The sequence below is a fragment of the Quercus robur genome, chromosome 7 (genome assembly GCF_932294415.1).
Source record: "Quercus robur chromosome 7, dhQueRobu3.1, whole genome shotgun sequence".
Taxonomy (NCBI): Eukaryota; Viridiplantae; Streptophyta; class Magnoliopsida; order Fagales; family Fagaceae; genus Quercus; species Quercus robur.
Genome location: NC_065540.1, coordinates 21504013 through 21792370, shown reverse-complemented (window position 1 = coordinate 21792370; position 288358 = coordinate 21504013). Strand labels below are relative to the sequence as shown.

The 288358-nt window shown below is 35.5% G+C and overlaps 14 protein-coding genes and 2 pseudogenes across 27 annotated transcripts; 10 read left to right on the top strand and 6 right to left on the bottom strand.

Annotated features, from left to right (window-relative positions):
• Window positions 1-22008: 22008 nt before the first annotated feature.
• On the bottom strand, window positions 22009-23337 carry LOC126691164 (extensin-like). Its single transcript, XM_050386229.1, has one exon. The coding sequence runs from the start codon at window positions 23335-23337 to the stop codon at window positions 22009-22011; it is 1329 nt and encodes a 442-aa protein (XP_050242186.1).
• A 23949-nt stretch (window positions 23338-47286) lies between these two features.
• LOC126691163 (uncharacterized) lies at window positions 47287-48726 on the top strand. The gene has a single exon (XM_050386228.1). The coding sequence runs from the start codon at window positions 47287-47289 to the stop codon at window positions 48724-48726; it is 1440 nt and encodes a 479-aa protein (XP_050242185.1).
• A 1943-nt stretch (window positions 48727-50669) lies between these two features.
• LOC126691162 (uncharacterized mitochondrial protein AtMg00810-like) lies at window positions 50670-51917 on the top strand. Its single transcript, XM_050386227.1, has one exon. It carries the CDS (start codon window positions 50670-50672, stop codon window positions 51915-51917), a length of 1248 nt encoding a protein of 415 aa, XP_050242184.1.
• A 2680-nt stretch (window positions 51918-54597) lies between these two features.
• Window positions 54598-58287, bottom strand: LOC126692746 (cell division cycle 20.1, cofactor of APC complex-like). 3 transcript variants are annotated; one of them, XM_050388472.1, is made up of 5 exons: window positions 57830-58287; window positions 57091-57363; window positions 56093-56362; window positions 55339-55996; window positions 54598-55256 (listed from the first exon to the last, which is right to left on the bottom strand). In XM_050388472.1, the coding sequence occupies exons 1-5, from the start codon at window positions 57950-57952 to the stop codon at window positions 55216-55218; spliced, it is 1365 nt and encodes a 454-aa protein (XP_050244429.1). In that variant the 5' UTR covers window positions 57953-58287; the 3' UTR covers window positions 54598-55215. The 3 variants fall into 3 exon arrangements, with proteins under 3 accessions (XP_050244429.1, XP_050244430.1, XP_050244428.1); XM_050388473.1 differs by having other exon boundaries at window positions 55415-55996; window positions 57091-57397; window positions 57830-58286; XM_050388471.1 differs by having other exon boundaries at window positions 55415-55996; window positions 57830-58286.
• Window positions 58288-69370: 11083 nt separating this feature from the next.
• On the bottom strand, window positions 69371-71310 carry LOC126690865 (protein WUSCHEL-like). Its single transcript, XM_050385985.1, has 3 exons — window positions 70798-71310; window positions 70553-70647; window positions 69371-69972 (listed from the first exon to the last, which is right to left on the bottom strand). The coding sequence occupies exons 1-3, from the start codon at window positions 71195-71197 to the stop codon at window positions 69580-69582; spliced, it is 888 nt and encodes a 295-aa protein (XP_050241942.1). The 5' UTR covers window positions 71198-71310; the 3' UTR covers window positions 69371-69579.
• Window positions 71311-90796: 19486 nt separating this feature from the next.
• Window positions 90797-94668, top strand: LOC126692744 (50S ribosomal protein L22, chloroplastic-like). 2 transcript variants are annotated; one of them, XM_050388469.1, is made up of 7 exons: window positions 90797-90946; window positions 91283-91459; window positions 91727-91809; window positions 92256-92423; window positions 93368-93478; window positions 94027-94093; window positions 94166-94668. In XM_050388469.1, exons 2-7 carry the CDS (start codon window positions 91339-91341, stop codon window positions 94450-94452), a joined length of 837 nt encoding a protein of 278 aa, XP_050244426.1. In that variant the 5' UTR covers window positions 90797-90946; window positions 91283-91338; the 3' UTR covers window positions 94453-94668. The 2 variants fall into 2 exon arrangements, with proteins under 2 accessions (XP_050244426.1, XP_050244425.1); XM_050388468.1 differs by having other exon boundaries at window positions 91718-91809.
• LOC126692741 (uncharacterized) lies at window positions 90809-186171 on the top strand. 8 transcript variants are annotated; one of them, XM_050388465.1, is made up of 15 exons: window positions 166751-166941; window positions 168008-168083; window positions 169188-169283; window positions 169571-169665; window positions 169764-170598; window positions 170682-170749; window positions 171208-171290; window positions 175028-175127; window positions 175285-175370; window positions 176161-176243; window positions 176549-176676; window positions 176767-176868; window positions 183314-183607; window positions 183882-184007; window positions 185755-185912. In XM_050388465.1, coding segments are annotated over exons 3-15 (2007 nt in total). In that variant the 5' UTR covers window positions 166751-166941; window positions 168008-168083; window positions 169188-169282; the 3' UTR covers window positions 185761-185912. The 8 variants fall into 8 exon arrangements, with proteins under 8 accessions (XP_050244421.1, XP_050244422.1, XP_050244417.1 ...); XM_050388460.1 differs by having other exon boundaries at window positions 166753-166941; window positions 169191-169283; window positions 185643-186171; XM_050388458.1 differs by having other exon boundaries at window positions 166753-166941; window positions 185643-186171.
• On the top strand, window positions 108821-111736 carry LOC126692742 (L-type lectin-domain containing receptor kinase S.4-like). Its single transcript, XM_050388466.1, has one exon. The coding sequence runs from the start codon at window positions 109247-109249 to the stop codon at window positions 111344-111346; it is 2100 nt and encodes a 699-aa protein (XP_050244423.1). The 5' UTR covers window positions 108821-109246; the 3' UTR covers window positions 111347-111736.
• Window positions 115051-116535, top strand: LOC126691161 (uncharacterized). Its single transcript, XM_050386225.1, has one exon. It carries the CDS (start codon window positions 115051-115053, stop codon window positions 116533-116535), a length of 1485 nt encoding a protein of 494 aa, XP_050242182.1.
• On the bottom strand, window positions 118867-121005 carry LOC126692745 (dihydroneopterin aldolase 2-like). Its single transcript, XM_050388470.1, has 3 exons — window positions 120898-121005; window positions 119746-119950; window positions 118867-119162 (listed from the first exon to the last, which is right to left on the bottom strand). The coding sequence occupies exons 1-3, from the start codon at window positions 120914-120916 to the stop codon at window positions 118958-118960; spliced, it is 429 nt and encodes a 142-aa protein (XP_050244427.1). The 5' UTR covers window positions 120917-121005; the 3' UTR covers window positions 118867-118957.
• Window positions 127115-144916, bottom strand: LOC126692740 (ubiquitin carboxyl-terminal hydrolase 8-like). The gene is made up of 13 exons (XM_050388457.1): window positions 144509-144916; window positions 143501-143707; window positions 138031-138169; window positions 135719-135778; window positions 135511-135606; window positions 132800-133156; window positions 132539-132679; window positions 132279-132449; window positions 131303-131560; window positions 130862-131007; window positions 129391-129930; window positions 128889-129162; window positions 127115-127577 (listed from the first exon to the last, which is right to left on the bottom strand). The coding sequence occupies exons 1-13, from the start codon at window positions 144862-144864 to the stop codon at window positions 127461-127463; spliced, it is 2862 nt and encodes a 953-aa protein (XP_050244414.1). The 5' UTR covers window positions 144865-144916; the 3' UTR covers window positions 127115-127460.
• LOC126691160 (FT-interacting protein 3-like) lies at window positions 151453-156510 on the top strand (annotated as a pseudogene).
• LOC126691158 (FT-interacting protein 3-like) lies at window positions 157057-158015 on the top strand (annotated as a pseudogene).
• Window positions 161390-164642, bottom strand: LOC126692743 (pentatricopeptide repeat-containing protein At3g61360). The gene is made up of 2 exons (XM_050388467.1): window positions 164189-164642; window positions 161390-163101 (listed from the first exon to the last, which is right to left on the bottom strand). The coding sequence occupies exon 2, from the start codon at window positions 163013-163015 to the stop codon at window positions 161468-161470; it is 1548 nt and encodes a 515-aa protein (XP_050244424.1). The 5' UTR covers window positions 163016-163101; window positions 164189-164642; the 3' UTR covers window positions 161390-161467.
• Window positions 186172-193567: 7396 nt separating the features above from the next.
• Window positions 193568-206154, top strand: LOC126692739 (U11/U12 small nuclear ribonucleoprotein 48 kDa protein). 3 transcript variants are annotated; one of them, XM_050388455.1, is made up of 6 exons: window positions 193568-194804; window positions 197612-197723; window positions 198781-198888; window positions 202071-203071; window positions 203175-203857; window positions 205835-206154. In XM_050388455.1, exons 1-4 carry the CDS (start codon window positions 193828-193830, stop codon window positions 202971-202973), a joined length of 2100 nt encoding a protein of 699 aa, XP_050244412.1. In that variant the 5' UTR covers window positions 193568-193827; the 3' UTR covers window positions 202974-203071; window positions 203175-203857; window positions 205835-206154. The 3 variants fall into 3 exon arrangements, with proteins under 3 accessions (XP_050244412.1, XP_050244413.1, XP_050244411.1); XM_050388456.1 differs by lacking the exon at window positions 203175-203857; XM_050388454.1 differs by having other exon boundaries at window positions 203175-206154.
• Window positions 206155-268303: 62149 nt separating this feature from the next.
• Window positions 268304-272774, top strand: LOC126692738 (uncharacterized). Of its 2 annotated transcripts, none has more exons than XM_050388452.1 (4): window positions 268304-269042; window positions 270030-270194; window positions 270330-271016; window positions 271412-272774. In XM_050388452.1, exons 1-4 carry the CDS (start codon window positions 268665-268667, stop codon window positions 272525-272527), a joined length of 2346 nt encoding a protein of 781 aa, XP_050244409.1. In that variant the 5' UTR covers window positions 268304-268664; the 3' UTR covers window positions 272528-272774. The 2 variants fall into 2 exon arrangements, with proteins under 2 accessions (XP_050244409.1, XP_050244410.1); XM_050388453.1 differs by lacking the exon at window positions 268304-269042 and adding an exon at window positions 269542-269640.
• Window positions 272775-288358: the final 15584 nt, after the last annotated feature.

The window sequence follows — 288358 nt, the reverse complement described above, 5'->3', positions numbered from 1 at the left end:
GAGTGACACATGACACAAATAAAAAATGAGGAAGAAAGCTAAATGAAAGAATTCACATAGAATGGAACATATGACAGAATCTCATATTGTCCAACATAATATTCGTGCTTACATAGGGATCAAACATATTTATGGTTATAACATCTAAGGTAATCTCAATCACAAATTGTTGTCATTTCTAATGACTCCTTTTTGGTAACATTGTTGTTGAGGTTATATAAATCCTGGTAAGTGGTTGCTCAAAATTTTAATATAATATAATACAATGTGTTTGAGCTTTCACAATGAAAAAAAATTACTTACTATTGATTATATAACAATAGTAAAAAATAGACTAAAATACAAAACTCACCTTCTGTGTTTCATCAAAATTCATTTCAATCTTCTAATTTGGTTTTCATTCCTTTCAGTTCTCTAAGTTTCAAGTTTATTCAATTAAGGTTTTTTCATCAAATTTTGTTATATGTCGTGGTTAATTGTCCAATTTAATTCAAATTTTTTTAATTGATAAAATCCAATTAATGATTGAAAAATATTTTTCTAAAATTTCTTTCACAAAAAAAAAAAAAAAAAAAAAAAAAAAAACAGAATTTGACAAAGAGGCTTTAATTAAATAAACTTGAAATTTAGAAGACTAAAATGAATGAAAGCAAAGTTAGAGGACCGAAATGAATTATGGAGAAATTTAGAGGGTCTGTTTTGTATTTTAGCTTAAAAAAATAAATAATTCATTCAAGCTCTTGCAAAGGTGGAATTTTAAATGAATCAATTCGTTAAAACCTTTGTTAAGGTGGAAGGTTCAATGAATAGTACTTATTTCCTTTTCAAAGAAGAGTAACACATGACATTGATAAAAATATGAGTTGGAAAAGGGTATTTGGCTAGAAGAAAAAAGTGGTGTTATCAGTATTAGTTTTCAATTTTTTGTGGGACCCACCATAAAAAATTGCTTTGGTTTCCAAATTTGTACTCAGTTTTCATTTTCAATATCCAAAAAAATAGCCGTTTTCATTTTCATCAAAAACTAATACAATGGCATTTTTGTAATAAACCAAAAATTTGTGGCCCAACACTTAGTTGAACACCTCTCTCTCTCTCTCTCTCTCTCAAAGCTCCACGCTCTCTTCACTCTCCCGAGACCTCCTCTTTGATCCCAAAACTAGTGTCTAGCTTGTAACTCTTTAATTTTAAGGTTTAATATTGATATTTTCGATAGAGTTTCAGCAAGTAGAAAAATTTGGACCCTTTTGATGGTAAAAGTAGGGGTTTATATAGACAAAATGGAGGTCTCAGGTTAGGTTAGACGTTTAGGCAGTCAGTTTATTAGCCTGGTTGCCCAAGAATTTCACCAAAATAGAAATGGAATGATTTGAGGCTTCTATCCAGAAGGTAAGTACACCATAAATTGGGTATGTATGCATCATATACCCAGTGTACACACATTTTGTAAGTCTCTGCCAAATTAAGTTAGAAATGGGCTTTTAGGCTTGGTTCTTGGCTCATAGTTGGGCTTGGGCTTGAATTGTTTCAGCCCACTTCTGGGTTCATTTGCTTATTGAGCTCCACACAAGATGCTGATCATTTTGATAGCGGATGGTTTTATTGTCATTGGGATCAAGGGGTTTGGGTATAGGTCGGAACGAAATGGGGTGTCTATACCTTCATAAGGTCATTTTTTGGTTTCTGTACTTATAACTAAGTGGCAACTCCTCCATCTCTTTCTTAGGGACATTTGCAAACTCCCAAACTCACATTGGCTCAAGTGCAAAACACTTTAGAGAGATTGAAAACTGTGTATACCGCATTTGCAAGAAGAAACCAACATGGCGACATGTCGAAAAAGGAAGTATGGCCCACAATAGTCATACAAGGAGTCGAGGTGCTATCATTAAAAAAGACAAAGGAGATTTGAAATAAAAATTGTGGAATAAGACTTGAGTATTTATAATAATCAAATCTTGAGCCATTAACCTAGGTGTCAAGCCTGGGTTTGAGAAGTCAGAGAATGGGTCAAAAAGGCTTCAATCCATCGAAGTAGGTATTAAGCATGCTATTAAGGGGCTTGATCCATTGACACAGGTGTCGATAGAATTATTGGGCAAACAGAGAGCAACCTAGTTAGGCCTTAATCAATTGCCAAGTGTCAAGAGAAGTGTTGAGACATTGCAGAAAAGAGTGAAAATTGTAGAAAACTACAAAAAAGACTCGAGAAAGAGAATAGAGACTCAACACACAAGACATGAACCTCAAAATCTGTACAAAAATATGCAAAACACGTATGAATGATGCGCAATACAAAATTGAGGTCCTTAAGTAGAAAATACTCTCAAAATACACTCCCACTCATTTTTCTCTCTAAAAGAATTTAGCAAATTGATCAACCAAATTTTAAGGCAAAATAGTTTAATATAGCAAGCTAGTACAAGTACCACTTTAGTTGGCAAAACACCTAATTACAAGACATGTAGCAAGTGTAGCTAGGATTATGCGTGACGAGTATGAAAATATTTGCATATGAACATATTTGATACAAGATGTAAAGCGAACCATTGAAAGAGTCATAAACGCTTGCATCTACTCATAATAGTTTCATGGGGACTATCACCTTCAAGGTACATCCTATAACACCTACATCTCCTAAATTGTTTGTAATATTTGACTAGTGCATGCATAGTATTTGACACCATTTAGTTTAGAGCACAACCATTCATTTTTTGTTACATGGACATAAGTAGAAAAAAAAAAGAAAGAAAACAGCTCGTTATTGATTTTTACACATCACACTTTTTTTTTCTTGTTATGCAAGTGCTACACCTTTTACATAACACAATTTTTATCATTTTGCACACACGTCTTTATTTAGATTGACATATTTTTAGTGAAGATGGTTATTTATGTATTTCTCTTAAGATTTTTTTAATCATTTCTTCCAAAACAAGTGACATAGATGCATGATAGTCTCCTAGTCTACAGTCACTTAAATAAGCAAAATATGGCTCGGACTTTAGCCCACACATTATTTCAAAGGAAGGCTTCCAAGGATCTTGATGTTGAGATTGTTGTCACTGAGGAGGCTTTGGTTCGTGCTCATAAGGTACTGTAAGACTTGAAGATCAAGAGGCAGCTGGTCCTTTTTTCCCTAACTACTTCTGAAGTTCCCCTAGAAGGCTCTTTGTTGGCTAGCCTTATACCTTAGCCTCTTTATGTTCTTTCCTTTTTCTTTTTCTTTTTTTTTTCCAAACAATTCAGGATGTATGAGTTTTTTCTCTTTTTTTTTTCTAAGTACTCTTGACTGCCTCCCTTTTTGTGATATATGGATCTTGGTAATTTGATGTGTTTATTTTTTTTCTTCTTATGTTGTACTTTTCTTTTGTCTCTTTCCCTTTTTTTTGGTACTAAGTCTTGGACCATGGCTCCTACGAGTTTTTTTTTGGTAGGTCCTGGACTAGGTACTTTAGTGATTGTGTTCCTACACAGGTATTGAGCTAAGTACATTGGATACTTTTTCTCATCCAAGTCGTAGGTCTTGAACCAGGCAGACCTATTTTGTGGTAAGTACTGGGCTGGGTACTTCAGGATACTTACCTCCACCCCAAGTCCTAGACCATGTTCTTGGACTGATCCTGGTGTGAGTCTTGGGCCATGTGCTAAAAAATTTATTTTTCATCATTTTCTCCTCTTCTTTTTAAGCACTGGCCCAGGTACCTAGCCCAGATTTGGCCAAACTTGGGCTGTGTCATACAATGCTATCTAAATACAATTGTACAGCTTACTCAAGACTTCCCCTTTTTGAAAGAAGATTCCATTGAGATTCATCATAACAACTAGGAGAAAAGACATAGGACGATGACAAAAGACAAAAATGGTCTCAAAATAAAGTGGCCTTCTACCGTAGGTTCTTAAAAGAAATTACTAAATAAATTTCTTGGCATAATAAAAACACATGGCAAAAGACAAGGCCTCTAAAGAAAACATAAAGAGTGATAGGACACTTAGCAAAAGGAAGAGTGATAAAAGGGGATCCCTGGTGTACTAAAACCTTTTCCTTTTTGCGCATAGTACTGCTTTAGCCATTTTGTGTTTATGGGGTCTGTTAAGGAAGTCCCGTCTTCCTTTACGAGGTAATAGTAATCACTGTCGTAGGCCTCCATGATGATGTAGGGTGCCTCCCACTTCGGAGCAAACTTGTAAGGTCCTGGGATATTCTTCCTTACATGTTCCGCCGCTCTTAATACCAACTGCCCTTCTGCAAAGATTCTTGGGTGTACTGTCTGCCCATATGCCTTAGCCATTCTTTGCTGGTACCTTTGGCTCCTCCTTCTTGACACTTCTCACTTCTCGCTTCTCTTCTAGCCCCTCTAGATCTGCCAATCTTCCCTTGTCATGTGTGCTATCTGTATCTTCTTGAATTTCTTCAAATACTACTCTTGGCGTGGGGATGATTAGCTCTACTGGATTGATGGCTTTAGTCCCAAAAACAAGGGGAAATGGTGAAAATTCTATAGCTGTCTTTAAGAAGTTCCTGCATGCCCAGAGTACATCTGTCAGGTGGGCACTTCACTTCCCTCCATACTCATGTTTTATCTTCTTGAGGATCTTTAGTATCACTTTATTAGTAGCCTCGGCTTGACCATTTCCCTATGGGTAGTATGGTGTGGACCTCCTATGTTTTATGTGATATGCCTTCGTCAGGTTCTTCATGTCCTTTTTTACAAACAGGGTACCGTTGTTGTTGTTCAGCTTGTTAGGGATCCCAAATCATGTGATAATGTGCTCCCAAATGAAGTTTGAAACAGTCGCTCCGATGGCCTTCTTCAAAGGGATGGCTTCTACCCATTTTGTAAAATGCTCGGTGGCTGCCAGGATCCATATATGGCCGTTGGAAGGTGGGTTTATGGGTCCTATAAGATCAAGCCCCCAAGTGTAAAAAGGCCATGGTGTGGTCATATCTTGCAACACATTTGGTTGAGTATGAATTGCATCTCCTAGTACTTGGCATGCATAACACACCTTAACGAGCTCCTCAGAATATTTTTTCATTGTGGGCCAATAATATCCCAACTGCAATAGTTTCTGGTTTCCTCCTCTTTCCCGAGTGACTTCCACATTCACTGGAGTGAACTTTTCTTGTTGCTTCCCTGGCTTCCCTAAGCCCCAAGCATCTTAAGGGATCCCCCATTATACCCCTTTTTGAACAGGATCCCATTTTGCAGAAAGTATCGGATAATGAGTTTCCTGAGCTGATAAGCTAGCTTCTTGTCAACTGGCAGGATTCCTTGAGTCAAGTATCCCATAAATGGGGTTCTCTAATCTTCTACTACGAACACAGCTTTCTTCTTTGTCCACCGAGAGCCAACAATTTTGACATTTTTCTGCACATTTGCAGCTTTTTTGCTCATGTTTGGCCAGCAGTACCCCATGCGCTGCATCCTTTTGTATAGACTGATTTTTTCTACAACCCCACAGACTTAGCTGTGTAATTCTTCTAACTTCAATTTCCCTTCCTTTTCATTAATACTTCCAGACAGGATCCCTCCGGGCAGCCTCCTGTATAGTTCTCCCTTTATCAAGGTGTAATCTTCTGGGAACATCCTTTTGAGGGTCCCTATGATGGAGTTTTGCTGCTTGCTTATCTTTATCATAGTGCTCTCTCCCTTAAAGGGTATCCGGGATCCTAAAGTAACTAGTGCGTCAGCAAATCGGTTTTCGTTTTTTTGGGCGTACTCCACACTAAAGGTCTAGAATTTCTATTCCATCTTCTGTGCCCAAGTTCAATAGGCTGCCAAGCTCTACCCTCTTAATGTGAAATTTCCCTTGACTTAGAAAACCACAAGGTTGGAGTCCCCCAAGACCCTCATATGCTTGACTCCCATGCTGAGTGCTATGGCCAGACCAGTTAGGTACGCCTCATACTCAACAGCGTTATTTAAGCATAGGAACTCGAGCTAAAATGGTACGGTGTCCCTGTCTTCGCAGCTTAACAAAACTCCTAGGCCATTTGAAGTTGTCGTTGCTGATCCATCAAACCTCATGGTCCACTTTTTTCCTAGGAATTTTGCTACTGCCACTTCTCCTGGGATCTCCTCACTTAGCGAGCACTCCTCTTCTCCGAGGACCTAGGCTAGTAGATCTGCTATGGCTTGGCTCTTGATAGCCTTGGGGGTCCTCAAACCAATGTCATATTAAGAGAACAAAACCAGCCGATGTGCTATTCTTCCAATCAGCAGAGGCTGATGAAGGAGTGCTTTTATGGGGTGAGACTTGGTCACTAGGAGGATCTGATGGGCTAAGAAGTACCGTTTCAGTCTTTGGGATGTGTAGATAACCACCAAACACGTTCTTTCTATCTTGGGGTACCTGGTCTCTATATCGTTCAAGGCTCTGCTTACATAATAAATAGGTTGCTCATTTCCTTCATCATCTTCCTGTACTAGTAAGGCCCCAATAGCTCGAGAATTTGATTCTAAGTATAGCAACAAAGGTCGTCCATGTACTGGTACCTGTAGGGTAGGTAGATGATTCATGTTCTACTGGATCTTTTGAAAGGCTTCCAACTGTTCAGCCCCCCAAGTGAACTCAGCTCCCTTTTTCAACAGTTTGGATAGCTCACTTGTGACCAAAACTAGTCCTGGCACAAACCTCCTGATGTAGGAGACCCTTCCTAAGAAACTTTTGAGCTCTGTGACTGTCGTAGGCCTTTTCAAGGTTGCGATGGTCGTGGTCTTGGCTAGATCCACACTTATGCCTTTGTGATGTACCAGGAACCCAAGGAACTTACCAGCAGATACCCCAAAGGCGCACTTCATGGGGTTCATGCGCAGCTTATACATTCTGCACCTCTTAAAGACTCATTCAAGCATTTGGAAGTGTCTTGCCCTGGTCCTTGACTTTACCACGATGTTGTCTACATAATCTTCAATTTCCCTATGCATCATATCATGGAAGATGGCTATCATGGTACACTGGTACATGGCTCCTGCGTTTTTAAGGCCAAAAGGCATCACGGTGTAATAAAAGTTTCCAATTGGGGTCCTGAATGCTATCTTTTCTGCATCCTTGGCGGCCATCCGGATTTAGTTATATCCACTATACCCATCCATAAATGAGAACATGGAGTTTCCCGCAGCTAAATCTACAAGGAGATCAATGTTGGGTAGGGGAAACTCATCCTTTGGGCATACCTTGTTTAAGTTGCGAAAATCCACACAACATCGGATTTAGCCATTCTTTTTCTTCATGGGTACTATATTGGAGGGCCATCTAGGATGCTGGATTGGCTTAATGAATCCCGCTGTCAGCAATTTCTTGACTTCCTGAGTTATTTAAGCCTCTACCTCAGTGTGAAAGACCTTGGCTGGTTAAACTACCGGCTTGACTCCTGGGTCTACATTAAGAGAATGGACTACCAACTTGAGATCCAGGCCAAGCATCTCATCATACGTCCATGCGAACACATCCACATATCTCTTGAGTAATCCTACTAGCTGCACTTTTCCTGTGCTGTTAATTGGCTGCTGATAAAAACAAGCTTTGGGGACCAAGTTAGCCCCCAATTTTACTTCTTCCAGTTCCTCTTGGGGCTGGATCTATGCTTCTCTGTTTGGATCCTCCGAGATCTCTCCTTGAGCCATCATACAATCTGGTGGTCCGGGACCTTCCTGCATAATGCATTTAGGTCCCACGCACCTTCATAAGCAGTATATTAACCTTCCCCCGGGTTCCCGAACTACTACGCATTTCCGGGATCCTAAGGAGTTGGCTTCCTTCTGTCTTTTTCTATCTATTAGGTTCCTTAGATTATAGGTACCCCCTCATTCTTCTTCTTCTAAGACAGATGCGCCCGAGGTCCTTGGTGTGGGACTCTCATCATCTGCCACAAACTCTTCATAAAACACTATCTCTACGAAGTTTACTTCTCCTTGGCTGAATGGGTTTGGGTTGGCAGGGATCCTTATGAGCCTCCCATTCAGTCTCCCTTTGACACACTGATAGTATGTGAAAGGAATGAGGCGGTGCTTATGAAGCTAGGGGCATCCCAACAAAATATGGAAAAAAACATTTGAGTTGATCATATGGAACCTAGTCAGGGCTACTATTGGGCCTACCCTTAAGGCTAACTGCACATATCCTTCAGTTGACTTTGCCGCTCCTCCAAACCCTGTTATCTCTACAAGAGCCCCTAAGATCCTTTTGCTAGACATGCCCACAGCCTCCAGGGTACTTAGGGCAATGAGGTTAAGTGAAGCCCTCATGTCTATTAGAGCTCTCCTGATTCGAACACCATTTATGGTAGCCATTAAGTAAAGGGGTCTACAATGATCTAGGTACTCAACCTCCATATCTTCATTTGTGAAAGTAATTGCATTAGTTGTTTCCAAGTAAACTCGGCTGGCATGGGATTCTACCGTGAAACACTCCACCTCTGAATCTACTGCTATACTCATAAGGGATTCTGTGGCAATCCTCCTTGCTTCTTGCCATAATCCCAGTTGGTTAAATAGTGGTCTGGACTTGGGGTTCTTCTGAAGGGTCTTGACTGTGCTTGGATGGAAGGATCCTTCTGACTCTTTTTCCTCTGCCTCAGCCAGGTTCCCATGGATCACCACAGCCACCACCCCTTTTCCCTTGTGGTTGGGTAAAGGGTTCCTCCGCACCTCAGGTTCCTATTGGGTGAGCTCCAGGGTCCCCTTCCTGAGTTCTTGTGAAAAAACCTTTGGAGGGTCCAACAATCCTTAGTAGAGTGCTTGACATAATTATGGATTCTACAAAATAAGGAATTCTTTCTCTCTTCCTTGGTGGGTGGCCTAGATACAGTGAATGGCCTAACAATTCCGTCTCTAATCCATTTGTCCAAGACATGATTGACCCTCTGCAGTACATGGGATCATAGGTGGTTCATCGACCACTTTTTCCTCAAGCCTCTTTCTCTTTTCTCCCAATGAAGCTATCATAGCCTAGGATACTGGTACCCTTTTTGTTTTTATGGTTAACACTGTCATCCTGGTTCTTTGTAGTAAATTAGCAAACTGAGTAATGTATAAATTTTCAAGATTAAGCCAGTAATTAAAGAGCATGTTGGATATGCAAGTCTCCATAAGCTGCTTTTCCTCATGAATTCCATAACAGTCCAAGGAAACGTCTTCAAACCTTTTGATGAACTAGACAAGGTCTTTGCTAGGCTTTTACTTTACCATTTGAAGGCTCTGGAAAGTGACTTTATCTTCACCTAGGTAATACTTTGCATAAAATCTCTCCATCATCTCATCCCAGGTCTTGATAGACCCGAGCCTTAGGGTAATGTACCACGTGTATGCTCTATCCACTATGGACTTAGCGAATTCTCTTAGGCATAACTCCTTGTCTCCTACGTAAGGGCCCATGGTATGAATAAATCTGCTCACATGTTCCACAACACTCCCATTCCTCCCATCAAAAGGGTGGAACTTTGGGGGTTCATATCCTTTGGGGTAAGGCTTGACAAAGAGTTCTGGCAGAAATGAGGGATCCCAAGAGAATTGCTTGGGGACCCCCGAAAGCTTTTCCCTTTCTTGTTCAAGAAGGGAATTGACATCTACCAAGGTGAGATACTGGGGGTTGGCTCCCCCTCCTACTTCTGACCCTCCCTCCAGCTGGGCCTTTTCTTGGTTGACCAGGGATGGAGCGTTATCTCCAATCTCTTGGGTTCTTCCTTCTTTGAGGAGGCAGATTTCCTGCTGAAGGTCCTTCATCATCTTTGCCATTCGGACCATAAGGTCTGGCTCTTGCACCTCACGCCTTTGTCCCGAGACAACCTCGTGCTCTACTAGAGGTACTTCATTCCTCTACCTGTAAGCTACTTCATTCTCTCCCACGAGCTCAAATGCTACGGGTGGCACGTTGGTACCTTTACTATTCATTGGTCTTGGAGCCATGCTTTGTGAAGGGACTTCTTCTTTCCTCTCCTTTACCCAGTCCCCAATGGAGTCGCCTTAAAATACGAGTTCTTTTTTTGACAGCACACAGGCCCAAGTAGAAACAAGGATCCTAGACCTTGTGCTTAAGTTTGATGGTCTGGGCTTGGTTCACCACAGCTAAGTTGGGCATATTACGAACCAAGTTATGCACAAAACATGGATCCTACAATACATACACACTAACACATAGAAAATATATACATATTGCATAGTAAGGAACAGTAAAGAATGATATAAGTAAGGGGAAAGTGAATATAAAAAAAGTTTAGGATCCTCAGGATAATAGAAAATGATTCATTATTTTCTTAAGTTTTCAATACATTATGCTCTTATTGCACTAGGATATATTACAAGGTCCAAATAAGTTCAAAAATCACAAACTTAGATAGCTATTTAGGCTTCTAAGACTTATGAGGTTTGAATCCAAGTGTATTCTCTAGTGTCTAACTCAGGATTCCGGACGGTGTTTTCCCTCTCTTCTCCTTTTTTTGAATTATAAAGGAGTTTTCTAAAGGATCTTTTCTCTTTGATTCATTATCACTGAATGCCCTTCACTGTTGGCTCCCCCTTCTTTTATAGTGCCCTTTTAGGGTTTTTGGTGTACCACTGATTCCCTCCATTTGTTGCCCTGGGTACCAAAACCAATGTTGTGTTAGCAACATTGGTGGCTGGTCCCTTCCTTATTTTCTCACTATTTTTCCCTTTTGAGGTTTCCTCTCCAAAATTCCCTAGCTGACCTTCCTTTTCTAGGAGGTCCCAAGGGCTGGCTTCTAATTTTTCTTTTCCCAAAGCTTCTAGACACTACTTTTCAGGCCTACTTTTTGGCTGCTTTACCTTTTGTCATTTTCTCTAAATGGGCAGATTCCTTTCTACCAGGTTGAAAGATCTCAAACCACATTCCTTCATGGTCCATCTCCCTGGGTTCCCCGAGGTACCAAACCCTTTTTCATGAAATGTTGGTTCCCAATTTCTCTGCCTTTTTCTGCATCATTGGGTGGCTGATGGGACATATCTACTCTCGTTCTCTATGTTCATTGGCATGCTCCCTTAAGCTGTCTCAATCCTAACTTGGCCTCTTGCTGCATATCCGAGGATCCTAAGATTCTAGGAATCCCCAAGTATCTGATTCAACTTTCTCTCTAAGTTCTCCAGCGATTCTCTCTCGGGCTGGGCTGAGTTTCTCTTTTTCTTTACTTCTTAAGGCCCAAAGCTTACCTATTCATGGGTTTGGGCCCCTTCTTACTTATTTTTAGTGAGTTTGGGCCTTACCCTTTCCTTGAAAGCCCAAATGGTCCTTAGATTTCAATTTTTGTATTGTTTTGGGTTTTGATACAATATTGTGATATTTTGGACCTTAACACCCCATCCCCAATCCATTTGTCTAGGACATGGTTTAGCTCCTCCACAGTACATGGGATCATAGGTGGTTCCTTGGTCACTTTCCCTTTAGGCCTCTTCCTTTTTTTCTCCCACTGAAGCTGTCATGGCCAGGGAAACTAGTACCCTTTTTGTTTTTATGGTTAACTTTGTCCTTCTGGTTCTTTGCAACAAGTCAGTGAACTAAGTTATGCATAAGTTCTCCAGATTAAGTTTGTAATCAAAGAGCATGTTGGATATATAAGTCTCCACGAGCTCCTTTTCTTCATGGTCTCCATAACAGTCTAAAGAGACATCTTCGAATCTTTTGATAAACAGGACGGGATTCTCCCCAGCCCTTGCTTCACCATTTGAAGGCTCTAGAAGGTGACCTTATCTTCACCTAGGTAGTACTTTGCACAGAATCTCTCCATCATCTCATCCCAAGTCTTGATGGACCCGGGCCTCAAGGTGGTGTACCAAGTATATGCTTTATCCACTAGGGACTTAGCAAATTCCCTTAAACATAGTTCCTTGTCCCTTGCATAGGGACTGATGGTGTGAATAAATCTGTCCACTAGGGACTTAGCGAATTCCCTTAAACATAGTTCCTTATCACCTGCATAGGGACTGATGTTGTGAATAAGTAATAACCATTAAAAAAAAAAGGGGGAAATTCTTCTTTTACTAAGAGAGTAAGTACTAGTGGATTCCAGTTAGCTCAACTGGTAAAGTTTCTGATATTTGTATAAGTGATCTAGGGTTCAATCTCTGCTTGTAAGAAAAATTAATTAGTGTTTTAGTCTGATGATAAAAAGTAAGAGGTGAAAAAAAAAAAAAAAAAAAAAAAAAAAAAAGGCATTAGAATTTTGGATTGAAAGTTGAAATTAACATATTTTTTTAAAGAAAAAAAACATATTTTTTGACAATTCATAAAGAATAATACTTTTTGTCCTTAAAATTTGGGATTGTTTTCATCATGGTTTTTTAATTTTCAAAATTTTCATTTTAACCCTTTATGTTTGATTCCGTTTTCATGTTAGTTATGTCATCTAATTTCATTGTTTGTATTATATTTTTCCAACTACAACAATGAAATTATTATATTCCACAACTAGGAATGTCCACAAGTGGGCCAATTAATTTGTTTTACATTTATAATTCCATTCGTGTGGGATACTTGGATATTGAATTTCAATTATAGTGGTTTATATTTTGGATATTTTAGTGGTGGCTAGGTTCGGTAATCAGTTTTACTAAGCATTGATGAAATTTATATTGTAGACTAAACAATACTGTAGACTGATCAGTGAATATAAATCAATAATTGTCCAAACGGTAAATAGCAATAAATGGAAATCACCATCATCCATTTTTCTGATTGGTTCACGCACAACTCTAAATTGAGAATATTCTTAATTAATTGATGATATGAAAGCCTTGATATAGAATGCGGCCAGATCAGAATTTAGATTTCTATGATGAATAGGCAGGGGAATGTGGCTGCTCACACGCTTGCTAAGTGGGGTAAATTCTCACTTTTTTTTTTTTTTTTTTTTTTTTTTTGTGTAAATGCACTTTTAATTCCTACATTTTGATTTTTTTTTTTTCATTTTGGTCCCTATATTTTCATCTAAGGACTAAAAGTAATAAAATAAAAATGTAGGGACTAAAATGAAAAAAAAAAAACCAAAATGTAGGAACTAAAAGTGCATTTACGCTTTTTATTTTATTTTATTTTTTATTTTTAAATTTGTCTATGGAATCGTCCTCATTGTGTTTCTAGCTTAGTGCGCTCAAAAAGGCCTTAAGTAATTTTGTTTGTTTTTATGTCTATTGTTTTTGCCTTTTCAATTTTACGATTCAGCCAAAAAAAGAATAAAAAACAAAGATTGGTTCACGCATGCCCATCTACAAAAACAATGAGAAACAACAAGATGGTTCTCAAACACATGCAACACCGGTCAATCATGATGCTTCAGTTCATCTTATTTCTGACCCAAAAAATTTATTTATATATTCTTATTTAATAGAAGGCTCCAACCACCGACTTTTTAGATTTAAAAATTACAGGAAACTGGTCAAAGTTTACATTATAATTAGACTTGTGGTCGTCAAAATTAATTTTGTTTTTTTAGAGAGAGTTTCAACCTATGGCGTCCGCTCCTGATGATAGCTCTTTATCATCAGACCAAAACACCAATTAGTTTTTGGTATAGGCGAAGATTGAACCCCAGATCTCTTATACAACCATCAGAGACTTTACCAAAATTAATTAATGTCATCCACCAGATAAATATTTTAAATAATCACACAATACAACAACACAGTCACACTTTTAATATCAACCGTCGTGGACATGTTGACGTAGGGACGGACCTACCGAAAGGTGATTTTGTTATTTAAGCTTATGGAAACGGTACCGTTTTTGACCCACCAAAATTGAATAAGCCAAAACACTATAGATTGAGCATTCGCTCTTTTTATATAGTTAGAAGATATATATATTTTGAAAATTGATTTTTATTATTATTATATAGAAAAGTTTATTTTTTATTTTTTACTTTGTGTTGGTCTCTTTAATTCCTAACTGAATTTGATTATAAAGATTATTTTTATTTATTATTTTTTAAAATATAAGTTATAAACATCATAATGTATCTTGCGTGTCCATTTGGTATTATTAATTTTACCAACTTATTTTAATATTTAGCTTATTTTTGCTACTGTTCATGAGTCCCACTGCACTTTTTGGTACTATTCATGGGTCCCACTTTACAATTTCAGCTAACTTTTACATTTATCTACAATACTTTCAGCAAAAAAAATTTAGTTTTAGGGTCTATTTGGGATCTGCTTATTTTGCTGAAACTGAAAACTTTTTACTGAAAGTATTGTAGATAAAATGTAGAAGTTAACTGAAATAGTACAGTAAGACTCATGAATAGTACTAAAAAGTGCAATGGGGCCATGAATAGTAGCAAAAATAAGCTAGATAGTAAAATAAGCTGGTTTTTTAATTTTTGCCAAACACACACTTAGCAAAATAAGCAAATCTCAAACAGACCCTGCATCTTTTGTGAAATTATTCTAGTTGGATGTTATTATAGTGATTTGTGTGCAAATTAATTAAGTTGGATATTAGTCAAAATCTAGTTCCAATCATCATCCTCGTCAAATTAGGTAGCATCTTCATCATATAATTCAGCATCTTTCTTGCTAGATTAATTAGCTGGTATTCTAATGAGTTCTTTATCTTTTCTCTCTCTCTTCCTCTTTTTTTGTTTTTGTTTTTGTTTGTGTTTAAGAAAAATATGTACTAAAAGATTTGGTGCTAGATTGGATTAATAAGGGTTGGATTTGAAGATTATGTTGAGGGCAGGTATATACTCTTCAACCATAAAATACATTTTGTGACATGATAGTTTCAACTTTCAAGTAATTTTGGTGGTTTCAAGTGAACCATTCACTGTGCCCTTCATACATGTTATGGGGGAGATTCTGCCCTTTTACCCCTATTGAGCAAAATATTTGGCAATATGCCCCTATTTCCAAACTATATAGGTTTGTGCCCCTGTTTTGAAACTCGATTTTAATACAATTGAGTTTCAATCAAAAACTCAATTGGTTTAAAACCGAGTTATGCCAAATGAAACTTAAAAAAATAAAAATAAATAAATAAATAAATAAATTGTATGGAGCTCGAGTTCATAGAGCTCAAGTTTCATACCTATAGTGGCATTTTATTAGTGCTATAGTGGCGTTTTAAATGGAACTCGAGCTCCATGAACTCGAGTTCCATGCATTTTTTTTTTTTTTTGATCGCCCCATATCTATATCTACGTTCAGGCATACCCTATAGCGGCGTTTTAAATGGAACTCGAGCTCCATGAACTCGAGTTCCATGCAATTTTTTTTTTTTTTTTTTTTTTTAAAGTTTGATTGCCCCATACCTATAGCTACGTTCAGGCATACCCTATAGCGGCGTTTCAAATGGAACTTGAGCTCCATGAACTCGAGTTCCACGCAATTTTTTTTTTTTTTTTTTTTAAGTTTGATCGCCCCATACCTATAGCTACGTTTAGACATAACCTATAGCGGCATTTTAAATGGAACTTAAGCTCCATGAACTTGGGTTCCATGCAAGTTTTTTTTTTTTTTTTTTTTTTTTTTTTTAAGTTTCATTTGGCATAACTCAAGTTTCATGCAATCGAGTTTTTCATTGAAAATCGATTTTAATAAAATCGAGCTTCAAAACAGGGGCACGAACCTATATAGTTTGGAAACATGGGCATATTGCCAAATATTTTGCTCAATAGGGGCAAAAGGCTAGAATCTTCATGTTATGGGTAGCTTTTGTTTAATTAAATGTAATTTTCATGATTTAAATTAATTGTATTTTTTTTCCTCCATAATATTATGAATATGACAATATGTTGATGGTGTATTTTTATTTTTGACGGTTTCTATAGTTTTTCTTTTCTTTTCTTTTCTTCCTCCTTTTTTAACCCATTTATTCCCTTTTTTTCATTGCTTGTTATGGAACAAAGAAAAAAAAAAATCTAATTGGATATATATTCTTTTAATTGGCTTTTATCAATATAGTTGACTATTGTAAATTGTAATTTTCTCTCTAGTTCATTTTGTTTGTTGTTTCCTTTTTCTTAATCAGCACCCAATGTGAATGATAAATATGAATATAAAAAAAAAAAAAAAAAAAAAAAAAAAAAAAAAAAAATCTCATGGAAGAAATAGTTTTGAATTTGGTCTTTTGTTGATGTTTTGGTATTACTATTTCAAAGATACTTGACATTCTCTTGTATTTTGACTTTTAAGTATGGTTTTAAAAACCAGACCGGGGGCAAAATCATTTTTGCCTCTGGTTTTCAGTTCAACCTGATTTTTGACCGATTTTGTGTTTTTTTAAAACCGAACTTGTGGCTAGTTCTTGATCGAACCAGTCAGTCCGGTCCCGTTTTTAAAACCATGCTTTTAATTGACCCAAAAAAAAAAAAAAAACTATGAATGGAGAAAAAAAAATATTAAGATTTATCTTAGGAAGATTCATATAAGCTTTTTGGTAAATAATGTTTTTTGTGTAGCCTTGCTCTTTAGGAAATCATGTACACTTCATTTAAGGTGTTGTACTTATATTGTATCTGCCATGTCATATTATAATTTTTTAAAAATTGCTCGTGATGCTCTATTCCACCTTTGCAAACTATCAACATTTAAAGATGCTTTATTTGTACTTGAGAGTTGGGAGATGCTCTAGTTATATTGGCATCTCATTAGTCATCTTATACCATATTTATAAAAAAAATGAGAGTTTGCTTGAATTGTTTTTGACAAAATGACCTCATTAGGCATGAGAAGACATAAGCGCAGAGTAGTGGGCCAGTTTGTTTGAAGCATCAAACAACATGAGTGTAAAGGGCTGATTTGTTTGGTCATAGTAAGAGTTGAAATTACTTTGTTACTCCTAAATGCACGTACCTCTTACCGTCCAATCACCTCAGCATTTAAGCACAATCATCAAAGCATGTGAGTACATGAACGTCCAACTGCATGCATGATCACTTAAGCATCTAAACATATAGACATATCATCAAGTGTGTGCACATGTGGATATAAACAAAGGGTTGATAATTAATGAGAATTAATGATTAAGTCTTCTGAAAGAGTGACACTTAATTAAAGTGGAGTCTTCATTAAGCTTTGAATGGCTTTCCTTAGCCAAAATGGGTATTTGCCCTTAATTTACAAACTATGTCGTAAAATGATATTGTTTTGAAACTATTTAGCAAAATGCCCCTATTTTTTTAAAATTTTAACAAAATTGAGTTACAGGTGGAACTCGACATTAGCAATGTTGAGTTCTATGTATATTTTCCCACTTAAATGTTTTTGAAAATTTAAGTGAAACTCGGCATTGCTAATGTTGAGTTCCACTTAAAAATATACATAGAATTCAATTTTGAGGATATCAAATTTTACACAAAACTCGATTCTGTTACTTAAATGTTTTTGAAAATTTAAGTCAAACTCGACACTGCTAATGTCGAGTTCCACTTAAAAATATACATAGAATTCAATTTTGAGGATATCTAGTTTTACACAAAACTCGATTTTGTTAAAATTGAGTTTCAAAAACTATGACATTTTGCTAAATAGTTTCAAAATAAGGGCATTTTGCTGCATAGTTTGTAAATTGGGGGCAACTATTTCATTTTTCCCGTCTTTCCTTTATTAAACCCAACGTAAAATACTAAACATGCTCTTGATATTTAAATGTGTTCTTGCCTTTTAAAGTGTTCTTCAATCAATTGACCTTTACTGCCTTAAATATCAAATTATTTGAATTTGAATATCCAAGTGCTTTAGGAAATTTCATTGAATTAAATACGTATTAAATGCTTTGCCCTTTCCTAATTAACTCTTAAATTCAAATTCAAATTCAAATATCTTCAATTAATTTAGCAATATAATCTTTTGATTGTCTACTATTTCGGAATTAAAACCCTTAAGCCTTATAGAAAAGATTTGTAACTAATACCTCATTAATTACTTTTTTTTTCTTAATTGACTTTTAGGTTTAAATTCAAATATCTTCTGACATTAAAGCTTGATTACCTTAACTTGGAAAGATTTTATTCTTGAATTAGACTATTGAGACTTTCCATGTAAAAGAGAATTAGATTTAAGTATAAACATTTAAATTTAATTGACTATCATCTTTTATAGGAAATCTTTTAGGCTTCCATGTATTTAAGACCATTATCTTTTAGGAAATATATCACAATTAATGCTTCATTACCTTCCATGATTATCTTTTAGATTTTATGACCCTTAACTAACCCTAAACATTAAAGAGTAATTTTATTAAGAAAGGAAAGCATATTAACTACACAATTTTAAATGTTTTTGGTATTTTAGATATATTAAAGAAGGCAAAAAAAAAAAAAATGCATACAAACAACAGATAAACTACATGTAAAATGAATAAAAATTGAACAACATTATTCAAATAAAACAAAAAAGAAATGAAGAACGAAAATTGGATTCTGCCCTAGAAGTGCGTATGCAGCATAATGGATGCGTACGCACCTAGGGTTTCAACCCAATTTCCAGATTTATGTTATGCATAGAATATGATAATGAAGCACATGTAAATAGCTTATTATCACATAATCATCAAATACATCATGCATCATATTGATAAGAACAATAAAATAAGAAAACAATATAAAATAACAGAAAAAAAAAATAAAGAGAAAAAGAAAGGAGATTGACCGGTCCCTCGGTTGACCGGACCCATATCTCACCCTTTAGCCCCTTACATAGATGTAGATTGACTGATCCCTTGGTTGAAATCAGCTACCTCAGTTTTGTGTGTGTGTCAAAAACTTGGATAAAGATTGATTCTGGATATATGATTAAGAAACCTAAGACCGATGGAAAGATGGCTATGGGATCACAAAAAGGTTAGTGTGATTAATAAATTATGAGAAAAAGATTAGTTTTCTAATAACCAAAAATATTAGTTTTTTAATAACCAAAGTGTTAGAAAAATCAATTAATTGTTGTACAATACACCAGCCAAGGCATGTGAGAGTGCTGACATGGCTGGATCGGAACCCTACACGTGGAACGATTGTGAGCTAAGGAGAGGAAATGTTGGCTGAAGTAAGGATTTTTGGTCCGTGCCAACGGCATGACCATCATGGGGAAGAGTGAGATTTGCTCCTGACATGGACACCTAGCACTCATAACAGGGAGATAGTGACCCCCTATGGTCAGAGGTTATGAAATACCCTTTTATAGGCTAAGCTTGTGCTGGACCACTATTGAGGACACGTGCATCACTCTTAGTGCCCCTGGTGTTCTTTTCCTTGTCCAAGGATTGCTCCCCACATAGTGGTAGGGTAACCCTTTGTGCCACTACCCTGACTTTGGTGTGCTCACTCTCTCTCCTCCAGCCATTACATAGTACAACAACTGTATTAGGATTCAAATGGAGGAATTGTGGTTTGACACCTGTCTTTTGTACCCGGCAACATTCCTCGAACTATAAAAGGAACATGTTGTTGGACCATTAGGACAAGAACCAAGAGAGAACATTAGAGAAAAGAGTAGAAAGTTTGTAAGGAAGTGAGATAGAGAAAATGCCTCTCTTTTAGGAAGAACATCATCATTGTACAAGGAAAACTTCCATTTTTCACATAATAGAGAGCTTGAAAGAGTAGGGACATTCCCCCTTGCTCACTTGTGGTTTGTCATCCCTTCCTAAGGGTTTTCCATGTACATTATTTGTTTTCTTTATTTTCCTTGCAATGCTTTCTTTTTCTCTCGACTTTATGATGTTAAAGCTTTTATTTTTATCACTTTCAAGATTTTTCATTAAAATGTACTGTTAGATAGCTCATCCACTTTTCATATAAGTTCACAAATCTAACTTGCATGCACAATTGCTTATAAAAACTTTCCTCACACTCTTAGAAACTCACTAAGTATTTTTTAGTGATTTTGACAAAGTTTAAGATATTGTGAAAAGTTGGGATCTTTTTGGTGGGGGGGGGGGGGGTATTTATAGGCTTAGTGGAGGCTATGGTGTTTTTTTCTTTTTTTCTTTTTTTTAATGATGGAATGTTTTAATCACTCAACGAGCCAAATTGATTCACTAAAAATCCCACCAAAAAGGAAGGAAAAATCAATTTTAGGCTTTTGACTAAAAGAGTGAGTACACATTAAATTAAGTGCGTACACGTCCGTACAAACTTTTTGTAAGCCTTTTGAAAATTTGGCTTGAAAAAAGATTTTGGGCTTGGAAATGGATTTTTAAGCTTAGACTTGGTTTCTTGGGTCACATTTTGGGCTCTATTAAGTTATTAGGCTCCACACCATACAAACTCTATAAAGTTATAGGTCAGAAAAAAATGAGGTGTCTACACACATATTATTTTTGAATCTTAAGAACCTAAGTAAGGGTTAAGGGTGAATCTTTAACATTAGAAGCTGTCCTATTATCAATTAAAGCATGTTTTTTTAACATTTTGATTATTGAAATCAATTGTTCTCTTTTCATAATTGTTTTGTTGGATTGATGTTTAATTTCTAGTTCTTTTATAAGTCCATTTTTTAATCTTCTTCTTATTAGAATAAGGTTTTATAGTCTATCTAGCAAAACAAGTTAATTTTGTTAGATATTACTTCTACCGTTGTATTGCCTCTAGAGTATGCAATGTTCTTGGGTTTTTTGAACAAAGTTATTATTTTCTAAACTAAATTGTTGGAACAATTGATTGATAGAGTATCAACCAAAGATATTTTTACTAATTAAGCTTGGTTCTAAATCTTCTAATCAGGTAGTTTATGTGTTTACTTAGCCCATTGTGTACTAAAATTTGATTGGTAGTGGATGCTTAATGCAATTGGTGGACAAATCATAGCCCCATAGTGATTTTATTATGTTGAATTTTATAAAACTTTCTCTATTCTAGTTTCAATTAAATTTTTCCATAAATTATTGGTGCTTTTGACATGTTTTTGTTTTCATTTTTCCAGTGGAAAGACAACCTTAGCTACCCTATAATTTTTGTTACAAAATTGGACAACATCACTATGAAATGCAGAAAATAAGTATGCTCATATGGTAAATTTTACATAAGATAACAAAATATTATTATAAGTCTCCATGAAAAGATACTTTAATAGAAATATATTTTTTTATCCAAAGTTTTTTTTTTTTTCATAAAACATAATTTATTTACCTTTATTACTTTCTAATAGTATAAAGGTTCATATCCTATTCATATTACATGGTTTATTTTGGTTCTGGGTTGCAAAGATGATTAGGATTTCTGCGTTTTCACTTATGGTTAATTTTTTCTTATTGATCACGTAGAGCATTAACTCATGCAGAGATTGGAGAATGATGTATGGGATCAGGCCCTGCTGGTGACTCCCTATTAACTTTTATTCAATGATTCTGTAGATGATCGGTCAATGTAGAGTCTGGGTGGTGATGTATAGGATCAGGTCCTCCTGGTGACTCCCTGTTTATTCTTGCTCGATGATTCTGTAGAGGATCGGTCAATGTAAAGATTGGATGATGATGTATAGGATCAGGTCCTCCTGGTAACTCCCTGTTAATTATTGCTCGATGATTCTGTAGAGGATCAGTCAATGTAGAGATTGGATGATGATGTATAGGATCGGGTCCTCCTGGTGACTCCCTATTAATTCTTACTCGATGATTCTGTAGAGTATCGGTTAATGTAGAGATTTGATGATGATGTATAGGATCAGGTCCTCCTGGTGACTCCCTGTCAATTCTTGCTCGATGATTATGTAGGGGATCGGTCAATGTAGAGATTGGATGATGATGTATAGGATCAGGTCCTCCTGGTGACTCCCTGTTAATTCTTGCTCGATGATTCTGTAGAGTATCGGTCAATGTAGAGATTTGATGATGATGTATAGGATCAGGTCCTCCTGGTGACTCCCTGTCAATTCTTGCTCGATGATTCTGTAGGGGATCGGTCAATGTAGAGATTGGATGATGATGTATAAAATCGGGTCCCCCTGGTGACTCCCTGTTAATTCTAGCTTGATGATTCTGTAGAGGATCGGTCAATGTAGAGATTGGATGATGATGTATAGGATCGGGTCCTCCTGGTGACTCCCTGTTAATTCTTGCTCAATGATTCTGTAGAGTATCGATCAATGTAGAGATTTGATGATAATGTATAGGATCGGGTCCTCCTGGTGACTTCCTGTCAATTCTTGCTCGATGATTCTGTAGGGGATCGGTCAATGTAGAGATTGGATGATGATGTATAGGATCAGGTCCTCCTGGTGACTCCCTGTTAATTCTTGCTCGATGATTCTGTAGAGTATCGGTCAATGTAGAGATTTGATGATGATGTATAGGATTAGGTCCTCCTGGTGACTCCCTGTCAATTCTTGCTCTATGATTCTGTAGGGGATCGGTCAATGTAGAGATTGGATGATGATGTATAGGATCGGGTCCTCCTGGTGACTCCCTGTTAATTCTTGCTCGATGATTATGTAGGGGATCGGTCAATGTAGAGATTGGATGATGATGTATAGGATCAGGTCCTCCTGGTGATTCCCTGTCAATTCTTGCTCGATGATTATGTAAGGGATCGGTCAATGTAGAGATTGGATGATGATGTATAGGATCAGGTCCTCCTGGTGACTCCCTGTTAATTCTTGCTCGATGATTCTGTAGAGTATCGGTCAATGTAGAGATTTGATGATGATGTATAGGATCAGGTCCTCCTGGTGACTCCCTGTCAATTCTTGCTCGATGATTCTGTAGGGGATCGGTCAATGTAGAGATTGGATGATGATGTATAGGATCGAGTCCTCCTGGTGACTCCCTGTTAATTCTTGCTTGATGATTCTGTAGAGGATCGGTCAATGTAGAGATTGGATGATGATGTATAGGATCGGGTCCTCCTGGTGACTCCCTGTTAATTTTTGCTCGATGATTCTGTAGAGTATCGATCAATGTAGAGATTTGATGATGATGTATAGGATCGGGTCCTCCTGGTGACTCCCTGTCAATTCTTGCTCGATGATTCTGTAGGGGATCGGTCAATGTAGAGATTTGATGATGATGTATAGGATCGGGTCCTCCTGGTGACTCCCTGTTAATTCTTGCTCGATGATTCTGTAGAGGATCGGTCAATGTAGAGATTGGATGATGATGTATAGGATCGGGTCCTCCTGGTGACTCCTTGTTAATTCTTGCTCGATGATTCTGTAGAGGATCAGTCAATGTAGAGATTGGATGATGATGTATAGGATCGGGTCCTCCTGGTGACTCCCTGTTAATTCTTGATCGATGATTATGTAGTGGATTCAATCCGCCCAGTTCATGAATGTTGTGCGATGGATCTAATCCCCATTGAGTTATTCTAGCATTTGAGCTCACAAAAAAAAGCAAGAAGACTACAAATAACATGACAATGAAAATCTTTCTAATTATCGAGTCAATCATTTTGTCAAATCTAAATTAACAAAGGGGTTGTTGGATTGAAGTTAACACTCTTGTCAACAAAACTTATTTATAAGCCCTAGATTTAGACATTAAAGGTAACTGTATATATTACAATATCCAAACAAATTTATAGTCGTAACAACTAAGGTAATCTCAATCACAAATTTCTTCCTTTCTAATTATGTGTTTTTGGTTACTTGGCTGTTGACGTTTATATAAATCTGGATAAGTGGTTGCTCAAAATTTTAATACAATTTAAGTACAAAAAAATAAAATTATTGATTATTGATTATAAACAAATTATAAATAATTCATTAAAACTTTCGTAAAGGTGGAATGTTAAATGAATAATTTGTTAAAACCTTTGCTAAGGTGGAAGATTCAATTAATAGTACATATTTTATTTTCAAGGAAGAGTGAGATATGACAAAGGGGTTGTTGGATTGAAATAAAAATATGAGATGGAAGGCAAAATAAAAGAATTCACATAGAATGCACCATATAGTAGAATCTTATGTTGTCACACATAATATTCTTGCTTATATAGTAGTTAAACAGGGATGAACTTAGGATTTTTAGCTAGTAAGGGCCAGAGTATAAAGAAAAAAAATCATATAGTATTAAAAATTATAAATACACAAAATCATTGTTTCTAAATACATTAAGATGCAATCATTTACCAACAAAGACAAAAACAAAAACAAAATAATGTTTTTTTTAATACTAGGTTGGCTAGGATGCTTTTGTTGTTGTTGTTGTTGTTGAAGTATCCACAGTGGTGGTGCTAAAAAATTTTAGCTTTTAGCACCTCAAAAAGCTATTTTATCTATTTTACCACCTCACTTTATAATATAACCAATATCAAATGTTCTATTTTTTTTTTTATCACTTCATTTAAAATAATATGAACAACTCATTAAAATAATAAAGGAAGAAAGGGAATTTAAGTTTTTTAATTGAAGGAAGAAATATAATCTTAATAAAATATTGTATTTTATTTTTAACAACTTGCTACAATTAACTGGTATTTATACCAGTTTATTATAGTTGCAAAAGATTTAGGTTTAACTTCTCCAATAACACATGATTTTTTAATTCTTTGGTGGTAAAATATATATATATATATATATATATATATTTTTTTTTTTTTGCTAAAATACAATCACCATTGTAATTTTTTTTTTTTTTTTTTTTTGTTAAGTTTTTTGGTTAGATAGTTGCTATTTGGGTGAGGCTAATTAGGTTTATTGAGGAGAAGGAGGGCCTACAGTTTTCGAAGGGGGGTCCAATTACAAAAATGAAATATATAATAGTTAAAAAAAATAAAAATAAAAATTGGACCCAGGAGGGCCTGAGTCCCCTTGGGTCCCCATCTGGGTTCATCCCTAGTTAAACATATTTATGATTATAACAACTAAGGTAATCTCAATCACAAATTGTCATCCTTTCTAATGACATCTTTTTGGTAACTTTGTTGTTTAGATTTATATAAATCTTGCAAAGTGATTACTCAAAATTTTATTACAATTTAAATACATGAAAAAAAATTATTTACTATTAATTATATATCAATAGTAAAAAATAAATAATTCATTAAGACTCTTGCAAATGTGGAATGTGAAATGAATCGATTCATTAAAACCTTTGCTAAGGTGGAAGGTTCAATGAATAGTACCTATTTCATTTTCAAAGAAGAGTGATACATGACACATGACACAAATAAAAAAATGAGGAAGAAAGCTAAATGAAAGAATTCACATAGAATGTAACATATGACATAATCTCATATTTATGGTCATAACATCTAAGGTAATCTCAATCACAAATTATTGTCATTTCTAATGACTCCTTTTTGGTACCTTTGTTGTTGAGGTTATATAAATCCTGGTAATTAGTTGCTCAAAAATTTAATATAATATAATACAATGTGTTTGAGCTTTCACAATGAAATAAAATTACTTACTATTGATTATATAACAATAGTAAAAAATAGACTAAAATACAAAACTCACCCTCTATGTTTCATCAAAATTCATTTCAGTCTTCTAATTTGGTTTTCGTTCCTTTCAGTTCTCTATGTTTCAAGTTTATTCAATTAAGGTTTTTTCATCAAATTTTGTTATATGTCATGGTTAATTTTCCAATTTATTTCAAATTGTTTTAATTGATAAAATCCAATTAATGATTGAAAAATATTTTTCTAAATTTTCTTTTACAAAAAAAAATTAACAAAATTTGACAAAGAGGCTTTAATTAAATAAACTTGAAATTTAGAAGACTGATGAATGAAAGCAAAGTTAGAAGACCGAAATGAATTATGGAGAAATTTAGAGGGTCTTTTTTGTATTTTAGCCTAAAAAAATAAATAATTCATTCAAGCTCTTGCAAAGGTGGAATTCTAAATGAATCAATTTGTTAAAACCTTTGTTAAGGTGGAAAGCTCAATGAATAGTACTTATTTCCTTTTCAAAGAAGAGTAACACATGACATTGATAAAAATATGAGTTGGAAAAGGGTATTTGGCTTGAAGAAAAAAGTGGTGTTATCATTATTAATTTTCAATTTTTTGTGGGACCCACCATAAAAAATTGGTTTGGTTTCCAAATTTGTACTCAATTTTCATTTTCAATATCCAAAAAAATGGTTGTTTTCATTTTCATCAAAAACTAATACAATGGCATTTTTGTAATAAACCAAAAATTTGTGGCCCAACACTTAGTTGAACGCCTCTCTCTCTCTCACTCTCTCAAGACCTCCTCTTTGATCCCAAAACTAGTGTCTAGCTTGTAACTCTTCAATTTTAAGGTTTAATATTGATATTTTCGATAGAGTTTCAGCAAGTATAAAAATTTGGACCCTTTTGATGGTAAAATTGGGGGTTTATACAGACCAAATGGAGGTCTCGGGTTAGGTTAGACGTTTAGGCAGTCAGTTTATTAGCCTGGTTGCCCTAGAATTTCACTAAAATGGAAATGGAGTGATTTTAGGCTTCTATCTAGAAGGTAAGTACACCACAAATTGGGTACTTATGCATCATATACCCAGTGTACACACATTTTGTAAGTCTCTGCCAAATTAAGTCAGAAATGGGCTTTTAGGCTTGGTTCTTGGGTCATAGTTGTGCTTAGGCTTGAATTGTTTTAGCCCACTTTTGGGTTCATTTGCTTATTGAGCTCCACACAAGATGTTGATCATTTCGATAGCAAATGATTTTATCGTCATTGGATCAAGGGGTATGGGTATAGGTTGGAACGAAATGGGGTGTCTATACCTTCATGAGGTCATTTTTTGGTTTCTGTACCTATAACTAAGTGGCAACTCCTCCATCTCTTTCTTAGGGACATTTGCAAACTCCCAAACTCACATTGGCTCAAGTGCAAAACACTTTAGAGAGATTGAAAACTGCGTATATTGCATTTGCAAGAAGAAACCAACATGATGACATGTCGAAAAAGGATGTATGGCCCACAATAGTCACACAAGGAGTCGAGGTGCTATCATTGAAAAAGACAAAGGAGATTTGAAATAAAATTTGTGGAATAAGACTTGAGTATTTATAATAATCAAATCTTGATCCATTAACCTAGGTGTCAAGCCTGGGTTTGAGAGGTCAAAGAATGGGTCAAAAAGGCCTCAATCCATCGAAGCAGGTATTGAGCATGCTATTAAGGGGCTTGATCCATTGACACAAGTGTCGATAGAATTATTGGGCAAACAGAGAGCAACCTAGTTAGGCCTTAATCAATTGCCAAGTGTCAAGAGAAGTGTTGAGACAGTGCAGAAAAGAGTGAAAATTGTAGAAAACTACAAAAAAGACTCGAGAAAGAGAATAGAGACTCAACACACAAGAAATGAACCTCAAAAGCTATACAAAAATATGCAAAACATGTATGAATGATGCACAATACAAAATTGAGGTCCTTAAGTAGAAAATACTCTCAAAATACACTCCCACTCATTTTTCTCCCTAAAAGAATTTACCAAATTGATCAACCAAATTTTAAGGCAAAATAGTTTAATATGAGCAAGCTAGTACAAGTACCACTTTAGTTGGCCAAACACCTAATTACAAGACATGTAGCAAGTGTAGCTAGGATTATGCATGAAGTGTATGAAAATATTTGCATATGAACATATTTGATACAAGATGTAAAGTGAACCATTGAAAGAGTCATAAACGCTTGCATCTACTCATAATAGTTTAATGGGGACTATCACCTTCGAGGTACATCCTATAACACCCACATCTCCTAAATTGTTTGTAATATTTTACTAGTGCATGCATAGTATTTGACACCATTTAGTTTAGAGCACAACCATTCATTTTTTGTTACATGGACATAAGTACAAAGAAAGAAAGAAAGCAGCCTGTTATTGATTTTTACACATCACACTTTTTTTTTTCTTGTTATGCAAGTGCTACACCTTTTACATAACACAATTTTTATCATTTTGAACACATGTCTTTATTTAGATTGACATATTTTTAGTGAAGATGGTTATTTATGTCTTTCTCTTAAGATTTTTTAATCATTTCTACCAAAACGAGTGACATAGATGCATGATAGTCTCCTAGTCTACAATCACTTAAATAAGCAAAATATGGCTCGATCCTTAGCCCACACATTATTTCAGAGGAAGGCTTCCAAGGATCTTGATGCTGAGATTGTTGCTGCTGAGGAGGCTTTGGCTTGTGCTCACAAGGTACTACAAGACTTGAAGATCAAGAGGCAGGTGGTCCCTTTTTCCTCGACTACTTTTGTAGTTCCCCCAGAAGGCTCTTTGTTGGCTGGCCCTAGACCTTAGATTTTTTTTTTTTCCAGACAATTCAGGATGTATAAGTTTATTTCTCTTTTTTTTTTTTTCTAAGCACTCTTGACTGCCTCTCTTTTTAATCATTTCTGCCAAAACGAGTGACATAGATGCATGATAGTCTCCTAATCTACAATCACTTAAATAAGCAAAATATGGCTCAGTCTTTAGCCCACACATTATTTCAGAGGAAGGCTTCCAAGGATCTTGATGCTGAGATTGTTGCTGCTGAGGAGGCTTTGTCTCATGCTCACAAGGTACTGCAAGACTTGAACATCAAGAGGCAGGTGGTCCTTTTTTTCCCGACTACTTCTGTAGTTCCCCCAGAAGGCTCTTTGTTGGCTGGCCTTATACCTTAGCCTTTTTTTCTTTTTCTTTTTTTCTAAGTACTCTTGACTACCTCTATTTTTGTGATATATGGATCTTGGTAATTTGATGTGTTTATTTTTTTTCTTCTTATGTTGTCCTTTTCTTTTGTCTTTTTCCTTTTTCTTTTTTTTTGAACTAAGTCTTGAACCATGGCTCCTACGAGTTTTTTGTGGTAGGTCTTGGACCAGGTACTTTAGTGATTGTGTTCCTACACAGGTGCTGAGCTAAGTACATTGGATACTTTTTCTCATCCAAGTCATAGGTCATGAACTAGGCGGACCTATTTTGTGGCAAGTATTAGGCTGGGTACTTCGGGATACTTACCTCCACCCCAAGTCCTAGACCATGTTCTTGGACTATTCCTGGTCTGAGTCCTGGGCCATGTGCTAAAAAATTTATTTTTCATCATTTTCTCCTCTTTTTTTCAAGCTCTGGCCTAGGTACCTGACCCAAATTTGGCCAAACTTAGGCTGTGTCTTACAATGCTATCTAAATACAATTGTATAGCTTACTCAAGACTTTCCCTTTTTGAAAGAAGATTCCATTGAGATTCATCATAACAACTAGGAGAAAAGACATAGGATGATGACAAAAGATAGGATTGGTCTCAAAATAAAGTGGCCTTCTACCATAGGTTCTTAAAAGAAATTACTAAATAAAGTTCTTGGCATAATAAAAACACATGGCAAAAGATAAGGCCTCTAAAGAAAACATAAAGAGTGACAAGACACTTAGCATAATGAAAAGTGATAAAAGGGGATCCCTGGTGTACTAGAACTTTTTCCTTTTCACGCATAGTACTGCTTTAGCCATTTTGCGTTTATGGAGTCTGTTAAGGAAGTCCCATCTTCCTTTACAAGGTAATAAGAACTGCTGTCGTGGGCCTTCCTGATGATGTAGGGTCCCTCCCACTTCAGAGCAAACTTGGAGAATCTTGGGATATTCTTCCTTACATGTTCTGCCGCTCTTAATGCCAACTGCCCTTCTATAAAGATTCTTGGGTGTACTGTCTGCCCATATGTCTTAGTCATTCTTTGCTGGTACCTTTGGCTCCTCCGTCTTGACACTTCTCGCTTCTCTTCTAGCCCCTTCAAATCTGCCAATCTTCCCTTGTCATGTGTGCTATCTGTATCTTCTTGAATTTCTTCAAATACTACTCTTGGTGTGGGGATGATTAGCTCTACTGGATTGATGGCCTCAATCCCATAAACAAGGGAAAATGGTGAAAATCCTATTGCTGTCCTTAAGAAGCTCTTGCATGCCCAAAGTATATCAGTCAGGTGGGCACTCCACTTCCCTCCATACTCATGCTTCATCTTCTTAAGGATTTTTAGTATCACTCTATTAGTAGCCTCGACTTGACCATTTCCCTATGGGTAGTATGGTGTGGACCTCTTGTGTTTTATGTGATATGCCTCCGTCAGGTTCTTCATGTCCTTATTTACAAACAGGGTACCGTTGTCGCTGATCAACCTGCTGGGGATCCCAAATCATGTGATAATGTGCTCCTAAATGAAGTTTGAAACAGTCGCTCCGGTGGCCTTCTTCAAGGGGATGGCTTCTACCCCATTTTGTAAAATGCTCGATGGCTGCCAGGATCCATATATGGCCATTGGAAGGTGGGTTTATGGGTCATATAAGATCAAGCCCCAAAGTGTAGAAAGTTCATGGTATGGTCATATCTTGCAGCACATTTGGTTGAGTATGAATTGCATCTCCTAGTACTTGGCATGCATGACACGCCTTAATGAGCTCCTCAGAATCTTTTTTCTTTGTGGGCCAATAATATCCTAACTGCAATAGTTGCTGGTAGAGCCTCCTCTTTCTCGGGTGACTTCCATATTCACCGGAGTGAACTCTTGCTACTTCCCTGGCTTCCCTAGGCCCTAGGCATCTTAAGGGATCCCTGTTATACCCTTTTTTGAACAGGATCCCATTTTGCAGAAAATTCCAGACAACGAGCTTCCTGAGCTGATGAGGCAGCTTCCTGTTAGCTGGCAAGATCCCTTGAGTCAAGTATCCCACAAATGGGATTCTTCAATCTTCTACTACGAACACAACTTTCTTCTTTGTCCACCAAGAACCGACAATTTTGACATTTTTCTACACAGTTGCAACTTCTTTGCTCATGTCTGGCCAGTAGTACCCCATGCACTGCATCCTTCTGTATAGACTAATTTTTTCTATAACCCCACAGACTTGGTTGTGTAATTCTTCTAACTTCAATTTCCCTTCCTTTTCATTAATACATCCAGACAGGATCCCTTCGGGCAGCCTCCTATATAGTTCTCCCTCTATCAAGGTGTAATCTTTCAATTCTTTAATACTTCCACCATGCTCCAACTTTCCTATTTCTCTTTTTATCTCATCTCTCCAATCTTCCTACTCTGACTCTTACGGGAACATCCTTTTGAGGGTCCCTATAATGGAGTTTTGCTGCTTCCTTATCTTTATCAAAGTGCTCTCTCCCTTAAAGGGTATCCGGGATCCCAAAGTAACCAGTGCGTCAACGAACCAGTTTTCGCTTCTTTAGACGTACTCCACACTAAAGGTCTAAAATTTCTGTTTCATCTTCTGTGCCTAGGTTCGATGGGCTGCCAAGCTCTGCTCTCTTAATGTGAAATCTCCCCTGACTTAGAAAACCACAAGGTTGGAGTCCCCCAAGACCCTCATATGCTTGACTCCCATGCTGAGTGCTATGGCCAGCCCAATCAGGTACGCCTCATACTCAGTAGCGTTATTTTAGCATGGGAACTCGAGCTTAAAGGATAATGGTACGGTGTCCCTGTCTTCGCAGCTTAACGGAACTCCCAAGCCATTTGAAGTTGTCATTGCTAATCCATCAAACCTCATGGTCCACTTTTTTCCTAGGAGTTCTACTACTGCCACTTCTTTTGGGATCTCCTCACTTAGCGAGCACTCCTCTTCTCCGAGGAACTGGGCTTGCAGATTTACTATGGCCTGGCTCTTGACAGCCTTGGGGGTCCTCAAACCGATGTCATATTAAGAAAGCAAAACCAACCAATGTGCTATTCTTCCAATCAGCAGAGGCTGATGGAGGAGTGCTTTTATGGGGTGAGACTTGGTCACTAGAAGGATCTGATGGGCTGAGAAGTATTGTTTCAATCTTTGGGATGTGTAGATAACCACCAAACACATTCTTTCTATCTTGGGGTACCTGGTCTCTGTATCTTTCAAGGCTCTGCTTACATAATAAATGGGTTGCTCATTTCCTTCATCAACTTCCTGTACTAGTAGGGCCCCAATAGCTTGAGAATTTGATGCTAAGTATAGCAACAGAGGTTGTCCACGTACTGGCACCTATAGGGTAGGTAGATGATTCATGTTTTGCTGGATCTTTTGAAAGGCTTTCAACTATTCAGCCCCCAGGTGAACCCAGCTCCCTTTTTCAACAGTTTGGATAGCTCACTTGTGACCGAAGCTAATCCTGGCACAAACCTCCTGATTTAGGAGACCCTTCCTAAGAAACTTTTGAGCTTTTTAACTGTCGTAGGCCTTTTCATGGTTGCGATGGCCGTGGCCTTGGCTGGATCCACACTTATGCCTCTATGATACACCAGGAACCCAAGAAACTTACCAGCAAATACCCCAAAGGCACACTTCATGGGGTTCATGCGCAGCTTATACATTCTACACCTCTCAAAGACTCGTTCAAGCACTTGGAAGTGTCCTGCCCTGGTCCTTGACTTTACCACAATGTCATCTACGTAATCTTCAATTTCCCTGTACATCATATCATGGAAGATGTCTATCATGGTACGTTGGTACGTCGCTTCTGTGTTTTTAAGGCCAAAAGGCATCACAGTGTAATAAAAGTTTCCAATTGGGATCCTGAATGCTATCTTTTCTGCATCCTTGGCGGCCATCCGGATTTGGTTATATCCACTATACCCATCCATAAATGAGAACATGAAGTTTCTTGTAGCTAAATCTACAAGGAGATCAATGTTGGGTAGGGGATACTCATCCTTTGGGCATACCTTGTTTAAGTTGTGAAAATCCACACAACATCGGATTTGGCCATTCTTTTTCTTCTTGGGTACTATATTGGAGGGCCATCTAGGATGCTAGATTGGATTAATGAATCCCGCTGTTAGCAATTTCTTGACTTCCTGAGTTATTTGAGCCTCTACCTCAATGTGAAAGACCCTGGCTGGTAACTACCAGCTTGACTCCCGGGTCTACATTAAGAGAATGGACTATCAGCTCAGGATCCAAGCCAAGCATCTCATCATACGTCCATGCGAACACATCCACATATCTCTTGAGTAATCCTACTAGCTACACTTTTTCCTATGCTGTTAACTGGCCGCTGATAAAAACAAGCTTTGGGGACCCCAGGTTAGCCCCCAATTTTACTTCTTTCTATTCCTCTTTGGGCTGGATCTGTGCTTCTCTGTCTGGATCCTCCGAGATCTCTTCTTGAGCCATCATACAATCTGGTGGTCCGGGACCTTCCTGCATAGTGCATTTGAGTCCCGCGCACCTTCATAAGCGGTATATTAACCTTCCCCCGGGTTCCCGAACGACTACGCATTCCCGAGATCCTGAGGAGCTGGCTTCCTTCTGTCTTTTTCTGTCTAGAAGGTTCCTTAGATTATAGGTACCCCCTCATTCTTCTTCTTCTAAGACAGGTTAGCCCAAGGTCCTTGGTGTGGGACTCTCGTTATCTAGCATTAACTCGTCATAAAACACTTTCTCTATGAAGTTTCTCTATGAAGTTTACTTCTCCTTCGCTAAATGAGTTTGGATTAGCAAGGATCCTTATGGGCCTCCCATTCAGTCTCCCTTTGACACACTAATGGTATATGGAGGGAATGAGACTGTGCTTATGAAGCCAGGGGCATCCCAACAGAATATGGTAAGAAACATCTGAGTTGATCACATGGAATCTAGTCAGGGCTACTATTGGGCCTACCCTTAAGGCTAACTACACATATCCTTCAATTGACTCTACCGCTCCTCCAAACCCTGTTATCTCTACAAGAGCTCCTAGGATCCTCTTGCCAGCCATGCCCACAGCCTCCAAGGTACTTAGGGCACTGAGGTTAAGTGAAGCCCTCATGTCTATTAGTGCTTTCTTGATTTGAACACCATTTATGGTAGCCATTAAGTAAAGGGGTCTACAATAATCCGAGTACTCAACCTCCATATCTTTGTTTGTAAAAGTTATTGCATTAGTTGTTTCCAAGTAAGCTCGGCTGGTGTGGGATTCTGCAGTGGAACACTCCACCTTTGAATCTGCTGCTATATTCATAAGGGATTCTGTGGCAATCCTACTTGCTTCTGGCCCAAATCCTAGTTGGTTAAATAATGGTCTGAACTTGGAGTTCTTCTTAAGGGTTCTGACTGTGCTTAGATGGAAGGATCCTTTCGACTCTTATGCCTCTGCCTCAGCCAGGTTCCCATGGATCACCACAGCCACCACCGCTTTTCCCATGTGGTTAGGTAAAAGGTTCCTCTGCACCTCAGGTTCCTGTTAGGTGAGCTCTAGGGTCCCCTCCTTAAGCTTCTTATGAAAAAGCCTTTGGAGGGTCCAACAATCCTTAGTAAAGTGTTTGACATAATTATGGATTCTACAAAATAAGGGATTCTTTCTCTCTTCCTCGGTGGGTGGCCTGGATACAGTGAATGGCCCAACAACTTCGTCTCTAATCCATTTGTCCAAGACATGATTCAATTCCTCTGCAGTACATGGGATTACAGGTGGTTCCTCGACCACTTTTCCCTCAAGCCTCTTTCTCTTTTTTCCCAATGAAGCTGTCATGGCCTAGGATACTGGTACCCTTTTTTGTTTTTATGGTTAACACTATCATCCTGGTTCTTTGCAGTAAGTCAACAAACTGAGTTATGCATAAATTTTCAAGATTAAGCCAGTAATCAAAGAGCATGTTCAATATACAAGTCTCCACAAGCTCCTTTTCCTCATGAATTCCATAACAGTCCAGGAAAACATCCTCAAACCTTTTGATGAACTAGACAGGATCTTTGCCAGGCCTTTGCTTTACCACTTGAATGCTCTGGAAAGTGACTTTATCTTCACCTGGGTAATACTTTGCACAAAATCTCTCCATCATCTCATCCCAGGTCCTGATAGACCCGAGCCTCAAGGTAATGTACCACGTGTATGCTCTGACCACTACGGACTTAGCGAATTCTCTTAGGCATAACTCCTTGTCTCCTGCGTAAGGGCCCATGGTGTGAATAAATCTGCTCACATGTTCCACAACACTCCCATTCCTCCCATCAAAAGGGTGGAACTTTGGGGGTTCATATCCTTTGGGGTAAGGCTTGCCGAGGAGTTCTGGCAGGAATAGGGGATCCCAAAAGAATTGCTTGGGGACCCCCGAGAGCTTTTCCCTTTCCTGTTGAAGAAGGGAATTGACATCTGCCAACATGAGATACTAGGAGTTAGCTCCCCCTCCTACTTCTGACCCTCCCTCCAGTTGGGCCCTTTCTTGGTTGACCAAGGGAGGAGCATTATCTCCAATCTCTTAGGTTCTTCCTTCTTTGAGGAGGCAAATTTCTTGCTGAAGGTCTTTCATCATCTTTTCCATTCTAGCTTTTGCACCTCACGCCTTTGTCCTAAGACGACCTCGTGCTCTACTAGAGGTACTTCATTCCTCTACCTGAAAGCTACTTCATTCTCTCCCATAGGCTCAAATGCCACGGGTGGCATGTTGGTACCTTTACTGTTCATTGGTCTTGGAGCCATGCTTTGTGAAGGGACTGCTTCTTCCCTCTCCTTTACCCAGTCCCTAATGGAGTCGCCTTAAAATGTGAGTTCTTTTTTTGACAGCACACAGGCCCAAGTAGAAACAAGGATCCTGGACCTTATGCTTAAGTTTAATGGACTGGGCTTGGTTCACCGCAGCTAAGTTTGGCTAATTACGAACCAAGTTATGCATAAAACATGGTTCCTACAATACATACACACTAACACATAGAAAATATATACGTATTGCACAATAAGGAATAGTAAATAATGATATAAGTAAGGGGTAAGTGAATATAAAAAAAAGTTTAGGATCCTTAGGATAATAGAAAATGCTTCATTATTTTCTTAAGTTTCCTATACATTATGCTCTTATTGCACTATGATATATTACAAGGTCCAAATAAGTTCAAAAATCACAAACTTAGATAGCTCTTTAGGCTTCCAAAACTTGTGAGGTTTGAATCTGAGTGTATTCTCTAGTGTCTAACTCAGGATCTCGGACGGTGTTTTCCCTCTCTTCTCCTTTTTTTGAATTCTGAAGGAGTTTTCTAAAGGATCTTTTCTCTTTGATTCAATATTGCTGAATGCCCTTCACTGTTGGCTCCCCCTCCTTTTATAGTGCCCTTTTAGGGTTTTTGGTGTACCACTGATTCCCTCCATTTGTTGCCCTGGGTACCAAAACCAATGTTGTGTTAGCAACATTGGTGGTTGGTTCCTTCCTTATTTTCTCACTATTTTTCCCTTTTGAGGTTTCCTCTCCAAAATTCCCTAGCTGACCTTCCTTTTCTAGGAGGTCCTAAGGGTTGACTTCTAATTTTTCTTTTCCCAAAGCTTCTAGACACTACTTTTCAGGCCTACTTTTTGGCTGCTTTACCTTTTGTCATTTTCTCTAAATGGGCAGATTCCTTTCTACGTGTTGGTTCCCAATTTCTCTGCCTTTTTATGCATCATTGGGTGGCTGATGGGACATATCACATATCTACTCTCGTTCTCTATGTTCATTGGCATGCTCCCTTAAGCTGTCTCAATCCCAACTTGGCCTCTTGCTACATATCCGAGGATCCTAAGATTCTAGGAATCCCCAGGTATCCTGATTCAGCTTTCTCTCTGAGTTCTCTAGCGATTTTCTCTCTTAAGGGTTGGGCTGAGTTTCTCTTTTTTCTTTACTTCTTAAGGCCCAAAGCTTACCTATTCATGGGTTTGGGCCCTTCCTACTTATTTTTAGTGAGTTTGGGCCTTACCCTTTCCTTGAAAGCCCAAATGGTCCTTAGATTTCAATTTTTGTATTGTTTTGGGCTTTGATACAATATTGTGATATTTTGGACCTCAACACCCCATCCCCAATACATTTGTCTAGGACATGGTTTAGCTCCTCCATAGTACATGGGATCACAGGTGGTTCCTTGGTCACTTTCCCTTCAGGCCTCTTCCTTTTTTTCTCCCACTGAAGCTATCATGGCTTGGGAAACTGGTACCCGTTTTGTTTTTATGGTTAACGTTGTCCTTCTGGTTCTTTGCAACAGGTCGGTGAACTGAGTTATGCATAAGTTCTCTAGATTAAGTCTGTAATCAAAGAGCATGTTGGATATACAAGTCTCCATGAGCTCCTTTTCTTCATGGTCTCCATAACAGTCTAAAGAGACATCTTCGAATCTTTTGATAAACTGGACAGGATCCTCCCCAGGCCTTGCTTCACCATTTGAAGGCTTTGGAAGGTGACCTTATCTTCGCCTAGATAGTACTTTGCACAGAATCTCTCCATCATCTCATCTCAGGTCTTGATGGACCCGGGCCTCAAGGTGGTGTACCAAGTATATGCTCTGTCTACTAGGAACTTAGCGAATTCCCTTAAACATAGTTCCTTGTCCCCTACATAGGGACTGATGGTGTGAATAAATTTGCTCACGTGCTCTATAGCACTTCCATTCCTCCCATCAAACGGGTATAATTTTAGAGGTTCATATCCTTTAGGGTAAGGCTTGCCGAGGAGCTCTGCTAGGAATAGGGGATCCCGAGAGAATTTCTTGGAGACCCCCGAGAGCTTCTCCCTTTCTTGTTCAAGAAGGGCATTCACATCTGCTAAAATGAGATATTAGGGATTAGCTCCCCATCCGACTACTGACCCTCCTTTGGCTAGACCCTTTCCTGGTTGACCAGGGGAGGGGCATTGTCTCGAATCTCCTGGGTTCTTCCTTCTTTGAAGAGACGGACCTCCTACTGGAGGTCCTTCACCATCTCTGTCATTTGGACCATGGGATCTAGCTTTCACATCTCTCACCTCTACCCTAAGACAACTTCATGTTCTACCAGGGGTACCTCATTCCTTTGCTTGGAAGCCATTTCATTTTCTCCCATGGGTTCTGATGCCGATGGTGGCACATTCCTACCCTTGCTAGTCCTTGGTCTTGGAGTCATGCTTTGCGAAAGGACTACTTCTTCCCTCTTCTTTACCCACTCCCCAGTGGAGTCACCTTAAAATGTGGGTTCTTATTTTGGACAGTACCCAAGCCCAAGTGGAATCAAGGAACCTGGGCCCTCAAAGAGTTTTGTACTTATGATTTAGTGGACTGGGCTTGGTTCACCGCAGTTGTGTTGGGTTGATTACGAACCAAGTTGTGCACAAAAAAGGCAATTAAGGACGTCAGGGATCCTCTGAATGACAAATAATATATTTCATTATTTTTGAGTTTTTGGTACATTGGGTCCTTTCTCCACTGGGATATGTCACAAGGTTCAAATAAGTTCAAAAGTCACAAACTTAGATAGCTCTTTATAGGCTTCTAAGACTTGTGATGTTTGAATCCAAGTGTATCCTCTAGTGCCTATCTTGGGATCCCTCACGGTGTTTTCCCTTTTTTCTCCTTTTTTGAAATTCAAAGAAGTTTTTCAGATGATCTTTTTGCTCTCATTCCTTATCGTTGAATGGTTTTTGCTGATGGCTTCCCCCATTTTATAGTACTTTCTTAGGGTTTTTGGTGTACCACTGATTCCCTCCATTTGCTGCCCTGGGTACCAGAACCAATATTGTGTCAGCAACATTGGTGGCTGGTCCCTATCTTATTTTCTCACTATTTTCCCCTTTTGAGGTTTCCCCCAAAAAAGTCCTCAACTGACCTTCCCCTTTTGGGAGGTCCTAAGAGCTGACTTTCATTCTTCTCTTCCCAAAGCTTCTAGATGCTCATTTTCAGACCCACCTTTTTGGCTGCTTCACTTTTTGTCATTTTCTCTAAATGATCAGATTCTTTCCTATCAGACTGAAAGATCCCTAGCCACCTTCCTTTATGGTCCACCTTCCTGCATTCCTCGAGGTACCAAGCTCCTTTTCATGAAGTGCTGATTCCTAAGTCATCAGCCTTTTTCTAAACCATGGGTGGCTGATGGGACATGCCTATCTTCGTTCCTTGTGTCCATAAGCATGCTCCCTTAAGCTGTCCCAATCCTAGCTGATCCCTTTTTGCATTTCCCGAGGATCCCAGGTTTTTGGGAGTCCCAAGGTATCCTGGTCCAGTCCCTTTTTGGACTCCCCAAGAAATTTTTCTCACAAAGGTTGGGCTGAGAGTCCCTTTTCTTTTTCCTTTCTTTTCTAAGGCCCAAGGCTTGCCTATTCATGGGTTTGGGCCTTCTCTTGCTCATTTTAAGTAGGCCTTGGTTGGCAGATTGGGCCTTGCCCTTCTTTGGGGGCCCCTTTGAATTTTAGATTTCAATATTTATGATGTTGTTGGGCCTCAACAGAATGCTTGTGATATTTTGAACCTCAACAACCTATTCATAAGTTTGGTTGTAAGTTGTAACATTAAAATAAAATTTAAGATTTATTTTAAGAAATATCTTACTTATACAATTATATTTTCTTAAAAATAATATTTCTCAAATTTGAGAGAGAGATGAGTTATTTTTTATGATTTTTTATTTTTATAATTGTTACATATATATGGAAAATTTGTTTATTTGGAAATACTTTAATTTTAGAAATTATTGCACCTACTAAGTAATAGCTATTACAACTTATTAGAGAAGGATAATTATTCCTCATTTTGAAGAATAACTATTCATAAGGAATGACTATTCCTTGTAATAAAAATATTACCAAACTAAAGAATTACTAAATCATAAGAATAACTATTACATTACAATACTTATTACAATCTACCAAACATGCCCTAAGTTGTAATATTAGAATAAAATTAAAGATTACTTTCGGAAATATTTTACTCATACAATTATATTTCCTTACAAATAATTTTTAAATGGCAAAACTATAATTTCAGTCCCTAAAGTTTACTTACTGAATACTATTAGTCCTTAAAATTTAAAATTAGAGCTACTGCTCCCTAATGTTTTAGAAAGAAGCATTATTTGTCCATCTATTAACTTCCATTAGTTTGTTAACTGTGTATCTAATGAAATAATGATGTGGCATTTTTTCAAATGACATAACATTTTATTTTAGATTTATAAATTACACATCATTAAACTTTGACTTGAATCCGTTTAAAGTGTTTTGTCCATCCAATTCAACCAAATTAACCTTTCACACCCAAATCCAAATACAACCAAAAAAAAAAAAAAAAAACAACAACAACAACAACAGCAAACAAGAGATCAAAGAGAAAAAAAAAAAAAAAAAAAAAAAAAAAAAAAAAAAAAAAAAAAAAAAACAACAACAACAACATGATCTAAGAATCTCTAGCTTCACCTTCCTCCACCGATTTAATAGAGATTTGCCCACCCATTCTTTTGATGAAATCTCTAGTGGCAACTCTTTTAACAAATACATCTACAAAACCATTCATCAATCATTCAATTGTGGAATAAAGTATTTGATGTCAAATAAATCCATGGAGAAGTTAGTATTGTCAACAGGGTTCCTTTGTTGCTGCTGTGGCCCAGCCCTCGCTCCATTAGCACCTTCTGCTTGGTTAGGTTGGTGCGGCGTGGCTGGCCTTGATTCTGTCTGCGATGGCATGACACTCATATTCCGCGTCGTCTTTAATCTCGGGGGCATAACTTATGAGGGATCTATTTGCTTTTCTTGTCTTTTTCCCAACTCCCCAGTGAAGTCGTCAATTTATATGTGGTGAGCCTTTTGTGTTATTGGGCTTGGGTCTCTCCTATTGCACTGTGGTCCGTAGATCTGAGGTAAGAAAGTTGGGGCTGGCCTAAATGAAACTCACTTTAGGCCAGTTTGTGCACAAGTTATGTCCTCCCAATATGCACGCGTCCTAGCAGACGTATTGAGTGTATGACGTGCCCATAACAAAAATAGCAGTTACAAATGTTACAGCAAGAATATAATATAGCAGAGTAACTAAAATACTAAACAAATAACGTTAACACTTAAATAAGAAAAGAAAGCTTGGTAAAGTCAAGGCGGGATAATACAACAGTAAAATAATGTTACATCAGACAATTTAATAACTATAAACCATTTACCCAGCAAGCATGAAAGAAAAGTTTGTCTACCATAGGAAGTAAACTTAACTTCTTAGCAGATAGAAATCCAAGGGAACCAATCCCCAACGTAAGTAACCTCAGAGATGGCTTCTGCCATAGAAGTTGTGCACTTTGGAAAAATGATCTAAATGGTTTAAGTTTCAATCCTTAATCTCCTACATAGTGGGTCTGTCAAGAGGGAGAGAAATGGGTAGCCTATTGATGCATGCTTCTATTCCTATCACTCATGCTTCACTCTGGTGTTTTTTTTTTTTTTTTTTCTTTTCTTTTCTCTCTTTCTCTTCTTTGTTCTACCTCTTCTTCTTTTGTTCTCTTCCTGCCCTTTTTCCGTGTTCCTCCTACTGTTCACAACTACCACCCTTTATACTGTCTGACGTGATGAGATTTGCCATTTTTATCCCTCGATTGCTTTTATCTCCTTATAGGTGTCCTTCCAAGACTGCCCACTGGACTGCGAACTGCCCAGCCACTACCATTGCACAGAATGTGTTGGTTGCACCACTCCTCACTCCCAGACAAAAATGGCTTGTCTTGTTTCTTACCTCTCTCTGTTTTCACTACTCCTATCTGGATAAGGATTAAGCCTCTCCCTCACCTACCTCCATGGCATGCATCAAGTGGTCCTAGCTCTTACTTCTTTTGGGTGAGATACCATCCCAATAGGACATTTCTCCCCAAAGAAATTTAAGTGGGAACCCCAAAATAGACCCCCTCCCCTCTTTCTCCCCACCGCTAGAGCACATCCTGATACCCTTGACCCATGGCCTACCTTCCATGTATTGGCTAGGTACAAGTAGGTGGTGGCTTGGCCCTTTGTGTATGCTCCACTACCGTCTGAATCTGTTTCTTTCTAGCCCCCACACCATTTCTACTGCCTCTATATTTGTTTTATTCTGCTGTACGTTCTAGTTGGTGTTTTTCTCTTGTGGCGTGAAGGATGTGTGGGCTTTTAGGCTTATGTTCCCTACCTTTCATCTCTTCCTCGGACTAGGAATTGCTTGGGCAAAGGCCTTCACCTTCCTGCTGAGCCCATGTTCCTTTCTTTCCTGTGTCTGTGGGCCTCTTGGCTTTGGATCCTACCATACCACTTCATTGTGCCTGCTATAGCATTACCTTTCCTTTTTATTTCTTGTTACCCATGAGCTTACGGGCTGATGCTCCTGCCATGCCAGCTCACTTCTTTATCAATATTTTGCTTAAGGCTTCCTTGGCCCATTTTCCACATCTTTACCTCTTTTGGGCTTTATTGGCCAACATTCCTACTGTGCCAACCCATTTCATTCCTCGAGCTTACTTGGCTCATTTACTTCTTCTTTACCTCTTTTACTCCCATGGGCTTTTTGCTAGATCCTTTGAGCTTCCTCGACCCAATTACCACGTCCTTATCTCTTATTTATTTTTCAGGCTTACTGGCCTTTAAGCCATCCCAATGAATTTGCTAATTCATTTCTTGGGCTTCTCTGGCCCATTTACTTCCTCTTTACCTCTTATTGTTCCCGTGTGCTTACTACTTCATTCCTTAGGCTTCCTCGGCCCATTTACTCCTTCTTTACCTCTTTTGATTCTTGTGGGCCTGCTAACCATTAATGCTACCATTTCAACTTGCTAGGCTTGCTTTCTTATTTCCTTACTATTTTCCCTTTCCCACTTTTTCTACATTGTTGGGGCTTCTTTTGCTATTGGGTCTTTTGTTAAAAGTGGGCATCAACAATTTGCAAAACCACTGACGTGAAACCAAATGATTGTGAAAATTGAAAGGATGCTATTTAGTACAAAGAAAATTTTTAAAAGATTAAAAAAAAAAATTAAATGAAGAAGAAGCGGAGGACAAAGAACAATATTGTTACTACTTTTGTAATCTTTTAGCCATTGACACTTTGAAATATGATATCATACAAATAGAAGCATTTTATATTATTAAATCGTAGAACATTGAAGTCTCATTCTATTTGGTTTATCTATTTTAAACTTATATATTGTTATTGATTGTTAATACTATCATTGATTTGAGAATGATTGGAGATTTCAAGGTTGCAATCAATTGAAACTAGTGCAGGATTTCAAAAAGGGTAGGGTGGACAGAGCTCTGAAGGATCAGAGGATCAGCGGAGTGAGGGAAAGATCGAGATTCTCAAATCGTGTTTTCTCGCTCTCTCAAATCTTCTATGGTTTATTATGTTTGGATTTGGGTGTTGTGGGTAATTTTGTTTGAATTGGATCGGATCAAAGTGTAATGATGTGCAATTTTTAAATATAAAACAAGATGCCACATCATTTAAAAAATGACGTTTCGTTAACAAAAGTAATAGAAGGACCAATACTGCTCATTTATGAAATTTAAGGGACCATTTGTGCTCATTTCAAACTTCAAGGACTAATACTATTTTACCATGTGCTGGGCCGAAATGTAAGCCTGAGGAAATGGGTGTTTCAAATGACATGTCTCTTGATAAGAAACAAAAGCTAGCTGAAGAAGAAAGTGCAATGGCACGGACTATAACAGACAATATGGGATTAGCGGTGGCTGCTTGGCAGCACCGCCGAGTCCAATAAGTGTCCTAAGCTAGAACTGTCGGGGGCTTGGGAACCCTCAAACAATTAATGCTCTTAAGAGAGAAAGGAAAAGGAAGCTCCCATCTACGTCTTCTTAATGGAGATAAAACTCTCTACGAATCAGTTAAACGCCAAAAAACAACACTGGGACTATAATCAAGGATTGGTGATCTCCAGTGATGGCCAAAGTGGTGGCTTAGCTCTTCTGTGGAAACCAGGAACTCAGGTACAAATAAAAAACTTCTCTGGTTGGTTTATTGATGCTCATGTGCTGTGTACCACAAGATTTTGTTGGAGATTTACAAGTTTTTATGGACACCCCGATACCAATAAACGTGATGAGACTTGGGCACTTCTACAGTCCCTTGGTCGGTCTAATCATCTACCATGGCTTTGTGTTGGAGACTTTAACGAGATCACAAGCCAATCTGAGAAAGCAAGAGGGTGTTTAAGACCAACTCGGCAGATGGTCGTTTTCAAAACACTATCCATGTGTGTAACTTCATTGACCTGGGATACTTCGACTCACCTTTCACGTGGTTTTGCAACCACCCTACTGAAGGTAGAATACATATCCACCTTGATAGGGCTCTTACAAACAATGCATGGAAATTTGCTTTTCCCAGGGTCCACGGTTCACCACATTCCCATGTCTTCCTCAGACCACTCACTGCTCTCCATCCGCATGCAACAGCCCCATCCTCCTCGAAGGTCTAGCTCTCAACCTTTATTTTCCTTTGAAGCCATGTGGCTCTAGGACCCACGGTGCCCTGAAGTAGTCCAAGAGGCCTAGTGTGAAGGAATTTTTAAAATTAAGAGAGTCTCTATCATCAACTACCATGCAAGTTGCCGTGACCGCCTATCAACATGGAATAAAAATGAGTATGGCCATGTCGGGAAACAAATTGAGTGACTTGAACGTAAACTTTAAATCCTAGAACACTATCCCATTCAAAATAGTGCTAAGATCCATGAGGTACGGGCTACCCTAAATCGATGGTTTGACGCTGAAAATACAATATGGCACCAGCGTTCGAGAAATTTGTGGATTACAGATGGCAACCGAAACACTACTTTCTTCCATCAAAAAGCTTCAAACCGCAAAGACAGAAACTCCATTCAAGGTATTTGTGACTCGACGGGATAATGGCAGGAAGATGACCACACTACTGAGACCATCATATTGGAGTACTTTGAAAATATCTTCTACTCCAATGGACATGCTGATACTTCAATACTCATTGATGCGGTCAAACCAGTAGTCACAAAAGAAATGAACATCTTCTTGACTCGAACTTTTACTGCAGATGAAGTCCACAGCCCTTAAGTAGATGCATCCCAAAAAATCCCCTGGCCCCGATGGTATGCCTCCTCTCTTTTATCAGCATTTTTGGTCTCTTACAAGCGAGTGTGTCACCTAAACTGTTCTTGATTTTTTGAACCACAGTATTATACCTCCAAAATTCAATGAAACACACATTGTCCTTATCCCAAAGGTTAGAAATCCCACAAAAATAACCCAATATAGGCCCATAAGTCTATGTAATGTGCTTTCTAGGCTCACATCCAAAGTCATTGCCAATAGACTAAAAACATTTCTACCATGTATTATTAGTGAAAACCAGAGTACCTTTATGTCTAACCGCCTCATACCTGATAATGTTATAGTTGCTTTTGAAACTATGCACTACCTCAACCAAAAAACTAGTGATAAATTGGAGAGATAGCCTTGAAACTAGATATGAGTAAAGCTTTTGATCGTGTTGAATGGAAATGCCTAGAAAAAATTATGGAAAAAATGGGCTTTAATAAAAAAATGGGTAAATCTTATGATGCAATGTATTACCATTATTACCTACTCTGTTAGAATTAATGGAAAACCCCAAGGTCACATAACCCCTTCTAGGAGCTTAAGACAAGGGGATCCCATCTCCCCATTCTTGTTTCTTTTCTGCAGAGGGTCTATTAGCACTTCTAAACCAGGCCATGTCAATTGGACTTCTTAGGACTGCATCAGCTTGTCCCTATGGCCCACAGATCTCCCATTTATTCTTTGCAAATGACAGTATCATTTTTTGCCAAGCCACTCCAGAACAATCTAGCCATCTTGAGCATCTCTTGGCAATCTATGAACGTGCTTCAGGCCAACTACTAAATAAAGAAAAGACTGCTTTCTTCTTTAGTAGGAACACCCCACACGGCACACATGAAGAAATCAAAAACTGTTTTAGAGCTGAGGTTATTCGCCAACATGAGACTCATTTGGGACTACCTTCGCTAGTGGGTAGATCATAGCAAAACACATTCAAAGCTTTGAAGGAGAAGCTTGATAACAAATTATCTGGGTGGAAGGAAAAATCGCTATCTCAAGCAATCAAAGAAATACTTATCAAAGCAGTTGCTCAAGTCATACCAACAAACACTATGAGTGTCTTTAAACTTCCTAACTCTCTTTGTGACGACTTGGCTAGGATGATACGCAGATTTTGGTGGGGCCAAAAAGATGGTAAAAATAAAATAGCATGGCTTAGCCGGGAAAAAATGTGTGCCCCTAAGGAGAAGGGTGGGCTCAGCTTCCATGATTTAAGAGCTTTCAACTTAGCTCTCCTAACTAAGCAAGGATGGCGCTTACAAATCAATTCCCACTCTTTGGTTCACAGGGTTGTAAAAGCTCGGTACTTTCCTAATACGAATTTTCTGCATGCTGAGTTGGGCACAAAGCCGTCATACGCATGGAGGAGTATCTTCTTGGCTCAGCCAGTCCTGAAGGCGGATTACCGTTGGCAGGAGGGAGATGGTAACGACATAGGCATTTGGACAGAACGTTGGCTGCCGCGACCTTCAACTTTTAGGGTGCTGTCACCGCCAGCTATCCTTCCAGCGGACACCAAGGTGAGCAGTCTAATTGACTCAGACAGTGGTGAGTGGAACGTGAATCTTATCAACCAAATTTTTTCTTCGGACGATGTCACATCCATTCTTGGCATTCCACTGAGCCACCACAAGCCGAGAGACCAATTAATATGGGCATATACTCCAAAGGGTAAGTGAACAGTGAACAGTCCATACAAAGTGGCAATGTCCATGACCTAAGGAAACTCGACTGCGGAAGCCTCTCACGGCATAACTCAGATCAGTTTCCGGAGACAAGTTTGGAATCTCCACATCCAAACAAAATAAATCTTTTCACTTGGCGAGCGTGCAAAAATATCCTCCCTACAAAAGCGAACCTCTTTCACCGACATGTCTTGGATATCTCCCCGTGTGAAGCATGCAACCTCGCTCCGGAGACTACTGGGCACCTGTTCTGGGACTGCTACCTTGCTAAAGAAGTTTGGACCCTCGCTGATATGCCGTTTAATAAAACCGAGGTCAATTACAGGGATTTCATGGACTTTCTGTGGCACCTGCTCTTCACCCAGCACGTCGACACCGAGATTATCAAGCTTGCCATCACGACGGCATGGTGCATCTGGTTTGGTCAAAACAAAACTCGACTTGGAGCTTCAGCCCACCAAGTTTAAAGAAGCCACCGACAATCGTTGGATTCCACCGGCTTTCCCATGGCATAAGATAAACATGGATGCCGCTGTCTTTCCCTGTCAAAATTGTGATTCAGATCAGAAAGCAAGAAAAGGAACGAAGCAAAAGAAGAAAGAAGTGCAGGGATGAAAATCTGATATAAACAACAGCTTAGCATTGTAGTTTAGCTGTACAGTGTAGCTTAATGAAATGCTGTAGTTTAGTGACTTGTAGTTTAGTGATGTATTTAAGTGAGAATTGTTCACACGTGACTCAATTGACAAGCACAAGTGTTGTAACTGTTTCCGTATAGTTAGGGATATTTTACTTGCTCTGTTTTTCTGTATTTAGTCACAGATTCTTGTACATATTCATTCAGTTGAGTAATATACAAAAGTTTTTCTTCATTCCAGAATTCTCTCTAGCTTTGGCTTCCTTTCTTCTTTCAATACTTGCTCTCTGTACTTTCTTATATGGTATCAGAGCTTGACCCTTCGTTAATGGCGTCAAATACTACTTCCTCTTCTCCTACACGAGAGCTCTCTCCATTGGAAGATCCTGGAAGTCCATTTTTCTTGCACCATGGTGAATCTCCTGGTGCGATCCTGGTTGTTCAACCTCTTACTGAGGATAATTACCCTAATTGGGCCAGAGCAATGAGGATGGTTCTAGATGCTAAGAGTAAGCTCAGATTTGTAGATGGATCCATCACTGCATCAATGGCAATTACACCACTTGAGAAAAAGGCATGGTCCAAATGCAATTCAATGATCTCATCGTGGATTTTGAATTCAGTTTCACCTCATATTACTGCTAGTGTCATTTACAGAAACACAGCCTTTGAGGTTTGGAATGCTCTCAAGAATCGGTTTCTACAAGCAAATGGACCAAGGATTTCTCAACTTCAGAAGCAAATTTCCACTGTGATGCAAGGAGATTCTACAGTGACAAGCTTCTTCACTGATCTTCAAGTTTCTTGGGATCAATTGTTAAATCTGAGGCCTTTGCCATCGTGTTCATGTGGAAAATGTACTTGTGGTGTGAATGAGAAGATAGGGCATCATCACCATCAAGATTCAATCATGCAATTTCTTAATGGATTGAATGATTGTTACTCACAGGTCAAGACTCAAATTCTCATGATGGAACCTGTTCCATCTGTGGATAAGACTTTTTCGTTGGTAATCCAGGAGGAAAGGCAACGATCTTCCAGTAGTCATGCCACTCCTTCAGTGGAATCCACTGCTCTGGCTATCCAGAATCAACTTTTCAATCAAGGATCTTTTCCTGGCAAGAATTTCAAAGGGAATGTTGGAAAGGGAAGGCCTATGTGTAGCTATTGTGGAAAGGTTGGGCATGTTAAGGAGAAATGCTATAAGCTTGTTGGATTTCCACCAGGCTACAAGCAAAAGGGAAAGCAGCTTCCTATGGCTAATCAGGTCATAATGGATTGTGATCAAGCTCAGAATGAGAATGTGCATCAGAACAACAATTTCTCTTTCACTCCGGAACAGTATCAGCAATTGATTTCCTTGTTGAATTCTCATGCATCCAGTTCTAGTAATTCTAATGAAGCAGTTCACACAGCCAATTCTGCCCTCTCAGGTATTTCTGATGATCTCTTGCAAAACTCAATATGTTTGAGCATGCAACACTCTATTTTTGCTATCAATCCTTCAAACAAAACTGCACATAGTCAAGACACTTGGGTTCTTGATACGGGTGCCACAGATCACATAGTTCATTCAGTTGATTTGTTCACTAAAATTACTAGCTCTATAACCTCTTTTGTTCAATTTCCTAATGGTGAAAGAGTTGTTGTCACACACATAGGAACCGTTCAAGTAACTTCTAGTTTAATTCTTGAAAATGTACTATGTGTTCCTTCTTTCACTTTCAACTTGATATCCATTAGTCAATTAACCAAAAGTCTATCCTGATGCTTCATTTTCCTGTCAAATATGTGTTTTATACAAGACCTTTCTTGTTGGAAAACGATTGGAATGGGTAAGCTGCATCATAATCTCTATCTGCTACAATCTTCAGAATCTTGCAAATCTGTTTCAAATGTATCTTCTATCTTAGGATCTATTTTCAATTCTTTTGAAAATAATGTTGTGGATGTTCCTGTTACCACAAAATCCTATCTTTGGCATCTTAGATTAGGTCATGTATCAGATGCTAAACTTCAGGTCCTGTGTGATCTTCTCCCTGATGTAAGCACTATACATAGTAATAAAGATTGTGCCCTTTGTCCCATTGCAAAACAAAAAAGACTTCCTTTTCCTTCTTTCAATCATTTGTCTGTTAATGCTTTTGATCTCATTCACTGTGATGTTTGGGGTCCTTTTGCAAAACCTACTCATAATGGTTTTAGGTATTTCCTTACCATTGTTGATGATGCAACTAGATCAACATGGGTCTATCTTATGCAATCAAAATCAGAAACTAGACCCTTATTGATTTCTTTTTACAAAATGATCTCCACACAATTTCACACCAATATTAAAGCAATTAGAACTGATAATGCTCATGAATTTTTCCTAAAAGACTTCTTTGCTAATCATGGGATTATACATCAACATTCCTGTGTTGCCACTCCACAACAAAATTCAGTTGTGGAAAGGAAACATCAACACATTTTAAGCATTGCTAGAGCTTTAAAATTTCAGTCTAATGTGCATATTTCCTATTGGGGTGAATGTGTTTTGACTGCTGTATACATCATCAATAGACTGCCCTCTTTCATTTTAGAAAATAAGACCCCTTTTGAGAAACTTTACAATACACCACCTTCTTTTGTTCACTTAAAGGTGTTTGGTTGCCTTTGTTTTGCCTCCACCTTATCTCATAACAAATCTAAGTTTGACCCTAGATCTGTTCCCTGTGTTTTTTTGGGATTCCCTTTTGGTGTCAAAGGGTACAAGTTACTCAATCTGGTCACCAAGAAAATCTTTGTCTCTAGAGATGTCACCTTTCATGAGACTGTGTCTCCTTTCATTTCATCCACTTATTCTTCCTCACCTCACTCAAATATCACTTTTCCTCACCTTTTTCCTCCTCTAGATACTTCTAATGCCTCACAATCTGCCTTATTTGATTCTACATCTGCATCATATTTTGATTCTGTCATCTCTCAGCCCATTCCTGATCCTGCCTTTCCTACTTCAACTTCTAATCCTTTACTCAATTCTTCTTCACCTGCTACATCTGCTTCTCCATCTGCTTCTAATACTGATAGTTCTAGTCCTCCCATCATTGAACCTACTGTTATTCCTTCACCTCCATCTTTGAGAAAATCCACTAGAGTGTCTAAGCCTCCTTCCTATTTGCAAGACTATAAATGCAGCAATATTATTACTGATCAGTTTAATCATTCCAATCATGCCATCAAGTTTGGTTTAGCCTCACAAACCTCAGGTACAAAATACCCCTTATCTCATTTTCTTGGTTCTTCTACTTTATCTCCATCCTATGCCCATTTTTGCTCTCTTATCACTACTGTTTCTGAACCCAAATCCTATCATGAGGCTGTCCAAGATCCCAAATGGCAGAATGCAATGGCTGCTGAGATTGCAACATTAGAATCTAACCAGACTTGGTCTCTTACTCCCTTACCATTCCATAAAAGGGCTATTGGGTGCAAATGGGTCTATAGAGTGAAGTATTAAGGTGATGGCACAGTGGAAAGGTATAAGGCACGTCTTGTGGCTAAGGGGTTTACACAGCAGGAGGGTTTGGATTTCACTGAAACCTTTTCCCCTGTTGCTAAAATGACCACTGTTAAAACTTTGCTTGCCATATCTACTGTGAGGGGTGGCATCTAACTCAGCTGGATGTAAACAATGCTTTCCTTCATGGAGAGCTTCATGAGGAAGTTTACATGCAGTTGCCTCAAGGATTCCACAGCAAGGGGGAGAATATAGTGTGCAAGCTTAACAAATCCTTGTATGGCCTTAGACAGGCATCAAGGCAGTGGTACTCAAAATTTTCATCCACTATTCTCAAATGTGGATTCAAACAGTCAAGGTCTGATTACTCCCTTTTTACCAAGAAGTTCAATCAATCATTCATAGCACTTTTAGTCTATGTGGATGATATTCTTATAGCCACCAATGATATTCAAGCTGTTGAAGAGCTTAAAGTGTTCTTGGATCAAGAATTTAAGCTAAAGGATCTTGGAAACTTGAAATTCTTCCTTGGCCTTGAAATAGCTAGATCAGATAAAGGCATTTCCTTATGTCAAAGGAAATATGCTTTGGAAGTGCTCAAAGATGCAAGCATGACAGGATGCAAGCCTAGCAAAGTTCCTATGGAGAAAAACTTAAAGTTGAGCAAATACCATGGGGAGCTATTACCTGATCCTGGCATTTATAGAAAGCTGGTTGGCAGGTTGATATACTTAACTATTACCAGACCAGATATCACATACTCAGTGAACAAGCTGAGTCAATTTATGTCAAAACCAAGAAAACCTCACTTGGATGCAGCTTATAAGGTGTTACAGTACATAAAGGGAAGTCCTGGACAAGGTATTTTGTTATCATCCAATTCAGATTTGCACTTAAAGGCATTCACAGATGCAGATTGGGCATCTTGTGTTGACACTAGAAGATCAACCACTGGTTATTGTGTCTTTTTGGGTAATTCTCTGGTTTCATGGAAGTCTAAAAAGCAATCCATAGTCTCTAGATCATCTGCAGAAGCAGAATATCGAGCCATGGCAGTGACTATGTGTGAGATGACTTGGATATTAGCCTTGTTGAAAGATTTAGAAGTTTATCATCCAAAGCCTGCAATGCTGTTTTGTGATAACCAAGCTGCTATATATATTGGTGAAAACCCTGTGTTTCATGAGAGGACCAAACATATAGAAATAGATTGCCACTTGGTCAGAGATAAGGTTGAGGATAAAGTCATCAGATTGTTTTTCACTCCTACTCACTCACAGCTAGCTGATCTTCTTACAAAGGCACTTAGTGGTCAACAATTGAAGTCTTTACTTGCCAAGATGAACATTGTAAATATTCACAATCCTGATTGTCATCTTGAGGGGGAGTGTCAAAATTGTGATTCAGATCAGAAAGCAAGAAAAGGAACGAAGCAAAAGAAGAAAGAAGTGCAAGGATGAAAATCTGATATAAACGACAGCTTAGCATTGTAGTTTAGCTGTACAGTGTAGCTTAATGAAATGCTGTAGTTTAGTGACTTGTAGTTTAGTGATGTATTTAAGTGAGAATTGTTCACACGTGACTCAATTGACAAGCACAAGTGTTGTAACTGTTTCCGTATAGTTAGGGATATTTTACTTGCTCTGTTTTTCTGTATTTAGTCACAGATTCTTGTACAGATTCATTCAGTTGAGTAATATACAAAAGTTTTTCTTCATTCCAGAATTCTCTCTAGCTTTGGCTTCCTTTCTTCTTTCAATACTTGCTCTCTGTACTTTCTTATATTCCCCAACTCGGCATGATTGGTGTTGGAGTTATCATTAGTGATCATGAAGGCTCCGTGGTTGCTGCCATGAGTAATCGCATTCAGCTCCCTTTAGGTCCTTTGGAAACCAAAGCTAAGGCTATGGATGAAGCTACTGTGTTTGCTAGAGACGTTGGAGTACGTGACGTCATTTTTGAATCAGATTCAAGTACTATATGCCACACACTTGAGGACCACTACTACCCCAATATCCATCTCTACTATATTGTCAGGGACACATTATAGGTTGCATGAGTTTAGAGCCTTTGAATCCTCGCATGTGAGGAGACAAGCTAATAAGTCTGCACATGCCCTTGCGGCATATGCAAAAGACATTGATTTTCTTGTAACTTGGATGGAAGATTGTCCACCGTTCATTGAATCGATGATGATTCAAGATGCTATGTTGTTTTCAGATATATAATAAAGTACACATATTTCTCATCAAAAAAATTTAAAATAAAAAATAAAAAATAAAAAGGATGTTCAGATCTCTTTAAGTATTTGATTATTCACTTGGGCGTATGTAGTCCTTTCGTTCCCAAGTTATTACTAGAAAGAATCTTATAGGAGCGACCCCATAATATTTGCGAGAGATTTCGAATCTAGAATCTACATTCTAATTGTTTGTTTGTATGTTTAGGTTCATAGTCTTAGAAATTAGAATAGAGTATGCCCATTTGGTAATTTTAGAAAGAGCACCATTATGTCTGTGTGTGACTGTGAGGCTCCTAAGTTCCAACATTTCTTTTTTGGTTTTTTTATTTAATAATAATATTACTAGTTGTGTTTTGTGTTTTGATGGAGGATTTTCAGCTCTTCAAGTTATGAATTCAAGTGGCTCTGAATTCATATTTGGGATATTTCATGTTTAATTTTTTTGGGATTTTTATTTTTATTTTTATCTTTTTTGGTGTTGAATCTAGGTTTTTTCGAAGCTTAAATATTAGAGCATTAGCATTAGTGGTGCCAAAAATTGAGCAATTTGGCACCACAAAAAACTACTTTATCTATTTTTTCACATCACTTTACAAAACATCCAACATTAGTAGTTTTATTTTAGTATTCAATACAATAAAATAATATAAACAACATAATAAAATAATATATCTACTACAATAAACAACAACCACCACCACCAACATAATAAAATAATATATCTTTTTATAATTAAAAAAAAAAAAATTCACCATCTTAGTTACAGTGCACATCCATCTTTGGTTGCGCATTGTAGCTCAATAGCCAAAAAATATGGCTTTTGCTCCACTGATGCATTAGCCTTTTGTTCCACTTTTTTTATATTTAGTTGCTAAATTTAGCATTTTATCTATTTGCCTCCACCAATACTAATGCTCTAAGCCTTTATTCTTGAGGTTGACATGCTAATTTTCTAGCTCTATTTTGTGTTACAAAATTTTTTATTTTAGAGCCAACTACCAATCATTTTCAAGTACTTGCTTTCTTCTTTGGCTTTGCGGGATTGTTTATACCCAATCGATTTGTTTGGCTTGTTTATAGATCTCACATGTGGGTTCTATTTGGAGAGACAACAATTCCTTTTGTTCAAGGTTTGGAACTTGGAACTTAGCTTTTTATAGCTTGGAAATTACTTGCTTTAAGAATTAGCTTATAGTGGGTTTTTTATTTTTATCAATAAGCTTTAACTTTAAGTCTTTAATGACACCTCTTCCCCTTATAAGAGCAAGGTGGAGGCTAAGGACATGTGTTCAAGACCCATCGGGTGGGGCTTAACTTATTAGTAAAAACAAAATAATCACTGTGGTTTGCCATGTCCAAACCTAAAATGCCCAAAATCAACACCAACATAGGATATTAACAATTCTGGTTGGCTGCTTAGGACCAACCACTGCAAGAATTAAGTATAAAATTTGTTTGCAAGAATTGAGTTTTGACAAATACCAAATAAATATATATTTTAGAAGTTTATTTAGTAATTAATGCATTCCAAATAGGGGCATGTTTTGCTTGCATTTGCTTCTCATGGTGGTTTCTGAAGTTGTGGGAAGACAAGACTAACAAATAAATGCTGGGTTGATGACCTTATCTTGTTTCACCATTCTATATTGCATTCATATAGCATTTGAACTTCCACCCAAAGGGGCTATTGGATTAAAAAAAAATTGGAATTTCTTTTCACTCAAGGCCTGATTTGGTGAGAACTCTTTTTTCTAGACATTTTTCATTACTTTTCAAGTAATGTATTTGCTATTCATTGAATTTCTAATATAGCTATTTGCAGACAAAGGTGAGCTCCCAGCAAAATTTGGCTCAGCAACTCTGGGGATACTCCTCCTGTTACAGGTTCCATATGAGACTCATGCATGTATCTCTTTTGTTGTTAATTCAAAATATAAATACTTGTGCTACAATATTTTCTGGTCCAATTAAAGTTAATTCTATACAACAGTTTTCGCATTATTTTAAACACCACTACCAAACTGGCCCCAGTATAAAGGCAGTTTATACAGACTCAAAGCACACTGCTGTGTGCTTACTAGTTATAAGCATATTTATCACTCATAAGTCTACTAGAGTGAACTTTAAGTGCACTGCTTTGCACCTTAGAACCACTCAGCTGGCCGGGGCCTTGCAATATTCTTGGCTGCAGCTGCTCCCCTTATCAGCCAAAATAACTGATGTATGCATATGGCATATATCCAATCAGAGTTTGCAGAGAGACAATACATTAGCTGTCGATTCCAGAGTCCTCTGAATCATCTGATGTTGCATCTCTTTGCCTTGCAATTCTCTCGGCTGCAGCTTTGCCCACAGGGAATATCCAATTAGCGTTTGCAGAGACAACAATTTTGATATCTGGAGCTTTTATTTACATCTATCTGATACGAGTTACATGGGAAAAGGGCTCAGGATTTGCTTTTGGAGCAGGTCTTGCCACTTGCGGGGCCCCAAAGACATTCCAAAATTTAAGTGTTTCATCTGCTGCTGCCGTTGCCACTGTGCAACCATCTGGGCTCTGCAAAAGGTTTATATTAAGGTGAAAACATTGTCAATCCATGAAGAAAGATAAAAATTTTCATGTTGAGTTCATATAATACCTGAGCCATGAAAAGAACTCTTGAAGTATGACCAGTGAAGAAAGATAAAAATTTTCATGTTGAGTTCATATAATACCTGAGCCATGAAAAGAACTCTTGAAGTATGACCAGTGAGCTCTGCCATCTTCACCATGGATGGGTATTTCCAAAGAGTGAGCTGGTTCTGAGAAAACCCGTGAGAGCTAAGCAGCTCTCTCTCATTCTTGTTCCACAATAAAGCACACACCTGAGAGCCAGTGTCCACAGAATTCAAGCATGCACCAGTATGAGTATTCCAAAACTTTATGCTCCTATCATCTCCACCTCCACCAGAGGCTAGCAAATTGCTCTGGAAAGGACACCAAGCAAGAGCTTTCACTGCAGATGTGTGCTCTTCAAGTCTGTGAAGCCACTGCGTCGCTGCATTTGAAGATGCCATTGATCTGTCCCATATGAATAGGCGATTATCATTGCCTCCACTTGCCAATTGCCGGCCTGAGGGTGACCATTTAAGCCCGCAAACCTCTTGCTCGTGACCTCTATAGGTTTCGACAATATGTGATCTAACTCTTATATCATTGTTAATGATCAGACCATCCATTCCTCCGGTGGTAAGGATGTGATTGTTCCATGCCAGTGATCCAACTCTCAATCTGTGGCCACCTCTCAAAGTTCTTAGCTGCAGAAAGAACATTTACAGTAGCTAAAAGCATTAGCAAAAATTTATGAAATAGAATAAAAAAAAATAAGGAGGATAAATGAAGAATCAAGGAACCTGTCGATTAGCTGTTGAATCCCACAACTGTACTTCAGAATTGTTCAAGCCAATGGCAATGTGCTGGCCATCAGGAGCCCAGTTAACACTTGTGACAGGGCCATCTTCATCATCAATAGTGACAAGTTCTGAAGTAGAGCCATTTGAACCATCCCAGAGATAAACTGTATTTCCAAGAGCAATTGCAAGAACATTGCTGCTCCCCCAATCCAGTAAATTGAGATAGTAATCATCCACTATGTCAGGGGCATCTAATGTTCTCTCAGAAGTCTGCATAATCAAACAAAAGGAAACCAAACAAATTAGAATACAACATAGTTATCTATACTCTCATAAGGCAAATATTTGAGAATAAAATTATAAACGGAACCGCCTTTCTTCAAATTCTTTATGTTCACTCACATCACAGAATTGATATGGCAACATAATGAACCCAAAAAAATGAACTCATTTGTCTATGTTGCTACCATACATCTCAGAATATGAATATTCATATTAAATGAGAAAACAAGAGATTTTTTGGATGTTCATGTTATCATGTAAATGTCTCAATCCCGTCCTCTAAATATAACCAGTCCAGAAAATTTTTGTACCACAAAAGAATTAAATGCAAGACTAGAATCATAGACCCCAACTATAAACTATTTAAGCATACAAAAGGTGTGTGATGAGATAGCCTTTTGTATGTTCATTTATCATGTAAAATTATTAAATTAAATTAAGATGACTTATATCCTAACATTTTCCAATCAAGAAGATGTCTCATCCTCTAAATATAAAAGAGTCCATAAGCTTTTATACCACAAAAGAATCAATGCAAGACTAGAATCAAAGCCTTTTGGATGTTCATTTATCATGTAAAATTGTTAAATTAAATGACTTATATCCTGACATTTTCCAACCAAGAAGATGTCATCATCCTCTAAATATAACCAAGTCCATAAACTTTTATGCCACAAAAGAATCAATACAAGACTAGAATAATCATAGACCCCCACCTGAGGAATGTGTCGCCGGGGCTTGGCAGACTTATCCTGGGGTGCGGAAGAGAAGAAATGGGGCGGGAACAACTCGACTGAAGCGGGGGGTTTGTCCTTGAAAGCAAGAATTCTAGTCCTGTTCATGTTGAAGGTCTCTGCCAAATGCTTCCTGTAGGCCTCTCTGGAGGGCGAGCTTGCAGGTGGAATCTCTTTGCCTTTCCTCCCTTCTGTCAGCATATAGTGGGCGTAATCAAAATCCATTGCTGATCGGTTTGGAATAAACCTATCCAACTGCTTGTGAGGAACAAAGATTACATCAGAATACCTAGTAGAAGACATTCCACGTTTCAAAAGATCTATGTAGAAGAACTGAATCGGTTTAAGATTTCAAACACCCCCCAAAAAAGGGTTTTTATAAGCCAATCAATCAGAGATTCCTCATTTGAAAAATTAAGAAAGAAAGAAAAGAACAGTTTGAAATTGAATGCCTGCTTTTTGTAAAAAAATAAAAATAAAAAATAAAAATAAAAAAATAAACCCAATAAGGAATTTCATTAAAAATTGAAACTTGGGGCAAAAATCGGAATTCTCTTCGAAGAAACCTTATTTCAAAGATCAAATTGTAGAAAACCCATGTGAAGAAATGAAATTTAAAGCAAGAAGACACCAAAAAAAGGGCAATGGAAACAAATGGGTAAAACAGTAAAGCAGTAACAGAGATGTAAACAAAACTAAAAGAAAAAATATATGAAATTACGTTTTCTCTGGGCTTCTTCCTCTGAAGAAATTGTTCCTGAAGAGGGAACCGAGACTGCGACTTCAAGTATCTACTTGTAGAAGAAGAAGAAGAAGGAGAAGAATTCACAGACCCTGCATCCATAACTCTAACACAACCAACAACAAAAAATATATAGAGAGAGAGAGAAATAGACAATAAAGAAACAGTGAGAGAGAAAGTACAACACCCTACAAAAAAAATTGTTGAAACTAAAACAAAGAATCAAAGCCTGCAAGACAAAGAGTTAGACTAAAGAAACAAAATATGAAGAAAGAGTTGAGGAAGAAGAGCCTGTTGTTGTGAATATTTGAGCGCTTATGAACTGTACGTAAGTCCCTGCGAGAGAGAGAGAGAGAGTTTTGATTGAGGATTATGAGATGATGATGATTGAGGTTTGTTCTTCGCGATGCTCTTTTGCCTGATTCAGGTGATTTATCTTTTTTTGCAAGTTGCAACGACTATATTCCTGAGATAGCCGTTGTAATTCCGTGTTGACGAAAATATCCCTTTTCTCCATAAATAATTCCCCATATGCCCAACATAAATCACCCCAGACGACGAAGATATTGGAATTTTGATTTTTTTTTGAGAATCAAGAGATTGGAATATTGGTTTATGAATTATTTTAAGAAACACTTTATGGGAAAATGATAAAATAATTAATTTTATTGAAAATTTTTTATATTTTTTATGAAAATGATGTCAAAATTTTCCTATTATAATTTATTAACAATTGTTCTAAAAACACCATTAACACGACACTTCATTCTCAAAAAATAAATAATAAAAAAACATAACACTCTATAAAATGAGTCATGTTAATGGGTGTTGTGGGGCCCAACAGTCTATGGGCCCGGCGCGCTCGCTTATAGGGAGTCCACAGGTCACCAAACTAAAGGAGGCCAGGGCCCAAGCCCAAAAATAGTGAGCCCGGTGTGGTTCAAAGGTACGTCCGAGGACCGCTTAGTCCTCGGAAAGCCCAGAACCCCATTGACAAGAATGGGATACAGGCAGACTTGAAAGATCAGAAAATATCTCACGGAAATAGTCTTTAAATATCCTTCATTGACATGACATCGCCCCAGACAGAGCCGGATTTTTAGGCTTTATGGACCATCTCCCATAATTCAGGGATTAGACTGATGGGACAGATATCTGCCCTGGAAAGATCGACCCTACACGTGGACGAAGGACGACGAACGTAGGCTAGTATAAAAGAAAATGTTATGTGACCAAGAAAGGGGACTCTCCCAGGGAGCTCCTGAAAAAGAACTCGATGAAAGAGAATGTCTGAAGAATATACGCCGGACATCACCTAAAAAACCCGCCGACGGGCAATCGGGGACAACACCACCGCTCCTTGGACACTATCCGAGGAGCCAGATCCTCCTCAATACCAGATCGAAGGGCCTGAACATCCAGCCCAAAGCATCATCTCATGTTGGTTCGCCTAAAGTCCGGCCCGAAATGTCCCCCTGTGATCCAACGCTGGCCTTTCAAGCCCACTCTCTACAAATATTATTGTGAGGGACTTATCGCGTGCGAGCCCAACGTCGCTGTCGGGCCGTTAAAGATTTTGTGTCCCTACAATTGGCGCCGTCTGTGGGGAAGGCTTGTGCGTTGGCACGGGTGGTGCATGAGTCAGCTCTCCAATAACCGGAGATTCACGAGTTTTTCCCATCTCCGGCGACGTACAGTTACTGCTCCGCCATAAGCCTCTGCTGGGGGCTACGCCTTACACTGCCAACGGAGCGGACAGCTCTAGGGGCTTGCGGCCTCGAACCTGCTCCTCCCTCCCTGGCCTAGGGGCTGACCTTCGAAAGATAAATCAATATAGAGAAAAGACGCCAAAGAAGACATCTTAAAAGTAATGGACAGAACCAAGGCCTTGCATGGTCCTCGGACCCAAGCCTATGGGGAAACCAAGTACAAAGAAGACATCTTAAAAGTAATGGACAGAACCAAGGCCTTGCATGGTCCTCGGACCCAAGCCTATGGGGAAACCAAGTACAAAGAAGACATCTTGAAAGTAATGGACAGAACCAAGGCCTTGCATGGTCCTCGGACCCAAGCCTATGGGGAAACCAAGTACAATGAAGACATCTTAAAAGTAATGGACAGAACCAAGGCCTTGCATGGTCCTCGGACCCAAGCCTATGGGGAAACCAAGTACAATGAAGACATCACTGGAACCCCTTATATCCCAGTCGATTGCTCAGATGGATTGCTTAGAAATCATCAGCCTTGGACGATATTCACGCGCTTATCACAGAATATCCAACTGATATCTCGGTTAGTTTTCTTAAGTTTCATTTATTATGAATTATCGATGTAATGCCTGGTATTGTCGATAAATTGGAGTTAGTTGAATTATGCTTCAAGCCATTCGGCTCTAAATACTCTTGAAGAAACGCACACATAGGGCACACCCATTCAAGAAACAGTGTTGTCAAAGAAACAGTGCTCAAAACAAGTAAAGGAATTTCCATTTTTATTACGATGAAGAAATAGTACAGTGTACAAACGAAAAGCTGGAGTCGGCCTACGTCAGAGCTTACTACACAAAAAAAAAAAAAAAAAAAAAAAAAAAAAAAAAATACAAGAAAGCTGGAGAAAGCCGAAGAGGTATGTCGGAGGAAAGGTTGGCTACAGCTCCGAGACCTTATTCTTCCCCCGCACCCTTACATGCCCATAACTCAGGTAGCCAAAAAGACCCAACTTGAACCTGACACCGTTGAAGAAAAGGTGCAGGGAGTTGGAGGTGATGGGGCTTTCTCTAAACATACACCTGCCGCAAAGCAGAGGCGCTGATGGAGGAAAACCCTTCTTCTGCCATACCAAAGTGCTGGCATGAACATAGCCTGCTTCGGATTTTGGCTAAAAGAGGGAGAGACGCCGTTCTCCCTCGGTGGAGATGGAATACTCTCCTGAACTTGTGCTTCCTGCGCCCATACCTTACTGTTATAAGCTTCATGAAGGCACGGCGCTTTTGCGGCGAAGACACTTCCTTCTTCCCAACCCTCACTTTCAACATGTTATGCAAAAAAGGGAGAACTCCGGATATGGAAGCGTGATGTGGGAGAAAACTAAAAGACTGGGCGTATATATAAAGCAACCCTTTCTCCCTCCTATTTATTTGAAAAGACAAGATAGTGGCAGTCAAATCACGCGGCGTCCCAAGGAGCGCTACAGACAAAGTGGTCTTGGCTCAACTTCCAACGTCAACTGCAGCCAAAAGACTGAGGGAGCCTCGTAAAGGCGCGCCTCGATCTTTGGGGCGTCAGAAAAGTACTGCATGGCCAGAGGTTGCAGAAATATCTCTTAATACGCGGGCTCATTGGATTCGCGACCCAGGCCCGCTTTGCGTGAAGGCCCACGGACACCCTGTTTGGCACCTCGGGAAATACTCAATGAAAGGGAAAATCCGAACTCGAAGTCTTGGACAGAACTTAAGGCTTGCATGGTCCTCGGACTCAAGCTAAAAGGGGAAACCAAGTACTAATGCAGACATTGGTCTTGGACAGAACCTAAGGCTTGCATGGTCCTCGGACTCAAGCTAAAAGGGGAAACCAAGTACTAATGCAGACATTGGTCTTGGACAGAACCTAAGGCTTGCATGGTCCTCGGACTTAAGCTAAAAGGGGAAACCAAGTACTAAGGCAGACATTGGTCTCGGACAGAACCTAAGGCTTGCATGGTCCTCGGACTCAAGCTAAAAGGGGAAACCAAGTACTAATGCAGACATTGGTCTTGGACAGAACCTAAGGCTTGCATGGTCCTCGGACTCAAGCTAAAAGGGAAAACCAAGTACTAATGCAGACATCGGTCTCGGACAGAACCTAAGGCTTGCATGGTCCTCGGACTCAAGCTAAAAAGAGAAAACCTAGTACCGATAAAGACCCAAGTCTCGGACTCAAGCCTAAAGGGAAAAAGTCAAGTACATAGCATGAAACGCATAAGTCTAGAACAAAACCCAGGTTTTACAAAGTCCTCGGACTCAGGCTCATTGGGAGATCAACTGCCCGAATGAAGAAATTTCTCGGCTTCAATACTGGAAAGGGTTAAGTCTCGCGTATCATGAAAACAGCAGAACAACCTAATGATCGTCAACCAAAAGAGGCCATTCATCCGGTGGGTAACACGTCCTTGGACAGCTACTTCTTACATCTTATCGAAGCATTTAACACACATCACGGCCAATTTTAAGATAAGTCTCATTCCTTACTGGTCGGATTGCCATGTTGAATAATATTTTTGTTAAAGTCATCGTGGCATCTTTTTATCAACGATTACTTTGGCCTTATTTATTATCAATTGAAGTGCTATACTATTATGCCGAGCAGCGCTTTCACATTTGTTAAAATATATAAACAAGACATACGAAATAGAGTAACAGTAACTTTTATTAATATGAAAAATTGTTACAACGTACAAGGAAGGGCTAAAACAAGCCTATACAAAAAATGAACTGTTAAAACAGTAACAACATCCGTAACACAAGTAAGCAAACCATCAGGTGTCTTCTAAATTCGCCTTCAAAGTCTTTCTGAACTCTATGCCTCAGTACTGCTCGTATCAGGAGAAGATCCTTATACAAAAATAATGAAGGAGAAGAAAGAAGAATTGGAAGACATGGAAGCACTTCAGCAAGCTCTTGTCACTGAAGAATGCAAGGGAAAAAGAAGATGGAGGACATGAGCGGGAAGGAGGAGAAGAAGAGAGAAGCAATGAAAAGAAAGTAAAAGGAGCAAAAGAGGGAGAAGGGGAGCCTTATTAGGTATGCTCATGAGAGAGCAGATGGAGATGACAAGGGATGTTTTCGACTCAGTCACACCAAGAATGGGGTGTGACGAGTCCCTGCTTCGGATTTTGGCTAGAAGAATGGGGAGGCAAATCTTAAGCCTCCGCCACCCTTGCCCCGACCGAGCCATCTCGAGTTTTGTTGGGACATGGCGTTTCTGGGAAAAGAAGGGTTTGTTCATGGTGGATTATTATGAGATAAGTATTATTGAATAGGGAGTAACCGGATGGAGGAAGTGGATTCTGGGAAGAACGTGAGGGATTCGGATATGAAAGGGTCACCCTCTGTCTTCTCTCTTTATATAGGGGACGAAGAAGAGGGTATGAGACACATTCAAATCCTCAAGGAAATCCAGAGTATGACGCGCCGTTTCGTTCTCCCACACCATCAGTAACCGTTGCATCTGGAAGGTCTCGTAAATGGTAAGAGATTAAAGGCACGTTGCAGATAACCACGCGGCATAACGGCCACGTACATAAATCCAGGAAAAACGGCTCGTAGACCGGCGCATCCCTCGTGGAGGTGAAGAGTCATCAACGTTGATCAAGGGCCAAATTAAATGAGCCGCAGTCAAGGCTCGGTATTACCAAAACCCACCTTTCCAACCAAGACGTTGGACAGCAGGGTTTTGAGGGGCTATTGTGGGGCCCAACAGTCTATGGGCCCGGCGCGCTCGCTTATGGGGAGTCCACAGGTCACCAAACTAAAGGAGGCCAGGGCCCAAGCCCAAAAATAGTGAGCCCGGTGTGGTTCAAAGGTACGTCCGAGGACCGCTTAGTCCTCGGAAAGCCCAGAACCCCATTGACAAGAATGGGATACAGGCAGACTTGAAAGATCAGAAAATATCTCACGGAAATAGTCTTTAAATATCCTTCATTGACATGACATCGCCCCAGACAGAGCCGGATTTTTAGGCTTTATGGACCATCTCCCATAATTCAGGGATTAGACTGATGGGACAGATATCTGCCCTGGAAAGATCGACCCTACACGTGGACGAAGGACGACGAACGTAGGCTAGTATAAAAGAAAATGTTATGTGACCAAGAAAGGGGACTCTCCCAGGGAGCTCCTGAAAAAGAACTCGATGAAAGAGAATGTCTGAAGAATATACACCAGACATCACCTAAAAAACCCGCCGACGGGCAATCGGGGACAACACCACCGCTCCTTGGACACTATCCGAGGAGCCAGATCCTCCTCAATACCAGATCGAAGGGCCTGAACATCCAGCCCAAAGCATCATCTCATGTTGGTTCGCCTAAAGTCCGGCCCGAAATGTCCCCCTGTGATCCAACGCTGGCCTTTCAAGCCCACTCTCTACAAATATTATTGTGAGGGACTTATCGCGTGCGAGCCCAACGTCACTGTCGGGCCGTTAAAGATTTTGTGTCCCTACAGGTGTCTTTAGGGCAATTGTTAATAAACCATATCAGAAAAGTTTTTAACACTATTTTCATGGTAAATATAAAAAGCTATCAGAAAAATTAATTATTTTATCATTTTCTCATAAAATTTTTCTAAAAATAGTTCATAAACCATGCCCTTAGGCATTCATTAACATTTCATTTATAAAATTTATTTTTTATCAAATAGTCATTTACTAATATTTATACCTGTTAGTCTATTACCTTCTTATTAAAGTCAAAATTTGTCTTTTGAAAGTTTCTCCCTTTAGTTGCTCAATTCAAAATGAGCATTAAGATGCTCAGACGGTTTGTATCTAAATGGCTATTCAAACCATCAGTAATAGCCATTATTTAATAATGGGTTATTATCATTATTGTCCAATGTTTTTAATACCAAAAAAAAAGTCAGAAGCTTAATTTTTTTTTTTTAAGCAATTTGTTTTAAACATGGGATTAAATGACAAGGCACCTTAGATGTTTATAAACATGAGGTGTAAGCTTTTGAAAGAGGACAATCCTTTGATTAATAGATTTTACACTCCAACACAATATTACTCCCTCCTCAAACATATGTTGTTAAAATATATTTAAATATATCATTATACTATATTTTGGGTTTGGAAAGTACTATATTAAGAGTTTCATATTCTACGAGCAATGTAGGCCTGTAAGGATAATCGGTAAGATGACTGAACTGTTGTATCCTGGAAATAACGTGCAGAAATTATTTATCTACTAAATCGGATAAATTTGTAGACGGAGTATATTGTCTCAAAGTAATGACTTGATCCATGCCTTAATTCCGCCAACTAAAAATATTCATGAATTGATGGTAATCTTTTTATCATGTTATAGGTTGTACTTTAATTTAAGCACCAATGAAATTATAATATCTCCTAATTTTATTTTTGGTTTATGATGAAATCTAATTTTAATGAGATGTTATTATTTAAATGATAATTTTGAAAATTATAAAATTTAATTTATTTATCAATTATTATTCTCACAAAAAAACCCCTCAAACCACACCCACATAACAAAAAAACCTTAAACATCACAACAACAACAAAAAAAACAAGCACACATGACTACTCAAAAAGGTACGCCCACAAAAAGAGACCTTTCAAAGTAAAATAGAAAGAGAAATAAAGGGGAAAACATAAAAGGAGTGGTTGGTTCACCAGAGGTTATGTTGGGCAAGGGGTACTTGGTGTGAATGGATGCTTCAGGTGTATTATTCCAATTAGTGTTACCAACCCCAACCCCTCTTTGCATGGGCACATCAGAATTTAACCTTTTCTTCTGCCTTTCACAAGCTTTGCGGTTCTGAAACCAGTAAAAGACATTCTTGCCTTCAATCTTACCTTTCACGAGCTTAATTTGTATATCTAAATTTTATCCATAATTTATACGCATAAGCAGTGGCAACTCCAGAAATTTCTTTCAGGGTGTTCCTTAAGAATGATAATTTACACAATCTAATAAAAAAAATTCATATATTGACGCCAACAACAACCAAAAAACACGCAAATTCATATCTGGACAAAGATTTTCTAAGTTAAATTTAACACAAATCCGCTTAGAAGATGAAGATGAATCTTAACCAAAAAATTAATCTTAGGTATGTGATTTCTTTATCAAATATTTGTCAATAATAACTAGCAAAAGAATAAACAATAAATTATAAGTTCATTTGAAATATTAATAAAATTATTAATTATTTTTGTTTAATTGTTTCATTATTTTTCTTTACTAACTACTAGTAATCTAACACACTTGAGGTGTTTAGTTGGCTTTGCACAATGTAAAGAATACAAATACACTACATCATCCACCTAACTCAACCCACTGCCTAACATAGTCTATTTTTTTTTTTTTTTTTTTTTAATAATGTGTTGTTCTAGGTGTTGCTTTTAAGTGGACTAGGACCACTACCTCAATCCAATGCCACGGCCCCACCCCCATCCCCCACCCCCCACTCAAGAGACAATAGCCGACAGTCAACACAAATACACAATTACATATTTACATATATATACACTTAAACAAAAAGCCAATTTAGCCAAAAGAGAACTAGAGGAAAGCCTAAGTCTAAGGCAAAGCAAAGAAAAAGAGAGATTTCAAAAGACAAAAAAATAGTCAGTAAGTCTAAGTCTAAGTCAATACACTGCATTATCAAAAAAATAGTCACAAGCACAAGCACACCTCATGCCTAATGCCCCCTGCCAATCAGAAAATTTCACAATCACACATTACACTAAAAGACAATTAATATCCCACCAACACCAACACCAACACCAACGAATAAGATAAACTGATAAAGCCAAATTCAAAAAGTCAAAAACAAAAAAAAATATATTATTAAAGCTAAAGTTCGGCCAATCACAGACTCACAATTCAAAAATCAAAAGAGAGAGAGAGTTAGTCTTATTAAAGAATAAAAAGAGAGAGACTTTCATTCATTTCATAATTTTCATTTCAGTTCAGATAGAGAGAGAGAGAGGGAGAGAGAGAGTCAGAGAGAAAAAGAGAAAGAAGTTAGCTTAGTAAAATGAAATACCTTGAAGGAGGGACCACCGAAGCAGCCGAGCAAGGAGGCCTGAAGGCTGAGGCAGTGACGAGGCGACGAGCAATCTGCCGATCTCCGTCCTCCGATGAGGGTTAGCGTCGCTGAGGCGTTGCTCTGAGAGTGAGGGACTAGGCCGATCTCTGATGACTAAGGTGCTGCTTTGAGAGTGAGGGACTAAGGCGTGGCTTGAGGCTTAAGCGACGTTGCTCTGAGAGTGGGGACTGAGGCGTTTCTGTCTTTAGGTTTGCTTTAGGCCCTTTAGTGATTTTTTTTTTTTTTTTTTTTTTTGATAAAGCCTTTAGTAATTTCTGATTTAGGGACTGAGGCGTTGCTCTATTTTTTTTCTTTTTCTTTTTCTTTTCTTTTTTGAGAATCCGTGGGTTTGCTATCTTTGTAATCTGTTGGGCTTGTCGTGGGCTTGGATCTATTACAAATTTTTTTTGGGCTTTTTTTTTTTTTTTTGCTTGAAAATAGAACAAATATTTTTTTAAAAAAAAATTTGAGGGTGTTCCTAATACAGAGCAAATATTAAAAAAAAATATTTAAAAATTCAGGTTTTTTTTTTAGGTCAGGGTGTTCCCAGTTCCTAATACAGAGCAAATATAAAAAAATTTTAAAAAAAATTGAGGTTTTTTTTTTCAGGTCAGGGTGTTCCTAGGAACACCCTGAGTTGTACGTGGTGTCGCCACTGCACATAAGATTACATTATGTTGGTTAGTGGCTGTATGAGGTAAAGTGAGTCATTACTGAATGTAGTTGTTGTGTGTGTGGTTATTATTATTATGGACAAACAAAGTATATGTTGTGAACCTTCAGATAAAAAGCTAACCAATGACTTCATGATTTCTTGTTACATTCATTTGTGTGGTGCATGTATTCATCCTTTAAACAAAGAGTCAATCAAACTAATAGTTTGTTTGGATTGAGGGAGAGGGAGGAGGAGTAGAGTAGATTTAGCACAAAATTAACTTATTTTTAGTCAACTCTACTATACTCCCCTCCACTCCCCCTCCTTCCCTCCTCCATTCAAACAGCCCATAATTAAGTGAACTGTCTAGAATATGTACTTTGTATATAGCCTATAGGCAGTAAGAAGATGCTGGTGGTCAGATTAATATTCTAGTCGGCAAAAAAAGAGTACTAATTGGTGTACTTTGTTGAAAGAACAAATAGGTTAGGAAATTTGGGACTCTCAAGCCCATTTGGTTCACGTGGAATGAATGCAAGAGTGAAATCCTTTTCCACTCTTGCAAAAGTTGGTGAATGAATCCTTTTTCAGAAGTTGGTAGTGTCAGTTGACCTCAAGATGAGGGCTGGAAATATTGAATAATACTCGAAAAGAGTCAATATTATTCTCATTTTTTTCCCTTAAGGAATTTCATTATATCTTAGAAGATGAAGAGGGGTTCATTTTGTGATTCTATAGATAGAAGTGAATAATTAGGCTAGTTCCCAAAATATTTGGTGAAGAATAGATATATCTAAAAACTATATAGTTTTTAGAGGAGATTATAAACGGTCGGTGGCATGGTGTATTTCACTATTTCCAAGGTTTTATTTAAGTCTTCACATTAGTAAGTGGTCCAATACACTTACTCTTGACTAGTATAAAATCATACACTTAGTGTGCGTTTGCATGCTGCGGTTTCAACGTTTGTGTTTACGTTTGGCTGGTTCCATGGTACTGTTCGTGGACCAGTCAAGTTGCACAAAACATGTGAATAGTGTTTTGGTTGTTTAAAAAATATTTTACTACAATGTTTTCAATAATAAGTTTCAGTTTTTAACAAACAAGCGATATCCAAACAGACCTTTATAATAATGAGTTGGATATATTCTTAATAGGGTAAATGATGTTGCATATAAGTTAATTCACACAATTTTGTACACACGTCTCAAAATAGGAAAATTGTGTGAATAAGAGTGTGTAATAACCACGATTTTTTTTCTTTTTAATATCATGATGAGTTATATATATACACTTCAAAACAGTACATCAATACTAAAAATTATTTTGTACCAAATTAAACTAATGAGTATGTATGATATTTAAACTTTGAAATGGTAGTGGTACTAGTGAGATAAGTCAAGGATTGTGCCAATGTGCAACTTGGCTTGGGCACTATAAAACCCACATTTCATTTGATAGTTTTGAGAGGAAAACAAATAACATTGCTGTTTCAACGAAATGGGTTCAAACTTCAAAATATATACCACTTCCTGTGCCTTATAACTGCAGACGCATATGTGCTTTCACATTCTCGCATTTTCATCATACTTCCTCTAACAGTCCCTTTCCATTCTCATAATAGAGTATTTCTTTATACTATTGGATTGGATATCATTGCCAATTCTTTTCACTGTGTACACAGCACCATATGATACCCAGAAAACCTATGCAGTGTTAGATTAGGCGCACCAGCACTAGCCACACCTAAAATCTCTGTCGAGAATTCACCTTTCCACGCAATGTGCATGCGCGTGAAAGCTACTGAAGCATTAATCAATTCAGTGAAGGTGACAGAAAGCCATTTTTTCAAGTTTTAACCTCCACAAATCTTGCACTATCTGATAATGTGCAAGCTAAAACTTAACAAAAGACGTGGTCTTCTAGCAGCTCACAATATGTATAAACAACAAAGTAGGTCTTAATAAATATCCTAATCATTACTATGATTGTGTGTCCTTAATCCATTCATTATAGCAAATTATCATCGAATATTCTTTCAAAAGAGACAAAGGAAAAGCTAAATTAATCGCCCATTAAGTTCTTTGCATTACACGTCAACTTCATAACTAGTACTTTGAACTAATTATAAAATGAGTGTCAAACTAGGCCCAGTTGGCAAACTACCCTTAATTAGCAATTTAGCATAGACATTGGCAAAGCCAAGTACGTACATAGTAGCAAATAAAGAAAACAAACAGTAATAACTATGGTGGGTCTAATCTAATGGTAGGGTGAAGATCTGTGAGAGTAGGAGTTGAGGCTAAGCTCGAGGGAAGTACGAGACCCATTGATTCCATCATCTGCAGAGCGATAACAGGTGGTGTAGTTGTACCCATTATTGGTGGTGTAAGGGTTCATGTTGCAGAAGCCATTGATGTCTTCAGCATGCATGGGGAACAGTGGGAGAGTTTCTTTCTCACCTTCTTCTTCTTCTTCTTCTTCTTCTTCATCATCATCATCTTCTTGTACTCCTAAGTTTTCTTCCATTAATCTTCTCTTATCAAAGAGGGTACTGTAGGATGAAGAATAGGGATCAACCCCTACACATCCAAAGTTTTGCCCAATAGATCCACCAACACCACCATTGTTACCTCCATTTGATATTGAGCAGTCCTGTTTGAGACAAATAAGCATTAAAGAGAAGAGTCTTAAAAAGGCTAGCAAGAGATATATATATATAAAAGATTATAAAAGGACTCTAATAAATAGAAAAGTTGCTACTTTTTTTCACAATATATTACCATTTTAACTATAGTCTTAGTGCACTGCATTGTTTTTTCCTCTAATTAGTTTAGCCCAAAATGAAATTGATTTCTCTTCTTGAAAGCTTTAATTTTTTACCGTTTTATAAGAAGGAAACTGAATAGATATTCTTCTTTTTATAGATATTTTAAGGGTCTGAAGAAGGATTGTCTAGCTTGTCTCTCCCTTTTATTGAAACCAGATACCAAAAGATGCTGTCTTATATAGTACTTGGGTAGATCAAACTTGCACTATATATATATGATCACATGGTCTCAAGTTTTAACTATGTCAGTTTCTTGCCATTTCTATATGTTGCAACTTGCAAAAGAGATGATTTAAACTACAAGAACTTGTATAACTCTGAAAAAAAAAAAAAAAAAAAACCCTTAATAACTCAGTTAACCAATTTCATCATAAGGGACAAAGTGCCAAACCAATAGATACTTACCCTAAAGCTTTTCTCCATAATCACCGATCCATATCCATAATTCCCCATATGCCCAACAGAAATCACCCCAGATGATGAAGATGAAGCAGAGACCCCTGCAAACCACACCCACATCACAGAAAATCAACCACAAATAAATAGTAAAAAAGTTCACCCACAAAAAGAGACCTTTCAAACTAAAATAGGATAAGAAAAAAAAATTATATATATATGGAGAATAATATATAAAGGAGTGGTTGGTTCACCAGAGGTTATGTTGGGCAAGGGATACTTGGCGTGAATGGATTCTTCAGGTGTACTATTCCAATTAGTGTTACCAACCCCAACTCCAACCCCTCTTTGCATGGGCACATCAGAATTTAACCTTTTCTTCTGCCTTTCACGAGCTTTGTGGTTCTGAAACCAATAAAAGACATTCTTGCCTTCAATCTTTCCGTACTGTCTGAGTCTAGCTGAGATCCTCTGAATCTGCTCAGCACTTGGGGACCTAACTCCATTGTTGTAGTAAAGGTCTTTGAGAATTCTTATCTGGTCAGTTGTGGGAGTCCAGCGTGTACTGCTTGTCCTGCATAGATATCCCCCTTTTCCACTGCTACCATCCTCGTTTAGTGCTTGTTGTTGTTGCTGTTGATTTTGAGGTTCCATTAGATTTCAAACAAAGAACAAAACAAAGAGAAGCAAACAAAAGAAAGAGTAGAGAGAGAGAGAGAGAGAGAGAGAGAGAGAGAGAGAGAAAAGTAGGTGAGAGTGAGAGTGAGAGTATAAGTAAGAGTGCATGAAATGGTGAGATGGGGTGATGGGGTTTTAATAGTGAAGAAAGCAAAGGTGGGCACATGGAGAGGAAATCAGAATAATATCTGGGAGAGAAGGACTGAAGTTGACAGACAAGGGTTCATAAAAAGGGTAGGGACAAAAGATGGCTTAGAAAGGGAGGGTATCAGTGGAATTACTTGAATGAAAAGGCATGTCCAGGTATGAAACTTAATTATGATGCACTTTAATGTTGATGTGTGCGTATGAGAGAGATAGATAGAGAGCAGTGAAATGTAAGAATATAAGGAATGAAATGATATATTGGATGGAAAGAAAGAAAGAAGATAGACTTTTGAATGAATGAATGAATGGGCAATGTATGTGATTTTCTTCTTTTAAGTTGGAGATATTCTAGTGTTTTTTACCAGGCCCAAAAGCCAGATATTCTTGTACTTACGTTCTCTCTCTCTTCTTTTTTTTTTTTTTTTTTTTTTTTTTTTTTTTTTTTTTGTGCTGAGTTATTCTTGTACTTACTTATGAGTGACATAGAACTGTAAGTGACTCCCTTTACATTACATTACATGGTCCCAAACTATGCATGAGGCTTTTCTATTAGGGTTTCTGTTTTTTTGTTCTGTTACCCTATCTTAAGCTCGTATCCTCTCTAGGAATTTCAGGAATTCAAGCTTTTTCCTGGTTTTACTATTGAGGCAATTGGGGGATTACCTAGCGGTAGCTGCAGTGGAAGGCTATCTGTATGGAAAGTACAGCCTTGAAATTAAATAATTGTATAGTGCCCCCAAAATAAAGGGTATAGTGAGCTTTCATTTGCCGAAAAATGAAGTAACTTTCACTATCCCTAGGGCCATTTTTTTCCTGAAAAAGCAGTTCTGGAATACTATGCTCAATGTCTATAAAAAAAAATAAGGCAAAAATGTAAAACTGATCCTCTAACTTTCATAGTTTTTCATTTCAATCCTCTAACTTTCAGTTTTGTCAATTCAGTCATCTAACTTTCAATTTTTTGTCAATTCAAGGCTCCGTTACTGCTCAGTTACTGCTGCCATCAGAACCACTAAAACGACGCCCTTTTGCTTGTGGTTTTTTTTTTTTTTTAATTCAGAATTGAAATAAGAAAAATCAGGAAAAAAAAAAAAAAAAAAAAAATTAAGGGGAACGACAGAAAGAAATCACTAAGAATTAAAAATCATCGTTCTACACAAAATGAACAAGAGGTCGAATCATCATCATCTGAAAAAGAATAACCACCATACTCAAAATCAGCCTTAGTCCAAGAAGAACTAGGAACAGCGGGTAGCTCAAGTTCATCCACACCGGCGAGAAAGGGATGATCCAAAAGCATCTCAGCCGTGAACCTGAACATGGGTTTCTTCACAAGACAAGCCTTCAAGAAATTCCTTGCCTCCTTCGAAATCCCACTTGGAATTTTGGGCAATACGCGCTCATCGCCTATAACCCCCAAAAGCTCCTCTGTATCCAACTCTTCCTCTCTATCCCAAGGAGATTTCCCAGTAAGCATTTCACACACCACACACCCAAAAGCCCAAATATCAGATTTTAGGTCTTGCACACTCTCAATCACAGTTTTGAGTCTTGTAGTATCGATTTCGCGTAGCGCTTAACATCGGACTCAGGCAATCCAAACCCACCAGATTTCGGAGTATAGGGATTCTCAGTCTCAATCTCTGCAAATCGGTCTTCATCAGAACTCAATATCTCGGTCTCAATCTCATACTCGGTCTCTCTCTCTCAGTCCGACTCAATTTCTTTCTCAAACGGACTCAGTCCCTTAATGTTTTTTTTTTTTAATTTAAAAAATAAAAAAATAATAAATAATAAAAAACCACAAGCAAAATGGCGTCATTTTGGTGGTTCTGACGGCAACAGTAACGGAGCCTTGAATTGACAAAAAATTGAAAGTTAGAAGACTGAAATGAAAAACTATGAAATTTAGAGGGTCAGTTTTACATTTTTGCCAAAAAAATAACTTGAATTCTATCAATTAACAAATCTAAATTTGGATTACCAAAAAAAAAAAAAAAAATCTAAATTTGAAAGAAAAGTCAAGTTCAAGTCCATGAGGACCATGACATGCATGTTATATCCACCTGGTCAAATTCAATATGTGTCCACTAATTGTAGCTAAATTACAAGTATTCAATGGAATTTAATTTAGGACAAAATTTAACTACAAAATTGATTGTAGCCTAAGACTACAATCTTACTCAATACATTTTTATTGGAGGTAAATTTTGATAAATCCATCATTAGGTTATATCTTCCTCTTATATCCTCTATGCTTGCAAAACTTTTAGAAAAATTAAAGATCAATAGTTATGTCATCAATAAATTGTTTAAATTGCAAGTTTTTGTAATTTAAAATTATATATAAAATATAAACTTATAAATTATATAGTAAATAATATTCGATTGACGAAAAAATTGACATGTGTGTTATGGCCATAAAGAACAAACAATTTAACGATTAAATTTTCAAAATATGTAGTAATATTTATTTTATTAATTAGTAAAATTGTAGTTTTAGGTTATAACCAATTTTGTAACTAAATTTTATCCATGACAATATGCTCTAAAGTAAGCAGATTTTCTTTTGAGATCTAACTAGTTCTCAAGGTGCCAAAATTAGAGCACTCAAAAAAAAAAAAAAAAAAAAAGTTGCCACGGCGAGCGTGGAGTTACTGGAGTATGCCAGTTTGGGTTATTACTTATTAATGATGCATATATGGCATTCTTTTTCAACATGTTAACATGACAGCCAATTATTGGATAGTTTTATTGGTTTTTAGTAGGAAAATGATACTGTAATACTTAATCATAGAATTTTAGGGATAAATGATAAACTTTTTTTCTCCTCATTGGAAGTTCATTGGGGTTATAGGTTATGGCAAAGATTTTTTGGGAAATCAAAGTCACGGTTTCAGTTGCTTTTTCGTGTGTGTAAGGGTATGTACATTAATGTATGTGTAATACACACATGTTATACTTTAGGTTTGTTCTATAATGTTTATTTGTTTTTTGTTTTTTAATCTTAAGTCAACGTTGTAATAGACAAGACTCCTTATTTAAGGATAAAAACCATTACTAGTTAAATTAATTGAAATTCATTTACCATTTTCCATGGTATAAAATTGTAAAATCCAAATCTATTATGATGCAATAAAGATTTTATTAATCAAATTATCTGATATTCACGAATAATTACCAAGTTTCACTAGTAATTTCTTTTTTTTTTCAATAGTAGCTTACACATGAACATCATCACATTATATTTTTGAAATTTTGGATGTTTGGATGGATCAAACATCCATGATAAATATTGACTGAACATCCATAGACGTAGACTTAGAATTGACTGAACCATGATAAATATTGTTATCCTATGCTGTGTAGTTGTTTTATTTAATTGTTCATCAAAATTAAGTTTCGCTAATACCAAATTACATTTAACTAGTATAAGAATTCAAGATTGATCTTAGTAAGAAGGTGACGTTTGTTACATACATGCAATTGATTCGAGACCAAATTTTACTTTAGTCATGAAACAACAATTGTCTTCTTGAAAGAAAGCTTGTTTGGATTAGTTCTAACTTCTAATTTAGTAAAATGACAATCAAACTTGGATCATGAGCTAACATTAAGACTAGGAACTCTACTTTGATTCTCATCTCAGATTTCATTCCTAATTATGAATTATCACCTTTAATCTTTCTCCTCCGGTTTTCATGATTCATGATCTCATGGGGAGTTTCCATTAGTATAATAAAGAATTTCCTCAAAGTATAGGAAGTGTAACAGAAATCCACCAATAATTGAGGACAAAGGTGCAATAAGAAAAAAATCAGAGTCATGATTGCCTCTAGTCCTTTATGCTAAGAGCACGCGTCCCAAAAATAAATGCGAAAGCCTTTAATAGGGGGGTTGTCACGGTTTCTGGAGGTTCTACTTCTATCTAGGTTTGAGATCAATCATCAAAAGCTTCATCATTCTTTGCCCTTTCCCACTGCCGCTTTGTATTGTACCCTTTCCAATTCCCAAACAAACACAGCTAGCCCCAATGACCCATAATTCCTTCTCTTCTCTCTTTATTTTTCCTTTTCCCCTCTATAATTCAGTGAGACAACAAATCAGCAGCTTTGAAATCAAATGAAAGATTGGACACCAATTTAATCAAATGAAAGATTTATAGCAGTTATCCTATCCCTAGTTACTAGTGCTATACTACAAGATAATGAGCCTAGGTACTAGAGATAAATTTTAAAGCTGTTGATCAAAAACTTTTTTTTAAATAAAAGATAGAGTAATGGCAGAAATGTTTTCAATTTAAAATAAAATAATTTGTACAAGAATTTTATAGATTAATTCACACCTCTTTATGCACAATGTGTTTGGAGTATAAGAGAGGAAATGTTTTAGTTGCGAGGTTAACAGCATATTGTTACTATCTTTTTAAAAAAAAATTGAGATGAAGTGAGTTGAACGTTAATTTTATAAGTGTTTAAAAGACTGTTTGGATTTGTTGTTTCCATAACTCATAACTCTGTTTCCATAACACATAACTTAAAAATTGTGTGATTCATGTCTAAGAAGTCCGTTTGGATTTTGTTTCCAGTTTTTGTTTCCATCACTCAAGTCTTTGATTTTTGAGTGATGAGTTATGGTTTTAGGTGTTTTCAGTTTCCAAAACTCAATTTTCAATGGCATTTTCATAATTAAACTCACATACATGGGACCCTCTGTAAGTGCAAAGTCACATCAGGCGCACCTTTTTCTTCTTCTTTCTTTTTCTTTCTTTCTTTCTTCTTCATAGACTCACTCCAACAGCCCTTTTTTTCTTCTTCTTCATTCTTTTTCTTTCTTTTCTTCTTCACAGAAACACCAAATATACTTTATAAAAAAAACACATGGGTAACGATTTCTCAAACCTAGAAAATCAAACCCATAAACACTTGAGTTAGATCATACACACTAACACAGAAACACAAACCCACAAACATGTTCACCATGGGCCTGACTCCATAGCTGCCGCTGCTTCACAATTTCACAAACCCACAAACATTCTTCGTGGTTGCCACCCTCTCCCTCACCGCCGCTGCTTCATGATTTCACGAGCTCGACCTCCCTCGCCGCAACTGTTCTAGAGAAAGACGAAGGAAAAAAAAAAAAAAAAAAAAAGGAGAACAATCACTTCGATTTCACGAGCTCGACCTCCCTCGCCACAGCTGTTCCAAAGAAAGGCGAAGGGGGGGAAAAAAAAAAGGAGAGGCAAGTTGATTTCACAAGCTCAACCTCCCGATCCCACAACTGTTCCAGAGAAAGACGAAGAGAAAAAAAGGGAGAGAAAAGTCTTCTTTGGGTCAGTGTGTGGGGCCCACAAACAGTTGAAAAATATTGAGTGATGATAAGTCAGTAATGGTGCCGAACAAACTTCGTGTAAGGAGTTAGGATATTTTAAGTGATGAGTGATGAGTGACAAAAATTGAGTGAGGAGTGATGAAAAAAAAAATCCAAACAGGGCCTAAGTCATCTTAAGAGTTACTTCAATGATTTGTAACTTAATTGGAATTTCCATACACAGTGTCTGCGAATTTAAGGAGAAAAGAGTTCAAGTTATGAGATTAGTAGTATATTATAAGTTTATAACTATCTCAAAAAATAAATGGTTGGCTTAAGGTATAAAGAAGAAGATTTTATTATAGACAAACTCTTTTAAAAACATATTGACATGCCATTTAATTTAAAAATTTTGTGTTTCAACTTCAACATTAAAGATAAGAATAATTTAAATATCCTAATTCATTATGAAACCACACTTCCCTTATTAGAGTATAAGAGCATTCACATTAGAAGTGTTAAAATAGATAAAATGTTGTTTTAGCACCTCAAACACCAAAATATGTACAACATTAAGGGTGTTAAAGCTAGAAAAATTTAGCAACTAGCTATAATAATCAGTTGCTACTATTTTCTCTCTCTCTCTCTCTCTCTCTCTCTCTCTCTCTCTCTCTCTCTCTCTCTCTCTCTCTCTCTCTCTCTCTCTCTCTCTCTCTCTCTCTCTCTCTCTCTCTCTCTCTCTCTCAGGGGCAGAGCTATGTACATGGGTGTGCCTCCTAAAATTTTGAAATATATATACATAAAATTATTTTAATGTTTTCAAAATTTATCCTACAAAAAAAGAGCCTCCCCCCCCCCCAATTATTTGAATTAGTCCAATAATTCTCTTAAAAAATAATTGGTTTAATAGTCATAGAGACATAACTTTATTTTCGCAATTTTATTTTTTATTGTAAAATGTACTCTTATATATGTTAAATATTTGATAAAATTTGACACCAAACATGTTTGATCTATCTTTTTTAACCCATTATGTGGCAATTAACAAGTCATTGACTCATTAAAAAATCTTGCCACTAAAACTACATATGTAATGTCTCTTTAATTGCCACATAATGGGTTAGAGCAAGATAGTTTCAAATATGTTTAGAACCTAACTTATTCCTCCAAGTTTTGGGTCATTCATATTTTTTAAAATTTCATTATTTCAATTGAAAGATTTTTTTTTTTTACTTACTTTAGTATTAAATTTGATAATTTGTATCAAAAATGAAACTTTTTAAAATCTTCACTATGAAAATGGTAAATATGAATTTTATTTTATGAAAAATCACCATCAAATATAATTTTGATTGAAAATACTAAGCTTTTTTTTTTCTTGGGTGTGTGTATATATATATAACTTATCAAATAAAAAAGTGTGTGTGTATATAATAAAAAAGTGTGTATGTGCATGCGTGCATGTGTGTATATATGTGTGTGGGAGTTGTCTTAGTAAATATATTAGTGCCGCAACTTGGCTCCCAAACAAAAATTCCTAGGGGTGTGTTTGTGTCTTTGTGTTAGTTTGTATGTGTGGGTGTGTTTGTGTAACAAAGGAAAAGGAGAGGAGAAGTCTGAGCGTTTTGCAAATAGAGAAAAGAGAGAAAAAAAGAAGTGAAATTGTAAAATTAATAAAATAATAGAATACACCACTATAGTAACTATGTATATTTACACAGTTAATATAACAAATATGTAAATATCATAGTTTTAAAAACTAAAAACAAAGAACCGAAAAGGAAACTGCTTATCAATTCTCTGGTCTGACCAGGGTCAGACCAATGGTTGAACTGATAATGTCATAATTAGTATAATTTAAACTAATTAAATAATTTTATATGAATTTTAAAATTTCATAAATTATACTAAGAAAAAAAAATAGAAAGATTTTTTTTTGGCATAATGCTTCTTTTTTTAATTAGTAATTACTGACAAAGTATAGTTTGCAATACAGGTTTTATATTTTTGTTTTTATAAATAATAGTTCAATCGTTTAACTTTAAACTTTTAACTATTTATTCAAAAAAAAAAAAAAAACTAAACTAAAAGTAAAAACAAAACCAAAATAAATAGATGGGAATGGTCTAATAGTCATTGATCAACTTTTAGACTTTAAATTTGTAGTCTCTCTCTCTCTCTCTTATCCAAAATCCTGAGATGCTTACCTCATAAGGGGATTGCAAAGCCGCAGTGGTACACTCCCAATTCTCACGGGTAATCATCCTCATTGCCCTTATTTTCTTCCCCCAAATCTCTTTAAACACATCACAGTATCATTTCCATATCTCTCTTTCTCTTTCTCTGTCTACACTAGACTGCTAGTTGTCTCTCTCTCTCTCTCTCTTATTTTCCTTTTGCTTGCTGTCTTTACCAAGTCTAAGACTAAGATAATGACCGTATAGAGCAAACCCTAGCCACAAGTTTTGCTTTCTTTGTTTTCTTCTTTTCACCCCCCACCCTTTAATTTTATTTATTTATATTTTATATGCGGTTTTGAGGATTGAGATCAATAGTTTTATATCAGCCATGGATTAAATCTAATGCTCAGGATATTGGCACGTGTCATATGTCCACGCTGGCGATTTGCATGCTTCCAATTTCTGCCATTTCTCTTCTTCAGCTTCCCAGAAAAACTCTCTCTGCATGGCCCAATATCCATGGCTTCAACTAGTCCCACACCACCACCGCCACCACTGGAGCTCTCTCTCTTCTCATTGCTCCCACACCACTGCCCACTGGTGGCAACTGGGTCTCCCCTCTCTCTCTTTCTCAAATATCTCTCTCTTTATTTTTCTTTTTGTTTCAGTTTTACTAATTATTTTGATGACTAGAGCTGTATGATTTTGCTTGCTTGGGTTTGAAAAAAGGGTACGGCAATGTGCTGTGATTGAAGTTCTGTTTGAAGGTGATCAGAGCTTGTGTGTAAATATTTGTTGTTGTAGTGTTCTAGCTTTTGTTTGGGAATGGAGTTTACAGACTTGGTTGATGTCAAAATGCTTTTGATAATGAGTATGTGTTTAATGTGTTATTGAGTGTGAGTGAAATTTGTATTCTCGAGTGTGATTAAATTAGTCTAAACGCAAAGAGTAGTTGGGAACATTATACAATCCTCTGGTGGACGACTCTCACTTATTTAAAATTGTTGAGGCAGTAATTAGTTTCTAGTTTAAAAAATTTCTAACTCAATAATTTTAAACAAATGAAAGCCTTTTAGTAGAATGACGGAACATGTCACTTGTTCACCATAAGGACTTTATAATTTCTAGAGTAGTTGAGAGTGCAAATTTGGGTAAGTTTTGTGTATTAATCTGGGTAAGTGTGCTTAAATTATTATAAACAAATCCATTAATATTTTTATATATTTGTTAGTGCATGCCCTTGGGTAAGTTGTAATAAAATATACAACGGGTAAAAATTCACTTAAATTAGATGGTGCTAGCACTTTAATCAATTGTGTTCTCATATTTAATTTGTTTTTGGCAACTACACTTTAGTAAACCAAAAGAAAAATTAATACTTAACGAATGAAGAGAATGGTCAAATTTTAAAGTCATTCCTACCATCCCATGGGTCAAAAGAAAACAAAAACAAAATTATATTGAATTGCACATGTTGCTCAGCCATAATAACAATAATTTTATTGAAATAAACACTTTAATTACAAGGTCATAATAATATTATAATTGACAATAAATAACTTTTTCAACCCTCACAATACATATTTTCATTAGAAAAGAGGGAAAAAAAAGTCTTTGTGTGCTTAAAGATCAACTTGTTGAAAACTTCGACTTCATAGCAATGGTACATTCTAAAACTTGCCTGTGTAGAACTTGTCCATCTGTCAAGGACAGGAGAAGAAGGGACACAAGTTAAAAGCTTCATAGTCATGAAAATCTACCAATTATGTATTTATGTTGATAATTTTTTTTTTTTAAAAGAGTTTCAACCTTTGGCGTCCGCTCCTTATAATAGTTCTTTATTATCAGACCAAAACACCAATCAGTTTTTGGTGTAAGCTGAGATTGAACCCTAAATCTTTTATACAACCATCAGAGATTTTACCAATTGAGCTAACTAGAACCCATTATGTTGATAACTTGGTAACTAATAAGAGTGAAGTCATTAAAGTATAATAAGGATTAACACCAAATTTCATAAAAGTACTAACCATCATGGGCATAAGAAAATTAGTTTCAAAGCAAAGTAATGAGCTATGGAGGTTGTCAGTCCAGTTGTGGAAGTACTACAAGTTAAAAAGAAAAATCATGTAACCAAAGTTACTAAAAATTAAATCCATAAGGACTAAGATTCAAAAACAAATTTCATTATAGACATTACAAATAACAAACTTCATGGCCAATAATCTACATATGTAGCTGGGGATGCCACGGGAAGTGAAAATCTGAAAAAAGTCAATTTTGATTTGTATAATTTTGAATTTGAAAATCTGTACAACCCAAGTGACACTCAATATGGATCATTCAAGACAACAAAAGCATGTATTTTTTAACGGGTTTGGTTTACCTCCAATACTTTTTTAACTGGACATGTCCTTTTATTTTAAATATACAATTGCAAGTAATAATGAGTTTTAATCTCCACATTTTATTTAGTTAGTATGTGATATGACAGTCTCTCATTAAAATAAAAGGAGATTCCAGTTAAAAAAGTACTGAAGGTAAGCCAAACCTTTTTTTAACAACCCGTCTACAAGAAGTCTTTAAAGTCAAATTTGCATAATTACCCCCCAATGCAAGTTAAAAACTCTATTTAGTTTCTTCTTTTAAGTATCATGTCTACAAGAAGTTAGATGTTAGATGCAACTACTAACTATTGAAAGCATGTTTTTTTAACTTGTGATGAAATATATGTTGTCAATTTTAATTTGTATAATTTTGAATTTGAAAATCTATACAACCCAAGTGACACTCAATATGGATCATTGAAGACAACAAAAGCATGTATTTTTTAACAACCCGTCTACAAGAAGTCTTTAAAGTCAAATTTGCATAATTACCCCCCAACGCAAGTTAAAAACTCTATTTAGTTTCTTCTTTAAGTATCATGTCTACAAGAAGTTGGATGTTAGATGCAGCTGCTAACTATTGAAAGTATGCTTTTTTTAACAACTTTTGATGAAATATATGTTGTCAAAATTTTTTCCACAAAAGTCTTTCTCAATGTGTTGCACATTCATTTTTTGGTCAAACGCTTAAACAGCTCCACAAGATTCGAACTTTCATCATTAAGAACCTAATAATAATCCATTGAATGCAAATTTACAAAGATTTAAGCATTTTTATACAATAGACAAAAAATGCAGGCAATATAAGAACTTAATTTAATTAAAACTCATAAAATTCCAAACTTAGAACTCATAATAAGCATAATTTTGTAATCATTACATTTCCCATTACCCAAAAACACACTAACAAAACCGTATTATTAGATCCTTCGCATAAGCATTATTCAACCATATTATAGATTTTGATCTGGTCTTCTATAGGGTAAATTTGAAAGTATGTGTTTGATGATTGAATCAAATTTCTTGATATAAATATGTAGTTTATAAATTTTATTTATATAAGTTAGATTATATATCTTTCTACTGTCTTATGCTTCTTTCTTTAAAAAAAAAAAAAAAAAAAAACAGTTGTGTGTAGCTCTGTGGATTTCAAAGCAAAAAGTTTCTATGTACTTTGATTAGTTGAACTTGGACATTGAAGCTCAAGATATGTATATGTATGAATACCTCCATCTTTGAGACTTTATTAATTTTTCATGTCTCTCCTCTTTCGGATAATGATTTAAAGGAACATAGAGGATCTACATTTTTTCACGTCATTATATATAAATATTCTAGAGTTATTCTAATTTATTTATTTATTTTTCAATGGTTAGATTTACAGTAACAACCATGTTATATATATTTATATGAAGTTAATCCATGCATTGTACGGATTACATTTTAGTGATAATATTAAATAATACTAATAAAATTGATATCAATAATGGTTTATGATAGCTCAATTGATTAAGTCTCAACTTGGTTGAGAATGATTATTTTACACAACTACTCTCGAGAGGCAAACCAAATAGCTCATTGCACAAAGGAAGCAAAGAATGTGGTTGATTTTTCAGTTGGTTATAGGAAGCACCATGCTATCTTAATAGTTAGCTTAAGATGTAGCAATCATAGCTCACAAATTAAAAATAAAATAAAAATAGCTCAGTTGGTCTCTTTTCATTGAATAAAAGACATTAATTATAATCTCACTTACACTAAAATGAAATCAATTAATGTCTTGGTATGATGGTAAAGAAAAATTATCATGAAATAACTACCACAAGTTTAAATCCAATTATATCTCTATATAAATAAAATGGTATCAATAATTAATGAAAATATACAAGAAAATCATTTAGTCTTAATACTAAATTGAGAAAATGAAAATTGAGATAGAAGACTCAAGAATTTATTTTTACTTTTTTAGTACTTTTCCAAATACCAATTGTTTAAGAGAAGTGTTACGTCCACAACATTTTCAAAACAAATTATAGGTGGGTAAGTTGTTATTGGTTCTAATTTGAACCAACCACTGAAATTATTATTTTTATCCACTGATAACAACCATAATAACTTGTCACTTATAATTTATTATGAAAATATTATGAATTTTTTAAAGACAAATAAAAAAAATACTATTAAATTTGACAAGATAAAGATTTAAAATTTTGGGCTAAATTTACAATTACTAGTCCTCTCCAATATCTGTTGTGTTGGGTTTCATTATTATATGGCCGACCCGTCAATATGCCCATTTTTGGGTTGGGTTTCCGGGTCGGTTCAAATGCACCCACTCTGCCTAGGACCTTAGGCTTAGGCAGTTTTTCATTCTTTGCGAAAGCTCAAAAGGCCTGTTCAGAGTTCACTACTGTTCATTCAGGTAAATCTCACGTGCTCACTCTCTGTTTGGTTCTCGGGAAACCCCAGGAAAATAAGGAAAAGAAAATTACTGGGTAAATATCACTTTCTTATATGGTACTGACTTTGAGTGAGTTTGAGCTGATTACTCATTCCTTTTCCAGGTTTAGATTTAGGAAAGAGTTTAATTGCTTTTGGCTTTTGATTGTTCCGAGAAGTTGTTGGTAGTACTTTTAAATTTTTGAGAAGCTTGAAATCTGAGTGAGAAAGTGCATATTTTTGTGAATGTAAGAACAAACTCAGTTTATAAAACCCTTGTGGGTTTAAGGGTTAGGAGGGTTTATGTTCAGAAATGCACAACTTTTGTTTTGTACTGTTTTTTTAATGTAAAATATGTTTCTCCAAATGGGTTGGTCCTAAAATGAACTATTTGATTTGAACTGAAATGTAGTCTATTATGGACCAACATTTCAATTGGGTTATTGAAAATTTGGATATTTTATGTAAAAAATTGAATGACTAGTGTTTTGTGCATTGTTGTGCTCAGGGGCAGCCCTAGACATTTTGGGGCCTAAGGCGAGAACTAAAAATGTATGTGTATGTGTATGTGTGTTTATGTATGTGTGTGTATGTATGTGTGTGTATGAGTGTGTATGTGTATGTGTGTGTATGTGTATGTTTATGTTTATGTGTATGTGCATGTGCATGTGCATGTGCATGTGTGTTTATGTTTATATTCATTATGTTTATGTATATGTATGTTTATGTATGTGTATGTGTATGAGTGTGTATGTGTATGTGTATGTTTATGTGTGTGTAGGTGTATGTTTATGTTTATGTGTGTGTAGGTGTATGTTTATGTTTATGTGTATGTGAATGTGTGTTTATGTTTATGTTCATTTATGTTTATGCATGTTTTATGTATGTGTGTATGTTTATATTTATAAACATAAATATAAATATAAACACACATACACATAAACATACATAAACATACACAAAAACAAACAAACATAAACACACATACACATAAACATGCATAAACAAAAATAAATAAAAACAAACAAACATAAACACACACACATAAACATAAACATACATAAACATAAACACAGATACAGACTGAGAAAAATTAAACCCTCATATAGACTGGAAAAAATTGTAAACTAACACCAATCTTTAAACAATTTCGTTAGTTATTTTGGTGTGCTAAATTGAGCATTTATGTGTGTTTATGTTTATATTTAAGTTTATGTGTGTGTATGTTTACGTTTATATGAGTTTATACGTGTTTATGTGTATGTGTGTTTATGTTTATGTGTATGTATGTTTATGTGTATTTATATGTGTATGTGCATATGTGTTTATCTTTATATTCATTTATGTTTATGCATGTTTATGTATGTGTGTATATTTATGTATGTTTATATTTATGTTTATAAATATAAATATAAACATAAACATAAACGCACATACACATAAACATACATGAACACAAATACAAACAAACATACACAAAAACAAACAAACACAAACAAACACACACATAAACAAATATAAACAAAAGCAAACAAACATAAACACACATACACATAAACACACATACATAAACATAAATATACATAGACATAGACATAAACACACATACAAACTGAGAAAAATTAAACCCTCATATAAACTGGAAAAAATTGCAAACTAACACCAATTCTCAAATAATTTCGTTAGTTACTTTGGTGTGCTAAACCGAGCCTTTATGTGTGTTTATGTTTATATTTAAGTTTATGTGTGTGTATATTTACGTTTATGTGAGTTTATACGTGTTTATGTGTATGTGTGTTTATGTTTATGTATATGTATATTTATGTGTATGTGTATGTATGTTTATATGTATTTGTATGTGTATGTTTATGTATATATGTGTATGTATTTATGCGTGCTTATGTATGTGTATGTGTATGTGTAGGTCTCTTTGTCTTTTTCTAGGTTGCACTGACATGCCATTTTTGGCGTCATGTCGGTGTCCGACACGTGTCCGACACCGGAACTGGATGACGCGCCAAATTCTGGTGTCCGACGGTGTCCCTTTTTTTTTTTTTTTTTTTTTTTTTTTTTTTTTTTTTTTTTTTTTTTTCTTCGTTTCTCTGACACAGCGCCGAGCGTGTTCTAACGCGACCAACACACCAGCAATAAAAATAAAAATAAAAAATAAAAAATAAAAAAAAATCACAGATTTTGACAGGTAGACTTACCAATACCGTTGATTCTGTGATAACCCTAAAACAATAAAGCATGTTTAGTGTCTAAAAATTGAAAGTTGAAACCACACATCTCAACTCTCAAGTTCTTTTCAACAGTCAACCCACCCTCCCTCTGTCGCTGCCGTTGCCTTCTATCACTCGCCGGAGTTAGATTGGGCCGATCGGCGAGCTCCGACGTCGACGCCGTGCCCTCTGTCCCTTCCGATCTCTATCTCTCTCGGTGCAGACAACAGGTCCGATTCTCTTCTTTGTTCTCTCTCTGTTTTTTTTTTTTTCTTTTTCTTTCTTTCTTTCGGATGTTAATTTTGGTGAATGGGTGGGTGTACTGTTACTTACTTATTTATAACGCATTTTGTTTGTTTGTTTGTTTTTTTTTTTTTTAACTGCTATTGTGGCCTGTGGGTGCCCTCTGTCCTTTTTTTTTTTTAATTAGTTATAACTTATAATTTATAAATTTGTTTTTGTGTCTCCTGTTATAGTTTTATTTATTTATTGAAGTTAAATATTGTAGGTGATTTTACTAAAATGAATACTGAAAATGAAAGTGAGAAATCATCAGCTGAGATAGCTGCTGCTCCTTTATGGAAATATGTTACTAGGTTAGAAAAAGCAAGTGTTGGTGGTGGGAATGTTTCTTTCAAATGTAATTATTGTGAAAAAACTTTCAAGGGGTCTTATTCAAGGGTGAAGGCACACTTGTTAAAACTGCCTAAGTTTGGAATACAAGCATGTGCCAAGGTTGGAGATGAGTATCATGATGAAATGCAGAAATTAGAAGATGCGTTTGAGGAATCTTCGCGTAGATTGAAGAAGCCTAAGCTAGTGTCTTTACCAACTGATTCTCCTACTAGTCTTAATTTGGGCAGTAGGGAGAGTAGTACAGCTACAAGTCATCCCATTTTTCCAAAAAAAAAAAAAGGTTGTGAATTCTCCTTTGGAGAGGGCTTTTAACAATCAATGTCAAGAGCAATTAGATTCTCTTATTGCTAGGACATTTTATTCTGCTGGTTTACCCTTTCACTTTGCTAAGAACCCGTATTGGATTGAGATGATCAAGTTTGCAGCTAATAATAATTTAGTGGGCTATATTCCTCCGGGTTACAATAAATTAAGAACAACTTTGTTGTAAAAAGAGAGGGCACATATTGAGAAGTTGTTGAGGTCAATTAAAGACACTTGGAAAGAAAAGGGTTTAAGCATTGTAAGTGATGGGTGGACAGATGTACAAAAAAGGCCACTTATCAATTTTATGGCTACATTACAAAAAGGGCCACTTTTTATCAAATCCATTGATGGTACCAAAGAGTACAAAGACAAGCACTTCATTGCTGACTTGCTTCTAAAGGTCATTGGTGAGGTTGGGCATCAACATGTTGTCCAAATTATTACTGATAATGCGTCTGTTATGAAGGCTGCAGGATCTATTGTTGAAGCTGAATATCCACATATATTTTGGTCACCTTGTGTTGTGCATACCCTCAATTTGGCTTTGAAGAATATATGTGCACCTAAGTACTCTTTGCAGAATGAGGTTGCATATAATGAATGTAACTGGATTGCACAAGTTTCAGATGAGGCAACTTTCATTCGTATTTTCATCACAAATCATTCTATGAGATTAGCAATTTTTAATTCATATTCCCCTTTGAAGTTACTTGCTGTTGCTGAAATACGATTTACTTCAATAATCATCATGCTTAAAAGATTGTTTCAAGTAAAACAAAATCTTTGAAATATGGTCGTTAGTGAGGAATGGATGTCATATAGAGAATATGATGTAGGAAAAGCTCAAACTGTGAGGGATTATGTTTTGAATGATTTGTGGTGGGACAAGGTTGCATATATTCTGAGATTCACAGAACCTATTTATGAGATGTTTCGAGTGGCTGACACGGATGCACCTATTCTCCATAAGATGTATGAAATGTGGGATTCCATGATAGAAAATGTGAAGAAAGAAATATACCGGCATGAAGGCAAGGAAGACTATGAGGAGTCTCCATTCTATGATGTGGTACACAATATACTCATTGAACGATGGACTAAAAATTGCACACCACTTCATTGCCTAGCCCACTCCTTGAATCCGAAGTAATTTTTCTATCTCTTTAATCTTTTCGTTTATATTCTTTAGGCATTTCCAAATAAATAAACTAAACTCATTAGTTGTACTTATTTATTTGCTTTTAACTATGTATTATACTAGTCAATGGATTGAGGAAGTCAGAGGTCGTGTTGCGCCATATAAGGATGCTAAAATTTCAATGGAGAGAAACAAGTGCCTTAAAAGGATCTTTCCTGATCCTGATGATTGGCAAAATGCTATTATGGAGTTTGGTTTGTTTTCAACATTTAAGACTTATGATGAGGATAACATGGAGGATAGGTGGAAATTCGATCCAATGCTTTGGTGGTCAACTTATGGGTCTAGTTTACCACTGCTTCAAACTTTAGCTCTAAAGCTTCTTGAACAGTCTTGCTCATCATCATGTGCTGAGAGGAACTGGAGCACATATAGCTTCATCCATTGTATGAGGAGGAATAGAATTACTCCTAAACGTACTGAAGATTTAGTGTTTGTTCATTCTAATCTTCGACTTCTTTCAAGGAGGAGGCCCGAGTACACTATAGGAGAATCTAAGAAGTAGGACATTGGTGGAGATAGTTGGGATGAACCATTTGGAGGACCTGGGTTGTTTGAAATTGCTTATCTCACACTAGATGAGCCAGAGATGAAGACAAGTATTGTTGAGAATAATGACTATGTTGATGATGATGATGTTGTTGTTCTGTGATAATCTTGAAAGTTTAAAACTTGTTATCCTTTTATGTTTTTAGTTTGATGTTGAACTTGTTATCCTTTTATGGTTTGTACTCTAAACATTTTATGTGTATTATTGTACTACTTTGGGTGTTAGTTTACTTATTTGTAGTTCTTACATAATTTGAATTCTAGACATAAATGTATTTTATGTCTAAAAATATTAAAAAATGTGACTAAATGTAAAATTTAATTAATTATTTAACCGTCGTGTCGCCACTGTGTCGTGTCCTTATTTTTCAAAAATTTCCGTATTCCCGTGTCTGTGTCCGTGTAACATAAGTCCTTTTCAAATTCAGGTGCAATACCCTGATGCAATTGTAATTAATGGCTGAGATTAAAAGTTGAAAAAACAACTTTCAATCTCAACCATTAAATAAAATATATTAAAGGAGAGTTAAAAAGTTAAAAAAAAAAAAAAAAAGTAAGAAATGTAAAAAAAATACCTACAATAGTGCACTTGATCTCAGTCCATCTTTCTTCTCTTGCCATTTTTCTTTTCTTCTTTTTTACGCGGTGCTTTGTTCTTCTTCCTTTTATTTCTCTTTATACATCACCTAGGCTAACAGGAGAGGAGCGAGCGAAAACCACGTCAAGAAAGGAAATCGAAAATTGTGCTATCGAGCCAAAGACTATGAAAATCTCTTCCTCTCAACTCAGACGATCCTCTTAGGTGAAATTGTTGCTCACGAGGCTTCACCGGATTATGGTGTGTGATTTTTGGTTATTTATTTATTTATTTGAGATTATGAAGCAAATAGTTTTTATATTTTGCTTACCCTTTCTATTTTTTGAAAACACTTTTCTGATAAATACCATTTTTTTTTTTTTGCTTTGCTTTCAATCTATCATTTTTGCTTGTGGTATGTGTTTGATTAATTTGGATATAAAATTAGTTTAACAAAATGATTCTTCTTCTAAAATATAATAACAAAACCAATATATGTTTTTTTAACGGTGGGTTCACTTTCAGTGTTTTCATTTTGTGATTTTGGTTGTTTTGTGGGTTTTGTGCTTTGATTTCGGTGGGTGTGATTTGATTTGTGATTTGGTGGGCTTTTGGGTTTTTGTTGCGATTTGATTTTGGCTGGGTTTTGGCCGTGGTGGTGGTCATGATTTGATTTTGGCTGGGTTTCGGCAGTGGTGTGTGGTTGGAGGTGATGAGCTTGAAAAGCTCTGGCTATGGAGGTTTAGAAGGAGAGCTTGGTGGTCAGTCATGGAGCACGGTGTGACGTAGGTTGAGACAGAGAGAGGATGAGAGGGAAACAGGGGCGGCCCTAGACATTTTGGGGCCTAAGGCGAGAACTAAAAATGGGGCATTTTTTATACTTATATATTAATTAAATTAATGTTTATTTAATATTTTTATATTATATTTTTCATCATTATTTTCAGTTTCTTCTAAATTATTTTGAAGTTCATTATCAAGATTTGTTGTATTGCAAAATTGAACATCATTTTCTTCTAAATTATTTTGGTGAATTTCTTGCTCATTTGTGATATTTTCATCTAAATTTTGTGTTATATTTTGTTTATTACTAATAACAAATTTATCCATTGATCATTTTTGAAACTCAATTAATTAATTTTTTTTTTTTTTAATTTTTCATATCCAGATGCATATTTTCTAGTATACATTTCTAATCAAACAATATATTTATAAAGACTAAAATAAAAAATAACTTTCAAGTGTAGAGCAAATGAGAAATAGAACCTGATTTATATAAAAAGTATTGTTGTAGTTTTACTAAATAATAACAAGTTTTTAGCAATCTCAACCTGCATAAATTAAAAAAAAAATTAAGCACAAGTATAACAAAAATTTAAGCACAGCCATAACACTAACACAAGATTTATTAATAAGACCCACCCAAAAAAAAAAAAAAAAAAAAACACAAAACAAATCCTATCTATAACCAAAAAAAAAAAAAAAAATGGAAAAAACTTGAAGGCCCAAACTTAACGCCCAGTCCAGGGAGGGTCCAGGCAGCCATAATGATAAACTGATAAGTGATAAACAAAGTTACAAAACCATCCCAAATAAACAAAGTTATCTTAAGTTCTTAACAAAAAATATTTATAATTTTTATACCTGATTCCTGAACCTCAGAACCTGATACGGTGAGGTGAGCAGTTGAGACTTGAGAGAGAGGCGGAGAGCAGAGAATCAGAGAGAGGCTGAGGACAGACTGAACAGTGGAGACTGGAGACTAGAGAGAAAGGTAAAATTTTTAGGGTTTTGATTTGTGATTGTTTTGTGGTTAATCTCTTAGACCGGATTTGTAGTTTATCTGGTTGATTTTTGGTCAATGATTTTGTTTAGAACCAATGTTTAATAGGATTTACCAAAATTTTTGTTTTTTTGGTTAAAAGGATGTGTCACAGATTATTTTTGTAATTCATTTGAAACTAAATTTTCCTCTACTACCCGGTTGGTTCTTTTCTAAAATTTTGGGACTTGGGGGCCTTAGGCAGTTGCCTAACTCGCCTAAAGGAAGGGCCGGCCCTGGTTGTGCTCTTGATTTTGACTGTCTAATTGTGCTACTTTTTCCTTGTAGATAATTTGATATTCTTCTAGCAGAAGATTTTGTTAGTTGAATTAGCTTTTGTGGTCATGGTGGGCTGGCAGAGACACATACACTTTGTACTTAGTCGTGTTGGGAAAAGAGTGGAACATAGTTACAATTTATCTGCCAACTTTTCTTCTTCTCGCTTGGAATCTTCTTTTTCACCAGGTTAGTCTCAGATTTTCCTGTGTGGAAATTTTTTTTTGTCATATATGAAGTTTAAATTGAAATTTAAACCTTTAGTAACAAAAAATGTCAAGTAGAATTTTTCTTTTTTCAATGTTGCAACTGCCATTTACAACCAAGTTGTGTGCTTGAAATCTCTTTTCCTGTTGTTGTTGTCTTCGGAATCATATTTATTTCAATGGCTATCAGTGTTTTTTGGCATATTTCAACTCAAATTTGAGGACTGAATAGCACAGGCAGCTTTTGCAGGTGAATTAACTTATCTTCAGAGACTATGGAGACCCCCTTCTGCAAACATCTCAAGGCCCTTTTATCAGTATTTTCAACAATTGGTATTGCTAACTTATCCTTGCCTTATTGTTTCCCCCTGAATCTTGAACATTTTCCTTTTTGAGTTCCTCACTTGTCCTCTAGTTTAGTAAAGTTCTTGTTTTTATCGTATGTAGCATGAATATTTTATAAGAGAAGCTGTGTACCATGGCACACCTCCAACACACCTGGGCATATATTGTAAACCATTTGCGTTGTCTAGAATTCTAAAGTAAATTTTGTCACAATGTGTGTGTACCTGAGGCACTTCCTACTTGATGGGACCAATCTTGAACAATACCTCTGAATTTGTTGTTCAGTGTATTGGCAATTCTTTTTATCAGTGGAAATTATTAGACTCAAGAACAGTTGATGCCAAACATTCTCCTTCAACTTAATTGATTGTATGTTTGTGTTTGTATATATACTTTTTACTATCATTATTAATTTAAATCTCTTACTGATCCAGGGAATTTCCAGTTCAAGGAAGTTACTAGCAGAATCATCTGAGGAAAAAGCCATTCCATCTCCATTGACTCCTGTATTGGCAATAAATAGTGGAAAAAGCGAAGACCAGAACCAGAAAGTTGTCTCTAAGCCTTCAAAAGTTCAAGCTGTATTGAAGGGCATTAAACAGGTATGAGATACCACATTTTTTTTGCATCGGTCAGTCTCTTCTGGGAATATTTATGGGACAATTGAATATCTAATTCATTTTGGTTTCAGTCTTATGTGATTATTAGAGCCATTAAAATTATTATATTGCTTTTGATTCAGTCTTTCCGATAAGTACTTATCAGGATAGAAACAAATGACTATGTTTGTACTTTATAATTGGTGAATAAAGTAATCTAAATGTAACACTAAGGCTTTGAGTGTTCAAATGCTGCACAATTTTATGATTCAGTTACCATGAATGCCTAAACATCTCCCATTGTAATGAGAGAGGGGGTTTAGAACAACTTACTAAGATTTACTTGTCAAAAAACAACTTACTAAGATTTCATCGTAAGATCTGGTCCAATTACACTCCGCATTGATGTCATCAAGCCAAAGCCCTGGGACACTTTGCAAGATATGTTATTCCCATAGTGAGATATGGTAGCATTTATTTGTTGTTTTGGTCAATACTAAAGCCCCGGTTTAGCATATGAAGTAACAGACCTATGACTATGAACATTCTTATACATAACATCTTTCTTGCTTCTTCTTTTTTAACTGATACTACTGTAAGAATTCAGAGAACAAAAGGGAGATGCATTTAAATAAGGGGAACAAAAAGTCAGAAATAATTGGGTTAAAACCTATGATAATGTAAGTAATCCCTATTACTGCACCGTAGTCAGCTGTTAATTATCCTAGCAGTTGAAATTTTATTATTTCATTTTTAACCAAACTTTAGTTGCTTGAAAAGGATGATATAAAAGCTTATGTGTGTGTTGAATCAGATTTTTGTTAGTGCAGTTTAGACATTAAACATAAAGGATTTCTTGGAATGGACATTGAATATGTGTTTACTCTGTTGCACCTGAATGGCATCTGTTTAAGTTTGATATGCCCCTTAACTTAATGCGTTTTCAGAGTCCAAAAAAGGTCAATTTGGTTGCTGCATTAGTTCGTGGGATGCGAGTTGAGGATGCACTGTTGCAGTTGCAAGTAACAGTAAAGCGAGCAGCAAAAACTGTGTATCAGGTTATACAAGCACTCTACACTGTCAACATTACCAATTGGAAAGGGTTATAGTATCTTCATTCATAAATCTCTCTCTCTCTCTTTCTGTTTTTTATTTTTTATTGTGCATTTTCTGGTACCAGGATCTGGACTTAGTTTTCCTTGTAATTCTTTCTTAAAGATGTCATGCAAATTGTTGTTTATCATCATATAAATGATTTAGCACATGCCAATGAGCTCTACCCTAACTGTCACCTCCTAACCTACTAAGTGCTACTTGGAGAGTGAGGTTGTGAGTTTAAGATCAATCAAATGCATGTGTAACTCACTAATTAAAAAAAAAGATTTAGTACTTGGGTTTTTTTGCTTGTTTTAGTGCTGGGGTTTTGAAATGACATAAATCTATTTGATTTATGTCATAATGCTTATGACTTTCACAAGATAATATCCTGAAACTTGGTACCTGAGTCTTGAAGGTGTGTTAGAGGTACCATAGAAGGAAGAACCTTTTTTTTTTCTTTAAATGAATTGCCAATTTACATTATGTGATAAGAATTTGTTATCTGCAGGTTATCCACTCAGCCCGAGCAAATGCAACTCATAACCATGGATTGGATCTAGACCGTCTCCTTGTTGGTAAATGATGCAAGTGAAATTTCTCTCTTTATTTTATTTTAGCTTGCTTATTTTGCACTCTCTTTCATACAGCTGAGGCATTTGTTGGGAAGGGGTTCTATAGAAAAAGAGTTTCCTATCATGCTAAAGGAAAATGTGGAGTCAAAGAGAGACCCGAGTGCCGACTAACAGTGGTAGTGAGGGAGATGACTGCTGAAGAGGAGGCCGAGATAGCTAGACTTAGAGTCCACAACTTCCGCAAGCTTACTAAGCGAGAAAGGCGGCTTGTACCTCATAAGCTTATTGAGACGACTTCTATCTGGAATCGCAAAGGCAAAGGCAAAGCCAACAGTCATGAACCAAGTGGTATGGCTACATGAACCAGCTTTACTAACATGTGCCACAATCTAAAAGAAAGTTCTGTAGAAGTGTTGAGAGAAGAGTCTTCCTATGTCTGCACTTCAGTGGAAATTGTCTTGTAGAAGTGTTGAAGCAAACTTTTTGCAGTCAGATAATATTTACATTGAAACATTTTTATTTTAATTGTGTCCTATTTCAAGAATGAAAGTTTAAATCCACCAAGCCCTTTGATACTACTTCTGAGTTTTTATCTCTCATTTTCTGTTGCTTAGGCTAATACAGTTCATGGTCGAGTAAACCAATAATTGGATACCAGTTGACAGGGTCCATCAAGCTTGGCTGAAATTGCAATTGGGTATCACATGAAAGCTGTGATAACTCTTAAGGGAATTGTATGAAACACGATTGTGGTCCTTAAACTATAAATAATAGAAGACTTCAATTTAATTCTTTGTTCCAGTTTAGTGCTTGGAAGTTTAAAAATGCTTCGACATGACTCTTATTATATCTTATATGGCTATTATTCGAATTATAATTGTTAATGCAGTAGACTATTTTTTGTATAGATCTTTTTTCACACGACTTTATAATGTTAACACATGTATACAATTAATATATATATATATATATATATATATATATATATATATCATATTAGCAATTACACATTCTTTAGAGCATTCTCATCAAGCTTCCTAAATGCTATAAATCCTATTTTTAAGCAGCTAAACCCAAAAAACACTCTCCATCAAAACTGGTAAATGCTATAAAATTTACAATCCTGCTACAGTGCGTTCTCAAAAAATTGTAGCTGTATTGTAAAATAAAAAATGGTTTTTTATTCACCAACGGCTTTTTCTCATTTCTCACTCTTTCCTCTCTCACTTCTTTCATCTATGTTCTCTCTTCTCTCTCCGTGGTTCATGATCCATTGTGCTCGTCGCCGATCTCTCTGCTCTCAGTCACTCGATCTCTCTCCTCTTTGTCCGCAACGTCGCTAGGTCGCTGATGGTGGCTAAGATTTGGTCCGATTTTGGGTTTTGTGGTGTTGTCTTCGAATCTTTGGTGGTGGATGTTGTTGTTTTTCTGGGTTTTGTGGTGAAACTGTGGTCTTCGTCGGTCACCGATTTTGGGTTTTGTGGATGCTATTGTTTTCTAGGTTTTGTGGTGAATCTCTGTGGGTCTCCGTTGGTTTTTCTGCATCTGCTAGTGTTTTTTTTTTTTTTTTTTTTTTTTTTTTTTTTTTTTTTTTTTTTTCAGTGGTGGTGGTTGGGATGGATATGGGTTTGCTAGGTTGAGATGGAAGAGTATGAGTTTGTTGGATAGATAGGTGGGTATGGGAGGTTAGTGTTTTTTTCCGGTGGTGGTTGATGGGGTGGGTATGGGTTTGCTACGTTGAGATGGTCAAGTTTGCTGGGTTGAGAGTGACAGAGAGGAAGAGAGAGAAAGAAATATAATTGAAGAATAAAGAAATAATAAAAAAAGAATATTTAAATGAAATGGTAAAAAATATAAAATGTTTGATGTTGGGAGTATTGTAAAATGAGTTATTAAAAGCTAAAATTTTGGGTTTTGAGGTTGTATATGCTAAAAATTTTACTCACCTTGATGGGAATGCTCTAAGCCAAGTTGTGCTAAACTGAAAAGCTATCAATATTGGGGCTCATCCTCTGAAGCTTCCTAGAACAGCCCGGCCAAACATCGTGAGCCCAAGGTGTAGAACAGACCGCCATGACTTTCTTAGACTCTCATATGCGCTTGAAATCTACGTACAAGGTAAAAAAGCACTAATAGAAATCATGGGTCTTGGAGTTGGAATTGCATGACATTTGGCAGGCTAAAGCAAAACGGCTTTCTGAGCAATAATCGTGGCTTTGCCACGAGGTACCCCTTGAAAATGACAAATTTCTTCGCTTAGGCTCCAAAAATTGTGATTTTGGCGTTTATAGTAATATTTGTTTCCTTAATAATTTTTTGCTCAAAAGTCAGAATAAAGTTCCACTTGTTTTTTGACGACCCTTAAGGTCAGTAGTTTATAATTCTGCATTTAACTCCATTTTGCCATTTTTGGTAAATTTCAGTATTTTGTCACCTAATCACATAATTAATGCAAATTAGGGTTCCGTGATATCACATAATTTCAGTATTTTTGCTTTCTTCAGACTTCCGTGATATCAAATAAAGGCAAAAATGGAGGCAAATCATACTTTTTTATTTTTGAGCTAATATAGGTGTTCAAAGCTTTTTGAACACTTGATTGTTGGATGTTTTTGTGTTTTTGTTTTTATTTTCTCTCGTATGATTCACTAGTGAAAAGGCTCTTGAAGACTAATGGTTGATGCTATTTGCTTCACTTTCAATTGTTTTCTTGACTAACTGGCCGTGTATTTGAGGGAAGAATTGACTACATCAGGGAAAAGGACTGTTCTAGCCGTGTTTTTGGGTGAAAGAGACTTGGTCATGCATTAGAGAGAAGGACTACTTGGTTGTGACCAACTTCTCCTGCATTAGGGGAAAGCATCATTTCACAAATATGAATGAAAGACTGACATGGACTGAGATAGTAACTCATGAGATAGTGTCATGAGAATCCTTTCACAACACACATCTATTCATTTGGCAACTTTCCAACTTGTTGTGCATTAGCAATGATGACTAAATTGAAGATGATGACACTGTTGCAGAATTTCATTTTCATCTTTGAAAAGGTCAGAACTAAGAAATCTTTTTTCCTATGGTTGAGGACATCAATGTTTGAGACTAATACCAAAATTACAAAAATGGTGTGGAATGTCTCTCCCCTAATTTCTTTAGAAATTTATTATTGAATGTGATAAGCCAGATTTATGAATTAAGCCCAATGAAAAAAGCTATAGGCCTCAATGATGTGCGCTGCCTCTACATTTGCTCAATGCTCATCAATGGAAACATCAATCTCTGAAAGTCTCAAGTTTAGTTTTTTAATTTAATTTCCGTTTTCAGAATTAAGACCACCCTTTCAAATTTTTTATTAAGTTCCTCCATCAATGTGCTTGGATCCACAAAATGAATTTGATTAATTTTAATTTTAATTTACCCCTTCAAAATTAGTTCTCCATGCTTGCAAATTTTCATGGTGATCAAAGATTAATAGCTATGGAGATTTCCAAAGGAAAAGAAAAAGGCATGGTGCTCATATTTGGCTGCTAAGTACCTCTCTCATGGCAAAAATAAATTGACCAACCCACGTCTAAAATAACTTGCATCTAGAAAGGTATTATTTGGTATAGAGAGACTTTCAGGCAATACTTGGGTTAGACTTTGGTCATGTAATGGTAAGTGGATTCACTTATTGGATGCTATTTCTATGATTTTTTTTTTCTCTAAACTAATGAGTATATTTTTTAAACTGTTTTTATTCAAATATTTTGTAGGCAAAAATCTTGAATGTAACAAACTATAATTGAGCTTAACAATTTCATGCACCTATCCCCAAGAGGAGATACTATTGGATCAATTTATTCTTTTATTTTGTGTTGCATTTAATAGAATTTCATGCACAGTTATTGTGAATTGATATTGTATATGTAGTACCTAATTGCGATTTTTAATATTATATATTTAATAACACTATAATGAGAAATTTGGCATAGCCAATATCATGCAAATTGCAAGGAAAAACCATTTTAGTACCTTTAAATGTCCTGGTCGAATTAATGTCCTATATATTTAATAACTTAAGTTAACATTAACAGCACTACTATAATTTATCATTCTTGTGCATTAGTATGGCTTACATACTAGTCTATATATATAATAATAGGTAAAACTGAAAGAAAATCCAATTAGATTTCAAATTGGAATTAAATTATAATCTAATTTTACGCCATGTGTCCCATCTAATATAAGTTTTTAAATTTTTGTTTCATGTGAGTTAATTTAATGTAAAAATTGGATTTTAATTAGAGTATTAATTTTGTGCCATGTGTCCCATCTAATCTAATTTTTTTAATTTTTGTGTTAAATGAGTTAATTTAGTGTAAAAAACGAGGAATCCAATATAAGTAATCCATAAAAAAAAATATAATTTTTGAATGATTTTATATTTATGAGTCTTTTATTTGTATAACTAAAAACGATTCAAGTTTATAAGTTATATATATATATATATATATATATATATATATATATATATATATTAATAACCAAAGCTAAGAGAAAATCCAATTAAATTCTAAACTGAAGTCTAATTTTGCACCATGTGTCTCATCTGATTTTTAAATTTGTGTGCCAAGTGAATTATTAAATGCAAAAATTAAAGAGTCTAAATTTAATTAGATTCTAAATTGAATTTTAATTGGAGTTCAATTTTGTTCATGTGTTCCATCTAATTTTTAAAATTTTTGTGGCAAGTAAATTATTGAATGCAAAAACAGAAGAGTCTAGATCTAATTAGATTCTAAATTATATATATGTAATTGTGATTGTTTTTAAATATATTTGTACATATGCATGGGGTTACATAGGCAAAGTTAAGAGAAAATCTAATTAGATTTCAAATTGGAATTCAAATTAGAGTCTAATTTTGTGTCACGTGTCCCATCTAATCTAAGTTTTTAATTTTTTGTGCCAAGTGAGTTAATTCTGTGTAAAAATTATATTTCAATTAAAGTTTAATTTTGCGCCATGTATCCTATCTAATCTAAGTTTTTTAATTTGCCAAATGAGTTAATTTAATGTAAAAAACAAAGAGTCCGCTATAATTAAAAAATAAAAAACCTAATTATATATCAAAATCTATATATAAACATATAATTTAAAATCTACATATTTTATAAGCCTAGGTACAATTATTGAATTAATTCCTGCAAGCTTAGTTTTACGTAAATGCGTATCCAGTGCACTTGCATCTATGGACATAGCAATATCACCACTAAGCCCTACAACCGTGTGATTGAAAACGTTTATAAGTGGAGGGGTTGCTGAGTTGCTCACCGTAAACTTTGAAGTCATTAGGCTTTTTAGTTTTTACTCATATGAATTACACCTTCAAAAAGTTTCATAAGCAAGTTTAGCTCTTGCATCAACTTTGAGATTCTTTTTAGTGTTTATTGAAAATGAAACCACAAAAAACAAAAATATGAAACCACAACTTTGAGATAAATTTTATTTTCTCAAGCATGATTGGCTAGAGTAGACTCCCTACTTGTCATTTGTCATTTGTCATTTGTCATTTGTCAATAATAGGTTATTTTATGATGTTTGGTGTCCTCTCAATTGTTTTCTTGACAAATTGGCCTTTAGGGGCATATGACTAATTGGCCGTGTATTTTGGGGGAGGACTTTCTTGGTCCTGTAATGTATATTAGTTGAGAACAGGAAAGGACTAACTGACCGTGCATTTGGGGGTGAAGGAGACCTGACTTCCAGTGCATTAATAGAGGCATAATTTCACGTATAAAAAATAAAGCACCGACTTGGGTCTTGCATTAGGGGATACACTAATTGCGCAATGACAGGCTTGTTGTAGTGCATTAGGAGGTCAAATTTTGTGTATGTAACATAAGAAGTTAAAAGTAAATATTGTACTTGCAATTGGTTTATATGCAGCGCATTAGGCGGTAGAATTTGTTGACTTCAATTTGCCCAACAAAACCATTTCCTGTAGAGCTATAAATATTTTCCTATAACAAAATACAATCTTATAATAAATGTTCAACAAGATTGCTGAGCTCAATTAATCCTCGTCCCCGTACCTGGTGCCTATTTGCAATGGTGAATTCTTGGAGTATTTTCTTTGACATTCTGAAATCCCAATGTCAGATCCTTACTTGGTTTCTTTTACTAGTTTTTCCTTTTTGGGGGGCAAATTACCATGGCAGACGTCTCTTATGCCTTGTTTTTGTATTCTTATCTCTCTAGTGGTTAATAAATAAATTTATAATATTAATCGTATCTGTAAAGTTGTGATTTACAACTATTTTGTTTTGCCTTTAATTTCGTGCCAAATTTGATTGTAATTTTATTCAATCTTATGTACCCTGTATTTTATGTGAGATTTATTTGTAAGGGTTGTGTGTGTGAGAGAGAGTGTAAAGCCTCAAGACAAAGTGAAGAGCAAGAAGCTTTCGTGGGTAGCTTGCGAGAAGCTTTCCCGCGAAGTGAAGCATGTGCCAAACACATGACTGAAATGTGAAGAGTCAGGACAGGATGGTGACAGTTGGTTTTCACGAGTGTCTCGCGGGTAAGGCCTTCCCGCGAGATACCTGCGAAACATTCTGTTTTGCCAATTTGTCATGTCTAATACACACTATCTCTACCCACACTATATATACCTCCATTACCCACATATGTTGAGGAGTGCTTCTCTGAGAGAAAACCCTAACCACAACCCTTGAGAGTTAGAGATTGTTATACCCACGTTTCTCTACACATCCATTGTGGTTTTCCTCAACTCCTACCTCTCCATTTCCAAATCCTTGAGAGGTTGATAACCCAAACATTTACCACACCTGTTCAGAGTGTTAAGTGAGGTTTTGGTGTTGCTGGGAAGCATTGAAAGAAGCCAAGCTTTGTTAGATGCAATTGGGCATATTACGGGATCTAGAACGCTAGACAAGACACAGTTCCTAGAAGCTTTGTTGGAGTAGGAGCTTGGAGGGCTTAGGTGCATTGGGTAGATTAGGCTTGGAGGGTCTCTTGCTATTCATGTATCCCAACTGACTTTCTAGTGGATCAATTTATCGCTTGGAGGGCCGCGGAGAAGTTTTTTGCCAAGTTCTTCAATTTCCTCTTCGATGACACATCAGCGTGTTATCTTGTATTTGCATTCTTCTTCCCTACTCTTTTAACTTTCATTTTACTGCTGTGTATTAATGAATATGGGTTAAAGTAGTTTAATTGTTTATCTGCTCGTATTTACTCTATTCTGCACTTAATTTAAGTTAGAGTAAAATCAACCGAGCCATAACTTTAATTTAGGGGTCTAAACAGCTCTTGTGTTTTCACACAATTTTGAGCTTTCAATATCATCAAATTAAATTAAATAAAATGATTTATTTACCCAATTTAGCACATGCCCAAATCACACAATTGCCATTGTTTCCTCGAGAAAACACGGTGGACAAGTTGGTAGAAATTATCAAGGTTTGTTGGATCGATCATCAATGCTTTGATGCAAGCAATTCTAGTCATCATGTGCAAACTTATACTAATTTTAGATAATTGTAGATTTCAGTTAGCTCAACTGCTAAAGTCTTTAATGCTTAAATATAAGATTTGGGGGTTCAATCACTAGCTACACCAAAAACTGATTGGTGTCTTGGTCTAATAATAAAATAGCACAATCATAAAAAATGAACGTCATAGGTTAAAACTCTAAAAATAAAAAAAAATATTAGAATAATTATTTAGGACACGTTTGGTACACTGTAATGATTATTACATGGGAATAAGAATAAGTATTACAAGGAAGAGTAATGCCACAGGCACAAACTATTTTATAACATTTTTACAAAATATTGACATGGTTAACTTTTTATTAGTTTTTATCTAGGCCCACCATTAATATTACTTTTTCATTTACCAATAATCACTCACTACATCAGCAATTTGTAAAATTTTTTGTAAAATATTTTGTATCTTTAGCATTATTCTTACAAGGAATACATTAAGTTGGAATGTAATAAGTATTACTATTCGTTAGTTTGGTGACTATTTAGGAATAGAATTCTGAATATACATTTACAATTTAGTAGAGTATAAAAAGAAGGTGTAATTAAATCATTTTTAAATCAAATTTCTTAAAATACTCTTATTTTAGGGTGTTAAAAATAGAGCTAATAATTAATAAGAAGGAAAATTTATTTTCTTTCCTTTTGAAAATGTGGCAACTAATGACTTTTTAGGAAATTTTAAAAAAAAAATTATTACATAAGGTGAATGAATAGATATTCAATACTTTTGATAATGAATAGTTATTCCTCATTTTGAAGAATAACTATTCATAAGGAATAACTATTCATTGTAATAAAAACATAACGAAACAACCGAATAGTTATGCCATAGGAATATCTATTACATTACAGTGTTTATTACAGTCTACCAAATGTGCCCTTAGTGTTCTAGGAGGACAATAAATGTATGCTACTCCCTCTCACAAGATAGTTGGTCTCACTAATTAAATTCATGGTAAGCACCATTAATCATGTGAGAGAGTAGAGCACACATTTTTTGTGCTCTAGGACCACTAAATAATTATACATGATATTATTATTTTACAAGTTTGTGGAACATCAAATTGTGAAGAAAATCATTGAATGAATCATGTTAAAGATACTTTGATATCAAATAAATTGGAGGAAATAATATACACACAATAAGTTAATAACACATAATAGTGTAGGAAAAAGGTGTTCTCGGTAGGGTAGGGTAGGGTCGCTCTCTATCTTGCGTTACTGTAGTATCTCGTTACCCTCACTCCGAGGATGATTTGTTCCCTCTAGTGGCTGCAATACTAGTAGGGCTTGGTTCTTTTCCTGTTTTTGTCTCGTTCTTGTGTGCAGGGATGGAGGATCTTACTCGCAGTTGGCAAAAACTATCTCTATCAAGTAAGGAGGGAGAAAATTTGGACTTATCCAAGACTAGGAAAATACAGGGGTTTGCTCTTGCGGCAAAATTCTTCACACGTAGGTCGTTGAATGTGGAAGCGGTGGTTCGGACTTTCCGACCACTGTGGCGAACGTGTGGAGATTTTCAGGCCAGTGATGCTAAGCACAATCATATGGTATTTACCTTTGAGGTGGAGGAGGATGTTGAGAAAGTTCTTATGGGCGAACCATGGTCGTTTGATAGGCATATAGTGGCTTTTACTCGGTATGATGGTTCAGTATCAGTCCAAGACTTGCTCTTTGACAAGGTCTCATTTTGGGTTCAGATCCACCGTTTACCGTTCTCTCATCTTACTGAGGAGACTGCTCTCAATTTGGGTGAGACGATAGGGCTGGTTGTTAAAACTAGAGATGCTTCGGAGTTGAGGGGTGGAATGTTCATGCGTGTTAGAGTATCAGTGAATATTCTGGAACCGATCTGCTGTGGAAGAAGAGTTACTTTTGGACAGAATTCGGAAGGTTGGATTTCCTTTCATTATGAACGTCTCCCAAATCTGTGCTACTGGTGCGGATAGTTCACCTATGATGATAAGGAATGCCCGACATGGTTACAGAGTAAGGGGTCGCTTACACTGGAGGAACAACAGTTTGGGGCGTGGTTGCGAGCGCCACAGTTTAATCCTTCTCATCAGTCTTACGTGGAAGTTAAGGGGTTTGATGTGTTGAATCATCCTCAGCGTGTTAGGGTGGTGGAGAAGGGACCGGACGAAGAAGGGAGGCGTTCTTTGACTCCGCCAGTGGGAACACCCGATGCAACGGGGATTAATCCGGATGTTATGGAGGATACGGGGTTTGATCCCCGCAATCAAGGGTAAGCGGATTTATCGGGATTAATTATGGGCATTAAGGCCATGGATCAGGACAATTTGAATTCAAATACTAAATACCCAACTGGCAGCTTGGCGGTAGTTAATAAGGAGGTTTTTTCGACGGAAACCACGGGGTATTCAATTGTTGATCTGGAGAAAAGCAGTGAGGAGAATCTGGAGCCTAAGGATGTGGAGTTACTATCAACGGATTCTCAACAGATTAGCTTTGATATGGGCTGGGTTGAGAAGAGCCCAATGAGGGTAGGTGGGCCAACTAAAAGTAGGGGTAAGGGGAAAGGAAAGCTTATTGGGCAGAGCAATATTTCAGCCCAACCGTTGATGGATCATGATCAACTTCTGAGTCAAGGGCCTAAGAGGAAGGGTGATGTTGTGTTTGAGGCTTCTACGGAGGTGAGGGAAAAGGAAAAACGTTTGAAGAGAAGTGAGGATATCGGAGCAGGTTTAATCTCTCTAGGATCGGCGGAGGCTGCGGAGTAGCCCCGCTGGGTCCAATGAGTCTTATCAGTTGGAACTGCCGAGGGCTTAGGAACCCTCGGACAATTAAGGCCTTGCAAAAGGTGGTCAATCAAGAAGAGCCCATTTTAGTCTTCCTTATAGAGACTAAACTAAATAAAGAGAAAGCTGAGAAAATTAGTGATCAGTGCAACTTTAAATCCAGTTGGGTTGTACCTAGTGAGGGTAGGAGTGGAGGTCTTGCTCTTTTTTGGAAGGATGGTATTGAGGTTGAAGTACTTGAAGCGGATCAATCATACATAGATACATTGGTGAAGGGTGGATTTTCTACGGACTGGTGGCACTTGACTGGTTTTTACGGGGCTCCGGAAACTTCAAGAAGAGAGGAGTCGTGGGCTTTATTGAAGTTGATTCGAGACAAATCGTCGTTACCGTGGCTAGTCATTGGAGACTTTAATGAGATAGTTTGTGTCTCTGAGAAAGAGGAAGGGAGTTCACGACAACGACGGCAGATGAAGAATTTCACGGAAACGCTGAACTGGTGTGGCCTGCGCGATATAGGCTTTGTGGGAGCACGTTTCACATGGCTTTACCAAACGGTGGACGGGGGTCAAATCAGAGAACGGCTGGACAGAGCCGTGGCGTCGTTGGCCTGGGCGGAACGGTTTAAGGAAGCCCGAGTTTACCACCTTTCGAACTCGGCGTCGGATCACTCTATTCTTGCGCTGCATTTTTTCTTGAAACAGAGGAAACGGATTAAGCGAAAGATCTTCCGTTTCGAATCTATGTGGTTGTCGGACCCGAGGTGTGAAGACATAGTTAAAAACGCTTGGGAGGAAGGAAGTTTGGTTGCTGGAAATTTTCTGATATCGAGGTGTATGGAGTTATGTCAGAATCGATTGGAGTTGTGGAATAAGGGTGAGTTTGGGCACGTGGGTTTGAAGATTACCGAGCTTCAAACGAGACTAGAATGGTTAGAGCTTCAAGCGGCTTCTCCAGCAAACATCAGTGCAATGAGGGAGACACGTGTTGAGCTGAATTGTTGGTTGGACAGAGAATTGGCCATGTGGTTCCAAAGGTCTCGAGTGAATTGGTTTCAGGCAGGTGATCAAAATACTCGATATTTCCATGCACGTGCCTCATCACGCTACAAGAAGAATTCTATTATAGGTTTGTTGGATTCATATGGCATTTGGCAAGAGGATGAACACAAAATAGAAGATATTGTGACCAACCACTACAGAGCACTTTTTTCATCTGCTGGGCCTACGGATTTTAATGAATTACTGGCTGCCATTCACCCACGTGTATCCACATCAATGAACCAAATGCTCAACAGGACTTTTCAAGGCAATGAAGTGTACTCGGCCCTCAAACAAACGTATCCTCTTAAGTCGCCAGGCCCGGATGGCATGCCTCCTCTTTTTTTCCAACATTTTGGCCTTCCATTGGACAATTGGTGACTAAGACGGTACTTGATTTCTTAAACTTTGGCTATGCTCCTCCCTTGTTTAATGATACTCATGTTGTTTTAATTCCAAAAAATAAAGATCCAAAAAACATTTATGATTATCGCCCGATTAGTTTATGTAATGTGATCTTTAAACTTGCCTCTAAAGTGATTGGAAACAGGCTCAAAAAAGTTCTCCCCTCTATCATCAGTGATACCCAGAGCGCCTTTGTGCAGGGTAGGTTGATTACGGATAATAATCTTGTGGCTTTTGAGGCTATGCACCATATAAGCCAAAAAAAGGCAGGGAGGAAGGGTGAGATGGCTTTGAAGCTGGATATGAGTAAGGCATACGACCGTGTTTAGTGGGTATGCCTTGAGAAGATTATGGAAAAATTAGGGTTTGATTCGAGGTGGAAGGGCTTGATTATGAGATGTGTGACAACTGTATCATATTCTTTCAGAATAAATGGGAAGATTAGCAATCCTATTCAGCCTTCGAGGGGACTTTGCCAAGGTGATCATTTATCACCTTATCTTTTTCTCATTGTGGCTGAAGGTTTGTCTGCTTTGATTAAGAAGGTAGTAGAGGAAGGGGTTCTAGAGGGTATTTTTGTCTGCAGGAGGGGTCCTAAACTTTCACACTTGTTCTTTGCGGATGATAGCCTCATCTTTTACAGGGCTACCTTATCCGATTGTGATTCCCTACAACGGATCTTCCAAGTGTATGAGAAGGCTTCAGGTCAACAACTTAATCGCGCTAAAACATCTCTTTTCTTTAGCACCAACACAACAAGTGAGACCCAGGAGACAATCAAGGTCCGGTTTGGTGCACAGGTTATCAAACAACATGAAAAATACTTGGGATTGCCATCCCTTCTGGGGAGGAACAAACGAGCCTGTTTTAATGACATTAAAGATAAGCTTTCTAAGAAATTGGCCGGTTGGAAAGGCAAATTGCTTTCAAAGGCAGGAAAGGAGGTTTTGATCAAAGCAGTGGCCCAAGCCATCCCCACTTATACTATGAGTTGTTTCAAGATCCCGAATTCTCTGTGTGATGAGCTTACTAGTATGATACGACAATTTTGGTGGGGGCAAAAAGGTGAGGAGAAGAAAATGGCATGGTTGAGTTGGGAGAAGCTGTGTGAACCGAAGGAGTGTGGTGGGATGGGCTTCAAAGAGCTAAAATCCTTTAACTTGGCCTTGCTAGCTAAACAAGGTTGGCGCCTTCAACTTGGTCACAGTTCACTACTATACCGGGTCCTCAAGGCCAAGTATTTCCCCAATGGGGATTTTCTGAATGCAACTCTTGGTAGTAATCCCTCTTTTACTTGGCGTAGTATTTTGTCAGCTCAATCTATTGTAAGGCAGGGTGTTCGTTGGAGGGTAGGTAATGGCAAGAATATTCGTATTTGGGGGGAGAAATGGCTGCCTAGAATGTCAAGCTTTGAAGTTATTTCGCCCAGAATTTTTTTACATCAGGACACTAGAGTGAGTGAGCTTATCAACACGAAAAGGAAAAGCTGGAATGAAGTAGTCGTTCGCCAGCTCTTCTTACCTGCTGATGCCGATACTATTTTGGGCATCCCATTGAGTAATCGACTGCCTGAGGATCGTCTAATTTGGGCGGAATCTAATAATGGCTGCTTTACTGTCCGTAGTGCTTACAGGGTGGCTATGACACTTCATCGTACTGCCCAGAATGCTTCAACATCTTCGGATAGCTCGCAACAGAGTTTTTGGAGGAAAGTTTGGCGCTTTCCTATCCCTCACAAAGTACGTCACTTTGCTTGGAGGGCCTGTCGCAACATTCTCCCTACTATAGAGACTTTGTTCCATCGAAAAGTGATCAGGGATTCCCTTTGATGAAGACAAGGTAGCGTTGGTGGTTACGATAGCCTGGGCAATGTGGACAAACCGTAACTTGGTACGACATGGGAGCAATAGGAAAACACCGAAAGCTCTTGTTCAATGGGCTTCTCATTACTTGATTGATTATGCAACAGCGACGGAGTCTCACGAAGTTCGTCCGGAGTTGATTCAGGCCTTTTGGACTCCACCACCCCATTCTGTGCTTAAGATAAATGTGGACGGTGCCTTTTTTAAGCATAGTCGCTCAGCGAGAATAGGTGTTGTGATTTGGGATGATGCAGGGAGCCTTGTGGCAACATTGAGCAAGCATTTTCATGTTCCGTTGAGCCCACTAGAAGCAGAGGCAAAAGCTTTTGAAGCTGGCCTTCAACTAGCGTGGGACTTGGGTTTTCAAAACATTGTATTAGAAGGTGATTCACTGGTGATGGTGCGTGCTCTCTGTGGTCAGTCCATTCCTCCCTCATCTGTTGGCACTTTGTGTCTTGGCATGTAGCAAATCAGTATGGAGTTTCACTCGGTTAATTTTTCTCATGTTCGGAGGCAGGGGAATAGACCTGCCCATATTCTAGCTAAATTTGCACTTAGTTTGGGTGATTCTTGTGTTTGGATAGGGGAGTACCCTCCTTGTATTGTACAAGCACTCATCCAGGATAATGTTTTTGATTCTTTTGTTTGAATAAAAGTGCAACGTTCTTATCAAATAAAAAATAAAAAATAAAGGCGAAAGAAAACGTTAAAATTGCTACTTTATTTTCAACCTTGCTAAAGAGAAAAAAGAAGCTGAGAAAATAAGCTCTGATATATTTGTTTAAATAGTAGGGTTTTAAAGTATGAAAAAATTATAATTTAACCCTTATCAACGCAGGGCAGGACATAGTGGATTTAAAAAGGCTAAACCCATTTCTGGCCCGTTCCGTAGTGTGGGGCTAAAATTTCCTAATTCCCGTTTTATCACTCTTGCAAGGTGGGAAAAATCCGTACGGGATGAAACAGGAAGTGACAAGGCAAAATTGTCATTCATACTAATGGGCTAAACGGGGAATCAGTAAAGGAGAATCCACAATTTTGTGTCCTGTTCAGTTTACTAAGACGCCTCTGTCTCTCGTGCTCATAATTGTGAGTTGTGAGCTCGGATTAGATCCAGAGCTCTCTGTTCTCCTCCACTGTGTCAATGATATAGGATTCCAGCTGAAAAATCAAAACCCATCTTCATATACCATCCCATTCCAATTCCATTTTTATTTCCAAGTTGCATTTACTCCCACTTTATCATCTGAAACTGTGTGCCCTTCTAATGTGACCAATTGTTGTCTTAAGGTTCCTAACTTCCTAGAACCCCAACTTCCTTAGAAAAAAAAAAAAAAAAAAAAAATCATTCCTAGAACCCCAATCTAACTTCCTAGAACCCCATTACAAATTCAGATCTCCTGCGCCAGCCTTTTATTAAACACAATCCTTATTACAATTAGTGCTATCCAATACACATGCTTTACCATTCTTGCACTTCCCTCATAGTAAAAATGACTAAATTCTAAACTCACCTACCCTTTCAAAAATCTTAATGCCCATTTCATTCACATGCCTTAAGATTCTCTTCCCAAACATGGCCACACTTCTTAGATTGTTCTTTGCTCTTATCGTCCTTTCAATCCCTGTTTCATCCCAGCTTAACCAATTTTTCTTTACTGGATTCAAAGATGTGGGCACCAACATAACCTTAAACGGAATCGCAGAGATCCAAAAAACTGGCATTCTTAAATTAACCAACGAGACCAGTCGGTTAATGGGCCATGCTTTCTATACCTCTCCATTTCAGTTCAAGAACTCCACCAATGGTAAAGCTTTCTCTTTTTCCACATCTTTTGCTTTTACCATAGTCCCCGAGTATCCAAAGCTCGGAGGCCACGGCCTTGCTTTCACAATCGCAACCACTAAGGATCTACAAGCTCATCCAAGCCAGTACCTTGGCCTTTTCAATCCTAGCGATGTGGGAAATTCGTCAGATCATCTCTTCGCAGTTGAGTTCGACACTGTCCAAGACTTCGAGTTCGGAGACATCAACGACAACCATGTTGGAATCGACATCAATAGCTTAACCTCCAATGCCTCAGCCACCGCAGCATACTTCACCGACAGTTCAACAAAACAAGACCTTAACCTCAAGAGTGGGAAAGCTATTCAAGCTTGGATCGACTACGATTCAGTTCAAAATGTTTTCAACGTTACCATTTCTCCATTTTCTTCTAAACCCAGTAAGCCAATCTTATCTTTTCCTTTAGATCTCTCACCAATCCTTCAAGAATACGTGTACGTTGGCTTCTCTGCTTCAACGGGTTTGCTTGCGAGCTCACACTATGTTTTGGGCTGGAGCTTCAAGATTAATGGGCAAGCTCCAGCTCTTGATCTCTCTTCTCTGCCTTCACTACCTGGACTCAAGAAGCAACAATACACAGCTCTAAAAGTAGGTATTTCTGTTTCAGCTACTGTTCTTGCACTATCTGCAATTTTCGTTGCTATATACTTGTTCAGGAAGATTAAGAACGCCGACATAGTCGAAGATTGGGAGCTTGAACTAGGTCCACATCGTTATTCTTACCAAGAACTGAAGAAAGCAACCAATGGTTTCGGAGAAAAAGGGCTACTTGGTAGTGGTGGTTTTGGTCTAGTATACAAAGGTACGCTTCCGAATTCAAAAACCCAAGTTGCTGTTAAGAGAATCTCCCATAAATCCCAACAGGGTTTGCGTGAATTTGTATCGGAAATCGCTAGCATTGGTCGACTTCGCCACCGGAATTTGGTTCAATTATTGGGTTGGTGTCGTAAACGAGGCGATCTTCTTCTTGTGTATGATTTTATGGCTAATGGGAGCCTAGATAATTCCTTGTTTGATGAACCAAAAACAGTTCTTTCTTGGGAGCAAAGGTTCACCATCATAAAGGGTGTTGCTTCTGGACTTTTGTATCTACACGAAGGCTATGAACAAGTTGTGATTCACAGAGATGTTAAGGCTAGCAACGTGTTACTAGACAGTGAACTCAATGGAAGACTAGGCGATTTTGGACTAGCAAGACTATGTGAACACGGGTCGAACCCGGGTACAACTCGGGTCGTTGGCACTTTAGGCTATCTTGCACCAGAGTTGCCTAGAACAGGAAAGGCCACAACATGTTCAGATGTGTTTGCATTTGGTGCACTTTTGCTCGAGGTTGCTTGTGGGCGTAGGCCCATTGAGCCCAAGGCAATGCCGGAAGAGTTGGTCTTGGTCGATTGGGTTTGGGACAGGTTCATTGAAGGAAAGCTACTTGATGTGGTGGACCCAAGGTTGAATGGTGATTTTGATGAGAGTGAGATGGTGATGGTGTTAAAGTTGGGGCTAATGTGTTCAAATAATGCACCAATGGCACGGCCTAGTATGAGACAAGTGGTGAGGTACTTGGAAGGAGAGGCTAACATCTCGGATGATTTGAGAGCCCCAAGTGAGTTCAATGGAGGAAAGGGTCATGTGGAAGGGTTTGATGATTTTGTGCACGCGTTTGCATCTTCCTCGTTTGGAAAGATGGACTCGTTCTCATCCACAATGAATAGAAATAGAAGTGTCAGTCTTGCTTCTCTTTCTACTTCACCTCTCTCCCTTCTCCAAGGCAGAGGGGAAACTAGGTAGTTACAAGTGACCAGTGACAAAAAATTTTAGCAGAAAAATCTTGCTTCTTCTTTTCTTTTCTTTTTTTCCTTTAAAAAAAAAAAAATACCTTGTGAGATTCCATTTGATTTTTTAGAAAACCTTCCAAGGAAGTTTTTGACTTGAAGGAAAAAAAAAAAAAAAAAATCCAAGAAATTCATATGCAAATGGTTGATTTTGTGTGCTAAACTACTAATATAGCATGTTTCACAATGAGTGAACCTTAATACCTCTGAAGAATGAGCTAACATCTCCTGTTGTAATACCATTTCTCTTTCACAAAATCTGTAAAAGTGAAGGTTTTGTGGGTAATTACTCTCAAAATCATTTTCTTGTACACAATATTGCATTTTGTATGACTACAACAAATTTCTCCCCCTCGAATATGGCCATTGTGGTTTTTGTTATCTTTTGCATGAGAAAAATGTCTAAGAGATTAATTTGCAGTTTTAGCTTGCTAATGCTTTCTAAAGAAGCGAGCTTAATGGTATTTATTTTAAAGCACTTATAGCTATTTCAAAATGTAATTTGCAAACAAGTTTTCTCAAAAACAAATTCCAGTTGTTCAATTTATTTTTCTAGTGATGAACGTTAGGAATGATTCAAAATAAGGTAAAAAGATGAGTATTGCAGGTACCTAACACATTTTCCATGCGTTATTGAACTTTTAAGTCCATATTTTTTTATTCGAGACATGTTTTTCTTTCCTAATTGAGCTTTAAGTGCCCTTAGGATCTCCCTTAGCTTATTAAGAAATAAAATATAGTATTAGACAACTAATCATACTTAGAAATTTCATAGTAGGTGACAACTCCTAAAATCATATACACATATTGCCTTACACTTCAAAATTCAAAAACGCCACCAAGTCACCAAGATTCTAAAATGGTGGGGTCAACCCTGAAACCCGTGGTCGACAATACCACTGGACCGAGTTTTGATCTACTCACTTCCACGTATTAGTAAATGGTATTCATTCCTATATAAAAAATTTACACATTGTAGCATTACAAACCAGTCCTACACTCCCATCAAAAAAAAAAAAAAAACTAGTCCTAAACTAGTCCTAGTATGATAAGGATTGATGGCCTTATAACGTGTCTGTGCCCAATGGGCTGTAATATATCTAACAAAACAGAAGAATATATATATATATATATATATATATATTTTTTTTTTTTTTTTTTTTTTTTTAACTTGAAAGGAAAACAGGAGAATTATTAGAGCTATTGAAACATCTCTTGACATCTTCAAGAATCAATGGGCTTCAATATATCTACCGAAACAAAGGAATTATTTAAACTATTGAAACGTCTCTTGACATCTCCGAGAGTAGTATTTGAACATCATGTCACGCAGTGCACATTAAAGTGCAACAAAACATGATCTTTGTTCCCAGTTTTATGTTTTCAAAACAGAAATATAATCATTACGTTAGTTATCAATAGGAATTTATTATTATTATTATATATAACTAATGAAGTTTATATATATAAGATGATTTATGCAATATTTATAGAATTTAAAATGTGGGCTTTCAAAAGGTTATGTGTCAATATTAAAGAAAGTTTTTATTTTAAATCATACCAGTCACAACTCACTGCAATGCAACAAGAAGATTTGTACATTAAATTAATTTCAAAAATTTTTGGTCAGCATGTTATAATTCCAAATAAAGAAAAAAGAGCATTTGAGTTTAACTATAACATTCTGTCTCTTAAAATCAATATCAAAAGCAAAAAGGGTCGGCTCTATAGTATAGGCAAATGAGGCTATCACCCAAAGCCCCCAGCCCCAAGTAGAAAAAGACCCCTAAATTTTAATCAATAAGGTTATTTCTTTCATTGTAATAGTATTAATTAAGCTCAAATATTAACCAATAAATAAAATAATTTTTTTTATCAAATGAAAAATAATAAGAAAAAAAATGATACTTTCACATCACTTTCACAACAGATCCTAAGTGGTAGGTTGTTACTGGTTGTTATTGGTGAACAAAAAAGTAATTTTAGTGGTGGGTTCAAATTAAAACTAGTAACAACTTAACACCCATAATTTGTTATGAAAATATTATAAATGTAGTACTTAAAAAAAAAAAAAAAAAGAACAATACAAAAAAGAAAAAAAAAATTTACAACAATTGAGCTAGCAAATTTTTACTAGTTCTTATCTAGGTCTACTACTGACATCACTTTTTACTTACCACTATCAATCTACCACATCAATAGATGTGAAAATTTTTGTCTTATTTTTTGTGTCTATAGATTTTCCTCAAAATATAATTATTTGTAGTTCATGTTAATTAGTAATTTTGCATCTAAAATAAGATAATATAGTTTAATTAATATATTTTTTTTAAAGTCATATATATATATATATATATATATATATTGTAAGGACCAGAGTTGAACTCCTAGCCCACTACGTGGATGGACGTAGGCCCAAAAAGTCCAAAACAATAAATTTGTAGAGAATGGGTTTGGATATTGGGCTTTAGTTGATCAAACAAACACGAAAATGGATTCAAATCATAGGAGAATGAAAAGAAAAAAGGCTCGTATTGAAGAAAAATCATCCTCAGAAAGATCCGAGGAGGTCTGATCTTATGTATTGATCTCAAATTTAGTTCTTAGATGCTACAATATTTTTTCTTGTGAATTCTCTCTCCACTTTTCTTGTTTCCCCCTTTTCTTTATATACTCTCCTTCCTTCTCTTCTCCCTCTTCCGCACGTATCCTAGCCAGTCGGTGTTGATACTTGTCGCATCTATACCTTTCTTAAGTCTTTATGTAATAGCTGTAAGGCTGAAATATACTGTTCAGGTATCACTTCCACATTAATGTGGCTAGGGTGTTAGCTGCAGTGCATTTAATGTGGTGGTAGTTGCTTTTTCTTTAGATATTTAGGGCCTCCTTCTGATAACCACTCTAACAATGCTTATCACTACCGACAAGACTTCTTGGAATATTGCTCCTGAGTGACAGACAACATTTTTTGAACCTCAACCCTAGTTAGCTGAGGATGAATTTATCCTCGGCCCATCCCTTGAGCCATAATGGTCAAAGTTGACCTTTATTCACTAATACAACCTTGCTTAAAAAAGATTTCTCGTCCTCGGACAAACCCTTGTCTTTGGATTGGGCCGTAAATCCATAACACAAACAAATGACAAACTCCCAGGCCCAATATCCCTACAATAGCCCCTCGAGATTCTCCTTTTTGGCTTCCCGAGAAAAAATAAGGATTTCGATGTGATGCAAATCACGTTATGAAGAAACAAATAGTTTTTATTGTTTTCCTTTTCCTATTTGAATTAGGATTTATTTACTCTAGTACTTTGAATTAAAATCATTTTCCTAGTTGAATTGGGATTTTAATTGTTTTTCTTTTCCTAGTTAAATTGTTTTTCCTTTCTCAAGTGGAAGTAGGTTTATTATTTTTTTTCTTAAAAGGAGTAAGAGAAATTATATTCCTATAAATACTCTTTATAGAGAGATTATTTATGTTATGTGTGTTTTGAATAAAAGTTTGCTAGAGAGGTTTTCTCTATTACTGTGCCTATTAGCCTAGTGTTCTTGTAGAACTTAGGTTTAGTGGAAGAGTTGTAGTATTTGTGTGTTTTAGATTCTGCTTCTACACGCCTACACTGCATCAGTTGGTATCAGAGCCCAGGTTAGGTTCCTACCATGGCACGAGGATCATGTGGGGGAAGGCACGCTGCTGTAGATGGTGAGTATGAACGCGATGAGATTGCACGCAATACACAACTAGAGGCACACTGTCAGTGGATGGAAGAGCAGTTTGAAGCGCTAACAAAGCAGCTTGCTACCTTAGCCGTTGTTAACCAGCCTCGAAACCGTAGTCCAACTCTACGTTTTGTGGAGGAAGATGAGGTAGACTATAATGTTGAGGATGAGATGGAAAATCCGTTTGCTGGACATAGAAGGAGGAGGGAGAAACCCTTGGTTTCATACAATTCAAACAGATGGGAATCTGGGTTCAAATTAGATATTCCAGAGTTCAAAGGTTGTTTACAACCTAAAGAATTCCTAGATTGGGTAGCTGCGGTTGAAGAAATTTTGGAGTTTAAGGAGGTGCCGCAAGACAAAAGAGTTTCTTTGGTGGCGACCAAATTCAGAGGACGTGCTGCTGCATGGTGGCAACAATTAAAGCAAAGTCGTATTCGCCAAGGTAAATCTAAAATCAATACTTGGGAAAAAATTTTGAAACATATGCGTGCTGCATTCTTACCCCATAATTATATGTGTACATTATATCAACAACTACACAATCTTAAGCAAGGTACACAATCTATAGATGAGTATACTCAAGAGTTTTATCAACTTGTAGCTAGAGTTGACCTTGCAGATTCGGAAGATCAATTAGTTTCACGTTATATTGGAGGCATGAGGCAACAATTTCAAGATACTTTGAATTTATTTGACCTAATTTCTGTATCTGAAGCCCATCAGAGAGCTTTGCATTTAGAGAAGACGATGAATAGGAGGACTAACATGGTTTCAAATAGTAGTGGCAACCGACTACCACCAGTAGCTCCTCCTTATGGTGCAATTACACAATCTACACAAGGAAAAGGCCAAGTTAATCAAGCTAATCCACAACCTAACCGCACTGCAGCTAGTAGTTCTGGCTCTCGATGTTTCAAGGGTGGTGAGGCAGGGCATAGAATGGTTGATTGCAAGAAGGGTTTATTTATTGAGAGTGAAGAATGTACTGATGATCATTTAAATACCTTTGAGCAAGAAGCTGTTTATGATGCTGAAGAGGAAGAGGAGTATGTGCAGGGGGATGATGGCCCTTTGTTAGTTACAAGAAGGGCGTGTTTCACACCTCGCAAATCTGAAGGCGAGGATTGGCTCCGAAACAATATCTTTCAAACTACATGTACTATGGGGGGCAAGGTATGTAGACTTGTTATTGATTCTGGAAGCTGTGAGAATGTGGTATCAGAAGAGGCTGTTCAAAAATTGGGATTAGCAACAGAGAAGCACCCTAACCCTTACAAACTATCTTGGCTCAAAAGGGGCAATGAGGTAACTGTATCTAAACGTTGTTTGGTTTCTTTTTCTATTGGGTTGAAATATAAGGATAATGCATGGTGTGATGTGGTAGTTATGGATGCATGTCATCTTCTCCTTGGTAGACCATGACAATATGATAGAGAGGTTCAACATGATGGTAAGAAGAATACATACAGTTTCATGTTTGGTAGCACAAAAATTGTGTTGTTGCCCTGTAAGGAGATTGAACCTAAGCCAACTTCAAGAGGGGGTAAGAATCTCTTAGCTAAAAGGGCATTTGTTGAAGAGATGTTTGATTCAGGGTTGGTGTTTGTATTATTGGGAAAGGAGAGCTCAAAGGGTAGTGTAGTACCAAAGGCTGTGCAATCTTTATTAGATGAATTTGCAAACGTATTTCCTAGTGATCTACCTGAGGGGTTACCGCCACTCCGAGATATACAACACCAAATTGATCTTGTACCAGGTTCGAATCTACCTAATCGCCCACACTACCGTATGAGCCCAAAAGAGCATGAAGAACTTAGAAGACAAGTAGAGGGTTTGTTGTTAAAAGGGCACATTAGAGAGAGTCTTAGTCCCTGTGCCGTGCCAGCCTTACTGACACCCAAAAAGGATGGATCATGGCGAATGTGCATCGACAGTCGTGCCATCAACAAAATTACAGTCCGGTATAGATTCCCTATTCCTCGATTGGATGATTTGCTTGATCAGTTGAGTGGTGCTACAGTGTTTTCTAAGTTGGATCTAAAAAGTGGGTACCATCAAATTCGAGTACGTCCTGGTGATGAATGGAAGACAGCATTCAAGACACGTGAGGGGTTGTATGAGTGGCTAGTAATGCCATTCGGACTTTCTAATGCTCCTAGCACCTTCATGCGTGTTCTGAACCAAATTTTTCGCCCCTTCATCGGCAAGTTTGTTGTAGTTTATTTTGATGATATCCTGATATATAGTGCCAATATTGATTTACACCTCCAACATCTTCGTGAGGTACTCATAGTTCTAAGTAGGGAGAAATTTTATGCTGCCATAACCAAATGTTCTTTTATGACAAATAGTGTTTTATTTCTTGGTTATGTGGTGTCCAAGGATGGACTATCAGTTGATGAATCAAAGGTTACTGCTGTTAAACAATGGCCAATACCAACCACAGTCCACGAGGTCCGCAGTTTCCATGGGTTGGTGTCATTCTACCGGCGGTTTATCCCTGACTTTAGCACCATCATGGCACCAATTACAGATTGCATGAAGGCTAGTAAGTTTTTGTGGACAACTGAAGCCGCTAAGGCATTTCATCAGATCAAGGAAAAGCTTACTACAACACCTATTCTAGCTCTTCCTGATTTCTCTCAACCATTCGAGTTACATTGTGATGCATCCAAGATTGGTCCTTTGGAGATTCTTGAGAAAATTAATCCTAATGCCTATCAATTGAAACTTCCAAGTCATATGCGTACATCTGACGTCTTCAATGTTAAGCATCTTGTTCCATATCGAGGAGACAACTCCAATCCAAACTCCAAACTCGAGGACGAGTTTCTTCCAACCCAGGGAGAATGATGCAAATCACGTTATGAAGAAACAAATAGTTTTTATTGTTTTCCTTTTCCTATTTGAATTAGGATTTATTTACTCTAGTACTTTGAATTAAAATCCTTTTCCTAGTTGAATTGGGATTTTAATTGTTTTTCTTTTCCTAGTTAAATTGTTTTTCCTTTCTCAAGTAGAAGTAGGTTTATTATTTCTTTTCTTAAAAAGAGTAGGAGAAATTCTATTCCTATAAATACTCTTTATAGAGAGATTATTTATGTTATGTGTGTTTTGAATAAAAGTTTGCTAGAGAGGTTTTCTCTATTACTGTGCCTATTAGCCTAGTGTTCTTGTAGAACTTAGGTTTAGTAGAAGAGTTGTAGTATTTGTGTGTTTTAGATTTCTATGGCACAATTAAGTCTAGACAGTTAAAATATTTCGGCAATCATTTTTTTTACCCCATTGAGGAAGGAGATTTGGACTTGATTCTCTCCTTGAAGAAGACTAAATGATGTCATTGAGCTACAAGGTTTTTTTTTTGTTTACCATATTTTGGCAATCTTAATTGAGCATCTTTTCCATGTTTTTTTAATTTTTATTACTGGATATGTGTCTTTTCTATGCTGTATGCAAATGATAATGAGTTATAATTAACTGCATACCAATACAATACCAACTTTCATTCATGTAAAGCGCAATCCCGTTAAAATCTAGATACATTTCCCAATCCCACGTACGTATGATCTCTTATAGAAAACTGATCCAAATGTTGGTGCCAGGAACTGCGAGACAAGGGACTAGATAAATTCCAAGGTGGAGGCCAAGTAAACAAAGAATGAAAGAAAATACATAAAATTTAGGTAGGCACTAAGAAAGAACTGCAACCTCATAAATCAATTGCTAGCACCAATTCAAACTCAGGCAAGAAATTTTAAGCAACACATGCAACATCCCCCTCTATTTTTTTCAGGTCTCAAAAAGGGAGTGGGGGACAAAGGGAAACTGTGTATAAATAATGAGTTCAGTTTGATGCATCTACACTTCTGTATCTAAGAATCTCAACACCCGAGTAGTCAACAGAACCAGGAACAGCAACATGAGGCTTTCCAACTTTCACACGAATAGCAGAGATCTGGGGGTGCTTCGTAAAAGTGGCAGACGCAATGCGTTGAGCCACTGACTCTAGAAGATTCTGAGCAGGTCCTTCCACAATTTCTTCAACTATTCTGCATTTCACCAATTCAAACTATCAAATGTGATCTCGTATCAAACAGAGCATGCATAATGTCACGCCCCAAACCAATTAAAGGTTTAGTGCATAGAAAACTACAACCCCAAAGCACCTGTAAATTAACATTCCAATACATTTGAGGGTTTTTGCTTTGATGAAAAAAAAAAATTCCCTACAGTTTCTCTTGGTGGTTCGTTTTCTCATATTTTGGACCCTTTTGGGTTTGAGGTGTGACACATTACATACACAGATAGCTCATAGAATGAAAATATTCATCATAAGCTACAATTACTATTATCTATTAAACCACCTATATTATGCAAGTTAGTTTTGTTAGATATTCGCTAATCATATACGATCTCAGCCTTATTATTGCAGTTGCCATAAAAATTTACAAATTACGAAATTACAAAGTTGGTTTCATTAAATTAGAAAGTTGGTTTCTTTAAATTACGAAAATTAAGATGAAATTCTTCCAATCAAAGCAAATTAAAAAAGAAAAAGAAAAAGAAAAATGAGAGAGTATGACAAGTCACGGTTCAAGGTATTATAAATGAAGGTGTACAATTATGGCTTACCGGTAAATATCAGTATAACTAATAGTATCTGACAAGCAATCAGATTTACCAGCCTGCCGAAGGTCCAACCAGGCATCAACATCCACCAAGAACTTCTGACCCAGCGTCCTTTCCTCTGGCTTCACCCCATGATACCCATGCAACTTCAACCCCCTCAATATGAGTTTGTCTCCCTTTGCTATTGCAACAACATCCATCCTTGCTCCTATCAGAGTCATTATTCATTAGGCATACACTTGAAAGGGTGGAATGGAATGATGACTTGAAGCACCAAACTAAACATGTATAATTCAGTGGAACTACATAGATGCTTAAAAAAAATGTGATTTCCTATAACAACACTGATTTCTTATGATCAAACATTATAACATCAGTAAAAAAAGCATTCAATTACACATTCTTTTGATGCAATTCGACATCTATAGTCTTAACATCACAGTTCATATGTATTGGTTTCATCAATCTGTTCACGTGTATAATAGAAGAGGTAAAATTCAACCTATAATTGTATATAACTATGACCAAAATCGACAGCACCACAACATCAATATCTAAAAGAAGTTAATCCTGCATCATGGTATAGCTCACATAGAACGTTCCAAATTTCCAAAATAAAAATCTATGAAATATATTTTATCAAGGGAACTTGATTCACAGGGAGAATAAAAGACCCTACAGTGTTAGAAAAAACGAAATTATGAATTTAAAAAAAAAAATCACAAAAAAAATTTTCATTTTGCCAAATGGAAGCACATCAAACTAAACATGAACTATGAACTTCAACATCGAAACACCTCTGAGACAGCTCTTTGCATGAAAGAACCGAACTTCCAATTATCAAACCAAACTTTTCTGACACCCATATAAAGTTAAGAATTCTAAACACTCTTTTCTTTAAATTCTTTCTCTTTTTTTGTCCCCTAATGACACACTGAAGCTAAATGTTCCCAAAGCAATAAATATTTTCCGAATAAAATAAAAAAATAAAAAAAAAACCATCAAGAATTCACAAGACTACACTCACTAACAACTAGAACAAGCAAAAAATCACAACTTTGTAACTGAGATTCGCATCAAATGTGAAGGAAGCAATTCAATAAAATTAAAAATTAAAAAAAAAAAAAATCCAAGAAACTATGAAAGAAATTTTACCGCTACTGGGTTTTTGCATGACTAAAATTCTCGCGATAACTACTAAGCAGGCGCTGGAAAATTTTGCAGTACTGAGAAAGTGAGAGAAACAGTTATAGACCAATCTATGTTATAAAAAAGGTAACTAGAGGATTACATTTGTACCAAATATGTACAATTGATATTAAACACATTCATGAATTCTTAAAACTGGTGGATACACAAAATGTTGACTTTGATTAATGCATAATGACACATATCATATTCTGTAACTTCTTTCATCTCTTTTTTTATAACAATAACTTCTTTCATCTATATGGTATAATATTCATTTATTTGCTATGATATTGTTGCCTGTCAAAAAAAAATTCTCTGTGTCAACAATAAATAACCATTCATTTTTTTTAGAAGAAAATAATCATTCATTTATGAGTGAAGTATTCAAAAGTAATTCATTTAAGAGTGACTTAATATATTATTTAATGTTAATAACCATTTTTGTCATGTTTACTATCAAAACATTAAATATATTTTATTATAAACATTTTTTCATAATTATTTTTCCTAATTACAATAAAATTTTAGCAATACATTAATTTCCTAATTATTATAAACATTTTTGTCATAATTATGATTAAATTTTAGCAATACATTAATTTCTTTCCATTTAAACCAAACAATTTCTTCTAATTTCCTATTTTTGATCACGCACATTTTGTATAGTTTTGAAGTAGGGATGGTAATGGGGCAGGGTAAGGCCGAAGGATGGGGTCTTCATCCCCGCCTTGCATGGTTTTGTCTTGGCCCATCCCCGCCCTGCCCCACATGACGAGAAAAAATTTCTCACCCCATCCCTGCACCTTGGGGCCCCACGAAACCCCGCCACATCCCGTAAAACTCTACTTTTTGCTAATTTGCCCCACAACTAATACAATTTTTTTTAGTGAAACATATTTCATTAATAAAAATATACTTAAAATTACAACTAAATTTATCCCATTAAAGCAAATCAATTTTTAGAAAAATTTGAGTAATATATCCAAGTATTTAACAAGACAATTACAAAAAAAATCTCATAGTATAATACATAATAAAATAAAAGTAGACAACCCACATTGGATACAATAAAATAAGCTAATATTGATATGTTTGTTTAAATAGTAGGATTTTAGAGTATGAAAATTTTATAATTATAACCCTTAACAAGGCGGGGCGGGGTGGGGCGGGGACAGGGAGGGGCAGGCCGAGATGGGTCTAAAAATTTTAAACCCATCTCCACCCCGTCCCATGGTGCAAGGCTAAAATCTTGCCCCATCTCTGCCCCACTACCTTTGCAAGGCAGAGAAAACCCAAGCGGAGAGGAGCGGATTAAGTGGGGCGAGGCAAAATTGTCATCCCTATTTTGAAGTATGCATAATTAGACCACCACACACCCTTAGCGTGATAATCACTCCACAAGTATAAGTGTTAAGTTTTAAGTCTTCAAGAGTGAGCTTCACACACAAATACACTTACGTTAAAGTATGCAATTAGATACATTTTATAATTCTTACATAAGCTAAATATGGTCACTATTATATTTTATTAACTTTTAAAAAATTCTTTCGTAGAAAATGCAAATTTTTCATGTTTATGCATTTTATTCTAGGAAAAAAGTATTATTTTACTTCTAGACTTAATTTTTGTGATTGTGATGCAATAAATTACAAATTAAGTTTGTTAATTATAGTTTTTGAAATATTTTATTCTTGAATTATCTTACTCATTCAAAATAGTACTTCATCTTTTAAATGATAAGGTTCTTTAAAAGAAAAAGGGAAAAAAATAATAAATAAATAAATAAATTTAAACTAAAAATTCAATATGCTATAGAATTCTTATATTTAAAAAAGATATAATTCTTTTTTTTAATGGAAAAAGAAATTTTTTTTTATTGGAAGTGGTATCACATTTAATTCTTTAGATACATTTTATAATTCTTACAAAAGCTAAATATGGTTATTATTATATTTTGTTAACTTGTGGGGACCGGCCCAAAATAATAGGCTGGCTGGGCCCTAGGCCCATCCGAGAACGAAGCCCGTCCGAGGAGACATCGTGGCCCAAGCAATCATTATTTAGGTCCACTGGGGCACAGAGAACATGTCCGAGGAGTAATTTCTCCTCGGACACTGCAAAATTCGGATCAAAGGCGCGTCCAAGCCACTACAGTCCATCTTCCAAATACGTAAAAAGGAAGGAAACCTGAGATATCTCAGCAAACACTGCCACCACCACATTAAATGCATTACAACTACTCTCCTGGCCGCATTAATGAAGAGAAGACCCCTGAACAGTACTACCTTGACTACCGCAACTTACAAAGAATTGATAGGGGTGTCTAATGGGACAGGTGCTCAAGTAGGGGTATGGATGATCAACAAGTGTAAAGCCCAGATGATATGAAAGGGCCTATATAATATGTAAGAAGTCCCCCAAGAGAGGGGACGGAGAAAAAGGAGGAGAGAACACTGTAGAGAAATCTTACTGCATTAATCTGTGTCCATTAATCAAGTTTTAGGCCTGATCATTTGTGAGGGATCTCTCTTTACGGTGGCATTTTTCGTTCTTATTTCTGTATTCCTTTAACCCATGCAACAAACCGTTTAAGCTAACTGAAAATAAGTTCTTTAGCCCATACTCTACAAAAAATTCATTGTGTGGGACTTCTTGGGCCAAGACTTGACCGACAAGGATTGGGTCACTAAAATTGTGTCCCTACATAACTTTTAAAAAATTCTTTATTAGAAAATGCAAAGTTCTCATGTTTATGTATTTTATTCTAGGAAAAAAGTATTATTTTACTTCTAGACTTAATCTTAATTTTTGTTGTTGTGATGCAATAAATTACAAATTAAGTTTGTTAATTATAGTTTTTGAAATATTTTATTCTTAAATTATCTTACTCATTCAAAATATATAGTACTCCATCTTTTAAATGATAAGGTTCTTTAGAAGAAAAAGGAAAAAAGAAAAAAAGGAAAAAAAGAAAAGAAAAAGAAAAAAAAAAAGAGAGAGAGAAATGTCTAGTTGTCTTAAAATAAATAAAAAATTTAAAACTAAAAATTCAATATGATATAGAATTCAAATATTTAAAAAAGAAATAATTATTTTTTTATGGAAAAAGAAATAATTCTTATTGAAAATGGTATCACATTTAATATAAAAACTAACAAAACCCTCATTGTTGCCATGAGTAATAAATACTTGCATCAAAATTAAGAAATTGATTTAACACATGACACAAATTTACCTTATTAAAACTCAAAAGTAGAAAAAGTTTTGTATATACCTTATTCTTATTATATGGAAATTATGTTTGAAAATTCTTCAAAATTAGTGAAATTAAACTAAAATGTACTTATTACTTAGCAGACTTTGTTTGTCATTGGGGACTTGGAAGGTGGTCAAGTGGTTGATGCAAATGATTTATTGGGTCAGTGCTACCATTCAACACTTAAGCTCAACTTTCGATTTAGTTGGGAAGTATACCACTTCCTTAAACGTATAATAGTCATTGATGTTTATATAGATCACTATACATTTGCATGAGCATGGTTGGAAATGATTTATATTCGTTGAAGAGAGTCCATTTGTGTCTTCTTGCTTCGTGAGCAACTGAGCCATGCATGCATGCATGCACACCTGTCAGTAGTCTCCATGAGAATTTGATCTTAAAGCCACCTCTTGCTGGCTACATGGTCTACTAGTTCTCTTCAAAGTGCCAGAGCCCATTGTTTGTTTCACGTGGACTTGGATACAGAATTATGAGTAAGAGAAGTCAATTCATTCAGGCTTAGGTCTGGAGGATTAATATTCATATTTTAATATTGACCAAGGCCTTTGCTCCCAGGCGCTACAAATATCAGCTTCATGCTTAAAGACAAACATAAATGTGGTCTTATCTACTACTACTATATTAACTTCTACTTCATTTATTAGGTTCCAAGCTTTAGTAAGAATGTCTTTGACAAGCCAGCAAGAAAAGTTTTTAGATGACAAAATCTTACCTACTAACGTTAATTTGGAGCTTTTTGAAGAGCATGAGGCCCACATCGACAGTGATTCTAACCTTATTTCAATCTGGTCTCTCCTAGAAGTCCAAAACAATGATGGTTTTATATATGACAAAATCTTACCTACTAACGTTAATTTGGAGCTTTTTGAAGAGCATGAGGCCCACATCGACAGTGATTCTAACCTTATTTCAATCTGGTCTCTCCTAGAAGTCCAAAACAATGATGGTTTTATATATATATATATATAGAGAGAGAGAGAGAGAGGGATTGTAAGGACTGGATTTGGATGGCCCAAGTCCACTAAAAACAGTGAAAGTCAGCCTAATAAAGCCCAAAACAATATTATTGTAAAAGAGTGGATTTTATAAGCAAACTACAAAATTATGTAAGTTCAAGTTGATAGAAGTAGATGCACAATTTCAATAAAACGTCTTCCTCAAGTCAATCCGAGTACAATGTGTTCTTATATTAATCAAGTTGTTTCCGTTTACAAAGTGTTTTTCTCTCTCTTTTCTTTTTTCTCAATCTTGCATACCCGTTTTTCATGAAGGCAACTTCCTTATATAGTTCCCTCCAATACATCCTAGCCTTCCACCTGTTCAACTTCTAGGAACTCCTTTGGATACTTGTCCCATCAAGGCCTCTTTGCAGATAATAGGAAGGGCTGTAAGTTGGAAAAACATTATTCAGGTGTCATTTTTCCATAAATGCAGTCAGTTCAATTGGCATAGTGCATTTAATGTGGTGGTGACAGTCACCTTCACAAATATTTCTTCCTTCTGTTACTGATACGGTTCTGCTACTTTCCTTGAAGCTCATCCTTCTAAAGTGGTTGACTTCCTAAAGTGCTCCTGAGGTGCCTTTGTTCCTCAGGAATCTCGGTTACCACATTGAACTCCTCTTTCCTCTTCTGCCTTTCGAACCGTGTACGTATGTATCTTTTAGCCATTCTCGAGTATTTGATCATCCTCAAATAGGGGCCGCAGCCCCAAAAAAATGTGCTCGGATCACCTACCCCCCTCCACACACACACACACACACATATATATATATATATATATATATTAGGAGAGAAGATGATAATGATTTTATTAATTTTGTATATCTAACTTTATGATTTTACACTTTTGGGAAGCTCTATTACAACAAGACTTGTTGATACCGTTTAACGAGGGGCATCAGAATTCAACATCATAAACATTAAATAAGACACCGCATGCATATTCTTCTCTAACCTGCTGCAAACCATGTTTGTGATCAAACTGGAGAGCTCTAATCAATACACTAAAGCCATGACTTGAAGAAGAGAATCTCCATACGGAGCATTCATTCGCCTTCTGAGAAACCACCCGCACCTCCAACTCTCCATCAAGATTAAGCTTGAATAGGAGGTTGCCCCTTCGCACAAACTAGACCCCTTCTTGTCAATTTTGTTGCTTGTGATTTGATAAAATTAGTTGCACATCTTGCTGCTCGACTAGATTTTTCAAGTTCCATTCCTATGAAACTAGAGCATAGTTAATTATGTTAATATTAATCAAATTCAACTGGATGCTTTTTAGAGGAGGAATTAAATGAACTTGTGAAGGGGTTTAGAAACCTCAATGTTTTTATAATTCCTCCAATTTGGCAAATTTGGAATGGAAGAGATTCAAGTATAATGAATTTTTAGAAAAAATTCAATTTACATCCCTTTAAGGCTGTGCTTGTTTTGGCGTAACACAGTGTTAAGGTAGGTTGACAAGCTACAATATTACAGAATCAATCCCTTTCCCAATCTAAAAGCCCATCTCTAAAATCAATTCTATACATTTTCTGGTCAGCCTTTCCCATCAATAATGCCGAAAGGTGTTTGTTTATATACAGTCTTATCAGCCTTCCCCTCTAGTAAACAAACAATGAACATTCATTTGAGTCTGCAGGAGACTTCCTTGGAAAGTTACCCCATCAAGTCATCACATAGCTTGCATTGTTGCACTTATTCCCGGCACATGTATTTGGTTCACCATAGCAAGGTTAGTGAAATGTAGCTTCGAAGTAGAAAGCCCCTAACAGCTTCATAAGGATGGTTTGTTGTAACTTCCATAACTTGATGTACAGTGCCAAGACTTCAATTGTCAACTCATGATACTAAATATTTTTTAACTATTATAATTTAAACAAATGCAGGAAACAAAATATGTACCCAATAAATTTTATTAAGTGATATACTTATGGGGAAGCTCTTCCATCTTAAAATTGATGGGTCTATCAAGAATTCCCTCTGTATGAACTATGAAGCATATGTACATTTAACGACAAAGCAGTTGAAATATTCTACCCTAGTCCAATGGCGCCCATTTGAAGCTGTACGGTAAAATCCTTTGTCCTTTGTTCATTTTCTCTATGTGTATCCTCTCCAATTCCAAGCTGTAAGCAAAATGAGGATGCTCCCAAAAATAACTACAAAATGGTTTGGGAGAAAAAGAAGGTAATGCTTGCCCGATCCTGTTTTGCAAATTGTTGCAACTGTACAACTATGTTGGATTATACATCTGGGACTCTCCTGTAGAAAAGAACATAAGCAGCAGAGGTCTTTATCCTGTCTTCACTGACGGGATCAACCTTGTCATCATCAAACTCATACCACATTCGATATCCAAGCTGCATAGGAACAAAGAGAATTAGAGCACCTATAGTATATAGAAACCATGAGTATAATAGAAAAGATATAAAGATGTTCCTGCAAGCAATGTAAAATCTAAGTGCTTTACAGAATTGTTGAGTTAAAAATCCCCAGATTCTCACTAATATTTAGCTTGTATCTTTATTTTATGACATTTAAGCCACTCCCATATCAAGTAAGTTCACAAAAATCAACAAAGTCAAAATTGTAATGGGATATACATGTGATGGAAGGAGTACAAGATGGGTTACCATTCCTACAAAAATGAAACATTAAAGAAAAGACTACACACACACACATATATATATAACTTTCATTCAGATACCAACAAATAAATTCAGCAATTATGTAGGAAGATTAACCACAACACTACCAGGAAACCATACGTTTAGCACACTAATTATACATCATATGATATGTTATCAATGCATTTTCAATTTAATTATAGGCTAAAATGCAAAACTTACCCTCTTAAGTTTCTTCAGAATTCATTTCAATCATCTAACTTTGCTTTCATTCATTTCAGTCCTCTAAGTTTTAGATTTATTCAATTAAGGACTTTTGTAAACTTTGGTTAAAAATTTTTGAAAAAAAAAAAATCTAGAAAATATTCTTCAATCATTAATTGATTTTTTTTTAATTTAAAAAACTATAAGAAAAATTTTTAAAATTGGAAAATTAACCACAACATATAATAAAAGTTGATGAAAAAGTCTTAATTGAATAAATTTGAAAGTTAAAGAACTAAAATGAACGAAAGCAAAGTTAAAGGACTGAAATAAATTTTGGTAAAACATAAAGGGTGAGTTTTGCATTTTAGCCTTAATTATATAACAGAACTAACTTTTTGGTGTAACCACTTACCCTCTATGACAACCCCCCATAGCACAAATTTTCATCACAAAATTATAGTTGATAATCTTGAAACCAAGCTAAAAAAGGATCTGTGACTCTCCATTAAACCAGTACTCCCTGAACTTACAATGTTGCCGACTCCACCTTAACACTGGAACTTGCAACTTATTTCAAGTAATGGCATAGATAGCATGTCAAAAATAGTTTTCATTTCAGGATAACAGATTGGACGGGGGACTGTCCTCCACTATGATGAATACCACATCAAATTGAATTTACTTAAGTCAAGTAACTCTGGACTAGCACCCAAATTTTCTCCAATAATCCCATATTTAGAACATTACACTGATTCCAAACAACATATTCCTAAATAAAAGGTACGTATCAGCAGGCAATCAAGTAAAAATTCCTACACTAAAAGAAACACCACTTACATTAATAGATGCTGTATAGTGACCGCCACCCAGACCTCCATAGTGATTACTAATTGCATACAGTATGTAATGATTAGAAAACTGGCTATTCTTGTGGGCAATGTAGGTTGAGAAATCCAGATAATCAACTGGGAAGTCAACAAATGTTTCTAGCTTGTTCTTAAAATATCGGTTGTATGAGAACCTCTTCAAATGAATAACAAGAATCTCAGGCAATCTCCAAAGATCTAGCTTTTTTATTGCTTGTCGAGGCTCCTTGCAGCTAGGGCAGTACCTACAAATATACACAGTCGCAAAGTAATTAGCAAGATGAAAGTGACAACTTGATTTTTATATGAAAAACATTAGTCAAAGAACTATAGTGATGGCATAAGGACCAAAACCACTTCAAGCATCTTAAAGCTCTAAAAACCACTTTCTTTCCCACTCATCAAATTAAGTCAAGAATGACCGGCAACAAGCAAAAAAAATTTAGAGACGAAAAATGAGAATAAGCACCAACCACATATCTTCTGGTCCTAAAGGTTCTTCCTTCAAGAAGGCTTCAAGGCATTTGTACAGAGAAACAGACTCTTGAGGCCTCTTCATGAACGTCTGAGGCTTAAAGACCTCTGGAAATGAGCTAAGAATGCACGTATCGTACTTATCAATCATCTTATCTGACCATACAACATGCACCTCCAACTCCTTTGCCAAACCTGAAACTTGTAATGGCTCATCCATCTTTATCTCAGTAAAGAATCGTCCTATCTGGAATTGGAAGTCAGTACCCAAATGTGTCTCATCCAATGTTTCACTGTCTGAGCCGGCATCTGTATCCAAAACCGTAGGGCTAGTGGCATCCAACATATCAGAATCTTCATTGCCAGAACTTCCTTCCTCATCATCACAGTCATTTAATACATCTTCAATGGGCATTAAAAATGGATTGAGTAATTGCAAAAACTTTTTGCGAATATCAGATCCACAAGAAAGATCAGGCAACCTTGCCACCAGTGGAATACCAAACATCTTCCATTTTAGTGGAAAGTTATAAGGCCAACTGCAAACAGACCATATGGATAATTTCATGTATCATAATGTTTTCTTTCATAAGTAATTTCATTTATCATTATATACAACCCACAAATTTACATAGCAGCAACCTTACATATTGTCTTACAAATATAACATGTTGAACCTAAACATTTATATGCATATGGCAAGACATTGATGACCATGATTGTGATACATGTCTCATGGAACAGTTAGTTAAAAGCCTCCAAATATTTCAGCAATTACCCAAAAAATCTATTGTGTAGCTCATTGATTAACAACACTTGCAAATGAAAAACTACTATATTTGTTAAAAAGAATAATTATTATAGAAAGCTGCCAAGATGACAGTGCACAGATATTGAGCAGTAAGATACAAGAACAACGGATGTATCATAACATCTAATTTGAAATATAGAATGTTTAGAGAAAATATTTCTTAGAGAGAGAGAGAGAGAGAGAGAGTAAAGATGTATCATTTGTTTGCCATATCCTTATATACTTACAACCTATAAGGGCGCACCCTTTTTCTTTAAACTATGAAAGCATTTACAGTATACAACATAAATTACAAAAATTCTACAATCAACATCCTAATTTATCAACTAATTTGATAATTTTTGGACAAAATAATGAATAGTGGACATTGTAAATGAACTCAAATATGGATAGTAGATAGTCTGGAAATGCACTTGAGAGACTTATCATAATGAAATCTATCTAATGCATTCCAGATGTTTCAGTTGTCACACACATTATCTGATGTCACTCATTGAGTTATAACACTTGCCACAATTTCTTAAACATGAAAGGAAAGGGAGAAAAGAAGGCACAGAATATAGAATATTGCAGAAAAATCAAATTGAAGTCATAATTTGTTATACAAATGCAACCATAAAAAGCCTCAACAACCATAATAAGAATTTAACTTAACTTACTGCTCAATTTTTTTATGCTTGAAGACAACCAAGGGGGATTTCTCACAATCTTTTGGTAACCGATAAGCAACAAGTTTGTCATCATCTCTGATCAAGGCTATCAAACCAGATGGCTCCAGCCAACTCAACATACGATTCATGTATACCTACAATTCACTCCACAAGGTCAGAGTTCAAAGAAATTTCCACCAACACAACACAACACAAAGGTCATATGAGGTCAGGCACTGTGATAGGTCCCCGTATCATCTCAGTTTGCAATGTTACTTTGAAAAACTTAAGTTACACTACAAAAGCCAGTAGGAATTTCACTCAAGTCATCTAAATAATTGGTGGCAGATCCCACACCAATACTGAGTGCACAGGATAGATATAAGGGTGACTATTTTTTTGTTGCTAACTCACACACTAATACTCAAAAACATATATGCAGTAACCAACCTCAGCCACTAACAGGGTTTCATCATCTCTTAAAGAACATGCAGCACTTAAGGCCAAGATAAGATCCGTGAGCTTCCCACAATCTGGTACAGTTATGGTATAAGTAGATGGTAGTGTAATCCCATCAGCGCTCATGACTGTCAATGTCATAGTCCGCATAACTGTTGAAGGTAATGGCAGCGATAGGTACATAAATGGATCAAATGTGACAGAAACCTTCTTGCAAAGAGGGCAAATCAGCGTTGACCGAAACTGACCCTATAATGTAAGAAAAACAAAGCCAATTATTTTAAAATAAGCGTTGTTTATCCTATAAGCTTTCTTGTTACTTAAAAAAAATCAACAACAAATAATTAAATACAGATGCAACTCTATCTCATCCTACAAAATAATCAAAAGCTCTAACCACTTTCCACATTTAGCCATAAGAGGGCATTAATCATATTAGCATCAAAGACTTCCAAGTAAGAAGAATGCCATACTATTAAGTACTACCTCTGTTCCATATTGTTGTTCATGTTTAGAAGATCCAACTTTTAAAAGGAGCATCAATTAATGCTTTTTCTTTTAGTTTAAAAAGTACATATTTCCAAAACTACCCTCATCGATTTAAACTCTAGTGAAAGAATAGTTGACTTTTAAATAAGTACAAGGTAAATTTGCAAAATTTATTTCGTGCAATTTCTATTTGATTTGTTTGTATTTGTTTCAAGTACAGCCTGTTCATCATCATGAACAAGATGTACTTTTTTTTTTTGATAAGCCAAGATGTACTTGTTTTTAATGAAAATATCTATTACCTATCACAAAAAAACAAAATTTCGAAGCAGCCTACATTTTGGGACAACCCAAAATGAGAGGACCAACAATTTGGAACAGAGTGAGTACTGTCACATGTAAAAATGAAAAACTATACATAACTAGAAATCAGAATTTTCCAATCCAAGCAAAATGGCAACCTCCTATAACAACTCACTTGGCAAGAATCAACAATGATGGAGTCATTACGAGCAAGGTGATTCTTCCAATATTCCTCTGCTGCTTCTTCATCTGGACGGTCCTCTAAGCCCTTAGCTTCGATATACGGCTTGCATTTAACACGATTTAAATCTTCATGGAGTCCATCCAACAAAAAAGCAAGAAATTCCTAGATCATAGACATTTTCTAATATTATGGAAATATTCCTTACACAACACAATAATAAAAATAATTTAAAGAAAAATAATTACACTAACTTGGGAATCATGCTGATTATAGCCACTGAATTGAGGAGCAAAATTAGCAAGTTTTGACTTGAACATCCTTGGAGTCACAGGCCTAGCTCCCGGAGCCCATAGCTTCCTTAATAAATCTCCAAATGCTAAAGCAAGCTCCCCCTGAACAAGATGAACATATTTAACAAGAGACAAGAGGTACAGAAAAAAGCAAAGATGCTAATTTAAGACAACGCAACTAAATAAAAAGACTGCATATAACATAAATATAAATGTGCGTACTTTCATTCCCAATGGATTATCGTAATTTATCTCTTTTGGGTAGTCTCCAAGGAAATAATCAACAAGCTCTGGGGTATGCACCAAGCACTGGATGGCACTGTTCATGAAACAAGTATTCCCAAGATTTTGTAATCCTGTCAAGCCCAAGGAAGCAGCTCCCCTATAGCTACCACCACTTTGTGAAGAGCTAGTTAAAGTTAATAAAGAGCCTACTTTGTCAGTGCTCCCATTCATCTTAAGAGACCCACTGCAAAAGGGAACTTCCATTTTGGACTGTACTAGAGCCATCTCATTATTCCTCTCATCTATACCCCTTAGAGTATCTGAAAACCCATAGACTTGCAATTCAAGAAGAATCTGCATGGCCAACATGCAAAAAATGAGCAAATATATTGACTAAACAATTGGATTTTCATGAAGAACTTAAATAAATTTAAAACATGGAGTTAAAACTCATATTTACAGATTATTTTTACTGCAACAGTTACATAAGAGAATTGTTAAGTATAGACCAAGCTCTAAGGCAATCAATCTAACACCCTTTTCAAGCCCATGTTTTAAACTGGTAAATAACAAGCAACTATGAAATTAATGAGGCAAACTGCCAGTAAGATTACTAATTTAGAATGTAATTTGTAAATAATCAAACATTATCAACTTATTTCAACTGCATTTAAACAGCCTCTATGTTTTATTAACAAAATAGGTATATTAACTCTTTGGTCATGTAATTTTTTATAATCTGTAAGACCTATTAATACAAAGTCAAAATGACTGATGGAGGGCACTTTATCGCATTTAAACTAACTGTTGATGCACGCATGGAACACTGAACCTTGGGCCCATACTATTTGAGATTATAACAAAATTACCAACAGTTCCATTCAAAAAATTCAAACATGATCACCCATAATGGAATAAAAACCTCAAAAGACAAGATAAGTAGATCATTTTTTTTCTTTTTATTAGTTGAGCAAGATTAGAATGTTCTCCCCCATATGATTGTAAAATATAAGCAGTTGTGATGAGAAAGCATCTCCCAGAAAATACAAATGCGTCTAGATCCTTTCCTCACAAGATACTCATCCATAACCATTATGACATCAAGGAGCAAACAAAGTGCAACTAAACAAGTCCATAAGCTATTAAGTGTTGTATTCACATATATCTTTGTTGATATTTTTTATGCAGAAACAAGCAAAAGATGCTAAATGATAATTACACAAAATGACTCTTAAAGAAGGATCTCCTCCTGATTCCTGAGGAGGCCAGCAACTAAAACTAAAGAATCAAGAAGGTCCACATCATGTCCAGACCATTTGAAAGCCTCTTTAAGATCAGATATTCATCTTCTAAAGGATTGGTCTATAGTAACATTCTTGCCCTGATATCAGTATTCCACACATTAATAAACACAAAGCAAGTAGAATTTCTCCACAAAAACCACACACACACACACACACACACATATATATATATATATATTTGAAATAAAACCTAAAGATCCTGATTCAGAAATTAGTAGTCTTATTTTTCCCCAAATACATATTTGGGAAGGAAAACAAGCAAAGCCGGATGCTTAATGGAGATGTAAAATCCAAAACCCCCTAAGGCACATTAAAATCCAAATTGGAAGGAAACCACCCCCTCCCAAAAACAAAACGTCCAAGACTCAATTCAACATTACATCAATTCTTGAAACTCTGGAACACAATATGGTAGGCACACACGCGCATACTAATTTTTAATCGAAAATATTATTTACAAATAGTAAAAGGCATAAACAGGTACAAATAATAGAACTAATTTTAAACCTCTATATAACAAAAGAACACAATTATCCATGTTTGACATTTATAGAGACTAGTACTATGCCCGTGAAAGTGACATGTTAGCAAAAGATCATATGTAAACTAAAAAAAAAAAAATTAAGTTACCTGGTGTAATAGCATCATGTAAAACCAGGTGTTTATCAAAATTAAAAAAAATTTAAGACATGATTAAAACTATTTAAAATAATGAGTGAAACTTATTTTGAATTTCTTCTTTTGACAGGCAATATACTATTTTTGCTTACAATAAGTGGGGGTGGGGGATTTGAACCCAGGTTCTCTCAATAGAGAGAATGCAAACAGGCTACAAGGCTCTTGGCTTGAAACTTTAGTAAGAGTTTCACAGATACTAAATTATCTTTACTGATTTTAGCGTATTAATAGTGAGCCACATGGCAAAAGCATATCATACAACATGTGATGCTTACATTGAATCACATAACTTAAGCACAAATGCCTAACACAGCCCCTAGCAGTATTCAGGGGTTATATATAAAAACTCTTACTTGTCCTAGTATTAGAATTCCTAGTAACTTGGAACCAAAGAAAATAAACCTAAGATACTTAGGATCTCCTAGAATATTATGGACTCAATTAAATTACCAAATGCCCAGAAAGTATAAATTTGCCACTGAATATAATATTGACTATAACTAATAACATTGAAGCCCAAATAAAAAAGACTGTTTTAACCCTAAAAGACTCATACCTAGACCTTTAAAACCACCCAACTATCACTTCAATTGGACTTCACATGGGACCCCATACAATAATTCTTGAATAGGTGAATTTGCCAAGTAATAGCAAGTTAATCTTCCACGGCTGCACCAGAACATGAAATTTTAACAAGATGGCAGTATTCAAATAATTTAACCTTACCTCTCTCTCTGCTTGTCCAGAAGATTCGTTAAGCAAATTTATTTTGTTTTCCAAGAAAAATTGTGTTGTCTGCCCTGAGAAGTCCCAAATATTTAACTGTGCAATCAAATGACACAGCCAGTAAATATCATTAAGCTAAATCACCATCATGCCCCCCCCCCCCCCCCAACACCAACACATTCACAAAATAAAAAGAGAGAGAACTCACAGGAGCAGACTTGGAACTGAAAATTTTGCAAGCTCTCTTGTAAAATTCAAGTACATTGTCCTGAAAAATGCAGTCTAATGTCAAAAACAAGAGGAACTTTATTTATAATACTCCGGTGGTATTAAAAAGTTAAGACATACAATGAAAGGTAAATCAATGAATTATTGGGTAAAGTTACACCTGCAATTAGGCAAAAAATCAATGTATACTTCCGGTGCAACTAAAATCTATGCACTAGATCAGAAATTGCAAGGTTTAGTGACTTAACAGAGATGAATATAAAATATAAAAATAAATATAAAAAACAAAGTGCTCACAAAATAAATAATTAAAGTGTCGAATTTTTTTAATTGATAAAGGATTATTTTTATGGAAAAAAAGAGAGGATTTTTTTATTGATAAAGAATATTAAGGGTGAGTTTGGATACCACTTATTTTGCTGAAAACTGAAAAAAAAAAAATAATAAAAATTTTACTGTTCACCAAAGGGTTACTGTAGATATGCCTATTTGCACTGTTCATAGGAGGCGCTAGTTAAAAAAAAAAAAAAAGGCCTGAAACGCGTTTTGCATCCAAACGTGGACGCAATAATCGGTACCTAAAAGAGGAAAAGAGGCCAACGCAAACCTATACAGGGGAATGGATTATTAAATAAAATTTGAAAATTTTCAAGCAAGAAGTTCAACCTTCTGAATCACCCATAACAATTATATTAACAAACATGCATCAAACCACATCATTCCCATTGTTTTACTGTTAATCCAAATTTTTTTTTTTTTTTTTTTTGGATAGGTAATCAAAGATTTATTTCATAAAAAGGACATCATGTTCACAATGGTGAACACTCTGAACTTAAAAAGAATACAAGTACCACAGGAAGAGATACAATAGAAAGAAGAAATTCAGAAATGGAGATACATTGTGTAAAACCCCAAATTTTACCCCACTTAAATAGGGTCCTAACTAGTATAGGCTTCAAAAGATCTATTGATCTCACAATATCTTCAAAAGTACGATTATTACGCTCCCGCCAAATTAACCACATCAAACAAGCTGGAACCAAATTAATCCAAATATGTGTGTGTGTGTGTGTATATATTGCAAAGTTGCAATTATTAATATGTTAACTGGCCATCCACACAAATTTGACTAACTTTCACCTAATTACCTCCAATCAAGAGCTTTGAAATAAGCTACTACTAATCCAGCCAGGATATATGTTGTATTGTATAGACTAATTCATCCTCGCTTGATTGACCCTTGCATTCAATCTTTGTAGATTGATGATGAGGCCCAAAATTATAGGAACAATTTTTAATGAATAAGAATTCATTAGAAGCAGGAGCACAACCCATGAACATGAAAAATATTTTTCATTAATAAGTTACACATGACCTAGTGGGTGTTAAAGAGAGAGATTCTACTTGAACTAGGGCTAACCAACCTGTATGTAAATACTAAAGAAAGAACAAAAATAAAATAAATACAAGGCCAAAATAGTTTTTTGGTCCTTAAAAAGTTTACATTGAGTGCTTTTAGTCCCTGATGTTTCAAGAAAGTGATGTTAGTCCAATAAGAAACGAGCATTATTGGTCTCTCTATCTAGTTTTGTTAATTTTCTAGAGTATGTAGCTAACAGAGCAAAGATGTGGTCAATCTGTCTTACTTCGAATATGATTACACAGTGGAATCTTCAAGTACACACAATTTCTAAATTCAACCACTAGTATAATTAGAATAAAGAGGTAACATCAGCCTACAAAGACTATGTATCAATGCAGAGAGAATAACACAGCAGATCTTCCTACAACTTTGATACTTTGCTATAATGCGTGATTGGCTTCATTCCTATAGCTTAGGATTGGCTACATTTCTATTTTCTTCTTCCTCTCTTACATTTCATTTAAAAAGTATCTAATCTGCTGCCTGAACAGGCTAAACCTCTACCCATTTCACTTATAAGTTTAAAAAGATCCCATGATTCAATAATTTCAATTCCAAAACACTCTTCTACTAGAGTTTCCTATGTTAGACTACAAAGCTAGACGCCATACCATGGGGGTTGGAAGAAACCGTGGAATCATGAAGAAATTAAATAACACTGCTTTTAAAAGCATACCTAGTTTGTATGCCAATGAAAATTATATTTGTTAACAACAGCTGGTATAATGAGCTCTGAAAAGCAAGGTTTATCCAACTTTGGGAAAGGATCCAACCATTCACCAACCAAAATCCAAAAGGCAGGTACAAGACTACTATAACAGGTGGAAGGCAGTGGAAACAAGAATAGAAGAATATTTCGCAAAACTGACCTTTTGGCTGATTTTCACCACCAATGAATTTGTTTCCCACAAAACAAAAAGCCTAATTTGTATAGGAAAGATATCCTGCAAAGAATCTCCATCACCACAGAGACTACCATGATATACTGCTGCGCTAAGATCATTATGCCTACAGAAAAAGTTGAACGAATCATTGTCAAAATATCATACAAATTTCAATGATAAATTAAGATAATGATGTTGAGAAATTTTCCTGAAGAAATAATGATGCAGCCATGGAAGATGGATTTGCTTTTATTTTGCAAATTCCCCTATTCAAGAATTATTTTATTGGGTCCATGTGTGAAGTGCAATTGAAGTAAAAAAAATTTAATGGTCCAAGTATGAGTCTTTTAGGGTTTAAACAGTTTTTCATTTGGATTTTCATTTTATTAGCTATGGTCAATTTTATAATCAAGGACAAATCTGTAGTTTCTGCAATTCCTATGAATTAAGGGTATTTGGTAATTTGGTTGAGTCCAAAATCTTCTAGGAGATCCTAAGTACCTTAGATTTATTTTCTTTGGGTCCAAGTCAAGTATTTATTAGGTTTGGTATACTAGTCTACTGTATAACCTCAGCTAGTATACTTCCTGTGTACTTGTCGATTGTAAATATTATTGCTTATCAAAAATATATTGTGCTTGATATATTCAAAGGAGATGGAGAGTTGTTGAATAAAATTGTTGAATATTTTGAGCATGGAGGCACATTGACCTTTGTGGGTTCTCTCTTCCTCCTTTTCTCTTCTTACTCCTCTTCTCTATTTTTTTCTTTTCTTTCTCTAAATTACCGTTCATGAGTGCTGTTCACACAGCCCCTAAAACACCATAAAAACCTCTATTATCTTCTTTCATACAATCCCATAATCCTTTTTAAACGTTTCTAAACCTAGATCTACAAGTTCTCATAACCCTAAGCCCACCACAAACACACGTAAACAAGTTCTTCAATTTGTCCTGCATCATATCATTGCTATATTATGCAAATTTTGAAATAAAATAAAGAAACAAGAAGAAGAAGAAGAAGAAGAAGAATTCTATTGAAGATGAAAGAAAGAAAAAATAGGTATAAATTTATAATATAAATCTCTCCTCTCCAATCTCATAGGCAATCACGAATACCTAAGAAACCAACATAATTTAAATAGAACGTTAGCAACAGCATGATACATGTGCAATAAACACTGCAAACAGCCTTGTTGTTATAAACATGAAGTTTTATTAAAAATGAGAACTACTTTGTGTTCACATGATGAACAAAAGAATTTAAAAATTTCAAACAATTACATAGAAGGTCCTAAAGAGTTTTGGAACTCAAAAATGGAATTACAAAATGTACAACCCCATGTCCTAGCCCAATCAAACAAGGTATGAATCAACAAAGATTGCAATTGCTCAAGGGATCTCTTGGCATCTTCAAACATGACTATCATGTTCCTTCCACACTAACCACATCAAACATGCAGACACAGGATTCTAGATAAACCAAATAACTGATAAACTGTACTCCAAAAAGCATGAGCAACATCACAATGGATCGATCAGTAATTCACCACTCCTCAAAATGCCGACACATACAGCACCAAACCACTAATATGACCCCCCCTCTTCTTAAGGTTATCAGTAGTAAAAATCTAATCCCATGTGGCTAGCTTCCCACAAAAAGAACGACATTCACTTAGGGACCTTTTTTTTTATATAGGTAATAATACTGTTATTGAAAAAAACTGAACATCATGTTCACAATGGTGAACTCTCTAAACAAGGAACAATTACAACCGAATCAAGAACTAAAAGGAAGGGAAAGTAAGAATTTAGAAATTGAATGAGCATTCGCACCACGGATAACCTGGTAATAAGACTGAACATCAAAAGTACCACTCCCATTCAAGCACCAACTCATCCTATCACCTCCTTCCCCCCTAGGTACTTGAGAATAAATGAGATCAAGGAAGGAATACACTGACTCCAACTCCTAATCATCAAAGTCTATGAAAACGCAGATTCCACATCCGTTCCACCCCATCCGACTGATATCTCAAGACATTGAAGACTACCACATCCTTATTCGCCAAGCACTCAAACAAAGTCGGGTATAGGTCCCTCAAAGGTGGGTGACCACTCCAAGGATCAAACCAAAACCTTACACAATTGCCATCACCTACCTGAAATACCACATGTTGGAAGAAGCCATCCCAACTTGCTTTGATCCTTTGCCACAGGCTACACTTGTGAGTTCCTTTACCAACTCTTATATCCCACCCCCCCCCCCCCCCTCACCCCCTCTTTTCCTCTTGACACTTAAATTCTATCACCCAGCACCACAAGTGTGAGGCTTCTTGGCCAAAATGCCACAACCATATCACCAATAAAGCTTTGTTAAAGTTCCTTATTTTCCTAAAAATTAAAATCCAATCCACCCAACTCAACAAGTGTACAAACCCTATCCCATGCCACCAACCAAAACTTAAACTTGCCCTCCGAGGTGGATTAGAAATTTCTCTGAATCCTTTCCAGCCTATCCTCCACATGCATGGGGATGGTAAATAAAGGTAATATGTTGGAAGGCTCGAAAGAGCACTCCTTAACAAAGCAAGTCTGCCAAAGATTTTCTAATGTTGATTTTTCACAATGCCGCAATCCAAACCACCAAAAAATACAACAATACACAAAACCCTTGTCCTCCATATATTTCTCCATGAAAACCAAAGCTCCCAATTTTGTCTCAAAGCTGCATAGTAGTTATTAACATCATATTTTTCAATACATGATAGGCCCCACCCTAGTACCCTACCTTATCCTCCTGTCACCAAATGGAAAATGAGTGTATACAAGGTCAAAAGAACTTAGCTACTAACTCCAATTCTCAATCCTAAGAATCACTTACAAAATAAGATTCCAGCACTGCACTCCTCCCTCCAATCTTGAATCTACTCATATATGAAGCAACAAAAAATCCACATCTATAGCTAAGCAAACAAACTCAAAATTTGTTCTTGCAAAGAAAAAACTCCACACTATACATCATACCAGAAGCAAACAAGTGACCCATCGCTCACCATATGCTGCCTAACGTAGTCTAGTCCCTTAAATGGTGCTCAAGCAACTTTAAGAGATTAACACTTTCAAGAGAATTAAAGTTGCCTCCCTCTTTGTTGTCCACTTTCTCTTCTCTCTCTTTGCTTACTTTCATTGATAGTTGTTCTATGTCTTGACAGTTCTTTTTCTTTCTTAGTATATTTCTTGTATACTGAGATTCGTCAATAAAAATATTATTATTCATCACAACCTCCCTCTCCCCACCCCCCCCCCCCCCAACACGCACACACATCAAGCAGAGGCAGCACAAAGTACACTAGTTTACAAGTGAGAAGAACTAGTGAAAAAACACCCCAAGTTTTGGAGAAACAACACTGACTTCCCAACTTGTTATAACAAATTCACCCTTTTCTTTATTGGTTGACACAAGATAAAACAAAAACAATCCAACAATAAAACTGAAGGACATAAAATAAAAGATAGGCAATCTAGGAGTCAGCGACAAGCAAGGAAAAAAAAATCCTTAGGAGTCAGCACCTAGGGTTGCCTAAAGTTAGCACCAGGCCATTAGGAATATATCTCAATAAGGAGAACAATGCTATGCTAATATAGACTGCTAGACCCTAATTCTAATTCTAATCGACTAAGGAAACCTAATTCTAAATGACTTGGGAAATGCCAATTATTGAAGGACAAAGTTTAGCTCCAACCATGTTTGGGGCTATCTTTTCCATCCTACTACATGCAAAATTATAAGAATATCCATGTGTATTATTTAAACAAGTCATGACATTAAAAAAGTCATGTAACTAAAACTACATATTAATGGTATCTTCAATTATCACATGGTAGGTTGAAACAAGATAGCTACAAGCATGTTTAGAGCCAAAAATTTTCCATTATTGAATTACAAAAATAAACCAAGACTCTAGGCACTTAATTAACTACCAAGACTTAAAATATACCAACCTCTCAAAAAATAAACAGGGAGAAAAACTAAACAGAACTCTTCAGGGGAAGGATAGAGGGACATTAAAAAAAAAATACTTCAACTCTGCAACTTAGTTACAACATATATTAAAGCTATCTAAAATCTAAACAAATACTTTCCACCCCAATCTTCTTGTAAATTATTATTCCATACTGTAAGAACCATTTTAATCACGTGATAGCTACTTATAAAAAACTTTAGAAACAGAAGAAATCAAATTCTCTTTTTTTTGATAGGTAATAAGAATATTATTAAAACAAACTAAAAAACAGACGAAAGCCAATAGAAGGTGTTCATGATGGTGAACACAAGGAAAAGCAATAAACAAAATAAACAGCAAACAACGAAAAGGAAAAACTTAAAAAGCAATACTAAGAGAAGAAATAAACTCTAAGATAGTGGAGCATTCCGAGAAGCCCCAACACCTAGACCAATCAAATAAAGTCTTCTGGCAAAGAGCTTGTAATTGAACCAAGGATTTCTCGATGTCCTCAAAAGAGCGCTGATTTCTTTCCGTCCAAACAATCCACATCAAACAGCCGGGAATCAAATTTCATATGTCTGAATTAAATTTTCCCAGCCAAAAACTCCAACAATACACCAAGTTTTCCACAGAGCCTGGCATGACCCAATGTATCCCAAAGTTCTGAAGCATATAAACCCACAGAGAGTGAGCTACCGGACAATGGAGGAGAAGATGATCCACGGTTTCCTCATTCCGATGGCACATACAACACCTATTCACCAAAATGCGCCCCCTAAGCATAAGATTATCCAAAGTAAGGATCTGCCCATGAACCGCTATCCACACAAAAAAAGCCACTCTCCTAGGGATCTTAGCTTTCCAAACACTCTTCCACGGAAAATTGGAAGCAACTGCACCCCTAATGATATTGTAATAGGACCGGGTATCAAACATGCCATTCCCTTTGAGACACCAATGAGAAGTGTCAATCCCACCACCCCTAGGGATCCGAGATTGAATGAACTCAAGGATAGATAAGGCAGCCCCTAATTCCCTTTCATGAAAATTCCTATGAAATCTCAAATTCCAGTTTCTATCGTTACCACCCTCTTGGTAGCATAAAACATCAGAAATGTAAACTTCCTTGTCGTTAGAACACACATACAACTGAGGATAGAGCCTATTAAGCGTGTTATCTCCAACCCACTTATCAAATTCTCATAATGCATTATCTCTTGTGAGTTTTTTTTTTTTTTTTTTTTTTTTTGGGATAGGTTTAAAAAAATTGGTTAATTCAATTTGATTTTTAGACAATTTCCAAAGATCCTATGATTTTTTTTTTTTTTTTTAAGAGATAGTTTCAACCTATGGTTGCTATTTATCATCAAACCAAGTTCTTGACCACAAGCATTTCGGAAAAAGAACAAATCAAAGGGACATAGAAGCAAATGTTTGCATGCTCACCGTTTGAGGGCCCATAACCACATTGGTTTAGGGAGCAAGGCATACTCACAGCCGGAAAACCCTTCTTCTTCCTTTTCAGCATTCCTAGAATCCTCTTTCTTCCTCAAATCCAGTACAATTTCTGACTCAATGTCATCGTTCAATGACGCAGAGTATAAAACACCTCCTATTTCATTATCATCATCACGCTGAGCCTCCTTCCACCACCTGAAAATTCAATACACAATTGAATTGAGGAGGCCACATAATAAGACATGCTCCCTACTTGAATGCATTGTTACAACAAAAACTTTTCCGAAATGCATTATTTCGCTGGATGCTCTCTCTTAATATTAGAATGAAATAAAATAGAAGAACATTGCATAAAGACTACCTATATTTAATAAAAAAACAATTTTTAGATTAATCTTGGTTTGTTGATTACCTTTTCAAAGAGTTTATACATTTACACCACAATTACCAAGAAGCTGAATTTCCTTCACCAAATTAACATAAAAAGCTACTCCTAGACAGTAAACCTATAAAACATAAACAATTATAAATGCAAAAGCAATCAATAGCAACTCAAATTTCATTGCTTAAAGCACAAGAAAGCACACCACAGACAAATTTACTTACCAATAACCACTCACCACATAAGCTGTTTGTAAAAAAATTTGTAGCTCTAGCATTTTCCTTTCTCTAATTCACCAAATTCCAAAATCCAAAACCTAACCTATGGGAAACCAAGTAGAGCTTATACATTTCATAAAGCCTATTCCAAAGAGTTTATACATTTACACCATAATATAAAGTAGTTAAATTTCCTTCACAAAATTGACCCCCCCCCCCCCCAAAAAAAAAGCAACATAGAGAGAGTACAAATGCAAAAGCAATAACAGTAATACTCAAATTGCATTGCTGAAAGCACAAGAAAACGAAGCAATCATTCCCCCTAATTCAGCAAAATCCTGAATCCAAAACCTAACCTAGAGACTTTCATTTTCGGCGAGCGAGTAGAGAATATACCTGTAGGGAACCAAGTATAGCTTGTCAATGGCGGAATTGGAATCGGAGGCGGAGGCGGAGGCGTCGAAGTCGTAGTCGTCGTCGTCGCCGTCGAGAAGAGTACGGAGGGGGCGGGAGCGGTAGTTATCGGACCAGGGGTCATCGAGGGAGGAGAAGGGGTCGTCCATGGAGGAGAAGAACGCTAGGGTTTTGGAAGCGAAGGCGCGTGCGAGGGACTTGCAGAGTTGGAGCGTGGAGGAGAGAGAGAAGAAGTGAGGGAGTTTTAAAGAGAGGAAGCGAGTGAGTCTGGAAGAAAAGAAGAGTTGCTGCGAATGCGATGATAAGAGTCGGAGCTTTTCATAGAGACGACGAGTCATAGCCTCATTATGTGACCGATGCGTTATTGCTTTTTGCCCCCACACCACACCAGTCACGCACACACACACCCACAAAAATGTTCCCTTATTTTATTTTTATTTTTTTTGGTGGTGTACGTTGAAATTTGACTTACTTTTTTTTTTTTTGGGTTAATTAAATTTGACTTGCTTTGGCGTTGGAAATTGGACACTGGAACTTCCAGTTAGCTTATCGGATAAAATTTTTGTCATTAAATAAAGAATTTTTGGATTTATATAGAGTTGGATTAGTGTGTTAATTTAGTAATAGAGAATTATGCAGATTAAAATTCTATCTTATCTATATTTAATAAAATATTAAATTACAAACTAAACCGTGAAGTTTTAGAATTTGAATTTTATCCTTGAAGTTTTATTTTATTTGCATCAACAAACCCTTCATCTATATTTTTTATTAAGTATTATATAAGTTTGTCACGTGCAAGGTTGTCAAAATCAGGATCTTACATATGATCGTGGGCTGTAAGTGGGATCGTGGATTGTAGGATTGGATCGTAGATCGTAAGATCCTATATTATTTGAGAAAAAAACAAAAACTATATTTTGGTATGTTAAATAATCACATAAAATATACATTCATTCATAAAAAACCAAAAATGTGCATCCATTTGATGTAATTACCATATATTCATTTGTAAGCATCATTTAAAGAGGAGAAAAACCTCAAAACGTAACACTATATTGGGATGTTATTTTTTATTTGGATCCAATTGAAACTCTATCTCTCTAAATTAGAATAGCAAAACTTGGTTTATTGGGATGTTATTTTTCATTTGGGTCCAATTGAGTCTTTTGTCAAGTTAAAGATGATTACAAGAAATCAGGATCATTTGGGATCGTCAGAATCGTATGATCCTACCAATCTTGAACAATTGCAAAGATCTTTGAAAGATCCGAATCGTTTTGGATAGGTAGGATCGTAAAATCGTAGGATTGTAGGATCCAGATCGTGATTTTGACAACCTTGGTCACGTGTGTTTAGTTCATCTAATAAAATAATGTCATTATGCTATGTTATTTTTAATTTGAGAAATATTATGTTCATAACATTTTTACAATACTTTCACAACAAATCTTAAGTGACAGGTTATTATTGGTTATTATCGGTGGGCAAAAAAGTAATTTAAGTTGTAGATTCAAATTATAACTAATAATAACTTGTCATTTATGGTTTGTTGTGAAAATATTGTAGTTGTAGTACTTCTCTTTTACCACCTAATAACTTTTAAATTTTTTTAGGGTACAAAAATGATATAACATCATTCTATTTAATAAAAAAAAAAAAAAACTAAACACACAAAGTAAATTTATGTGACACTTAACAAAAAATATAGACGTAATGATTATTAATGACTGATACAACCAAAATAAAATTTTAAATGGTAAAGTTCAAAATTCTTCGAAATGCAAAATTTTAAGGGGGTGTAATTTTTACTTTTCCATTAAAAAATAAAATAAAATAAAATATAGATTTTGCATTTTGATTGGTGATACAGGGAGAAGGGGTAGCGTGCACGCGTTTGGGAAGAGAGTACGGTGATATGATCTAAATGGTTCTTCTTGGTGGGTCGGATTACCGGTATCCGTTATGGAATTGTGGCAGCAGGATGGTCCCAGATTTGTTGGATCCACTTTCTGATTTAGCAGACGTGGCCAAGTACAAACCCAAGCGTCGTATAGCCTTTCAAGCTTAATTGTCCCTGGAGGAAAAATAAATAAATAAATAAAAGGTTTATATGTTTAATTTTAGTTTTTTTTTTTTTGCTAAAGGATTATTTTTGTCCTAAATTTTTTTTCTCTTAAAAAAAAACAAAAAAGTTCGTATTTCATTTCATCTCTAAAAATTTATGAATTTTGTTTTTTAGTTCCTAAACTTTTTAAAGAACTGTTTGTAATAGTTTAGGGGCTAAAATATGAATGACATAATAGTTAAAGAATGAATGGTGAAATGTTTGAATAGTTTAAGGATGGCAAATAAATGTTTTAAAATTTAGAGATGAAAAACAAACTCCATGCAAACTTTAGATATAGAAATGATTTTTTGGCCAAAAAAAAAAAAACTTTAATCTTTATATTAATAAGTGTCCATTTGAGAACAGCTTATTTCCGATAATTTATTTGCATAATGTGAGACAAAAAAAAAAAAAAAAAAAAAAGTTAAAAGTTAACTTATTTCTAAAAAAATTAAAATTATATTATTAAAATCAAGTTAAGACAAAAGGCAAAAAGCACAAAGTTGTAACCATACTCATCATAAGTTGGAAAAAGTTTGGCTCTAAACATGTCTAAAGCCATTGATTTCAACTCCCAATAGGAAGATAATATGAGTCATTATCATGTATAATACACATGACTCACTTAACTCAACCAACCAAATGAATCATATGCAATGTCCATGATAGGAGCACATGTTATTTATTGGGGATTAAAGCCAAAAGCTCTAAACATGTTTGGAGCAAAACTTTATAATACAGTTTGTGTTAAAATGTCCATCCTTGTTGTTAACCATTGTTTGATATTAAGTTGAGATTTGTAAGGTTTATATTTTATGTGATTGACATATCCTATAGGCAAAATGCACTTTTTATGTAATTGAGTATCAGTTTTTAAGTGTGTTCAATAAGACCTTGATTTGAATAACAAGTGGTATTATTGAAGATACAAGATTACTCAAGAAAAACTGAAACTGCAGGTCTTAATACCTGTCTATCTATTGAGAGTTAATCAACCCTAATACATGTTCATGTGATTCTTAAACTTCCTTCCTTCTCATATGATGGATAAAAGATTATAAGAAGTAGATTATAAGTGGTAAAATCTTGAAATGCCTGAAGAATTAAAGGCTGAACAAAAGCAAGTCAAGTTTGCTAGTAAGATTAATGTGAGGATATCTTTGGATGGTGGGTACTAATGAAGCTCAAAAATCGCCAGTGAGCTGATCGTCCACACACGCTCCAATTACGGTACTTGAAGAATAAGAGAACAAAGAACCAACAAATAGAACCGGTAGGGTGCCAGCCAAAGACCATCCAAAGGTTAAGTTAGTGATAGAAGTATCTCCAAAAACTCAATAGTGTAAGAGCTAGGAAATTTCACGTACCTTAAGGAAAAGGAGGCTTGGTACTTATATAGTGGCGTAGGGCATACCAAGATCCCTTGAATGTAGGATCTTTCCTTATAGAGAAGATTTGGAGTTAAGACCCCGAGATCTTAGGGCTTTTCTTCCTATACGGGGAAGATACGAACATGTAGTAGGGTCTTCGAATGTGAAGTGCAAATTCTTTCCATATTGGGATACATGAGTGGGGAACACACATATACTGTGGAGGACAAGTGTTCTTACCCGTTGATATGCTCGTCGTCCTCGTCAGTGTTAGGGATGGCAATTGTTACCTGACCCGCGAGTACCCAACCCGACCCTAATGGGTTGGGTTTTACCTGACCCGATAAATAGTAGGGTAAAGTCTGGGCTTTTAAAATAAAACCCAAAGTAGGTCCGAGTCGGGTTCAGGTTTTGGTAATTCCTGGCCCGAACCCGGACCCAAACTCGACCTGCTTAAATGTAAAATTACCAAAAAAACCACACACACACACATATATATAAACTTATAAACCCTAATTTCCTCTCATTTCACTCAACTAGCCCTGCCGCCCATCTCACTCACTCTCCAGTCTCACCCTCAAGCTTTGTCACTGCCAGCCATCACTCAATCTCACCACCGGCCCTCAAGCTCTGTCACCGCCGACCCTTAAGTTCGTCACCGGTTCATTGCTCACAGCCCTCAATCTAATCCCTTAAGCTCTATGTTTACGATTTATTATTTATTGCATGAAAGGGGCTTCTTAGTTATTTATTTATTTTTTAATAATTTATAAAATGTTATTTTTAGTAAAATACTTTGTGATTAAATGCAATTCAATGTTAAAAACTAAGGGATTAGGTCACCGATCATATTGTTTCAGTACAATTTTTAGTTTTATGTTTTTTTTTAATAACTTTAGGTTTGTTAATGACATCGTTGGGTATTGTTTTTTGATGATCATGTTTATTGTCTTAAATTGCATTTGGATTGTTGATGGGTTAGGTTTAAATTAGTCGGCCTTTGGTTTTTTTTTTTTTTTTTTTTGCTCTTAATTTCATAGATCAGAAGTTCAGAACACAAATTCTGATTTTGAATCTTTTTTTTTTTTTTTAATTTTTGAGAAACATAGATTCCGTCTTAATGGGTAATCTTGCTGTTTGTGTTTTTAAATTTGTGTTTGTAGTTGGTTTGTAGTTCATTGTAATGTTTAGGGCTGTTGATGTCTCAGTCACTCTCAAGTCAGTGTTTGAGTAATGTTTAGGGCTAGTTGGTTTGTAGTTGATTTTTTGGGTTTGTCTTACAAATTTGCAAAGGAAGTGATCACTATGCAATAGGGTTTTTGAGGTTTGAATAATTTTTTTTTTTTTGTGCTTATTGTGAATGCAATGGAAGAAATTGTATTTATTATTTTTTTATGTTTGTTGTGAATGCAGTGCCTACAAGGGAAATGGGAGACACAAAAAATCTAGTTCTCCCTCGCCAGGCGATTCTCCCTTGAGAACCACACATTGTCCCTTGCCAACTATGCAGTCTCCTTTGCCATTTTCACGATCACCCTCGCCATTGTCGCCTTCTGCCAACTCACTCTCAAGATCACCATCACCTTTATGCCCATTAAACAATGACTAAGTGTTTGAATTTGTAGTTAATCATGTTTAATTATGATTGGATTAATAGAATTTGTGAATATGTGTAATTATGAATTTGTGCCCATTAAATAATAAGTATGTGTAATAATGAATTTGTAAATATTTGTTTTGATTGATAGAATTCCTAACTCCTAAACTTTTGAACCAATTGGGAGTCCGAAAATCCCAATGGTGGACTTAGTGGTAGAGGACCTAGAGGTAGAGGGACAAGAAGAGACAGAGGAAGAGGGAGAGCAAGAGGCTGAAAATGAGGATGTGGATACAAGTAGAAAGAGAAATTGTACCTCAGATGTTTGGGAGTATTTTACAAGGAAGAAAGTTAATGGGAAATCTAAAGCCCAATGCCATTATTGTGGCAAGCTTTCCTTGGGTGATTTTAGCCAAGACACAAGTCATTTGTGTAATCATTTTGGAAAATATCCACGGTTAAAGTTTAATGGCCTATTTGAATAGAGGAGGAAAGGAGGGGAGTGAAGGGGAGTAAAGTAGAGTTGGCTAAAAATAAGCTAATTTTGTTACTCTACTCTACTCTACTCCTCCTCCCTCTTCCTCAATCTAAACGGATCATAAAGATATAAGGGATATGCGACAACAAGTATTAATTAAACAACAAAATAAGGTGGATGAAATGATGAGTTCAAATCCTTACCAATATGATCAAGTCAAAGTGAGGAGTAATCTTACTTGTATGGTCATCCTACATGAATACCCACTTTCAATGGTCGACCATATTGGGTTTAGAGAATTTGTGGGTTTTCTTCAACCTTTGTTTAAACCTATCTCAAGAAACACTTTGAAGAGTGACATTCTTAAAATCTATGATAATGAAATGGAAAACCCTTTGAAGATAACAGACAAGAATGGAAGTAGGATAACAATTACAACTGATTGTAGATTTCGAGTAACAAAAAGAGATAGTTTATGATCATTTTTGCTCACTTTATCGATCACACTTGGATGTTGCAAAGCCTGGTTTTAAGGTAATTCTTTGATCAATGAATGATAAATTTATTAAACCATATGAATTGTACCATATGTCATTGATCATAGTGTTTATTGAGTTATGTTATAATTATTCCTATTATTTTTCTAAGTTTGTTTATGTTCCTTCTCCACACAGTAAAGATGTTCTTGCTGATGTCCTCGTTGATTGTTTTTTAGAGTGGAACATTGATAGGAATTTGTCCACAATAACTGTTAATAATTGTAGTACTAATGATGCCATGATAAGACTTTTATTGAACAAGCTTGATACTAGTTCTCTTATGTTGAGTGGATTTATGTTGCATATGAGGTGTGTTGCACATATTTTGAATTTGATTATTTAAGATGGGTTGTCTCTTATTGGTGATGGTATTGAAAGGATTCGTGATAGTGTGATTTATTAGACTGGTTCACCAAAAAGGAGGTAGAAATTTGATGAAAATATACGTCAATTATGTGTTTAATGCACCAAAGAGTTGGTCTTAGATTATAAAACATGTTGGAATTTAACTTACTTAATACTTTCTACTGCATTAATTTATAAAGATGTTTTTTCTCATTTGTCTAAACGTGAAGCATCTTATACTTGTTTGCCACATGATTATGATTGGGAGATAGCTAAAGACATTTGTGGGAGATTGGAGTTGTTTTATAGTGTGACTTAGTTATTCTTTGGTTGTAAGTACCCCACAACTAATATATATTTTACTTTGGTGTGTGAGTTGAAAATAGCATTGAATGAATGGAGTTTGTCTTCAAATGAGATGATAAGTAGGATGGCAAAAAACATACTTGCTAAATTTAATTCTTATTGGGCTAATGTTAATGTTGTAATGACTATTGTTGCCATCTTGGATTCAAGATATAAGATGAAGTTGTTAGAGTTTTATTATCCTAACATTTATGGTAATAATTCTGATTTGGAGATTAAAAAAATAGAGAATCTTTGTTATGAATTGCTTGATAAGTATGGAGATGTAGATGAGTCCCCTGTAGATAACGAAGGAAGTTCTTATATGCCTGCAAGTACTTCAAATGATGTGGCACAAATTAAACGTAGGTTGAGTGGGACAATGTCATCTTTTGATTTGTTTGTCAAAAATAGTTCAAGTACTTCAAAGAAACATAGGAGTGCTATAATGGAATTTGATAATTTCATTGATGAGTGAGTGTTGAAAAGGAATGAGGGCTTTGATATTTTGACATGGTGGAAAAGTAATGGTTTCAAGTATCCTTATTTACAAAGGATTGCAAGAGATATTTTAGCTATTCCTGCCACAACTGCTGTTTCAGAATCTGCCTTTAGCACTAATAGGAGACTGTTAAGTCCACACCTTAGTCGGCTTCATCCCAAAACTATAAAGGCAATGATGTGTGCTTAGAATTGGTTCTGGAGTGAAATCAAATGTTAGTAATTGTATAATTTGTATTTATAAAATGAAATCAAAATTGTATTTTCATATTTGTTAGTTATTATTTGATGAAATTTATTCCATTTTTTAATTCATTATTGTCTTAGGTTCTTCAACTATGCTGGGAGATTATACACTTCAATTAATTCTTGATGATGAGGAACCTAATGAAGAGGATGATAGTTGTGTCAAAGCTGTGGAAAAATAATGGTCTCAAGTATCCTACTTTACAAAGAATTACAAGAGATATTTTAGCTATTCCTGCCATAATTGTTGTTTCAGAATCTGCCTTTAGCACTAATGGGAAACTGTTAAGTCCACACCGTAGTCGACTTCATCCCAAAACTATAGAGGCAATGATGTGTGCTCAGAATTAGTTATGGAGTGAAATCAAAGGTTAACAATTGTATAATTTGTATTTATAAAATGAAATCAAAATTGTATTTTCATATTTGCTAGTTATTATTTGATGAAGTTTATTCCATTTTTAATTTATTATTGTTGTAGGTTCTTCAACTATGCTAGGAGATTGTACACTTCAATTAATTCTTGATGATGGGGAGCCTAATGAAGAGGATGAGAGTTGTGTCACAGTTGTGAAGGATTAGACTTGTTGTATTAATATAGTAGCTTTTTAATTTCATAGACTTGTTGGATTCACTTGTTGGTTTGTAATTATCCTAAACTTGTGGGATTTATTTTGTAGCTTTTTAATTTCTTGGACTTGTTGGACTTACTTATTGGACTTGTTGGATTTATTTTATTTTTATGTTTAGCAGGTGATCTTAGATATGATTTATTGATTTATAATTAATAGGTGATTTATTGATTTATGATCTTAGCTATGATTTATTGATTTATAATTAACAGGTGATTTATTGATTTATAATTAATAGGTTTGTAATGGTATTTGGATTGATTTGACATTTGGGCCACGTTATATGGGCTTGAATTTGGACGTCATAGGACTTGAATTTGGGCAAAATTTTTTATTTTTCCGGTTTGGGCGACGGTATAGGTTTCAATTTAATGTGTGTGTGTGTGTGTGTGTGTGTACACACATATATATTTTTTTATTGGGCCATGATTTGGGCCCTAACTAGACATGCCAGGGCGGGTTTGGGCGGGCATAAATACACTCGTTTATTAAACGGGCTGGATTCGGGTAACGAGTATGGGCTCGTAGGGCTGGTTCAAGCATAAAGAAACTTGCCTCGAACCCAGCCCATTGCCAATCCTAGTTGGTGTTCGTCCTTACTTGTCGATGTGCTTGTCATCCCATCGGTACCTTCACCCATCGGTATGCTTGTCATCCCATCAGCATGCTTGTCACCCTCGTCAGTGTTTGTCCTTACCTATTGATGTGCTTGTCATCCCAATGGTACCTTTACCCTTTGGTATGTAAATTGTCTTGCTAGTTTATCTTTGGGCCCAATTAGCTGCTGAGGCAATGGTACGAAAGGTGCCCTTGTGGTCAAAATAGGATTTAGGCTTGACATATATTCTTACATTGATGAAAGACTCAAAACTCAACAATTAAAAGAGTTAGAAAATTTCTTATGGTAAAAAATAACCCCATTAAATTCCCCATACTTTATTGCTTGTTAGGATAACTAACGGGTCAAAGAGTATACCAAAATGTCTCATGGCCATTAATTACCTTGCCAAGGGGTTCGTGCCACCTATAGGGGTAAAAGGGTCTTTTACAGATGCTAGGTGACACGTGACGATCTTTGATTGGGTGCCTTGAATAGTTGTGTTCCTTCGTTTTTTGTGTCTCTTCACCCTATAAATAGTTCAATGCCTCTTCTAACCTCTTGTTTGTTGTTTCTCACTTTTTAGTGCTTAAGCAAAGATTTTTTCTTCCATCGACTTTTTGAGATCATCGATCGCCTTAAAGAACCGTTGTTTCCTACCATTAGTCACTCACTCCGCGATCGTTACTATCACATAAGTTTATTTTTTGATTTACTTTACTTACCTTATTTTGATAAGTAGTCGTCAGTTTTATGTTTGGGAGACGTGTGAGTGGAATCTTAGTTTCCATTCATCACTTGTAGGTGAGGGAATGTCAGGAAGTAGTAAAGCGACGAGTAAGCGTTCATCATCAGTCCATTTGGAATCGGGCGATGATGAGGTCTACCTGCCGGGATAGGAATCTGTGTCAGATGACCAATCTAGCTCTGAGAGAGAGTCATTGGCAGATTCACCCCTGGAGGAAGAGGGTATTGCCAATCCATTGGGGCGGGGTTATAGGAAAATTGTCCTTCCCCGAATTTGGTCAGTAAACAATTTTCCTCCAAAAATGACAAAGGAGGTTTTTGATAGACTCCGCCCTCACTTTTAGATTCTCGACGACATCCCCATTTAGAAGGCTTTTAGGGGGGAAAATGTTACACAAGGGAATTAAGTGACATCGGTTTTTATGTGGCAACTTTCATTGCTGGGCTGAGGTTGCCTCTTGGTTATCTCCATCGTTAGTAAACAGATCACTTGGGTATATCCGTTCGTCAGATAACCCCCAACGCTTGGAGAATATTTATAAGGGCTGAAGTGTTATGGGGACAGATGGGTGGAGGCTGTCGGGCCCTCTCTCTTAAGGAGTTTTTTATTGCTACAAGCCTCAAGAGATCTCGGCATTGAAGGGTTTTTATAACTTTGTGTGCCGTTGGGAATCGCAAAGGCAAGTAGCAAACATGCCCAATTCCAACCATTCGTGGAAGAGTAGGTTTTTCTTTGTCTAGGGGGTTAATTGGGTATGTAAACCCGACGAGTGGGAGAGTATAGGTGAGGCTTATGGCCATGCTTGGGATTATGGATAAGTCTGGTGAGTCGTTGGTTTCCCAGTTGTTTGCCATGTTACTTTAACCGTCGGTTTTGCTATATTATTGCTAAGTTAACTTGGTTTTTTTTTTTTTTTTTTTTTGTAGCCCAAGCTCGCTTGATGATTACCCCTGAACAAGAAGACTTCCTCAATCGGATACTAGTGATCCCTTTTAAACAGAGGTTGCGGAAGGCCCTTATTACACTAGACATTCTCCACGCTTTTTGTGGTGGGCCCGAACCTTCACTTGAAGCCCGATGACTCAATTCCTTCTCTTGGACTCTTAAGTTTCACCTTTCGTTGGTTTTCTATTTAGTAGTTTGGTATGGAAACTTAATTTCATTTCTTCCGTTGATGTTTGGGTTTTAGAGATGGAGGCTGGGAAGAAGAAGCAAGCTGAGATTTGGAAAGCTGCTACTCTTCGTGCTTAATAGTTAGGTGGGTTGTCAGTTTCTCCTGCGAAGGTTGGCTAGAAGAGGAAACAATCGACGGACAAGGGCCAATCTAGCAAGAAGGTCCAAGGTCCTTATGACCATCTGGATCAGGAGGAGATGGTCCCAACAATGCCCAAGCCTCCTTGTCATGGCGTAGGTAAAGGCCTGATGACCTCTTAGGGTCCTACTATCAACCCCATCGGTACTCTCTATTGGTTCTTTGTTCTCTTATTCTTCAGGTACCCTAATTGGAGTGCGTGTGGACGATCAGCTCACTGAGGATTTTTGTGCTTCATCAGGTACCGTGTTCTTGATGAGTGCACCTAATATAGCAATGACCTTAGGCCAACCGCAAAACCATTATAAAGACCTATCATTGGTGTTTTGCATTTAGGCATCTTGAAAGCTATTTGGCTTGTCAGTAATGAAGCCAATGGAGAATCGCATAAATGCATATTGTGTGACTAAATATGGCTCATGGTGGGTTCGGACATTGGGATGTTTATGATCCATGTACTGTCATTCCAATTGGAGTTTTTGATAATGGTCATTTACAAGGAGTGGATTTAGTTCGAGGGCCATGGCATCAAAGGATTGGGAGGGTAAGGATTTGCCTATCCACACTTGAGATGAATCGTGTTTATACACTTTCTTATCCACTTGTAGTCCTACAAGCTTCTGGGTTAAAAAAAGATGGAAGAAGTTCAATTGGCTGTAAGATTTTCTTGTTCATCTTTGATTAATACAATTAATACTTATTTGCAACCACTGCTCCCTAAGATGCACTACTTAAGCCCACAATCAGTATATCAACTTGATGCTTTAAGGCAACAAGTTGTTTACTTGATCTCTTTGACTGTTAAATATTAGCATTAATACATCATGTTGAATATGCTAGTATGGATGCGGAAGCGAAAGCATAAAGTATAGAACACAATAACACATGAGAGTTACGTGGTTCAGCCTAACGGCCTACATCCACGGAGGAAACCCTAAAAGACTACATCAATAATATATTAGAGTGTACCTGTGTTACAATAAAATCATAACATGTGTATATATAGTAAACTAAACCCTAAACTAATAGACTTCTAGTACAAGTAGGAGACTTGGCTTGCACACAAAATAGAATTAGGCTTGGGCCTATGTTAATGGGCTAATATATCTCTAACACCCCTTCTCAAACTCAAGATGGAAGCTTGATGAAATCTTGAAATTTGATAAGGTTGAGAAGATCCCTTGAATGAAGTTTGGCTCTGTGACGGTAGTTTGTGGAAGGCAATAGTCTTGCAATGTTGATGCGACTTCTAACGATGGCTTGACTATACCGGAGAGTTTTGACGGTAGCAGTAGGAAGACAAAGAAGATGAATGCAGCGAAAAAACACCGAAGAAGACAAAGATTGCTTTTAAATATACCGTAAGGACAGAAAACCATGGCCACAGGAAGGTGACTCTGATACCATGTTAAATATTAGCATTGATACACCATGTTGAATATGCTAGTATAGATGCGGAAGCGAAAGCATAAAATATAGAACACAATAACATACGAGAGTTACGTGGTTCAGCCTAACGGCCTACATCCACAGAAAAAACCCTAAAGGTCTACATCAATAATATATTATAGGGTAGTACAAATCTTGTGTTACAATGAAATCATAACATGTGTATATATAGTAAACTAAACCCTAGACTATTAGACTTCTTGTACAAGTAGGAGACTTGGCTTGCACACAAAGTAGAATTAGGCTTGGGCCTATACTAATGGGCTAATATATCTCTAACATTGACGTTAAGCAATTCTGAGCCACCATTAAAGAAGGAGGTCATTGAATACATGCTAGATGTTGGATCACAAACGTGGAGCATAAGGAGAAGCAAAGCAAATTATGATAGAGTCACAATACTCTTTGACTGGTTTTCTTTCTATGATCAATTGGTTTAAGAAGATACGCAATTGGACAAATCCTGCTACTACTATTTTGATTTACATAATATTCCTATTGGTGGTTTGCTTTTCACAAGTAATATTACCTGGAATATTTATCTGCCTTTTCTTAACTGGGCGTTGGCACTATAGAAAGAGACCAAGACTTCCTCCTCGTGGATGCCAACTTGTCTCATGCTAATTCAACAAATGAAGATGAACTGGATGAAGAGTTTGATCCATTACCATCTAGGAAGACAGGTGAAGTTCTTAAATGGAGATATGATCGATTGAGGATCATTGCTGTGAGGATACAAACGGTGCTGGGTGACTTGGCAACTCAAGGGGAGAGGTTGCAGTCTCTGTTGAGTTGGCGAGATCCTAGAGCTACAGCTATCTTTGTGTGTTTCTCTTTGATTATTTGCAGAGTGACATATATGACTCAATTCCACTATATGATTGTTCTTACAGGTACTCATGTGCTAATGCATCCAAGACTTCATGTCAACTTTCCTTCAGTTCCCCAAAACTTCTTGAGGAGGATGTCTGCAAAAACTGGTAGCATGTTTTGAGAACTCAAATATTTTCTACTAATGTTGGGATGTTCCATTTCACTTTATTTTTAATGGATTTAGTATTGGAGTAAGCACAATTTACGGAAATATTGTTTTCTTTCTTTGGTGGTGGGTATTGTGCTTTCTTTTATTTTTTATGGATTTTGTATTGCACTTCCAACTATTATGCTTTAAATAGTCATGCTATTGTTTATTCATTTTGAGTGTAGTATTTAACTAATGTTGGCTGCTGCTTGAATTTACAAAGCAATTGCATACTGTATTTTTGTACTATATATAACCTTACAGTAACTCATTAGGAGATTTTTCAAAATTTTATCACTGATTTCTTGTGTTTTGGAGCTTTATGAACTATTTTAATTCAAATTAAATTTGAACTCTACCTCTTTGAAAAAAAGGGCCTATTTAGGGTACATTCTGTATAGAATTTTAAAAATGATAGCGAACTTGCTAACAAGGACTCCAATTGCCATCTTCCTCTGCAATATTCAGGTCCATTTTTACCTGCCAAGTTGCAAGATCTTCCCCTGGCTTCTATTAGTTTATACATCTGTAGTTAGATGTCCTTCCACAACTTCTCAATCCAGAGGAAAATAAAGATGTTATTAAATGGAAAATTTCAGGGAGAATGCATGTTTGTACTTTGTAGAGGTTCAATGTAGTTTTTAGGTGTTTTATTTGTGACAATTGAATAATTCGTTTGATAAAAAGCTTTATAGTGTTTTCAGCACCAAACCAATCTGGTTGATGCATTTGCATTGCAAAGCCACGAATGGCATCATTAGTACTTAATTCTCTTGTAATTTGAGCATGGAATAGACAATAAAAAGAAACATGAAAGATTGCAATATAAGACATTTAAGCTCACAATTTTCTTGTCCTCGCTTCATCTGTATTATCATCTATTCATTTGATTTTCATTCTTGTAATAAATACAGTTGCAAGGTACAACCACTTTGTAACATTTTGAGAAGCCAGGTTTGAAAGGCCTTATGAATCATTCACGATTAATGCCAGCAAATGATAAAACAGTGAGCGCAACTATGCAGCATATGATAAAATTGATGGTAAACAGAGTAAGCTGTAATTTGCCAGTAAATGATAATTTATTAGCAAGCCAAGAGTTGATTTTTGGCAGTTATCTCATTTATCAACAACTTGCAATCTTTATTAGTCAATTTACTAGAGATAAGGGGCAATCCTAATTATTTCACAAGAATAGAGCCATCTTTAAACTTTAAAATTCCCAAAATTAGTCTTCAGCACCTTGGGCACATTAGAGAACAACACTTCACCCTTAGCATTTTACATGTTTCAGCCTTGTGGCCTGCATGGCTGCATCCGTTGGGACAAGCTCAAATGGTTACATTTTCTCATTCAATTTTCTTAATAATACATTAATGTGGAATTTATATTTATAATAGAAATTACATAAAAAAGTTAACGATACTTTGAATCTGAATTACATATTGATTGCTTCAATCCCATAATTTTCTTTTGCAACCAATTGCTTGACTTATTAACTAATCTAATGATTTTCTCTAGCAATCAGTGTCTTGCCACCATATTAACCACATTCACCATGAGGGGAATCATTGTGCGGACATTTTGGCCAAGGAAGGAATTTCATAATCCAAATTCCCTTGTCTTGCATCCTAGTCCTTCTTGTATTTTGTACCAACTTTTAGCTAACGCTTGGGGTGTTGTACACCCTAGACTTTGTAATTCTTAGCTTTTAGTGAAATTCCGGTTTACCAAAAAACCAAAAAAAAAAAAAAAAAGGAAAAAGAAATGTATAGATAAAATTACCAATGTGCACAAGGAAGCAGAACTATTTACTATTAAAATTAGGAAGAAAGGGGAGGTAGAAAAATAAAGGAAGATTGACAATGTAATTGACGAGATTCAAGTAAGATCGACCCACTCTGATAATATGTAGAAATTTCTGATAAAGTGATAGAGAAAAGAGAAAGAGAAAACAAGATAGTTTACGTGGTTCGGCCTTGTGGTCCAAATCCGTGGAACCAGAGCCAAAAATGGCTACATTTTCTTGTTCACTTTTCTTGATAATACATTACAATAGAAACTATATTTATAATGCAGATTACACAAGAAGTCAGAATTTGAATTTGAATTCCATATTAATTGCTTCAAAGCCAAACCCACAATTTTTTTTCTAGCAATCTATACCTTGACGTATTCCTATGATTTTCTTTGACAATCAATGTCTTGATTTGGTCTTCAATGACATGAAAATTGAATTCTACTTTGCTAAATAGCTTGAACAGTTCCTTCTTTAGCAACTGCAAAAAGCATCAAATCTTTTGCAGAACACAAGCGAGATAGGGCTACTTTCTCACATCTAGGATGGAACCTTTGTTTCAGCCACCTTGCTCATCAGTTTTAAAATACTTGCATAGCTATGATAGAAAAAGATATGGTGACAATGGATCACCTTGCCTCAAGCCTCTTCTCCCTTTATATAGCCCACCAGAGAGAAATTAATGACAATTAGAAAATGGGGAGAGGTAATGCAAGCCTCAATCCATTCAAAAAATTTTGTGGGATGCCAACTTTAGTCAGAGTTTTGGGAAGAAACTTCCAATTTACTACGTCATAGGCCTTCCCTACTTTAATAGCACATTGACCAAGGTTCTTTATTATAATTCCTCACTAATTCCTGAGCTAGGACATTCTCAGCAATTCTCCTCCCAGGTATCAAGGCATTTTGTGTGGAAAATATCAATTTATCAAGACAACTCTTCAATTTATTGACTAATATATTTGTAATGCATATGTTTATTGTATTCCAACAAGAAATTGGTCTACATTCTGTCATATTAGAGGGCTCAGGGATCTCAAGAACTCAAAAGTAATTAAAGTAGCTTTTACCTCCCCAAGAAGCTTAGATGAAGAGAAAAAACTAATGAATGGCAGCAAGCACATCTCTCTGTACAATATTCCAAGCCTATTTGAAAAAATGAGCTGCATATCAATTGGGTACAAGAGATTTGTCTCCATTTAGTGAGAACACAGCATGCTTAATCTCTGCATCAGTGATTCTTTGTTCCATATTGGAATCTCATACTGCATACTCTGAGCAACGGCAATAGAGTTAACAAAACTAGTAAGGCAGTACCAAGCACTTTCTAAAAGATACAGATATCTAGATTGCAGATTTCTTGCATATCCTCAATTTGATTCCCTTGGTCATCAAAGAGGCATTTGATTGAATTCCTAGTGACTTTCACCATCCTATGAAAAAAAGCTTATGGTCCCCTAACCTTAGCCAATTGATCCCAGCTTTACAATTCAAAAAAGCCTCTCCAGCACCTAAATTTCTATGAATTCCCTCCAAAGTTTGACTGATTAAACTCCTCTGATATGACTTTCAAGAGCTTTAATCTCTTGCATAAGATGTACAGACTCCATAAATTTGATCTATCGACTGCCTGAGCACTCCTAAGGCAGGGAACAACATAATTTGATCTAATGATTTCTTCAAGGAGGTGGCAAGATAATTCTAACTAAGAATATATTAGGCATATATGTAAATACTTTACAGTATCTAAAAACACATTATTGAGAAGAAAGCAAGAAAAAAGTAATTCATCCATGAATTAAAACAAATTTTGATGAATCATGATAAGTATAATAGGGCATAACCATATTTATTAATGTATATCTGTGGAAGCAGTGATACCTACAGCATGCCCTATTGATGGGGGCAAAATATCATGTAGTTTTTCCATCATCCTCTGAAGTTTACTCAACTTGTTTACCTCACCTGTCTGCAACAAAAATCTTTCCAACATCCGAAATACTGCTTCACTTATATGCCTCCCCCTCTCCAATACTTGTTTGGAGCAGTCAAATGCTTCTTGCACCCTCCCCCGAGAGCACAATCCTGTCACAAGCAGATCCAATGCATGCCCATGAGGACAATATCCTTTTTCCACAAGGTAATTCCATAAATTCAAACCCAAATCAACCTGACTATTTTCACAGAAAATTTTCATTAACATCACTACTGTTCGTGTTTGGGGCACAAAATTTCTCTCAACCATCTTGTGGTATAGCTCACAAACACCCTCAATGCCATTTGACCTCATTGATCCAAAGAACATGATATGATAGGTCATACTGTCATACTTCATACGTTTCTCCTCCATTTCATCCAACAGAGCAACTGCAGAATGCAGATCTTTTGATCTAACAAGTGAGCTCAACAAAGCATTATAAACCCCAGTATCAGGGTGTAGGTTCCTCAAAGGAATTTCATCAAACAATTGCCGTGCCTTGGTTGTATTTCGGACAATTCCCGCTCCATGAATCAGAGTAGTAATTGTTTCCAACGTTGGCAAGCAATTCACCTGTTCCATTTCTTCAAGAAGTCTTAGACCATCACCAAAGCAACCTTTCTTACAATAAGCATCAATTCTGATATTATAAGTTATTCTATTTGGCTTAAAACCTCTTCGAACCATTTCATGATAAAACAGTTCTACTGCAGTAACATTGCCTGACTCCTTGAACCCCAAGAGCAAGATATTCATGGTCTTGGTGTTAGGTGGAAATCGAGAATGCATCTTTAGGAACACTGAGTGTGCCTCCTTCATCTGCCTCTGTGTGCAGTATGCTTGAAGTAATACATTGAACTCATCGGTACCAAACTTCCTCCCAGCAAATATATCATTCTCCATTTTTTGAAATGCCTCCAGGGTATCTTCAAAAGATTGGAACTTTGCAATTTTTGACAACATTATACTCATAGACTTAAGGGTGAGCAAGGAAGGATGTTTTTGATGGATTTCTTCCATCAGTTCCCAAGCTTTATCAAAATACCGCATCCGCGTAAGGATGTGGAGTGTCTTTTCAAAAGCATCTGGACTTGGACAGAACTGTGAATGATGGAGGTAAAATTTGAAGAATTCAAGTGCTTTGAGACCATTGGAGTGGGCTGCAAAGAGGCGTCCAAGAACATTCTCCACAAAGTTGTTGGAAAGTATAGGTGGAGGTGTGTACTGAAGAAGGGTAGGTTGAAGTGGTTGATCAGGAAATGGATGATCATTAATAATTCTGATAATCTTGTTGATTTCACTATTGGTTTCTGAAGATAGATTTGACTGGTTGGATGATTTAAAAGCAACAGTGAGCAAAGAGGCAAGCTTCCGAGACAACTGGGTATGGTTGGATCTCTTTTGTCTTATCCAAAGGGTCATTCTCTCTTTCTAGAGAGTAAACACAGTGAGTGCAACTCTGCAGACACTTCTATACTCGGTGGCAATGCTTCATTGATCTCAATACCCTTGACATTCAAAGCAAGCCAAGAGTTAGATATAGACATAATACTGGAAATATCCAAAGCAAACAAGAATTAGACATCAATTCTACAACACTAAACTTGTAACCCATTTATTTTATTTAGGTATCATCAATTCTAGTAAGATAATCATTTGAATACCTACCAAACAAACCCTTTTCCTTTTGGGGGGGAAAAACCTTACATAAGGCTTAATGGATTGAGAAAGCTGTTGTAATACATTGCAATAGTTCACAGAAGTACATATTCATGTGATATTCCTGGCACTCAAATATGATGGATTAGAAAAATTAACGTGCTCAGTTGATAGAGAGAGAAGGAAAAAAGGAGCAAGTTTGCTAATGCACAACTGCATGCTCTACCAAACATGACAGACTCTGACCAAAGAAAAAAAAAACACATCTGACATATCCTTTGCACCCTCCTATATATATATATATATATTATAGTTTTATTGAAAAGAAAATGCATTCACGTTCACGATGGTGACCACAGAATTCAAAAGATTACAAAGCAAAGCTAACAGAAGTGTAAAACTCAAAAACAAACGTAGAATTAGTAAAACCCCAAACTCAAACAAGGTACACAGCAATAGGGATTTGAATTGATCAAGGGATCTCTCAATATATCCCTATGTGCAAGAACTGCACTCCTTCCACACGAACCACATCAAACATGATGGCACTAAATTCCAAACTACTGAAGAGTGCTTCCAAACCAATTCCCTCCACCCAAATAATAGGCTGAACTCCAAGCTTAGAAGAAAAAAAAAACATCACACCACAACGCAAAGCAACATCACAACGAAGCAATAAGCCAATATGAGTGTATCACAATTTCTCCACTAAGCAATAATCCCCACATTTCCGGCATATTACTAAATATTCCTGCCATGTGCAAATGGAATATGAGGCTCATACATCAACGATTTATTTCTCTCTTTAGTAGATGGGTAATTTGTTCAAAAGAAAAAAAAAAAATCGTATGGACAAAATTACTCTATTATAGTATCCAAATAAGACCTAAAAACTGTGAAGAATTCAAACACGAGACAGTGTAGTGTAGTAATTACCAGTGACGTTGAGCACAAACTTGGCAATTAAGAAGAGCTCCACTTGGATGGAGTTTGGTGTGGAAGAGAGATGGAATGAAGTCAGAAAAGGAGGGGGGGGGGTGTAAATTTAGAAATTATGAGAGAGAAAAAGTGACACATAGAATAAAGAAACATATAGAAACACTTGACAGCACAAAATAATTCTGCCCATTGGAGAGAGAGAGAATAGAGACATGAGTTTGTGATTTAGCAGAGAGCGATGGATGAATCGATGGAAGTTGGGCGAGTAAAGCGACAGAGATGAGTATTGCTTTGTGAGGGAAAGAAGTGAAGAAAAGGCTATTGATCAATTGTTGTGAGAGGAGAAGAGACGATGGAGAGAGGTTGGAAAGAGCTGTGTTTGTGTTTCTGTAGTTGTGTAGAATTCTGTGAATGATTCCCCTTTGGACCAAAATGTCCTTTTTTTTCAAAGGAAATAAAAAAAAGGATCATTGTCCCCAAGTAATCAGTTTAGGGTAGGTTATTAGTACCACCAAGATTATTTGCATAATGGCAATATCTTCCAAAAAAATTTAAAATGTCCAAAACTACAAATTTTCCTTGGCAACTACTTTATATTTCCGCTTTTTTTCATTTTTCATTTTCATTATACAAAGATGTAGGGATCACTAACTTCATCTCCTCAAGAGTCAAAATCATTAGCTTTAATAGCCAAGAGCCTTTTGTAGCTCAGAGGCATTGCTTAATCTCCTTTATAAGGAGAACCCGGGTTCAATTTTCCCCTCCCCACTTGTTGTAAGTTGTAACAAATGATTATCAAAAAAGAAATCATTAGCTTGAATAGCCAAGAGAGCCTTGTAACTTAGTGACATTGCCTTGTCTCCTTTATAAGGATTCAAATATCTCCTCTCCCACATGTTGTAACAATTGAAATATCCACACAGCAAAGAAAAAAAAATGATTGGCTTAAATAGTCAAAATTGAAGGCACACAACAACACAATACAACTGAATTAACTAAAAACAACACTATATCAGAAGTGGAAGAAGCTATGACACACAATGATGAAGTGGGTCTAGAACAAAGAAGCTCATATGATAGATAGGAACCAGTTTCTTTGAGTTTGGATATATCCAAATTAACCATTCCAAGCCCCAACACACAAAAAAAAAAATATATATATATATATAAAGAAAGAAAACGAGGCAAAATGAAATGTAGAAGCAGAAGCAAGGGCCGATTCAAAAATAAATAAATGTAAAGGGCTTGGAAGTAGACATACGGACCTTAGAAAACTGGAGCCTTGCAACGAGAATATATAGAGGTAGAGCAAAGACCCACCGTAGGTATCCGGCGCGGTGGTCGGCGGCGATCTGGGCAAACCGAAGACTGCCGGTGCGGCGAGCGGTGGCTAATTTGCACTGTATTAGGGAATAGGGATGACAATTTTTTCCCGCCCCGCAAAGGCAGTGAGGCGAGGATGGGGCAAAATTTTAGCCTCGCACCACAGGGCGGGGCGGGGATGGGTTTAGACTTTTTAGACCCACCCCGCCCCGCCCCTCCTCGTCCCCGCCCCACCCCGCATTACTAAGGGTTATAATTGTAACTTTTTCATACCCTAAAATCCTATTATTTAAACAAACATATTAATATTAACATATTTTATTCTACTTAATGTGATTCTCTGTCTTTATTTTGTTATGTGTTATAATATGAGATTTTTATTTTATTTTTATGATTGTCTTGTTAAACACTTGGATATATTATTCAATTTGTTCTAAAAATTGATTTGATTTGATAGGATAAATTTTTAATTTCAAGTATATTTTTATTAATGAAATAAGTTTTATTAAAAAAATTGTACTAGTTGTAGGGCAAATTAACAAAAAGTAGAGTTTTACGGGGCGGGGCGGAGCTTTGTGGGGCCCCAAGGGGTGGGGATGGGGTGAGAAAGTATTTCCCGTCATGCGGGGCGGGGCAGGGATGGGGCAAGACAAAACCATACAGGGCGAGGACAAAGACCCCATCATTCGGTTCCGCCCCGCCCCATTGCCATCCCTACACTGTATATATATATACACACAATATAATTTAACATATACTGTATCATATATCAGTGTATATACTTTTATGTTTCAGCAAAGAGAGAAGAAAACTTAAACAAGGCACGAAAGCAGCAATAGAAGAAGAAGAAAATGGCGTTGTGGGTGGGCTAAAGATAAATGTTAGATTTGTAATATATATATATATATATATATATATATATATATAAAATCTAGTACTAAAACGACGTCGTTTTAGTAGTAGATATTTAATTTTGATATCAGTTATAAACCGACGTCGTTTTACTATCAGATTTAAAAATAAAAAATAAAATACTAATTTTAAATCCTCCTAAGGGATGGCCATACCCATTGGGTAATGGATATCCAACCCTACCCGATCCAAATATTTCGGGTAATACCCGGTTCTTAATAGGTAGAGCTCAACCGGGTAGGGTATGGATATTACCCGAATTTTTCGGGTCCCCATACCCTACCCGAAAAAAAAAAAAAAAAAAAAAAAAAAAAAACCTAAACTCTCTCACCGTAACTTAGTCTCACACACTCTCTCTCTACCTCTCCAGTCCTCACTGTCACTCTCTCTCTCTCAGAGCTCTCCAGTCTCCGCCTCTCCTCACCGTCACTCTCTCCAGTCTCCGCCTCTCCTCGCCGTCGTTTCCGCCCCTACCTTCCTCCAAATCGCCGATCGCGTTTACAACCACCTCCACGGTATCTATCTCTCTCTCTTATAGTCTTTGTTTGGTTGCTCAGAAAATTTTGAATTCTAATTTTACTTTTTGGATGTCATATGATTGACTGAGGTGGTGCTAACTTTTGGTTTGGTTGGTCAGAATTGTGAGGGAACATTTTCATACCCATTGGTTTTCCCTCTTTTGCTAGTTTGGCTTCAAAAGAAAATTCTTTTCTGTGGTTATCTGGGTTTGACGTTTTGGGAGGATTTTGTTGATAATTAGCTTTTGTTTCCTTTTCTAGACTGAATTTGTCAACTGGTGAGTTTTTTGTTCTTTGCATGTTGTTTACTTGTGTTGTCTTGTTGAATTTGTTGTCTGGGTGTGTGTTAGATTTTGATTTTAGAGTTTGAATTCAGCTGGGTATGTGTCAAATTTGGTTTTTGATTGAATTTTATCAACTGGGTATGTGTTAGATTTGGTGTTTGATTGCATTAAGGTGTTTGATTCTATATGGGGATATGTCTATTTATAGAGAGGAGTGTAAATGCTATGATTAGTTCAGCCATCATCTCCTCATCCACACAGAAGCTTGAAATGACCACATATTTTAAGTGGTAATCTTCAACCCGTGTGCTTTGTTAGTGTTAGTGAGGAGGAACCCAGCTTTTTTATATTTCTTTCACAATTATTGGTGCAAGATCCCCTAATGCACTTATTTAAAAATTTCTGCATTAACTCTTTCTATTTCTTCGCAATGAAGCCACAAAATTAAAGTAGCATAATAGCTTAACATGGTTTACCAAAAAAAAAAAAAAATAATAGCTTAACATGGGTTAATTAATCTAGTGCCCAAAAAGTAAGTCATTACTCGTATTGGCATGGAAACTTTAAGAGGAAGAAGGCATGAATTATCTTTTCCTCCTGTGGTCCTAAATTTTTTCAAACAGTAAAATGGTTTAATAGCAGGCTCCTTCCATTAATGTTGTATAATTTTTTATTTATTTATTGAATGTTGTATCATAATCACTATTCTCAATCACATTATGTTGTATCATAATTACTTTTTTTAACTAATCTTTCTCAAAAGATCCGATTTCTTGCAGTGTAATTGTTGAAGCTCTAAAGGTGGATAGTCTGCAGAAACTTTGTTCATCATTGGAGCCTATTCTCCGGAGAGTTGTAAGATAATTTTTCTTATGAATTTTGCTGTTTTCCATGAAGATTTAGGATAGTTGCTTTTTCATGGGGCTTAAAGACATTGGTTTTTGGAAACTATGTCTTACTAATGTCAATTTTGTCTCTCTAGCATTTGATGGTCCAGTTTCTTATTCAAAATTATAAACTAGCTGAAAATGTGTCGGTTGTGTGGTCTTTGTGCTTCCAACATGTTTAGAACTCCTTCGAAGGATTGAAGAAGTGTCTCTGCTGTTTGGTTGGAGTGTTGGACATGCTAAGTGAAATTCTTGTATGTTGATTTATAATTTTGGACAGCTAGGGAATTTCATTAACATAGAGCCCTTGGAATAGTATAACAACAAGATTTTCTCTTGCTGAGCAGCAAAAATGGCCTTGGCTTCTTCTGTAAAAGTGGTTCTAGGCTCAATTGCTTTTGCAATCTTCTGGGTATTGGCAGTTTTCCCAGCTGTTCCTTTTCTACCAGTTGGGAGGACTGAATATGATGCAATTGATCTTCAAATCCTTGGTCTTCTCTTTGGGACCATGGTTGTCAGTGTATATGGTTGTCAGTGAACATGATGATACAATGAAGGAGCTATTTGTCAACTCAAAGTTATAAACTTCTTACGCTTTCTTTTCTTATTTGCAATCTTTATGTTTTGATATATGAATGTGTTATGAAAGTTTAGATATGGTATGACTCTATTATGATATATAAATGAAACTTTCTTGGTTTCCATTTATCACATTTTTTTTATTGATTAGTTTTTTCTTTTTTAAGATTGGTTAGTTTTTATGTTATAATGTTTTGAATAAAAAAAAAAAATTAAATGGGTTTCGGGTTCGGGTAGGGTATGGATATCCATGGATAATATGTTCGGGTAAGATTCGGGTATGGATATTATCGGGTATTGATAATCGGGTATCCATGGGTAAAATTTTCGGGTCGGGTATGGGTATACCCGATCCATACCCGATCCATGGCCATCCCTACTCCTAATCCAAGGCTAATTAATTTGTTACCCGGCCACCTCTCTCCTTCTCTCTCTCTCTCTCTCTCTCTCTCTCTCGCATTTCTTTCACTGTTTCCACTCTCCTTTTTGTCAGAAGAGTTTGTAGAGCCTACAACTCCAACTCCAACTCCAACTCCGTAGCAGTTGTGCTGTCCGCCGCGACTCGACTCGACTCTCCCATTGCAATCCAGTATGTAACTATTTGCCCTTTTCTTTGTTTTCTTTTCATTAGTAATCTGAACTTCTTTTTTAGAGACAATCTTTTATTATTTCAATCAATCACACTCTCAAATCAATGTATTTTTGTGTGTAACATACTAACATGTTTACTATGATATTTGATTCTTCTTGTGTTTGTTGAATTTTGGAAAGCTTTTTCTTTATGTGTTAGGAGGGAGGGAGAGAATAATGGGTGAGTGACCAATATCCTTTATGCGTTCGAACTTGGAAATTAAATAAATAATAATTATTTTGCAGTGACCAAATCAGAAGAGAGATCACGGCGACAAATCCGCAAAGAAGCTCGGTTGGAAAAGAAAGCTCAGATACATGAAGCTCGCCTCCAACATCAGGTCTAACTATATCTATATATATTGTTTTGTTTTTATAGTTATGGACTCAGATTAAATTTATTTATTCATTTTTTTGTTTTTATTTTTTGTTCTTATAGAAAGCTCTAAAGCTTAAGAAAATGTCCAAAAATGTGAATAAATCTTCTGGTAAGATTAAGAAGAATGTAAAAAAGAAAGAATTTTTGGCACCAAATGGAAACTCTGAGTCTGAGAGTGGGAGTCAGAGTTTGGAGAAGAAGAAATCTAATTCTAACATCCTGCCAAAGGAAGTTGAAGTTGAGGAGGAGGATAAGCCGCTGCTGAAAAGAAAAAAGGGGTCTAAAGGAATATTGAAAAAAAAGACTAAGTTTGAGGAGTATCTTGAAATGGGCATGCACAATTCTACTCATTTATTAGCAGAAGAGGACTTGGAAATGGAAAGGAAACTTGCCAAGAAACTCAAGGTCAAGGATGGTGGAAAATTAAGGGGAGAGGATGATGGTATCAATTTCTTGTTCGATTCTTCTGGGGAAGAAGAAGAAGAAGAAGAACAACTCCAACAGTATTTCGGAAAGAGATCTGAAACTAAGAAACAGAAGAAGAAGAAGAATAAGAGCATTTCATTGAATCAAGAAGATCACTCTAGTGTTGAAACTTCTTCTGAACCAGTGGAAACATGTGACGTACACATTTTGGAAGAAGTTCCCAATGAGGATGTGGCTTCTTCAAGGAAGAAGCGTAAGAAAAGAAAGTTGTCGGAGCAAGAACAAGAAGGTGACATGGTGGTTGATACAGCTGTTGTTACATCCAAGCCGATCCAGTCTTTTGCTGCCAAAGAAGTTCCCGCTAATGCACCTGCAGGGAAGGGCAATGGAAAATATATTGCTCCTCATTTGAGAACCCGTGCAGGAAATGAGTCAGAAGAGCATATCCAAACACGTAGACGTGTACGTGGTATGAAATCTATGCTTCCTAAGTTTATTAAGCTCAGTTTCTATTTTCTCTCTAAATTTCTGATCTTTATACCTTTGTTCCAGGTCTTCTGAACAGGTTATCTGAATCAAATGTGGAATCAATAACGAAGGAAATATCCAATATTCTTCATGTATGCCATTCTTCATATAACTTATTGATTTTATATATTCTGTCTAAATTTTCCCCCATGATGTGTTCTGTATATTCCCAGACCATGGCAAATGGGAATAACAAAAGGAAAATCATATGAACTGCAACTCTTATGACAATAGACTAATTTGTTATGAATAGGTGGTAAACAGTCGAGGTGGGGTTAGCTCTGGGTTCTAATTTAACCAACAAAAATTGGAAGACTGATATCTAGGTCAAAAGGGTTTACATTTTAAACATTTCTGACATCATTTTGTCCAATTTTTTTACCCTTGACTTATAAAAAAAAAATTGATCCTTGAGAACTGTCATTGGAAGTTACAGTCTGCAGTTGCTTTACTGTCACTTATTTAATATTTCAGCACCTTGAAACTTACTATTGAACTATTATCTTGTCAATTTTTATCATAGTGTTCACCTTGTTTCAACCATCTGCAGTCTATTACTCGTGGTGCTGCTTCTCAAATTTTCAGTGAGGAGGTTTTGGCATCTTGTTCTGGAGGTCCTCGTGGCAATGAACAGTTAAGGGTTTATTTATTCTCTTTTGATTCTTTTTATTTACTTACTCAAAATCAAAATTTTATTAATTAATTTTTTTGATTTTGTTACTTAAAAATTGTTCATCTGTGTTGGGAATGAATCTATTCAACAGTGCTTTGCTTTGCATGCAAATGTGCTCCTCATTAATTTTCTTTCCACCTGACCTTTAATTGAAATTTTACTACTCTGGTTTAGTAGGTCTTCAAGTCCTCAAAATTGTAATAAACAAATAATTAGAGAGAGAGAGAAAGAAGGTTGTGTAGGTGGAAGATGGAGCTTGGTAAGTGGTTATGGCACTTTGGGAAGGAAGTTCACAGGTTATGGCATCAGGTTATAGCAACCAAATACGGAGTGGGTAGTGGGGGCTGGTGTACTAGGGATGTTCGAGGGACTCATGATTGTGGAATTTGGAAGAATATTAGAGTAGGAGATGAGAGTTTCTTTAGATAGGTGGAGTACGTTGTGGGGGAAGCCCATTGTATTCGTTTTTGATACAACCCTTGGAGTGGGCCTGTACCTCTAAAGGATATCTATCCGAATCTTTTTGCTTACTTTGTGTCTAAAGAAGCTTGGATTTTTGATTTGGTTGTTTCTACTTTAGAAGGGGGTAATAGGCGTTGGAATTTACAATTCCGTCGAGCTTTTCTTGACAAGGAGATAGAGGGAGTATGTTCTTTGTTTGAGCATCTTTACTCCAATATGCCAAGGGGCGAGGGAAATGATACATTGACTTGGAAGTTGTATCAATCTGGTGTTTTTGATGTTCATTCTTATTATAATTTTTTGACTGTTCTGGATGGTTCTTCTTCTATCTCTTTCCCTTGGAAGAGCATTTGGAGTATAAAGGTACCTAAAAGGGTTTCTTTCTTTTTATGGACAACAGCTAGGAGTAGTATTCTTACCATTGATAATTTTGTTCAAAGACGTCTACCTCTAGTTAATTGGTGTTGCATGTACCGCTGTGATGAGGAAACTGCAAATCACCTTCTACTCCATTGTAAGTTTGCTTATGTTTTGTGGAGTGAAGTTCTTTTGATATTTGGGATCTAGTGGGTGATGCCGAAGAGAATAGCCTCTCTTCTTTTTGGTTGGTGGAATTGGCTGGGGAAGCATTCTTCTAATATTTGGAATATGGTTCTAGCTTGTCTTATGTGTTTAATTTGGCGGGAACGGAATAATCGAACTTTTGAAGATATTGTGAGAACTGCAAAACTTTTGAAGCTTATACTAGTTGGGACTTTATTTTAGTAGGCTAGAATTTGGGGTTTTACATAATGTATTTCCATTTCTGATTTTCTCCTTTTTGTTCGTATCTCTTATCGAGTTGCTTGTATCAGTTACAAAGTGTTCACCATTGTGAACATGATGTCTTTTTTATGCAATAAATCTTTGATTAATTATCAAAAAAAAAAAGTTGGAAGATGGAGGAAGACTGAATTAGAAAATTTATAGGCACAACAAGAAAAAGAGGTTGATAATATGGAATTCACACACAACCATAAGCTAGATAAAGGGGAGCTATGCTCAACTGCAATGATAATGATCCTAATAAACAATTCAAATGGCATAGTCTAGACCCTCACTTCTAGAACTATATAGGCATGACACCAACAACCCTCCTGATTGCTTCATTGGAATCCATCCTTCATTCGAGCAGTGTATGATTAGGAGTTGTAATCCTTGGATTCCTTTTTGAAGAACTTGTACTTGGTTAAGATACATTGGTTTCAAGAGGATTGGATGACTTGGATTTTATGTAAGGCTCAGTATTTCACAATTAGAACTTAGTATAGAACTTTGAGGATAGGAGGGGATCAGTCTTTCCCTTGGTGAATTGTATGGTGAGTAAAATCTTCTCTGATATATATATATATATATTTATGTGGGTAACAGTGAAGGGCAGGCTATTAACAACTGACAACTTACAGAAACGAGGTTTTGTTATTCCCATCTGGTGTAGCATGTGTAAGTCTGATGAGTAGACAGTTGATCATCTATTTCTACATTGTAGTGTAGCTAGAGTGTTATGGGATTCACCATTTTGTCTTCTTGGCATGAATTGGGTGATGCCTAGGTGGGTGTCCAACCTATTTCTAAGTTGGGCTGGTCTTCCTGTTAAAAAGAACTAGTTGAAAATACAGAGTGCGATTCTGTCTTGTGTGATGTGGACTTTTTGGAGAGAGGATTTTTTGCATTTTGAAGAACGCTCAGTACTTCAGTTTAAGTCACAGATGGTGGGCACTTTATTTGAATGGGATCATGCTGCTTTGCACTCCTCTACCTTTGCATCAGGTCTTTTGTCATTTCTGGATAGTTTGTATCTTGGTTTGCATGTTCTTTCATCTTTTCTTTTTCTGTTTAGTGTTTAAGAGTATACTCCTTGTGTACTTGGGCCTGGTCCCATTTTCTTTCTAATGAACTACTTATTTACTGATTTAAAAAAATCCATTTATTGTGTAGACACTTTTCAACACAAATTCAACTTCAAAAATAATCAAACACACAACTTTCAATGCTAACACAACTCATTAGACACAAATTATCTCTCTACATAAATTCAATTTTATTTTCAAGACAAGATCAACTTGACCAAAGCCATGTTCCGAAGCAAGCAACCCTTTGACTTCTGAAGCTATCATAACAACAATGGTTCAAATAGTGATGTTACCTGTTAGCTGTTAGATAACTTTGGTACTGGTATGATATCACCTATTGGTAACACATTATTCACTGCATTGACCTGTTTGATGTTACCCTTAAAAGATTGGCTCATATGACAAAAACCTAGTCAACATTGAGCCCCCATGGCACTGCATCAGAGGGCTTAGAGTTTCAATTTATCTTCTTGATTTTCATGTTGAGAGTTGGGAAAAGCTACCAGAGGTGATGGTAGCAGTGGCGTGGCAGTAGTGGTGGTGTGGGCTGTGGTGGTGGTGGCAGAAGCACAAAGGAATGGAGAGGGGTGAGGGCACAAGGGAATGACAAGATATTTTCCGCTTTGCTTAAAGGGAAATCATTTTCGGCCTCTATGGAGTTATTTCATTGGCTTTTGAAAGTGTTTTCTGTGGACCAAAATTTTCTACCACACCATTGGCCAGAAAATGTGGAAAACATTGTTAGGAGAATATTTTCAATTGAAATGAACAGAATGTAAAAGTTTAAACTGCTCTTGGCCTGCAATTATATCTTAGCTAAGCTGTGTCAGCTATTTTTGGTTTTCTTAAATTTCTTTCTTTGTTTTGTTGATTTGGCAATAGCTTTTTATAATAAAAAAAAAATGTTTCTGTTTTTTTTTTTTTGGTTGATAAAATGATAATCTGTTTCTATTCGTAATTGTCTATATGCCGTTGCCTCTAAATTATATTTCAAAACTGTAGTTAATAATTGTCTTTTTTGAGAAGCTTGTGAGCTTCATTAGTTGAAAGACTTGGATTGCATATGCATCAATTAATTTTGCAGGATGAAGGTCTCTTTGCAAATCAAAAAGTCTCTCTCTTAAGGCCCAGTGAAATATTCTGATCCAAAACTTGTATAATTAATGGCACAAGATGGAATTTCATATTCCATTTTGCTGCAATTGTCATGTGGATGGAAAATATTTTCACTATGGTTATTAATCAAGTTCTATTAGTCCATAGGTAAATATAAAATTGGGTCCTTATCATTGTTTCTCCTTCTTATAATTATCTTAATAGTTGCTTGTGTGCTCTTTGTGTAGGTATGCTGCTGTTTTTGGTGCTTTTGTTGCTGGGATGGCATGTTTATTTGGAAATGAATTTAGTGCAAAGCTTATGGCTTCCCTTGCTAAATGTTTTGAGGTACACCTTATACTCAGAAATTTATTAGATCTTTATTATAGCAGGTTTTATGTTTGGATTCTCAAGATTAATTACTTGAGAAATTTTTGGCTTTAGGTGGCAAAAGCCTTTGCTAAGATTTTAGTAACTGTACTGAAATATCTGTTTTTGTACCCAGGATGAGTACCACAAAGAAGACAATCTTTCTTTGCGAAATATTACTCTTTTGCTCTCCTATTTATACATTTTTGGAGTTTGCTCAAGGTAGGTAACTTGTGTTTTCCTTGACGCTTTGTAGAAATATATTATAGTGAGAAGTAAAATAATTTTTCAAGAACTAAAAGCATATATCATACACTAGTTAAAGTGGGTTACTGGATGAGACAATAATTTTCTGGGCAGCCAAATTTCTGCTCATTAAAACTTTCTAGTACATATCAAGATACATGCTTTGTCAAGAATGGAGGGATGAACCATGAACATTTGCAAGTGCAATGTTCTTATGATAATGTGAACATCAGTTGCTTTACATTCATTAAAATTACTAGGTTATGGTAAGACGTGGTTGTGTATTCCATGACAGTGATTCTGAAATTGCTTCATTTTACTGAAACAGAACGGAAGGAATTGGAAATTATTTTGCTTTTCTGTTATAATGTAGCACTACACTTTAGGATGATGTGGCATGATGTAACCAAGGAGTTCTACCTCATATGAAACTTTCTTATCGCATAAGAATAGATGGAAGGTGAGGCCGTGAATTCAAAAATCACTAAGCGCGTGTGTAATGTAAAACGAAAAAGAAAAAGTCATGCTCAGTGAATCCATAATACCTAGGTTGCATTAATTAACCATTTTTTTTAGATGATGTGGCATGATGTATCCATGCAGTGAATCCATAATACAAGCAATCTTTGTACAAAGCAGTAGCTGCTTGATGAGTGTATATTTCTTTGCACAGTTCACTGACATCTGTTTCAATTAGTGTCTTTTAATTCTCTCATTGTACATAATGGCTCTATCTAATAGCTATACTTCTGATGATGCTTCCCAGTGATTTGATATATGATTTTCTGTTAACGTTGAGCAAGCGGTTAACAGAGATTGATGTCTCTGTCATCTTGACAACTTTACAATGTAAGCCTCTTTAAAATTTGGTATTTGTTTTTAGCATATGTGGTTTTTATGGCGTTTATAGATTCTTGTCAGAATTCTTCCAACTTTAAGCTTTTAAATATCAATGGAGATCCACTTTTTCACCAAAGCTTCCATATCAAACCAATATATATCATTTCTGTATTAGTATTGGTATTAAATATATTCCATAACCAGTTCATTTTTCTAAGTTTATTAGTGGCTTGATGTTACTGTTCTAGCTTTTTTATAGTATCATGTTAGTGCTGGCAAGTCATATCTAATGTGAACCGTGGTTAACTATATAGGCTGTGGCATGAAAATAAGGGCTGATGATCCTGCTGCCATGAAAAATTTTATTCTCAATGTTCAGAATAGGGTCAATGAGTTGAAGGTCTCCTCTGGAGATGGCCAGGAAAATATAATTAGCAAAAGGGTAACCTTATGTAACTTTAAGTTTTATTTTGAAAAGGGTTCTTTTTGTTATTTCTTTTTCTTTTTGCATATAATTCATTAATTTTTGCAGATGGAATTTATGCTTGAAACCATTTGTGACATCAAGAACAACAAGAAAAGAGTTAAAGAGGATCCTGCTCATCACACACGGATAAAGAAGTGGCTGCAAAAGGTCTTGCTAGTTTATTTGTTCATTCTTATAACATTTTGTTCATCATGGTGACATGGTCTTTTTCTTTTTATAATTTTCTATCACTTTGTTTTATTTTATTTTGCCAAGAGCCTTTTAGTTCAATTAGCACCTCGTGGTGTTTTGAGCAAAGACGTCTGGGTTCAAATCCCCCCTTCCCCATTATAACTATTAAATATATCATTTTTTTTTTGGGGGGTGGGGGGGGGGGGGGGGTTGATTTTTAAGGGGTTGGTATGTTTGATTTGGCTGGAATTTCATTATATCAATAGGAAGAGATGTTACCAGTAACTAGGTTAGCGTCACTGTGGAGTGTCTACAACTAACAAGAGCAAGGTTGGGGAGGCTTTTTTGTATAGTTAATCTTGCCTCTTATCTTCAAGTTTCTTTGCACTGTTAATGTGTCTATATCTGTATGAATGGTTTTTATTTTTATTTTTTTTTAATAATTGGGGAAATTACACTTTACTCTCTTAAACTATACCCCTTTTACACTTAACCCCCCTAAATTACGACAATGCACACTTAAACTCCCTAAACTATCACCCGCATAACACTTGCCCTCCTAACCTATAAGAGTGCACACTTACCCCCTAAACTTTTAACAATGTAACACTTTGCACCCCATCCAATGGATTATAGTTTAGGGAAGTAAGTGTGCATTCTCATTGTTTAGGGTAAGTGTAAAAGGAGTATAGTTTAAGGGGTAAAGTGTGCTTTCTCATAGTTTAGGAGGGTAAGTGTAAAGGGGGGTATAATTTAGGAGGGTAAGTGTACATTCTTATAGTTTAGGGGGTAAGTTTAAAAGGGAAATAGTTTAGGTGAGTAAAGTGTAAATTTTTTTGGTTGTGTAGTTAATGTTGCCTCTTACTATCAAGTTTCTTTGCACTAGTAATGTTATTTTATTTGGGTGTCTTTCAGAACTAATTTTGGAGTCATGAAAACTTAAGACTCATGTGTACGTTTGTTTTTTAGTTTTAAAAATCTGACTGTACTGGCTGGTCGGATCAAGTTAACTGAGAACTGGCCTCCAGTCCCCTTTTTAAAACCCAAAAACCCAGAAATCTCCTCTTTTTTTTTTTTTTATTTCCTTCTGTGAACTGTCTGAACTGCAGTCAAACTGCTTGGTTTGCTAAACCGGGCACAGGTTTGCCAGTTTTCTTCCCTGTAATTTCACTAAAAATGGATGGCAGTCGATCTCCATTGGTAGTTGCCGGAAGCCTAAGCCATTTTTTGCTCATCGCTGGAAGCTCCACCATTACTAGATTTCATCTTTTAATTTTGGTTAGAAGGGCTGATCTCAGCTAGGAAGCACTTGCATGGATACCGTATGGTGACATGGCAATTTTTGAAAAACTAGGACATAGGTATGGCGGGGGTGCATTTATTAATTAATTAATTATATATGTATCTGTATACATATATATATATATATATATAAATTTCAAAGCTTACAAAATTTGTTTTATAACAAAAATATTATTTGTTTTAAAATAATTGTTAAAAATTATTTTAAGCCCATAAGTGTGTGTGCGCGCGCGCACGTCTATTATCTATCTAAGTAATGAAAAAAAAATTGTAAAAGGATATAATTACTTGGCTTGATGGGATTTTAACTCATAAAAGACAAATTTAAAAAGAAGCTATTCACGTGTGGGTTGGTGGAGAAGATAAATGCAAAATAAAGATAAACACACACATGGACAAACCAAGTGAAAAGGGCAAAAGGGGAAATCCTTGAGGAAAATAGATTTGAACTAAGCGAGAAGAAGAGATCGAATGAGAGGAGGAAGAAGAGGGAGGAGATCACCTGAGAGGAGGAAGAAGAAGACAAGGGAGGAGATCATGAGAGAAGAGGGAGGGAGGAGATCAATCGGCGTGAGAGGTGTGTTTCAGGTTTTCATTTGTTTTTTTTTTTTTTTTTTTGGCCGAGACCGTGTTGCATCCAGCCACGTCCCTCATTTTTTTCAAAAAAAAAAAAAAAGGGCTGGGACATGTGTGCAGCTGTGTCGGACACGAGCTTGGCAATCCAAATGCCATGTTTGTGCTTTCTAGGATCTTAGTGATTTGTTTGTTTGGGGAAGAGAGATTTTTGAGAGGGGAGAGACACAGAGTGACTCAGTGAAAGAGAGATTAGGGTATTTGTTATGATATGTTTCTTTGGGAAAGTTAACTGAGAGGTAAAGAAGGGGGGGGGGGGGGGTGTTGTGGGGGAGACATGAGTCATGACTTTTACTATTCTTTTCAGTCTTATTTTGTATAATTATATTAGTATTTTGAATTTTTTGTATTATCATGTTGTGCAAATATTTTAAAATATTTTAATAATAAGAGAATATATATTTAATCTTTGTAATAAATTATGAAAATATCATCTTGTCTTTAATTAAGATATAATTTAAACCTCTTTATTAAATATTATTTTAGTTAAGATTGCTGAATTTTGAACATTTAACTTATTTATTTTCATATTAATTTATTACTAAAATATACTTTACGTTATTACGGTTTGAACTTCGGTTGAACCCTAATCTGGCCTTAAAACCTTGAAGCCATGTTCTTTCTAGTTCTTTTGGCAATTAGGTTTTTAAAACCTTGTTTTGTTGTCAAAGTCATAGTACTTGGTAAATGACTTGGTGCACTAGAGCTTGTAGTAGGGCTCATGGTTGTGGGTTATGGCGGAGTATTAGTGAAGGGTGGGAAACTTTCGCTAAGCATTTCTCTTTTGTGGTAGGGGATGGTTCTCGTATTCTTTTTTGGCATGATAAGTGGACTAAGGATGTTCCTCTCAAATTTCTTTATCCTCAGCTATTTTTGTGTTCAGCTAATAAGGAGGCTTGTACTTCTGAGGTGTTAAGCCCTTTAGTGGATGATAATGACAGAGTGTGAAGTTTAAGATTTCAGAGGGAATTCAATGATTTGGCTTCCTACTCCTTTCTTCATTTCATCCAAACCTGAATTCCTAGGGGTGGAGGGTGTGACAGACTTTGTTGGGATCTTAATGACAGTGGGAAGTTTAATACTCGGTCCTTTTATCATAAGATTCAAAATGCAACTCCTTCCACTTTCCCTTGGAAGGGAATTTGGAAAGTTAAGGTTCCTAAAAGGGTGGCTTTCTTTATGTGGACAGCAGCCCATGGTCAGATTCTAACTTTGGATAATCTTACGCTTCGTGGTTGCCCTTTGGTGAATCATTGTTGTTTGTGCTGTAGTAACGCGGAATCTGTGGATCACCTTTTACTTTTTTTTCCGATAGCTCATTCTCTGTGGATGTATATGCTTCGGTTGTTTGGGATCGAATGGGTCATGCCAAGTTCAATTGTGGACTTATTATTTTGCTGGTATCATTGGCTTGGGAAGCATAGCTCTGATATTTGGGATTTGGTTCCAGGTTGTTTAATGTGGACTATTTGGACTGAACGGAATCGGCAGACTTTTGAGGATGAGGGGAAAATTGTGGTTCGGTTATTTGAGTATTGCCTGCGGACCCTCTTTGATTGGTCTCGTTGTTGGGATTATTCGGATTGTTCTACCCTTTTGGACTTCCTTTCATCTATTAGAATAGATTAGGGGCTGCTCCTGTCTTTTTGTTCCTTTTTTTTTTTTTTTTTTTCTTTTCCTTTGTTCACTACCGTGAACTCTTTGTGTTTCTCTTGCTTATCTTTAATTAATAATATTCTCTTCTTACGTATCAAAAAAAAAAAGACTTGGGAAGCACTGGTGATTCATTTTGGTCGGCGCACCCACGTTGGACTCTTTGAGGACGTGCCATGCAGCCTGGACGCGGCTGCACGCATCCCCTAACAAAATTTTTTTTTTTTCAACACAGCCCGAAACATGGCCCGATACGGGCTGAAATCAGGGAAGCTTATTAAATTAAATAAAAAAACTTTAATTATACATGGAACACTGGGTTTTGTAGGCAGAATTTAAAAGAAAAAACCCTACTACCTCACAGCTTTCTCTCTGACCCACGGCTCACTCTCCCAGCTCTTCCTAAAATCTCAAACCTTTGTCTTGATCTCTCCTTTTCTTTGCCTCACTGATGTTGCTTTTATTTGATTGTCTTGAACGCTTATCTTTTATTTATTTTTAGTTTCAAACTTTTGATCTTGTATTCTAATTTTTGAACATCATGTAATGGTTATATATTCACATTATCTAGTGTTGTGCTTAAATTGATATATGTTTACCATTATATGAAAAAAAAAAAAAAATGCTTAGCAATATATATAAAATTATATTTAATAATTAATTAATAAACGTATTCCGCCGCACCCGTATTCTATTTTTTTTAAAATTGCCGTGTTGCTCTACTGCAACCGCACCCGCACCCACACCCGAATTTGAGCAAGTGCTTCCTAGTAAATGACTCCTCCTTTTCTTTTTCTTTTTTTCCTTTGTTTTTGGGTGGCGGTGATCAATGATCTCTAGGTCAAATAGCACTTCTTCTCATTGTAAGTTACAAGACTTTACAAAGAACAAACATAATTGTGGAATGGTGATGCATACGCAATAAAGGATGGAGGGACAATTGATCATTTACTTCTATATTTTGATAGTGCAGAGAATTATGGTCTCTAGTGTTATGCTTATTTCAGGTGCAGTGGGTTATGCCTAATTAGGTAATTGATTTGTTGGCCTGTTGGAAGGGGCAATTAGCTAAGCTCCGAATGTGATTCCTTTGGGCATAAAGTGGATTGTATGGAGAGAACGGAATAGCTGGTGATTTGAAGGAATTGAATAAGCTACGATGGATCTGAAGATGATCTTTCTTACGCATCCCTTGTATGATTGGATGGTTGCTTTAAGTGTGTTCATTCATTCTCTCTAATATGCTTGAGTTTCTTGACTGTTACAATTTTTGTTTTATAGCATCCCTTGAGTACACAACTTGTGTACTTGTGCTCTTTCTAGAAGTGTAATAAATTTTTACTTGTTAAATTAGAGAAAGAGAGAGAGAGAGAGAGAGAGAGAGAGAGAGATGGAGGGTAAGGTTGTGGGTTGGTATGTGTGTAATCAACCATTTTTTTCTCTCTTTTTTAGATTTTGTTTGTGTGTATTTCGGTTCTCACTGAATAATAAGAGAGCTTTAGCTAGGACTTTCTGATTTTATAAAATCCCTGTTTTTTTGATATTTTGCTTCTATAGTCTATCAGAAACATGAGAAGTAATGGAATGGATAGTATTTTGGGTTCTCATGATGGGGTCCATGACTCCTTTGACTCTTCTTGGTGAGATACTTGGGGATTTGTATACATGTGGTTGTGATTTGTCAGGATTTAGGAGAATTTGTGATCCAGGGTTTAGAATTGCTGAAGGGTTATGGGGTTGTGTTAGGAATTAAAAGATGGTTTGATGAGTTATTTGATAGCTATTTGGTATAAGAAAGTATGTGAGGTTATAGGGTTTTGAATCTTTTGATAGGAAAAAGAAAGGGCTTGATTTGAGGTTTTAAGGATGAAGGAAAAAAAAAAAATTCATGGTGTTTAGGGGTTGTATGAACAATACCCATGAAAAGACCACAAGAAAGAGGAGAAGAAAAGAGAGAAAAGAAAGGAAGAAAAGAAACACACATAGGCCAGCATGTCTCAATGCTCAAAACACTAATATTTTGATTCATCGACTCCATCTACTTTGAATACATTGAGCATAAATATACATTAATACTCTTGTACTAGAAGTGTCAAGACTCCTAGTGGTCTTACCACTCTAAAATTTTATTTTTTTTATCTTTTAAATTGGGAGGTAGAGTGGAGATTGGGTTTCAACTCAAGACAGCCTACTCTAATAGCATGATAAAATATAAATTACCACTCGTCCCAAAAGCTTAAGCTGTTAAGAAATAGTGAATTTAATCACTGAATGGCTTAACCATTGTGTGGGGTCTTACAAATAGCAACAATCTTATAGAGTTTACAGAATCAATTCTTCTTTTTTGCATAATTTTTGTACTTCTTTTATGTTGTGGAGTTCTCATCATTGTGAGCATGACCTGTTTTTATTAATAAATGTTATTACTTATAAAAAAATGTATAACCATTATTCTAACAAAACCAACTCAATGCAATGCATTATTGTATATGAGTAAAGACTCTCCCATACTTCCTCACATTCTTTGGTCAAAGTTGACAAACTTTTTGGCTTAATGGAGCAAAAGGACATAAAGGGTAAGTTTGACTAGTGTATGACTTTAGAGAACCTTCTATCTTTCATTAGCCATTTAGACTATTATGCATACCAGGATGACCTGAAATAGTGAAATAGCTCATGAAAACTCAAGTCTGGGGAAGTTATGGTAACCTTTTTATTGTGATATGGTGTTTTTAGACCGGAATTGAAGTTCACTTTTAATTATTCACATGACTTTTAGTATCCTTTTTTGTGCATGTGTGTGTAATATTGTATGTTTCTTGATTTTTTTCAGTTAAGAGTAGAAGGCATTTTAATTAGAGGGCTCAAATGGAGCAAGCTTCTTGATCCTGAGAAGAAGGGCCAATGGTGGTTGTCTGGGGACATGGCTTCCACAATGGACAATGTTGCAGAGATTGCTAGCACAATTGACAAGGAGGTTCTTGAAGCCCAGAAAATGCTGCAGCTTGCTGCTGCACAGCGGATGAATACAGAGGTCCGAAGGCAAATCTTTTGTATAATAATGAGTGGGGAGGACTACATTGATGCATTTGAGAAGCTTCTGAGTTTGGATCTACAAGGAAAGCTGGTGGGTGTTCTTCACCCTTCCCCCCCCCCCCCCCCCCTTTTTTATTTTTTTTTCTAATCCATTTTGATTGGTAAGTTAAATTGCACCTAGTGGGTCTTGAATCCACAACCCCACCCTCCACCTTGCTCTTATAAGGGGAGGAGGTGCCGTTTGAGCTAGAGTTCATTGGCAGCAGGCGGGTGCCTTTTTTTTTTTTTTGTGTGTGTGTGTGTACTTTTATTTTTGCTGATGTCTTCTCTCCTTTTCTGATAATTAATTTTCAATTTTTTTACAGGACAGAGAGATCATGCGCGTTCTTGTTTATTGCTGTTTACAGGAGGAGAAAACATTTAATAAGTATTACACTGTTCTGGCTTCGAAGTTGTGTAGGCATGACAAAAACCACAAGTTCACTTTACAGGTATATACCTTTACCCCAGTATACTTCCTGTATACTTGGGTGACTCATTTTTTATGATTTATATAATTTTATTACTTATCAAAAAAAAAAAAAGGTATATACCTTTCTCTCGATTGTAGGATGTCTCTAGAATAAAATTTAAGGGAAAGCATGACAAAAACTTGTGGTTTAAATTTTGACAAGTAATTTATTGTTTAAATTCATAGGATATATACCTTAGATATTCATTCAGCATGTTACTGTTATATCAGCTTTGTGAAATTTGCGTAGTCCATTTGTTGGACCCCTTTTCCTAATTTGTAGGCTGTTGTGTTACAGTTCTTGTGTCTTCTGCACATTAACATAGTTTTTCAATTCAATCATTTTATATGATAAATCCAATTTCTTGCACCCATCTGCGGTTTCATAAGAGCCTTTCCCTGGTTATGTTATCAACCTTGCTGGTGTGAGTTTGAGAGTCACCACTTTGTTTGAACTGGAGATTGATGGCCTTTGTGTGTCACAACTCACAAATAATAAACTAGCTTCTGTGTAGTTGTAGAAGATGTTGGGGTAGTGTAGAATTTTCAGGGTTGGGGTTGTAGCATATGCAAGTTATTTTGGGTTCTTAGAATCTTAGAAGCAAGTGATTTGAATTGTTTAAAGACATAGAATGCCTGCATTATTTTTAACTAATAGTTCTATTGCATTGGCCTCGGGATGAAGTCTATACTCATTTGTCAGATAAGCTCTTAAAACTTTCTAATGGTAATAGATAATAAAATTTATCAGCTTGATTTACCATTATCTAGCATGGGCTTATGTGGTTATTTTTCATATTAAACCTGAGCTGATGTGATTTTGACCCTTTGACTGTTTTCCTAGCTAATATAATTCTAATCTAGTTTTTCCTTTGTTGTTGTGATTTGTTAGATAATCCACAATTATGAATTTTTTTTTCCTGCAATATAATGCAGCTTTTAGCTCAAAAACTTTTTGGATAAATGTTTAGCGCATCTAGATACTCTTGGCGTATATCTCCACTTGAATCAGATTGAGGGAGTTATAAAAATAATTTTAATACACCTTCAATTAGATTCTATGAATTGAAAGAGAAGAAAATACATGGCAATACAAAATCATTAGAAAAATCAATGTACTGTTATATTTGATTGTACCTTATTTCTTCCTTTTTAACTTGTATTACTCATGTTAAATTACTGATTATCCCAAAAGCTTGAGCTATTGGGATATGGTAAATTTAATCATTTAACCGCATACTTCTAACAATTCAAAACACCATCAAATATATTGTATTACTCACCAATGAGTAAAAAATCATTAACCATGCAATTCAATTGGCTACTTCTGAATGCCAGATTATGCCCTATAAGAAGCTGAAAAGTTTTTTTTATGGATGCTATTAGGATTATAACTTCAATTTTTTCTGAGGTACAAGGCTGCATTCTCATCACTTACATGCCATGAACTTTGTTTCATTATAAACTCTTTCAAAAGTGGCATCTTTTTTTTTTTTTTTTTTTTTGGGTGGGGGTGTTAATTTCGTTTCTCTATTATTTCGAAAGTGCCTTATGAGTCTTGTCTTTTATGCTATTACTTTTAATTTTTAATCTTTGAATTGCTATAATTTCTCAGTTTTGTATTTGGGATCACTTCAAAGAGCTCGAGTCAATGCCGCTTATTAGGTCAATGCACCTTGCAAAATTTGTAGCTGAGATGGTTGCCTCTTTCACTCTCTCCCTTGCAGTTTTGAAGACTATAGAACTAGGTAACATGAAGCAGCTCACCCCAAAAAGGATTATGCATTTCAGGATGCTATTCGAGGCCCTTTTTGAGTATCCTGATAAGCTTATCTGGAACATTTTTACACGTGTGGCCATCACCCCAGAGCTTGAAAGTCTTAGACATGGCATTGAGTTTTTCATCAAGCAGTATGTTCTGAAATCCAATAAAGCCATCTCTGAAAAATTTAAGGTTGTAAAGAAAGCCCTTAATAATGCTGAAGGAGTCCTCTTGTGAGTCCATTCTCAGTATACCAAATTTTGTTAGCCTAACTATTTTACAATAGCGAATTGCCAAACTTTATGTTGGAAGGCCCTTACATCTAATTTATCCAATGAGTTGAATTATTTAGATTAATAAGATGTTACATGCCTCTTATCTATGTACTTTTATCATTTAAAATTGTATTTTTGTTATTAAGAGTCTATTTAGATATTGCTTATTTTATTGAAACTGAAAATATATTGCTGAAAGTCCTGTAGATAAAGGTAAAAGTTAGTTGAAATAGTATAGTAGAACCCATGAATAGTGCCAAAAAGTGCAGTAGAGCCCATGAATAGTAGTAAAAATAAGTTAAATAGTGAAATAATTTATAATTTTAATTCACATTCAAATGCACACTAAGAGTTGAATAAATGGTTAAAGTTGGGATAAACTGTTAATCTTTTGTACTAGCAGTAGATAAAGATTGGGTTCCTTTTGAATTTGAATGTTAAGTTATGTTTTTCTTATAAAGCTATCTATGTATATTGCTTGATAATAAATAATAAAATAGGCTGAAAAATATTCTTATTAAAAAAAGTTCGGCTTTGGAGGTTTGAATTATCTTGAAAAGGCCCATTCGATCAAACTTGAAGGTCGTGTTTTCATAAAAAAGTAACCAACAACAAAAATTTGGGCTCGTAACAATTGGTATCAAAGACACGTTCTGGACAACTCATATGTTGAGCTGGTAGAATACTAGAAGCTAAGCTTGGTGATTTCAATTTATGGCAACAAGGCATGCTCAAGGAGATGTGAGAGATGTACTTCTCTGTATTGTATTGAATACTCACCTTGATCAACTTGTGGGAGTGTAGGTTGTGATCAAGTTGAAGATTCAGGCGACCAAAAAGAATCAAGTTGCAGTTAGCCAAATTGTGATCAAGCAAATTTTTACATTCTAAAGAGAATCATGACATCTTAATGACCAAACTGGTAAAAAACCAAGTTGTTCATTCAACAAACTAGTGTGATTTTAAAAAATTGCAAAGTTATTAATCCGTTCTAGTGTTCGTTCGGTTAAGTCTTCATTACAAAAAGTTATACCATATCAAATTATTAACTTGAAATCAAATAATGTCCATTTTTAATCTCATATCACGATATGACATAACAAGTTATATATATATATATATTAAAAAAAATATTCCTAATAAACAAGATATTCTTCTTTTTTAAACAATTCAAAAAAAAAAAATTTATACCTAATTTCACCCTAAACTTAAAAAAAAAAAAAAAAAAAAAAAAAAAAAAAAAAAAAAAAAACTCTTTATAAAGTTTGGGAATGAAAACTGATTTTTATTTTTATATTTTATTATTTATAGTTTAGGGACAAAAATGAAATTAATGCGAACTTTAGGGATGAAAACAATATTTTAGCCTAAAAGTGTAAACTTCTTTTAACATTCTTGCTTAAAGATAGTATAATTCAGCTTAAATTTTTTTACCGTATTTTATAAATATATATATAATAAATTTTTTTAAAAAAAAAAAAGCTAAAATAGTGTTTCATTCCTAAAAGTTTTGCATGAATTTCATTTTTGGACCACAAATTTTTAAAAAGTTCATTTTCATCCTAAAACTATAAATTGAACATGTGCTTTTGTCTTTTAACTTTAACAAATATTTTTTTCATCCCTAAACTATTAAAAATACTTCATTTTTTTGTCCTTATTTTCATCCTTAAACAATTGGGAAAAGGTTCTTTAAAAATTTTAGGAATGAAAATGAACTTTTTAAAATTTTGGAACAAAAAATTAATTTATGTATACTTTAAAGACAAACAATATTTTAGGGGAAAAAAAAGTATATTTTGGAATAAAAGCGTTAATTACTATTTTGGTCTCTAATGTTTGCTCTATGTTGCAATTTTACTTAGAAAGTAATTCAAGAGAAACAAATAAATACATCTACGAATTAACAATTATATCATAACTTCATAAGCATGTGTTATAAAGATCAGCTGCAAGATGTAAGAAATTAAGTTTAAAGCTATATTTTTCTAACCTTCACGTATATTTTTAGTCACATAACTCTTTTTAATGAGAATGTGACTTATTTTAATGAGTTAGAAAAAATAATTCCGAACAAGTTTTTTTAATAGGAAATAATGAACTTTCATTGAAATAACTTAAAAGAAATCGCATCATTTGAGAGAACATATTCTATAAAACATGGACTCTCCTCTTTCCAAGTCTTTGAGCATGTTTTGCTAATAAGTAACCCAGTTGGTTACCGTTCCTTCTTGTATGTGAGACTTAAAAACTATGAAAATCATGAGAAAGGGAAGAAATACCAAAAACAATCGAAGCTATAGAAGATGGAAGAGGAGACATTCATATTCCAACTACTACATTTGAAACTACCAGATAATCTCCAAAGCCCCAAGCGGTTGTGACAAATAGCAGCAATTACCAATCCATGACAACCACAAACGATTGACCCCAATTCCAGCTGATTGTTAAGTGGAGAAAACAACACCATCAATGTTTACTTTGTAAGAGGTGGAATCCAACCATGACTAGCCATGGGTTTTGCTGGACTAGAGCCTTCGTTTTGCATTTGAAAATCACAGATGTTATGCACATCACTACACAATTGTAACCTCAATTTTTGCAGTACTAAAATGTCTTTTTTCGTTCTTGATGATGTGCTAAAATTGTCAGTAAGTTGTAGGCCCCAAGTCAAGATAATGAATACCTGTGGAGTGAAAACACAAGGACCAAACAGAAGGCACCGGTGTGATATTGGCCAAGAAACCTCCGAAGGTCAAGTTAGCGAATGAGAAATCTCTAAGAACTTTATAACGAGAGAGTTAGAGATTTTCTGCATACCTAAGGAAAGAGGAGGTTTGATGCTTATATAGTGGCGAGTAGTGAATGAAGATCCCTCAAAAATAGGGATCTTCCCTTGTAAGGGAGATTTGATTTAGGGTGTCTTTCCATATGGGGAGGATATGTGAGCGTGATAAGGTCTTTGTGCGTGATGTGAAAGATATTTCCATACATGAATATTCGTGAGGACCAAGCAAGGCTACGTGGGACCCATCAACTTCTCCACCCCATAGGTCTTATGGTCACTCGTCGGCTTCAGGTTTTCCTATCAGTTGAGGGAGATGTACCCATCGGCTTCCGTGGTGGCATGGTTTATTGAAAGCACTGTCGGCTAGATGGAGGTACGTTACCTCTATCCTAGTCTTTTTGGGACCTCTATCACCTACTTACAAAACCAACGGTCTCTTAGAGCTCGTTTGCACTAGTTTGCACATCAACTTTTCTTTTGTCAAAAATTCCCCTATTAGTTCTGATTAGTCTAAGCAAAGTTTTTCACTTTGTTAGGAATTTCTGGACTCCAAAGTTTCTTGAGTTGAGGTCTTCATTGTTAGAGGAGCTATTGCCAGACACAATTCTAAAATCCATGGCTAACTTATAGGTGCACTTCTGATCGAAAAAAATATATCATTTGCAATTGAGTTCCATATTAAAGAATCATCAGGAAGCAAATAGCTAAGAGGAAAACCCAATATAGTATCAGTAAAAGAAATTTGCCGAACTAAATCAACTTTCCAAACACCCAAACTACTGTCAATTAAATCACTAACCAAAGCTTGAGATCACCAAGTGTGTTCTGAGGCGAAGTTACCTTAAACGTTGTTGGGGTTGGAAGCCATTTGGTTGACCATATCTAGATTTTATTACCATTCTCTACTCTCCGTCTTACAATATGCTTTGTTTTCATAATCATCCTCCATGTGTGGGATGGCTTTCTCCCAAGAGTTAGAATCCACAAAATTACAATCTATAAAAATTTTGGCTTAAGAACATAGGCAAGGGAATTAGGATTAGATTGGACTATCGGAGTTTCCATCCTTGCTTTGTTAATAAAGCCTAATTAAATTCCTTCAAGAGTTTAAAACCCATTCCACCTTGAGAATTTGAGATTTCAGAATGCCAATTTTTCCTATTAGAGCATTGGCATTTGGGGATGTAAAAAACATTAATTTTACATCCTCAAAACCTACTTTATCTATTTAAACATCCCATTTTGTTTAACTTATCCAACATCTCAGTTTCTATTTTTACATACAACTTATTAAAAATAATATAAACTACACCATAAAATAATATAAAAAACTGATTATCAAAAGAGAGAGAGAGAGTGTGTGAAAGGAAGAGAGAGAGAGAGAGAGAGAGAGAGAGAGAGAGAGTGTGAGAGATTAAAATATATATTTTTTATTTACAACCCCATGAACAGTAAGAGCATTAGCATTGGGGGGTATAAACACCCTCCAGTTGCTATTTTACAACCCAATTCCTTAAAAGCATGCAATATCCTAGTTGCTATACTTAAAATATTATACCAACACAGTAAGGTTGTATATATACAGCCTACTGTAGCCGGTTGCTAAGAATTAGATATAATATTTTATTTTCTATAGTAATTTTCTCTCTCTTCCTTTAATAAAAAATATTCACTCTCCCTCTCTTTCTCTCTCTTTTCTCATTTCTTTGCCTCTTGTTTATATTATATTATTATTATTTGATGGGAGTAGTTTATATTATTTTAATGAGTTGTATGTAAAAATAGAAGCTAAGATGTTGGGTGGGTTGTGTGGTGGGCCTTTTGTGATTTTGGGCTGGACTGCCTCTTGCTGTACTGAGGCCTAAGTGTTCTGGATAAGAGAGTTAGGACCGGTCCAATTGCAATTCACCTTGGTCTGGCCTGTGCACGAGCTATGCCTCGTTTACTGAAACTTTGGTCACATACCCATGGTAGACGAAGCTATTACAAGAGGGTTACCGCAGACACATACAATACGACAATAAAGGCAATATGCTTCCAGTTAAACATAATAAATGAGGAATCCTTAAGCAAAGTAGGAAAAGAACAGTATAAAAGACACGTTATAAGTGAGATTATAAAGGCGAGAAAGGAAATAATCTTGATAAACGGCGAAATCAAAAGGAAAAGGTTAGTTTGCTGCGTTCAATTGGGTTACAGGACTAAGGCCAAGGAGGGGACCACTCCTTCAACGTGGATAACCTCGTCTGCTGCAGAAATTATCCACTTTGAGGGAATAGGCTTGAATGGCTCGTGCCCAAATAAATCTTTTATCCTTAACAGAGACTAGGCTTTTAGAGGGAGAGAAGAGATTAGTTTATTGGTGCATGCCTACTATTTTACACTCTGTTTTTTCCTTCTGATTCTCTATTTCTTCTTTGTTTTTGTTATTTTTGATTCTTTCTCTTTTCTTTTCTTTCTTTCTCAGTGCTTACCCATGTAGTGATGTTATGATTTTCTCTTAGCGGTTACTATTGCCGTTATGATGATACTATGCACGGCAAGGATCTTTTATATATTGCCTACTGTGATTGGCTTTTACCATTTTAGCCCTTAACTACTTTTTTTCTGGTCTGGGTGTCTTTGTCGACCACCACTGGTTTGTTAGCTGTCCAGCCACCACCACTTACTTGTACTGGCTGCGCTACTCCTTATCACCAGACAAAGACAATTATTTTGTTTGCTTGCTCACCATGACATTCTTATCTACCATAGCGTGGGTGTTCTCTCTCTATCCCTTATGGCATGCATCTAGTAGTTCCAACTCATCCTTACTTCTTTTGAGTGGTAAGTCATCACAGCAAGACATTACTCTCAAAAGAATCTGAGCAGGAACCCCATAATAGGTTTTACCTTCTCCCCACCGCTAGACTATACCCCTTTTTACCTCTGACCCATAACTTACCACTCTTGTATTGGCTGGGTACATGTTGGTGGTGTCTGGGCCTTGCGCATGCTCCAGTTCTGTGTATGTCCAAAGCTTGTCTACTGCTCATGCATTTGACGTGGTTTGGAGGCTCATTTATGCATTTTGCCGCTCATCCTTGACCTCTTATGGCATGGACTGTTTTCTGATTTCTCATTCCTTACAGCTTGCTTCTCTCAAGGGCTGGGCCTTTTTTAATTGTGGGTTTTTCTTTCTTCAGCCTACTCTTTTGCTCCTTCCTTATTCTTGTTACCATTCTTGCCATGCTACTCTGCTATTCCTGCTGTGGTGTTATTTGACCCCAACTTGCCAGGCCTTTTTTAGGCCTGCTGCATATTTCTTTCTCAATTGGCTATAATGACCCAGTATGGTCATTGGATTCATACTCATGCTACTTTGGGCTTTCTTGACCCATTACATTGCTTGTGGGCTCCTTTGTCCCATTTCTTTTCTCTTGGGCATCCTTGACCCATTTTCCAATTCTGCACTCTCATGGGTTTTTACTAACTCATTTGGGCTTCCCAGGCCCAGTTACCTTATCCTTCATCCATGGGTTTCATGGGCTTTCCATCAACCTCTTACTTTTTTACTTCATTACTTCGAGCTTGCTATGACCCATTATTACTTTTCTACATCACATAATGCCCATGAGTTTACTACCTCTCTCTCCGGGCTCCATTAGGCCTATTTGCTTTCCTCAAGGCCCATTTATTAACTTTATAGGCTTATAATTCATTATTCTTGCCATTCGGGTTTAATGATTTTGCTATCAATCCACTAACTCTTCTCTGCCCATGTTGTTGGGCTTCTTCCTACTACTGGGCTTCCTACATCACACTTTTTTTTTTCTTTCTCTCACCATTCGTTTGTGCCTTTCTCTTTCTCTGTTCGTAATTTTGGGTAGCCGATCTAGTGGTGGTCATGGTTGGGGACGTAGGACATGAGCCAAATTTGATCAGAGCCATGGTTGGTTTGGGTATTGTGAATTTTTTGTGGGTTTGAGTTTTCGTTTTGTGAATTTTCAGTGGGTTTAAGTATTGTGAATTTTTCGAGTTTGTTGTTGTTCATGGTGATAGAGGTATGTTTTTAGTTTTGATTTGCTGTGTGGATGTTTGGTTTTGTTGTTGGGTTTTTGTGGTTGGAAGTGGGAGAGAAGAAGATGATCAATTGGGTTTTTTTGATTTCCTCTTCTTTTGTGGAACTCAAGTTTTCTAGACTCGAGTTTCACGTAGATTTTTTTTCCACCTTAACTTTGCTACCTTATGAAACACGAGTTCAACAGACTTAAGATGTTAGTTTCCTAAATAGTTTGAAAATCATGCTAACTAATGAATATGTTAATAGTTTTTGCTAGTTAAATTGTAAATAAATCCACCAAGTTTTGTCCAAAACAAAATAGGTGCAAATTTCACAATCTAAGTTGGACTAATATTGATTCTCAAAAAAAAAAGTTTGACTAAAATTCATTTTAGTTTTTAAAATTTATTTTCGTTTAATTGAGTCATCTAAGTTTCAAATTTATTTAATTTAGGCATTTCGTTTAATTCTTTTAAAAAAAAATTTGCCTTTATTTATGCAATTAACTAATAAAAACGATTTTTTGAAAACAAATTTCACATAAATATTTTCATGTGAGAAAAATATTCTTTTAACAAAATTAATAAAAACCTGAATTTAATATTAATTTACTCGAAGATATTAAATGCAAGCTAACCTTGTACCTGAATTTAATATTAGAGGATGCAAGCTAACCAAAATATTGAATAGAAGTTTCTCCAAAAAAAAAAAAAATAGTGAATAGAAACCTGAAGTTTGTTCCTCTTGAGTCCAACCCAATATTGCTGCGATGATTCTGATGTGAGTCGGTCATCATTCATTCATGAGCGATTTCATCCTTTCTTCTTCAAGAAAGAGGACACCCCTGAATCTGATATATTAATCTCTCTGTCTGTCTGTGTGGTTTCAAATCAAAACCCTAACCCTAGCTCCCCAAAATCTCAATCCAATCCAATGAACCCTAATTCGTTACTGACCACACTTGAAAACCTCATCCACTTCTCCCAACAAACCCTCCATCACTCCCTTTCCCTTTCCATTTCCACCACTCTCCATTCTGAAAACCAAAACCTAATCCAATGCCCATTCAATCCCCACCATCTCATCCCCCCTTCCGCCCTCTTCCGCCACTCCCTTCACTGCCACTGCTCTTCTTCTTCTTCTTCCAATTTTTTCTATCACGATTGCCCCGCCGTCGTTCACTTCTCCACTCTACAAACCCCAACCCCAACCCCAACCGCTACTCCTACTCCTCTTCCCCCCTTTTTATCCCTTCACTCTCCCAACAATCCTTCTCCTTTCGATTTCGATTTCTCAATTCTCCCCTCCGACTTGCTCTCTATTAGATCCGAAACCGACGCCTGGACTGATTACCCCACCGCCTACTCCCACGCCATTCTCCGTTCCCTTTCCCTTTCCCTTTCCCTTTCCGGGCTGATCGGAAATTGGGTGCTCATGAGTTCCCCGCGATACGGCAGCATTGTCATTGATGTGGCAATGAGGGATCATATATTGTTGCTTTTCAGGCTCTGCCTCAACACTATTGTCACGGAAGCTCTACATAATTATTCTCAACAACAACAACAACAATCGAATGAGCAGAGTGTAATGAGTTTTTTCAAGTGTCCCGTTTTGGTACAGGCGTTGATGTGGTTAGCCTCTCAGCTTTCCATTCTCTATGGTGAAATGAATGGGAAGCTATTTGCTATTCACATGCTTAAGCAATGTGTATTGGAGGCAGCGCAATTGGGATTGTTTATCACCACCCAGACCCAGACCCAGTCCCATGCTGATGCTGATGCTGGCCGTGGAGATGAGGTCATTTCTGTGTCACAAGTCCAAGCAGCGGTTACTGCATTGAAAGAAAGAGCTTTGCTTCAACAAAACTTTAATGGGTTTCATGTTTCTCAACCGCTTACCAAGTATCAGCTGTATGTTACTATTCCCTGTTTTCTTTCTCTACTATGCTTGCTAACCTATTTACATTTGGCTAAACTTGTTCTCATTTTCATTTGCCGTGTTATAATGGTCTCATTCATGACACAAGAACCAAGGTTGTAGGCCACTAGCAGTGAAGTTTGTATTTGCTTTCTTTTTGGTGTTTGGATTCCAGAATTCTAATTTCAGTTTCAAAGTCTATCTTGATCCGTTGTGCCTTTTCTTGTCTCTGTTATATATATGTTGCTCCTGTTTAGTAAGAAGTTGGCCATTGAAAGAACTGAAAAGAATTATAGAAAGGTAGAAACTAATGACTAAGTGTTGCACATGAGATGCGTATGGAGAAGGATTATTATTATTATTATTATTTTCAAATCAGATATAATAACAGATCCCTGGTGGCTTATGTAATAGAATGGATGTTTTGACATTAGAGTCGTGTCTATGTTGCATATTTGTACTTCATGGAGACTTCTAATATGTATCTGATACTGCTGAAAATGAATCCTGAAAATGAAAGCTTTGATCTTAGTAGTTGTATCTGATACACTATTTCTTTTGGACATACGTTTAATGTCCCTTGACAATATGTATTATCCTTCCTGCTTTTTGAATAGATGGTTGACAAATATATCTATAGAAAGGAAAATCCGTAATTAAAAACATAGGAAGGTTATAGTACATATATTTTTATGCAAATGAGATATATACATGATGTAGTCCTAAAGAATTACAAAGAATAATAGTTACATGCCTAAAAGGAGAGAATCAAATCAATCAATGAAATCTACCATACAATGATTGTTTCTAGAACCTAGAATATGGGACTATTCAAACAATTATCTTATGAAAAGATGACTTTAGTTAAACAATCGAGGCTCGACATCTTCAACTCTACAATGGTTCCTCTCTCTTTAGTGTCCATAGCAGACATAAAAAGGGCTAGATTTCAAACAAGGGATGAATGTTTCCCAAACTAGTTCTTCCATCCATGTAATAGATCACCAACACTCTTGGGAAATACGTTATGAAGCCCAATTATTTAGAAGATAAAAGACCACAACACAGGTAACAACAAACGATCCATAGTCTCACCACAAGGCCCGCACATGCAACACCATTCTCGTATATTAATTCCTTTCTTCAAGAGACTATCACATTTTAGAATCTTCCTCCGTGTTGTTGTTCATACAAAGAATGATCCATGAACCTAAATTTCACTTGGTTATATGGGCTACTGTTTGTACTACTTTTTTTTTGGGTGGCTTGGGGATAAGGAAAGTTAGACTTTTTAATGAAGCTTTGCTTGGGAAGTGGCTATGGAGATTTGTGTTTGAAAGGGATGCCCTTTGGAGGCAAGTGATAGAGGTGAAATATGGTGTGTATGGGGTGGTTGGTGTACCGGTCCAGTTTTTGGTCCATATGATATTGGTTTGTGGAAAAATATTAGTCGAGGATGGCCTTTTTCTCGTTATATTTTGTATGATATTGGTGATGGGTCGAGGGTGAAGTTTTGGCAAGACTGTTGGTGTGGGGAGACACCTCTTGCTGTCTACTTTCCTGAATTATTTAGATTTTGCCGAGATAAGGAGGCAAGTGTGGCTGAGCTTATGAAGTTCACTAATGGGGTCTTTTTTTGGGTGTAAGTTTCTTTAGGGGTTTTCATGTTTGGGAATTGGAGGCTGTGTCGAGTTTCATGGATACTATGTATGGCTCTTCATTAAAGGGTTTTGGGGAGGATAAAATGAGTTGGAAACCAGATAGAAATAAGGGATTCATGGTTAAAGATTATTACATTCTTCTAGTGGGCTCTAATGATTGTTGTTTCCCTTTGAAAAGTATTTGGAAGCAGAAGATCCCTTCTCAAGTGGCTTTCTTTGTTTGGATCGCTGCTTTGGGGAAATGCTTGACAATTGACAGTTTACAAAAAGGTAGGTTTGGATATTGGATTGGTGTTGTATGTGCAAGTGTAATGGTGAATCGGTTGACCATCTTTTCCTTCATTGTCTAGTTGCTATGGATTTGTGGTCAATGGTTTTGGGTTTATTTGGAGTAAGTTGGGTTATGCCTAAGTCATTTGTGGGGCTCCTTGCTTGCTGGCAAGGCTGGTTTGGTCGTCATCGAAATGGTCATATATGGATAATTGTTCCCCATTGTTTAATGTGGTGTCTTTGGGGGGAAAGAAACAGTAGATGTTTTGAAGATTCTGAGAGATCTATTCTTGACCTCAAGTTATTTTTCTTTAGAACTTTTTTGGATCGGTTGTCTGCCTTTTGAAACTAATCACTCTCTTCTATCTTTGATTTTATTGAATCTTGTAAGATCTGTATTTGACCCTTGTACACTCCTTGTGTACTAAGGTGTCCCTTTTTGATGTCAATAAATCTTAGTACATATCAAAATTTTTATTTATTTATTTAAGTAGAGATAGTAGATAGATGTGTATGTTGTGACATCCATATGATATACTTGTAAATAGGCTAGTAGAGTTTGTTGTGGACCTTGTGGTCTTATCTATGATTTTTTTATCATCTACATAGTGTTGGTCAGATACGACTGGTTTTGGGGTTTAGGCTACCTGCCAACCACCTCTCCTAGACCAAGTGGGAGCTTTTTGCACCGGGCATGGCCTCTATGTAGTGTTGAATAGGTTGTCTTCATTTCCATCTCATGTTCCAACTTATTGGAATCATTCTTTTAGATCTTCTCCTATTTTTATGTGATGTAGTTTTATCTTGACAGACATACCAGTTTTCATTTTTAAAAATAAATGCTGAGGTCTGTTTCTTTCTATTTTTAGGGTGGCTGAGCATGATTATCTGTCACAGAGAGCATATGAAGAGCGGAAAAGACGTCCAAACTATAGGCCTATACTTGAGCATGACGGACTTAGGCAACAGTCCTTTAGACAGGTATTCATTGCTTTGTATATCTCAGCAGGAAGTTAAATCTTACCAATGAGCTCTAGCTCAACGGACACCTCCTCCCCTTGCAAGTGCTTGCTGGAGGGTGGTGAAGTATGGGTTCAAGACCCATTGGGTGCATGTGTGACTTTGTTCCTGTTTGGTATTAGCTTATTTTTCAACCTTTTGAAACTGGGTTTTATTTATTTACTTTCTTCTTCATTGTATCCAGAAAAAAGTGAAGTTTAAAATAGTTGTATTTTGGAAAAGTGCAGCTTGAAACCACTTTACTAAATGGGCGCCATGACAATTGTGTCTTGGGAAATTCAACCAAATTATGTTTGGTTCATACTAGTTTTTAGCTTTTTCAGAACTTTGATGGAATTTGTCATTTGCAGAAAATTAAATCACTCCTCATTTTTTAGGAATAACCTTTTTGTTGTTGTGGGGTTTACTCCACTAAAGTATGAATATGGATAGTAGCTTGTAGTGGTGAGGTACTGCTTTTAGAAACATGAACATCTCTGACTTAACCTACCTATCTAAAAAGTTTGACTTGACCCATTGTAACATTCATATTAGAGGCTCATGTCACTTAAATGACATGGCTGTAAAGAGTCATAAAAGTTGTTGGTCACTTGGCAGATTTACGAAAAGTCTTCCTTAGGCTTGGCAACACAACTTAAAGATAAAACTTCTGAAACACTTCTTTTGAGACATGTCACTCAAGATCGTTGTAGTTAGGCCTAAAGAAATAGAGTTTTTAAAGTAGGCAGAGTGGTAACTATGTCACACATCTGCTTTATGGTCATTTGGCATGAGAGAGATAATCAGAAGTTCAATGGGATGGAGATCACTACAACATCCTGAAGTCTTCATTTTACAGTTGTTTGATTGGATGATTACTAAGTTTAGTCTTCTTTCTTGGATTTCTTGATTTGCATTTCCTCTCTTGCCAGCAATTTTGGTTATAACAGGCAGATTAACTAAAATCTTAACCTCTATTTATTTGGTGGGTAACTTAACTTTTAAATCTCATAGCTTCAAAATCTTGTGTATACATCAGGAAACAAACAAGACTAAGACTAGAGAGGAGTTACTGGCTGAAGAAAGGGATTACAAACGCAGAAGAATGTCATATCGTGGAAAAAAGGGGAAGAAAACAGCTGTACAGGTAAAAAGCAGGTGTTAGTACTAGAAATTTCTTTTGTTGCAAGTGTATTGTCTTATTTAATATGGTCAGAAAATTATACATTATTACACTTGATGTTGATAACGTCGCTGCTATTTGGTGTTGGAGTAATATGGATGGTTTACAGGCTGATAAAACATCAATAAGACAATATTAACATGTCATTTGAATGTCAAAAGTGTGATTGAGTTTTGGTTATAAAGTGACAAAATGTTAATAATTATTCCTATATGAAGTCAATGAAGTGGGCAACGAGCTTTAGCTCAAATGACACTTCCTCCGTCCACAACACAATAATGGGTGGAGAATGTAGTAGTTGATGAAGTGAAATAGGGAGGCGACAAAGAGTATGATTTTGGATAGGATAGAATTGCAGAAAACAATACTTGTGGTTAATCCCAATTAGATGATAAGGATCCATAAATCTGATCATAATTAAATTGAAATTAAGGTGGTGCAACACAAAATTCTTAATGGAAGTTTTTTTTTTTTTTTTTTTGATAGGTAAACAGAAATCTATTATAAAAAAAAATGGAAGTTTTGACTAAACAAAAAGTACAAAAAAGATAAATTGAGGAATTAATTTTGAGGATTGCTTGGAGTTGGCACTAAGTGGTGGAAAGAAAGATAAAACCTAAGGGTTCGTTTGGTTGGAGGGGTGGAAAAGTGGGATGATAGAAAATGGTGGGAGGATGAAAAAGTAGGAGGATAGAAAAAATTTTAATTTCCCTCATTTTTGTTTGGTTGGGAGTGAAAAAGTGGAAGGATGGAAAAAGTGAGTGTGTATAAATTTACGCATATACTCTTGGTTAAAAATGATGCCCAATTAAAACCAAAAAAAAAAAAAATCAATAACCTAAATATATTAAAAAATAAAAATCATGTCTAGGAAAAAAAAAATCACATCTAAACAAAAAAGAAAAAGAAAAAGAAAAGAACATAAAGCAAAAGAAAAAAAAGAAAAAAGAATATGAGCACTAGATGTGTTGGAAGCCTGCCCAGTAAATCAAAAAAAAAAAAAAAAAGAGGGGAGAAGAGGCAACGTCTAGGAGGAAAGAAAAAAAAAATGAAGAAGAGTAACGTGGACAAGCCTATGTGCAACTGCACTTGGGCATTTTTGTCCAAAAATGATGTCCAAATTTTCCCTTCAGTTTTCTCTTCATTTTGGAGAGAACTTTTTGGTGGGCTCGGAGAGACAACACCTGGGTTCCACCATTTATTTCCCTTCCTCCCCACCTAACCAAACACACTCCAAAAAGTTTTCCTTCCTATTTTCTCTCCAAAGTTTTCCATCTACCCTATTTCACTTCCAAACAAAAACACCCTAAGAGTTGGCACTTAGAGTTGCCTAGAGTTAGCACCAATCCATTGGAAGAAAATTTCAACAATAATTTTATTTATCCAGCAAAATGTACCAATACTGAATTTTGGCCTTATATAGGGTTCCCAAGTTACACCAAGGAAAGAAAATATATAAGTTCATAACCAAGTAAGGAAAGGAAATAACTTGTAATAATTAAATTAAATGTGGGAATGAAATTAAATAACATTAAGTCCAAAAATTCAAATAAATTGAAATCCAAAAAAGTCTGACCATCCATCAGCATCAATCAATATTGATTGGGTCCTCTAGGTAGTGGTCCTCCATCGCTCTGTCATGTGATCTGGGGCTTGCATCTGGTGTCCACTGCGTAAGGGTTGGTTCAGTGGAGTTGAGTATATGAAGTAGTGGAGTTCGATTATAGTGTTTCAACTTTCAATTATGTATTTTCCTGTTTTGCATTGTATATGATTTTTTTTTTTTTTTTTTCTATAACTGTGTTATAAGATAAAAAATTATTGAATGCATTATACATAAGAGAGTAACAAGTCATTCAATCATCTGCTAAATTAGCCATTGAAATTATTAAGCATTTTAGGAATCTATTATTAGATGCAAGCTTAAATCTCTAGAGGTCATTCATCACATAGGCCATGTGTGTAAGCACCTTGTAAATGACAAAAATCTACAAGTTATGTTGAAAGTCTGGAGAATAAATATAACCTTTTTTATCTTTTCTATAATTTTGAGCCTACGGATTTATCATTTTTTTTTCTCATATTCCCAAATTTCACACAATTCTTCACCGTTTGGTATATTTGGGTATCATAGAGGAGAAAGAAGGGGACCAAGTGATAACTGGATCTAAGAGAGTGAAGTTGCATGTATGTTACTTATAGAGGTTATGTGGCTTTGCAGTTGCTGAGGAAGGCAATTGCTGTTGCCTTAAGTGGAGAGAAAAGAGGGTGAAGAATGAGCTGTGATGGGAAATATGACTAGGTAATGACAATGCTTCAAACCTGAAAACTGTTAAATTTCCCATCTGCTAGCAGCAGCAGCAACTTCTTCTTATTCTGCTTCGTTTGAACAAAATGAGGTGAAGGGGCATTGAAGATGTCATCCCCCAATTGATTTTTGGATGTTTATCGTAAACTCTATCTTTCAAAAATAAATAAAATGAAAGACATGTAGTCTTGTAATTTCCATGATGAACATGACTTATAATTAATTTGGTGACTTGTTGTTAAGGCTCAATGTGATGGTCTTTCCCATAATGATATCTCCTTATAACTGTGTCCTTAATCGACTATCATTGTTTATTTCTTGTGACGAAAACTACTAAGTATTGCTTTATAGTATTCTAGTTATGATCATAGGCTTGTTTTGGAAGGGATCAGCTCTTTCTCCTGTATCTACTTGTGTTTATGCACGCACTTTGCTCTACTGACTCAACCTTTGACCAAGTGTGCCATATTTTTCCCGAAATGTTTATTATTCCTTTGTTGTTTGCATAGAACAATATGATGTGGAAGATTGTGCCTAAGAAAGAAGTTTGTTTCCTTTTGTGGTTCATACTTTCCATGAAGAACATGTGTAATCTTGAAAGTCTGAAAATAGGTCCTTCAGTTATTGAAGACTGTGGACCATTTGTTGACTGTTACTGCATTGTTCTGGTTGACATCTGTGAACACTTTGGTGAAAAAGCTAAACTGAGGTGTCGCCAATTTTGACAAGATCATTGTACAATTGCATTAGTTATATGTTGTTTACAATTGCAGCTCAGTTTTACACCTAATTGATTTCTTCCCTCATTAATGCCTTTATTTTTATGTGCTTTTCAAAGGTTACAAGGGATATAATAGACGAATACATGGAGGAAATTAAGAAAGCTGGAGGAATTGGGTGTTTGGTGAAGGGAACTGAAGATCAAGGAATGTTTCCATCTGAATCATTTTCTGCTCATGACAGCACCATCACTGTTGATGAGCCAAGAAAAAGTGATTATGCAGCACCCAGAGGTAGCCAATATAATTATAGGGCACACTCAAACTCTGAGTATGGTAAGAGATCTAATAGTTTGAAAGATGCTTCTCTTAACGAGCACCATGAATATGTAAATCAGGGATTTTCCAATTGGAACAAGCGTGATAGGGAAATTTTTTCAAGAAGCCCCAGCAGAAATGATAGCACCATCACTGTTGATGAGCCAAGAAAAAGTGATTATGCGGCAGCCAGAGGTAGCCAATATAATGATAGGACACAGTCACACTCTGATTGTGGTAAGAGATCTAAAAGTTTGAAAGATGCTTCTCTTAATGAGCACCATGATTATGTGGATCAGAGACGTTCCAATCGGGACAAACATGATAGTGAAATTTATTCAAGAAGCCCCAGCAGAAATGATAGTCATCGTCGGTCACATGTGCGAAGTAGTCATCGAAGAGAGCGAGATGATCTGGAGGTGTCCAATACCAGGCACCATGAGATTAAGCAGCCATCTTCTGGCATGTTAAAATATCATTATGGTAGATCATCTTCTTCTAGGTCAAATTCTGTGAATGATTCAGTTGCAAAACAAGACGAACAGAAATCAAACGTTGAGGATAGAAGGGGAAGAAAAACATATGACAATCATAGTTCAGACTTTCTGGTACAAAATGCTTTTGAGGATCGATACATTCCTTCAGAATCTCGTGATATGTATGAAGATGATCTCTCCACTGGCAGCAAGCATCAGACCAGATAAATTGTGTTACAGAATTGCTTGACCAAACTAGCATCTACTCTTTCAATAAGGAACTTTCCTGGCTACCATGATAAATCTGAGTAGCTTCATCTTTTGAAGTGAGTAATTCTAGTTTTTTCTAATTTCTATTTTAAGCATGATTTTATCTTTGTTTGAATGTGTAGTTAGCTTTTGACATTGTTTATTCGCATAACTTTGCAGTACAAAGTCATCAGGCTTCAGCAATTCTATCTACACTTGTATCCTCCTTTGTATCCTTGAACTGTTTTCTTATATGTTTTCTGTTAAGCTCAGTGTGATTTCTCCAAACTCATCTAGATCCTTGACACCATTTGTTTTGGCATAAAATATTTTCCAGAAGTTGTTTTGTAATAATTGGTGCAACTGAAAATGTTTGTCAACAGAATGTTTTCATGATCAATGGAATATTACAGAAAAGGAGCTGAAAATTGCTTATGCAGTGTGAAATCATAAACAATTCCTTGACCAAGCCTTTGATGTCCCCACTCTCCACCTCCCTAACTCTCCCCACTCCTCTGTGTTACCTCAATCACCTCCTTGCTCCCTTCCCAACTTCTCTGTGTCATTAACCACATCCTCCCTCCCTCCTGGCCTCCTCCTTGCTCCTTTGTTTCTGCTACCACCACCACCTCCTCCACACACACACATCCCCAAAAAAACCATATTCCTCCTTGCTGTTGCCAGCACCTCCCTTCTATCCCCTGCGCCCCCATGATGACCACCTCTTTCTCTCCCCCTCCCACTGTCACTGCTGCCACCATAACCACCACTGCCTATTGACTTCAGTGACTTTTTGCTGGTTTTGACAATTGATATTTTTGGGGCACCAAACACTGGAGAAGTAGTTCAGACTCAACCAAGCAGTAGGCAACAAATTATTTTCTTTGAAAATATTTTCTACTGAAGATATTTTTTCCTGGAAAATGTTTTTTTTTATAAAACAAATGGAGCTTTTGATTGCCATAAATTGCATCATGATATGACTCTTAGAGCGTGTTTGGTTTAGCTTATTATTTGGCTTATGTGCATCTTTTAAAGCCTCATTGTTTATAAATACAACTATTTTTATCCAGCCTATTTTTTAAGCAACTGCATTCTTGCCACCTGTATTAACATCTGTGCAATCTTTCTTTTTAGATTTAAATGAAAATCCTTTTGTTCCACTTTGTGGACCTAGGTCTGACTTCTTGAAGTTGTGCGGGCATGTGTGTGTGTGTGTGTGTGTGTTTTTTTTTTTTTTTAATTTTATTATTATTATTATTATTTTTTAGAATTAGGTCGGACTTCTTGAAGTTCAGAGAGGATTGAAATAAATAGGGGCAGAATTACATAATTTTTCATTGGGATATAGAGGCTTTTAATAATTAGGAGAATTCTAGTCTGAAAAAAAGAGGAAGATATTTTACTCTTTTATAATGTACTATTTTACTCTTTTATAATCTGTATTTTACAAACATACGTGTGTGTGTTGGGGGGTGGGGGGGGGGGGGGGGGGATATTTCAACTGACAGATGAGTGCATCATCATGCACATGTTACTTTTTTTTTTTCTGTTACTTTGGCGTAGGCAGTCATTTGAATTCAAGCTCTTATCCTTAGTACTACTTTGTTAGGTTCTGTCATAAGTGTCATTGATTTTGTCTGACATAAATCAATGGCAGTATCATAAGATATAAGTTATATGACTTTTAATATAATTGTCAATTTTTATCAACAAAAGACCATCTTATTGATACGGCATTGCTCTAGTACACAGGATGTATCCTATATATAGGTCATACATAGTACAAAAAACTCCCATTTTTGCAAGGTATTGGAGAGGTTACTGGTAAGCAGCCTTATGCCCCCCTCCCCTTATTTTATTTTTTTGGGAGAGGTATCCTAGATCAATGTAATTATCAATATAGCTTAGGCTAATCTATATTGTGGTAGCCAATAAAAAATAGGAAAAATTATTCTAGTAGGGAATGAGCATTTTTATTAGGCTTGGATATCATACAGAATTGATTGGTTATTCCAAAATTATGTAATCTTGTCCAGGGTCAACCCTAAAATGGTTTTGGTATAGACAAGGCTTTTGACTGTTATTGGGTTTTGGACTGGAAAACAGACTGCTGTTTGTATATATGCAGAGAGCAATATCTATTGCACAAGTGTGTGTTCCTTTACCCACAGAATTTTAAATATTGTTCGTTGTTCTCTTTAAGTTGTCTGAAGGCAAATTATGAGCTACACAATGGGGTAGCAGCCCCTCCCCCATGTGCATAAATCCTTCCTACCTTGATGGAGGCATGATTTGGTCTATAATGTTGAAAATAGGACCCACTAAACATTACCAGTGATTAGCTTACACCTTCCAATAATATTTTATGATTGATTAAACTTCTATAATTACATATTTGAAGCCAAGAAAATAGCATTTCACATATAAGCTAGTACCACTATTGAAGCAGTTATCCTCCACATTGTAACAAAATTTTATGTTACAGTTCTGTTTTTTGCCATAATATAAACAGTTAGTTTTCTTTTTCTTACAATAATATGTACTGCTAGTGATCTCTGGTATATGTTGTTTTGCTCTGTTCTTTAGACCAAACTAATGTACATAATATTCACTGATGGCCACTGGGTCCTCAAGAAGACAAAAATGGTAGAACCAAGGGCCAAATAGTAACTGTGGTATTGCAATGGATTTCCCTAGTGAGCATCCTTGAAAGAGAAAGCTGAGATCTATTAGACATTTCTTGTGCTTAATTGAGTTGATAAGTTCAGGGCTTTCTGTCTTCATGTTATGTTACATGCCTGTTTTAATTTTCTCATAGCTAACCTTATTTCTTATAGATTTCGAAAATATCCACAACTTTTGCTGGAGATTCTAAGAAGTTTGTTAGGATGCATGAATGTGGGGGTGTCAGCTCCTACAACAGAAACAATGTGGTTAATGGGAAGTCTGGACACCACGTGTATTGAAGATTGCTAACGAGTGAATGAAAACTGCAATTTCAACTTCCTCGTTTTTCTGGTAAAACATTGATGGCATGTTTCAGCTTCTCCATTGAATTTACACATTTTTGTGTACCACGTGAGTAGATATTTTGTATTGACTGTTCTTTTATTTTTATTTTTTATTGTGATTTAATGATCAAAGATATGCTTATATATGTCTGTTATATGTGGATTTTTGGTTTCTGTTTGGCGATGTAGCCTGCATTCTGGATCCAATCTTTAGTTAAGGGCTTACGAAAAATTGTCACTTTCATTTGACATTTTGTTATAGGTTCTAACGTAATTAAGACAATCTGTCTTTAAGTCTATTTCTCAATTGTCAATTCAAAATTTACAAAAAGGCTGGTATTTTATTTTTTGGGTTATTTAAATGGGTTAAGCAATTGACTTGGGTTCCGAAAATAGTTGTAATTAAGAAAAAGAAAAAAGGGCGACAGTTAGATTAACCTTCATGGTGTTTTACTGTTTTTAGTGGAATCATTTAGATGTCAAATTCTCTCTTCGTCATTGTAATTATTGAGGAAAAGGAATAATTATTGAATTAACAAAAGAGAAAAAGGAAAAAGGTGGGAGCCCAATGGTGTGCTTATAAAAAGAAGCAAAAGTCTCATTCTTGTTTAAGGAACTCTACAAGGTTCAAAGGTTAATAGGGATGGCCCGGATGGGGGGGGGGGGGGGGGGGGGGGTGTGACTGTAATACTCTCGTATCCACTCATTTCTCTTTCCTTTTTGTTGCTTCGCTTTGAACGTATCTGATAGTTTTGGGAGGTGCTATTATATACAAGTCAATATTTTGTAGTTGCTTCGCTTTGAACGTATCTGATAGTTTTGGGAGGTGCTATTATATACAAGTCAATATTTTGTAGTTGTGTTTGTAAGATCATAATGGAGAGGCTCATTAGAACAAAACGCTTAAACCGTGGATAATCGGTTTCTGCCGCTTATACCTTTCAACTTCTTTACTACACCTCAAGTCCAAAAAAAAAAAAAAAAAAAAGAAAAAGAAAAATTGTAGCCTACAGTGTCCAAAGATTCAATTCAACTTTAATGATAACTTGGATCGAAAGTTATGCAGTTGCATAGACAAATTGCATGCATTCAATTGGTATATAGCTTACATGCAAGCTCAAAATGGGTTTGGGTTGGGCATAAATGGGTGGAGTACATAAAACTCACTTACCCATTCTAACACATTCTACTAATTAATTATAAGTCAAATTTCGTCCAACCCAATTATTATAGGTAAAACCTATTCAATTAAATTACCAAAATACCCTTAAATCTATAAAATTACCAAAATGCACCTAAATTTTCAAAATGACCAAAATACTACCCAAGACCCTTTAAAATGACCAAAATACACATAAAATCTAAAAATGACCAAAATACCATTAGAACCTTAAAAAAAAATGATAGAAATGGCCTTGAAGCCTAAAAAATGACTAAAATACACTTAGAACCTAAAAAATGTCTAAAATGATCCCAAAACCTAAAAATTTACTGAAATACCCTTAGAACTTAGAAAATGACCAAAATACCCCTGAAACCTAAAAAAAGACCGAAATACCCCTTAAAACTTCCAAAATACCCCTAAATCTAGAAAATGATCAAAATGACCCTGAAACCTAAAAATTAATTGAAATGCCCATAGAACCTAAAAAAAAAAAAAAAAAAAAGATTAAAATACCTCTGAAACCTAAAAATGATCAAAATACCCTTAGAACCTAAAAAAATAATTGAAATATCCCTGAAACCTAAAAAATGAAAGAAATGACCTAGAAACCTAGAAAATGATCGAAAACATGTTTAAAGCCGTTGATTTCAACTCCTAATAAGAAGATAATGTGCATCATTATAATGTATAATGCACATGACTCACTCAATTCAACCAACCAAATAAATTATAGGTAGTGCATATGACAATAAAAGTTGACACATCTATTAGGGGTTGAAGCCAAAAGCTTTGAACATGTTTGGAGAAAAACTTTATCCTAAAGTTTGTGTTAAAAGGTCCATCCATGTTGTTAACTATTGTTTGATATAAGTTGAGATTTGTAACAGTCATATTTCATGTGATTGGCATATCCTATAGACAAAATGCTCTTTATATGCAATTGAGTGTTTGTTTCTAAGTGTGTTCAAGAAGACCTTGAGTTTGAATAACAAGTGGTATTATTGAAAACACAAAACTGCTCAAGAAACTATTTAAGAAAAGCTGAAACTGCAGGTCTCGATACCTTCTTGATACCTATCATTAATTGAGAGTTAATGTGATGCAGTTCATTTTTAAATCTATTTGTTACTAGCTTCTGTTGTATAATAAATAATTTTTGGTTTTACTTTTAATAGCCTTTATCACTTGTAACAAAAAGTTAGTTAGCTGATAGGTTATTAGTGATAAGTGCAATAGCCTTTTAGTTAGTTAGAAAAGTTAGTTAGGCTTTGGCCAAATCACATGGCAGTCACATGGTGGGTTCTTGTAACTAACTCAGCAGCTTGCTTATGTAACTATAAATAAGCAAGGTTGCCTTCATTGTAACTAGTTGAATTTGAATCCAAGAAATCTACCTATGAGGTATTATTCCAAGAGTGTGTCTCTTGAAGAGTTAGTGAATTCTTTCTTTTCTCTAAGCAACTTAGCTTTCTAAAACATCTTTCACTTTCACCATTTTTTCCTCCATCATAATTTGGTATCAGAGCTTGAGATCCTTAGGATTCAAGTTGGTTTGCAATTTGTTTCATCATTTCTGTCATAAAAAACCTATCAAGATCCTATCTTGATTTCATTTTCTTATCCTCTACTAGTGAGCCTAAGAATTTGTGAAGATGGCACCGATAGTTTGCAATAGAAGGAACAAGAAAGGTATTGCAGTACATGAACCTGAGGTGTAGGTTCAACCTAGGCAGCAACCGCAACCACACTAAGGAGAACCCCAGGTGACATTGGAGCAGACTGTGGAGCTACTAAGGGGGCATCTTGCTACCTTGACTGAGGAAGTGAGAAGAAACTGGCGTTATCATCCTAGAAATGATGATGAACCTGTTGAAGATGCTGAAACTGACAGTCAAAACAACTTTAGTAACCCAATTGGTTAGCCTAGAAGAGGCGTTCTAAGGCAAGTGCCTAGTCTCCAAGGGGAGAACCAAAATGGGAATCTAACTTCAAGATTGAGTTACCTGAGTTCTATGGTAGCTAAAATCATGAAGAATTCATGGATTGACTTAACCAAATGGAAAGAATCTTTGATTTCCATGAGGTGCCAGATTCCAAGAAGGTGAAGTTGATCTCTATCAAGTTGAGGGGGAGAGCTTCAGCTTGGTAGGAACAACTCCAAGTTCAAAGAGTTAGGAGAGGTAAAAGAAAGATCCGAGATTGGTGCAAGATGAAATAGAAAATGAGAGACCAATTTCTGCCTTTCAATTATATGCAGTCCTTGTACAAATAATTGCATAATTTGAGGCAACATGGTAGTGTGGAAGAGTATACAGAGGCATTTTATCAACTGGTAGCTCGAGTAGACTTGAATGAGAGTGAAGAGCAGATGGTTGTAAGGTTCTTGAGTGGTCTTAAACCACCAATTCAAGATGCCTTATCTTTGCACCAACTATTGTCTGTTTTTGAAGCTTACAATAGAGCCTTGATGTTTGAGAAGCAACTTGCAAGAAAAGCTTTTGTGAAATTCCAAGTTTATGGTGGTAGTAGAAGTACCTAAGTTAGCACTCAAGGAAGGCCAACTACTAATAGTGCACAACCTTTCAAGATTGAGAGTGCAGGTCTGCCTTCAATTTTTGGTGCAGCCAAACTAGTCCTAAAGAAGCACAAAGTTTTACATTTAAGTGCTACAAGTGTGGAGAAGCTGGGCACAAGGCCACAGATTGCAAGAAAGGGGGAGTTAGTGCTCAAGGCAAGGGTAAAGCTTTGATGATTGAAGGTTGTGAAGACCAGGAAGATGAAGAATTTCCAATGTATGAAGAAGGAATTGTTATAGGTGACACAGATGAGGAAGAAGGCCCTGTTAGCACCAAAATAGGAGGAGTAGGAGGATTGGTTGAGGAGTAACATTTTTCACACCACTTGTAATATTGGTGACAGGATTTGCAACTTAGTTATTGATGGGGGAAGTTGTGAAAATGTGGTTTCTGAAGAAGTTGTTGATAAACTTGGTTTAAAGACTGAAGATCATCCTTACCCCTACAAACTGACATGGCTTAAGACAGGCAATGATATAAGAGTTTCCAAGAGATGCATGGTCTCCTTTTCAATTAGGAAGAAGTTCCAAGATTCAGTTTTTTGTGATGTAGTGAAGATGGATGCATGCCATTTGCTGTTGGGAAGGCCTTGGCAGTATGATAGGCACACCAACCATGATGGAAGGAAGAACACCTACAGCTTATACAAGGATGGACTGCATTACACCCTACTGCCCATGAAAGAAAAGGTGATTCTTAAAACTCCTACTACTGTACAGCCTAATTCTTTGCTTGTTGTCAAGAAATTTGCACAAGAAACTCTAGCAACTGGTGTGGTTTACATGTTATTGACTGCATTAGAGTTAGATGTTATGATAGTGCCTCAATCTATAAAGGAGTTGATCAAGTCTTTTGAGGATGTCTTCCCTAATGAATTACCTATTGAATTGCCTCTTATGAGAGACATACAACATGCCATTGATTTCATTCCAGGTTCTGCATTACCTAATAGGGCAGCCTATAGGATGACACCAATGGAAAATGATGAACTTAATAGGCAAGTGCAAGAACTATTGGACAAGGGATATATTAGGCCAAGTATTAGTCCATGTGCTGTACCAACTCTCTTAACCCCTAAGAAGGATGGTAGTTGGAGAATGTGTGTTGACAGTAGAGCCATTAACAAAATCACAATCAAATATCGGTTTCCTATACCTAGGCTAGATGATATGCTTGACTATCTAGCTAGTTCTAAAATCTTTTTCGAGATAGATCTTAGAAGTGGCTATCATCAAATTCGGATTAAGCCAGGGAATGAGTGGAAGACTGCCTTTAAGACTCATAGTGGGCTATATGAGTGGTTTGTCGTGCCTTTTGGTCTTACTAATGCACCCTCTACTTTCATGAGGGTAATGACTCAAATGTTGCAGCCTTTGCTTGGTGTATGTGTTGTAGTTTACTTTGATGATATATTGGTATATAGCAAGACTTTGAATGATCATGTGAATCATTTGCAATCTGTGTTTGAGTTGCTAAGAAGGGATAAGTTCTATGCAAATACCAAGAAATGTACCTTTGTAGTAGGTGAGATAGGTTTTCTTGGGTATGTGGTGACTGACAAGGGAATTGCAATGGATGAGGGGAAGGTTAAGGCCATTCTAGATTGGCTTGTTCCAAGATCTGTGGCTGAAGTAAGAAGCTTCCATGGGTTAACATTTTACAAGAGATTCATCAAAGGGTTTAGCACAATTGCAGCACCACTCATTGACTGTCTCAAGTTGTCTACTTTTGCGTGGGATGAGGCTAAGTAGCAAAGTTTTGAGTCCTTGAAAGTTGCCCTTACTACAACACTAGTATTGCAGGCTCTTGACTTTGAAAAGATCTTTGAATTGGATTGTGATGCTTCTAGAGTTGGCATAGGGGGTGTTCTCAGTCAAAAGGGCAAGCCAGTGGCCTATTTTAGTGAAAAACTCAATTCAGCCAAAACCTGGTGGTTTTAAACCATTTATATCCATTTATGTCCTAGAGGTTTAAAACCTGGTGGAAAATCCACTAGTTCCCATGTATGATTTTGTAAGATGGATTCAATCTCACTATTGACAGCTTCTTTCTAGAAAGGCACCTCAGGTGTATAAATAGCTTCCTTGAAGCTTTGAGGTTCATCTTCTAACATATAAGTTAGAAAATTCAGACCAAATGATTTTGATGTTTTAGCCCTCTTACTGCATCTAGGCTTAACCTCATTCCTCTCTTTCATCAACTCTTGATCATGAGAGGTACTAGACATAGACTCAAAGTTTCTCTTATGAGAACTTGATTCTTGTGTGGATTTGTAAGGAAATATATCTTCAAAAAATACAGCATTCCTTGATTCAATAATAGTATTCGCATTCATGTCAGGAATGTCAGATTTATGAATTAGAAACTGATATGCATTGCTATTATGAGCATAACCAATGAAAACACAATCCACTGATTTTGATCCTATCTTTATCTTTTTAGGAGTAGGGATAGCCACCTTTGTCAGACACCACCACACCTTTAAGAATTGATAGGAAGGCATTTTACCTTTCCATAATTCATATGACGTATTCTTGGTTTTCTTTCTAGGCAATTTATTAAGAATATAATTGGCAGAAAGAATAGCTTCTCCCCACAAGTTCTGTGGTAAAAAACTAGTTAATTAGTAAACCCTAATTAATTAGTTAATTAGGACTAGTTAATTAGTTGTTATACGACAAGCAAGATGTGCTAAACTACAGGACTAGTTAATTAGTTGTTATACTACATGTAGTTTCTAGATAGTTAATTTATCCTTGTAGAGTTCACACGTATTTTGCACACATGCAGTAACTAACTTCCTGATAGTTTGGGAGTTAGTTTTTCTTCTGTTGCTTTATAGTTATAAGCTCTTGTACAGTTTCATTCATTGAGTGAAATACAGACTTATTCCAGAAACTTCCCTCTCTAGCTTTTCAAGCTTTTCCTCTCTAGGTTTTCCAAATCTTACAGTTTTCAATGTTTTCCTTCTGTATAGCTTTCATTCAAATTGTGTTGTTAATTCCAAAAAATGATGTGGTTGTCATTTGATTTTATTTTAATAAGTTTTTTATAACAATTATTTTAACAAAAAATAATTTCTCTATATTTTTAAGATTTAGAAACTGAGGGAAAAAAAAAGGGCCGTTTAAAATGGCATACTTAATAGAATTTTTTGACCACGTGAAATTGAAGTTGAGGAACAAAAATGAAAAAAAAAATCAAAACTATATGAAAAAAATAAAAATAGGCCAATTTAGAGAATGTAATTTGTAATTTAAAAAAAAAAAAAAGCCCTAATTAGATAAGAGGACAATCTCAATCCAAATATTTTTGTCACTACTGTATTATTATTATTATTTTTGGTAATTTATATTTTTGTAGTAGGTTGCTGTAGTCTGGGCTTTGGTGGTTCAAAAATTAAAATGGTGCCTTAGTTTCTATATGTTGTAGAACAATCTCACTCTGTCAACAAAATGACATACATCTTATTGTGGCCCAACCCAAATATAATTGATTTCAAGCTGACTTTTATTGGGGTATGCTAGTTTGGTAGGTTTATCACAAGGCTTTCTCTAGTAATAGGTTATTGTTACTTTAGATGGCTTTGGTTCATGCTTCACATATAAAATTACAGGCCTCACGATTTGGTTTTACCTTGAGTAGATATTATGTGATAGTATTTTATGACTTTCAAGTTTCAACTACCTCATTTCAACTAGATTTTGAAAGATATAGGCATGCTGAGAGTTAGACCATTAGAGGAGACAATTTGGGACCTTTAACACGTTTTCATACCAATTTATTCACCTTTCAAAAATTTAGTCAACTTTTTAGTGCATTGGGTGTAAGAAACCAACATCAAAGCAATTTGTAATGACGATATGTGTCTTCTTTCACAAATTGTTGAATGCAATTTCCATTTCTATGCTAAAATAATATGAATTATTCATAACCTGCTAGCTCTAATAGTAGTGTACTGCTTTGACATCACCATTACTCTTTGTCTCAATCTTTTGAAAAATCTAACACGCTTAAAAGCAATTTCCATTTCCATGCCAAAATAATATGTATCATTGATAATTTGCTAGCTCAAAGAGTAGTAGCTAGTAGTGCCTTGACATCACCATAATTCTTTGTCTCAATCTTTTGAAAACCCAACATGCTTTGTACATGTCTACAAACTGAAATAGTAAAAGATAATTCTTCTCAACAATCACCGCTTTAATTTTTTGTCATGGTGGGACTTTGTCTAGGCAAAATGGTACCCCATAGGGTTGACTTATACCATCACAAAAAAGATATGTGTCTTCAGAACTGTAGTTACATCTCTTTTTAATTTCCATTCAAGAGTTCTTATGAGATGTGAGGGCACCATTCCTGGGATTCCTTTATGATCCACCCGAGGAGCAAAATTAAAGTGGAAAATGAGGCCCTCATTGCCTTTATGGGGGTATTTTGGTCTTTTTAGGCATCGGGGGTAGTTTGGTCTTGTTTAGGCATCGGGGTATTTCAGTCATTTTCTAGATTTCAGGTGAGATTTGGGTCATTTTCTAGGTTCGGAGGTCTTCGGTCATTTTTTACATTTAGGGGGGTATTTTGGTAAATTTTAGGAATAGCCTCTTAAAAACAAAAGAAAAATAAAATGCAATAGGCCACACGAAAAAGAAAATGAGTAAAACCTATTATAGTGCTTTTAAAAGCGCTGGAATAGGTCACTCACATAAGGGAAGGAGTAAACCTTATTACAGCGCTTTTAAAAGTGCTGGGATAGGTCACTCACATAAGGGAAAAAGTGAACCCTATTCCATCGCTTTTAAAAACGTTGGGATAGGTAAATTACATAAGGGAAGGAGTAAACCCTATTACAGCGCTTTTAGAAGCGCTGACATAGGTAAATCACATAAGGGAATCGGTAAACCCTATTCCAGCGTTTTTAAAAGTGCTAGGATAGGTCAATCACATAAGGGAAGGAGTAAATTACAGTGCTTTTTAAAGCGCTAGGATAGGTCAATCACATAAGGGAAAGAATAAACCTTATTACAACACTTTTTGAAGCGTTGGGATAGGTAAATCACATAAAGGAATGAGTAAACCGTATTCCAGTGTTTTTAAAAGCTCTAGTATAGGTTAATCACATAAGGGAATGAGTAAACCCTTTTACAGTGCTTTTTAAAGCGCTGTGATAGGTCTTAAATATCAGCAAAGGAGTAATACCCTGTTATAGTGCTTTTAAAAGCGCTAGAATAGGTCTTCAATATTAGCAACCTATACCGGCGATTTGAAAGTGTTGTAATAGGTGTTTTAAGATTAAAAAAAAAAAAATAATAAAAATATTATTGTAAACAACCTATCCTAGCAGTTTCAAAGAGGTTGGAATAGGTTTCAAATATGAAAAACCCTAAAGCAGAGGTTTTAAAACCACTGGAATAGGCTCTTTACAAAAAAGAAAATAATTAAAAAAAATTTGATATTTCTACCCTATAGCGGCGGTTTGAAAACGCTGTAATAGGTTTACATATACCAGTGGTTTCTAAAACCGCCGCTATAGGACCCCTATAGCAGTGGTTTAAAAAGTGCCACTGTTGAATCGCCGTGATAGGGCATCCTATACCAGCGGATTCTGAAAGTGCTGCCATAGGGTAACCTATTACGGCAGTTTTAAAAAGCGCTGGGAAAAAACGCTGGTGTAGGACCAGTTTTTTGTAGTGCTATAATCATAGCTTCCATTTAAGGTCAAAAAATTCAACCCATCATTCTTTCTCGATTTAAAGAAATAGCATTCTTTTCTTGAACTTTCAAGCAGTTGAAATAAAAAGTTTAAGAGAAACGTTGAATATATATCAACCAGCAGCAAATAATTAAGACTGTAGCTTCAAATGAAAAAAGCAATAAAGGCGTCATATATATTGGGTGGTATATGCTCTATACTTCACACTGCAGCCACTCAAAAAAAAAAAAAAAGCTTTCATTTTCTTTTGCTTAATTGATTTGTTATGGAACTCTACGCGGACTTTAAAATTAAATTGCTTGGTCCTTTCCTTATTTGTCAAGTTTTGTTTGGCCCAATTAAGTGTGGCTTTTTTGAGTTGTCAAATTAAAAACTTTGTATTGTGCTCTGTAAATAGAATCAATGGATTACATTCCTCAAGGTTGCAATCAATCACATTGCTCCAGTAGTGTTTAAGATAGATAAATTTGTGGAAACCTGATGGGACCATTTCTTTCTATGGACTATGATGCCTTTTGTTGACAAACTTTGGCTTTTGTCATTGGAAAAGACATTAAAAGAAAGTGCTCTTACTATTGTGTGAAAGAGAAATTTCGTCATCTTTTCTCCTTGGGAGGAATGAGGGGCTGATTTTCTCACACATTAACACAAGAAATTTTCTTCAAATTGATCATAGTGAATGTTTTTAGATATTTTTAGGAATAACTCAAGTTTTGCTTCCGTGTTAGTCTTGTATTGCTTTTTATTTCTCCGTTTTTTTATGTCTAATCACCTAGAATCTTCTTCAACATCTTTTTCTTGGTTTGAGAGAGACGAGGGGCTGATTTTCTCACACATTAACACAAGAATTTGTCTTCAAATTGATAATGAATGTTTTTAGATCTTTTTAGGAATAACTCAAGTTCTGCTTCCGTGTTAGTCTTGTATTGCTTTTTGTTTCTACATTTTTTTTATGTCTAATCCCCTAGAATCTTCTTCAACATATTTTTCTTGGTTTGAGAGAGACAAGGGGCTGATTTTCTCACACATTAACACAAGAATTTTTCTTCAAATTGATCATAATGAATGTTTTTAGATCTTTTTAGGAATAACTCAAGTTCTGCTTCCGTCTTAGTCTTGTATTGCTTTTTGTTTCTACAATTTTTTTATGTATAATCCCCTAGAATCTTCTTCAACATCTTTTTCTTGGTTCGAGAGAGACAAGGGGCTGATTTTCTCACACATTAACACAATAATTTTTCTTCAAATTGATCATAATGAATGTTTTTAGATCTTTTTAGGAATAACTCAAGTTCTGCTTCTGTGTCAGTCTTGTATTGCTTTTTGTTTTTGCGTTTTTTTATGTCTAATCCCCTAGAATCTTCTTCAACATCTTTTTCTTGGTTTGAGAGAGATGCTTCAGGATTCACTTGGTCCATGAATTCTTTTTCTATTTGATTTCTATTTTCTAATTCAAGAGTTTTTTCATTCAATAGTGTAAAACTTTTTTTATTTCTAGTGATGCTTTACTATTTATTAACATTTTTGTTTACATTAAAATTAAAAAAAAGGTAATAGATTAGATTCTCTTTTGAGTTTTAAAGTATGTATTAAATTGACCATTTTGTCAACGGAGTTTTGTTAATGACTCACGTTTGTGATGATATGTACATGTTACGTACCCTTGAAAACTAAGATTATTAAACATTAAGGGGAATAATTTTCAATTTTTAAGTTAGGATCTTTTATTTTTATTTTTTTATAATCACATAAATATAATTTATGTGTGTACTTTCACCTACATATATCATTCTTGCTTATTGATATAAATTCAATAATAATTGTGAACTCATCAGCGAAACTAATGAATTGGGACATCCTTTAAATTTTTAGGAATTATGTTTCAACTGTTTTGGGTTGGTTTGGTGACTCTCAAGTCTCAATCGGAGTACTGTCTTGTGAAGTGTTTACTTGAGTATCCCTTACGAATTTGTTGATTGCTCTCAAAGAACACTCAAATAGCTTTGCATTTTAAAGACCCTAGCAAGTAGAGGCAGTTGAGCTTGAGTGGTAATGATTTTTGTTTTTTTAAGTGCATTTCGAAGAGTTACTATTACTGAAAGTTAGTCAAGGCAGAAGGTGAACAAATACTCATGTCTTTACGAACTACTTTTTTTTTTTTTTTTTAACAAACAACTTTTTTCTCTTTTACGCAAGAGAAAATTTCAACTAAGGTATAAGTTTTTGTTTTGGGGTAAACTTAACTCTCCATTTGCTACGCTATAAAATACTTTTAGATGTTTAATATAACAAAATAAATTTAAGTAGAAACTAACAAAATCGGTGCCTCTAGCTACTTAGCCAACGACCTCGACTACCAGATTTGAGAAGGGAGAGCCATTGTGTGTTTTTTATAAATTATTTTACCAAGTATTTTTAGTAAAACGTTTTGCAAAAATATTTATGGTCAACAAAAAAACATTTTCAAGTTTGAACTAGATTTTACAGTGAAGCATAAAATAAAAAACTAGAAATATTTTACTGAAAACATTTTATAAAGAAACTAGTGTACGTGGCCTTGAGGGAAATATCAAAGTAGACTGAGAATTTTTTTTTTTTTTTTAAATTTTAATTTTTGGATAAGTTTGTGTTGAAGATATGGATTAGTAGAAGAGTATCCTATTTTATAAACATTTTACGTGGAGTTAGAGATATACTTTTATCAGGTTTTCCTCAAGCTTTGTCCTTATTAAGCGTAGAGTCTAGGGGATTTTCAAACCACATAAAAGTTTAATTCAAAGAGAAAAATCCTCTTATAGATAGTATAAATAGATAAATCAGCGAAAATTATGATACTACAGTTTATCATACTGACATGTAGTGTGTTAGCTGGATTGTATTCTAATCCTAAGTACTCAGCTGGCAATTACGTTGGTTTTACGTGGGATCTATTGGTCAGTCTTGGTCCTCTTAGACCACACAAAAAACTTGTATAGTATAATATATACCCACAAATCTGCACGTAAATGAAAATTTTAATGACCCATATAATAGTTAGGTAATAGTATAATAGTTAGGTAATCACCACGAACTAATTGTAATGACCCATATAATAATATTTTATGCGGTGCGGGCCATATTCTTCTTATCTTCTATTGTCTGCTTCTGTTGGATGAGACACCAAGTAGAGGTTCAAAGTTCTTCTCAAAAAAAAAAAAAAAAAACGGAAAGAAAAAAAGAAGAAGTAAAGGTTCAAAGTGATTTTTTATATTTGCTTAATTACACTTCTACACAAAAACTATGTTATTATTTACAATATTTCTATTGAGTTGAAATTTATAATTAATAGCCAAGAGTCTTATATGACGACTATAATTGTTGATGTTTTCAATAAAGACATCTCCAAAGTTCAAATTCCTCTACTTTTAACTATTAAAATTTTATATTTAATACTATCATTTGAAATTTATTTATAATATTTATTTACCGAATACTCCAATTTATATTCAATTTTTCTCTAACTTTTCAAATGTAATTATAATATGTCTAAATGTGAATTTAGGGTTTTTTTTTTTAATTTTATTTTTTGAGAAATAAACACACATACACACAAAAGGGAGAGGGAAATGAGTTTTAACACAAAGTGCAATTTTATTTTTGAGAAATGAATTTTAGTTTTTAATTCTATTTTTATTTGTGTTATTTAGTTAAAATTAATAAATTAATTTTTAAAATTTATATGCTGATGTGTCATCACTTCAACTATTTCTGTCAGTTGACTAATAGAAATGACGAAAATAACACGCGTTAAATTGGTTTAGGGACTAAAAGTGGTAAAATTAAAATGTAGAGACCAAAATGGAAAAAAGTCAAAGTGTAGGGAATAAAAGTGCATTTACGCCAAGTTTTTATAGAAAATCAAAAAAGATATCAAAACAGTGAATTACTTTTTCGTTTTTTCATAAAAAATTTCCTAAAATGGTTTACTAATATATGCCCTAAGGGCACACATTAGTAAATTCCATGTAAAAATGTAACTCCTTATTTCTTTTTCTTCTTCTTTTTTTCCCCTTTTTTTTTTTTTTTTTTTTCTTGAATCTGATTGATTTTGCATTAAATTATGCAATAATTTACTTTTTAATCTATATATAGTATAAAACCGAAGCATTTGATTTTTTGTTAACTTCTTCATGTTGTGACACATAAGTTTTGGAGCCTCCACAAATTTCCACATCATAATCATTATATATTAAAAAAAAAAAAAACCGATAGCATTGCAAACTTAAGTCGGTAAAAGTAAAACACAAAAACCCTAAACATGTGCCTCTTCCCTTGCGTCTCTTTTCTTTTTAATCTTTGGCTTAAAACACTTTAAAACAAAAAAGAAAACAAAAAAAAAAGAAGAAGACAAACACAGTCATTTTTTTAAAATCAAACAAAATGATACCGTAACACATTTGAAAACGCGGCCTAAAAAAACGCAGCTATAGGCCAAATCATCCTATAGCCACGTTTTTCTGACCTATAGCCGCGTTTTAAAAACTTGGCTATAGAACTTTTTTTTTTTTTTGGTAGTGTGTGATGAACACAAGGAGAAGGTTCTTTTTTTTTTTTTTTTTTGAGGAAAAACACAAGGAGAAGTTAGGTGACCAATTTAGTGTGCGTTTGGGAGAGAATTATTGTGCGTTAGCGTTTTTTGCTGAGTCCCACGGCACTGTTCATGACCTAGCCAAAAGCTAAGCAAAAACGCAGATAAGCGGCATTGTTTACCTCCCACGGCACTATTCATCATTAAAAATTATTTTGCTACAGTATTTTCAGTAATAAATTTTCAGTTTTCAACAAAATAAGCAATATAAACAGACCCTCAATATTATTTTTAGGTTCTTTGGTCCAATTTTTCATTTTTGGACCAAGTATTTATTTTATCCAAAATTTCAAATTTTTAGTAGATGATGGTCCCACTTATTTATTTATATTTTAAATAAGAATAGAATATATTAAGAAGGCAAAAAATGGGAGATGACCTAGAATCACCTTTTGAACCCGGGAGGATATCCAAGCAGAGAGAAAAGATGTTTAAAGCCCCGTCCCACAAACAATGAGCAAGGTTGCAGGCAAAGTCCCACTTGATTTAACAACAGTTCCATTGTTGTATATGTTGCAAGCAAATAGAGTAAGAAAACCACAAGTCCACTTACCTTGGAAAGGAACTTTCCCCTCTTAAATGAGATTTGAAGTATGCATAATAGTCCACATGCCATGGGAGCCATGAGTTGGAAAAGTAATGATTGGAACCCCAAGCTCCTCAGCAACATCAATAGCGAAACACATGAGTCCATTGGCTATAATACACGTCGGTGGAGACCTTTCTGTCGATTGTCGTAGTGATGTCAACAATTCTCGGAAAAGTGGCTTGCTCACTGTCCTAGTATTAAAGAACAATTGAAGTATAATAGGGCCAAGACATGGTTGATCAAGTGGAAGACCATCAGAGATGGACACAAATCGAAATCCCGGACTGCGATTATAGAAGGCCGAGATGTCTATGACACACTCAAGACGATCATGGTTGTAATCGGAGTTAACAAAGGTTATTAGAAAGCCGGCATTGCAGAGAAGCTCGGCTAATTAAGGTGAGCATGGATTTAACGTGGCCTGAAAGTGGGAGGGGCAAGATAACAACGTGAGGGACTTTGTCTTGATCCATCACAAGGCCTTTGTGTTCTGTTTCTCTGATAGTACACAAATTAATTAGTATATATTAATATGATAATTATCCCTAATAATTTATATTTTTATAACAATTTCACAATAAAACCTAATTATCAAGTTGGTAAAAAAAATAATGTTAATAATAGATCAAAATGAGAATCAATAATAATTTACCATTGAACTTTGTTGTGAAAATATTATACCTATTTAAAAAAAATAAAAAAATAAGATTTTAATTTTTGCTCTATTTTCATTGAATAACCTTTAAGCTTTGCACTTTTGAATTTGACGGCAGGAAGATCTCTTCTTTATTCTAGAAGATCTCTTCAAACATCTCTGGTAGATCTACATCTGAACAAATTCTAGATAGGTAAACCCCAGTGTCACCCACCACAGGTACCTCTTTGACTCTTTTCTTTTTCCAATTCTCTCCCTTCTCTCTCTCTCTCTCTCTCTCTCTCTCTCTCTCTCTCTCTGTGATTTCTTGATCTGGTTTGTTTTATTTATTTATTTATTTTTTTATCTTCTTTAGTACTTTGTCCCACGGTCTCAAATCCTAGCTAGCTATTATGCCAGACGTTTAAACTTAAAGACTTGAAGTCTAGAGAAGAATTTTTTGACAAATTTAAGATTACAATTTGGCCCATGTCCTATACATGTATGGTTTGTCTTCAAAAGCAAAAGCATTATTTGCAATGGTGTAATACTTTTTAAAGTCTCAATACTTTCATGTATGACTTTTCTACAACTTGTCATTTGTTATTAAAATAATAATATATAAATATTGTAAGGACAGGATTTGAGTCCCTAACCCAAAAAACGGATGGACTTAGGGCCAAAAAGCCAAAAACAATGAATTTATAGAGAGTGGGTTGGAAAACTGGGCTAAAATGAGCTGGACAACAAATGATCTGGATTCAAATGACAAGAATAGGAAGATAGATTGATTTAAACTAAAATAGATCGTCCTCAGCACAGTCCGAGGAGATCAGTTCTTATATATTTCTCACAAGTTTGGTTACAAAATTGATTCCTGATTGCTACAGTGTTTCTCTCTTGATTTCTACCTCATTTATTCCTTTGGGGTCTCTTACATTATATATCTCCCTTTCAATTATCTTGGCCCTCCAGTTGTTGATCATCCAGGGCACTACTTGAGTGCTTGTCCCATCGAACACCCCCTCTAGCCCTTTGTGAGTTGGGGTAGCAGGCAGCACTATTCAAGGGTCTTCTCCACATAAATATAGCCAGAAAGTTAGCTGCAGAGCATTCAATGCAATGGCAGCAGTTTTTCCTTAGATATTTCCTAGCTCCCATTCCTCTAGCACATTCGTAGTGTATGTCTTTATCAATAGAACCTCTCGGAACGTAACCCTAGATGACAGGAGGCATATCTTGATATTTGTTGCCTTTAGCCGAGGGGATATTCCTCCTCGAACAACCTCTCCTTGCCATTATGGTCATAGTTTACTCATGAAGTTCGAAGTATTACGTCTCTCTTGCTATTGATCTATTCTCGGACCATTGTGCCTCCTCGGACAAGGCCCAAGGCCCAATATATATATTTGGACTCGTGTCCCCACAAATATAATAAACGATTATATGTGTAAGTGAGTTTTTTTTTTTTTTTGGGTGAATAGGTAATGGTTATTATTTTATGGTTTTGTACTTATTCAATAATTGTTTGTTATTTTTGACAAATTGGATAATTATAACAAAAAATTGGAAGATTTGAACTTATAGATGTATCTGTTAGAAATATCATGAGATGCAAGTTAAGTTACAAAACTCTTGATAATTTATTTTTTCTTATAATTCTTTTAGCAATCTTTAATCATCTCATTCAAATATTGTACATAGTATAGACATATACATATAGTATGGTTAGGAAAAAATTATTAATCTTATTATGTTCGTCCCTCCCCCCAAAATACAAATTCCTGGCTCGCCACTGGAGATGATATGAAGTAGTATTACATGGGTAACTAATTCTAATTGTAGTCAATTCATATACATTAATTGAACATTAATTTTCCTTTTAATTTTTCTACCAAATCACAACATATATATATATATATATATATATATATATATATTTATATATATACAATTTAAAATCGTCTATCCCACTTTCTCTATACCACTTTATATACCACTTTATATACCACAAAGCATTACATGTCATATATACATTTATTTAATTAAACTCTTATTTTATGCATTTTTTTTTTATTTCACTTACCTAAAATAAATTTAAAAATCCCACCCATCCCAACACCACCACTGGCCTCTATTGCACCAGTCACCGACACCTTCAATGCCAGTCACAACCATTCTACCACCGAAATACCCTTAGAATCTAGAAAATGACTGAAATACCCTAAAACTTAAAAATGACCAAAATACTCCCAAAACCTAAAAAAAGACCTAAATACTGCCTAGAAGTTCCAAAATACCCTTAAACCTAGAAAATGATAGAAATGACCCCGAAACCTAAAAATTGATTGAAATGCCCATAGAACATAAAAAAAATGAAAGAAATACCTGTGAAACCTAAAAATGATCAAAACACCTTTAGAACATAAAAAATAACCAAAATATCCCCTAAACCTAAAAATGACAGGAAATAACCAAGAAACCTAGAAAATGACCGAAAACATGTTTAAAGTCGTTGATTTCAAGTCCCAATAAGAAGATAATATGCGTCATTATCAAGTTTGGAGCAAAACTTTATCCTAAAGTCTGTGCTAAAAGGTCCATCCCTGTCGTTTACTATTGTTTAATTTTAAGTTAAGATTTGTAACAGTCATATTTTATGTGATTGGCATATCCTATAGACAAAATGCTCTTTAAATGCAATTGAGTGTTTGTTTCTAAGTGTGTTCAAGAAGACCTTGAGTTTGAATAACAAGTGGTATTATTGAAAACACAAAACTGCTCAAGAAACTACTTAAGAAAAGCTGAAACTGTAGGTTCCAATACCTTCTTGATTCCTGTCATCAATTGAGAGTTAATGAACCTCGATACCTAGACATGTGATTCTTAAACTTCCTTCTTTCCCAGATGATGGATAAAAGATCATAAATAGTAGAGTTAAGAAAAAATAAATTTAGAGTTGGTTATAAGTTTAGACATATATCTAAACACAAATATAACAATACGATGAAAAACATAACTATAAGCACTACAATGGAATGGATTGACATTTTAATTCAATTTTATTATCATTTTTTATAATTTTTTTTAACATTATTAATTAATTATAAAGTATCAAATTAAGTAACAAAGTATAGAACAAAATAATAAAAATTTTGAGATCAAACATCTTTTGTTATGGGAAGACATTTATTTAATAATAATAATGTATTAATGTATGCTAGCATACATGAATAATTGAATAATGTACACATATAATGCTAAACACACACCTTATAAGTGAAAATGATAGTTGAGTTTTGTAGTATAGTTGGCAACGCAAGGGATATGCAACTAGTTCTTCCACTTAACCTGTAATAATATAAATCGTGAATTAGTATGCTTTGAATATTAAAATAGAGTTTAGTGAATTACCATATCCAAAGTATTCTTGAGGCAACCATGATGATGTAGAAAACCTTGAAACAAATGTTTGCCATTAAAATATTGTTTTTCCTCCCTAACTTATAGTTTATCCTCTATAATAGAAATAAAGTTGATGTCACCATTTGGCTCTAGTGATTTGGTTGTTTGTGTTCACAAATTATGAATTAATTTTTTTAAAAAGTAAAAATAGATGCAGTCTAATCCTATACTCACAAACATATGTTTTTTTTTTTTTTCAAATATAAATAAGAAACTACAAAAAAAAATTCTATCAATATTTGAGTTAGTTAGGCCTTATAAAAGTCAAATATATTGAATATATGTAAAAGATGCTTAAGTTTGAGAATTTTCTCCAAGCAATCTTTTGTCTCCCTATAAAACAATTGGACAAATTCCCCCAATATTTTTTAAATTAAATAATTACTAAAAATCTCTTAAATTTCTATTAGATTATTATAATTCAGGAATGTCATGATTGAATCTAATTAATTTTATTTTTGTTTTATAATTGTGGCTCGAGTATTAAACATAATTGGCTAAATTAATCTTTCCTTACATTATATTATAACTAGTGTTCTTTCCATATATCATTAAAAAAAAAAAAAAAAAAAACTCTAAAAGGGTTAATAGTATATTGAAGTTAAAATTATTTTTTCTGAAGATAACATTTAAATAAAATAATGATAACATAAATATAAATAAGATAATAATTTTGTTTAAGGTAAATAGTATTTCCATACTAAATTTTGATTCTTAAACTCTACCGCTTCTCATATGAAAGAAAAAAAAAGTTATAAAAAGCAGAGTTGAGAGAAATTAATTTGAAATAGAACACAACACTTGACTGCAAGATGGTTGGTGAGAAAGGACAACCTTCATTCATTGCAACCATGATCTTTCCATAATGGCATTTTATGATGAGTAGGTATCAATCGCTTAATTTGAATTTATGACCAAATTTTATATCAAAATGAATATCAAAATGAAGTTTTAAATTAAATACAGTAAGAGATAAATTGGTTGGAGGCAACTTTTGTAGCAGCTATGCGGCATATATATATATGACAAAATTTCTTTACTATTCTTTGATTTTCTTGGCACAACACTGCTATGTGTTGGTACTTGAAAAAAAATCCAGCTCCTAGAAGGCTAAGGGAAAGTTGTAAGTTTATATATATATATATGAAATAAGAGATTAAATTCAATAAGGATGTGGTGTAAAACTCAAGTTTTACTTATCCAATTCCAACATGCCACATCATCATATTACATTTTAAAGAATAGATATAATCGCAGTCAATTAATTCTAATACCCATTTTAAAATCCAATTTAACTCCACCACCGCATACTCTTGATGCGATGGTCACTCCACAAATATAAGTGCTTGTAGAGTGTGGGGGACAAGGGCCGAGGTTCAAGATTCTGGGAGGGAGTTTCACATACATATACACTTAAATTAGGCTAGAGTAGAATTCTATCTTGTATAAAAAAAAAAAAAATATCCAATTTAATCCGGGGATTTAATCCGGGCACAAGATCCTTCAGTTGTGTTCTTAGCCGAAACATGGCTGGATAAAGCAAGGCTAGAGGAGATACGAAGCAAGATGAAGTTTGGTGGTATGATTGAAGTTTGTCGTGATACGAGAGGGGGGGGGGGGGGGACTTGTGATTTTTTGGAAAAAGGATGTCGACTTCTCATTGGGCACCTTTTCTCCAAACCACATTGATGGTATTTTGAACAAAGGTAAGGAGGATGAATGGAGGTTTACGGGATTCTATGGAGAGCCAGAAACACAGAATCATCACTTATCCTGGACCTGCCTTCAAAGACTTAAGAACAGGAATTCTATCCCTTGGCTTTGTGCAGGGGATTTTAATGAAATTACTAGAAGTCATGAGAAGAAGGGGGGGAGACTAAGACCTGAAAGACAGATGGAAGAATTTAGAGATGTCCTTGATGAGTGTGGCTTTAGGGATCTAGGTTTTGTGGGGGGTAAATTTACATGGTGCAATGGACATCCGGATGGCTTCACTATTTGGGAAAGGCTTGATAGAGCGGTTGCAACCATGGAGTGGATAGAAAAATTCCCAGCCACTAAGGTGATACACTTGGAGTGTGGTTCGTCGGATCATAAACCAATCCTAATAAGGCTTAATGGGATTCCAAAAATCCGACAAAAACCATGGCGATTCGAACACATGTGGTTGGAGGAAGAGGGGTGTAGGGAAACAGTTGAGGAGGCGTGGTCACAAGAAGCTCAGGGGCATGCCATGATTCGAGTTGAAAGTAAGATTGGGTACTGCCAATCAAAACTGAAATGGTGGAGTAGGGTGGCCATTGGGAATATTACACGGCAATTAAAGGAGAAAAAAGAACAGTTACGTAAAGCAGAAGATGCAGCTATCAATGGAAAGTCCATGGGTAAGGTGTTTCGACTAAAAAGGGAGATAAATGACCTCCTTTCAAAGGAGGAAAAAATGTGGAGGCAAAGATCACGCATGTTATGGTTGCATGAAGGTGATGGGAATACTAGATTTTTCCATAGTCAAGCCACTCATAGATTTTGACGAAATAGAATTGAGGTGTTAGAGAATTTGAGGGGGGAAAGGTGTGAGGAAGAAGGAGAGGTGGCAAACATACTAATTGAGTTCTATGAGAATTTATTCTCCTCATCTATTCTGGTTCAAATCGAGGAAGCCCTTGAAGCCACACCATTGGTGATTACGGCGGAGATGAACAATGAACTCTCAACCCCTTTTCAAAGAAGTGAAGTGGACTTAGCCTTGAAGCAGATGAACCCCTTAAAAGCTCTGGGTCCAGATGGGATGCCTCCATTATTCTTCCAACAATTTTGGCCAACCATTGGAGAGGAGGTGTTAGAGGCAGTCCTGAATTGTCTCAACTCTGGTATGATTCCCCACTCCATAAATCGTACCTTCATCACACTCATTCTGAAGGTAAAAAGCCCGGTAAGAGTTTCAGAATTCCGCCCTATAGCACTTTGTAATACTCTTTATAAGATAATTTCTAAAGTCCTAGCTAATAGACTTAAGAAAATATTACCTAGTGTTATTTCTGAGACCCAAAGTGCATTCCAATCCAGCAAAGCTATTTCTGATAATATTTTGGTGGCATTTGAAACTTTACACCATATGAAATCTCAAAAATCTAAGAAGACCGGCTTTATGGCTATGAAGTTAGATATGAGCAAGGCGTATGATAGGGTTGAATGGGATTTTTTGATTAAGATTATGAAGAAAATGGGCTTCTGTGATAAATGGGTGTCCCTTATTTTTGAGTGCATCAGTACGGTGTCTTATTCCATTTTGGTGAATGGGGAGCCTAAGGGTGATATTAGGCCATCAAGGGGGCTAAGGCAAGGCGATCCTTTGTCCCCTTACCTTTTTTTGCTATGCTCGGAAGGGTTAAATAGAATGCTTCAAAAGGCAGCCCACAATGATCAAATAAGGGGCTTCTCTTTATGTAAACATGGCCCAAAAATCTCACATTTATTCTTTGCAGATGATAGTTTGTTGATTTGTCGAGCTACCATGTCTGATCTTCAAGCAATTCAAACCATCCTCTCTTTATATGAACGTGCCTCAGGCCAAAAGCTCAATCGGGAGAAAACTTCCATATTTTTTAGCAAGGCAACAAGTGAAGGAACAAGAGAGGAGATCTCAAATTTCTTGGGGGTACCGGAGGTGAAAGAATATGAAACATATCTTGGCTTACCGGCGGTGGTGGGAAGGAATAAAAAAGCGAGCCTAAGATACATAAAGGAAAGGATATGGAATAAACTCCAAGGATGGAAAGAAAAGCTCCTATCACAAGCCGGTAGAGAAGTCTTACTTAAGGCGGTGGTGCAAGCAATACCCACCTTCGCAATGAGTTGCTTTAAACTACCTGTGAGCCTTTGCAATGAGATTGAAGCCATGGTTCGGAAATTTTTTTGGGGGCAGAAGGGGGAGCAAAGAAAAATCCACTGGAAAAAATGGGAAATTCTTTGCAAAACCAAATCTGCGGGAGGAATGGGCTTCAAAGATTTAGAGAAATTCAATGATGCGATGTTGGCCAAACAGGTGTGGAGGCTACTAAGGGATCAAAATTCTCTATTTTTCCGGGTTTTCAAAGCTAAGTACTTTCCAAGGGGTTTGGTGATGGAAGCTTCAAGAGCATCCGGGTCTTTTGCATGGCAAAGTATCTTGAAAGCAAGGAAGGTGATTTTGAAAGGAATGAAATGGAGGATCGGAGATGGGAAGAGCATTAATATTTACGGTGATAATTGGCTACCGGGTGAAGGGACTCCAACAATTATATCTCCATGGGCACCAGAATTAGAGGGGGCAAAAGTCTCGGCCCTCATATCTGCGGATACAGGTACTTGGGACCAGAATATATTACGCCAGCACTTCATTCATTTTGAAGCTCAAAGAATTATGGCAATCCCACTGTGTATGACACAACAGAGGGATGTTTTAATATGGCCAAACTGCTCAAATGGAGAATACATGGTCAAAACAAGCTACAAACTGTTGTGTGAAGATGAAAACAGAGAAACGGCTTCGACATCTGATGGCTCGCTCCAACAGTCCTTTTGGAAGCGCATTTGGAAGATCCGGGTGCCATACAAAGTTAAAACCTTCCTCTGGCGGGTCTGCTCTGATGCATTACCTACAAAAGTCAACTTAAAGAAGAGGAAAGTCCTTGATGACGATCGGTGTTGTATCTGCCTCTCAGCGCAAGAAACCACCTTCCATGCAATCTGGAGCTGCGAAGAATTAGAGCAAATCTGGTTCCCCTGTTTCAGCTGGGTTAAAACAGAGTACCCGAACATTACAGAGACCCAAGACTTAATTAATTTGATCGGGATGCAGAAACAAAGATTGGAGTTGTTCGCGGTTGTGGCGTGGTTTGTGTGGAATCGAAGAAATAAACTACGGCTTAAGGAGCGGAGTTTGGATCGAGACAAGATTTTCAGTGCAGCAAGGCGATACCTCTCGGATTACCAGCTGAAATTCACAATAATGGAGAGTAAGCTTCCCTCGGTCAGAGCAAAATGGAGCCCTCCCTTGGGCGAGATGTTCAAAACCAATTATGATGGGGCTGTATTTGCAGATTCGGATGAGGCTAGAATTGGAGTCATAGTCCGTAATGACAAGGGAGAAGTGCTAGCTGCCTTATCCGAGAAAATACCTTATCCAGGCTCGGTGGTTTTGGTGGAGATCCTAGCTGCACGTAGGGCAGTACAATTTATTTTGGAACTGGGAATAACTCAGACAATCTTTGAGGGGGATTCAGAGATAGTGTATAAGACTTTGAAAGCAGGAGATGAGGGTCAGGCTTCAATTGGACAGTTTGTAAAAGACATTATGTCTATCGCTGGTTCACTTCGAACCTTTTCTTTCTCTCACATTAGGCGGCAGGGAAACTGTGCAGCCCATGCTTTGGCTAAGAGAGCAAGTTTTTCTTTTCCTTTATTAGTTTGGATGGAGCATGTTCCATCAGACGTATATCCGTTTGTAATTTCGGACCTTTAGTTTCTAAATAATACCACACGTTCTTGATTCTCAAAAAAAAAAAAAAAAAGTAAAAAGTTGACGTGACAATCTTTTATTGGATAGTATAAAACATGAGTTTTACACCCTATCATTAACATATTCAGACTCATGAAATAAAACACAAATTGATTGTTGAAGTCATTTTACAAAGAATGTTAACCTTGCAATGGATATAAACTATATTTTAGCAACATAGTAAAAATTAAAGGGAAATAAAGAGGAAAAAAGAAACAACTTAATTGGCTTGCATTCTTACCAATGAATGCACCAAATATTACAAAAATAAACATGTAGATTGAAGATATGACAAGAAATTAAATGTAGGAAATCATCAAATAAAGTACATTGGCAAGCTCATACATTATCATCATGATTCTTAGTCTATGTTGTTTCTCATAAACCAATGATCTCAACGCAACCTACATTATTAAGCAAAATGTTGAAAATATTTGTAACCGTAGTATATTAATATGAAAATCTATAAAAAAAAATATATAAAAATAAAAAGAAGAAGGAGAAAAAAAACTTTAAAATAGAAAAAAAAAATGGAGAACAAGGCTTAGGTCCAATTAATATTGAAAACCTAGCCTCCACCTATTGTACCAATAAGTTCAGAAAATAAAAGAAGAGGATATTTTTGGCAATGGCGGAGCCAGAAAATTTTCTTAGGGAGGACTAGTGAATACATTGAGACCTTGTACTTGTAACTGCTTTTTCTTGATTAGTGGATTCTTTGGGAGTGGTAACCTAAAATCACTTGGTGGGTTTTTGCCTACGAGGTTTTCCCCATTGTGATCAAATCGCCATGTCAAATTTATTTTCCACTGCACTGTATAGTTTGTTGATTTGATTGTGCCTTAATCTAATTTGCATGTAATTTGATTAATTAATTAACTTGGGTAATTTGATTAATTAACTAGGGTCAATCTATAACCTAATAAGAATGTTCCTCAAAAATCCTAAAAAAAAAAAAAATTGATAGCAACAAAGGAAATAAGAGATTGGTCATTAACATGCTTTGTTTATTCCTTTTATACATACATAAAAATAAGAGTTGAATGTTAGGACCTTCTTGACATAAACTTAAAACCATAAGCACTAAAACAAAACATTTGAGAGATGGGACATTATACAACCATTTTGAAACATGAACAAGCATTCAAGATTAAAATTTAAATATGTAATTAAATCAAAATTTTGAAAAATAAAATAAAATAAAACTGTCCGTCATCCCCCGTTTCGTTTGGAGTTTGCGACATTATACAACCTGAGCAACTGTTAAAAATTGGCTTATAATGAAAGAGGGAAGTTCAAATACATAACATAAATTAGAGATCATAACACTCAACGGCCAGAGGGTGAGACTTATTAATTTGTGGGAGGATAAGCGATAATTTTAAGTGAGGCTTCATATTTAAATATCAATTAAATAAATTTATTTAATACAAATGAAACAAAGGTTAGTTAGATGAATTAGAAAAATAATTTTACGAATTAATACTACCTAAACTAAAGCTAATTTCATATAGAGAATCAAATATTATGGTTTAAGAATAAAAATTTCAACAAAAAAAGTATTTTGTTTAAACAGAGGTTTACTTTGAGCCCCCCCCCCCCCCCCCCCCCCCCCCCCACAAAAGTTTACAGTTTTCAATTGAATTGAGTTTATGATGGTATAATATTTTGAAAACCTTTTTGGAGGAAAGAAAAATAGTACACGGTCGTTTTTTTTTTTTTTTTTTAGACCATCATACAATCTTAAAAAATGCTAAAGGTGATTGCTAGACTTCAACCACCTAATAAATGAATGTTTTTTTTGTGTGTGTGTGTGGTTGGTGACACAAAAATTAGTAATATCCCTAGTACCTTTATACAATTTTGTGCCTTTTGAAATCTTTTAAAAATTAGGGCCTTTAGCCCTAGGCCTTAAGCCGCCCTTGATTGTAACAGTGAGACACTACAAATTCTACTCACAGAGTCATGGCGTGTCCTAGAAATAGGACTCGTGGTTTTAACAAATTCTACTTAAAAGCCATGGCTTACCCTAGAAATAAAACCTGTTACAATTTCTTGCACCTAGCCACCCATACACACAAAACAAAGGCACCCACTTGCATTGACTCCTTTGGAGTTTGGACAAAGGATTGAATTAACAAAAACAGAACCCTAAGAAGCAGAGATCTCATGTGGGAGAGCAGGAGGTTCTGTCATGTGGCGCATTCTATAAAAAGAATTGAAATACACTTAAGTCATATTAGGGGGATTCTAGATTTAATACACTACTCTTATACTTTTGTGTTACACACACCTATTTATTACCAATTATGTTTAAGTTTTATGCGAAAAAGTGAATAAAAAATAAAAAATATTGTGATTTATGTCATTTTAAGTTTAAAAAAATGATTTACGCATTTAAATTTTAAACATCATACAAGAATTAATATAGTATTTGGATACATGTCCTTTTGTATTACAGCCAAAAAAAAAAAAAAAAAAAAAACTGTCAATTTAATGGTTTGTAACTCATAACTCTTCGATTTCTTACATCTATGTAACTTATAGCTACTCATCTCCTATATATATATATATATATATATATATATATATATATATATATTAATTTCATTAATAAATGACAATTACACTATATATAACAAACTACATTATGAATTCCAATTGCCTACCTCAAAAAGGAAAAAAAAAAAAAAAAATTCCAATTACAACAAAAGTATCCTCACAAATGTACGACAACTTATATTTTTTTGTCAACTTTTCCTTTTCTTTTTCTTTTTTTCAAGTTATTTAATATTTTCTTGGTATTCTATCAATCTTCTTTTCATTTTTGAAGCTATTTTTATATTTTATTTGATGAAGAAAATAAATAGAAAGTAGTTAATCTCAAGGTTGTTGTTGATGATGTTCTTCATATATAGAAAGTCACCGAGAAATTAAACAAATCTTGAAGTCAAGTAATAGAGAAAGACATGGAAACTGTGGGATTTCACTTCTTTTGATGCTGATGAAGTTCTGTTGTTTGTTGATGTTCTCAATAGATAAGCTTCCAAGTACCTTTTTTTGGGGTTTAATTGCAAATTTGATATCATTGATGTTATTAACTATCGGTATATATATATATATATATATATATTTTACACAAGATAGAAATTCTACTCTAATTTAATTTAATCTAAGTGTATATATGTGTGAAGCTCCCTCCTAGAGACTTGAACCCCGACCCTTGCCCTCCACACTCCACAAATACTTATATTTGTAGAGTGACCATCGCGCCAAAGGTGTGTGGTAGTCATTTTTTTTTTTAAAGTATATTTAAGTGGTTAATTGAAAATTGGTCAATTGATTTTCTCATTCTATTATTTACAATTTATGCCTTCAAAGGGGGAAAAAAAAGTAATCAAATTTAGTCCCAAATTCAAAGAGGACAATATAAAATAATAACAAACGTTTAATAATAATAATAATAATAATAATATTTTATTTTAAATGAAGAATACTTATTTTATTTTATTTTTTATAACGAGTCTACTTATAATATTTATAAATGAATAAATTAAAAAAAAAAAAAATTTGTGGGAAGCACAGGTCAATAACTAGTTTAAAGTAAAAATGGAGGCCTTGGAGGGAGGGGAGTAAAGTTGTTTTTTTTTTTTTTTTGAGAAACCAGACTATCTGTCTTGGACGAGTAAAGTTGAATATTAAGCAAAGAAAAAGAAAAGAAAAGAGAAACACTAGTTTGGGCCGTGAGACTATTGGATCCATTTACCTTTTTTTTCTTATACTTTTTTTTGGGGTTTGAGCAGTACATGGGCTACAAAACAAGCCTTTTAAGAGCTACAGATCAGTCGTGCTACAATTGTCATGAGCTAGATGTTCACTGTTTGGATCACATTTGTGGGCTTCATCATGCCTTTCCTAATCAGATTAATCCAAATGCCCCATGTTTCTGGACCTTCTTTTCCTCATCCCAAAAAATAAAACCCATTTTTTTTATTCGTAAATTACGTTGCTCAACTTTATTCTGTTTTCAATGTTTCCCTTCTGTCTACCCTTCATTCAAATTGTGTTGTTAATTCCAAAAAACGATATAGTTGGCATTTGTTATATCCTAATTTCACCTTCGATTTCCTGTGCCAAAGAGGACAGTGTTTGTGGTGGTGGCTTGTAGTTGCCATTTGATTTTATTTTAATAAGTTTTTTTTTTATAACAATTATTTTAACAAAAAATAATTTCCCTATATTTTTAAGATTTAGAAACTGAGGGGACAAAAAAACTGGGCCGTTTAAAACGGCACACGCACATTTAATAGATTTTTTTGACCACGTGAAATAGAAGTTGAGGAACAAAAATGAAAAAGTCAAAACTATATGAAAATAATAAAAACAGGCCAATTTAGAGAATGTAATTTAGAAAAAAAATAAATTCCCTATTTTTTTTATAAGATAAATGCCCTAATTAGATAAGACTCAATCCAAATATTTTTGTGACTACCACTGTATTTTTGTTTTTTTGGTAATTTATACCACTGTATTAGGTTGCTGTAGTCTGGACTTTGGTGGTTCAAAAATTAAAAAGGTGCCACAGTTTCTAAATTTTGCAGAACAATCTCACTCTATCAACAAAATTACATGCAGCTTATTGTGTGGCCCAACCCAAATATATTTGATTTCAAGCTGACTTTAATTGGTTATGCTAGCTTGGTGGGTTTATCGCAAGGCTTTCTCTAGTAATGGGCTATAGTAATTACTTTAGATGGCTTTGGTTCATGCTCCACATCTTAAATTACAGGCCTCATGATTTGGTTTTACCTTGAGCAGATATTATGTGATAATGTATTTTCTGACATTCAAGTTTCAACTACCTCATTTCAACTAGATTTTTAAAGATATAGGCATGCTGAGGGTGAGACCATTAGGGGAGACAGTAAGGGACCCTTAAACACGTTTTCATGCCAATTTATTTACCTTTCAAAAAGGCAGTCAACTTTTCAGTGAATTGGGTGTAAGAAACCAACATCAAAGCAACTTGTAATGAAGATATGTGTCTTCTTTCACAAATTGTTGAACGCAATTTCCATTTCCATGCTAAAAAATAATATGAATCATTGATAACCCTGCTAGCTCTAATAGTAGTAACTAGTACTGCTTTGACATCACCATTACTCTTTGTCTCTCAATCTTTTGAAAAATCCAACATATATGCTTAAACGCAATTTCCATTTCCATGCCAAAATAATATGTATCATTGAAATTCTGCTAGCTCAAAGAGTAGTAGCTAGCAGTGCTTTGACATCACCATAATTCCTTGTCTCAATCTTTTGAAAACCCAACATGCTTTGTACATGTCCACAAACTGAAACAGTAAAAGAGATAATTCTGCTCAGCAGTCACCACTTTAAAATTTTTTCATGGTGGAACTTTGTCTAGGCAAAATGGTACCCCATAGGGTTGATTTATACCATAACAAAAAAGATGTGTGTCTTCAGATGTGAGGGCACCATTCCTGGGATTCCTTCATGATCGACCTGAGGAGCAAAATTAAAGTGGAAAATGTGGCCCTCATTGCCTCTCTCCACTCCACTAATGCCCTCTATAATCATAGCTTCCATTTAATAGGTCAAAAAAATTCAACCCATCATTCTTTCTCCATTCAAAGACATAGCATTCTTTTCTTGAACTTTCAAGCAGTTGAAAAAAAAAGTTTAAGAGACACGTTGAATATATATCAACCAGAAAGAATTAAGACTGTAGCTTCAGATGAAAAAAGCAATAAAGGCATTATATATATTGGGTGGTATATGCCATATACTTCACACTACAGCCACTCAAAAAAAAAAAAAAACATTCATCTTCTTTTGCTTAATTGATTTGTTATGGAACTCTACGTGGACTTCAAAAATTGCTTGGTCCTTTCCTCATTTGTCAAAGTTCTGTTTGGCCCAAGTGTGGCTTTTCTGAGTTGTCAAATTAAAAACTTTGTACTGTGCTCTGTAAATAAAATCTATGGACTACATTCCTCAAGGTTGCAATCAATCACATTACTCCAGTAGTGTTTAAGATAGATAAATTTGTGGAAACCTCTTGGGACCATTTCTTTCTATGATGCCTTTTGTTGACAAACTTTGGCTTTTGTCATTGGAAAAGACATTAAAAGAAAGTGCTCTTACTATTGTGTGAAAGAGAAATTTCATCAGCTTTTCTCTTTGGGAGGAATGAGGGGCTGATTTTCTACACATTAACACAAGAATTTTTCTTCAAATTGATCATAATGAATGTTTTTAGATAGATTAGATTCTCTTTTGAGTTTTAAAGTATGTATTAAATTGACCATTTTTGTCAACAGAGTTTTGTTAATGACTCACGTTTGGGATGATATGTACATGTTACGTACCATTAAAAACTAAGATTATTAAACATTAAGGGGAATAATTTTCAATTTTTAAGTTAGGATCTTTTTTATTTTATTTTTTTTATTATCACATAAATATATTTTATGTGTGTACTTTCACCTACATATATCATTCTTGCTTATTGATATAAATTCAATAATAATTGTGAACTCATCAACGAAACTAATGAATTGGGACATCCTTTAAATTTTTAGGAATTATGTTTCAACTGTTTTGGGTTGGTTTGGTGACTGTTAAGTCTCAATCGGAGTACTGTCTTGTGAAGCGTTTACTTGAGTATCCCTTACGAATTTGTTGATTGCTCTCAAAGAACACTCAAATACCTTGCATTTTAAAGACCCTAGCAAGTAGAGGCAGTTGAGCTTGAGTGGTAATGATTTTTGTTTTTTTAAGTGCATTTCGAAGAGAGGCCCCGTTTGGTACGCGAGTTCAAACACATGTTTTCAGTTTTTAAACAACATTATATATATTTCTATACACTTTTTCACTCACACGTATTTCTAAAAAAATTGAAAACTGTTGTTTAAATATACATACTAAACAGGGTAAATTGAATGTTAGTCAAGGTAGAAGGTGAACAAATACTCATGTCTTCACGAACTACTTTTTTTATTTTTAATAACAAACTACTTTTTTCTCTTTTACTCAAGAGAAAATTTCAACCAAGGTATAAGTTTTTGTTTTGGGGGTAAACTTAACGCTCCATTTGCTACGCTATAAAATACTTTTAGATGTTTAATATAACAAAATAAATTTAAGTACAAACTAACAAAATCAGTGCCTCCTAGCTACTGAGCCAACGACCTCAACTACCACATTTGAGAAGGGAGAGCCATTGTGTGTTTTTTATAAATTATTTTACCAAGTATTTTTTAGTAAAACGTTTTAGAAAAATTTACAAAAATATTTACGGTAAGAAAAAAAAAAAAAACATTTTCAAGTTTGAACTAGATCTTACAATGAAGCAAATAAAATAAAAAATTAGAAATATTTTTCTGAAAATATTTTATAAAGAAACTAGTGTCCCTGGTCTTGAGGAAAATATCAAAGTAGATTGAGAAGTTTTTTTTTTTTTTTTTTTTAATAAATTTAATTTTTGAATAAGTTTGTGTTAACGACATGAATTAATAGGAAAATATCTTATTTTATAGACATTTTACGTAGAGTTGGAAATATACTTTTATCAGGTTTTCCTCAAGTTTTGTCTTTATTAATTAGAGTAGAGTGTAGGAATATTTTCGAATCACATAAAAGTTCAATTCAAAGAAGGAAATAGATGGATAAATCAGCAAAAATTTTGATACTACAGTTTATCGTACTGACATGCAGTGTGTTAGCTGGATTGTATCGGATTGTATCCTAATCCTAAGTACTCAGCTGGCATGCAGTGTGTTAGCTGGATTATATCCTAATCCTAAGTACTCAGCTGGCAACGTTGGTTTTACGTGGGATCTATTGGTCAGTCTTGGTCCTCTTTTTTTTTTTTTTTTTGAAACAGTCTTGGTCCTCTTGGACCAAACAAAAAATTGTATGGAATAATATACCCACAAATCTGCACATAAATGAAAATTTTAATATTACTTTTAAAGGTGGACGGAATAAACTAAGTTCATTATGTAGAAAATAATATAAAAGTTAGGTACATAAGTTGGATGCTAATCACCACGAACTAATGATAATGACCCATATAAGAATATTTTACGCGGACCAGATTCTATTGTCCGCTTCCGTTGGATGAGATACCAAGTAAAGCCAAAGGTTCAAAGTTCTTCTCAAAAAAAAAAAAAAAAAAAAGAAAAAAAGAAAAAGAAGAAGAAGAAGAAGAAGAAGAAGAAGAAAAAGAAACAAAGAAGTAAAGGTTCAAAGTGACTTTTTATATTTGCTCAATTACACTTTACACAAATACTATGTTATTATTTACAATATTTCTATTATGTTGAAATTTGTAATTAATAACCAAAAGTCTTATAGCACAACTAATACCTATTGATATTTCCAAAGAAGACATCTCCAAAATTCAAGTCCTTCTACTATCAACTATTAAAATTTTATATTTAATACCATTACTACGTCTTAATAAATGAATGAATTCATCACTTTCAAAAAAAAAAATTATTTATAATATTTATTTACCGAACATTCCAAATTAGTGTAAAAATTAACAAAAGTCTAAAATTTACTTAAAATATTCTAAGTTTATGGTGGCTTCTAATTGGATCCCTCAATTTTTTTGAAATTGCAATTTAAACACTCAAGTATTAGGATCATGTCAATATGCTTTTAGTTACTTCTCATTCCAAATATCATTATGTGTAATGGTTGTATACAACATATTTATTACATGGAGGTTAGTCCTACACTTGTGCAGTCCATATTTATATGAAAATGATTTTGTCTGCAACTGTTACATAAAATATCATGTCATCATTTCTCTCCCCCATTATCCACACCACTACTCCTAACTCAAAATCATCGATACATTTCCCTCTCCACAATCCCAAATCAAGATGAAAATCGTACGTAAGCACATCACCATTCTACCCTAAGCTAAACTTGCAGGTGGAGAGTGGTGGTGTGCCATCTGGTTTTGGGTTTTATTGTGGAGGTTGTTTTTGTTGCTAAACTTGTTGTTGGACTTGAGGGTGGGGAGTGGTGGTATGCTTGTGAAGGGTGGTGATGGTTGTTGTGGGTAATGGGTTGAAGGACGATAGGAAGAGAGGAGTGATTTTGTTAAAAACTTTCTAATATAATTTACTCTTTTTTACAATTTTTTTTTCTTCTTATTTTGCTTTTAAAAACAAAATTGTTTTGTATGGTTTATAACAAAAATATAATAAGAAGTGACGTAATGACATATTGACATTATTGTAGTATTTGAGAGTTTAAATTATAATTTAATAAGTAGAGTGACCTATTTAAAAGCAGTTCCAAACTTAAAGGCTGTGAAATACATTTTAGCCTTAGCAAAATATATAATTAGGTGACTGAGGGGAAATAAAAAATGTTGTAAACTAATATGTTATTTTGTAAGTGTGTACCACCACCAATCAACTTGTTAAGTAATTTGGTAACTTTACAAGTAATTTAGATGGTAAAGTAGATATTGCGAATTAATCTCAAATCTCAAATTGCAAAAATTAATTTAGTTGAAGGTAAAAATTGCAAATTAACCATAATTTACAACACATAATTACCATTAACCCTTTCTTCCTTTTATTCTTTGTTTGCTTTGGTTGGTCTATATTTTCATTCATTTTATCACCAATGATGACATAGGATTACACGAGATAAATATGAATGTTTCTCTTCTTTTTTTTTTGGGAGGTGAATGGGAGTTGTATAGTTCTTATTCATGCTTGTTGGATCATTTTGGGAATAGGGTGTTGGTCATTATTGTTCATGCACCAAATGCAACGTGTGGCTTTGGTCGGTTCCATGCGTGTCCTATGTAGTATATACCACATACACAAGCAAGCATCCTTATTCCTCATGCTCACAACAACAATGCTTTTCCAAATCCCAAACATGTGTTGTGCATGCCAGCCAGAAGATGCAATAGCCATCATTTATGATAAATATTTATTGGGTCTGGTTAAGTAGTGCTTTTGGGATATTTGTTAAAGGGAAATGTTAACGAATGTTCTAAGGGCATTGGTTTAGGAACTATTTTTAGAAACTTTTTATGAGAAAATAATAAAATAATTAATTTTTTATAACAGTTTTTTATATTTCCTATGAAAGTAATGTTAAAATTTTCCTAATATAGTTTATTAACCATTGCTCTAAAGATAAATAATAATAATAATAATAATAATAATAATAATAATAATACAACTTTTATGAAAAATATAAAAAGTTATAAAAAAAATAAATAATTTTTTTTAAATAGTTTCTAAATTTCTTATTTATATCTATTTACGTGAATCAATAGAGACTCTTTTTTGAGAAAAGAATCGGTGGGAGACTTGTCATCATTGGGAAGCCAACTTTCATGGTTTGCTTGTATGAATTTGATTCACCAATTTTTCTGTGCATGTTGGAATCTAATCTAGTACACCAAATGTTCCAAAAAAAAGGTTGTCCAGTTGTCACTAGCTTAATTTTCTTTTACAGGTTCCCATTTCCATGTTCAAGCCCACATTATTCTAATTTCATCAACATTAGCTTATCATTATTATTATATTCATTCTAGAGAAGCTATGCAAAAATATCCTCCAAAAGATTGTTCCAATTGATGGGTGATTTTCAACTCAATTGAGAAGAAGGAAAATTATTAGTTTACATAGATTATCAATGTAAGTTAATAATTGTCCAACAAGAAATGAAATATTCATTAAATAATTTTGCTTTTAGTATCATCACACCAACTTAGTTTTGTGGCTACCCTTAGTACACATTTATTTTTTTTGATGAACTAGTACACATTTATTTAGTCTATAATATAAATTCTACATTGAAAAGTACAAATGTAAACCAATAATTGTTTAATATAAAATGGAATATCCATCGAATGATTTCACTTTTAAGTATCACACACTAACTTTGTTTTCGTGGCCGCCCTCCCCCCCCCCCCCCCCCCTCCTTTTTTGTGAATAAGGAAATTTTATAAAAGACAAGCAAACAAAAGGCTAACTAAAGTCTATTAGCTTTTGTCCTTTTATGTGGTTCTTTTACTAGTTGTTTTATACATGCTGCTGCTAGATTCAATGTCTTCTTTCTATGAACAGGCATGTCCTAATTGAACCTTTAAGTTTTCCATAAATTACCTGCGAGTAATAACTTATTTGACAACTTAATGTTATACATATATATATATATATATATATATATATATATATATATTTATATATATAAGGCACTACAGCCAGTCTTTAAAGACATGACTCACGTTCACTAAATGAAACATCATTTAATAATAATAAACAAAAGTATAAAAAACTTAGCGAAAGAAGAAGTATTTATGTAGATAAACTTGCTTAGAATATAACAAATGTACCTTACAAACTAACTCTTAAGGATAATAGATAAATTGCTTCACACTTATTTATAAACCCCTCAAAAGAAGGAAGCAGATTTTAACTATTTAGGTAGGCAGGCTTTGATTAAAATAACAAAACAGAAGTTACTCACACTTTTAAATATGAAAGGAAAATGGTATATTACATTCATTGTTTTCTGACAGAGAATTACAACCTTTATATAGCAAAAGTGAAATGAAAGTGGACAAACCAAAAAAACTTATTCCTAATACAAGTAGATAGATAAGAACTAAAAGAAGATAAAATCAACTTTTATATTAGTACATAGGAGTTTTGGGTAGTTAGAAATTACTACATAGGTGTCCTGACATTTTACAAAGACATGAGCTGCCTAGCACTTTGCTATTTGCTAGGTTCTACCAAACTTCTTGCATGTTTATTTTATCATTCTATCTCATTGATAAGGTTGAGATATTCTTCATCGTCTAGTGAAGGCGAAAAGATAAGACTTTGACTGTCATCAATTTAACGTAGGACTTCTATGTCATTTGACAATAATGATAAGTCGTACGACACACCAAGTTTTTTCTTGCGAACGTCTTCTAGAAATTTTTCAAACTAAAATATTTTTTCTTTATATTTTATTTTTATTTCTCTATCATGAATTCCTTTGAAGGTAGTAGGACTCTTCATAAATCATAAGTATCCATTTTTTGGAAGAAAGAGCATTCCACCTGCAACTACTGATTATAGCTCCATTGTCAATAAGAATATTAAGACATTATGGGAATTTGAACATTTTTCATAGTAATAGCTTCCATTTATACTACATTATGCTTCATCATGTTAGATATTTCTTTAGATTGTAAAACCCATTCTTGCAAAGTTTTTCCATTTATCTTCCTGACAAAGAAAATCTTTCATCCATATATGAACTCCATTATCCAAGAAATAAAGATTTTTATTTTCCTGAAGCTTGAAGAGATATATTGTATGCATCCTTATTTTGATCTTCAGTTAGATCATTTAAAAGACATTGCTTTGAAACTTCAAGACCCATCCAATCAATCAATTTAGGACTTATTTTAGCATCAAAGGGCCTAGGTTCAAAATTTTCTACAAAATTCATGTCTAGATATTTTGTAACTATATGAAGTAATTTGATTATGACAGTTTGACTTCATGTTTATACCTTTGGTTTTTAGTCTATTTTTTTGAGATCTAAGTCTACTATTCTATATTTCTATGTAATTGTTTTACATTGTTATCTATTTTATATATCTATATATTGTTATTGAGAGTATTGACACATACTCTAGTTTAGCCCCTACATAGTTTTGATAAATGATTTGAAAAGAAAATTTGAACTTTGAAAATATATACGTCCTTTAGTGGAACTTATTTCTTCTCTGATAACATCTGGGGTGGAACCGTGGAACAAGTAGCATAGTCATGTATTTCTCTTAAAGATCCAAACTAAATATATATAACAAATATTTTAAAGCCAAAAGAAAAAAATTAACTATATTTATATTTATATTCAAGGAAAAAAAACGTATATATGTATCTAATGTATGTAACTTTTTAAATATTATTCAATAGATGACTTTTTTAAGTCTGACGAAAAAGAAAAAGAAAAGTAAAGTAAAGAGTGACCAAATCGTGGAAAACTCTATTTGGGCAATGGCGGAACTATGTTCATTGATGCCCCTAAATTTTAATTTTTTAATAGTATGTAAAAAATGAAGACCCATTTAATTTTTTTAAGAGCTGGCCACAAGGAAAACATTTGCGCCATTGTGCGTGTCCTTTTCAAGTTTGCTTTCACCTTTTTTGGTCTTTTATTATTGACTTGCTTTTACCATTTCGGCTTTTACTAGTGAAACCAAACCATACTCCCCCACACGTTCGAAATTAACTTTTTGTATTGGCTTGTTTTAGAAGCTTCTCCTTTTTATTCTCATTTCCAAAAACTTTTATGCAAACCAGCGACCAAATTCATCCAATGTTCTCCCTTTCTCACCCAATTCATTCTAACAAAATGAATCTTGTTAACGTGTACTTTTAAGATATTTATTAATGAATTATTTTAAAAAAATTTTAGTACTACTTTTATAAAAAAAAAAAAAATTATCAAAAAAATTAATAGTGTTTTTCATTTTACATAAAAAAGTTTTTAAGGTTGTGTTTGGTTTGATGTAAATTGAATTCCGAGTGTAAAATGAATGCAGGGGAAAATGAATTCCCGTAAGGAAATTAAAATCCAGGCGTTTGGGTGTGCAATGGCAAATAGTCCAGAAAACGATTTCTAGTGTTTGGTAACATTCTAAAAATGCTATTTTCCTATAAATTTTTCTCATTTTCTTAGTCATTTTCTCAACTTCCAAACAAATTTATAATAGAAAATTGCAAGATATAAACTTTTTAAAGAAACAAAAATCAAAATAAAACCATTAAACTTTCAAACAGAGAGGGGGAGAAAGAAAGAGTGAGAGATTGAGGGAAAGAGAGTGGTAGATTGAGAGAGGTTGAAATCGGGTCAAGGCTTCGATTTGTGTTTGGCGTTGACAACGAGCTTCAGCGGCGACGAGAACGAGATGACAAGGCTTCGATTTGTGTTTGGCGATGACTTTTCAATCTGTAAAACTTGATTTGAAGGTATGGGTTAGTTCGAATGAGGGATGGGTCGGTGAGGATGAGGGATGGGTTGGCGGAGGATGAGGACAAGGGATGGGTTGGCAGAGTGGCTTGCATGTGACGGCGGGGTCGTGTGTCGAGGGGTGGTTCTGGGCATCACCGGCGAGGATGGGTTTGAACAAGGACGGCGATCTGACCGGCGAGGATGCTCTTGCGTTCTTTAGGTGGAGTGTGCTTGAGCTCTCTCTCTCTTTGGGTGTGTATTTTCAGGAGGCGTGATCTCGCCGGTGTTGGGGTGCGACGAGACCAGTGCGATCTGGGGTTGGGCGGTGGTGCGATCTCTTCTTGCTCTTTCTCTATCTCTTCTATTTTCCAAGTCTGGAAATAATTTGAAGGTAAAATAAAAGCTGAAATGGTTTTACACCTGATGAGGCTTATTTTACAGTCAACAGGGAATTCAATTTCCATTTGACCCAATTTTTTGTGTTTACCAAACACATAGAGGGATGTAAAATGATTTCCTGAAACCTTTTTCAGCCAAAACAAATGCACCCTAAAAGTATTTCCTACATAATTGCTCTTAGGGTACTAGTTCACAAAATTCTAACCATATATATGTGTGTGTGTGTACATAATACTTTGAGTTTTTCTTGAATAATCAATATTTGATAGTTTAGCATCGCCCCCCAAATAAAATTCCTGATTTTGCCCTTATATTTGGGTGTAACCATGACAACACCTACCAATTTAACAACCAATACGAGAAGGGCTTAGAAATGGAAACGAGGAAATGGGAGATTGGGGGCATAGACGTTACCTAATGTGGGTTTAGCCACAACTTAGCCTCAATCCCACCAAGGTACTAGTAGTACAAGTCAATGGTGTTTTGAGAACCAACTTTGGGAATGATTCAATATAGGTCAAGGCATGGTTTTGAAATCCGTATCATAACAGTCGGTTCAATTGGGAATTAGAGATTAATTTGGTTCGGTAAAAACCCCTAAAATCGGTATAAATCAATCAAAACCAGTATGAACTGGTAAAAAATCATTAAAAAAAAAAATTTAGGAACTGGGACTAAAAACAATTCATTGACTATACTGGTTTTTAAAACCATGGGTTAAGGTTTCATATATAGTAAAATTTAAATAAAAATAATTAACATAAATTGTGTTCTACATTCTTTAGTAATGCTAAGATAATTTATAATTGATTATTTACTAAATGTTTTTGATGAGTTCCTAAATTTATGTTTATTTGCCTAATGACTTCCTTACAATTATAATAGTTTCAATATATATATTGTTTAAGTGACATTATCACCTTAATATTTTGAAATTCCTAGGGTTGGTTTGAGTTTAAAAAAATAAAAAGTAAAACAGAAAACAATTGATGTAGGGAATTTGGTTGGGTGTTTTCTGCTTATAGTTTTTATAAACTATTACTTAAAATATACTATGAAGAAGTTTTCTAGGAAATTCTAAAACAATGTTTTTGGGTGTTTTTAAAGAGTGGTTTGTGACTTTAGCATTTACTTTTTGAAATTTTTTCTAAAAAATACACGGTAACTTTTTTATTATTAATAATACTAAGACCTTGGTTTCAAACCTAAAAACCACTTTATTTTTCTTTTGACTTTTTTTCCCTCACGTGGTTCACCCTTCTAATTTCCTTTTTTTTATTTATTTATTGTTTTCATTGTTGTCATCATCATCATCCTTCTCCTACTCCTCCTCCTCCTCATCATCATCATCACCATCATCATCACATCTCTCTCTCTCTCTCTCTCTCTCTCTCTCTCATGTTGAAAAAACACATGCATCATCATACATGTTATACACAACAGAAATAAAGGGAAAAAAGAACTTGCTTCCTTTATTTATAGGGTAATTCACCGTCTTCTCCTAAACTATAAAATACCTTTAAGGGAAGAATTGCAAATGACCTAATAGTTTAGGGGTTGAAAAAAATTTGAGAGGAGTTGAACGATTGGGTCTCAATGGGTGTTTGATTGAGTTGGTTATGTAGTGAAGTAGGGCTTTTGCTTTTGATTGTGGGTAGACTGAAGTATGTGTGCGCGTACGCATGTGCATGTTCAAGTACATGTGTGTGTGTGGCTATTATTGTTTTAGACATTGAATGTCAATTTTAACTTATTTGGTTATTGTTTTGGTTGGTTGTGTTGATGCTTTGGGGGCATTGTCTTCCTTATATTAAAAAAAAAAAAAAACTCTTTTTGATATTTTTACCAAAGTTTTCTAGTTTTGAATTCTATTTTTTTAGTTATATATTTCCAAACACATTTTTTTATTTTAAAGAACATTAAAAAATAAAAAATTGTTTTCAGTCTTGAAAGCCAAACTCAATGCCACCTAAAAGGCACTAATTAGTAACTATCACTAAACTTTCCTTTTAATTTGCTTCAAGTAATGAAAAATTATCAAATCTATATATATATATATATATATAAAACCGAAGCCTCTGCTGACACCACAATTTTCCACGTTAGCACAATATTAAAAAAAAAAAAAAAAAAAAAATATTATAACACCTCAAAACCCTAGCAACCTTACCCCTCTCTCAAGTTAAGATCTATATATATATATATATATATATATATATATATATATATAAAACCGAAGCCTCTGCTGGCACCACAATTTTTCACGTTAGCACAATATTTAAAAAATAAAAAATAAAAACATTATAACACCTCAAAACCCTAGCAACCTTATCCCTCTCTCAAGTTAAGAAATATAAAGCCACAGTTTCTGCAAACTTTCTCTCTCCAAACGTAAATATCAAATTCAACCCCTTTAATTTCTCTTTATATTTTTGAGGCTTCTATAGAGTTATAGTGAGTTATGCTGATTTTGTTTTCTGTGTGTGTGTATAAATGGTCATAATACTTCGGTATTCCAAGAGAAGTTTGTGTTTTTGTTAATTGAAGGTCTTAGAGAGATAAATGTTGCAATTTGGAACAACAATACAAAAGACGATTTCATTGGCAGCGGAAAGTAATTACTTTGTCTCATGTTTTTGTTTTTTGAATTGATTTTGTGTGCTTTTTAGACCCTTTTGGATCAATTTTGTTAATTGGGTGTTTTTTTTTTTTTGATAGTGTCCAATTGGGGAAGGTTCTTTCAAAGGGTTACGACGACCGCACTTGGTGTCTGTATACTAATAGTGGGGGGTAAGTGTTATAAATTACTAACCCTTTTAAGTGTATAATCTGTTTCTAAAATTATCTATAATATTTTGTCCTCCGAAAATTTTATATCTTTAATTTTAGTATATTGTGTTTCTTAAGCTATAGACAGATTTTTTTTGTTTCTTATTTTCAATAATAAATCATTTTATTGCAATACCGGTAATTGTTTGAGAAATCCAATATGTTCATATCTCTATAGAATAGAGAATAGTAGAAGCCAATTTTATTACAACTACTTAAATTGAGTTGACTTAATTCCGTATAATTACAAAGTATCGCATGAAAGATAATGGAATTAATTGTTGTAATTTTTATTTTCTTTTCATGTTTTGTTAAGGCTCAGTTGCACAATATGTGTAAATTCTTCAGAAAGCTACTTTAAATAGTAAGTCAATGTGTCTCTTATATTTGGGTATTAGTTAGAATTATTTTCAAATGATTGTACTAATAAAAGTGAATGTGTATAAATTTTGTTTAACTATCCCGTGCATCACATGGGTTAGCGACTAGTTAAACTAATTCTCGTATCAAATTAACCTAAAGTTGTAAGCACCGAATCTAATGCAAGTAGCATTGTTGAGAAGAAAACCACAAAAGGCAGAAGAACTTGGCCTAATTTAATCATGTATTTCTAAACGGGCACTTACCCTATGTTTGGATAATAGAAGACGGGGGAGAGGACTTCTCTCCTTTCCCTCCATCTTCCACTATTCTAAACATTCCCTTAATTCATAGTTTTGATTTAATAAAAAAGATTACAGCAACTTTCCATGACTGGACAATTAATGCATATATGTCGGGTGGTGCCAAATCCAACCATAAACAAAATTATGCAGGTACAACAACACACATATTCTCTCTTAAAATCAAGTAGGGTTTCTGGTAGTAGGGTTGCTTTGAGAGGAAAAAAATAATATACTATTTGAACTTTAATTAGTAATGTCTTTTTCCCTTCTTTTTTTGAGGAAAACTTTATTAGTATCTTACTCGTACTTTTTTGACGCAGATTTAGGTTAGAAAAATCTTCCACAAATTGTATCTTTAATTTCCTTTGAACTGTTGTATCCAAAAGGACAACTACACAGGGACAAAGAGAGTCATAACAAATCACTTTTTTTTTTAAAACCCTTTAAGACTGAGTCATAAATCATAACAATCCACTTACAAACCAACTAATCAGTGAATGTTTGATACAGCCATACAGGGATCAGTCAACAAAGGCTTCAAATTAATGCTTTGAACGGACTCATGACCAGCTTTTTTTTTTTCTTTGGTCTGTTTGGCTTGATTTAACATGTTACCAATGATACAATGTAATGTTAGTTCTAGAATTAACAGCTTATTTGCTTTTCTAGGCAAGAATTAAAAACTTTATTAGTTATTCATTAAAAAAGAAAAAAGAAAACAGCTTTATTTTTATCCAACCATAGCAGGGAATTAAGGATTTCGACAAAACGAAGGAGATACAATTATGCAAAGAACCTTGGCTTCGAAACTTAATGACATGCGCATGGCTGGTTTCCCAAGCATTATTGGCAGTTCTACTTTTCAGTGCCATTTGCTTTGTTACATTGTGGTTTTTTTTTGTTTTTTTAATTAATTAATTAATTATTTTTTTTGGTTATAGTGTTACTAGAATTGGAGGTAGTAAATAGTTCCATATAAAAATAATTAATGATCAAAATTAACCCCAAAAAATAAAAATGAAGAAGAAGAGATTACATCAATATGAAAAATAGAAATTACAAAATTTTATTTCCTAGGTAATATTTACTTTGGCAAGGCTTAGTCTAGAGCCATTTATTTGAAATTGAAAATTAGGTTTCGAAATGAAAAGGTGTTAAGCACACATATGGTTCAACTAAAGTCAATATTCTAAGAAATAATAACCATTATTCATGTCATGGAACATTCAATCAATTCATAGCTTATTGAACATGTCATAATTTGAATGAAAGTATACAATCATTTATGTGATCATGGGAAAATTAGATTTTGCTCAAATACATGTTAGGATTCACAAAAAAATAAATTCCATCAGTCATCATATAAAACTTCCAAATTAGATTTGACAAATCAAGTCATCATCTAAGAATCATGTTTTGTCATTTCATAATTTTATGTGCACAATTCGAATCAGGTTTTTATGAACATCATTTTGACATATTCGAACCCTAATATAAGAATATATGATCATCACTCATTTCATCCCATGTCATCAAACAACATGGTTATATTGCAGAAATTTTTTTAAAAAGTAACTTAATGTAGAAAATTAAATCAGGGTTTAATGTTTTTGCATGCCTACATGCAAGTCTCTTGCAAAGACAAAGTCTGTAGGCTCTTCAAATTCGAGCTTTCGATCCTAGGGCACAACAACTCCTCCCTTCAGATTCTCCATAAATTTCCTCCTTACTTTTCAAGAGGAAGTGTGCTATTGTTATTCTTTATTGATTGGTCGAAAGATTGGTGTCAGTTTGGAACACTAATGAACTAGGGTTTTGTTAGAGGTTTAAAGAGTGTTTGGGACATTGATAGTTGAAGATTTGGTTCTCAACGGCTCTCTTTGAGTGTTTTTGAGTGCCCTTTATATTTTGTAACCCCCTCTATTCATTGATGTGGAAGCTCAAAAACCTTAATTACCCTTAGAATTAGCTTGTGCATTTATGTATACCATTGTCTTTAAGATTGTAAAGTTGTGATTTACAACTATATTTTATGTTAGCCTTATTCCATAATAAAAAGTGTTGTATTTGCATTTATTTTGTTCCTTGTATTTTGTGGGATTTTATTATATTGGATTTAGTATTAAGCTAATGAAGAATCAAGCATGAAATGAAGAATCAGTGCAATTTTGCAATTGGCTCGCGAGAAGAGTAACCCGTGAAAAAGGGCATGTGAGAAGTACATGCTGGAAGTTGAAGAGTCATGCCAAGCTGCCAATTTCGCAACTGTCTCGCGGGTAAGGCTTTCCCACGAAATACTCATGAAACGTTCTGCCTCGAGGTTTTTAAGTGTGACTTTCTTACCCTTCACACATACTATATATACCCTCATTACCCACAAAAGTATGAGAGGCCATTCCGAAAGAAAAACCCTAAATAGGTTTTCTACAACACAACACACCCATCTTTTAGAGAGAGAGCTATTCATCCTTAGTGAGAAATCATTGTAACCTCTTTTCTTTCCCTCTCCCATTGTCATACCTTGAGAAGAGATTTGTACCCAAACACAATCCACACATTTTCAGAGTGTAGAGAGTGTTTTGGAGCTTGGGAAGCATTGAGAATTTGGCAAAAGAAGTTGGTGAGGCTTGACAGATGCAATCGGGCGTATTGCGAGATCTAGAAAGCTAGAGAAGACATGACTCCGAGAAGTCTGTTGATAGTAGGAGCTTGGAGGGCTTAAGTACATTGAGTAGACTAGGCTTGGAAGCTCTTTTGTTATTCGTGTACTCCAACTTTATTCTTTAGTGGATCGATTACTGCTTAGAGGGCGGTGGAGAAGTTTTTTGCCGAGTTCTTCGGTTTCCTCTTTGATAACATGTCTCGATTTTATCTTATGTTTGCATCTCTCTTCACTACTCTTAAACTTTACTTTATATCATTGATAATGGATGAATATGGCTTAGGGTAGTGTTATCAGTTGTTTGTGTTCATTTACTCTTATTCTGCACTTAGTCTAAGTTAGAGTAAAAGCAATTTAACCGTAATTTTAATTTGGGGGTCCAAACAAACTCTTGTGTTTTCACATAAATTCGAGTTTTCAAAGATAAAACCAACAAGATTTTTATATGTAACTGTAGGGACACGATTATTTAACGGCCCAATAACGATGTTGGGCTCTCACGTGAAAGATCCCTCACAATATGATTTGTAGAGAGTGGGCTTGAAAGGCTAGCGTTTGGTCACGGGGCGTTGGTCCAGACCGGATTTTAGGAGAGCTCAGGTAAGAAAGGGCTTCAGTATGGATATCCAAGCCCTACAACTTTATAACCTGAGGGACTAGACTCCTCGGATCATGTCCGAGGAGCACTAATGTCTTTCCCCGGTTACCCAGCGGTGGTTTTTTTGTGGTGAGGGGGTGTGCATACCTTGTCAAGGTATTTTCATTCCTGGAGTTTTTCTTCCAGGTGAGATGGGGCCTCCCCCTTTATTACTTTACGTTTTCTTTTATACTATCCCACGTTTGTTGTCCTTCGTCCACGTGTAGGGTCAAACTTTCCAAGACTGATATTTGTCCTGTCAGTCTAATCCCAAATTGTTGGGGATGGTTGATAAAGCTGAAGAATACTGCTTTGTTAGGTGCAGAGTCTTATCTAGGAAGGGTAATAAGGGTAACTTTCCCAAGATATTTTAGATCTCCTCATGGATTTTTCTTATAGCTCTTTTTTACCCCTCTTCTTAAGGGAGCTTTGGGTCTGCCGGGGACTGAACTGTCCTCGGCTGCATCTCTGGGCCATCTTCAGTCTTATATTTTCGAGCTTGGGCCATAATCTTTTTCGGCTTGGGCCTGTGGACTTCCCATGAGCAAGCGGGCCTGGCCCATAAATTACCGGGCCCCACAATAGCCCCTCAAAATCCTGCTGTCCAACATCTTAGTTGGAAAGGTGGGTTTTGGTAATACCGAACCTTTATTGTGGCTCATTTATTTCAGCCCTTGACTGACGTTGGCGACTCTTCACCTGCCTAGGGAGTGCACCGGTCCACGAGATGCTCCCCTTAATTTGCGCATGATGCCCTTATGCCGTTTAGTTATCCGTAACGCGTCTTTAATATCTTCCCTTTACGAGACCTCCCAGATTCAACGGTTTTTGATGGCGTGGGGGAATGAAACGGGCGTATTCATGTTTGCAGATCTCCTTGGAGATCTGCGCACATTAAGTGCTCTCCTCTTCGTCCCCTATATAAAGAGAAGAAACAAGAGTTGTTTCTCCCACAGATGAATCCCTTTAACCCCACCAAAATTTGAAATCTTTAAATTCTTTCCGGAGTTTACTTTTACTCTTCGGCTATACCTTAGCCTGAAATACACTTACCGTAGTAATAAGCAATGAAAAAACCATTCCCCTCCCAGAAACACTATGTTCTAGCGAAGCTCGAAATGGCTCGGTCAGGGCAAGGATGGTGGAGACTCAAGATTTGTCTCGCCTGCCTTTTAGCCAAAATCCGAAGCAGGGGCTCGTCATGTCACACTTTCGGCGTGACTGAGCCGAGGAAGCACATCGTCAGTACCATCCGCTCTCTCACGAGCATATCTAACATGGCGCCAGCGTGTTAGGAGTCAGGACTGGGGCAGGGACTAAGTGCCCCTGCTTCTTCCTCTCTTCGTTCACTGGCGCCACCCTTTGCCTCTTTTTCTTCTTCTTTCCGCCACTAGATCCATCCTGGTGCTTTTTCTTCTCCCTCTTTTGCTCCTTTCTCTTTCTTTTCATCTCTTCTCTCTTCTTCTCCTCCTTCTTTTACTCATGTCCTCCATCTTCCTCATTCATCTCCTCCATCTTCCTCATTCATCTCCTCCATCTTCTTCTTCCTTGTCCTTCATCTTCTTCTTCCTTCTCCTTCAACTCTTTCTAAAAAAGGTTCTTCTCTCAATATGAGCAATACTGAGGCAGAGATTAAGGAGACTTTGAAGACGAGTTTAAAAGACATCTGGTTGTTTACTTATCTGTATTGCGGATGTTGTCGCTGCTTCGGCAGTTCATCTTTTGTATAGGCTTGTTTAAGCCCCTCTTTGTATGTTGTAATAATTTTTCATATTAATAAAAAATTGTTGTTATCTTATTTCACATGTTCTGTCTCTATGTTTTTACAAATTTGCAAACGCTGCTCGGCATAATAGTATAGCATTTGGATCAATGATAAATAAGGCCAAAATACTTGCTGACAAAAAGATATCATTATAACTTTAATAGAATGATTTGACACAGCAATGCCTTCCTGTGAATAGCAATACTTACCCAAAACAATGCCGAGATTAGAATTGGATGCTCTATACGGTGTAGGAAGTAATCATCCTAACACTTTTATTGGCTTTAACATTTTACAGCATTTGAGCCGAGGACTTTCCTCATTCGAGTAGTTAGCGTTCCAATAGGCTTGAGTCCGAGGACCATGCAAGACCTTGGTTCTGTCCAAAACTTATAGTTTTTCTTTTGAGTACTTGGTTTCCCCATAGGTTTGAGTCCGAGGACCATGCAAGACCTTGGTTCTGTCCAAAACTTATAGTTTTTCTTTTGAGTACTTGGTTTCCCCATAGGTTTGAGTCCGAGGACCATGCAAGACCTTGGTTCCATCCAAAACTTTTTTGTGTACTTGGTTTCCCTATAGGCTTGAGTCTGAGGACCATGCAAGGCCTTGGTTCTGTCCAAAACTTTTTTGTGTACTTGGTTTCCCCATAGGCTTGAGTCCGAGGACCATGCAAGGCCTTGGTTCTGTCCAAAACTTTTTTGTGTACTTGGTTTCCCCATAGGCTTGAGTCCGAGGACCATGCAAGGCTTTGGTTCTGTCCAAAACTTTTTTTTTTCTCAGGTATTTCACGAGGTGCCGAGCATGAAGTTGTCCTCGGCAACGGCTATTCCTCGACGTGGGCCATAGTCCCTGGGCCCTCATGTAGAACGGGCCTGGGGCGCGAATTCACTAGGCCCACGAATTAAGAGGTATTTCTGCAGTCTTTGGCCACGCGGTACTCTTTGACGTCCCAGTGTTCGAGGTGCGCCTTTACGAGGCTCCTTTAATCTTGTGGTCGCAGTTGACGTTGGAAATTGAGCCAGAGCCATTTTGTCTGTAGCGTCCCTCGGGATGCTGCATGAATTAAATGCCACCACCTTACCCTCTTAAATAAATGGGAAAGACAGTTGCTTTACCTACACACAACTCCTATATTCAGTGCTATCTTCCCTTAGCATGACATGTTTGAGGCGAGGGTTGGGGAGAAGGAACTCTCTCCGCCACAGAAGCACCGTGTCCTCCTGAGACTCAAAATAGTGAGGTACGGGCAAGGGAAGCATAAGTTCAAGAGAATACTCCGTTTCGACCGAGGGGAAAGGGGATCTCTCCCTCTTTTAGTCAAAATCCGAAGCAGGCTCTGTTCATGCCAGAATTCTGGTGTGTCAGAAGAAAGATTCTCCGCCATCAGCGCCTCTGCCTTGTTGCAGGCAAATTTTTGGTGAAGGTTCCTCAACTTTCAGCTCCCTGCACCTTTCCTTCAGCGGTGTCAGGCTCAAGTTGGGCTTTCTCTCTGCACCTTTTCTTCGAGGTTGCAGGCCCCAGGCTGGGTTCTTTTGCTGCCTGAGTTATGGGCATGTAAAAGTATTGAGGAAGAGCGAGGTCTTGGAGCAGTAGCCAACCTCTTTTCTGTGCCATCTCCTCGGCTTTATCTTATTTTTTGTATCTTCCTTCTTAATTATGTAGTGAGCTTTGACACGAACTGATTCCAGCTTTTCATTGTACGCTGTACTACTTCTTTGTTTTAGTAAAAATGGAAATTTATTTACATGTTTCGAGTACTAATCTTTGGGCACTATTACTTTATGAATGGGTGTGCTCCATGTGTGTGTTTCTTCAAGGATATTTAGAGCAAGAAACTTTGAAACATAATCCAACTAATTCGGATTTACCAATACTACCAAGCATTATGATGATAATTTATAGTAAATCAAACTTAGGAAACTAACCGGGGTAGCAGTTGAATATTCTGTGATGAGCGCGTGAATACCGTCCGAGAATGATAATCTCTAAATAATCCATCCGAGCAGTTGACTGAGAAGTAGAGAACTCCGATTGGGCTTCTGTGTGCTTGGTTTCCCCATAGGCTTGAGTTCGAGGACCATGCAAGGCCTAGGTTCTGTCCAAAATTTATGTTTTTTCTTCTGTGTACTTGGTTTCCCCATAGGCTTGAGTCCGAGGACCATGCAAGGCCTAGGTTTTGTCCAAAACTTATGTTTTTTCTTCTGTGTACTTGGTTTCCCCATAGGCTTGAGTCCGAGGACCATGCAAGGCCTAGGTTCTGTCCAAAACTTTTTTGAGTACTTATTTGCTTTTTTCGCAGGTCAGCCCCTTGGCCATGGCGGGGAGAGCTGATTTGAGGTCGGAAGCCCCCAGAGCTGCCCGTGCCGTTGGCACTATAGGATGTAAGCCCTGGCACAGGTTTATATCGGAGCGACAACTGTAGGTCACCGGAGATGGGGGAAAAACCCGCGAGTCTCTGCTTGCTAGAGAATTGACTCACGCGCCAACTGTACCAACGCGCAAGCCTTCCCACAGATGGCGCCAATTGTAGGGACACGATTATTTAACGGCCCAATAACGATGTTGGGCTCTCACGTGAAAGATCCCTCACAATATGATTTGTAGAGAGTGGGCTTGAAAGGCTAGCGTTTGGTCACGGGGCGTTGGTCCAAACCGGATTTTAGGAGAGCTCAGGTAAGAAAGGGCTTTAGTATGGATATCCAAGCCCTACAACTTTATAACCTGAGGGACTAGACTCCTCGGATCATGTCCGAGGAGCACTAATGTCTTTCCCCGGTTACCCGGCGGTGGTTTTTTTGTGGTGAGGGGGTGTGCATACCTTGTCAAGGTATTTTCATTCCTGGAGTTTTTCTTCCAAGTGAGATGAGGCCTCCCCCTTTATTACTTTACGTTTTCTTTTATACTATCCCACGTTTGCTATCCTTCGTCCACGTGTAGGGTCAAACTTTCCAAGACTGATATTTGTCCTGTCAGTCTAATCCTAGAATTGTTGGGGATGGTTGATAAAGCTGAAGAATACTGCTTTGTTAGGTGCAAAGTCTTATCTAGGAAGGGTAATAAGGGTAACTTTCCCAAGATATTTTAGATCTCCTCATGGATTTTTCTTATAGCTCCTTTTTACCCCTCTTCTTAAGGGAGCTTTGGGTCTGCCGGGGACTGAACTGTCCTCGGCTGCATCTCTGGGCCATCTTCAGTCTTATATTTTCGAGCTTGGGCCATAATCTTTTTCGGCTTGGGCCTGTGGACTTCCCATGAGCAAGCGGGCCTGGCCCATAAATTACCGGGCCCCACAGTAACTAATCATATTTAATTTTTAATGAAAACCAATCATAATTAACTACCCATAATCACATTTTAGTTAACCCTAATTTCAAGAACACATTTTTTTTCTTAGTCATTTTAATTTTTAATTTTAAGGAATTTACCCCTACATTATAAAATTTATTTTTCACTTTTAATTTTCGGTTAAATGAAATTTTTTTAAGTGGGGTGTTTACATACACATAACAACTTCCTCCAACACCAAGAATTGTAGGAACAGTAACAATCCCAAACCTTCCTCTTCTCATTGGAAAAATAATCATTAATTGAACTGTCAAAGGTAAAAACTGAATTTGAAGACAAATTCTTTAAAATTGTTATACACTTAAATTTATTCCAATAATTACTTAATATATTAGAAATTGAAAAAAGGATTTTACGCTTATATTAATTAACCATATGGATAGCAAAAAATTATGCATGGGTAAAAGAAAACTCTCTCTCTCTCTCTCTCATGCATATGAAATAGCATTAAGTTATACTTTTTATAAATATTTATTAATATTACACTACCCAATAATTTCTACTTAAATTAGTATTTTAAAAAATTTACAGTCAAAATACATAATTTTTTTTCTTAACATGCACGACAAATTTTATATTAATTGGATGTCATTTGCTACTATTTTGTTCATAATTAAATTCGTATATTGTGTATGATTTTAAAATACAAATAATTTGAAATTTAAATATTTTTAAATGATAATATAATTGTTTATCTCTTATAATGTTAAAATTTACAAGCATGTAGTATAAGAAGAAGCTTTAATCAAATAGTGAATTTTTTAAATACACATTCAATTTTAAAATGACATGTTTAACTCAAGCATATCTCTCTCTCTCTCTCTCTCTCTCATATGTATAACACTAGTATTTTTCTTGTGTGATGTCCACCTCGATGGTTCATATGTAAGCTCAAAAATTTTAAAATAATTAAAACTAAATTATAAGTAAATAATAAATAATAAAATAAGTAAATGAATTTAATAAAAATAATTACTTTAAGTTCTGATTGTTTAGACTTTAGACTTTTTTAGTTTTTATCTATTTTTATATTTTAAAATTCTCTTTGTGTTTTGTGTTAATTTCTTAATATGAGATATGGAATGAGTTTGATTATTTCTATTTGGGCTATGTTTAATCTATACTCTAGCTAGCACAAACAATAATAAACAAAATAGTTCCTCAATACCCATTTTTTCAAGTGATAGTTTAATTGAAAAAATCAACACACTTGCAAATTTAAAAAAACTAATTATAATTGAAAATCAAAACATACACAAAAGATTTCAAAAATTGAGGAAAAAAAAAAAACTTACGTAAAAGAACCAAGAACTTAAATAGGTGTTCATTATTTTGCTTCTTTATATTAAACTTCATTTGACATAATATCTTACATGCAGATTCAGAAGTAAAGAATAATAAGTAAAATGAATTTATTACATTAAAACAAAAGCGTAAGTTTGGTGGGGGTTAAACAAAGAAGAAGTCTTTTAGCATCATTAAGGAGAGGATATAGAAAAACTAAAGGGTTGGAAAGAAAAACTCTCGTCACAGGCTGATCAGGAGATTCTTATTAAGGTAGTAGTCCAAGTAATCCCCATAAATACCATGTCGTGCTTTAAACTACCAAAAGGCCTCGTCAAGGATACCGAAACCTTTATCAGAAAGTTTTGGTGGGGGTATCAAGGAGAGTAAAGGAAGATTAACTAGGTCAGCTGGAAAAGTTGTGTCAACCAAAGAGTGAAGAAGGAATGGGGTTCAGAGAGTCTAGTAAGTTCAATGACTCGCTATTGGCAAAACAAATCTAGAGGCTTCAAAACAATAAGAATTCTCTTTTTCACAAGGTTTTTAAGTCAAAGTTCTTCCCAAATTGTTCTATCCTGGAATGTGAAGCTTCTAACAAAGGATCTTATGCTTGGAAGAGCATTATCCAAGTGAAACACGTAATTGAGTTGGGCACGATTTGGAGAGTGGGTAACGGCTGGTCTATTAAGGTTAGAGGGGATAGTTGGTTTCATCGAGCTCAAAAATTTATCTCCTTCTTCGGGTTTATCTCCAAATTCCAGGGTGTGTGACTTTATAGACCAAGGTTCTCATATGTGGAAGACTAATCTAATTGACTAGGAATTTTTGCCTCATGAAGCAAAAATCATAACAGGAATCCCTTTGAGTATTCCTGAGATACCAAATAAACAAGTATGGTTCCTAACAACTCATGGGGACTACACTACGTGGACAGCATACCATCTGATGGCAAAATCTAAATGAAACAAGCAACCAAGTTGCTTGACTAGGGGTAATAGCCAGTTGTGGAAGGGCATCTGGAATTTACAGGTACCTTAAAAGGTAAAACACTAAATTTGGAGAGCTGCTAATGAATCCTTGCCAACTCTTCAAAACTTGATGCGTAGAAATATGGTTCAAAATGCTTTGTGTCCAACTTGCAAATTGGCCTGAGAAGATACAATACATGCCCTCTAGAATTGTCAACGGTTATGGGTTATTTGGGATGCTGATGAGGAATTTTAGAAATGCTTTAAGCGTTAAATTCATTATTATCATGAGTAATAGCTAGCTTAGTGATAAATTTTCTTCTATTCAGATTACATAATTATCAAAACTAGCTATTTCTTTGGCATGCTTTGCCAATAGATGTTCAGGTTTGTTGCATTGTTGCTTCACATGGGATACTACACCTAAAATCCCGAAATTAATGTACTACACCAAAGTTTTACTTAAATTAAACAGTTGTCAAATATTATCCTTTAATCGAGGAAATATATCTTAACAAAATATATAAAATTAATTTATTAATTTGTGAGAATAACCACTGCATGCTTCAAAATTTAACTTTTATTATATGATATATAATGATATGATATGGCATTATTTAAATAAATACACTCACGGACAAGAGGAAATTAATATATATTTATTTATAAAAATAATTACCGAAATAAAGAGATGAAATGTTACGTCGTGGCGAAAAAAAGCAGGTTTCGAATATAGTGCTGTGCAGGGCAATCGCTGTCTCGTCCAATAGAATTGTTTAATTGTTTGATAGATTTCGTCTTTCTATTGGTTGATTGTAGACAAACCGTTTCATTTTCATGTGTGACCATCAATCACAATTGTATTTTTTTTTAGGCCGACTATTCCACTTTCATTTATTAATTGAAATTGTGGCCACTTTTCTTTTTTGGTCCCTCTCTTTCCATTTATTTGATAAGATCTTTCCATTTATTTTAAGATGACGTCCGGTGCTTTACCTATGCAATCAACTAACCACATTGGTAATGTTAAGTTTCATATTAGATTTTATCGAAAAAAGGTATAATATAAGATTAGACTATTAGTACAGTTTTTGTATGGTTTTTCTTGGAAATTCTTCTATGGATGTAACATGAATAAGATATTTTTCAATTAAAAAGGTGATTCACAATTACAATTTTAAAGCCAATCATGCCACTTATTAATAATAATAACAATTTTATTGTTACTATCAAGAGTGAAACTAGGATTTTATATTTAGGGGTGGAGTTATCATACTAGACAGTAGATGTGAATCAAGACAAACGTTGTATGCGTACACACGCACATCACACACACATATATATATATATATATATATAATGCTAAAATAAGTCATAATTTATAAATATATTATATACAAAATTATTAATTTTGATGTCCATATATATATATATACTAAAATTTTAGAACCTATCAGTTTTTAAATTCTAATGAGTAAAATTTTTTTTCCTCCTGTTGAGATGGAACAAAAGTTGTGTAATTGATTATTAGATATGTCCAAGAATTTGTGTGTATATATATATATATATATAAACTTATCATCTCTTACCAAGGTTATGCTTGATGATGATCTTTCTTAAAATAAAATTGCTTTATTCTCATGTATCTCAAGATAAAAGCCTTAAAATTGGTATAATTTGAGGGAGTCATTTTGTGTGAGCCCAGGCCTAATAGGGAAGAAGCATCCTTGTGGCTCCTCATCCAAAATGACTGCATACAAGACTATTCAAACATGTTCCATGATTAAACTTGCCAATCACTTATTTCTACCAAGTTTCTCCGTAGTTTTACATAGAAGAAAACTCATTCCATCCTATCATACACTTTATTCATATAGTTATAGCATCATTTGCCCCATTCATGCATTTGTCTTTTTTTTTTTTTTTTTTTTTTTTTCAAATAACGTAATTAGTGATCAACCTACTTGACACAAATGCATTATGGGCATCAAATATAACTTGAGAGAGGATCTGTTTCATAGGCTAACTTAGACTAACAATAACCTTTGTCGAGAACTTTACATAGGCTAATGTGCCGATTGTTAGGAATTCTCTCTAGGTTGTTCTTTTTCCCCTTCAGATTGGGGACCAATTCAATATGTGGTATTGTTAACTTTCTTAAGCATACGTCCAAAAATTTAAGTAAGATAAAGGATACTTTAACAACATCCTCACCAAGTGCATGCCAATAATTTTTTAAAAAAACAAAGAAAACATACTGTCGAAACCCTAGGATGCACAAACACACACATGAACATGGGTATAGGTACGATATAGTGATATGAACAATTTTTTTTAAAAAATCTAATATGATATGGCAAATAGGACACCATTACAACACAAGTATGTCACAGATATAACATAGGTACGACATCCTAAATGAAGTGTTCGTGTATACTAGTCGAAACCAAGGGTTATGTGTATGTGAACTTTCTCACTGGTAAAGTCTTGTAACAAGTTCATTTGGTTTGTTACTCGGTGTCAACTATATCAATAAACTTCGTCTTGTTTTTTTAGCCAACACTCAACTTTTAAATTTTAATATTGTGAGATTTTTTTTTTGAAAGATAATTATAACATGCTACTAATCTCTCAGCTCGAACTTTTTCCTCCTTAAACCACCAAACACTTTGTACATGAGAAGATGCTAATTCAGCTACAAGACCTGACAGGGAGATTTTGTTGAGTGAGAAAGTTTAGTTAAGAAAAGGGATATTGTATTATATTAATTACTCTACATTATGAAAAAGAACAAGAAAAGAAAGAAAGAATAAGAAAAGTTATATTCCATAAACAGTACTGATGGGAATATTCCATCGTGCTTCATGGCCAGTTGTTTTGAAGATTTTGTATTATATAGTAATAACAATGATTACTATATATATATATATATATATATATTTTTTTTTTTTTTTGGTTAGGTGATTGCAGGGGCCAGAACCCCCGAGCATCAGGACACAAGAGTACCTGGGTGCCAATAGGCTACTGAGGCCAATGGCAACAATGATTACTATATAACTTGTTGCAATTTGTTCATATGTATAATTTGAAGTCGCGAGGATTGCTTCGAGAATCAAGTTTTCAACAAAAGCAATATGCAACGCGTTGTACTCTCAGCTAGGATAGTGACTCTTACAAACTGATGGTCTCTCTAAAATAATTAAATCTGGCTTATTTTTCTTCGATAATTACGTGATATTATTTTAATTTGTCTCCACCACATATATAAAAATAGGAAAAATGAAACTTTATCCTTTTTTATTAAAAGCGTGAGGCATGGCTATTGGCTACTGATACTTTCATTTCATATAGTATTAAAACTTCAGCTTTCAATTTGTGATAGAAAATTAACAAAAATATATAACAATGGGGGATTGAATGCGTCAAGTTCCCAACAACCATATTGGGTACCTGATTTGCATGATGCTCGATGATTGATTCAGACTTGTGCCTAATGACATAATTAATGAAAAGAACAAGACCATGTTTTATAGGCCGGAAGCATGTGGATCGATAGTATTCACTTTCTGCATTTCATTTTTGGTAGGATCATTCTGTGGACCAAACAGGTACCAAGGTTAACAGACTCATCTGAGACTCAAATATATACTTTTTTAGTGTAAATTGTTAATCACGCAAGCAAGTCAGCAATTCCCATTCCACCCATTCCATTTGATTTTGTAACTTTTGTTTCCAATAAGGTTTAATCTTGTATTCAAGTCCACAATTCCTTTTAAAAGTCTCGTAATTTAATTAACACTTCTCTGCGTTTTTAATAGAGACGTTTATGGTTCAAATTTCATTTTTCTCTCAACTATCAAATTATAAATAAATAAAATAAAAAAGTTGATAATTCCCATTTTTAGCTTATTTTTCTTATTTAATTTATATGCATTTATATATATTTTTAGAGTAGAATTGTACTTTTAATCAACTTATTATTTTTTTATGTCCAATAAATCAACAAAAACAAACTGTCTCAAATGAACACTAATTGAGTTAAAAATAAAAGCATATAGTTCAAGGCAAAGCCAAAATATCTTAGGATGAAGTATGAAGTAGAACAAAGAGAAATTGGGGGTAGTGTGGATCAAGAATTCAACTCTTGTATGTCACCATCTGAAATTCGTGACCACTCTCATTGACATATATAATATACGGTGTGCTTCTAGTATTTTTCTTATCTTTTGTTTTTAAATGAATGAGAACTATGTGCTTCTAGTCTTGAATACATTCGTAACAAAATACTAAATCCACATATTATGCATGACTTTTTTTTTTTTGAGAATCTATTTCAAAAAATCTAGTACCATAAACAAATACACAATTTTTGTCACAATTTTTCTAGTGAAAAATTGTGAATAGTTGAAAAAAATTGATAAATTTATATGAAAGTTATAGATAGTCAGTCATAGTCAGTCATATAGAAAAATTGTGATAAAGTTATAAATTTATTTATGGTACTAGAAGAACTCAAATCTATTTAATTATTTATGCATGATTTACCCCTGCATATTCTTGGTGCGATGGTCACTCCACAAGTATAAATGCTTGTGGGGCGGGGGGGTAAGGGCTGAGATTCAAGTCTCCAAAAGGTTCACACACATATACACTTACATTAGACTAGAATAGAAATTCTATCTTACATCAAACAAAAATTTATGCGTGACTTTGGTTATCATAGTTTGATAGACTGTAATAGACGTTGTAATGTAATAGTTATTTTTATGGTTTAGTTATTCTTTAGTTTGATTATGTTTTTATTACAAGGAATAATCATTCTTTATGAATAGCTATTCTTCAAAATGAGGAATAACTATTCCTTAGTAAGTGCAATAATTTCAAAATTTAATATATTTCCAAGTAAATAAACTTTCCATATATATCTAATAATTATACAAATAAAAAATTATAAAAAATAACACATATCTCTCTTAAATTTAAAAATAATAATTTTTAAGGAAATATAATTTTATGAGTAAGAAATTTCCAAAAATAAATGTTAAGTTTCATTCTAATGTTATAACTCATAACCAAACTAATGAATAGATTTAGTTATTACGTTACAACACATTTTATTCCTAATAATAAAGATTACAATTTCTGTCGTAATTCTCATTTAGTGTACCAAACGTACTCTAAGTAATCAGCAATTTTCAATATGAGGTTAGGATTCCTTTCAAGTTGCTTGCAACAACAATGAGATAATTATATATCCCAACTCGAAAGGCTCTAAAAACCTCACAGTTCAAAAGCCAGGCTGTAAAGACAAACTGTCCCATATGAACGAAGAAAAAATGAAATCTAGTGGGTATGCTTCTCATTCTTGTTCACAAAAAGGAAGCCGAAAAAGAGGTTTGATTGATTGATCCCTACCCACTCTTCGAAGCAAAACATCCACATGTGCATTCGCACACCGAGTCAAATAATCACTTACTGTATAAGAAATTGAAATGAAATAATCAAACAAAATTGGGAGCTAGCTAGGTTGTGATATAATCTCAACGTTGACTTATATTTGTTGACTAATATAGCACCATGCCCAAAATAAAAATCCATAATTACTAAACTACAAAGAGGGATGACATAGCACTATTAATTGCATGGGGGAATAAGAAAAGCTACTTTTTTTTTTTTTTTTTACACAATTTTTTATATGGTAGATTGTGAATCTGTAATTGAATGTCTGTCACTAATATATACAGTTGTGTAATCAGTAAAGATAATTGAAGCAAAATGTGTATAAAAATATAGAATACTAAAATTATTCGAATAAATATGCAGTTGTGCAAGTGAGCAGGGAAATTGCTAAAACACGTTTGAAGAATAAGTGTGAATAAGGGAATGGTCAATGAAATTGATTCCAAGCGGCAAATAATTCCAAATTGATATTAAGGATTAATTTTTATTATTACATTTTTTTTAAATGCAATAATGTGAGTCATGTGACTTGGGATATCTGTGTATCAAGTTATTAACGTCTTTTTCTAACTCTTCTTTTAGGGGCAGGTTAGGGTGTGGTCTATAGTCTGAATTTGGTGGAAAGTGGGGACTAAAATTAAAGTTGTCACTAATCAGAAACAAGATAATACGCTTCTAAAAATAAGTACTTTCGTTTACTCATTAGGTTGGTTGTCACATTACTTAGACGTAAAAATTTAGAATCATGAAAACTTGGAACTACTTTAATTTCAGCCCATAACTTAAAAGTAATGGATGATATTTATAGGCTTATAAATACCCTCTTTGAGATGATGAGAAGCTAAGAGGATAATGAGAATCTACTGGCCCACAGTAACACCTCCATTAGTAGGATTTTTCAATTTTCATACCCATTTGAAAATCTTGGAATATTTGAAAGGAGAGCGATGTATATGAAAAAATAAATGCGTGAATATAAGGCATTTTTATCTCAAGCAATAATAATAACAACAACAACAACTAATAAGAATATTTCTAACGTTATCTCACATACTTTGATCCAACTTGCAAATTTGTTAACGTGTAATTGAATTACATTACTCACACAGGATCCACTATTGGAATTTAATAAAAAGTAATCCAATCACTACTTACCACATGTCTGAATTGTATCAAAGCGCCCATATCTCAACATCTTGCTATCGGTAATTAATCAACTTGATGTCATTTGGTTTACACTAATACAGCTGAGGAAGTTTGGAATGATTTTCGCGATTGTTTTTCCCATGGCAATGTTGCTTTGCTTGTGTGTTTCAAATCAAGCGTTCCATACGCACTAAACTCCAAGAATTAGTCTCTATCGCAACATATTCTACCAAATCCAAAGTTTTGTGGGATGAATTTGATTCTTCCAACACCATACTTGAGTATACCTATGGGTCTTTGAATGCACTTCAAGAGTATCAACAAACATGTTTATCAATTCCTAATATAGTGCTCTTCGTAACCAAATGCTTGCCATGGATCTATTTCTATTTCCACCCTGGAGAAGTCAAAGTTGCAAGCCCTTGTTAGCTTGATTTAGTAGTGCTTATAGTAATTGATTGTGTAAGACCTAAATTAAGGGTCATTCACCCATCATTGACAACAAGAAAAAGCCTCAACCTCACTACAATAACTACCATAAAATAGAACATACCATACCTAATTAAATTGCTATAAGCTTCCATATTGGTTACCCACCAAAGCACGGAGTGTAGACACCACCACAAGGGATGCCATTGCCGATGCTGTACCTAAGGATGAGGCACCTCAACTCACAAAACGAAACTGTATCAACAACTTATCTCCAATCTTAACACGAATTTCATTCAATCCATTGCCAATCTCACAATTACTTCCAATTTTTTACTTTAGATTATAGATATTAGCGCTTCTGATCATAATTCCTCATTCATTAATCACTTGGACAGTTTTCATCTATTCCTAACAATAGAATTGTCTCTCGTTCGAATAAAAATAAAATACAATTTAGAAAAATCCTGTATGTTCCAAAATTCACTTTCGCTCTATCTGTTATGAAACTCACACATTCTTTCCATTGTGTTATCATTTCTTTTCCTTTTAATTTTTGCTCTCTATTTGTTTGGGAGCTTTCTATGAACCACTCTTTTTTTTTTTTTTTTTTTTTTGAGAGAGCATGATGGTCTATACTACTTTCATCCCATAATAACTATCACTGCATTGCCAACTCAACAAAATTTACTTGATTATAACATTGACATTTGGGTGATTCTTATATATATATATATATATATATTTAAATTGTTTAGATTTATTTTTATCCTATCTACCTGCTTGCTAAGCATACTCATTTGCCTTTTTCTAATGAGAATAATTGGTGTAGTGAATTATTTGAATTAATTCATGTTGACATATAGGGTTATTTTTCTAGTTGTTTCTTTATTTGGTGCGCAATATTTTTTTTTACCATTATTAATGATTACTCTCATTTCTCAATGTTCATGGCTTTATTATATGAAGCATAAATTTGAAACTCAATGCTTAAGAGACATTTATATGCCAAGATCCAAACTTAATTCAATCAATCTATCAAAAAGCTTTGAATTGACAATGCCTTGAGTTAATATCTATTCTATACACTTCTTTTTTTTAATTAAGTGAACATGTCATTATTAATCAATGTATTTAACCCAACAAAATGATTTTACCTAATGCAATCACTGCAAGATCCTTGAGGTGGCTCGTTTCCCTTGCATCCATGCTTACCCGCCACTCAAATTTGTGGGTGAATTGTACCTTCATTACTGTCTAACTAATCAATCGATTGCCCACTCCTCTTATTGTAGGTAAATCGCTATAAGAGCTTATCCTTAATTCTAAACCGTCATATGTGCACCTTTGATTCTTTAGATGTTTATGCTATGCCCAAAATTTGTCACCTCATAACAAAAATTCACTCCTCATGCCATCCATTTGCTTGGCATGGGTATGTAATTAACAATCTCGATCGACATATTGTGGTTCACTAAATATAATGTCACATTCCATAATACAAAAGAAACATGAGTTATATTTTTTTAGAAATGTTTTTCAAAAAAATATGCCTTTTTTAGAAAACATTTTTTCGGTATATATAATTTGTTGGAAAATAACGTTTTAAGTTTAAAATGAACATTTGTAAAAAAATTATAAGGAATTGTGGTTGTAAAGCAGAGTTTTGAGTCTCAAAAACGCTATTTTAAGCTCCCAAAATACCTAACCAAATAGACCCAAAATCTCAAAACTAACATAACAGAATTGAATTGGATTAGTTTTATGCTAAAAGGAAACAAAGTTGATTCTTAACCACTCATAATAATTCACTTACCAATAGAGGTGATTAGTGGATAAAAAAGATAAAAGTGAAACCATTTTTTATCTTAAAATTTCTCTTATTGCCTTTATAGTTAATTATATTTATATATAGTATTGGCAATTTCCACATAGGATAGTATTCGATTATATCTTTAACAGGTAGTAGATGACCCTCGACACAAATGGACGCACCATAAATGCCATACACATCATTTCCTGTTACAATTTATTTCAAAGTCAGTTGAAAGTACCCAAGAAAAAATCACTCCAACTCATCCTCCTTTTTTAGAAAAAAAAAAATAATTAAAAAACAAAGGCTGAGAGCGAGAGAGAGAGTATCAAGACCAAACCCAAAAAAGAACAACGGAAGTCAACTACCTCGTTAATACGCCGTTACTCCTAAATTGTTTTTTTGTTGTTTTTATTTATATTTTATTAATTCTTTTTTCCAGCTTTAACCACAGGTGGTCAGTCACTTTAACCCTAGTTAACAAGTGTGGTTAACCCCAAGTCAAGTGTCCCCAAGTCCCAACCTAAAAAACCAAACCAAACCCATCTACGAAGTCACAGTGTGTTGTTTGTTTCACCATCGATAAAGACCCTCTCTTTCCTTTCTCTCTCTAAAACTCTCTCTCTCTCTCTCTCTCTCTCTCTCATCGCAACATTAACGGCATATTCTCTTCCATTTTCTCTCACTCTCTTTCCATAGCTCTCATATTTATCCGTTGAAGTTTGTAAATTTTTTCCCCATAACAATTTATAAGCCCTTTGAATCCCTCGAGTTGTTTTTCCAAGATCCGAAGTGGAACATTTTTGAACACCAAAAAAAAAAAAAAAAAAAAATTCCTGGGATTCTCTCAAATTTTGTGTTAACGTTTTTTTTTTTTTCCTTAAAAAAACAAGTGGGTTGTTTTTGGTTTTGAGAAATAATGGTGGTGAAGATGATGAGGTGGCGGCCATGGCCGCCTCTGGTGACGAAGAAGTACGAGGTAAGGCTGGTGGTTCGGAGATTGGAGGGTTGCGATCTGGTGCGGGCGGGTGCAGAGAAAGGAGGAGGAGGAGGAGGTGAGGTGGCGAGATTGACGGTCGAGATTAAGTGGAAGGGTCCCAAATTGGCTCTGAGCTCGCTGAGAAGGACAGCCGTGAAGAGAAACTATACAAGAGAGGTGGATGTAGAGGTGGAAGGTGAGCAGCACCAAGAAAACGGCGTCGTTGAGTGGGACGAAGAGTTTCAAAGCCTTTGTAATCTCTCTGCGTATAAGGACAATGTGTTTCACCCTTGGGAGATCTCTTTCTCTGTTTTCAATGTGAGTTTTTAAGCTTTTCTTCTCTCTCTCTAAAAACCTCTATTTTTTTGGTTTTCTTTTGTGGGTCTTTGGTGGGTTTTTGTAAATTAGTGGGGGTTTTACATTTAAAGGGTTGTGGGATTTTTTTCTGGGTTTGATCGGGATTGGGGAGGATTGATTTTTTGTGATTAATTTTGTGTTGGGGTTTTGTTTGTTTGATTTTCTTGGCTTTTGGGTATGAATCTTGAAAGTCTTTTAGCATTTTTTAGGAGATTGATTTCATTGGATAATTGTTAATTTTTTCTTTTTGGGTGTTTGAATGCTTTTAGGTGTTCATCTTTGAAAAATAGGTGAATTACTGAATTGATCTTCGAATTTTTCATGTTTGTATAAAATTTGAAAATTAAATGAAGCATGATATGAATTTTGATGGATGAATATTGGCACGTGCGGCTTTTTTTTTTTTTAATTTTAAATTTTTTTTTATTACTTCTTCTCTTTTGAATTACTGTTGGGAGTTGACTTGAGAGAATGAATGTTTCTACGTTCATCAATTCCTCTCTGTGGAACTGATGAGTGGATTTTGTATGTTATCAATTCTGTAACTGAGTTAGTAGAGGTATGGGGAATCAGATTTATTTTGGAGGGTACTTGACCGGTGGTTGTGTTGTGTTCCTGACTTTCTGGTTCATGCTGACTATCACAGATACCAAAAAATATGCTCCTTTTGTAATTTTGTTGGGATTTGGAGCAAATTGTTTTGCAGATTGTTTAGTATTTTCACTCTGTGAGACCTATGATATTTGGTAGATTTTTCTTAGAACTATGTTGTTGTAAGTGAAGATGTTATTATTACAATTCTGGAATTCATTTCTTGTTAGAATGATATTAAGTCTTGTTGATAGAAGGTTGTAGCAGTTTCTCAATCTAATTGTGTTATCTTTCATTTTTTGCTTCAGAGAGCTGTGCATGAACTTTTCATGACTTTAGTGCATTTTTGTAATCCAGGGCTTGAATCGAGGTCTAGGACCAAAGAACAAGGCTCCTGTTGTTGGAACGGCTTCATTGAATCTTGCTGAATATGCTTCTGCAGCTGATCAAAAGGAGTGTGAGTTAAAAATCCCTCTCACACTTTCTGGTGGTGCTGCTGCTGAGCCTACTCCTTCACTCTGTGTATGTGCCTTCCCATCACTTTTCAATAGTTTGTAATTTGTTATCTGTTTAGAGAAAACTCACACTTTCTCCTTTTTCATTTTGCTGTCCAATGTTTTCATATCTTCTGAAGGTAACCTTTTGTTGTTCATACAGATATCAATAAGCTTATTGGAACTGAGAACTGCTCAAGAAGCCATGGAGCCAGAGCAGAGATCAATCGTGCCTGTTCAATCACCAACCCAGATGGGAGACAGTGTCTCAACGGAAAGGGATGAGCTTTCTGCAATTAAAGCTGGTCTTAGAAAGGTTAAAATTTTTACTGAGTATGTGTCAGCAAGGAGAGTGAAAAAGGCCTGCCGTGAAGAAGAGGGCAGTGAGGGTAGATGCTCTGCCAGGAGTGAGGATGGCGAGTATAATTACCCATTTGACTCAGACTCACTTGATGATTTTGAGGATGGAGAATCAGATGAGGTCAAGGTAGAATCTACTGTCCGGAAGTCTTTCAGTTATGGCACACTGGCATCTGCTAATTATGCTGGAGGATCATTTTATTCCAATATGAGGATCAACAGTGGAGATGAGGATTGGGTTTACTACAGCAATCGCAAATCAGATGTTGGGTGCTCAAACATTGAGGATTCAACCGCATCTGTGCCTGAGCCATCTCTATCGCAAAGTTCAAGGCGCAGCATACTACCTTGGAAGAAGAGGAAGCTGAACTTCAGGTCTCCCAAAGCCAAAGGAGAGCCATTATTGAAGAAGGCATATGGAGAGGAAGGTGGTGATGACATTGATTTTGATCGTAGACAGCTTAGCTCTGATGAATCTCTCTCTCTTGGGGTAAGAATATACTCTTAATTGCATATTTTTCATGGTTTAGGAAAGAAGCTCATGATGTCTGTGCATTCTTTGATTTCCAGTCAAGTATAAAGAGAAAATAAGGGAAAGCCTGAATGATTATTTTGAAAGATAGAATATATTAACAATGATACCTACATCCATTTGCTTATGAAAATTACTATGTCAAGCTCTTATTCTAAATTATTGCTGATAAAAGCTGAGCTGAAACTTGACCAAAAAGCAGTTTATTATCTCATTGATCTCAAATCAAAATTGTTACGCTGTTTGAAGACATGAAACTTATGCTGTAAGGTTCATATTTAATATTCTATACATTTGTTTTCTTCTACAACCATTCTGAAATCTAAATTCAATAATGGCAATCATTTTGGCAGTGGCACAAGACAGAGGAGGATTCCTCTGCAAATCGATCCTCAGTTTCTGATTTTGGGGATGACAATTTTGCTATAGGCAGTTGGGAGCAGAAAGAAGTAACCAGTCGTGATGGACACATGAAGCTTGAGACCCAAGTTTTCTTTGCTTCCATTGATCAGCGGAGTGAGCGGGCAGCAGGCGAGAGTGCATGTACAGCTCTTGTTGCTGTCATTGCCGATTGGTTTCAGAACAATCGTGATCTCATGCCCATAAAGTCCCAATTTGATAGTCTAATCAGAGAAGGCTCTTTAGAGTGGAGGAGCCTTTGTGAGAATGAAACATATAAGGAGCGATTCCCTGACAAGCACTTTGATCTTGAAACAGTCCTTCAAGCCAAGATACGCCCTCTTTCAGTAGTGCCTGGGAAATCCTTTATTGGGTTTTTCCATCCAGAGGGGATGGAAGAGGCAAGATTTGGCTTTCTGCATGGTGCCATGTCCTTTGACAACATTTGGGATGAGATTAGCCGCACTGGTTCAGAATGTCCAAGCAATGGTGAACCTCAAGTGTACATTGTCAGTTGGAATGACCATTTTTTCATCCTCAAGGTTGAGCCCGAAGCTTATTACATCATTGACACGTTAGGGGAGCGGCTCTATGAGGGATGCAATCAGGCCTATATCTTGAAATTTGACAGAGATACTGCAATTTATAAAATGCCAAATGCTGGACAATCATCAGATGAAAACACAGCCAGTGATCAGCAGATTGTTACAGCAGCAGAACCCAAGAACCGGCAGGCTCAGCTGGCCAACATGAAGGAAGAGGGTTCTGTAGCAGGGACAGTAGTAACCAAGCATGAGGAATCCTTAAAGAGTGAGGAAGAGGAGGTTGTATGTCGAGGGAAGGAGTCTTGCAAAGAGTACATAAAGAGCTTCTTGGCTGCAATTCCAATAAGGGAATTGCAGGTGGATATAAAGAAAGGTCTGATGGCGTCAACCCCTCTTCATCAACGCTTACAGATTGAATTCCAGTACACACAGTTCTTACAACCACTACCCGAAATTCCAACAGCTGAAATGACTGCAGCTACAACACAAAATGTCGATGTTACATTAGCAGAGGCTGCTACATAGAGACTTACTGTAAATTGTAGGAAGTGTGATTACTCTGACTAGTTTTTTTCTTTTTCGATAATGGGGTGTCTTTTGATGTGTATTAGTTTAACAAATAGGGAGCCCGTTTGATCTTTTTGAGTGGTATATGATATGAGAGATGGGGTTTGTGACTTGTCTCTTCTAAGTTGCACTGGAAATGGCAGTCTGTATTTTTTTGTGGCATGTGAGTCCCTTGTTCTCCTTCTTTGAAAAGGGGTTTTCTGTACACGACTGTAATTTCTTTTCCAACTGAGTCAAACTGGACTTTGCATGTGAATCTAACCCTTTCATGCAAATTTCTAAAAATTCTCCTTTTTGAAAGATTTTTAGCTTTTGCAGACTGTTACATTAACTAATAGGCATAATCCAACTTTCTTTTTTCCAATTCCAATTTCCCATATATTTACAGTTGGCCATTACCTTACTGGGATTTGACAGTGAGATTCTATGTGGCTTATACTTAGGATTCTGAATATCTGACAATCATTTATATTGAACCAAATATTCCATTCCAAACTTAGCTGTATCCTCTATGCTGTAAAGATGAACTTTCCAAGCTTGGCGTGTGTAAAGACGTGGAAAGATTCTGTAGTTTGGCCGCTCTTTTGGGTGGTAAATTTTAAGCCTAAAGTATGCATTCGATTCCCACAAAGCCACACTATAAAAAAAATCCAATGCCTAGGGTTAGAGATTTCTCTATAGAGACCCTGACCCCAACAATGCACGTTTAGAATATTCTATTCTTTCTACATTCATCAATAATAATTGTCCTTGTGAATAATTTTCACGAGCAACTCGTAGGTACAAAGTTAATATCATAGTTCAAATTTTATATTGTTTCTCTAGAATGGACAAAGTAAAATGTACAGAAATTTGTGTGTGTGTGTGTGTAATACACCTAATTAGTAAATAACCAAGGTTTGGTCGAAATCTTAATCGAATCATCAGTATAATAACAGACATGGTGGTTGGTGATGATGATAGGTTTAAAGGTAGGTTGAGGTTTTTGACTATTTCTGTTCATTGTTCAGATAAACCGTTTAATCTGCAGAAGACTATATCCTATGGGACCCAAATAAAAGGAGAGATCGTAACTTTTAGCCATATTATCTTTGGGTTTGTTAGTAACGCATGTGAGCGAATCCGAAGCCTTTATGCCTTGTCAATGTACCCCTTTATAGACATTGACAGGATGATTACTTTTACTTTGTTTTATTTTATTTTTCGATAGTCACAAAAATCATGGTTATGAGTAACCGTGCAGTATCTCAATCTTGATAACTAGACAAAAACAAAAATAGAGGATTTTAAGTTTTTAACCATAGATGTTTCCTTTTGGAAACAGTATACAATGTTGTTGGCTTAAAATCCTTGAGTAGTCATAACTTGATTCCTCCTATGACCATCAGAAAACCCAAAATAGAAGAAAAAAGGCCCACAGCCCTTCAATTATGGGACGGGCTTTTGAGTTTTGGCAGGTTTCAACTTTAAAGTTTAAACTATTATTTCAGCAATAATAATAATGATCAAATAAAGTATTATGAAGCCTTAAGAGTAGGTTTGCATTACAACGCCCATGTTAAGCGAGTTGGTACTTCTCCAAGCCTTAAAGGCTTGAAGGGTTTGTGGACTCACATTTGAGTGGTCTAGGGTGAGGAGGGGTGGCGTTATACAGTTGATTGTCTCAAAAAAAAAAAAAAAAAGAGTAGGTTTGCATTAGAGTTTTTTTTTTTCCTATTTGTTTATGGGCAATTTATTAAAATATTATTTTATTAAATATAAATAATAAAAATACAAAATTTATTGTAGTGATAGCTAAAGATTGGAGAGAGAGTTGGTATTTGCTCATTCGAAGAAAGTGAATACCATCAGGCCTGTTCAATCCAAGGGGGATGAAATTTTATGTGAGTCAATCTTACAACTTGTTTTATGATGCTTTACCTGTGGTTATAGGAAGTGATTTTAAGACATGTATAGATCCCATCTCAGCCACTAGGGCTAGTATTCCTTGGAGACTAAATCATTTTGTAGAGGCTGTCCATGTGGCATGTTTTTCCTTGGGTTCAATTTCTTATAGTTGGGTTTATCGTAAGGCTAATATTGCTTCTCAATGTTCTCATGAATTAGCTAAGTGGTCTAGGAATCAAGGTTGATATGGTTGGTTATTTTGGTCTAGGTTGTTGACCCCCCGAGTGTGTATAGTTTTGTAGAAAGGGAGGCTACCTCTTTTGTTTCCTTGTAATTTTCTTTTTGTTGAATAAAATTTTCAGTTCATAAAAAATAAAAATTGTTAAATTTTGTCAATTTTCAGCAAATAAATCGCAAATAAACCAAAAATTTTTGCGCAAAAACTGATTCAAACGCATACCAATATTAGCTTCAAATTGTTACAAACTTGTTGATCTCGTGAGAGTTTGATGCTTAGCTCAGCCGTTGGGTATGTTCTTGGGCTAGCTCGTGCCTAAGCGCAAGATTGAAGGAAGGGTTAAGAAGATCCCAAGTCCAAGGTCCTATCTATCTTGTTTGAGTTGGTTTGTTTGTTTTAATTTAAAATCTGAATTTATTTTAACTATTAACTCATTGCTAATGTACTTTTACAAAACTTAATTTTAAAATAAAATAAAAAATAGAATATGCTCATTTAAACAGATCTGTGTGTGTTTATATATATTGTACGGTCCATAAATCTGGTGCAGGCCCAAGGCCAAGGCACACATAAGTTAGACCCTCTCAGATCGTATTGACCAAGTGATGGGGCTCCAAGAATGGTACAATACAAATTGATCCGAGACATCACTGAGAACACCATATAATGCCTTGGAGATATTTGCTCGTCGAGCATAGATTTGGAGGCTAACACAATTTCCAATGGGGTCAATTTAGAAATGTGTGATGGGTCCCGTCCGATCAAGAATCTAGGTCAGAATGGGGCCCTCCATTTTTGGGGGAAAACCACCACTTATGATGGCAAACCCACTAAGGGAAGGCCATAAAGGTGGAAGGGACAATGAAAAGGGGGTTGGAAAATCTGGGGGAGAGAGAGAGAGAGAGAGAGAGATACATGAAAAGGGAAGAGAAAGAAATAGTTGGAAAGACGGGAGCTCAACACTTAGCCTGAGACTCCAAAGGAAACACACTAAAGGGGATAAGATCCAAGTGGGGTCAGAAGCTCTTACATTTGGGCTGGCCTAAGAGAGATCTAACCATAGTAGGAAATTCATTGCCCACTCAAAACAAATAGATAGGGAGCCTAACTTCAAAGTATCTAGAGTCATTTGAGCCGGGACTCGCGCGCACACACACACAAACACATACACATATAAAACAAAGTTGTGAGTTTGATTTGAAATAAAAATTATTAGGTTTACTAGGCAAAGTTTAACTTATTTCATGTGAGGGTGTTTTAAAATCCCACTTGTGGATCTCTCATACTTATAACTCGACCCTCACGTGAGAGAGAGGGTGGACTTTGTGTGAGTGACATAATAACCCTCCTTTGTGAGACCTATGAGTAGGGCCCACACATCCGAAAGGAGAGGACTTCACCTAGAAAATCTAATAATTTATCTCTCTTCACTTTTCTAGTAAAAATAGCGTTTAGGGTAGACTTATATCAGTGACACTCAACAAGAATCAAGATAAATAGTATCTTATCAAGACTTCTAACATGGCAATACCTAACAATTTTTTTTTTTTTTTTTAATGCATAAACAAATGCAATGTATCTTGATTTTCTAGGGGACTTGTATCATATTTGTGGTCCCCTAGCTATGGATATGGCTGTGAAGTATGAATCTAATCAGGATCTAAACCTAAACCCCTGTCCCATGCTTGGTGACATGTAAGTTCAATGGTAAACAACCTTCTTCTGATTGAAACGGTTGAAGTTCGAACCTGGGCTAAATTAGTCCAGCAATTTTCCTTGCAATTTAACTCTGTTCTATGACTCTACATTTACATCTTTTACAACATAAGCATGCAAATTTATATCTTATTCATTTCTGGTAGATGTTCATTGCTAATTGCATAATTAGATTCCACCATCCCCCCAACAAGCTTAATCTTATTTACAATGCCAAGTTAAGCATTATGTGTTATAAACTTAGGATACTACTTGTGTCTAGTGTATTAGACTATTAGTGCACTGGACATGTTGGGATACGAACATGTGTCACAATCCAAGTCCTATACACTTATACTCTCATATGCTAGTTTTATAAGAAGGCTATGTGCTACATGCCTACCATGGGCCTAGGAAAAAATGGCATAGCCAAGTTTCTAGAGAGTCTAAGCAAGAATTAGAGGGAAAAACTCTCCTTATTCGCGATGCTATTATGCAACATCAAATGAAGTACAACCTTTTTTTTTTCTTTTGTGGAAAAGAGAAGCACAAGAATTTATGGTCTAATTAATTGTTTTTTAAGGTTGATTTTTGGAAATGCTAATAAATTAGGCCTATCGACCTGGGTTCAAAATAAGAGGAAATTAAGTCCACAACTCACTCTTCTAGTATTAAATAGAGGCTAGCAGTGCATAGCAAAGAAAGATCATGCAAGGGCTTAAGCTCATATTGAAGAAAAATGGAATATCTATCAAGTATTGAACAAATAATACAAATAATTGTCTTTAATTATACATAACAAAGTGAGGAGAATGAGGGAGGTCATCAAGAGTAGACCATTGTTTTGAAAACCGAATCGAGAGTCAAACCTAGAACCGGCTTGGTAAAAACCAATAAAAAATGGTCAAAACCGGTCAAAAACTGGGAAAAACCAGGAAACAGACCATTTCCCAATTCTTTGACCGTTCCGGTTTATAAAATCATGGAGTAGACACTACTCATGCTTCCACACACACAAACACTAGTACTGTATTTCTAGACTGTTGTATTTACTTTAAGTCAGAGTAGTGAATATGGGTGAGAATTAGGTAAAATTGATGATGGGAAGTAAAATCTTTTTAATTTTAGTCTTTGGGATTTATAATGGGTTAGAAAGGTAGTTATTATCCTTCTCCTCATTAGAACTAAGGCTTTTGATTTTTTGGGTTTAAGAAAGATGGCAATCTTGAGTTTTGCTATTAGTTGGATAATAGGATTAGCTACTTTAATGATAAATTTGAATAATTCTTGATCAATCTCTCGTTTCTAGATCTTGCTAAAGGGAAAATCCCCCAAGGAATTTGCTAAATTTGTGGGATGTGGTGAGAACAGATTAAATATAGTCAACCTATTTGTTTTAGCTTAGGTTAACTACTTAAATTTTGTGGCAAATAAAGCAGTCCAAATTAGATAAATTCGAATAATTCTTTGACCAATCTCTCTTTTCTAGATCCTGCTGAAGGAAAATCCCCCAAGGAACTTTCTAATTTTGTGGGATGTGGTGTGAACATATAAAATGCAATCAACCTATTTGTTTTAGATTAGGTTAACTACATCAGATTTTGTGGCAAATATAGCAGGCCAAATTATTATTATTATTATTATTGCTAGCACATGAGCTTGCTCATGGACTTTCAACTTTTACAAGTGTTCCGAATTCACTTTGTAAAACACAAGTTTAGGTTCATGAATAAGCCTAAATAGGCCCACTCTTTAGTATCCAATCTACACTCCAAGTCCCCAATTAAAAATATATGGCCTTGAGCCATGTATGAAAATAAAAATGCTATTACGCTCTGTTTGTTACGCTGAAAACCTTTTGTAAAGATATTTTTTCACATTTTTCGGTGTTTAGTAGCACCAAAAAAAAAAAAAAAAAAAACCAACTAGTCAATGGAAAACTATCTTTGGTCAATGGAAAATCCTAATAAAAATAAGGTTTATTTACTATAGGTTGTTTTCCAAAATTCTTTTTTGGAAAACAATCTCTCTCTTACACGTTGCATCTTCTATAAATATTTTCTTTGTTTGTAGCCATGGGAAACATAAATTTTTGGTGTCTTCTCTCTCTCATGGTAAGCTTTCTCACTTTTTCTCTCTTCCCTTTACTTTTTCTCTCCTCACATCCTTACTGTCACAAACTCTGGTTTCTCCTTCTCTTAGATCTCTCTCTCTAACTGTCTTTCTTCTCTCTTTTCTCCATGTTTCTCTTCCCCTTAGTAACACAATTCTTTGATTAAATTTTTTTTCCTTCACTGATCGGTCAGTAGCTCCGACTTGCAAAGGAGAACAAATTTGCAGTAGTAATTATTTCATTCCTCTCTACTAAAATCCCAATTCTTTGCTTTGAATTTCAAGCTTGATTTTCTTTTTTAACTTTCGGTTTGATAGATTCCAGGCAGAAGTTACTTATTTTTCATACATAAAGTGCAAAAAATAAATAAAAAAATAAAAAATAAAAAAAGAGGAAGAAGAAGAAAGAATGAATGAAGTAAAAGATGAAAATTTTAAACATAGTACCTATATTGCTCTAAATTGCTTTTACATGGGACAATCTTTATCATGGACTAATAATATTGTTATATAATGAATGATAGTTGTTTAAGAGAATTGCATTTGTTGGCAAATACTTTTTTTGTTGGCAGATACTTTATGCTGATATTATGCAGTACATTATGTAAATACATAATTTAGAGAAATATTGAAAACTTGTGGTTGACCATAGTAGACAATTAGTATACCAACAAAAAGAGTAGACAATTAAAATTTATTGTTATTTATACTTATTGAAAATGTATTCCTCCGTCAAATTTATATATATATATATATATATATATATATATAGAGAGAGAGAGAGAGAGAGAGAGAGAGAGAGAGAGAGAGAAATGGTTGATATATATGTGTGTGTGTGTGTGTTTATACGTACATACGCACATACGTTAGGTAGAGATCATAAAAATTTGACAACTAATTAATTTTGATTGTATCTATTGTCAAAATTTTAGTATAAAAACCAAATTCATTCTTGGTTTTTTTTATTTATAATGATTACATTAGTTGATTTACATAATATACATGTTTTAAATTATATAAGAGATATTTTAAAAAAATTGCATACCAAACACCAGAAAACATTCTCAAGCTCATTTTCAAGGTCGTTACCAAACACTAGAAAATGAGATAATTTTCTAGAAAATACTCTTTGGAAAATGAACCATTTTCCAAAAAACGTTAATGCTGAAATAAACAAAGCGTTAGTAAAGATAATGAGCACATAAAGAATTTTGGCTTTGCTTTGTGTGGGCTAGTAGGATATTGACAACAAAGGCCATCAACAATTGTTAAGATGGTTTAATTTAGTTAATTCTCTATTGCTTAATTTTCAAAAAATTAAAATTCTACTCCAAATAAAATTATATTTATTTTATTAATTGTTATGATGGTTTAATTGATTATTGTAGTTGCGCCAAGTGGCTATCTTCTCTCTAATATGAGTCACTATACTTTCATTAATTATTAAATTAGTTTATCTTATTAATTGTTAATATAATTGAATTTACCTAAAATTCTATTACATAAGTTTCAAGAAATTAATAATTGTATCCAACTAAAATTCTATTTATCTTATGGGTGGTAATAGTTTAATTTAGGTTAAAACTCTATAACATGAGTTTTAAAAAAAAACTGTCTAAGTTTTAGGAAATTTAAAATTCTACTCTTAACTAAAATTTGATTATTACCATAAAATTTCAAGAAATTTAAAATAAAAACTAATATTTATTTTAGTTATTTCAATCATCTATCATAGTTTTTATTATTTTAAGATTATAAAACTTGCATATCAAATACTATAAGTGACACAATATATGTATGTGCAACGATAGTTAATTTAGAATTTCAAGTTGCTCACTAATTATTATGATAGTTTCAATAACAATTATAAAATATTTTTTTATTTTACATAAAATTTTTATTTAATTCATGCATTGCATGGACATACTACTAGTATATATAAAAATAGAAATATCAGGCATAGTAGTTAACAGTTCTACCAAATAATTCATTCGTTGATAAGGAAAGAGAATTCTCTTTATTTAAGTGTTCACCCCTTTGAAACTTTGCATTTATGTCAATGCATTATTTTACTTGCCATGTGTGAATGGGTAATGAATTTATTTCCAAGTATTAATTATCTATAAATGGTGCACTAATTATTTATATAAAATCAAATTGTATATTTATTTTTTATATATAATTTATGTAAGAAACAATTTATTTTTGTGGGGCCCAATAATTTGTGGCCCTGTCCCATTTTTACATTGGGGCCCAAGGTCCGAGCTGAGGAAGGGAATAGCCGAGGATGGGTAATAAAAGTCCAAATAGTTTTGAGACACAGCCAAGGATGATTCTGTCCTCGGCATATCCAAGGTCCCCCTGGAAGAAAGGGCAAAAACGGTATAAGAACAGTTTGGGAAAAAATCTAAAATATCTATGTTAATAGAGAAGGAGACGCTGGATAGTATAACGACCAAGGACAAAGGGAAAGCTACTATTACTGCCATTCAATACTCTGCACTTGATAGAGCCATACTCTTCAGCTTTTACAACCACCCCCAACCACTCTAGGTATGGGATGACAGGACAGGTCTTAAGTCCTAGGAAAGTGAGCTTATACGTGGACGCTGGTGAGAGGATAAATGCCCATATAAAAGGATAAGAGAGGCAGGGTGAGAGGGGGGGGGGGGGGGGAAGAACCCGACCTCCCAGCCATGGAGTCCTAAAAACAAGGAGAATAAGAAGAGCATAGAGCTCCGTAGACTCCTCGGACGAGATTCACTGACCGGAGCTAACTCAAACTACCGTCTGGTGACTAAAACCTAACCTTTCAAACCCACGCTCTATAAGTGATATTGTTTGGGCCTTTTTACGTGCGAACCCAGCATTATTATAGGTCGTTACAAATTGTGTCCTTACAATTTTCATTGATTATATTAATTCTAATAGTTTGCATATCCTCTGCAAAGAGCCTTGTAGGTTGTAACTCAAGTAGCACTTCCTAATATTTTAAATAAAGATATTTAGAATTTAAATTCCCCCTCACCAAATTACCAAAATATATTAAAAGAAAAAAAAAAGCATTTCCTCTCTTTCTAATCACATATAATATAATTGAAATTGATTCCTAAAATATTGTAACACATAATAAGTACTATAGGTGGGCTATGAGATAATTCTTACAAAATGTTTGAAAAGGCACCTTGCATCGTGCAAGACATTGGCTAGTATGTATATAAAAGAAACCTTAGCTATAGTAATCTATGGTTTTGACGAGAAATTATAAGATCCACATGGTGGACAAGTGATATGGTCCACCATTCCACTAAAAAACTTCCACATGTTTAAAATTGTTAGTTAGAAAATTTTTTTAACAGAAATTAATTACTAACTCAGCAATTTTAAACAAGTGGAAGTATTTTAGTAGAATGGTGGACAAGTGACATGGTCCATCAGAGAACTCTATAATTTCTCGATTTTGACATGTAATGCATTCCTTGATAATAAAAGAGAATTATCTTCATTTAGCCTCCAACCTCACCAAAACTTTGTTTTTACGACAAATTATTAATTGCTTATCATGCGTTAATGTAGTAAATACATTTATATTCATGTATTAATTATCTATTAATGGTGCACTAATCATTAATGTAAAAGGAATTTATATGGTTGTTTTTATAAAATTTATATAGAAAATAATATATTTGTTTTAAATATGCTTAATCTAGCTAGATGAGATTACTGGTTATTTAATGAGCTCTCACCTTTCAAACTCATGCCTATTTTAATTCCTTTATTTCAGATTTTGAATTTTTGAGGATTAGGATGCATTCAGGACTCTCATTGGTGTGTAAGAAACAAAGAATGGTTTAGGATTATCTTAATAAAGGGGTGAAAGGCGGTTGTTGATGCCTGCTTTTGACGTAAGGGCCCAATGGTAGAAGAAGCTCAACAATATGAAAAAGATGGAGAAAAAAAAAATAGCAAAATGAAAACTATTAGGCCAAAATGGCAGGAATAGTGGTCAACAGGCCCATAAAAATAATGAGTGTCCAGAAAGAAAGCAAATAGTTGAGGAAACCCAAGGAATGAAGTAGTAAGCCCATGGGAATTGTAAGAGATGGAGAGAAAGTAAAAATGGGCCAGGGAAGCCCAAGAAAGGAATTAGTAAATTCATAGGGTTGGCATAAAAGCCAATAAGCCCGAAAGGTAAAGATATGGTAATTGGGTTGGGGAAGCCTAAAGGATTTAGTAAAAACCCATGGGAGTGAAAGAGGTAAGGAAGAATGAAATGGCTGAAGATACCCAAAGAATGAAATGGGCTGAGGATGCCTAAGACATGAAATGAGCTAGCCCAGCAGGAATGTTGAGCAATAAAGTCCAAAAAAACAAATAATATAAGAAATTGACATGGCAAGTGCTTCAGCTCGTAAGCCCAGAGGTAATAACAGGTAAAAGGATAAGTGATATCATAGTAGGAGCAGTGTATTGGCGTGGTAGGAGCACCAGCTAGCCTACGGACGCAAGACAAAAGGGAACATGGGCCAATTAAAAGGGAGAGAGCCCACACCCAAGCAATGCCCAGTCCAAAAAGGAGATGGGATGCAGAGAATGAAAGCCCAAAGGCCCATGTATCATTCACACCGCAAGAGTTAAACAGATATCAGAACATACAGCAGAATTAAACAAACCTGGAGGCAATGGCAAATGCATGGGAGCCAAAAAAGTAATGGACTCAAACGGAAGTGGAGCATGCACATAAGACTCAAGCACTACCTACCTATATCCAGCCAATACAGGGGAGGTGGGCCATGGGCCAGAGGTATGTAAGGGTGTGGTCTGGCGGTGGGGAGAAGGAGGAGCCTATTTTGGGGTTTTCGCTCAAGCTTTTTTGGGAGAGATGTCCTACTGGGATGACATCTCACCCAAAAGAAGTAAACATGAGCTGGAATCACTAGAGGCATGTTATAGAAGTTGGTAAGAGAGAGCCTTAAGCCTTATCTAGATGAGAGTATTAAGAGAGGTAAGAGACAAAACAAAACTACTTTTGTTTGGAAATGAGGCGTGGTACAGCCGACACAATGTAGTGGTGGTGGCTGGGTAGCCGGCAGACCAGTGGGTAGTTTTAAAAGGACACCTATAACAAGCTAAAAGCGATTAAGGGGTAAAATTGGCAAATCCTATCACAGCGGGAAGTATAAAAAAGTCATAAACATGCATAGTGAAAAAGGGGGGTGGGGGGAAAAAAAAACAAACAAAGAAGGAAGAAAGAAAGAACATAGAAAACCAAAAGAAATGGAAAAATATGAGTGATAGGAGCAAAAGCATGCATCAATAGGCTATCCATTTCTCTCTTTCTCAATAGCCCACTCTCTAATGAACTAAGAATTCGAGATTAAGCCATTTATGCCCTTTTTCCAAAGTGTGTAACTTCTACAGCAAGAGCCCCCTTTGAGGTTACCCACATTGGATAATGGTTCCCTTTTTGGACTTGTATCTACTAAAGAGCTAAACTCATTCCTTTGGCAGACAAATCTTCTTTTCTCTTGTTTTGGTTGATTAATGACTAACTTGTTATCTTACTGTTAATTTCTCTTTGCTGTGACCTTGTCATTCATAATCATATTGTTATATCTTTCTTTGTGGAGTTATTCATATATTATTGTTATTAGTAGAAAAAGGTTTTTGTTATCCTATTGCATCAGGTTTCCTGTTATAATATCTGCAATAGTCTTTCTTGCTGTAAGTACGTGGTACGTTCAAGGTTCTTGCCAGGACGCGTCTGCACAGGGATGGCCCAACTTGCGTACAAGCTGGCCTAAGGTGTGTTTCAGTTAGGCTAGTCTTGACTCTCCTACTCTAGAATCATGAGTTGTGGTACAACAGAAGCAATCCAGCCCAAAACACCAAAAAAAGGCCCACCACAGTGGCAAAGAAAAAAAAAAATACCCCATATTTTTATCCTTGGAAAACATTTAAACCCTAAACTTTAAACGTGCAAAAAAGCACAAACTAATCCTCACCCTCACACTTCTAGGGTATGTTTGGTAGACTGTAATAGGCACAATAATATAATAGTTATTCTTATAGTTTAGCTATTCAGTAGTTTGGTTGTATTTTTATTACAAGGAATAGTAATTCTTTATGTATAACTATTCTTTAAAATGAGAAATAACCATTCATCTCTAAAAGAGATGTAATAGTTATTCCTTAGTAGGTGTATTAATTTTTAAAATTAATATATTTCCAAATAAACAAACTTTCCATATGCACATAACAATTATGAAAATAAAATATCATAAAAAAATAACTAATCTCTTTCAAATTTAAAAAATATTGTTTTTAGGAAATATAATTCAATAAGATATTTCCTAAAATATATTTTAAGTTTGATTTAAAATGCTTTCATTCTTTTGTCTTCAGGTTGTGTTGTCACCAAACAAATGAATAGTAATAAGTATCACATTACAGTGTCTTGTATTCCTTGTAATACTTATTCTTATTCCTATGTAATTATCCTTACAGTCTACCAAACGTACCCCTAGTTCTCTTTTGAGTCTTAATAGTGGAACAAAAATAAAATTGAAACCCTATTAGCATCACACACACAGAGACTTTGGTTTCTTTTTTTTTTTTGGTTACAGTTATGAAAGATTGGAAAGTTTCTTGTTTAGTCTATGGTTTAATGTGTCTTAAGGATATACTATGAGTTTTTTTTTTTTTTTTTTTTTTTTTTTTTTTTTAATTAAAAATTACACCTTAAAAAAAAAAATTTCCCCAAACATTAATGTTTTCTTTTGGCTAAAATTCAAATTGAACTCTCTAAGTTCGATTGAAATTTATTTCAATCCTCTTACTTTTGTTCAATTAAGTCCTCTTAAGTTTTAAATTTATTCAATTTAGGCATTTTGCCAATTTCTGGTAAATGTTCATAGATTTATTTGTCTGAGTTTTACACCTAAAAACATAGTGTTTCTCTTTCTTTGCATACACCCAAATACCAATAAATTGTTAACTTCCTCAGATATATCATATATGTAAACACTACAGAGGTGGACTGATTTAGGCCCATTCGCTTTCTATTTGTGTTTTTTTTGGGGACAAATTTTATTAATCTTTTTTAAAGGACTCGCCTCTAATGTTTTCTTTAGACAAAGTAAATTTCAAAAGCCCAAGATGGACTAGTTTGGGCCGTTTTAAGAAATGCTAAAAGGAACACAAACTATTGAGCAAAACAAGCTTACATCTATGCTTTTGGGCCAAATCACACAACCTTCACATGGGGTTCAGTACCCCAAATTTACTCTACATGTCTCTTATGCACCCTTCATATGCAATACGTATAGACCATTTGTTACGTCAGCCAAGTGACCCAACCCACTTAATTATTTTATATGCTTTTCTTTTTAAGCCTCTATAAGCTTTAAAATTAAAATTGAGCTAACAATCTCGTTGTTTTATCCAAAATTGTAAATAGAACAGCTATAATTTGTAGTAGTTCTCTCTCTCTCTCTCTCTCTTTTTTCTTTTTCTTTATATATATATATATATATATATATATATATATATATAAAAATAAATATATAAAATAGTGCATCAAGTTATATAAATATCAAGTACAAAATAATCGAGTGTACATCACATCCGTAGCATTGGCCTTAATATAATCTGCAACAAAATAATGTGTATAGTGGTTGCCTTTCCTATGAGAATGTGCAATATGATAAGTGGTCAACTTAGTAATAAGATTTATACAATTACAAACAATCACACTTGATGGGAGATATTCATGATACATTAGAAAGATAAAAACCTGTGAGGGTCCTTTTTTTTTACAAAGTCCAAGCCCAAATTGAAGCAAGGTCCCTGGGCCTAGTTGTTATGGTTTGAAGGGACTGGGCTTGGTTCACCAGAGCTAAATAACTGTTTACAAACCAAATGATGCACAAAGTAGTGGTCGTACAAGAAATACATGCTAGCAAGCAATAATATATCGAAACAGCAAGCAAAAGCAAAAAAAAAAAAAAAAAGAAGTTGCAAATGTAATAGCAGAGGACACGAACAAATGTTAGAGATCCTCAGATCAATATTAAATATTTCGTTGTCTTTTCTCAATTTGCAAATTACAAAATGTTTACTAAGACATGTTATAAGATCCAAATAAGTTCAAAAATTACAGACTTAGATGACTATTCAAGCCTCTAAGACTTGTAAAGTTTGAATTCCTTTGAATCCAAGTATGTTCTATAGTGGCTGTCTGGGATACCGGAAAATATCTCTCTCTCCTTTTCTACTTTTTTCAGTTCTGACCGAGTTTTCTTCTTCGAATCTGTTATGCTCTCCTCCTTTTCGCTGTTGGCTACCTTCCCCTTTTTATAGTGTCATTCAAAGGGTCTGGGGTCCTATTGATTCCCCTCCCTTCCTCCCTTGGGTACCAGAGCCTGTTATGTGCTTATCACCTAGAAGACTGATTCTTTCCCTATTCCTCATCATTTCCTCCTTTTGGTGCTGTTTCTTTGAAAGTCCATGGCTGAATTTCCACTCCAGGGCGTACTTAGGGAATAGTTCTTTATTTCTCGTCTCTCCAAGCTTCTCACCCTTTCAGACTCAGCTTTTGGTCGTTCTCTCTTTGTCATTTTTCTCAAATGGGCAGAATCTATTCCTGTTGGGTTGAAGGTTTTCCCTACTGCCTCCCTTTATAGCTCCTCATTCTGGATTCCCTGGGGTACCGTCCCTTTGGTCATGAATGGCTATCCTAAGCTTTTAGCTTTCTTGCTGCATCATTGGTCACTTGAGAAGGACATATTTGCCCTTCGTTTCTTGTACCTTTTTGGTACTCCCCTTGACCTGTCCTAATCCCGTCTCACGCGTCTCGAGGATCCCGAACCTTTGACAGCCTCCAAGATCCTGCCTTAGTTCTTCTCACTGGGCTCTCTCCAATTCTCTGGTCTAGGCAGGCTGGGCATTCTCTCTTTCTTCCCTGAATTTTATGAGTGCTAAGGCCTATCTAATTCCCTTGTGGTAAGCTCAATCTCTTTTTTAGATTTACTTTTCTTTTCATGGCCCATTGTGTTATTTCTTTGGGCCTTGGTGTTTGTGATTTTTTGTACCTCAACAAAACCTTAGCCTTATCTAGTGTGAGCAATCGAATCCAATAATTTATTATTATTAGACTAAAATGCAAATTACACCCTCCAAGTTTGACAAAAATTCATTTCAATCCTTTAACTTTAATTTTGTTTAATTGCTAAGTTTCAAATTTATGCAATTCAGAAATTTCGTTATTAAAGTGCCATTAAGTATGCAATTAACTAATAAAAAAAATTTTGAAAAAAAATATTCTCACATAAAAATCTATGAAATATTTTTATTAATTTTATAGATTTTTTTTCATGTGAGAAAAATATTTTTTTAATAGAAATTTAACGAAATTGAGCAGAAGGCTTGATTTAAATAAATTTAAATTTTAAAGAATTCAATTGAACAAATGTGAAGTAAGAAAATTGAAATTAATTTTAATCAAAAATTGTGGATGCAATTAATTTACATTTTTATCTTTTCTTTTCACGCTGCTCTTTGAAGTTCTGTTATTTGTGGAATTCGTTTTAGTTGTAATGGATCTTGCTAGAAGGTTTGAGATCTTGATTTACTTCTTGGCGAATAGTTATTGATATTTTGTCAGCTATTGAACTTTTGTTAGAAAATAGTTGTTGAGATTTTATTTGTTATTTGATTGTTTTTGTGAAAATAAAATTTGATTTTAAGTGAGGTGTTGCAAAATTATAGGGTGAAAGTCAAACTTTATTGATGAGTAATCGTTGTCAGTGTTTAACTCATATGATGGGTGTTGATACCCATTTTCGCGACACATATTT

Coding starts and splice junctions, on each gene's coding strand:
- LOC126691164 (XM_050386229.1), bottom strand. CDS start 23,337: ATGATTGACTCGATAATTAGAAAGATTTTCATTGTCATGTTATTTGTA.
- LOC126691163 (XM_050386228.1), top strand. CDS start 47,287: ATGGCGTCAAATACTACTTCCTCTTCTCCTACACGAGAGCTCTCTCCA.
- LOC126691162 (XM_050386227.1), top strand. CDS start 50,670: ATGCAGTTGCCTCAAGGATTCCACAGCAAGGGGGAGAATATAGTGTGC.
- LOC126692746 (XM_050388471.1), bottom strand. CDS start 57,952: ATGGATGCAGGGTCTGTGAATTCTTCTCCTTCTTCTTCTTCTTCTACA. Junction 57,364..57,829: donor GGAAGAAGCCCAGAGAAAAC/GTAATTTCATAT, acceptor CCTCACAAGCAG/TTGGATAGGTTTATTCCAAA. Junction 55,997..56,092: donor ATTCAACAGCTAATCGACAG/GTTCCTTGATTC, acceptor TTCTTTCTGCAG/CTAAGAACTTTGAGAGGTGG.
- LOC126690865 (XM_050385985.1), bottom strand. CDS start 71,197: ATGGAACCTCAAAATCAACAGCAACAACAACAAGCACTAAACGAGGAT. Junction 70,648..70,797: donor CTTGCCCAACATAACCTCTG/GTGAACCAACCA, acceptor TGTGGTTTGCAG/GGGTCTCTGCTTCATCTTCA. Junction 69,973..70,552: donor TTATGGAGAAAAGCTTTAGG/GTAAGTATCTAT, acceptor TGTCTCAAACAG/GACTGCTCAATATCAAATGG.
- LOC126692744 (XM_050388468.1), top strand. CDS start 91,339: ATGGTGGGCTGGCAGAGACACATACACTTTGTACTTAGTCGTGTTGGG. Junction 91,460..91,717: donor GGAATCTTCTTTTTCACCAG/GTTAGTCTCAGA, acceptor TAGCACAGGCAG/CTTTTGCAGGTGAATTAACT. Junction 94,094..94,165: donor TCTAGACCGTCTCCTTGTTG/GTAAATGATGCA, acceptor TCTTTCATACAG/CTGAGGCATTTGTTGGGAAG.
- LOC126692742 (XM_050388466.1), top strand. CDS start 109,247: ATGCCCATTTCATTCACATGCCTTAAGATTCTCTTCCCAAACATGGCC.
- LOC126691161 (XM_050386225.1), top strand. CDS start 115,051: ATGGCACGAGGATCATGTGGGGGAAGGCACGCTGCTGTAGATGGTGAG.
- LOC126692745 (XM_050388470.1), bottom strand. Junction 119,163..119,745: donor AGTTATACTGATATTTACCG/GTAAGCCATAAT, acceptor GGTGAAATGCAG/AATAGTTGAAGAAATTGTGG.
- LOC126692740 (XM_050388457.1), bottom strand. CDS start 144,864: ATGACTCGTCGTCTCTATGAAAAGCTCCGACTCTTATCATCGCATTCG. Junction 135,607..135,718: donor TCAGTTCCAAGTCTGCTCCT/GTGAGTTCTCTC, acceptor TTGATTGCACAG/TTAAATATTTGGGACTTCTC. Junction 132,680..132,799: donor ATAATCCATTGGGAATGAAA/GTACGCACATTT, acceptor CATCTTGTTCAG/GGGGAGCTTGCTTTAGCATT.
- LOC126692743 (XM_050388467.1), bottom strand. CDS start 163,015: ATGACCCTTTGGATAAGACAAAAGAGATCCAACCATACCCAGTTGTCT.
- LOC126692741 (XM_050388460.1), top strand. Junction 169,666..169,763: donor AAGCTCGCCTCCAACATCAG/GTCTAACTATAT, acceptor TTGTTCTTATAG/AAAGCTCTAAAGCTTAAGAA. Junction 184,008..185,642: donor ACCACAAGTTCACTTTACAG/GTATATACCTTT, acceptor ATAATTTCTCAG/TTTTGTATTTGGGATCACTT.
- LOC126692739 (XM_050388456.1), top strand. CDS start 193,828: ATGAACCCTAATTCGTTACTGACCACACTTGAAAACCTCATCCACTTC. Junction 194,805..197,611: donor CCGCTTACCAAGTATCAGCT/GTATGTTACTAT, acceptor TTCTATTTTTAG/GGTGGCTGAGCATGATTATC. Junction 197,724..198,780: donor GGCAACAGTCCTTTAGACAG/GTATTCATTGCT, acceptor TGTATACATCAG/GAAACAAACAAGACTAAGAC.
- LOC126692738 (XM_050388452.1), top strand. CDS start 268,665: ATGGTGGTGAAGATGATGAGGTGGCGGCCATGGCCGCCTCTGGTGACG. Junction 269,043..270,029: donor TCTCTTTCTCTGTTTTCAAT/GTGAGTTTTTAA, acceptor TTTGTAATCCAG/GGCTTGAATCGAGGTCTAGG. Junction 271,017..271,411: donor ATGAATCTCTCTCTCTTGGG/GTAAGAATATAC, acceptor TCATTTTGGCAG/TGGCACAAGACAGAGGAGGA.